Source organism: Amphiprion ocellaris, chromosome 17 (genome assembly GCF_022539595.1).
Source record: "Amphiprion ocellaris isolate individual 3 ecotype Okinawa chromosome 17, ASM2253959v1, whole genome shotgun sequence".
Classification (NCBI taxonomy): Eukaryota; Metazoa; Chordata; class Actinopteri; family Pomacentridae; genus Amphiprion; species Amphiprion ocellaris.
In genome coordinates, this window is record NC_072782.1 from 21,441,052 (window position 1) to 21,729,409 (window position 288,358).

General features: G+C 39.7%; 6 protein-coding genes across 10 annotated transcripts; 2 read left to right on the forward strand and 4 right to left on the reverse strand.

Moving 5' to 3' along the window:
• Nucleotides 1-4,252: 4,252 nt before the first annotated feature.
• On the reverse strand, nt 4,253-118,093 carry LOC111566120 (unconventional myosin-XVIIIb). Of its 3 annotated transcripts, none has more exons than XM_023266535.3 (44): nt 117,941-118,093; nt 111,420-111,536; nt 105,300-105,443; nt 102,822-103,235; nt 100,721-100,784; nt 99,258-99,370; nt 98,078-98,245; nt 97,039-97,249; nt 96,303-96,445; nt 81,165-81,265; nt 79,134-79,197; nt 75,600-75,744; nt 74,117-74,287; nt 72,978-73,068; nt 72,117-72,309; nt 66,303-66,383; nt 62,430-62,550; nt 62,150-62,297; nt 60,870-61,053; nt 60,646-60,796; nt 58,533-58,642; nt 58,384-58,449; nt 58,167-58,295; nt 56,984-57,127; nt 53,501-53,590; nt 53,311-53,430; nt 53,058-53,163; nt 49,205-49,329; nt 48,913-49,067; nt 44,879-45,002; nt 42,034-42,234; nt 40,616-40,726; nt 38,858-38,962; nt 33,135-33,296; nt 32,931-33,044; nt 31,073-31,189; nt 30,911-30,994; nt 30,539-30,676; nt 30,251-30,436; nt 18,053-18,186; nt 17,929-17,970; nt 13,633-13,797; nt 9,295-10,253; nt 4,253-4,445 (listed from the first exon to the last, which is right to left on the reverse strand). In XM_023266535.3, exons 2-43 carry the CDS (start codon nt 111,456-111,458, stop codon nt 9,305-9,307), a joined length of 6,423 nt encoding a protein of 2,140 aa, XP_023122303.2. In that variant the 5' UTR covers nt 111,459-111,536; nt 117,941-118,093; the 3' UTR covers nt 4,253-4,445; nt 9,295-9,304. The 3 variants fall into 3 exon arrangements, with proteins under 3 accessions (XP_023122303.2, XP_023122304.2, XP_054875062.1); XM_055019087.1 differs by lacking the exon at nt 4,253-4,445 and adding an exon at nt 4,457-8,444; XM_023266536.3 differs by lacking the exon at nt 17,929-17,970.
• A 2,204-nt stretch (nt 118,094-120,297) lies between these two features.
• Nucleotides 120,298-209,983, reverse strand: grk3 (G protein-coupled receptor kinase 3). Of its 2 annotated transcripts, XM_055019082.1 has the most exons (22): nt 207,924-209,983; nt 191,483-191,559; nt 161,200-161,273; nt 160,962-161,063; nt 159,151-159,225; nt 156,578-156,639; nt 156,432-156,483; nt 154,152-154,243; nt 153,965-154,064; nt 151,723-151,801; nt 151,060-151,190; nt 148,969-149,063; nt 148,361-148,468; nt 145,640-145,706; nt 139,666-139,766; nt 139,222-139,288; nt 136,780-136,875; nt 133,166-133,328; nt 132,954-133,090; nt 129,910-129,948; nt 126,692-126,805; nt 120,298-124,297 (listed from the first exon to the last, which is right to left on the reverse strand). In XM_055019082.1, the coding sequence occupies exons 1-22, from the start codon at nt 208,034-208,036 to the stop codon at nt 124,136-124,138; spliced, it is 2,106 nt and encodes a 701-aa protein (XP_054875057.1). In that variant the 5' UTR covers nt 208,037-209,983; the 3' UTR covers nt 120,298-124,135. The 2 variants fall into 2 exon arrangements, with proteins under 2 accessions (XP_054875057.1, XP_023122297.1); XM_023266529.3 differs by lacking the exon at nt 129,910-129,948 and having other exon boundaries at nt 207,924-209,982.
• Nucleotides 209,984-214,777: 4,794 nt separating this feature from the next.
• On the reverse strand, nt 214,778-217,342 carry cryba4 (crystallin, beta A4). Its single transcript, XM_023266540.3, has 6 exons — nt 217,235-217,342; nt 216,618-216,661; nt 216,167-216,285; nt 215,877-216,018; nt 215,170-215,312; nt 214,778-215,018 (listed from the first exon to the last, which is right to left on the reverse strand). Exons 2-6 carry the CDS (start codon nt 216,654-216,656, stop codon nt 214,871-214,873), a joined length of 591 nt encoding a protein of 196 aa, XP_023122308.1. The 5' UTR covers nt 216,657-216,661; nt 217,235-217,342; the 3' UTR covers nt 214,778-214,870.
• A 9,646-nt stretch (nt 217,343-226,988) lies between these two features.
• On the forward strand, nt 226,989-231,575 carry crybb1 (crystallin, beta B1). Its single transcript, XM_023266537.3, has 6 exons — nt 226,989-227,143; nt 227,421-227,564; nt 228,916-229,034; nt 229,216-229,348; nt 230,137-230,279; nt 231,180-231,575. The coding sequence occupies exons 2-6, from the start codon at nt 227,442-227,444 to the stop codon at nt 231,355-231,357; spliced, it is 696 nt and encodes a 231-aa protein (XP_023122305.1). The 5' UTR covers nt 226,989-227,143; nt 227,421-227,441; the 3' UTR covers nt 231,358-231,575.
• Nucleotides 231,576-235,748: 4,173 nt separating this feature from the next.
• acads (acyl-CoA dehydrogenase short chain) lies at nt 235,749-264,563 on the forward strand. 2 transcript variants are annotated; one of them, XM_023266539.3, is made up of 11 exons: nt 235,749-235,899; nt 238,803-238,963; nt 239,416-239,565; nt 242,172-242,283; nt 249,983-250,134; nt 250,249-250,419; nt 253,183-253,320; nt 260,906-261,001; nt 261,079-261,135; nt 261,231-261,406; nt 264,097-264,563. In XM_023266539.3, exons 1-10 carry the CDS (start codon nt 235,872-235,874, stop codon nt 261,381-261,383), a joined length of 1,218 nt encoding a protein of 405 aa, XP_023122307.2. In that variant the 5' UTR covers nt 235,749-235,871; the 3' UTR covers nt 261,384-261,406; nt 264,097-264,563. The 2 variants fall into 2 exon arrangements, with proteins under 2 accessions (XP_023122307.2, XP_054875351.1); XM_055019376.1 differs by having other exon boundaries at nt 261,231-264,563.
• An 11,665-nt stretch (nt 264,564-276,228) lies between these two features.
• cldn5b (claudin 5b) lies at nt 276,229-277,975 on the reverse strand. Its single transcript, XM_023293920.3, has one exon. It carries the CDS (start codon nt 277,958-277,960, stop codon nt 277,160-277,162), a length of 801 nt encoding a protein of 266 aa, XP_023149688.2. The 5' UTR covers nt 277,961-277,975; the 3' UTR covers nt 276,229-277,159.
• Nucleotides 277,976-288,358: the final 10,383 nt, after the last annotated feature.

A 288,358-nucleotide genomic window follows, 5' to 3' on the forward strand; every position in this document is an offset into this window, starting at 1 on the left:
ACTTCATAAGCTTCTTAACAAATAAAATTATTACGATTAGAGAAAAAATTAATCTGGCCCTTCCTGCAAATGTCACAGATGTATCATCGATTACAGATACTTTAGAATTGGCTGTAAGACCAGATGGATATTTAGAATTTTTCACCCCCATACATCTCTCTGAACTCATTTCAATAGTTTCTACATCCAAACCATCAACATGTCTTTTAGATCCTATCCCAACTAGACTGTTCAAGGAGGTTTTACCTTTAATTAATTCCTCAATGTTAGATCTGATTAATCTCTCTCTAGTAACAGGTTATGTACCACAGGCTTTTAAGGTTGCTGTAATCAAACCTTTACTTAAAAAGCCCACTCTAGATCCAGATGTTTTAGCCAACTATAGACCAATTTCTAACCTCCCATTTCTCTCTAAAATTCTGGAAAGAACAGTTGCAAATCAATTATATGAACATTTACAAAGGAATAGCCTGTTTGAAGAGTTTCAGTCAGGCTTCAGAGTGCATCATAGCACAGAAACAGCTCTGGTGAAAGTTACTAATGACCTTCTCATAGCGTCAGATAATGGACTGGTCTCTATACTTATTCTGTTGGACCTTAGTGCAGCATTCGATACAATCGACCACAAACTTTTATTACAGCGACTAGAACATTCTATTGGCATTAAAGGGACAGCACTGGACTGGTTTAAATCCTACTTATCAGACAGGTTCCAGTTTGTGCATGTCAACAATGACTCTTCTGAGCATACTAGGGTTAATCGTGGAGTTCCTCAGGGTTCTGTCTTAGGACCAATACTGTTCACATTATACATGCTTCCCTTAGGCAACATTATTAGGAAGCACTGTATTAATTTCCATTGTTATGCTGACGACACTCAATTGTATTTATCTATGAAGCCAAATGAAACTAATCAGCTAGCTAGACTGCAAGATTGTCTTAAGGACATAAAGACCTGGATGACCTATAATTTCTTACTACTAAATTCAGACAAGACTGAAGTCATTGTATTTGGCCCCAAACATCTTAGAGAATTGCTTTCAAAGCATATAGTTACTCTGGATGGCATTACATTGGCCTCCAGTACTACTGTGAGGAACCTCGGTGTTATCTTTGACCAGGACATGTCCTTTAACTCGCACATAAAACAAATCTGTAGGACTTCCTTTTTCCACCTGAGAAATATTGTGAAAATCAGGAACATCCTGTCTCAGAGTGATGCAGAAAAACTAGTCCATGCATTTGTTACTTCTAGGCTTGACTACTGTAATTCCTTATTATCAGGTTGTCCCAATAGCTCTCTGAAACATCTACAGCTGATCCAAAACGCCGCAGCCAGAGTACTGACGGGAGTTAGCAAGAGAGATCATATTTCTCCTATATTGGTTTCTCTTCATTGGCTCCCTGTTAAATCTAGAATAGAATTCAAAATCCTTCTTCTGACATATAAAGCTCTTAACAACCAATCTCCATCATATCTTAAAGACCTGATAGTACCATATTACCCTAGCAGAACTCTTCGCTCTCAGACTGCAGGCTTACTTGTTGTTCCTAGAATCTCTAAAAGTAGAATGGGAGGCAGAGCCTTCAGTTATCAGGCGCCTCTCCTGTGGAACCAGCTCCCAGTTTGGGTTCGGGAGGCGGACACCCTCTCTATTTTTAAGACCAGGCTTAAAACCTTCCTTTTCGACAAAGCTTATAGTTAGGGCTGACTGGGTGACCCTGACGGGGTGAGCTGGTGTTTTCATTTGCACAACTGACTTCCCCTCTTGACGTCCCTTTAGTTTGCCCCTAGTTATGCTGCTATAGGCCTAGGCTGCTGGGGAACCTCTCTGGATGCACTGAGCCCTTCTCTAACTACCTATGTATTTACTATATATACCATTATTGCATTACATTCACTCTGTTTCTTTCTGTGTCCTTTCTCCGAGTGTCCCTGGTCCCAGAGCTGGATGCTGGATGCTTCAGATGTGTGGCTGTGTTTTATGGTCCTTGTGTCCCACCCCCCCACCTCTCTATCTCTACCCCTCTATCTGTATCCCTCTATCTCTACCTCTACCCCTCTATCTCTACCTCTCTACTTCTTCTGTCCCTCTCAACCCGCCCGGCCAGCAGGCAGATGGGTCCCCCCACATTAGAGCCGGGTTCTGCTCGAGGTTTTTTTCCCTGTTAAAAGGGTGTTTTCCTTGCCACTGTCGCCTTTTGGCTTGCTCTGGGGGTCAGGCATATGGGTTCTGTAAAGCGTCTCGAGACAATTTGACTGTAATTGGCGCTATATAAATAAAATTGAATTGAATTGAATTGACTGCAGATGGAAATTAGCTTAAAGCCTACTCTGGTGCAACACATCAAATGGAAACATTTATGTTTAATATTGTACATAGTCCCTTTTTAAATAATCTGGTAAGAAGAAGAAGAAGAAGACGAAGAAGAAGAAGAAGAAACTGCATGTTGGACAGATTTACTCTTTACACTTTCACTCACAGGCAGATGAAAGCCTGGATGAGAACCCTAAAAGATTCCAGACATGGTCCATGTTCATCTGATCTGCTTCAGAAACACACACATTTCTTAGTGTAGTAGAGAAGATGGAGGATTGTGTGTGTGTGTGTGTGTGTGTGTGTGTGTGTGTGTGTGTGTGTGTGTGTGTGTGTGTGTTTATGTGGTAAAGACATTTCCGTCAGTGAACTTTCAGACTCTCAGAGCAGCTGGTTGCTTCTTCAGACAACCATCAACAGTCAACAAGCATCTTCAACAAACAGCCACATTCTTCTACAATCAAAACATAACAAATCCTCTCCAGAAACCACAATCTGACACAGACCAGTGCAGGAAAACACCAGACTACTGAATTTCTATAGAGTCTCACTTTGGAAGTTACCCAAAGCTCCAAGGAGGATTTGTAAGCAGCCCTCACCAGGCTGCTTCCCAGCATGCAACTGGTCACCCACCTGGACTGAGCAGGGCCTTGGGATGTGTCTCTGAAAGACAACTGTGTGAAGGAGAAAGTATGCAACATGTGCTGACACGTCCAAAAGCTCCTCACTAACAAGGAGAAGTTCCTCCATCAGGCCCAGAGCAGTAAGAACCAAATCTAGAGGAACTTCTGATGAGCAGCGAGAGCAAAGTTAAAGAGATGCAATAACTGCTGGAGGACGAGAGGCAGAAAACCACCAACCAGCAGAAGGATGAGGCCTCCACAGAGAGCACGAGTACAGCCATGACATGGTTTGATATCAAGGAGGGTATAGACGAGGTGGAACAGCTCAGTCAGAGAGATGAAGAAATCTCCAAACTCAAGATGGAGAAAGAGAGTCTCTCTGAGATGCTGTTAAAGGTCAGACACCTCCAGACAAAAGAACAGCAAGAATAGAAGGCGGCACTAGAGAATGAAAAAAAGGTGATGGAGGACGAGAACAGCAGACAGCAAGAAGAGAAGAAAAAGCTAAAGGAGAAGACTAAAGCACAGCAGGAGATGAGAAGGATGTAGCAGAACAATTCCTGAAGAAGCAAATCACCAACATGGACGCTACATTTAAAAAGATCCTGGTTCTTAGACCAGGCTCGGCGGAGCAACATCCACATTAGGAGGCTGGAGGACAAGAGGTACAAAAACTCCAGACTCAACTTCCAGAGAGATGAGAACGTTGAGTTTCTGAAGGAGCAGATTGCTGTGAGAGAGCAGGAATTCCGGAGACTCGATGGTCTGAATCAGTTTCTCTGCGACGCTCTTCAGCATCAAGGAGCAGCTGCTAGAAGAAGAAACAGAATTCCAGCAGAGAGAAAAGACCTGGAGGACTGAACACAACACTGTGGAAGAGCTCAGGAAGGATGTTGTCCTGAGATAAAGAAAAACAAGAGGAGACTCGTCAAGCAAACAAAAAAGAAAGAGACAAAACAGAAAAGTAGAAGGAGGAGAAAGAAGAGAAGGAACAATCAGTCTAAATCAATAAACCTTCCATTTATGAAAGCTGTAAAGTTCAGTTTTTGTTCAAACATCCACAACAGAAAGACGTCATAAGAAGTATGTGTGGTAAATGTTGGTGTTAAAAAAGGATATCTGTGGTCAACTTGATAGTTGAATGTTCAGAGTGTATTACACATGGGCACAAATGCAAATGCTGTCTCTTTTCACTGTCTATCTAATAAAAGAGATTTCAAAAAATGAAATGTTAGAAAACATGTAACATGAAATATTAAAACCCAGAATATGAGAAATATACCACGGGGAGAAAACTCACACAGCAGAATGTTCGTTTCATTTTTTTATTCATGTACAAACAGTGCTTATTTGAAAATACAGTCAACTGAGTGTCTGTGAATTAGACAGACGTATCTTCTGTGGCTTTAATATTGAAGCATCTGCACTGACTTCTGAAGCATTCAACTCAGTCTCTTGCAGTGTTTCTTTGAAGCTCACAGCTGGATGATGACAAATAAAAAGGCTGATGGGAGATAAAAAAAAACAAAAAAAACAAGGACAACATGGTCAGAACAGGAAGGATGGTGTGAAACAGAGAGAGTTGCTTTGTTTGTGTGCAGGTCTGGGCCTGTACTCTTAACTAAAAGCCCAACCAGGACTAAAAATATGACCACCTAAGATATTTATAAGTCCTGCTACACCTACTCTCAGCAGGGAGTCCTTGTTTGGCAGAAAATGATGCTGATGTTTTACACAACTCTAAGCCAGAAGATGAAATTAATGGTGGTGCCAGAAAGCAAAAATCAGGGCCTCATTTCTTGATAACGATCTTTTTCCTTAGAGCATCGCTATAAAAACTCATAAAATTTACATGATTCTCAAGGCAACGATTAAGAACAAAAGCCGTTAGGAGCTTCTCCATGTTGCAGAGAAGACTTTAAAATGGATTTTTTTGAAATAACCTATTATGTCACTTCAAGTTGCTATGGTGAACTTGTTAGCAAGCAGGTACTGAGTCACACATCCAGCAGCTACACAGCAGCTTTATCATTCATCTTATAGCTCTGTTTTTGGTCTCCTCCACCTCATCAGGGAAATGTTTGGCTCTGATAAACGCTCTACTTAGTTCACCAGCTTGTCTCTGATTGTGTCTGCCTGCTGTTTGCTGCTCAGCTGGTATTCAACAGTGGCGTATTAGAGTTACTTCTCAAAAAAAAGCTGCCAAAACCACTATGGGAGTGGTGACAGTAGGTTAAAATGATTTTAAAAATTAACGCTCTTTGATTTCTTTAATTTTTAAAGCACTTATTTTATTGTACAGATTTTCCCTGTTTTGTTAAAGATAACAACTAGAAAATAACACACACAAAAGTAATAATTTACATGTTAACCATAAACAAAAAAACTGTCAGTAATGTCTACATCCAATATCTGTATTTTTACACATGGTAATTAGTTGTTTTTTTTTTGTTTTTACATTTGATTGCAAAATTACACAATTTTTGCCGTATGTAGCCTGCTAAGACCTGAGCTTTAGTTGGGCTTGCATTTTAGATTTCTTAATAAGGAGTAATCAATAAATATAATGATTGGATAATATCTAATATATGACTATTATATTTCATTATATATATGTAACATTTATATTGTTATTATTGTTGTTATTATGAACAATACGCTCTTTTTAAAAGAAAGATTATGTCCACACAAGTGGACGCCAGATCTTAGGAGGTTACATCAGAAAACAAAATAACAGTGAATATCTGTAATTTTTTTAAATGAATAATTAAAATTTGATGATTAAAAATTGCAAAAAAAAAACTTCTATTTTAGAGACGTTCAACAGTTTGTTCAATTACAGATAGCATTTAGAAAAATCACTGAAAAAAGCATTAATTTATATTTTAAAACAACAACAGCAGCAAAAACAGGCTGAAATTTTATATACTGTCCACACCAAAAATCTGCATTTTTTCAAAAGGTAATTCCTTCCTTCACAAAAATGCGACTGTTTTACAAATATTTGCTTTTATTTTTTATAGGTTTTACAGTGTTTCAGTTTTGAACGTTTAAGTATGTCACCAAAAAAACCAAAAAATTTCTATATTTTTTTTAAACAATTTTTTTTTTACAGATTTCTTTTTGCAGTGTCATCAGATATCAGAATCAGATAAACAAAAAGCTGAAAGTGGCTGTAAGGCTCCATAAAGCTGAGATGAACTGCAGATTTTGCCAAAAATTCTCACTACAAGACAGCCCTTTTTACATCCAGTACACAGCCAGTATGAAAATATTAATTATAACTGCTGTCAGGCTCTACACTGATGCTAGCAGCTCTGTGATGTTGGACTAAATGCTGGCATTGGCATTGGTGTTGTTGGCGTTTACATGGTCATGGACACGGATTTTGTTTGAGTTTTGGAGGGAGGGGGAACGTTAAGCATAGGACTAGCCGTTCTGCCCCAGAAAATTTCACTTCATTTCATACTATTGTTAAAGTGGGTCACACTGTTCCTTTTCTGCATGAATTTACGGTGAAAATGTCTTTTTTGTGATGAGAAACACAAAATTCAGGCTTTTGGTGAAGTTTGTAGGACAGACTCACAGAAATTTTAGGCCTTGTAAACTATTATACCAATATTTTTCAAGACAGATATCTTCCCGAAAAAATCTGTCTATTCAAAACGCTCCAATAAGCATGCCTGGCCAGTCTAGATCAATCATCATCATTTCTGCAGCCTTTGAACTGCACACGCTATGTCATTGTTGTTGTTTCAGGCATATGCTCATTACACAAAGCAACATTGGGGCTCTGTTAAAATCTGTTGTTACTAGGGATAACCTGATCCATATATTTTTTGACTGAAGGGTATTAGCACAAACATAAGCCCAATGCATTGTTAATGTCTGCTGCCACACTGTATCATAAAGGAAGCAAACACAACAATTTGTGAACAACAATTTTGAATTATTACTCCGCCATGGAACGCAGTGGAGTTATGTGACGATCAGCGTTGGTTTGTCTATTTTTCTGTTAAGCTACGTGTCCACTGGATCCATTTCTCCCATATGTAAACACACCACATCTAAAAATGTGCTGTTGCTGAACCTGTCCTCGTTATAGTTCAATGACAGCTAGTTCAGGCGTTTGATGAAAGTTTTGCGATGCATTGGACCTCCACACAGAGGTAACCCACTGTAGGATCCAATTCCTCTGACAATTTTTTGTGAAGAGTGATTCAGCTGCCAAGCATAGACATTGGATTGATTTTATTAACTTTAGTGTACTTCAAATGAATCTGGAAAATGATATTGGATTGGGACTCGACATTGGCAGATACTAGAGAGTGGAGTACTCCGCCAGTGCTGTTCATTCCTCCATATGGTACTGTCAGAAATGCAGCATTTTTTTGGTAGAAATGCAGCATTTGTTTATTAGTTATTGATGATGAGAAATCATCATCAATAATAGATGTACCCACAAACAAAATGACCTTGCGCTGAGCACAGGCATGTGTTATGCATGTGTACGTTATGTACGGATACTGAATTGCATGACCTAAATATGTAGCGGATGGCGAGAATTGATGGTGTAACCCACCTAAAAATTACCATCTTGAAATTTATAAAAATATTTCATATGTTTTGTACATGTTTAAAAGTTAATTTGAATCAATTAGTATGATTTGTTAAGTATTAAATATGTTAAGCATTTCATGTAGATAATAGTATTTAGTAAATTCCTCTAGGTGGCAGCGGGACTGCGTCGCACTAGTTCTTTTCCATGCTTGCTGTAGAGGGAGACAGACGTAGCGTTAGCTCTCTGTGAGGCAAGGAAACTGGATCCAGACCTGAGGATTTTCCAGCGTAGTGTCTGAAACTTATATTTTGTGTAATAGGTAAGCTCATATACATCATTTTTCTGTCATTTATAATTTGTTTAAAATTTAAATGCTACTGTTTAACCACAGTGAATATTCAGGAGATGCCGCACTGTTTATCTCAGACAAGATGTGTGTGGTCATACATTAAATGTATGTGGACTGTTGTTATATATAACTCGTTTAGATGTTTTAAAAGTTATGTAGGGAGGGTTTAATGATTTAGCTGTGTGCAAGTTGAATTTTAGCGCACATGTGTATGTGTAGTACTTTTAGCCTAGCCTGTCGTAGTTAAGGTGGCAGCAGTACTGCGCTGTACACATTCTTTCTTTTCCATGCTTGCTGTAGAGGGAGACAGACGTAACGTTAGTTCTCTGTGAGGCAAGGAAACTGGATCCAGACCTGGGGATTTTCCAGCATAGTGTCTGAAACTTATATTTTGTGTAATAGCGGCCCGGACTGTGTGAGGTGTATCGGTTTTGAGGGGGGAGCTGTGTCTGCCGCTCAGCGCTGATTTCTGCCACCGGGAGTGACCGTGGCTGTGGACTATCGTCATGGATTCGCCATTCTTGTACAGGATTTGGATCGCAGACCTTACGTCAGTGGGGTCTTTCCTTCGGGTGTGACAGGGAGGACAGCTCCTATAGGTGAGATGGGAATGATCTAACGTTGTGCACAATAGAAGTAAAGGACTAAAAACTGCAGCAAATCTGTTATTCTGGCCAAATATTTTTTTTATTGAAACAACATTTTGGATGTGTCTTGGAGACATTTAAATAATAATATTGGTATCACAAAAATAAGTGATTTGAGTCTCATTTCTCTGTGTGAAATCATTCCTTTCCTACTGCCTAAGACTTAGAAGGTATTGTGTGTAAATATATTGGTCTTTACCCTCGAACCAGAACATCGCTGGTTAACTGTGGTGATCCCAGACCTTGAGATTTATTTTTGCAGTTTTGTTTAGACCTGGTTACAATGGGACTCGGGAAGACCCCCACAATTTCATCAATTGTTCCTTGAACCATTTCCGACTGATAAGCCCCGATAAATCCGCAGTGATCGATTTGTAGTAGGTTTGCAATCGTGATCGTGAGCGGGCAGCTGACGTAGTGTTCACTTGTAGTTACAGTGCCAGTGTGCCGCTATCTTGTAATGATACATAAATCTGTAACAAATCCATGGATCCGGACTATAAGTCACTGCCATAATCTAATCACTTGGTCCTTGTGTCATTTCTGACCTTCCCTGTAAATTTGATCTAAATCCATTAGTCTGTTTTTGAGTAATGTCGCTAACAGGCAAACAGACAGACAGACAGACAGAAAGACAAACCAATGCCAGTCGTCACATAACTCCACTGCGTTCCGTAGTGGAATAATAATAAATGACACAGATTGGATTCGGAGCAAAAAAATTGTTTAAAAAAAGGTCAGGACATCCCTAGTTGTACAAATACACACCTGAATATCTCCACACTGGAGAGCTTACCTCATTTCCTTCAGTCAACCTCCTTTTTTAGGTATCTCTTCATGACTGATGCCACATCTCCGCCCTCACTGCCCTCTGCCTCCAGCCTTTCTCCCTGCGGTCTCTCGAGCATGCGTCTTGGCCTGCCGCCCTGGGAGCTTCCTCCTGATCCACTTGAGCTGGAAGACTCTGTCTCAGAGCTTTTCCTGCTGCGGGTGGAAGGAGGCAGCTCTCCAAAGTGGACGCTCAGGGCCCTTCTGCCCCCTCTGATGGAGCTGGCCAGGCTGCTGGTTGACTGCGCTCTCCGGATGGCAGGGAGGATGTCAGAGGCTGCATCATCGCGTTCCCCTGCCAGACGACGATTTTGGAAGACCATTGGTTCTGATCCCAGAGAGCCCTCGCCTCCATCGTCTGTAACGAGACTCCCCAGCATGCACCGCCGTGGTGCCTGAGGGGAGCGCTGGATGGGAGTTGTCACAGAGCGCAGGGGCTCCTCTAAGTCCTCCTCTGGGATGGCGAGGGAGGGAGGACGATGGCGAGTGGCAAGGGGGGATGCCAAAGAGGAGAGTCGTGGCAATGAGGGAAGCGAAGAAAGGGAATCACTTGAGTTGAAGCGAGAGAGTTTGGCTGTAGAGGCTCCAGCAGATACATGAGAGTCGGTGATGGAGCGAGTGCTGGCAGCACGTGGCAGAAGAGGGGAGGACGGTTTGAGGATGCTGGGACCAGGGCGGGGCTCCTTAACGTCTTCTTGGCCGAGAGAGAGGGCTGAGGCTCTCCGCCTAAGAGTGGAAGCTCCAGTGGTTTGATAAATTGGCAGGGAGATGGTGCTTCCGGCTCCATCTCCTGTATCACCACCACCTCTACGTTTACGAAGTCCGTCCAAGAGTTCAGACAGGGCTGAGGAAGACGGGGCTCGACCAAGACCTCTGGTACCAACTCCTCCAGCCTCTGAGCCCTCATCATCAGGATCCACACAAGAACTTAAAAGGGATGACAGAAACTATTTAAGCTGAAGCCCATTTGACAGGCTAACATATATCTAAGGCTGTAGCTCTTTTCTTTATTAATCTATTACAGTTTTTCTCAGTCGCTTTGGTGTATTTCTCGAATCATCCTCGACATTTGCAAAACAATAAGCGCATTTCTCAAAACAATTCGTACAATTAGCAAAACACCATGGATTACCTGCAAAAGCCAGTCTCTTGTTCAAAATCTTTAGTTCATCTCTCAAAAGTAAATATCTGTGTCAATGAACATGTCAGTGCCATCAAAATGACAATTCCTTGTGTCATTGTGTGGATAAGACAGTCAAATTGCTGAGTCATGTTGTCATAACAGTGTACTCTGCAGGAGATGTTCTGATGTAAACTATGGCTAAAGTTTTGATGACAATTATTGTAAATTGTAAGTTACACCTTAACGTATGTGGGAGATTAATTGCAAGAGACTGGTCAAGATTCACATTTATGCTTTTACTGTTTGTGCTGTAATTTGTTGACAGACCACGTCATTGCGATACAGAAAGGAAAAACGCACTGCATAGCACAAGGAAAAAAAACCAAAAAAACAAAAGTAGAAATATTAACATAGGACAATCTCCTTAGTGAAAACTGTACATGCAGTGCTGTAGGAATTACAGTGCAGTCTTCCTACACCTGACGTTCTTGTCTGTTGGGTCACAAATTCTCATCCACATCTCCAGTATCTTCTCTTGTGTCTTTGAGTGATTTCAGAAAACTCTAACCCTTCACACATTTCCCTTTACAAGAGAAAGTCAAGATTTGCCTGGGAGCGATTTACCAATTCAGGACAGATTTAGAAAAAAAGTTTAATGGTAATGTATTGAAATATCCTTGACATATTATGACAACTTGTTCAACCATTTTGCATGTAAAGACTTATGCGATGAACTAATGCCTAAATGTTGAGGGGGGTGAGACTATTTAACAGAGACCCATTATAATACATTTTGATCAACATGACATAAGCAATTGATAAAATAGGAAACAGCAGAGAATTTTACATCATCGTTTCATGGATGTACCAAAGAATTTGCAACTTGTTCAAAGAAATGAGAAACTGCTTTTCTGATGTGCACAAGTGACACAATGATGTGAAGATTGACCAAGTAGTTTTCAGAATTTCAATTCTGATCTGAGAAATGTACCAAAGCGACTGAGAAAAACTAACTGTTAAGCCTGAATTTACGACTTTGCAGAGCGTACTTGATTTGCTTTTTCTGCCAAACGAACAGGCCAAAACAGGGCTGAGCATTACATAAAGTTAATTTGAATAATTTATAATTTTGTTTTAGTATTATTCAAATTTGAGATATATACTTCCCTTGCTGTTTCTTGGACAGCCTTGCAAGTGCTGATATCTTGTTGCACAGCTGCTCCTGGTATTTCTCTTCACATTGTTATGGAATAGGCATAAAAGCCTGGTGCTTTTCTGCTGTTGTATAACAACACATGTAGTTTTAACACTGAAGTTCAAGCAATTTTTTTAGCCCTGTGATGTTTTACTCACTAAGCTCATTTTTCACTGCAATATAAATGCCTGCACCTGTATGAAAACAACACAACCATGGCTAGAAGTTAAGAGCAAGAATGTCTTCTGTGTAGTTTAACAGTTATATGTCATGAATCTTAAAAACAGAAAAATAAAAGTAGAATTTCTTTATTTATTTTAGTAAATTTAAAATGTATTATTTTAACAGCGTCTGGTGGGAATGGCTTATTTTGTCAAATTCCTTTCTTCATTTTTTTTCTTTTGAATCTTCAGAGGAAAGGGAGGCTGAAAACAACACATCAAGTTTATCCATTTTTACAGTTTCTGGCTCTCGTAAATGGTCTAAATTTGCCAATTTTTCTTTTAAAGAAAGCATGCCTTTCAAACCTGACAGTGGGTTTTGAGGTTCAGAGTGTTAACACTGAACACTATTTCTGAGTTAATGAAAAATAATGTATTAATATTGTGAGTCGTCTATAAGACTGAAAACATTTTTTGTTCTGGCCATAATTCTAATATTAAATGTAATTCTCTATAAAAATGTACTTAAGAAGTGTACTTCAAGAAGTAGGAATTATAAAAAGGACAGAACAGATACAAGTTGTCATTTTTACATAAAAAATGACTGAAATAATTAGTCATCTGATAGCACAATACTTTTGACTAACTAGTGATTGTAGTTCTATATATACACTGCCCATCAAAAAAGAAAGTAGCACATTCTAATATCTCATTGGACCACCTTTAGCTCTGAGAATGACACGCATTTGCTGTGGCATCGTTTCGATAAGCTTCTGCAATGTCACAGCATTTATTTCTGTCCAGAGTTGCATTAATTTTCTACCAAGTTCTTATATTGATGATAGGAGAGTTGGACCACTGCACAAAGTCTTCTCCAGCACATCCCAAAGATTCTCAGTGGGGCTGAGGTCTGGACTCTGTGGAGGTCAATCCATGTGTGAAAATGATGCCTCTTGCTCCCTGATCCACTCATTCACAATGTGAGCCCCATGAATCCTGGCATTGTCATCTTGGAACATGCCCATGCCATCAGGGAAGAAAAACTCCACTGATGGAAAGACCTGGTCATTCAGTATATTCAGGTAGTCAGCTGACCTCATTCTTTGGGAACATAACGTTGCTGAACCTGACCAACCCCAGATTATAACCCTAACACCCACAGGCTTGTAGGCACTAGCCATGATGAGTGCATCACTTCATCCGCCTCTCTTCTTACCCTGATGCGCCCATCACTTTGGAACAGGGTAAATCTGGACTCATCAGGTCACATGACTTTCTTCCATTGCTCCAGAGTCCAATCTTTATGCTACCTAGCCAACTGAATTCTTTTTTTCTGATTAGCCTCGCTGATCAGTGGTGTTCTTAAAAGCTACACAGCAGTTTAGTCCCAGTCCCTTGAGCTTCCTTCGCATTGTGCGTGTGGAAATGCTCTTACTTTCATTATTAAGCATAGGTGTGAGTTCTACTGTTGATTGCCTACGATCATTTAAGAGTTAGTTCCGACCACATTTGTTCCTCGAAGGTGACGGTTCACCAGTATCCTTCAGGTTTTAATAATGCACTGGATGGTTCTTAACCCGATTTTAGTTGATTAACATCCTTTCCACAACCACAGAATATGTCTTCTGACACAGCTGTTTTCAAAATGAGAAACTACTCACTGCGTCAGCTAGGGTTAAATAAGTTGCTTTCTGCTGAAACATATTCATCACTACAGTAATTATCCAATGGAAGGCACTTTTCACCTATTTGTATAGTTAAATCCAAGTGGCAACTTTTTTTGGACAGGCAGTGTATCTTTGAAAAAACATATGTTAACAGACTTACCGGAAGCTGTAGGTGCTCATAGTGTCAGCTACAGAATGACGGCCACCATGGCTGCTGTAGGGCGATCCACCGCCACGAGATCCTCCTCTGGGAACTCCCAACCAGTGACGAATTCCCTCTCCAACATCCTCTGTCCCGACAGAGCCAACACTGGACACAGAGTCACTGTAGGACAAAATCACATCTCATGGAAAACATCTCCCTTCCTATTTTTTGACAGACAAATTAAACATTAGTAGCTGCAATGGGTATGTAAGCACATTACAGACTGCAATTTATGACCTGATTCCACTGCAAACTAGGGTAGGATTACAATTAGGACTGCACCCTCATTTGCAAAATTAATCTGTGAAAGAAGTTTGAATCTTGATAAAAACATCAAGCTTGTCTTTTTAATGATTTACTACAAACAAAAACCCAAAGTCATCAGAAGAACTGAAAGTTCCTGCAATAGGGGTAGCTAACCCTGAGCCATTCACCAAAGCACACAGCAAGTTGCTGGCTCAGCTGGTGCTGTTTTCTAGCTTCCAGGGGAACTGGACTTCTTCAGAGTTCTTGAGAATACTTCACCTTTATCCAAGAGGCTTCCTCCGCTTTAACTGACCGCTGTACCTGGCACATTAAGGATTCAGGACTTGCATGACTCATAGTGTGAATCGAGGTAAAACTTCTTGGGGATGGACAACTCAGTGTGTTAATGATGGTAAAACTGTCTGGGGAGGGATCTCAGTGCTGCATTACAATTACATTGTAAATGGTGACTGACTTGTGGGGAGTTCGAAGTATTTATTCTAACCCCCAACTGGACCAGGCTCATCAATGACCCCAGACTAACATGACTCAAGGTATCTCAGGACTGCGCTATTAGTTCCTGAAAAGTGGTGTTGTAGACCATTTTTTCTGTTAAGAAATGGCTGTCAATGTTGAATGTAAATGTTAAGTGGCTTAAGAGTTAATGCAAGCCATCTTTGGTGAACTGGAAGAGCCATCTCTAAACAGGGAAGGAGGTCTATGACACCACTTAGCAAGTGCTTAAAATGCAGTAGTAAGACATGTAGCCTCAGGTCTATGTCAAGCTTTGTGCCCTCTCCTCAGGTGTGTGTGGATGTGTGCGTGTGCGTGTGTGTGTGGTGATTGCAGGCAGGTGCAGCCAGTTCAATCACCAGGAGCTGGCACATGAGCAGGTGAGAGTAATCAAGCCTACTACCTCTGCTCCCAAAAAGACAGATTCTGTCCACCACTAGATGCCAGGCTGTCGAACAGTCACAATCAGTTCAGATTCTCTGTTCAGTCTAGCTCCTCTGTCTCGGTTCTGTTTAACTCCGTGTGCCTTTCCTTTCAGTCTGGACTCTTGCCTGCACATGCCACACCCGGATTCCGCCGCTTCAAGTCTCTACTGTCTGAATCTACGTCTGGGTCCCAGATCCATCGGCAACCCCCTTCCTCATCCACTGGAATCCTCCACCACACTGATTGGGCCAACATCTGCAGCACCTCCCGGCTCTGCCAAGCAACACGCCAAACTCCGCATACCACTGATCGTCTGCCACAGCGTCTCATACCCTCCTCACTGCTTTCGATGTCAGCTAAGTTCCCTATATGACCTCTGAGCCAGACTTTGTAGTGTATCCTGTTTTTGGAACATCTAGCCTTACCGATTACTTGTTTAGTCCTAACACTTTCTGATCGTGTTCATAGTAGCTCCCACTTTCTTCCCTAGGACTTGCCTATCATGGGTTAGTTTAATCCTTGTTTTTTGCATTACCCTGGTTATGGTTACTCCACCTGCCCTCTAGAGGGCTGTAGTATTGAGTGCATTTTGCCATTCTGTTTGTGACCTTCATGTCACACTGTTGTAGTCCTATGCTTCTAGTTGTAGTCGGTGTTCTGCGCTAATCTTGTTGTACAATAAATATTGTTATATCTTGCTTTACGCTTGTTTGTCATGTCTCTTACCCTGCACTTGAACCTTATCTGGATTCATAACAACATCTTAATGAACTAAAGAAGAAGTCCGTTACATTTTCCTGAAGCTGCAGAGGATTATCATGACCTGGATGACTGAGAATCTACACAGACATACTACTGTTCAGGTAGCCTCTGAATTCCATCAATTTGTGCGATTCATGCTATCGTCAAATGGACCTCAAGACCTCATTGGAAGCTGTGTAAACCAAATGGTTCGCAATAAAGGTTGTAACATTGACTGTAGGTTAAGGAATTCGCTGCTAGGCAACGACAGCACGGACATTACTGTCAGTATTGAGAAGCCATGGATTTATCTATTTAGCAAGCTACCAAGCAGGTAACAGTGTAGGAAATGCAAAGGTATACTAAATAAAGATGAGGCTGTTAAGAAGATCATTTTTCTCAGATGTTTTAAAAACTCTATACAACTAAAATTACAATATAATGACAGAAGATTCACAGCCAAACTTCAAAGCCTCTGCCATTTCAGAAAGTGTCAGCAACTTAGAGCTTTCATAAAATTTACATGCACAAAGGTATACATACTACATGTTCATGTGGACTTATCACAGATGAAGAAAAGGAACAGATGATCCCTGTTATAGGCCCAGGGTGGGCCATATAAAGGTTGATGGTTGACGCTTAAATGGGATCAAGTATAAGTGGATGAGGTGCTGAAGTTGAAAAATTTGTCCCCCAGTCCATAATTCTGAATGGCTGATTTGATTTTAAAGCACCAATATTTAATTCTGCATTAACATGTCAATATTTCTATCTGCTATCATTCCATCATAGAGGCATGTGAGGCTCATGTCTTTAAGACCAGTTATTGGTTCGATTCTTTCTGTTACAGTGCTAATGGGAAGTGGGAAGTGCTTATTATAAGCCTATGGCAAAAACATAATGTACAGCATCCAGTTATTTTAAGATGATTTGTAACTTTTATGTTTTTATGGAATAAAATGTTTGCTGAAGGGCTGCACAGTGCCATGGTGGTTAGCACTTTCGCCTTACAGCTAGAAGATCCCTGGTTCGAATCGCGGATTTCCCAGGACCTTTCTTCATGGAATTTGCATGTTCTCTCTGTGCATGTGTGGGTTTTCTCCAGGTACTCCTGCTTCCTCCCACAGTCCAAAAAATGTGCTGAGGTTAATTGATTACTCTAAAATGCCCGTAGGTATGTAGCCCTGCGACACACTGGCGACCTGTCCAGAGTGTCCCCTGTCTTAACCCCAAGTCAGCTGGGATAGACTCCAGCCCCCCCACGACCCTAATGAGGATTAAGCGGTGTATAGATAATGGATGGATGGATGCATGGATGGATGTTTGCTGAAGTTGAGCAGAGACCTATTGACTGTTAGTAGCCATGCACACAGCCTTTTTTCACTTGTGTCAAAGGATAATTCTGGTTCCCTTGGGGTTTTTTTTGTTTTGTTGTTTTTTTTTTTGTTTTTTTTAGTTGTCTTCTAGTAGACAAGAATTATCCTTTTAGGCCACACAGGTCTCTTTTATATTTGGGTCATTTTACGTCATTTCAGACAGTAGTATTACTCCACCATCACAGATTAAAATGTTGTTATTTGTTGCTCAGGACCAACAACTCCAGAAATAGAACTCCCATGTCCAATAAATTTGGTGAGAACACAGACAAAACTATTCCCAGCAGATCCAAATGATTGAGCCAAATTTGTATTCAATTGCCCTTGAAAAAAACGAGGGTTGTATTGCCCCACAAAGTTCCTGTAAGTAATATACATATTAATGTATCTATATTTTCTACTAAAATTCAGTCTTTTGGCAACATTTCACAAACTCTTGAGGCCTCTAACATCAGAGGAAATTTGATGTGTGCCAAGTTTTCTGCTTTTTGCTATTTTGACATGTCAAATTGTGATTTGGATTCATTTACAGGACCACAAAAACGGGTGTGCAGAGGAGTCTACATACTGTAATTGTATGTGCCAAGTTACAAGTTGCCACCATGTTGTCTTCATGTTGAATTTAGCAGCATAAGAGGTCTATTTTGCCTTACTGAATTTTCCCATTCATAAACTTGAAATTAACAATGAGCAGAGAAACTGATGATAATTCAACACACATCACAGTAAATCTCATGTTTTAAACGTCCTAGCAAGAGCTATAACAAGACAAGAACCTATGGGTCCCAAAAAACAAATCAGTTCACTTTTAACAAAATCTGAGATGATGCAGCAACACATTTTCTGAATTTGGAGACACTTAATGATGACAGCTCAAGGCCTGTTCAGGTCACACTTGTAAGCAGAAACACACACTACTAAGTCACACACGCAGTCATGAGTTTCTTACAGGTCTTTCTTTCGAGTCAAGGACTCCACAGCAGTTTGAACGCTGCATTGAAGGGCAGAGTGGTGACAGGTTGAGATTAAACACACAGAAATAATTATTTAGGCAAACGTCGAAGCCAAACTACCTTTCGGCATCGCTCTCATCGCTTGACTCCACCTCCTCAAGCGCGGCCTGCAGGTCAACTATGCGGCGAATGGACGTCTCCAGGTCGGCCTGCAACGCCTGTCTGACAGCAGACAGCTCCTCTACCTGCATCTCCTGCAAAAAAACCATCATGAGATTAAAGGACATTTGTGGACACAACAGTGAAAATCATGTGATTGAAGCACATCACGCAGTTCAAGGACAGCACGACAGTTGAAAATCGCATTATACTTTCTATTTTATGGTTTTAGACCAATGTATGACATAGTTTTTGGGATTTCTTAAAATTTTCCCAACTGAAAATGAGCAGCATTACCAATCAATAATAATTTAATAATATTACATACGCCACCATTCAAAAGTTTGGGGTCATTTAGAAATGTCCTTATTTTTTTCAATGGAGATATCATTAGATGAATCAGAAATACAGTGTAGACATTGTTAATGTGGTAAATGACTATTCTAGCAGGAAACAGCTGATTATTAATGGAATATCTACATATGGGTACAAAGGCCCATTTCCAGCAACCATCACTCCTGTGTTCTAATGCTACATTGTGTTAGCTAATGGTGTTGAACGGCTAATCGATGATTAGAAAACCCTTGTGCAATTATGTTAGCACATAAATGAAAGTGTGAGTTTTCATGGAAAACATGAAATTGTCTGGGTGACCCTAAACTTTTGAACGATAGTGTGTATATAATGATACAATAATTATCAATATATATTATAGCTATTTGTAACAAAGGACCATTTCATAAGTCACTCGAATGCTTTGGGTTACATGTACCATTTGACTATGGACAGACTGTCCCAAAATACACTCAGAACTGCTCATAGCCCAAGTGACACTACAGTCTTAAACAGGGTCCAGGTACTACAATTAATCTACACTACATTTTCTGATATGCAATTTCTTCATCTTCTTCCTTATCAGTACCTCTATTTGTAATTAATTAAATCATTAACGACAAGTAATCAATTAACCCTTAATCATTACTGTCCCTAATTCAGCGGGTTAAAGGAGAATTAAATTACTTGTTTGGAGCCTTAAAACGTCTTGCAATAGAAAAATGGCTTTTTAACAGACCCATTTCGTGTAAACAAACATCCTGAGATTAAAGGACATTTGTGTATACAAATATCACCTTCAACAGGCCAAGCTGGCGACCTGTACAGACCCCGGGGTCCAATCCGCCACAACAATTACCTTCATTCGAGCCCATATTACCTCATCAGTCAAACACTGAATGTCCAATGGCATCACACACGCTCCTATGACCTGAGCTCTGCCGCTGTTGCCCGAGTTATTTAGGAGAAAATTGTAACATACACACGCTGACATTGGGGGAACAGAGTGATTTATTAATTTATCTTGTCTGCTTTTGTTGTTTTTGTCGTTGTTGTTATTCTGTCTCTTTAGCATCCTGTCACACATGCCTGCACACACACACACACACACACACACACACACACACACACACACACACACACACACACACACACACACACACGCGTCTAGGCTTTCAAAGTTATTGGCTTTGTTGGCTTTGAGGAGACGGGTGTGGGTGCAGTGGTTGTCATGGAGACACGTAAGCATGTGTGTGTGTGTATGTGTGTGCACCCATAACCTTGAAGAGACAATGAGGATTAATCACAGTCAGAGAGAGAGAGCAGGATGAGGGAAAGATGATGCGAAGAAGGGTGGAGGGGAGGTGGGAGGAGGAGGAGTGTGTGTTTTCACTGTGGTGTGTATGAATTATGTCTATTCAAGTGAGCGTGTGTGTGTGTGTGTCTGCGTAGCTGGTTGGTAGGTTGTTAAAGGGCATCCTTGTGTGTGTTGCTTTGTGCCAATAACTGAATAATTATTGAAGCTTCTTCTCTTTCTCGCCTTGGCGCAGAGGTCACAAAGAAATCTGCTGTGAGCACAAACAAGAACATGATTAAGGAAGTCTCACATCTCACAGTGAGTAAAAATAGTGTTTATTACCCATCAAATGCCTATATTTAGTGTTTATTGCAAAAAAAATAACAATAGAAAAACTTTACATACATAGTCTTGGGATAATAAATCCTCTAAACACCACAAAATGTGGTTTAGTCTGAAGAGGCATGTTATGTTTTTAAAAATCATCAAAATCACACCATTTGTCAGTAAAAACAGCAACAGTCACCAGATCTTTAACTTTCTGATGATAATTGAACAAATTATGTGTGTGACATGCCATTAATTCTATTAAATGTTATCAAAAATCATTTTATTCTACATGTCTCATTTAAAAATTAGCCCAAGAACACTCAAATCTGTTCAGAAAAAGAATCCAGAGAAAGAATCCAGGGAATCTTTGGGTTTAAATGTATAGTTTTGTGGGATTATAATTTCTGTATTAGGAAGGTTAACCTCCATATTTATATATTTATCCATTTCCATAAGATCTCAACTTTAAACTAGCCAGACTGCAAGATTGTCTTAAGGACATAAAGACCTGGATGACCTGTAATTTCCTACTACTAAATTCAGACAAGACTGAAGTCATTGTATTTGGCCCCAAACATCTTAGAGAATTGCTTTCAAAGCATATAGTTACTCTGGATGGCATTACATTGGCCTCCAGTACTACTGTGAGGAACCTCGGTGTTATCTTTGACCAGGACATGTCCTTTAACTTGCACATAAAACAAATCTGTAGGACTTCCTTTTTCCACCTGAGAAATATTGTGAAAATCAGGAACATCCTGTCTCAGAGTGATGCAGAAAAACTAGTCCATGCATCTGTTACTTCCAGGCTTGACTATTGCAATTCCCTATTATCAAGTTGTCCCAATAGCTCTCTGAAACATCTACAGCTGATCCAAAACGCTGCAGCCAGAGTACTGACGGGAGTTAGCAAGAGAGATCATATTTCTCCTATATTGGTTTCTCTTCATTGGCTTCCTGTTAAATCTAGAATAGAATTCAAAATCCTTCTTCTGACATATAAAGCTCTTAACAACTGATATCCATCATATCTTAAAGACCTGATAGTACCACATTATCCTAGCAGAACTCTTCGCTCTCAGACTGCAGGCTTACTTGTTGTTCCTAGAATCTCTAAAAGTAGAATGGGAGGCAGAGCCTTCAGTTATCAGGCGCCTCTCCTGTGGAACCAGCTCCCAGTTTGGGTTCGGGAGGCGGACACCCTCTCTATTCTTAAGACCAGGCTTAAAACCTTCCTTTTTGACAAATCTTATAGTTAGGGCGGTCAGCTGGTGTCTTCATTTGCACAACTGACTTCCTCTTTCGACGTCCCTTAGTTCTGCCCCTAGTTATGCTACTATAGGCCTAGGCTGCTGGGGGACCTCTCTTGATGCACTGAGCCCTTCTCTATCTACCTTTATATTGAATATATATACTGTTATTGCATTACACTCACTTTGTTTCTCTCAGTGTCCTTTCTCCGAGTGTCCCTGGTCCCAGAGCTGGATGCTTCAGATCTGTGGTTGCTGTCCCACCAACTGGCTTAGTCTCCATCATGTCCACTGTGGGATGCTGCTGCTGACCTTCCTCTAGCCCCCTGCTTCCTACTGCTCATTTCCACCAGTCTACTCCACATTGCCCTTACTATACTTGATATGCTAATCTACATACTGTTTGAATTTTACTACCAGCTATATATGTAGTATATTTAATGCCAGAGCCGTACACCATAACAGTAAACCATCAATCAGTTTCCATGTTAGCTTGTACTTTGTATGTGTCATCTGTCTTATCATACATGTATCAAATTGTGTGTTATATGTTCCTTGTTCCCCACCCCTCTCTTCCCCCATCCCCCCCCCCCCCCCCCCCCCCCCATCCCCCCCCCCTTTCTACCCCTCTATCTCTACCTCTTCTGTCCTTCTCAACCCGTCCGGCCAGCAGGCAGATGGGTCCCCCCACATAAAGAGCCGGGTTCTGCTCAAGGTTTTTTCCCTGTTAAAAGGGTGTTTTCCTTGCCACTGTCGCCTTAGGGCTTGCTCTGGTGGTTCAGGCATATGGGTTCTGTAAAGCATCTTGAGACAATTTGACTCTAATTGGCGCTATATAAATAAAATTGAATTGAATTAAATACAATTTAAAGTTATTAGTGTGTCTATCTATCCATCATCTCCATCCATGAGCTCTTAACTTGTCGTCAATGATTATGTTTGACTACAGCTGCCTACTCCTCTGAGCCCATTTAAATAAACTGATACACTCATTAGACTCAGCCACAAACACTACAGTGGGAAAGCCTGAGAAGCTCAGCAAAGATCTGAAAAAGAAAATCATTGACTTTAACAAGTGGAGACAGCTGTGGGGATCAGCTCATCTGCTCACAATCACCTTGTTCCATAAAAGCCCGGTTCATTCCTGCAGTCTCCGCCAGACCACAGACATTGAAACACTGTTTCTCTGCTGATCCCTGACCTGTCTCCTACCTGCCTTCCCCAAGCCGCTGCTGCCTGACCACCATGCATCAGCGACACACTCGCTGTACTGATCCTGGCCACAATGTATCTACTGCTGCTGAGAGACAAGTCATCAGGGTGGTAAAGAGTCAACTCAGAATCACCAAAAAGCAGATTAGCAATGAATTAGAAGCTGCTGGAACACAGGCGTCAGTGTCCACAGTTAAGCTTACTTTACATTACCAATGACTGAGAGGTTGCTGTGAAAGAAAGAAGCCCTTCTTCCAGAAACTCAACCGTAAAGCTTGACTGAAGTTTGCTGCTGATCACATGGACAAAGACAAAGAGGAAACTTCTGCTCTCAGATGAAATGGAAACTGAACCTTTTGGCCACAAAGACCCAAAAGATGTTTGACGGAGAGAAGGTGAGGCCCGAAATCCCAAGAACACCAAACCTACTGTCAAGCATGGTGAAAGTAGTATTATGCTCCGGGGCTGTTTTGGGTGCCAGTGGAACTGGTGCTTTACACAAAGTCAATGGAATAATGCAGAATGAGGATTACCTCCACATTCTTCAGGAAAACCTAAAATTATCAGTCAGAAGGTTAGGTCTTGGATGCAGTTGGATGTTACAAGACCATGACCTCAAACACATTAAAAGTGGTGAAAAAATGAACAAATTAGGCCAGAATTAAGAGTTTAGACTGATCTCCTCTTTCTTGCAGATTCTTTAACCCCATCAAGAACCTGTAATAAAAAGCCAAGTCTATGCCAGAAAGCCAATCAAATTAGTTTAACTGCCCCAATTCTATCATGAGGACTAGTTAAAGGTACAGCCAGAAGTTTGTGGACAGACACCAAAAGACGTTTAACAAAATATTCACATTTCTGTATATACACTACCATTCGAAAGTTTGGGGTCACCCAGACAATTTCATGTGATCCATGAAAACTCACACATTCATTCATGTGCTAACATAATTGCACAAGGGTTTTCTAATCATCAATTAGCCTTTCAACACCATTAGCTAACACAAAGTAGCATTAGAACACAGGAGTGATGGTTGCTGGAAATGTTCCTCTGTATCCCTATGCAGGTATTCCATTAAAAATAAGCCGTTTCCAGCTAGAATAGTCATTTACCACATTAACAATGTCTACACTGTATTTCTGATTCATTTAATGTCATCTTCATTGAAAAAAAATGCTTTTCTTTTAAAAATAAGGACACATCTTAGTGACCCCAAACTTCTGAATGGTAGTGTATATTTTTGATCCAGCAGATTGTCATATTTCCAGAAGACCATAAATAAATCTATTTTTAAAAAAAAAAAACAAAAACAAAATGCACAATTGTTTTTGCGACAAAAATGCACGGGTTTCAGTGAATACATCATAGAAAATTCTTAGTGATAGTAGTTATTGGAAATTCAGACAGAACACAGAGCAGAGGATGCATGGAAACAAATTTAAAAGGTATGAAGTCAAATATCTATAACTGCATCTGTCTTTCTACTAAGTTGCATTTCTGAGGTTAATATTGCACTTTTGTTAACACTACAGACACCACCAGCAGATCATTGTCTGTTGACCACAGGCTGATTCATATTACTGTTGGCCATCATTATTTTTGATGACTTGTTTAAGACCAGCCTGAATGTCTGAACTCATCTAGGCTACTACCTTACTAAATACAAATCGTTTATGCTAGAAAATTAATCCCCTCAACATTAATGACATTGAAATTGTTAAAATACTCTTTGAACTTAGAGGTCAACATAAACTTATTTTAAATGTGTCACAAAGAACCAGAAATTTGGCAAAGATATCTGTCCTATTATCTCATCTGATTGAAAAAAGGGCAGTTATTTAATTAATAAGTGTATTTTGGCCTGATTTGTTTGCTGTGACCTGTTTCTTTTATTCTTTTTTTGTTGCTTAGTGATGACTTGGGTAATATATATCATATAAGAATAGAAAATGCATTCTCAAATTAGCCATACTATATGATTGTTTCTGTGTTTGCATGTTTATCCTGAGTGTACAGAAGCCCTCCCTCACGCTGTCGGTGCTGCTATGATCTCACTCTGCAGTAATGAAAGTGATGTTTTTCAAATGTTCCAGATAATAGACCAGCTGTTGTTTTTGTTAATGAGAACAGCCGTGAAGTGACTGTTCTGGAAGTGTGCTGCACTTTAAATCATAGCCTAGAGGATATGCTTCTTGCCAGGGCTTTTTAAGTCCCAGCCCCTCTCTAAAATGTTGCCGCACAGCTCAGATATGCGTAACGGCCTGTGGGGGTTTGTATTTACAGTGGCATGCAAAAGTTTGCGTTCAAATTTCTGCTACTGCAAACAGTTCAATGAGTAAATGATGACGTGATTTCCAAAAGGCACAAAGTTAAAGCTGAAACATTTCTATAATATTTTAAACAACATTACTTTTTTATTTCCATCTTTTACAGTTTCAAAATAACAAAAAAGGGAAAGGGTTTGAAGCAGAAGTTTGGGCACCCTGGCTGGTCAGTACCTAGCTGTAGCCCCCTGGGCAAATATCAAAGCTTGTAAAGGCTTTTTGTTGTAGATCAAAGTCTTTCAGTTCCTCCAGCAAAAGGCATCTAATTGTGTCAGTTTCTCGGACTGTTCTGCTGCTCTTTGAGGTCCATCAACACCTTTTCCATGATGTCCAGGTTGAAGGACTGTGAGGTTAAAACCTTCAGTTTCCTCCTCTTGGGGTCATCTAATGTGGATTTTGAGATGTCTTTGGGACAATGACATCGTTGTCAAAGCAGTGCTCTTTTTTTCTGCTGCTTACCAGGTAGACATGCTCTTTTCATGAAACTCTGCACCTTACTTCCTCCAAGTTTTGCTTGCTGCAGCCAGAAACTTCAAGTTTGATGTTGTTAGTCTTCAGCACTGTCTTTGGGTCAGATTTGTGTAGCTGCCTTGTAGAACAGAGCAGATCCACTCCACAATCTGATCAATCTTCCTGAAGTTCTTTTGCAGTCAAACAGAGATTTTGATTTGCTTTTCTAACAACCCTACAAGCTCGGAAAGTTGTCTCCCTGACCTCAGTTTGACCTCTACCATTTCCATTATGTCAGGCTGGCTGCTGCCAGGCCGAGTTAGTGCCCTCCCCTCTCCTTCCTCTTCCCTGTTAAGGCAGCCCAGCAGCACTAGGAGCAATAGGTGTTTCCCATCAGCCATAATCACCCAGCTCAGCGGGTGCAACCAATCAAGCCTCAGCCAGTCACTATAAAACCAGACACAACCCAGCTCTCATGGCCGGAGCGTAAAAAGAAAGAAAGTCAGTCATGTTCCTTCTGGACCCACCCGTTCCTGCCGCGTGTGCCGTCAGCACTGGACCCTCCAAGCAAAGGAAACACTCACCTGAGCCGACTCCCCCCTTCTGTTGCCCTTCCCCACTCACCTGTTGCTGCTCCAAACCCTGGCTGTCACCGCTGAGATCCAGTTCTGAACACTCCCAGTTTATTTCGTGAGTTTAGTGTGGTCTTAGTTATAGCTCTTGTTAAGGAAACACTGTGTTTGAGAAGACTTCAGTTGTAGTTACCTCTCGCTACCATTGTAAGGATAGCTTCATGTTTTAGTTTCAGTACTCCAGAGCATTCCTAGTATTACTCGTGTTTAGTTTGGTCTTAATTATAGCTCTTGTTAAGGAAACACCATTGTTGTGAAGACTTCTGTCATAGTCACCTTCTTTCGCTACCCTCGTAAATAAATCAGAGTTGCATTCAACCCCGTCTGTTCATTTCCTGCGCCTGAGCTCCCACTGAACCCCATGACACATTAACTGTTATTTCTTGACTGAGGAACTGAGCAAACAGCTTTCTGAAATCACTCTGCTGTCTTTTTACAGCCTCTTCTGCTTTGTGGACATCAGTCATTTTAATGTTCAGAATACTGGCAGGTGCTGATTGTTGGGATAAGCTTTGAGGAGTCGATTTTTATGAAGCTGTAAAGGTTTCTAACAATGAACAAGTCAAAGCCCTAAAATTACAACTGGCAAATGATTTTAAAATTAGTGAAGTCATTTAGTGTAGGGTTGTGCGATAAAAAAAATCTAATGAATCTGAAAAAAGTTCTCAAGTGACCCCTTTGGCGGAATTTTTATCTACAATAACTTTTGGTTATTTAATGAAGCCATGCAAAATGCTACCTTCATACTATGGATATTTTCAGAGTTACAGGCCCCTGAAGCACATTGGGGTAGGTCCAAATTCTATGCTTTCTAAATTTGCGTTACTGTTTCCCTTTTTCCCACATTTTTTAACCCTCTTAATTTCATACACTATATTGTCAAAAGTATTCGCTCTCCTGCCTTGACTCGCATATGAACGTAAGTGACATCCCATTCCTAATCCATAGGGTTCAATAGGACATCGGTCCACCCTTTGCAGCTATAACAGCTTCAACTCTTCTGGGAAGGCTGTCCACAAGGTTTAGGAGTGTGTTTATGGGAATTTTTGACCATTCTTCCAGAAGCACATTTGTGAGGTCACACACTGATGTTGGACCAGAAGGTCTGGCTCTCAGTCTCTGCTCTAATTCACTCCAAAGGTGTTCTATCGGGTTGAGGTCAGGACTCTGCAGGCCAGTCAAGTTCATCCACACCAGACTCTGTCATCCATGTCTTTATGGACCTTGCTTTGTGCACTGGTGCACAGTCATGTTGGAAGAGGAAGGGACCAGCTCCAAACTGTTCCCACAAAGTTGGGAGCATGGAATTGTCCAAAATGTCTTGGTATGCTGAAGCATTCAGAGTTCCTTTCACTGGAACTAAGGGGCCAAGCCCAGCTCCTGAAAAACAACCCCACACCATAATCCCCCCTCCACCAAACTTTACACTTGGCACAATGCAGTCCCACAAGTATGGTTCTCCCGGGAACCGCCAAACCCAGACTCGTCCATCAGATTGCCAGATGTAGAAGCATGATTGGTCACTCCAGAGAACGTGTCTCCACTGCTCTAGAGTCCAGTGGCAGTGTGCTTTACACCACTGCATCTGATGCTTTGCATTGCACTTGGTGATGTATTTCTTGGATGCAGCTGCTCGGCCATGGAAACCCATTCCATGAAGCTCTCTGCTGAAGCACTGTTCTTGAGCTAATCTGAAGGCCACATGAAGTTTGAAGGTCTGTAGTGATTGACTCTGCAGAAAGTTGGTAACCTCTTGGCACTATGCACCTCAGCATCCGCTGACCCTGCTCCATCAGTTTACGTGGCCTACCACTTGGTGGCTGAGTTGCTATCGTTCCCACACAAGTCCGCTTTCTTATAATACAGCTGACAGTTGACTGTGGAATATTTATGAGTGAGGAAATGTCACGACTGGATTTGTTGCACAGGTGGCATCCTATCACAGTTCCACGCTGGAATTCACTGAGCTCCTGAGAGTGACCCATTCTTTCACAAATGTTTGTAAAAGCAGTCTGCAGCCTAGGTGCTTGATTTTATACACCTGTGGCCATGGAAGTGATTGGAACACCTGATTCTGATTATTTGGATGGGTGAGCGAATACTTTTGGCAATATAGTGTATGTACATAGACACACAGTGTCAGTCTAAAGCTAAAATCTAATTTTTATCCAGCAGGATTGTTTCTATATCCATATAACAGTTTCAATAGCAAAACTGAACCAGTATAATGCCTATGACAGTAGTAGAATCAAGCATTGGTAAGAAGAATACTTTAAAAGTGCATTTTGGGTAAACTTTCATGGGTAACATCACCATGTAGGACAGGTGCCTGGTCAAAACAAGGAATAGTAAATGAAGGTCTCATTTTTCAGTGTGATTCCTTATGTGTGAAAATCATTTTCTAATTACAACAAGCTAATGATTTTCGATTAGGTAGGTGATTTGGTATACGGTAGTATATATTACCATAGCTTAATTAACTGTAATATTTTAACTTGTAAGGCAAATTTGTAATGTTAATCTTATTTCATATTCCTACAATCTTAGTGCTATTGTTAAAAGTGTTATTGGAAAGCAGTGACTTGCGTAACTAATCGGTACTGACACCTTGGTTAAAATCATTTGGCAGTCCAAGCTTTTGCATGGTGCTCCTTTCCTTCATTCAGTCAAAAACAAAAACAAAACATGAACCATATTTAAAATATTGAAAGGTTTCATCTTTAACTTTTTGTGTTCTGGAGATCAATCCATCATCTACTCATTCAACGATTCACACGAGCAGAAATTTGGACCAAACTATTGCATCTATTGTAGCAGCATGTGTGCTGCCCTGCTTCTGGGTTTGAAAGTCATGTTTAAAAAATCTCCACAATTGGACCATTTATGAGAGGAATAAACTGTACAACCAGAAAGACTCTGATCTGAGCTTCAACTTTCTGATGGTGCTTAAAATAATCAAGTGTGATGTGTGTTTCTGTGTGGAAAATTAACCAAATCTAAGCTTAAAATCAAGACAGTTCCTTAACTTTAATCTACTTTAAACATTTCTCCAAAAAAAAAATAAAGATTTGCCACCGATTCTGTAAAGCAATAAAAGCTCAGCAAAAAAAAACAAACCTAGAAATATTTTTAAATTTATGTTTCCATCTCTAACACAATACCTTAAAGCAGGGGTGTCAAACATGTGGCCCGCAGGCCAAAACTGGCCGGTCAGAGGGTCCAATCTGGCCAGTGGGATGACTTTGGAAAGCGTAAAAATTACAAAGCAGACACTAAATGCAAAATGTAAATTTGTAAAACTGGAAATTTTAAATAATTTCTAAACCTTGACAAGTTGTTTTGATCATCAAGTAAAATACTATATCATTCAGTTCAGGATACCTGTGACTAAATGTTTTGTGCTTTTGTAGACACACTGTGATCTGTAAGTTGTAATGCACACGTGGAAATGATAAACTGATGCATAATATTGTTGAAACTGAACTTTTTATTAAATTATTTTTCTTGGGAAATTTCTGGTTTTTCATAATGTTTTATAAAAAGATAGTTCATTAAATGTGAACATTTTCAGAATTTACTTTTTTGCACTAAAACAAAGGAAGAAATTTGGAGTCGTGGTGATTTATAGGTTATTATGTTATGATTTTACTGGTCCAGACCACTTGAGATCAAATTGGACTGCATGTGGCCCCTGAACTAAAAGTAGTTTGACACACCTGCCTTACAGTCTATTGTCACATGTGTGCTGTTGTCACTTCTAGCCAGAAGAAACCGACTGGTCAAACAAAAATTCTACACAAGTCAATATTTGGCTTGGATATGGCTTCATAGCCTATCCCCATCTTGTGTGCAGCCACAGTGCACAAGTCTCTCTCAGTCATGACAAAAATAAGAGAGACAGTTCTCCCCTTGACAGAAAGTATAGAACAAGTGTTGTATTGTAATCTTTTTTGCTGTGGCAATCTCAGATCTTTATATGCTCATAAGTCCATTTGTAATTGTGTAAGTACAACACCGGAAAGACATCTACTGAATTGTATTGTTTGTCAACAGATTTTCACTACGATGTGCATAGACAGGTTTTGGGCTTAAATGTATTGAGATAGAAACCACATCTGGTTTATACTGGTATTACACTATCGCCTCCTTGTAATTGTTTTTTGACGTGGGCTGCTGACCTCTTGGCCAGGTCACCCTTGTGAAAGACATCCTGATCTCACTGGGTTCTATCTGGTTAAATAAAGGTTAAAAAATAAATAAATAAACTGGTAACCTTATTTATGGTTGGACTACTGTGAAGCTGCATGCAGCAGTTGTTTGAATGCATTACCAGCTCCATGCGTCTGCGGCTGCTGTCCTGCTCTCTCTGGGTCAGCTCGTCCATCTCCAGCCTCATGTCCTGCAGGCGCTGCTGGTAGTAGCGGGCGTTCTCTTTTTCTCGAGCTTCAGCCTGAGCGCTCTGCTCTAGCTCCTCTCCCAGACGAACCACGCTGTCCCTTAAACGCAGCACCAGCACCTGCAAATGACACAGAAGTGGCAATGAAGCCATTAAGGGACTACAATAACACACATGTTAATAATTATGTGTTTAAATTGGATAAGAATTATCTGATCTCACCTCAAACCTCTTGACTTGCCCTCTCTGAAACTCTAATTTGTTTTCCAGGTCACATACACGGGCCTCCTGTTTACTGACAATGCTACGCCCCACAGTGGACGACTCCAGGAACTGCACCCTGGACACGCTCTGCTGGAGCTGCATAATGAGTAGGTGGAGAGAGGAGTGAGCCAAAAGCATTTGGAGGACCAAATTATGCACAGATATATCAGTGCTCCACCTGAAAGCTTGCAGTTATATTAAGATCTGTAACAAGGAGGTTAAATGATCCAAAAATCCATTACAGTCTCTTCTCAGCCAGTTCAAACAGCAAATTTGGTTTATAAACCTCTCAGTGTGACATATACTTTCTGATTGTCAAACACAGGTTACCTCTTCTTGCAGAGAGTGTCTCTGTTTCTTCACCTCCTCGAGTTCAGCCTGCAGCTCTCTGATCTGAGAGATGTCACTGGAGGACTAAGGAGGAAGAAATGATATGGGATGATTAAGTATTTAACGGGGCTTAAAGACAAGCTATGAAGTGCAAAGCAGCACCTGTGCAATGAGTGCTTTGTGTTTTTTCATAAGTTCGTTTAGGTCTTCCTGGTCCTCCTCGAGCCTCTTCAGCAGGTCAACCTTCTCGTGCTGCAACAGGGCCAACTGCTCGTCCACCTGGATTCACAAAAACAAAGAGGTAAGGATCCTTATGTGCATGTATTCTTCATTTTGACATTCTTAGTTACCTAAACAATGTTCTTGACTGCCAAAATTCTGATGAAAAATAACAATCTTTTATTAGAAAAGATTTTAATACAAATTTTATTAAAAGCAAGGTAAAGACACATAGAAAAGTGATACTGAGAGTTTCTGTGACTCAGGGTATAAGCATAACTCTTTGCACACTTTATTTCTTTTATGCTGTGGTTTGGGTTTTATTATTGTGGTTAAATGTATATAACCAAATATAATATATGTACAGTGCCTATAAAAAGTATTCAATGCCCTTTAGAAGTTTTTCAATTTTATTGCTTTACATCAGTGAATCATAGTCAATTTAATTTAGCTTTTTATCACAAGAATTTACATTTAAATTTTTTTTAAAACTCAATCAATTTAGACTAAATTATTTTAAAATATCTAATGTGAAGTAAGTGATTGCATAAGTATTGACCTCCATTTTAAGTGACTCACCTAATTTAATACAGCTGCAGGCTGTGTGACTTGTACAACAGGTGGTTCTACAAGTCACACAGTTAGTGAAATGGAGATTATATGAGTGCAATGAATGTGCCTCAAGTGACTTTAGCATAGACACACTTGTATCTGGAAGGTCCAGTTACAGGAGAATCAGTACTCCTGGCTAAAACTACACCATGAAGACAACAGAACACTCCAAATAGCTCTGTGACTAGGCTAGTGAAAAGCATAATGGGGGGATAACTCAAAACATTTTTCAAGTCACTGAATACTTCTTGAAGTACAGTTAAAAATCCATCACTAAGCCATGGAAGTAATATGGCACAAATCTCCCTAAAGCAGACTAAGCAAAAACTGAGTAACTGTGCAAGAAAGAGACTAGAAAGGAAGCCACCAAATTACCTATGACTCATCTGAAGTAGTTACAAGTTGAAGCAGCTGAGACGGGAGAGACTGTTCATACAACAACTGAGAGTGACAAAGACAAAGCTCAATAAATCTGACCTAGAGTTTGGGAGAAGGCATGTGGAAAACTATGAAGTCAACAGGAACAACGTTCTTTGGTCTCATGAGAACAAATTTGAGCTTTTTGGCCATCAAACTAGAGACTATGTTTGGTGGTCCCCAACACTGCACACAAACACACCATGTCCACCATGAAGCATGGTGGTGGCAGCATCATGATGTGGTGCTGCTCCTCTGCAGTCTGGAGGACAAATAAAGGTAATGCAGTAAAATATAGAAAAATCGTGGAGGACAACCTGATGCAGTCTGCAAAAGAACTGCATTTAAAGAGATTTATTTTCCAGCAAGACGAAGTGTAAAGCCAAAGATACACAGCAATGGTTTAAGGACTAGAAGTTGAATATTCTGAAGTGGGCTAGTCAGAGCCCAGACCTCAATTCTATTGAGAATTAGTGGCTGGAATTAAAAAGTACTGTTTGGTCGTAATCCCCATGCAACCTGACAGAGCTCGAGCAGACCCTTACAAATACTAATAACAAATAGCTTCCGTCTCAAATGTGTCATTATGTTGAAATATCAGATGCAATTTTAGGAGGGCCTTACTTCATTTGGTGTATTGAGGACAGTGGGAAATAGTCTCTCTCATCATTGTTCATCAAACCATAAATTTAGCTCTCATGCCCTGTGTTCAAGCTTCTCTTGGTATCAGTCATCTGTCTACAGATGCACCTCGAAAAAGACAAATACTCACCATGCTCTTCTGCTTGCAGATATTTTCCAGTTCAATCTGAGTGTTTTCCAGCTCCTGGGACAGAGTCGTCTGAACGCTCTCGGACTCGAGCCGCCTTGCTTCACTCTCCTCAAGCTAATTAGAGACACAGATTGTTTCTCACAGAGCAGAAGGTGACATTGCAGAGGTGTGTGGATATAAAGGTGTTTGTACAGGTGAGAGTACCTGGCAGTGCAGCCGTTCTATCTGTTCTTTGCTGCCGTTGGGCAAGTTCTGCCCTGAGCTGTCGATGGTGGCAAGTAGCAGCTGGGTGTCGGCCAGCAGGGCATGAGTCCTCTTCAGGTCTCTCCTCAGTTTCTTCTCTACATCGAAGTCTCTGTGTCCCACCTGCAAGAGCAGACACCTCAGATTCATTCTTCCCCTAAAACAGCATGTTTTTTTTGTAATAGTAGAAAACCAGGTAGATTAAAATTCCTGCTGGTTTTGACTGGTCTTTAAAAGCAGACGCAGTGGAGGAAAACAAGACTACGGAGAACAAGAAAGTAACAAAGCATTTTTGTACACACAGGTACTATAGCATAGAGTCCTGCGTAGGACTGTTTTCTTAATCATATTGCTGCTGGATTTCTCACCATTCATGCCCACACAATATCGACCTTCATTGATTTTGTGTTGTCTCTTGTCTCACAGAGAAAGCATGTTATTTTACTGTGTAGTATGAACCTAAAACCTGCAGGCAGGCTTGTCAAATCACACAGTTTATCAGTCACAAATTGTAAAAACAGGTTTAAAAAACAGATTAAAATTGGGATATTTTAGTGAAATACCTTTATTCGTCACAGATCATTTAAAAATTCTCAAAAATAAAGCCACATTCTTGCACCAGATTCTTTCAAAAAATAAAAATTCTGTGCTCCTCGGCACAACACATTGCCCATGACAGACTCAGCTTTGACCATCAGTCAAAAATTCAGTTTTTAACTGCAGGCAGTGTTTCCACAGACAAGAGAGGAGATTACAAGAGAGACTGAGAGAAAAATTAAAAATACTGCATCAATTAAATTTGTAGCATGGCTCAAAAATGGTGTACAGAAGAGCAAGATGTCGGCAAGTTGCTGGACGATACATTCAGCATTCAGTGATGTGTAGACCAGTGTGAAACAGTTTGTAGAGATTGTAAAAATGCAAGTAGTAAAATATTTATAGCATGTGGAGTCTCCATTTTTTCTAGTATTGGTAACACCACAAAAATTTTGGACAAGTTGATCTGAGGCTTTTTCAGCTTTTCAGGTAATTCACCTCTTATCTTCTTTTAAACCATTACATTCTAACTGTGTTAGACTACACAGACGAAATTTCTTCTTATTACCTCTAGCCATGGTTGTGCTGTTTTTGTTAGATGTGCAGGACTTTATACTGCAGTGAAAAACATCATTTATTATATTGTGATTTTAGCTCAATTTTCACTGTGTAATAGAATTAAAACCTGTCATGGAGCATTACCACGAAAGACACCATCAAAAGCATGACTGTAGCATAAGTAGGATGGTAGGAATTTACAAAGCAATGGTCACAATATTTAAAACTATGGGTTACACACACTGAATACCATGCATGGGTCATTCCATATAAAATCAACCAAACCTGGGGAGAGTTCCCACCTTCACAGTATAAATATTTTCAGTTACAGGCCTTTAAGTACATGAAGGTGGTTAAAATTTCACACCTTTTATTTTTGCATTATTTTTCCCAATAATTTTAAAACCTCATAACTTCATAAGTACAGGAGATAGACACATGAAATTTTCAAGGATGAAAAAACTGTCAGGCTTGGTTTGATACAAAATATTTTGTTTCATAATTTTAAGGATTCTTTTTATAGTAAAAAAAAAAAAAAAAAATCAATAACTTAACTCTTATGCATTGTAGTGTCACCAAATTTACTGCAGCCATAAACTCTCTCCTCCTCGTCATAGTACAACTCTTGGTTTGATCTAAAATATTATTATTTTTTATAATTTTAGGGAATTTTCTATTAGTAATACAATTCAATAACTTCCCTCTTATGTCTTGAAGTGTACCTTGGGGGGGGGGGGGGGGGGCTGGCGCTGGGGTGCAGCTTATAGACGGGGCTCGAAGCCAGACAGGTTGGGAACCACTTATCTAGAGAACATTATCCCACAATGATAATGATCTATGACAGTCGTCTGCAAAGAGCTGTGCCCTTCTGACAAAATGATTTGTCCTGTGTCTAAGATTTAGGGTGGATCTTTATTTTTTTAAAAAAAGGAAAGCAGCCATCTGAATTACGTTTTAATCTGTATGTAATCATCTGAAAATAAGAACTGTTGTGCTTTGTTAGAATTTTATAGCTACGGAGGGCATAGGTCATCGTCCACAGAGCCCACTGTGCTTCTACATTGGATGCTATTGTTTCTCCTTGGTAGTACAAACACCATAGATTTACACATTTGGACAAAATTGTTGGTATCCCTCGGTTAATGAAAGAAAAACCCACAATGGTCACAGAAATAATTTGAATCTGACAAGAGTAATAATAAATAAAAATTCTACAAAAATTAACAAATGAAAATCAGATATTGCTTTTGAACCGTGGTTTAACGGAATTATTTTAAAAAATAAACTCATGAAACAGGCCTGGACAAAAATGATGGTACCCTTAACGTAATATTTTGTTGCACAACCTTTTGAGGCAATCACTTCAATCAAACCATTTCTGTAACTGTCAGTGAGACTTCTGCACCTCTCAGCAGGTATTCTGGTCCACTCCTCATGAGCAGACTGCTCCAGTTGTCTCAGGTTTGAAGGGTTCCTTCTCCAGATGGCATGTTTCAGCTCCTTCCACAGATGTTCAATAGGATTTAGATCAGGGCTCATAGAAGGCCACTTCAGAAGAGTCCAATGTTTTCCTCTTAGCCATTCTTGGGTGTTTTTAGCTGTGTGTTTTGGCTCATTATCCTTTTGCAAGACCCATGACCTGCGACTGAGACCAAGCTTTCTGACACTGGGCAGCACATTTCTCTCTAGAATACCTTGATAGTCTTGAGATTTCATTGTACCTGCACAGATTCAAGACACCCTGTACCAGATGCAGCAAAGCAGCCCCAGAACATAACAGAGCCTCCTCCATGTTTCACAGTAGGGACAGTGTTCTTTTCTTGATATGCTTCATTTTTGCATCTGTGAACATAGAGCTGATATGACTTGCTAAAAAGTTCCAGTTTTGTCTCGTCTGTCCATAGGACATTCCCCCAGAAGCTTTGTGGCTTGTCAACATGCAGTTTGGCAAATTCCAGTCTGGCTTTTTTATGATTTGTTTTCAACAATGGTGTCCTCCTTGGTCGTCTCCCATGAAGTCCACTTTGGCTCAAACAACGACGGATGGTGCCATCTGACACTGATGTACCTTGACTTTGGAGTTCACCTTTAATGTCTTTAGAGGTTGTTCTGGCCTCTTTTGTTACCATTCGTATTATCCGTCTCTTCCATTTGTCATCAATTTTCCTCCTGCAGCCACATCCATGGAAGTTGGCTACAGTCCCATGGATCTTAAATTTCTGAATAATATGTGCAACTGTAGTCACAGGAACATCAAGCTGCTTGGAGATGGTCTTATAGCCTTTACCTTTAACATGCTTGTCTATAATTTTCTTTCTAATCTCCTGAGACAGCTCTCTCCTTCACTTCCTCTGGTCCATGTTTAGTGTGGTACACACCATGTCACCAAACAGCACAGTGACTACTGTAACCCTATAAATAGGACGACTGACTGATTACAAGTTTGTAGACACCTGTGATGCTAATTAGAGGACACACCTTGATTGAACATGTCCCTATGGTCACATTATTTTCAGTCTTTTCTAGAGGTACCATCATTTTTGTCCAGGCCTGCTTCATGAGTTTATTTTTTAAAATAATTCTGTTGAACCACAGTTCAAAAGCAATGTCTGATTTTCATTGGTTAATTTTCATAGAATTTTTATTTATTATTATTACTTTTGTCAGATTCAAATTATTTCTGTGACCATTGTGGGGTTTTCTTTCGTTAAGCGAGGGTTACCAACAATTTTGTCCACGTGTGTATAAACAACACATATACTGTATGACATAATGCGTGACATACAATTTACAAGAGCAGTGAGTACACACTCCTTTGGATTATTATTTAAAGGTCAATTGATTCTGAACTGCATTTCTTCTCAATAATTGGGTTATTTCTAAGTTGGCAAGTACAATATTTCCTCTTATCATTAATTAATACAGGCCCCAAGACTAGAAACTCTCATAGTTGTGATTTCTAATCAGTCAAACTGCATGAACATGATTATAAAATGAGAGGTGAACAGCAGAACTTTCTCAATTTTGGACTTATGCTATGATTATCTGCATGTCTGCATCATGGCTCTACATGGAGTATAACCAGAGAAACTGAAAGACAGATTGTGGGACTTGTGAGCCCAAGACAGACAAGGATACAGGAAGATTAGTGACCAAATAAAAACAACTATAGTACTACTAATCAGAGCCATGCTGGTCTTCCTCCTAAAACGACTACATGGACAGAGTGCTACTCTCACGATCTAGCTCTAAATACAAACAGACAAGTGCTTCAGACATATCACAGGGGTTATGAATGTAAATCAGAGTTTCTTTAACAGCTCAGTTAATATGAAGGACAGGTCAGAATATCTACTTTGCTGAACAGATTCCATGTAAAAACACCCTTGCTTGCTGTTTTATAAAAAATAGCAAGAACATTTTTTTTACTAAAGAACATTAAACGTGACTGGTAAATATTGGGAACACATTCTGTGGTCAGATGAGATCAAGCTATATTTGTTCAGCTCGGATGGGGTTCAACATGTTTGGTGTGAACCTGACCAGGACTACCACAGTAAAAGCATAGTCCTGCCAGCAAAGCACGGAGATGGACGTGCGATAATATGGGGCTGCATGAGTGTAAAAGGTGCTAGGGAGGTGAAGTTTATAGATGCACCATGAATGCCTGTGCATAAACGAAAATACAGTGACAAGATGACTTCCAGTCTGCAGAAGCTTGGCAGAAGAGAATTATTCCAGGATGATAACCATCTGAAGCACACTGCTAAAATCACACTTAACAATAAAGTGAAAATTATGCCCTGGACAAGTATGTTGCCTGACTTGCCAACACAACCAGTCCAGCAATGAGCAGCTGAAAAAACAGTCCCTGATGAACTGCACAACATCTGTCGAGAAATATGGTACCCTCCATGCTGAGAAGGATTGAGTCTGTCATCAGAAATAAGGTGAACATATGTAGTACACAAAAGTTAAAGATATGAATCTCAGTACAGACTTTTCTTGTACTGAGTTTCTATTGTGAATCCCGCATTTTAAATATAATGAATCTAAGCTTTTAATTATTTGACATCACAGCAAATACTCTAACATTCAACTTAGAAGTAATGTGATTACTGTAAGGTGATACAGTTTCAATATTGCACAGGTGTGTACTCACTACTGTTGTATACTGTATATGGAAAATGTGTCCTAACATGTGAGAAATTAGTCTTTATTTTGTATTATTACATAGGCAAACTGGAGGAGTTAATGGAAGTATGTATGCGGGACAATGATGACACCAGTGAGACATGTTAGGGGCTGACATGTTATGTGTGTATACATGTCAATCTGCATGTGTCATTAAAAGTTCTATTCAGAGCAGGACTGATGCTCCACTTTGTTCCAAAATCACTGAACTATTGACCTCTGTCAACATCGCAGCGAGCCTTATTGCTGAATGTAATTGCCAGGCTTGATGTACAATGTTCCAAAGCTGATAGTAGACACACAAGAAAAACATGAAGATGTACAGTGCAAGCCTAGCACGTATCTGTAATTAGAGGCTGACTTTATTTGAGTAGTTAAATATATATGTAATATACCTGATCGCACAGGGTTGCGATGAGTCCTTCCAAGTCGTGCTTCTCATGAATCACCATCTGTTTCTCGTCGTACTCCTGCTCCAACTGCATCTCCAACTGCCTTAGCTACACACACCGCAAACAGAGAAATGATGAACAACCAGTCTGAATGAGCTTTTATTGTCGCTGACAGGAAATCTTCCCTTGCAGCAGCATGCATAATTAAAAGCATAAAAACATCATCATGTGTGGAGAAGCATAAAAATAAATGGCAGAGGATAACTGAGGCCTTGAAACCATCTTCTGTTGAATAAATCAGTGAGTTTGGGTGGTTTAAACCTTCAGCCAGAAGGAAGATATTAAGGCTCCTCATTGAGGAGATTAAGACAACACTCCGGTATCATTCTGACCTTCTATACAACCTCCAGTTGCACCATGTCAGCTCGCTGCTTCAGTGTTCACTGTACAAATGACTACCCTGACAAACTTTTATGACCTGCAAGACCAGGGTCATGTAACATATAGGGGTAGAAGAGCTAGCAAGCTGCAACTACAGGCTAATCTGCTAGCTTACCATTTGGAAGCCAAAGCATTAAATATTTTTTAAAATTATCCTACTTCTCACTTGATCTGTTACCTCTATAAGCCTTTTCCTGATGGGTTTATGGTCTCAATTGCTAGTTTCAAATCTCCTTGAATAAAGCAGGGTATGATTTAGGATGTGCCTCCGGTTTCAAAGTGACTAATGGTGACAGCCAGATTCCAAACTCAAGGCTTCAAAACAGGTATTCACAATATCAGCTGTGTACAATTTAACAGTGTTTTACCACAGAACCTAAATCAACTAATAAGACTGTGCAGTGCTGAGTCTGTTGAAGAAATGTTGTCCTTGATGGAAGTGCAGAGCAGTGATGTAACTGCTGTCTGGCTGAACAACATGGTGAAACTGGGAAAAAAAAAAACGCTAAGTGAATCAGTAAGTGGAAAGAACTGGGTTTTATCTTTCAGCTAAAGAAGGACATTGAAAAAGAACCGTCTGTACAGAAACACAATGCTGCTGTCTTGTACAAATGAGGCTGTACAGTTCACTGTTGCTAGAGACTGGATTCTTACCATACATGATTCGCTTTGATCGCCTGAAGAAAAATAATGAGTTGTTGTATATGAAATCAAACCAATCTGAAAAAAGTTTCCACCTGACCCCTGCAGAATCAGCTAAATTATTTTATTATATAACTTTAGCATATTTAATAAAAAGGTTACATTTTACCTTAATACTGTGAATATTTCAAAGTTGTAGGCCCTTCAGTTACATGGGGGTGCATCGAAATGTTGTGCATTTAAAAATCTTGCATGGCTTTGTTGAATCCACTAAAGTTATTGTACATTTTAAAAAATAGCTGATATTGCTGAGGTCATGTGTGAGGCACTGACTGATTCTTCATAGAATGACCAGTTATATATTCATAACTAAATGCACAATGTTTGAAAAATGCATATGGCAGTAATGGATACAATTTCTAATAGGATTTCTCAGTATGCAGTGTTCCAAATTCAAGCTCATGCAGTTAATTAGATTCTACCACAGGGTCCCGGGTGATCTGAAATGCATACTGGGATAATTGTAGACTTTCTTAGTTCACACACACAAGTCAGCTCCTAAAGCATTCACAATAAGACAAGAAGAGTCAGACCACCTCGGACTAAAAACAGACTTTGGGTGGTACCTCAACATGGCCATCAGTAAAAAAAGATTTCATTTCATTGCGTTAAACCCACCCGTCTCTGAGAGGACTTGTGGACATCCTCTAATTCCTCTTCTTTGTCCTCCAACTCCTTCTGATGGATCTGCTTCATCCTCTCCATCTCCATCTCAAACCGCATGTGTATCTGTGAGAGAAACATCAACAAAGAGGTGAGGAAAGTAGCAAACAGCAACAGATTTCAGGAACAAACAGTTTTTGTTTAGAGTTTATTTATGTGTTATTTAGGACACTGAACTAAGTTCTGTAAAATGTACTGGCGGAATTGTGAGAATTTCATGTTTTTACTTATAGCCTTAAAAAAACATTTTACCTGCAAAACCATTTTGAGCGATTTAGAGAATAACTCCCACAGCCAGGAAATTTAGTGAGGAAACAACATTTTTTTCCAGCAAATGCAACAGAGGTAAAATTTTCACTTACTTGCTTTTGAAAATTTAAAAAAAGTGAAAAACTTTCAAATGCCGATGATACTTGCTCCATAGATAAATGTTGTGAATATATATATTTGGATGTTTCCATATTTCCTAATAAAAACATAGTATTTGGTTGACCTTTGAGGCCTCTTGCATCAGTGGAATTTGATATGTGTCGAGTGTTGTAAGCCAAGGGCTTTGATTTTTGCCATTTTGACATATCAAAAAAGTGACGTGGACTAATTTGTAGAACCACAAGAACTGATTTTCACAGGTGTCAATGCATTGTCATTATATGTGCAAAGTTACAAGTTGCATCCATGTTGTCTTCATGTTGCAATTTAACAACATATGAGGCTCATTTTGTCTTATTGAATGTCTACATACATTACTATCGTCCAAAAGTTTGGGGTCACCCACACAATTTCCTGTTTTCTATGAAACTCACACTTTCATTCATGTGTTAACATAATTGCACAAGGGTTTTCTAATCGTCACTTAGCATTTCAACACTATTAGCTAACACAATGTAGCATTAGAACACAGGAGTGATGGTTGCTGGAAATGTTCCTCTGTACCCCTATGTAGATATTCCATTAAAAATAAGCCGTTTCCAGCTAGAATAGTCATTTACAACATTAGCAGTGTCTACACTGTATTTCTGATTAATTCAATGCTATCTTCATTGAAAAAATGCTTTTCTTTCACAAACAATGACATTTCTAAGTGATCCCAAACATTTGAACGGTAGTGTATATATACTTGGAATGAACACTGAACAGTAAAACTGATGATTATTCAACAAGCATCATGACACACCTCATGTTCTCAGGTCTCTACAAACATATGAAATTTTCAAAATTCATCGAAGATATTTTACAGATGTTAGTTTTGGATCCTTAATATCAATAAGTAAACTCTAAACAAAATCTAAGATGTTGTAACAACACAGCTATCTGAAAGGCTACGCGCTGACCCAGTAAGTTTATTTCAATGCATCTGTGTTCACTGTGAGCACCTGTTGCTGCTGCTGTATCCTGGTGGTGAGTTTCGTGATTTCTTCCGCTCTCTCGTTGGCCTGGCTCTCCAAGAGGCGAAGCTGCTTCTTGAGGTCAGGCAGCGAATCAGTGGCAAGATGGACGGGCAGGCTGAGGTCACGGATCTGAGCGCAGAGCTCCTCCTTCTGCATTTGCAGACGGCCCACCTCTGTCTGGCTCTCCTGCACACACCCACACACAAAAACATTAAGCTTATGTTCCAACTTAGAGATTCTGTCATCTTGTTGCTGCAGCGTCTCTGGAGATAGTGCAGGTTAAACAGCCTAAGCTCACTCAAAGATACTGTGGCAGGTTTTATAACATGGGACTTGAAACCAAAACACAAAAACACAAAGGAGCACAGACACACACAAAAACTACAATTAAACAATGTTTCCTGTCTCCCATCTTATACTAAATCTCAGCTTCTGTCCAGTTATCAAATCCTTTTAATACAAAACACTGAACATTCAATGAAAAGTAATTCTAAATATAAAGATGGAACATTTAGTAAATTAATTGATTGGTTGATTGTATGCTGCAACTAACATTTGCTTTCATTTTTGAGTCATCTGTTGATTATTTGCTGGACTAATCATGAAGTAGTTTAGTCCATAAAATGACAGAAAATGGTGACAAAATTTTGATCAGTGTTTTTCAAAGCCTAAGATGACAAATATGTTGTCCTGTCCACAACCCAAAGATATTCAGTACTGTCTGAAAGGAGGAGAGAAACCAGAAAATATTCCCACTGAAGAAGCTGCAGTCAGAATTAAGCAGTATACTGAGAAAACTCTGCATGGCTTCATTAAATATACTAAAGTTATTGTGCAAGTAAAATCAGCTGATTCAGATGGGGTCAGAATGGAGCATTTCTCTGGTTTGATTCATTTTATACGGAATGACCCTTCTGGCTGTATGTTCCTTTATGTTTTACTCAAACTTGATGTTTTTCTCTTTTCGATTTTTCTGAGTATTGCTGATTGAGTCTGATATATATACATATACCGTATATATTTTGTACACTGTATGTATCTTTTGCTGCACACACCAATTAAATCCTATGACTGTGTCATCTTGCTACTCTGCCAAGGAACGTAGTAGAGTTAGCGTACTTTCTCGACTATAAGCCGCTACTTTTTTGTCACGCTTTGAACCCTGTGGCTTATACAACAATTTCAGCTAATGTATAGATTTTTATGGGCGAGCTTCATGCCGTGAATACATTTAGCCTCGTGACATCAGAATGAAATTACCTTACAGGTCACAGTGGACCAATGAAACTGTTCAAATTAAATCAAACGCATTCATACTAAATTCTTCAGATCAGTCATTTTGCGCTTCATGCACACACCCTCATCATGGAAAACACATGAAGAAATGCATATGATGCAGTTTTTAAGTTAAAGGCAATCGATCTGCCTGTCAAAGAAGGAAATAGAGCTGCTGCGTGTAAGCTTGGCATCAGTGAATCGAGATGAGATGAGATGTTGGAGTCGGCAGCATGAAGAACTGACTCAATGTGTTTTACTGCTATGCGACAGGCACTGTTCAGAAAAAAAAGCATTTATTTAATTAAAAGCTAAAAAAAAATCTGTGTAAATATCTCATGTTACAACGTGGACTCCTGCGGCTTATATATGTAAAAAACTTTTTTTCTTTTCAAATTTAGTGGGTGCAGCTTATATTCAGATGCATTCAATAGTCCAGAAATTATGGTATGTGACGATCAGCGTTGGTTTGTCTGTCTGTCTGTTAGCAACATTACTTAAAAATGGACTAACGGATTTGGATGAAATTTTCAGGGAAGGTCAGAAATGACACAAGTACCAAATGATTAGATTTTGGCAGTGATGCTGCTTATAGTCTGGATTCACAGATTTGTTAAAGATTTCTGTACCAATGCCAGATAGCAGCACGGTGTCACTGTAACTATGACTACAAGTGAACACTATGTCAGCTGCCTGCTGACAATCACATGATTGCGATCCTACTACAAAGCCACCGCTGCAGACTTTTCAGGACTTATCTGTCAGAAATGATACAAGGAACAATTGATTAAATTGTGGGGGTGTTTCCAGGTCCCATCAATTCCCGCCTCCCAATACATTTACATTTAGGTCACGTGATTCAGTATCCGTACATAACATACACATGCATAACACACGCCTGTGCTCAGCGCAAGGTCATTTCGTTTGTGAGTACATCTATATTAAATAGCCACATTCTACGGTGCCGTGATTTCTGCTACAAATTTTTTCAAGATTTCAGTCGTCAGAAATGATACGACGGCGCTGCCTTGGTACTGCACTCTCTGAGTGCTTTTCTTGTTGAAATTGTGACAAGCTGCAACAACTAGCAATAAGAAATCCCAGAGGCAAGAAAGATAACCAGAAAACAATGAATTCTGAGCTTCATATATGTCAGTTTCTTTAAATCTATATTCAGTTTGGTACCACTAACCTTTTAGTGAGCAACAAGCTGTCATAAGCACAATATTTTGGGTTGGTCATATGTCAAATATGCCTTAACAGAATGGTCTAATTCATCAATCTACAATGCAATTTGTTTTATTTTACTGGAATAAGACCGGTTCATGAATCAGATCTGACAACTGTAATTTCCACAATAAATTCTGCACTCTATTCCATTTTAAACTTGATGAATGACGGCTGTTGACATTTTACCTTAAAGTACATTACTTTATCATCAGCATCTGCTAGTCCCTAGCAGAAGTCATGTTCAGATGTGAGATTAAACATTAACATTTTTCCTGTGATTTCATTCAAAAACACACATTAGGTCCACTTATAAACAAAGTCACACCTGTAGATTGTGGCGTAGGTTGTATATTTCAGCACCCAGTACTGCATTTTCCTGAAAGGCTTTGTCTTTCTGCTCCCTCTCATTGTCTGCTTCCTCCAGAGCCTGAGTCAATTCATTATCAAACCTGTATTAACACAGACACACAGAAAGAGTAGGCAGAAACACAGGTGAAAATCCTGTGGACATTTTGCTGCTAAAATGACCAGAGCAACATTTTTGTGAACATATGTTTGATATGTAAAAACAGGTGATGCTTGCTTTAACAAAAAATGTCAAAATGACACCATTTGTCAGCCAGAGACTGTTGTAAAATGTTGGACATGTTGATTCCAGGTTTCTTTTCAATTTTTATAAAATAAAGAAAGTTTTCCTTTTTTATGATTTATGGTAATTCTAACAGTATCACACTGCACAGAAAACACTTTTTCTCCTTCAAGCCATGTTTGTGCTGGTTCCATAAAACTGTGGGGCTTAATATTTCAGTGAAAAATGAGTTCATAGTGAGGAAAGAAAAACAGCCAGAGTTTAGAGAGTCACAAGGGACAGTAAATTTAGTTCAAAGATCTTTCATACTTGAAGAAGGCTGTTTGTGCTGCTCTATGTAGGTTGTATCCTGGCTTTATTTTAACTTGTCCATGTTTCATTGTGAAATAGACACCAGAAAAAAAGCTTTTAAACTTTTTTGCCAGAAAAGTACTTAGGATCTTTTCTCGTTTTTGTACTTTCGTGTTCCCTACCAAAGAGCACCTTTCATCTGAATTTCTGAAATAACTCTCAGAACTGGGCTTATAAGCTGTTGGAAAGATCACAAATAGATCAAAGTAAAAAGACCATCATCCCTGACAGTGACGGATAGCCATGAAGATGATAGATGTTTACATTAGAAATTAGTAGGTATAAAAAGAAGTGTGCAAAAAAAGGCCCAACGCAGCAGCAGAATGGTGTTAAAAATAAAAATTTAAGACTGCTACACCATAAAATTACTGAGTGGATTCAAACCAAATTGATATAAAGATGAAGATGATGTAGCAGTAAGATGGCATTGTAATATATATAATTCCCAGCTGCGGACTTTAAAGCAGGCGTCCCGAAAGCTGGAAAGGAAGTGGTACTCCACTAATTTAGAGGAAGTTTATGTAGCTTGGAAAAAAAGTCTAGTAATTTATAAAAAAGCTCTTCGTAATGCCAGGACAACATATTATTCATCTTTAATAGAGGAAAACAAGAACAACCCCAGGTTTCTCTTCAGCACTGTAGCCAGGCTGACAAAGAGTCAGAGCTCTGTTGAAACTTGTATTCCTTTAGCTTTGAGCAGTAACAACTTCATGAGCTTCTTTACAAATAAAATTATTACGATTAGAAAAAAAATTAATCTGGCCCTTCCTGCAAATGTCACAGATGTATCATCGAGTACAGATACTTTAGAATTGGCTGTAAGACCAGATGGATATTTAGAATTTTTCACCCCCATACATCTCTCTGAACTCATTTCAATAGTTTCTACATCCAAACCATCAACATGTCTTTTAGATCCTATCCCAACTAGACTGTTCAAGGAGGCTTTACCTTTAATTAATTCCTCAATGTTAGATCTGATTAATCTCTCTCTAGTAACAGGTTATGTACCACAGGCTTTTAAGGTTGCTGTAATCAAACCTTTACTTAAAAAGCCCACTCTAGATCCAGATGTTTTAGCCAACTATAGACCAATTTCCAACCTCCCATTTCTCTCTAAAATTCTGGAAAGAACAGTTGCAAATCAATTATATGAACATTTACAAAGGAATAGCCTGTTTGAAGAGTTTCAGTCAGGCTTCAGAGTGCATCATAGCACAGAAACAGCTCTGGTGAAAGTTACTAATGACCTTCTCATAGCGTCAGATAATGGACTGGTCTCTATACTTATTTTATTGGACCTTAGTGCAGCATTCGATACAATCGACCACAAACTTTTATTACAGCGACTAGAACATTCTATTGGCATTAAAGGGACAGCACTGGACTGGTTTAAATCCTACTTATCAGACAGGTTCCAGTTTGTGCATGTCAACAATGACTCTTCTGAGCATACTAGGGTTAATCATGGAGTTCCTCAGGGTTCTGTCTTAGGACCAATACTGTTCACATTATACATGCTTCCCTTAGGCAACATTATTAGGAAGCACTGTATTAATTTCCATTGTTATGCTGACGACACTCAATTGTATTTATCTATGAAGCCAAATGAAACTAATCAGCTAGCTAGACTGCAAGATTGTCTTAAGGACATAAAGACCTGGATGACCTATAATTTCTTACTACTAAATTCAGACAAGACTGAAGTCATTGTATTTGGCCCCAAACATCTTAGAGAATTGCTTTCAAAGCATATAGTTACTCTGGATGGCATTACATTGGCCTCCAGTACTACTGTGAGGAACCTCGGTGTTATCTTTGACCAGGACATGTCCTTTAACTCGCACATAAAACAAATCTGTAGGACTTCCTTTTTCCACCTGAGAAATATTGTGAAAATCAGGAACATCCTGTCTCAGAGTGATGCAGAAAAACTAGTCCATGCATTTGTTACTTCTAGGCTTGACTACTGTAATTCCTTATTATCAGGTTGTCCCAATAGCTCTCTGAAACATCTACAGCTGATACAAAACGCTGCAGCCAGAGTACTGACGGGAGTTAGCAAGAGAGATCATATTTCTCCTATATTGGTTTCTCTTCATTGGCTCCCTGTTAAATCTAGAATAGAATTCAAAATCCTTCTTCTGACATATAAAGCTCTTAACAACTGATCTCCATCATATCTTAAAGACCTGATAGTACCATATTATCCTAGCAGAACTCTTCGCTCTCAGACTGCAGGCTTACTTGTTGTTCCTAGAATCTCTAAAAGTAGAATGGGAGGCAGAGCCTTCAGTTATCAGGCACCTCTCCTGTGGAACCAGCTCCCAGTTTGGGTTCGGGAGGCGGACACCCTCTCTATTTTTAAGACCAGGCTTAAAACCTTCCTTTTCGACAAAGCTTATAGTTAGGGCTGACTGGGTGACCCTGACGGGGTGAGCTGGTGTTTTCATTTGCACAACTGACTTCCCCTCTTGACGTCCCTTTAGTTTGCCCCTAGTTATGCTGCTATAGGCCTAGGCTGCTGGGGAACCTCTCTTGATGCACTGAGCCCTTCTCTAACTACCTATGTATTTACTATATATACCATTATTGCATTACATTCACTCTGTTTCTTTCTGTGTCCTTTCTCCGAGTGTCCCTGGTCCCAGAGCTGGATGCTGGATGCTTCAGATGTGTGGTTGTGTTTTATGGTCCTTGTGTCCCACCCCCCCACCTCCCTATCTCTACCCCTCTATCTGTATCCCTCTATCTCTACCTCTACCCCTCTATCTCTACCTCTCTACTTCTTCTGTCCCTCTCAACCCGCCCGGCCAGCAGGCAGATGGGTCCCCCCACATTAGAGCCGGGTTCTGCTCGAGGTTTTTTTCCCTGTTAAAAGGGTGTTTTCCTTGCCACTGTCGCCTTTTGGCTTGCTCTGGGGGTCAGGCATATGGGTTCTGTAAAGCGTCTCGAGACAATTTGACTGTAATTGGCGCTATATAAATAAAATTGAATTGAATTGAAATTGAATTAATCTTCTATCCATCCATGATCTAAACGCTGCTTAATTGTCATTAGGGTTGTGGGGGGCTGGAGTCTATCCCAGCTGACTTAGAGTGAAGGCAGGGGACACCCTGGACAGGTCACCAGTCTATCACAGAGCTACATACAGAGACACACAAACACACTTGCATTCACACCTATAGACAATTTAGAGTTACCAATTGGCCTCAGCATGTTTTGGAGTGTGGGAGGAAGCAGGAGTACCCAGAGAAAACCCACGCATGCACAGGGAGAACATGCAAACTACATGCAGAAAGATCCCAAGAAGGCCAGTACGCCAACTGGGGATCTTCCAGCTGCAAGGCCACTGTGCAGCCCCATTGTAATCTTGATATAATAATATTTTAAAAAAAACAGTATGAGGTGACACTGACCTTCTTTGTTTGCGGTCTACTTCATGCATGCGGCTCTGCAGACTGTCAGTGAGGACTCGGGCATCCTGGAGGTCGGAAGTCACTCGGCGACAGTGACGTTTCAGTTCAGTCACGCTCCTCCTGGACTGCTCCAGCTGGGCCTGCAGTGTCGCCACCTACACACACACACACACACACACACACACACACACACACACACACACACACACACACACACACACAGGGTGTTATTAAGCTCAGACATTTAATCTGCCATCAATGTTGCTGTGCACGCCACAGTGTCCTGCCTCACCTTGGTATCGAGCTGCTGTCGGGTCTGCCTCTCTGTCTCCAGTTTTTCCTCTGTCTGCTTCAGTCGTCTGCGGACAAATTCCACCTCCGTCTGGCAGCACTCCAGCTGCATGGCCAGCTCGCTTTCTGCGTGACATGGAGAGATGGATGTCACTTTTTCCGGGGTGATCGTCAGGGTCACTTTAAACCTGGTGACTCTCCTCTGCCTCATTTTTTAAATTTGAAACTAGGTCAGTCCTTGTCAATTCAGACATATTTCGAATTTGTTGCTGCACTGTTTCAGATTTTGTTTACGGTTCACTTATTTATATATCGAAGAGAGAGTAACAGAATTTTGATTCTTGGTATGTCATGAACATGTTGAAGAATTGACAATAAAGCTGACTTTGACTATGACTTTGACCTTATTATTTGGGACACAAAACTTATGTAAAACTATTTTGTATTCCTGAGAGTTTGTGTATTTTGACCCTAAAAAAATTTCTAACCTGGGAAGTCATTTTATGGGTTCAATGACAGCAGATATATATACCTCCCACCAGCCATGAAATTTGCAGAGGACACAGACAAGCAGATCCAAATCATTAAATAGCTCCAGGAGAAGACATATGTGCATACATATATATATATATGTGTGTGTGTGTGTGTGTGTGTGTGTGTGTGTGTGTGTGTGTGTGTGTGTGTGTGTGTGTGTGTGTGAGTTATCCATATTTCCTAATACAAATACAGTCTTTGGTCGACATTTCACCAGCCTTTGAGGCCTCTAACATCATTACAATTTAATGTATGCCAAGTGTTGTAAGCCAAGGTTCTGTTTTTTGTTGTTTTGCAAAAATGGTGATGCAAAATCATTCGTAGGACTACAAAAACTGGTGTGCAATAGGGTCTATAAATAGTCATTATATGTGACAAATTACAAGTCTCTTGCATGTTGTCTTCAATTTAATTATCTGGGGCCCCAAAACCACTCGTTTGGAAAAAAAAATGCGCTTCTTTCCATTTTGAAGGGCCAATAATTCAAATTTTGGTCTCTGATGGAGCTACTCAACACAATCTTTTAGTGGGTTTTTAGGAACAGTTTGCCTGCTGGTCTGAAAATGGCTAAAATTGTTGATATCTTTAATCACAAACCTAAAACTTACCTTTTAATTGAAATGTTCAATATTTATGCTGTTATATTTACATTTTAAAATGTTCTATTCCTTCTTGTTGATTGTACTCATCGGTCAGAGTTTCTCAGTCATCTGTAATGCATTTCGCATTGAACTAACTTGTAGAAAAGGTGCTGTACTGATAAAGTTTGACAGAATGATTGATAATTAAACGGGTTTCTACCCAAGATGCGGTTAAAGAAGTGATGCTGGCTGTTTGTTACAGAGTAGACCACTGGATCACTGTTGTCTGTTACCAAACCATTATGTCAATCCCATCATTTTATCAGTGCTTCATGTCAGTCTGTCTTCTTGGTACAGACATTTATCTGTAGCTGATCCACCACAAAATCACTGTTACATTTTTAAAGCAACTCTCTTAAAATTCACTTTTAGCTTGACCTATTGCTGCCCCATTTACCTGTCAAATACCATCAATAAATCTTACTAGGGAGCAAAACTGAGCTGATGAAATAATTATAAAAGAAGTATTTGCAGAGCTACAAAATAAATAGCAAAATTACCCTCAGTGATGAGACTGCTTGTTGTTTGTTTGTCTTTACATGAACCAATAATCTGGGGCTACCTGCTACCTAAATACCTAAGTAACTACCACCACTGACTACGGGAATTGAAACTCCACAGTGTTCATTTCTCCTTTTAATGAATGAAATGTGCACAGAAACAAAGAAGAAGAACATGGTAGACTTGTGTGGCAATGTAGGTGCCATTGATTACGCTAATGATCACATCTGACACCCATGAGCAGGTGGCATTCATCAAGATGAAATAGCAATTTACAGCTAATTTGTTTAGTTAGGAAAGTCAAACCTCTTGATAAAAAGTGAGAAAGGTTTAGAATAAATCAATAGATAGACAATAGATCAATAGGTGGCTTTGCACTGCAACTCAGGCAGTTGACTGGAATGGACCCCTAATTTGCTTTTTCAGCCTTTCTGTTTCCATCCTACAGCTCTGATTGTGACATTATCTCTGAGTGCACTAAAACAACAAAAAATAATAGGTTTGGGATGTAACTCCATTTCTATGAGCACATAAGAAATAGAACAATGGAGGTTTGCTATGTTATCCTATATATGTTGAAGAGAGAGAGTAGAAGACTGCTGGACAAAGATATTGAGAGGACAGAAAAATAATGTAACCTGTCAGCATCGTCATTTGCACTGCAGCTTTTCATGACCACTCAGAAAGACTTACACAGAGACAGTTCTCATCAAGGTACACTACCGTTCAAAAGTTTGAGGTCACCCACACAATTTCATTTTTTCCATGAAAACTCACACTTTTATTCATGTGCTAACATAATTGCACAAGGGTTTTATAATCATCAATTAACCTTTCAACACAATTAGCTAACACAATGTAGCATTAGAACACAGGAGTGATGGTTGCTGGAAATGGGCCTCTGTACCCTAGTAGATAATCCTACCCTTGTCATTTGCCACATTAACTATGTCTGCACTGTATTTTTGATGAATTTAAATTTTGTTTTAAATTTTCTTTCAAAAATTAGGACATTTGTGATGCCAAACCTTTGAATGGTAGTGTATTATTGGAGTATTTCTTATCAAGCTATAATTTAAAATGTGACATATTTGGAGAAGTATTTTAAAACTCCAGAACTTTGTCCTAGTTGGATAAGGCTATTTCCCAATATTCTTGTTGTTGCAGTACAACTTGTACTTGCTCAGTCGTTCAAAGTTTAACAAAAACAACTTTTTTTTTCATTTTTGCAACTAAATATTATATATAACAGTATTCCGAATGTTGTTTTGTATTATTGTGACATGCAATGACACGTGGTTCAGAAAATACAAGTTGACATCTGCATCATTATTACTATTATCTTTTTTTTTTCTTAATGTGTGCTCAAGTGACTTTTCATGACAGCTACATTTTTTTTTTTTTCATATTTCAGCTCATCCATAATCAGGGACTGTGTGATCTGACTGTCTACAGTATTGCAGATTCTGAGTGAATGGTATAGTTAGAAATAACAGTGAACATTTATGACTTTTATTGATAATACTTTCTAAGATATTGTCGCTTCAACGTATCCACAAATTTCAATGTGCAAAAATCGAAAGTGGGTTGCAGGGCGATTTTAAAAAATACATTTACACTACACATGTTTTCACCAGGTTCACCAGCTTCCTCCCACAGTCCAAAAACATGCTGAGGTTAACTGATAATTTTAAATTGTCCACAGGTGTGAATGTGAGTGTGATTGTTTGTCTCTGCATGTAGCCCTGTGATAGACTGGTGACCTGTCCAGGGTGTCCCCTGCCTTCACCCTAAGTCAGCTGGGAGAGACTCCAGCCCCCTCGCAACCCTAATGAGGATTAAACAGTGTATAGATAATGGATGGATGGATAACATAAATACATTTGTATACCAATCTAAAATTTCACTTAAACCTTTTTAAATATCTATAGCTTATGATTAAAAAGTTTAAAGCAAATCAAAAATGCGTAGGCAGAATGCCCCTGAAGATTTAAGATGAAATGACCCTATACATTTCTAATCAGCTGAGCCTCTTCAAAACCCTTCCATGTATCTCCAGGTAAAAGCAGCCCAGGAGACTACATTTAAACACTAACAGATACAGAAATGATGTTGACTTTTGTGTTTTCTGCACTTAATGATGAGAAAAGCACAGAAAAGCAAACTCTTGTTCTTTACCTGTCCCTGTTCCTCTCTGACTCTCAGCAACCTGCGCTTTCTGCTTCTCCTCCTCCAGCTGCTTCTCCAGGGTTTCCATGGTGACTTTACACTGGTCTAGGCGAGCCTACGGTCGAAAGAAGACAGATGTTTGACAATAAAGAGGATGAAATCATTTCAGGAACGCTAGATTAAAGTCACTGCACCCAGGAGGCAAATTACTCTCCTCAGAACTCACGTGCTGTGTAATAGATTACTTTTACAGTCGGCCTACCTGCAGGTCTTTGTTGTCTCTGCTGAGTCGAAGTCTCTCTGCCCTCTCCACATCCAAAGCCTGACCCACCGCATCGCCACGGAAACGCTCATCACTCAGCTCAGATGTCACAGCCGTAACCTGCACACATGGATCACAACATGAGCAGTGCGTCTGTGTGCATTGTGTATGTGTTGAAGGCAGCACAAACCTTGGTCTCCAGGCTGTCTGCAGTCTGCCTCAGCTCATTCCTCTCCTTCTCTGACTTCTCCAGGCGTCGTCTCAGAGCTGATATCTCATCCTGACAAAACAAGAGCATCTTAGAGCAACTGAAACATATTTTAAGTCACACCCTAAACTATTTGCTTGATGAATTGTTTATTTTTATGACGTAATCTTTTACTGAGACCAAAGTCCACCTGTTGGATGCGGAGGCAGTGGAGGCAGGCATTGATGTAGCCGACCAAACTTCTATCATTCAGACTAATCAGCTCTCTGTTTGTGTCTTTGTATGTTATGGACTATCAGCGTCTTCTTTAGTTTTCAAAAACAGTTTCATTACAAGACAGTGTGATGGTAGCTGATACTTAAGATCTTAGAACTGCTCATGAGTGGAGTATATGATTTGTTCAGAGGCAACATTTTTAATTTGCTTGAATCAATATTACATGCTGCAGAATTTATGTCAGGCTATTGTAGCAGTACAAGCTGAGGTTATTGTGAGGCTCTGGGAACTGACTGCTCCTGGCCAATAAGCAGTGCAAAACCACAACATGTCGCTTTTACAGTTTGCTTTTGTACAGACTAAACAAACAAGATATGATGAGTTAATTACTGAGCCTCAGGCAACAGGATACTACATCTTGTCATATGTTTGAACAGTTTCGGAAACTCCTTCTCTCTGCACTTTTATGGCATCAGAACTGGGAAGGGTTTCTTAAACAGACAATGTCGCATTCACACAGCGATTTGTAGGTATGTGGAGGGGAGGCAGCGGGCAGAGCTTGAACTAGTTGGTAGTGCAACACTATAAGCCTCTTCCAGGAGAGCAAGTCTGAAAACGTACAGTGGTGGAAAAAAGTTTTCTGACACCCTTAAAATTGTACACAATCTGAAATATTATAATGGAATATTTGGACAGACATAAACAAATACAAATGATATTTTTTTGTTTATTGTTTACAAGAAAAACTAACAAAATTAAATTCTTGAGTTTCACTATGTCAGCTCTCAACATTGTCTGTATCAAAGTAAAATAACAGAGAATGTGTTCAAAACTGAACAAAAAATTAATAAACCATCACATCATCAAAATAATATTTAGGCGGCTGTGGCTCAGGTGGTGGAGCGGGTCGTCCAATGATCGAAGGGTCGGCGGTTCGATTCCCGCTCTGTCCTAGTCATGTGCTGTTATGTCCTTGGGCAAGACACTTTACCCACCTGGTCTCCAGTGCTGCTACTCACACTGGTGTATGAATGCGTGTGAATGTTGGTGGTGGTCAGAGGAGCCGTGGGTGTGGATTGGCAGCCACGCTTCTGTCAATCTGCCCCAGGGCAGCTGTGGCTACAAATGTAGTTTACCACCACCAGAGTGAGAATGTGTGAGTGAATGAATAATGGATCCATTGTATGCGCTTTGAGTATGCCTTAATAGAAAAGCGCTGTATAAATCTAATCCATTATTATTAATAGTAGTAGTCCTGCCATTAGCACGCAGTAGAGCGCTAATCCTGGCTGGCATGTTCCCCATGAGCCTTTCACACTGTTGAGGGGTAATCTTGTCCCATTCTTCTTGAATTACTGCTTTTAATTCTTCTAAATATTTGTTGTTTTGTTCTTGTTCTAGCCATTTTTGTCTCTGAAGAACTTTCAAATGTGCTGGCTTTATATAGACATGAAGGATGGCAACAAAAATTGTGTCTTTTAATAAAAAAGCACGACTTTCATTAGTAGCCCTGTGATAGACTGGTGACCTGTCCAGGGTGTCCCCTGCTTTCACCATAAGTCTGCTGGGATAGACTCCAGCCCCTCATGAGGATTAAGTGGTGTATAGATAATGGATGGATGGACTTTCATTAGTGGATCACTGCTACCAAAATGACCCAATACTCAAAATGTCTTTCAAGTTTTTAATGGCTTTTTTAGGATGCGTTTAGTATTATGGCTGTGACTGTACTAAAAGAAATAGCACTTGAAGACCTAAGAGTGATTCTTAATGCAGTATTTCACAAATGCATGGTGTGGCCAAAAACTTTTTCCACTACTGTACATTATAACCCCTTTATTTTTTTAAACCTCTTTTAAAAGGATGACCAGACAGGAGCACATTGCAAAACTAATTAGCCAATATGTTCAATTAGTTCAACAGATAACACCGAAAGGAATGCTTATGCTCTTTTAATGGCATTGTCAATATATGAAATCTGGTCCTTCAGTTGGTTCCATTGCTCAGGACTCAGGAGCACAAAACCAGGTCTGTCAAGCAAATTTAGAGCAAACTTTTGAACTGGAACAAAAAGTAAAAATAAAAAATACAAAATATGAATTAGGTTTCTTTCTATTAAATGCTTTTGAGTGAATAAACTACGCTGTGTAGTATCATCAGGAGGTGGCACTACAGGCTGCATAGTTGTAATAAACACAGCAAAAGAAGATGTTTAGCAATTACAAAGGACCATGGAGATATTGTTAAAAAGAGTAGTTTTGCTATATTCCAGTTTTGATTGTTAGTGGATAAGGTGCTTTTCAGTGGCTGAGAGCACCGTGGAGGTTTAGCTAGCAATAGGCCCAAATGACAAACTTCTATAATAGCTTCTAGCCAGCATTAATGTTTAGGAAAGCCCAATTTTTCCTGAGACAGTATTTCAGTAGCTATGTCACTCATGGAGTTAACTGGTTTCACATAAGCATCCATGTACAAGAAGCTTTATCATCACATGGAAAAATAGCCACTTTGCATAATGGTTAATCAAATATTGATAGATGACATGGATGACCATCAATTAAGAAAGTTATCCCTATTGCCAACCACTAAAAAAAACTTGAGGAAGAAGAGGAAGAAACAAACAAAACTTTGTCTGTTTACAAGAGGAAAATAGAGTCTTCAGGAATTGTGTTCAATCTGTAAAGCTGGAATTATTCTTTCATGTCAGTTAGTACCAGACATGTTTTATACGGTTCAGTGACAAAGACAACAAAAAAGCAGAAACCTGCTGATCAGACACGTGAGTTAATTGTTCACTACGTCAGTGCTTATTCAGAAAAGACATTTTCATGTCTCATGAAGCTCACCAACTCTTTTTTTGACAAAGGCAAAAACACAAGTGGGGATTTTTTTTTATCTTTGTGTTGTGACGTTTCTATGAACTAATATAACACTTTCAAATGCGCATAAAAATGTGTTATGGAAACAAGGAAACACTGCAGTATGAAAGTTCAATGAAAAGTTACAGAACAACTGGAACCATTAAGAAACCTTGAATGAGCCATAAACAGAGACACAGTAAAAGAATCACTCATAATAATGTTTACAGCAGACTTGAATTCAGTCTGGGGTACTAAGTCCAAGTTGAAGCAGAAAACATGGAACACTTTTGGCTTCCAACGATCAGTCTTATCAATGAAATCTCAGTAAGAGAGTAAATAGGTGTATTTCCCCAAAAGCTTCAGCACCTGAGCATAACTGTGTGTCTACCTCTTTGGCCCTGAGCCTCTCATTGTCCATGTTGACATCGAGCAGAGGACGCACTCTGCAGAAAAGTTTCCACCAGCTCCACTTGGTCACGAATCTCAGAGCCCGCAGGTTCCTCTGCAGGCATCTGACTGCCATCTGCTGCACCTAGAGACATGAAAACAGGGTTTAAGTCAAATGTGTGTTAGATGGGCGTCCCAGTAGCTCAACTGATTGAGCGGGTGACCCATGAACAAGGGCTATAACACCCAACGCAGCAGTCATGGGTTCAAATCCAACCCATCGCCCTTCACTGCAGGTCCTTCCCCCATTCTTCTCCCCATGCTTCTTGTCTCTCTCCACTGTCCTATAAAATAAAGGCTAAAGAAAAAAAAACTTGTGTTAGAACTACCACTGATCTCTCTGTTCTCCCAAAGTGATGACTATCAAATCCCCAAAAGGCATTTTAACTGCAATACTGACAATGACTACAAATAGAAAACTTACTTTCAAATGACAGTATTTGCACACAGTGTTTACTACATTATTGAAACTATATATTACCAGTTTGGCTTGTTGTTGCTAAAGCCAAAATTTATTCTATCACAGTCATTAGGAAGATGCTCAAACACCACAGAAATTCCACATGGAGTTGCTTCAATTTCCATTATATAAACATTACTGCAAATTATAATAGTATTTTGTAGCTCATTCTGTACTAATGAACAGGCCTACAGGGCCCAAGAGTCTCTGTATGAAATGATTGTTAATGTTTCTTCTTTATCAGAGTTCAGTTAAAAGAGTACAAAGACAAGCAAATATACAAAATGACCACCAAACGAATTCACAAAGGGAGGCAAAAAGAACAAAGAAGAGACACAAAAAGGAATACAAAGAGACACACAATACACAAAATAACCACAACTAAATACATACTATTTGCAAAGAGACAAAATAATTTACTGATGTGTTTAAATCTGCAAAAATCACTAATTAAGAATCTAAAAACACAAATGTTTGCATGTAATTAGAATCACAGAATGGAAATCTGGCTCAATTCTGGTTTCATTTTCTCAGATATTCTCAGCTCTCCCTGCTTTTCTGTGTTGTATATCAAAGTAAATTGAAAGTTTTGCTTCTGTAGATGAACTAATGTGCATCTTCAACAGATAGTCAGCACTGTAGACACTCACAGTGACACACTAACCTTGAGTTTGCGGTATTTCTGCCTGGCCAGATGTCCCATGCAGGCAGCCTGTAGATGCACCAGCCAGCCGGTGACCTGCTGGTCCCTCTGCTGCTCCAGATATCGCAGCACACCTCGCTTCATAAACACCTGACAAGCAGCAGGGAGAGGATCCATGAGCCATATCGGCTTGATTCATGTTCGGCCGTTTATTACAAGAGTTCAAACATGTTCTCACTCTGCTGGCTCCTACAACGATGCTCTTTTTATCCACATCCAATTCAACCAGCAGCTCCTCCACTGCCTGAGACACAGAGGGAAAAACAGCTTATTTATTCTCAGCTGAACATCACAGAGTGTTTGTGCTGCTTCAATGTGACATCTGACCTTTCTCTCGTCATGGCTGACAAACATTGAGGCATAACGTTTCATAATTGGAGGAGACAGGGCCTGGAAATGACACCTGAAGTCACTCAGAGTCATGTGATCGGGATAACCTGCAGCCAGAGACAGAGGGAAGTTAATGACATTTTGTTTCTACCATCAAGCCTGCGTGCATAAAAGCTGGAAAACCTGAAAAAATGATTTGTAATAGAAAACGTGATAGGAGTTAGGCACAAAATGACAAAGAAACATAAAGTGTCTGTCACTGTGAGTATTTATATGTTATATCTATGCATTATTTATGCATTTAACATAACAGAATATGAATAAGCAGCTGCACAACCATAACACATGAACATCTTTTTTTTCATTCTAATGATGACAATTCAACACTGAGCAGTCTGTAATATGTCTCTGCTTCACCCAAACACAGAACTAGTTCCAGATCAGGAACACTGTAATCCAATAATCCAATAAATTCAGACTCTAGTTGATTCCAAGAACTTATGCTGAGGCTCCTGTTTCTCCTGCATCACTGTGCCAGGCCAGATAAAAAGAGGAAGATTTCTGAAAGTAAACTGGATTGTGGATCTTAATGGATAAATCTGCTCCTGTGGAAAGAAAATCTCACCCAGAGGTAAAGTGTGGGCTGCTGGTTATTCATTCTTCTTCTCAGGTAATGAGCTTTATTTTAAGTTTGGCACTTGAATAAAAAATATTTTTGTATGATTTGTATGTAAGAGGCAAAATACCGCAAGTCTTAGATTTTTCCTTGACTGTGTTCTTAACCCTCAGATACATAAGTGGGTCAAAAATGCCCCGGTGAGGTCGTTTTCTTGCAATATCTTTGTCATGAAGAGTTATTTAATTTTCCAGCTATTCCTCAAATAACAAGTTTTGATATCTTTCCATTTAATTTTTTAAGTTACCTTTTATTCTTTTAAAGAAATTGTAATATTTGTACTACTAAATCCAGCTCTTTATCACTGATAATATCATAGAAGAGGTGATGCAGTGCACAAACTTGGAGGGACGGTGAGCAGCAACAGTTGGAGGGAAAGAGTGGAAAAATGTCATCAAGGTGGTTCCTTACACTCTACTATTGCTGTTTTGTGCAATATTCTTCTTTTTCAATGATCAAAATGTTCAAATTCTGTTATAAAGTGAAATACAAACATATTTCAAACATGAAATCATCCTTGTGTGAACAAAAATATAATACAAACAAATAATACAAATGATTATTTTAAACTAAAATGACAAAAATGATATAAAAACACACTGATTCTTATACGGGTCATTTTTGACCCACTTATAGAAGAGTGTAGGGTCCAATCACTCGTGTATCTAAGGGTTAATAAATTCGACATTAACTGTCATATCATAGTCTCAATTAATAAAGTATCTCCCACTGTTAGAGTGACTTTTGTGTGTTGATTGTAAAATTATGAGTAATATGAGTTATTGCTATATTGATCTTATATTGATCAGATGATGATCAGCTGTTATAGCAGGAATAGGTAGAACAGAGTCTTGTTTTCTTGGAGCAAACATAAAGGAAAACATGCAGAATGGGGCACTGGTACAGTTTTTAACCTCATGTTAGAATTAAAAGGTGTTTTATTATTTTGCTTAAAGTGCAAATAAATCTTTAAAATTGAAGGCAGCAGTCAGCAGGTGCAGTGCTGCAATTTAGACAGTTTAAAATGTAGTCAAGCAGTGGTTCTCTGTAAAGGTAGCACAGACACAGGTAACACAGACTCCAGCACCCCCATGACCCTAATGAGGGTTAAGCAATGTTTAAAAGATGGATGGATGGATGGATATTTTATCTGGATATGTTCAAATTCAGAATTCAGTCTATTTTCACACAGGCTAGCAACACTATTATTTTCTTTGCTGGAAAACTAGTGACAACATCAAAACATCAAAGACATTAAGAAAACAGGCAAAAGATACCAGGTCCATTCTGTACATCATTATCTGCTGTATAGTGCTCAATTATTAGGTATTTAAGAGATTCATGGTACATTAACAGGTTGTTGCTGATTTGTTTCTCCGTAACTCCTCCGTTTTTGCGTAAAAAGAAAAGGTTTGTCAGTGAGAATTTGCCAACCTGTGCGGTAGAGCTGCAGGGCGGACAGGATTTGTGTGGAGTCCAGCTGCACTCTGAGAGCCGGGACGTCAAAACTTCCACCGTCAGTCTTTGCATTCACACACTGCAGGAACACTGGCCGAGCTCGACGAATCAGATTCACCAGAGCATCCTAGAGGCCAAGGGCAGAGTGGAAGTGAGAGACTGAACCTAGTGAGAGAAAGTAAAGTTACTGGTATACTTACTGCCTGTAGTTTTACTGCGATGCACTGGGAGTGTCTGCGTATGGCTGCCATCCCCCCACTGAATGTCTTCCTGATGGTGCCGTTCCTCTGCAGAGAGCGCTGGCTGCCTCCCTCCAGTCCCCCCAGACCTCGACACAGAGGGGGCAGGGTGATTCTGGGGGTGAACATGGACTTCACCTCCCCTCTGCAGAAGAAGAAGAGGAGAGAGAACCTGGCTTTGATATGGGCAGTACAGCATGTTTTCTAATTGCTATTGCACTTATTTATCATTGACAGCAAATGAGTAATCTTGGATAAGTGTTTTTTTGTCCATTTGGGACAAATGTAAAATCATTTTGATACAATTTTGAGTCATTTTGGATTATTTAAGTGTCAATTTGGACAAGCTTTTTAATTAATTTTGGACACATTTCGAGTAATTTTGGACACATTTCTAAACCACCTTGGACAAATTCGTTTTTCTCATCATTTACACTACTGTTCAAAAGTTTGGGGTCACCCACACAAATTCAAATTTTCCATGAAAACTCACACTTATTCATGGGATAACATAATTGCACAAGGGTTTTCTAATCATCAGTTAGCCTTTCAACACTGTCAGCTAACCCAATGTAGCATTAGAACACAGGAGTGATGGTTGCCGGAAATGTTCCTCTGTACACCTATGTAGATATTCCATTAAAAATCAACCGTTTCCAGCTAGATTAGTCATTTAGCACATTAACAATCTCTAGACTGTATTTCTGATTCATTTATTGTTATCTTTCTTGAAAAAAACAAATGCTTTTCTTTCAAAAATAAGGACATTTCAAAGTGACCCCAAACTTTTGAATGTTAATGTATATGATTGTGAATTTCTCTTGGAGTGTGAAGGCAGAGTGATGCTATAAGTCACAGTGTGCTCAAGCCACAACACAATTGTCAATTTCCAACAACTCTACTGGCCAGATTTGCCTTCTTGTGACTTTCTCCTCTTCCCCAAAATGAAATTCAAGTTAAAGGATGGCTGTCTAGACACAGTGGACCAGCAGGTGGTGCTTGACGTGCTTACAGAACAGGACCTTCAAAGAGCTTTTCAAACTTTGCTGGAACACCAGGAGCGCTGTATCGTTACACAAGGTGATGACTATGAAGGGAATGGCGAGCAAATTTAAATCAGGTTTTATGCTTTTTATAGGCACAGCTCTGAGCTTTTTGATCACACCAACAGAAGCCAATTGAAAGACTCACACACATGACCTCCATGTGTATCAGCCTCCTGGGTCTTTAAACAGACTCACATGGTGGAGTTTTGGAGCAGACAGATGGCGTTGAGAGCAGACGGGTTGTTCTGGATCAGACTGAACCACCCAGTCAGGTCGTAGCGGACGGGGTCACCGCCCATCAGGTGGTTCACCACACACTGCAACGGCTGCTCACACTGACGCACTGCGTAGACACAAATATTCACAACACTTACCACTGAATTAGGATACTATATGTTGTATAGAGTTCACACACTCTACACACACACTGGGAGAGGAACTCTGTGAGTTGGTGAGTGTGTCTATCTGGTGTTACCAGTGTTGCTGTAATATTGGCAGACTCTCTCCAGGGCACTGTTCTCACAGGAGGCTGGTGTCACCATCTCCTCATCCAGAACCCATAACAGACCTCTGGGGTCTCCATCTGCTGCCCGGACCTGAAACACACACATACACATGCACAGTCACAATTTAAAATTACCACAAGACTGCAAAACGAGCTCTTGCTGTTTTTCAAAGATAAATTGAGCTAAAGCTTTGAGAATCCATCCAGATGGTGGATGGACTGAAAAGAAGAGAGAAAGAAACATTTTCACCATATTCATATGCTCAGGCACAAACAGCAGGCGCAGAGTAAAGCAGCTTTAATTTAATTTAGAGAAACAGTTCCCCATAGCATTAGATAAAAGCTGCCAAATAACTGCTGTGCTTCTGGCGCCCTTGTGAGGAGAATAAACAAAACTACATATTGAATAATGAACACGCAGAACAAGTGGAAGTGCTCCAACAACCTCCACCTGTAGGTTAGGGCAGCATTTCTGTAGCATGGAAGGTAAAACCCTGGTCAGTGCTTAAATTGCTCACTGTTGCTGGTAAAGCCTTCTGCTTTCTTAATAATTAAATGTGACTCAGATGAGCATAGCAACATTTACCTCTCTTTTCTCATCTGAAATTTAAAGGTTGGGCAGTCAAAAACTATCAACCTGACACTAAACAGTCTCCACTATCTGAGATTTTCCTCAGTTTACTCGTTTATTGTTTGGGACCCAAAACTAAATTCTTGAAAAGATTTTGGTTGAATGTTTTCAGACCTCTGATTTTCTGTATTTAAACCCTCAAAAAACATCTTACCTGGACAGTCATTTTAATTGTTCAATGGCTCCAGAAATATAACTGCCACAGATGATTCCAGCAGATCCAAATGATTAAATGGGCAAATTTTAAATTACTGGAGCTTGAAATGTAAAAAAGTACAAAATGATACTTGAGTCCCATAAAGTTCCTTTAAGTGTATATCTACATTACTGTTCAAATGTTTGGGGTCACCCACACAATTTCATGTTTTCCATGAAAACTCACACTTTTATTCATGTGCTAACATAATTGCACAAGGGTTTTCTAATCATCAAGTAGTCTTTCAACACCATTAGCTAACACAAAGTAGCATTAGAACACAGGAGTGATGGTTGCTGGAAATGTTCCTCTGTACTCCTAGGTAGATATTCCATTAAAAATCATCCGTTTCCAGCTAGAATAGTCATTTACCACATTAACAATGTCTAGACTGTATTTCTGATTCATTTAATTTTATGTTCATTGAAAAAAAAAAAAACGCTTTTCCTTCAAAAATAAGGACATTTCTAAATGACTCCAAACTTTTGAATGGTAGTGTATATGGATGTATACATATTTCCTAGTAAAAGTCTTTGGCCAATATTTCACTTTTGAGGCCTCTAGCATCAGTATAATTTGATGTGTGGCAAGTATGGTAGGCTGAGAGTCCAGTTTTTTTTTCTATATGAACATGTCAAAATGGTGATGTGCACTCATTAGTAGGAGCACAAAAACTGGTGTGTAGAGGGGTATATGTATTGTATATTCATTATATGTGCAAAGCTACAAGTAGCTTCCATGTTGTCTTTGTGTTCAAATTTAACAATATGAGGCTTATGTTACCTCATCAAATGTTACCAGACTGTTCCATTTATTTGCAGAGAGGAAGTTATAACACATTTCAATGTCTCTGTTAGTCTTAATGTCAATTTTGTGTTGTCTTTCCCTAGTAACTGGAGCTGAGATGGTTGACAGAATATGCACTGTTCAATGTGGAGATACTGAACCCTAAAATGGTCTCCAAGGTAAGACATCTGATAGAGGGTGAAACAAAAATTCCTTGGTCTGAAAACGTGAAATTCTGAAAGTGTAGCAAAAAACTATTTTAAGCTTTGGGTCCTAAATAGTAACAAGATTTAAGACTGTGCATTAACATATTTTCCAAATTCTGAATGAACTGACACAGATTGACATTTTGGAGTTTGTGCAAGAGTAGGCAAACAAGTCTAACCATTTACTCATCCAACCCATCTTACTCTCTTCTTAGTTTTGACTTGACACAGTTCATCCAAAGTCACTGAGGAAAGTTGTCACAGTCCAGATGATGCTGACTTTTATGAACAGACTATATGTACTGTCTCTTTGAACATGTTAATTCAGAAATCTCACTCCTTTCTCCTCTTTCCCAGGTTTATCTGTGTTTGATATATACAGTTGTGCTCATAAGTTTACATACCCTGGCAGAATTTATGATTTCTTGGCCATTTTTCAGAGAATATGAATGATAACACAAAAACCTTTCTTTCACTCATGGTTAGTATTGTGCTATAGTTTTTTATTATCAAACAACTGTGTTTATTCTTTTTAAATTATAATGACAATAGAAAGTACCCAAACAGCCCTGATCAAAAGTTTACATACCCTGGAGGTTTGGCCTGATAACAGGCACACAAGTTGACACAAACGGGTTTGAATGGCTACTAAAGGTAACCATCCTCACCTGTGATCTATTTGCTTGTAATCAGTGTGTGTGTATAAAAAGTCAGTGAGTTTCTGGGTTCTTGACAGGCCCTTCATCTTTCATCCAGTGCTGCACTGACGTTTCTGGCTTCTAAATCATGGGGAAAGCAAAAGAATTGTCAAAGTATCCGCAGGAAAAGGTAATTGAACTGTATAAAACAGGAAAGGGATATAAAAAGATATCCAAGGATCTGAAAATGCCTATCAGCAGTGTTCAAACATTAATTAAGAAGTGGAAACTGAGGGGTTCTGTTGAAACCAAACTATTGTCAGGTAGACCAACAAAAATTTCAGCCACAGCTGCCAGAAAAATTACTCGGGATGCAAAGAACAACCCACAAATAACTTCAGCTGAAATACAGGAGTCTCTGAAAAAAACTGGTGTGGCTGTTTCAAGATGCACAATAAGGAGGCACTTGAACAAAAATGGGCTCCATGGTCGAGTCGCCAGAAGAAAGCCGTTACTACGCAAATGCCACAAAGCATCCCGCTTACAATATGCCAAACAGCACAGAGACAAGCCTCAAAACTTCTGGAACAAAGTCATTTGGAGTGATGAGACCAAAATTGAACTTTTTGGCCACAACCATAAACTCTACATTTGGAGAGGAGTAAACAAGGCCTGTAATGAGAAGTACACAATCCATACTGTGAAACACGGAGGTGGATCGCTGATGTTTTGGGGATGTGTGAGCTACAGAGGCACAGGAAACAAGATGAATGCAGCATGTTATCAGAAAATACTGGAGGAAAACTTGCACTCATCAGCCTGGAAGCTGCGCATGGGACATACTTGGACGTTCCAACATGACAATGATCCAAAACACAAGGCCAAGTCTACCTGTCAGTGGCTACAACAGAATAAAGTTAAAGGTTCTGGAGTGGCCATCTCCGTCTCCTGACCTCAATATCATTGAGCCACTCTGGGGAGATCTCAAATGTGCAGTTCATGCAAGGCAGCCCAAGAATTTACAGGCGCTGGAGGCTTTTTGCCAAGAAGAATGGGCAGCTTTACCATCTGACAAAATAAAGATCCTCATCTACAACTACCACAAAAGACTTCAAGCGGTCATTGATGTTAAAGGGGGGAATACACAGTATTAAGAACTGGGGTATGTAAACTTTTGATCAGGGTCATTTGAGTAGTTTCTGTTGTCAATATGATTTAAAAAGAGTAAATACAGTTGTTTGATAATAAATGGCTTCATCCAACCACTTACCATGCGTGAAAGAAAAGTTTTTGTGTTATCATTCATATTCTCTGAAAAATGACCAAGAAATCATAAATTCTGCCAGGGAATGTAAACTTATGAGCACAACTGTAGCTGTTGTGTACCTGTGGAGGCGGCTGGTCGATGGCAGACACAACCTCAGCCGAGCTGCTCTCTGGACACTCAAACTCTACACGGATCTTCTCCTGTAACAAAGAACACATTTCAGGGCTGGAATCAATGTACCTGGAGGGTTGTGGGAGCAGTGTTGCATTAGCAGCAGTTGTATTTCCTCCGCCAAGGAACGTGGTGGATTTATGTGACAATCGGCGTTGATTTGTCTGTTTGTCCGTCTGTTTGTCTGTTCACAACATTACTCAAAAATGGTTTGAAGGATTTGGAGGACATTTTCAGGGAAGGTCAGAAATGACACAAGGACCAAGTGATTAGATTCTGGCAGTGATGCAGTTTATAGTCTGGATCCACGGATTTGCTAAAGATATCTGTATCATTGCGAGATAGCGGCATGGCGTCACTGTAACTATGACTACAAGTAAACACAACGTCAGCTGCCTGCTGACGATCAGATTGGGATCTTACTACAAATCCACCGCTGTGGACTTATCGGGACTTATACTTCGGAAATGATACAAGGAACAATTGATTGTATTGTGGGGGTGTTTCTAAGTCCCATCGATTCCTGCCTACCGTTACATATTTAGGTCATGCAATTCGGTATCCGTACATAACGTACACATGCATAACACACACCAGTGCTCAGTGTAAGGTCATTTTGTTTGTGGGTACATCTATATTAAATGGACACATTCTATGCCGCCATGATCAATAACTAAAAAAAAAAGCTGTATTCCAGAAAAAAATGTTGCATTTCTGACAATGCCATATGGGGGAATGAACAGCCTTGACAAAGTGCTGCGCTCTCTGAGTGCTTTCCTACATTCTTTGAATATAGCTACCATATTTATGTAAGTTCATAAAACAAAAAATATTTCTGCTTGTCGTTCCAAGGGCTCATTTATTACAGTTGATTACAGTTATCAATATTCGCATAGCTTGCACTGAATCAGGTAAAAGAGCTTAGCTGTGCTGCCACTTTAATATTGTTAAACTACTGATAGCTTCAATATTAGACTCAATTGGGTTTTCTCAACATGTAAATAATCCAACTCATAGTTTTAATCATACCCTTGACCTCGTTCTGACTTATGGCATAGAAATCAAACAGTTAACAGTATTTCCCCGGAACCCTCTTCTTTCTGACCATTTTATGATAACATTTCAATTTACAACAATAGATTGTATAGGAGTTAAGAATAAATATCATTACAGTAGATGTCTGTCTCACAATTCGGTGACTAAATTTAAGGAAATAATACCCTCTCTATTTAGTCCAGCACCACTTACTGATATAATGGAAGGGAAATATTATAATTTTACCCCCACAGAAGTGGATTATATTGTTAATAATGCTGCAGCCTCACTGCGTACAACACTTGATAGTGTTGCACCTGTAAAAAAGAAAGTTCTATCTCAGAGAGGACCTGCTCCTTGGTATAATTCCCAGCTGCGGACTTTAAAGCAGGCGTCCCGAAAGCTGGAAAGGAAGTGGTATTCCACTAATTTAGAGGAAGTTTATGTAGCTTGGAAAAAAAGTCTAGTAATTTATAAAAAAGCTCTTCGTAATGCCAGGACAACATATTATTCATCTTTAATAGAGGAAAACAAGAACAACCCCAGGTTTCTCTTCAGCACTGTAGCCAGGCTGACAAAGAGTCAGAGCTCTGTTGAAACTTGTATTCCTTTAGCTTTGAGCAGTAACAACTTCATGAGCTTCTTTACAAATAAAATTATTACGATTAGAGAAAAAATTAATCTGGCCCTTCCTGCAAATGTCACAGATGTATCATCGAGTACAGATACTTTAGAATTGGCTCTAAGACCAGATGGATATTTAGAATTTTTCACCCCCATACATCTCTCTGAACTCATTTCAATAGTTTCTACATCCAAACCATCAACATGTCTTTTAGATCCTATCCCAACTAGACTGTTCAAGGAGGCTTTACCTTTAATTAATTCCTCAATGTTAGATCTGATTAATCTCTCTCTAGTAACAGGTTATGTACCACAGGCTTTTAAGGTTGCTGTAATCAAACCTTTACTTAAAAAGCCCACTCTAGATCCAGATGTTTTAGCCAACTATAGACCAATTTCCAACCTCCCATTTCTCTCTAAAATTCTGGAAAGAACAGTTGCAAATCAATTATATGAACATTTACAAAGGAATAGCCTGTTTGAAGAGTTTCAGTCAGGCTTCAGAGTGCATCATAGCACAGAAACAGCTCTGGTGAAAGTTACTAATGACCTTCTCATAGCGTCAGATAATGGACTGGTCTCTATACTTATTTTATTGGACCTTAGTGCAGCATTCGATACAATCGACCACAAACTTTTATTACAGCGACTAGAACATTCTATTGGCATTAAAGGGACAGCACTGGACTGGTTTAAATCCTACTTATCAGACAGGTTCCAGTTTGTGCATGTCAACAATGACTCTTCTGAGCATACTAGGGTTAATCATGGAGTTCCTCAGGGTTCTGTCTTAGGACCAATACTGTTCACATTATACATGCTTCCCTTAGGCAACATTATTAGGAAGCACTGTATTAATTTCCATTGTTATGCTGATGACGCTCAATTGTATTTATCTATGAAGCCAAATGAAACTAATCAGCTAGCTAGACTGCAAGATTGTCTTAAGGACATAAAGACCTGGATGACCTATAATTTCTTACTACTAAATTCAGACAAGACTGAAGTCATTGTATTTGGCCCCAAACATCTTAGAGAATTGCTTTCAAAGCATATAGTTACTCTGGATGGCATTACATTGGCCTCCAGTACTACTGTGAGGAACCTCGGTGTTATCTTTGACCAGGACATGTCCTTTAACTCGCACATAAAACAAATCTGTAGGACTTCCTTTTTCCACCTGAGAAATATTGTGAAAATCAGGAACATCCTGTCTCAGAGTGATGCAGAAAAACTAGTCCATACATTTGTTACTTCTAGGCTTGACTACTGTAATTCCTTATTATCAGGTTGTCCCAATAGCTCTCTGAAACATCTACAGCTGATACAAAACGCTGCAGCCAGAGTACTGACGGGAGTTAGCAAGAGAGATCATATTTCTCCTATATTGGTTTCTCTTCATTGGCTCCCTGTTAAATCTAGAATAGAATTCAAAATCCTTCTTCTGACATATAAAGCTCTTAACAACCAATCTCCATCATATCTTAAAGATCTGATAGTACCATATTACCCTAGCAGAACTCTTCGCTCTCAGACTGCAGGCTTACTTGTTGTTCCTAGAATCTCTAAAAGTAGAATGGGAGGCAGAGCCTTCAGTTATCAGGCACCTCTCCTGTGGAACCAGCTCCCAGTTTGGGTTCGGGAGGCGGACACCCTCTCTACTTTTAAGACCAGGCTTAAAACCTTCCTTTTCGACAAAGCTTATAGTTAGGGCTGACTGGGTGACCCTGACGGGGTGAGCTGGTGTTTTCATTTGCACAACTGACTTCCCCTCTTGACGTCCCTTTAGTTTGCCCCTAGTTATGCTGCTATAGGCCTAGGCTGCTGGGGAACCTCTCTGGATGCACTGAGCCCTTCTCTAACTACCTATGTATTTACTATATATACCATTATTGCATTACATTCACTCTGTTTCTTTCTGTGTCCTTTCTCCGAGTGTCCCTGGTCCCAGAGCTGGATGCTGGATGCTTCAGATGTGTGGCTGTGTTTTATGGTCCTTGTGTCCCACCCCCCCACCTCTCTATCTCTACCCCTCTATCTGTATCCCTCTATCTCTACCTCTACCCCTCTATCTCTACCTCTCTACTTCTTCTGTCCCTCTCAACCCGCCCGGCCAGCAGGCAGATGGGTCCCCCCACATTAGAGCCGGGTTCTGCTCGAGGTTTTTTTCCCTGTTAAAAGGGTGTTTTCCTTGCCACTGTCGCCTTTTGGCTTGCTCTGGGGGTCAGGCATATGGGTTCTGTAAAGCGTCTCGAGACAATTTGACTGTAATTGGCGCTATATAAATAAAATTGAATTGAATTGAATAGCTGTGATGCTAATTTAGCCATGTTAAATCACATTCATTTATGCTAACAACAGTGGAAATAAGAAATGCCAGTGGTCAGGGATGAATCAGCAATTTTAAAACTGAAGGTGTTCTAAGACACACAATGATATGTAAACAGTAGCCAGGACAATTCACTCTCGGGTTCATCTGGTCCCGGTCTCCCCTAGTTCCAACGTTTATAACCTCGTTTATTGAGAACCGTTGCCCATCTGATATTCTGTGTAGTGTTTGCAGACCGACATGCTGATGGTTTACTCTGTAGTAATTGGATATGTTTGCTTATTAGCGTGTGCACGCTAAATTCACGTTCCCGTGTCTGCAACTCTACCTCCTCTGCTCTACCTCCTACGCCTCCACTGAGATGTAGGAGGTGTAGTGAGCGATGTCACCATGATGTCACCATCATATGGAGGCAGACAGTCACTACAGAGACTTTATGTATCTGTGTTGTCCGGCGTCAACGAGTTAAAGTTTGATTCCAGACATGAAGGGCTCAGCTGCACCTCAACTGTTGAGGGAAGTTGTAGTTCATGCGGACGTCACCACGCACCTCTGTAGTGAGGGGGATGAAATGATGTTTAAGTAAAATGCGGGTGTCGCAACACCCACATCCCCCCGGGGTGCTACGCCCATACTAGCGGTTCAAATGAACATGTCATAGTTCCAGTCTTCTCATTGTAAGGGTGCCCCTCTTCCCTGTGGTCTCTGTTCGCATCTAACTCTGTGGACAACTACTTTTATTGGAAATTAACGAGATTAAGTCGACATGAAAAGTCGTTAATCTCTCTAATTTCTTCTCTCCATCTATCTGTGCACATAGTAATATAACAGAATAATAAAGAAGACAAATATTTTTTCAGGATAAGTTAACTGTTTCCAGGACATTTGACCTTTTTTCTCATTTTCCATGTTTTCCATGACTGGAAAATTGGTCAATCATTTTCCAGGTTTTCCAGGACGTGTGGGAACCCTGAAAATGTGAAAAAAACTGTTGCATTTTGACATTTTCAACAATCCTTGAACTACTCATCTCTGACATACAGTTTGTTCAAGTAACTTAACCAAATGCCAGCTTAAAGTCTGATTATTTTATAAAATCCATATTCTGTATGTCTTATTTGAAAATGCCACCAAAATGTACTGTTTGCTCCAACCAGAGGCTGTAAAAAATAAAAATAAATAAATTAAGAAATCAAAATTTATGCTTCTCAGCACAACTTTGCCATTAGTGGTTCAGCTGTGGCTGTAGTTTTTTGGTTGTTTCTTTGACAGAATGGTACATTTGGGGGGGATTTTTAAATGATGACATGCAGAATAAGGTGATTTTCATGAAATGTCACTAATTCCAGGTTAAATGTGGTTAGGTCTGGTTGTACAGTTTGTGGATCTGATAAATGCTTTAATTTTGGTGATTTTTGAAAATATAATATGGCCTTCAAGCATATTATACATGAAGACATTTAGAGTTTGACCTAGTGGTGGTCCTTGATGAAACATTGTTAGAGTGCATCTTTAAAGGACATGGACAAATTCACATTTTAAATTTAATGACGATCCATCCAATTTCCAGCCAAATGTTTTTCTTGAAATTCTGAACTTCATGGTATCACCAAAGTAAAAATCAGAGAAGTCATTAGGATTCACCTTCTAAGGATCATGAATTCCTTAATAAAATGTCATGAGCATTTATCGGTTAGTTTCAGTTTTGACTGAGGCGTGTCGAAGAAATTATGTGCAAATCTGACAAAACACGAATCAGCAGCCTCCATGTTACCTGAACGTATCTGTCCAGTGTGTGCCTGAAGGTGTGTGAGTGGTAATGCTCCAGCAGCCTCTCCTGCAGGTAGTTGTGGCAGAGTTCAGACCAGGTGGCTCCTCGCTCCTCTGCAAAGTGTCTGGGGTTCCTCAGGCCTGGCGTATCCAACACCATCACAGAGGCTAACGTCAGCTGCTGCCCACTCAGAGCCCTGCACACAAAATACAACCCGTTTATCATTTACTGTGTAGTCAGTGTTTCCTTTAGAGGATGACTTTACCTAAGAGTAAGCAAAAACAGCTGAGTCTCAGGAAGTCAGACAGGAACTTCTTTCAAATTTGGTTAATTTAAAATCAAATTACCCTACTGCTTACTACTAAGGGAACTATTGTGTGTTCATTATTTAAGGACTGAACGAGTTTCAGAGACGGGGGGCAGAGGCTGAAGGCTCTGGAGCCCATGGTGGTCATACGGTGCAGGAAGGATGGTGAGGTTGAGGGAGGAAGATGATGTAGATGCATAGATGATGAGAGTCTGGCTGTGTGTGTTTATGTGGAGGAGGTAAGGAGGGGAGAGGTTAACAGGGGTGATGTGGTGGAGAGAAAGTGTCCTGGTGATGATCTGGGCTTCAGCATTCTTAACTAGTTGGAGTTTATGGAGGGATTGAGGGTGAGACCAGAGAGAAGGGAATTGCAGTAATCCTATTTATAAATATAAACTATTAATGTAGGGAAATCCTGCACGATAGCTGCTGTGTTTAAAGTCTTGCTTGGGGTCCAAATGGATAGAAAAGGGTGTGCATATGGCACACATTTACCTATTGATCAGCAACAGTAAAAAGCTGTCTTAGTGTGGATGTAGTGTGAGGTTCATCCATACCTGTTGATAAGTGAGACTACAGCAGTAAAGAGCTCCTCATAGAGTCCAGCCGCCATCCCATCAACACACTGAGTAGCTGTTAACCTGGGACCTGCACACGAGAAAACAGGAGTAAAGGCAGATAAAGATTTCCCATTCTTACTTTGTTTACCTTCAATACATAAAATAAAGGCCCCGCAATCCTGTCTGATGGACTAAAGAACTCTTATCAATGCCACCCCTTATCTTCAAATGTGTTCTTAATTTACCTCATTTAAAACTTAATTACATAAATGTGGATTTGTTACATATTTGTTATGTATTGTCATATTTTTCCATCCAGTTTAACTTTTAATGTTTAAGTCCGTTTGGTTGGAGCTACTTATTAATTTCAGCTATAGTTTAATTGAGAGTGTATTTGTTATTTTCAACTTTCAACTGTTAGCCACACTTTTAGCTTACTGTTTCAACTATTAACCCTACTTTTAGCTGACAGTTTAAATTGCTTATCACATATTTGACTAACAAACTGTAGCTAATGTAGCTAATAAATGTTAGCTACATTTAGTTGCCAGTATTAAATGTAAGCTATGCACTTAGCTACCAATATTAAATGTTAGCCACATTTAGCTACCAATTTCAACTGTTAGGCATATTTTTAGCAGCTGCTATTAAGTGTGAGCCACTTTTGGCAAACAATTTTAACTGTTTATCCATAATTTTTGCTATTTCCACCATTTATTTACTTTGGCGGTATGACTTACATACTTTCCTTTTAGTCGTCTGTTTCTCCTGCTTATTAATTACCTTTACATAATCTTTAATAAATCCTAATTTCAGTTTTTGGATGAGTTGTTTTAGTCTTTCCACGTGTCCTGTTGCTACAGCAGATGTAACCCCTGGGGTATTTGTGACCCCGATTGGGAATCCCCTGGCTACAGCACCATGCTAACACATGAGCTTGTTAGCTTTCAGTTTGTTCCCCAGCCTTCACAATGTGGCTATTTTGGATTTGAATGCCTTTTTTTTTTTTTTTTGTTTTTTTTTTAGAAACAGTGTATTTCAGTTAAGCTGATTGGAAGTCAGTTAGATAAAGAGTAGAATTTAGTGTGTGAGAATTGTATTGCAGTAGCCTTTGGTGGTCTGTGCGTCTGTCCCACCCTCGTCGGCCTCAGCGGCAGGGTTTCTCTCTCTGCTGTGTCCAGTTGCTCTCTGCAGCAGCTGTCGGAGGTGATGTTTGAAGACGGCAGTGTGCAGGTCCTCTCCCTCACATCCAAGCACACTGCTGGCCACCTGAGCGCTGTCAAAATTCACAAACTGCCTCCTGCCCACTGTGCAAAGGAAGGGAGAGGACATGATTATAGCGCAGCCTGCTGAGGGAAACCATAGGTAGGTCACTTTGTGGATGTTTCCCCAAGACTGCAAACATTTGGTACCAATCATCTTATTCTGAACACTGCAGTCAATCGGTAACATTCCTAAAGTTAGAAAAGCTTTTGTTGTTTTTCGTGAACCATTTCTATATTGGTCCAAGCTTGATGTTGGAGCAGCTTATCACTGTACCTTCAATTTGTCTTCTCTTTCAACTCATTACTATCTAATGGAGCTAATAATGATAACAACAGCAGAAATATGATTGTATATTTAAACAAATAAATATGCAACATAAAATCAAATTTAAGTGAAATAATGATGATTAAATTCAGAATAAAATTAACTTGTACAAATAACAATATAAAATCTTTAAAATAAAGTTCAGAAAAAAACAGGCTGTGACAATTATTATTTGAATACTATTTATCATTACTTCTGATAATAAAATATTAGTGGAAAATATTACTTTTTCTATCAAAGCATTTATTGTATCTTAAGTCAAACGTGATAAAACAGAAACAATAATAGCAACAATGAAAATATTAAGCTAAAACCATGTCAACAAAAGTAAAAAAAAAAGATAAAAGGAAACCTAATAATTTTTAATACTCCTTGGAAAAATATTACTTTTATAAAAAAAAGAAATTTCAGAATATTATATTATCGTATTATTATAATTACTATTATTTAGTAATTAGTATTACTAATTAATATTACTGATTATTGTTATTATTATCATTATTAGGGATTTTTTTATATGTTACACATCTACAAAATAAAAATGAAATAACAATAAGAAAAGAAAAATTTCAAAAATATAATATTATTTTATTTAGAATCTTTTTACTTGTTTTTTTTATTTGTATTATTCTTGCACTTTCTTTTAGATTATTGTCAATATCTCTAATATAATTATATTCTCTTTTGCAGTCCTTCATGAAAAGACCACCTATCTAACATCTGGTGCGGCAGAAATGCAGCTGCCTTTTCTTAAAATGTAATAACACAGTATTATATCATCATTAGTTTGCCAACTGATATTTTTTTTTAAAAAACTCAATCACATTCAAACCACTGCAGTAAGGACATTTCTTTTATGAGGACACTTTGGGTGGTTTGCCACTTCAAAGGACTGTTCGAGGCTTAAGATTTAAGCTAAAGGTTAGACGCTAGAGAATTAGTTATATCATGAGAAGCCTTTTTGAGTACACTGTGAGTGCTTGTACAGAACTTAGTGTTATTATGTGACTGATGATGAATCAGTGTTACCTTTACAGGCCCCGGCAGCTCCCAGATGGTAAATACCAGCCAGAACATGCCATATCGCCTTCTGCTCGCCGGCTGAGAAGCCCAGCGTTTCCATGGCAGTCAGCAGCTTAGTGAAGGCGACGGATGCTCGCTGCTTCTCCTCGACCTAAGAGTAGAATAACAGAAAGGGAGGCGGTATGGTCTGTCTATTATGTGTCTGAAAATCAGCAAGTTAATAGGGTGGAGTAACAGCTGAGTCACATCTCATCTCCCATCACAGCCTGGGTCTCTTCAAGATGGAACTCTTCACTGCATGATTTCACCACTTCAGAACTCCTTTTCTATTTTTGTCCCCTCAGAGCTTCACCCTTTCTGTGGTCACAGGAACACATTAACATACCAGCTGAACTTCTCATTTGTTTGCTTGCAGATTGAGGTGATGTAGAAATGTTGTTTAATGTCTGAAATACAAACAACTGAGCATATTTTCTATAATTACCCAGTGTGATTAAGTAGCTCTGATCCACAGAGCTGTATTATGATATACACAGATAAGCCACAACATTACAACCAGGAGTTTTTTTATCTGCCCATTCCAAGTCCCAATCCAATACTGTGTTCCCAGACAATCCACACCTCAAGTACAGTAATGCTATTACAATCAATCCACTGTACATGCGTGACAACTGAAAAAAAAAATCGCCTTTCTACATCCAAGCTGTTTTTCAATGGTAGTAGGGAGTGATGAACCTTGTTGTAAGGCTCGGGTAGAGCACTGTCTAAAAAGTAGTATGGAGTGGGTAGGGTGTACTATGGAGACCCAAGGAGGTCCCTCAAATTACAGGCAGTTACTCTTTGTTAAGCAAGGGCATTGTTGGGCTTTAGCTGGCAATGGGCACCAAGACAAACCCTTGTGTTGGTTTTATCACCTCCAGCCAGAGATCATATTAAACTCAACTAGGACAATGTGCCTATTGGATCCTGATCAAGTTTTTATTGCCCCCAATCTAGTTCAAGTCTTTAGCCCAGCCCCCTTGCGACCCTAATGAGGATTAAGCGGTGTATATATAACGGATGGATGGATGGATGATACTGATGCCTAATCTGATACTCATCTTTTGATAATACACATTTCAAATACATTAAAGTCATTTAAATCAATCCTATGTCTAAAACTGAGTTTGCGCCACAAAAGGAGGCAAAATCTTCTCATCTCCACATCCATCAGATGTCAGAAAATCAGAAAATTTGTTGTTGATTAGGTGTGGTACCTGGCTGTTCCACCAGGTGGAGCCTCTTACTGTTTAGCACTATAGCAACCACAGGATTAGGTCACTTGGTATGGTTAGTTCCTTGTTGGTAATCAGAGAGCATTGTGGGGGTTTAGCTCACAATGGGCACCATGGAAAAGATTTGTGACCCTGGCCAGAATTAATGTGTTTAAGAGCATGTTCCTTTATTTCAAAGGTGCTTTATACCCCAATTTCTGTGTCCACTGACTGAACCAGCAACATTAACACAGGACAAGTAATGACTGTGATGACAGTATTGTCAATTAACCCTTTACTGATTGATAATGTTGCCCTTTATTTATTAAGAATGTTTTTAAAAATGCACCTATGGTGTCCTGACACAAATTGTGCTCTCTCATTATGATGTCTCTGTCACAACAGACGTAAGCTAAGAACTGAGCTTAGGTTTGTGCTGATTTCAACTTTTGAAACGAGATTGGGATATCACAAATTAAAACCACCTCATTAAACCACCTCATTAAAATTGTGCGGATCCTTTTAGTGCCATCTATTGAGCCTTGAACTCCACAAACATTTATGGGGCACATTAGCAGCAGATCCTGTAATACATCTGCAATGTTATCTGTATGTGCAGTTCGTAAACAGCTTGGCATATACACTCGCTTTTAAAAAAAAATCTGCTTCCAGCACATCAACTTCAAGAACTGACTGTTCACTTACACTCACTTTTTTTTTTAAAATCTGCTTCCAGCACATCAACTTCAAGAACTGACTGTTCACTTACACTCACTTTTTTTTAAATCTGCTTCCAGCACATCAACTGCAAGAACTGACTGTTCACTTGCTGCCTGATGTATCCCACCCACTGACAGCTGCCATTGTAACAAGATAATCAGTGTTTTTCACTTTCCCTGTCAGGGGTTTTAATGTTGTGGCTGATTGATGTAGTATTAGTAGACATGAGTGGGCGCACCAGTGGGACAACTGACAGAGCTCATTCACTCAGCTTTCTGCAAGGCTGATTTAGACAAAAGCTCTGACTGTGACTATGTTTTGGCTGTTAAAGTGACTGCTAATTTCTAAAAGGAGTAACCCTAACTACATGCAGTTTGTGTGTCTGTGCAGTTATGGTTCTAATAGTTACAGTACAGTTCAACACACAGGTATAAAACCCCAGATTCAACCACAAATGTCAGAGCATAGAGCTGCAGCAGCACAGCTCAGTGCATTTAAAGTGGCGTTACGAGTCCTCTAGGGGGCACAGAGCTACTGCAGGGTGCCATAGTGACCAGGGGAGGAACATGGAGTGAAACTAAGTTTGTCATTCATGTAGGGAAAATGAACAAATGTTTTCTGATGATATCAAGCTAACATTTATTCCACTAAAATTCAACTTTTTTTTTAATTATTTGCTTCCCCTATCATTAGTAATGATTAATAAAAAAATGTAGGGTGGTTGGCTGTGAACTTTTGTTGGTCTCTGAAGGGCAGAAAGACAACTGTATTATGTCAAGTGTCCCATAATCTCTGCTTTCTTTAGTATCTACAGAGTTTCCTTAAACAGGACAGAATCACAAAATTCAATATGATGGACACAAAAGTAGACTGATGATGAATTTATAAATTTAAAATGAAATCTATGACAAAGTAGTTGAGAAAAATGATGTGGGTTTGATAAATGTGTACCTGCAAAATATGCCAAAACAAAAAATATACATCTAAACTAGTAGTAAGCCTTTCTCTCAGGCTTGAGGATCAGTATGTTCATTATAAAATCAATATGTGCCTTCCACCTGCCCAGCTCAGTATCTGTACAGTAACTTTCATATATTTAACGAATGCAGCACTTTTTTTAACTTTCATATTATGAATATTTTCAGAGTTACAGGTCTTTGAAGTACGTAGGGGTGGATCTAAATCCTAATAACTAATTATTGTACAAAAAAAATCAGCTGATGCTAAGGGGGTCCAGTAGATTTTTTTTTTTTTTTATTTGGGTGTTTTGATATGGAATGGTACTTGATAGCATCAACAGCAAACCACCATCCATGCAACAGCACCATCTGTAGTCACACATGTGACTCGTCGCCTTGCACAGAAGCACACAGCTGCACCACTGGCATGCATGTCATTATCTGTGAGTATTAACTGTAGCTAGCTGTTAGTATACAGTCAGACTGTCACTCACTCACTCACACACACACACACACACACACACACACACACACACACACACACACACACACACACACACACACACACACACACACACGCACACACGCGCATATTGCACTTACTGTACCTTGGTGGGATGAACAATACCAAAAGAGTTGGACTCAGGGAGTTGGTGCAGCTGCAGCTCTGTCCTAATGAAGAATCATCAAAACAGAAAATTTGTTAATTTGTTAGTGTTGATTGTGATGAAATAAGAGCACTACAATGTAACAAATCTATAATATATAAACTGCTTATCAAAAAAAAAGTTGCACACTCTAATATTTCATTGGAATGCCTTTAGCTTTCAGTATGGCACTCATTCACTATGGCATCGTTTCGATAAGCTTCTACAATGTCACAGCATTTATTTCTGGCCAGAGTTGCATTAATTTTCTACCAAGATCTTATATTGATTATGGGAGAGTCGGACCTCTACGCAAAGTCTTCTCCAGCACATCCTAAAGATTCCCAATGGGAACTGAGGTCTGGACTCTTTGGAGCCAATCCATGTGTGAAAATGATGTCTCATGCTCCCTGATCCATTCATTCACAATGTGAGCCCATGAATCCTGGCATCGTCGTCTTGGAACATGCCCATGCTATCAGGGAAGAAAAACTCCGTTGATGAAAAGACCTGGTCATTCAGTATATTCAGGTAGTCAGCTGACCTCATTCTTTGGGAACATAACGTTGCTGAACCTGACCTACCCCAGATCATAATCCTAACCCTCACAGGCTTGTAGGCACTAGCCATGATGAGTGCATCACTTCATCTGCCTCTCTTACCCTGATGCATCCATCCCTTTGGAACAGGGTAAATTAAATTTTAAACATTTGTTCCTAGAAGATGATGGTTCACCAGTATCCTTCAGGTTTTAATAATGCGTTGGACAGTTCTTAACTGATTTTAGTAGTTTGCGAAATCTTCTTAGTTGTTTTCTTTGCTTGATGCAGGCCAGTAGTTTGACCTTTCCGAAACAGACTAACATCCTTTCCATGACCACGGGAAATGTTTTCCAACATGGCTGAAGCTACTCACTGCATCAGCTAGGGTTAAAGAAGTTGTTGCAGCTGAAACTTATTCATCACTGCGGTAATTATCCAATGGAAGGCCCTTACCTATATGCTTAGAAAAATCCAAGTGGTGACTTTTTTTTTTTTTACAGGCAGTGTATATTAGTGAGATTATCAGTGCTCTAACAAGTAAAGCACGCTGATCTTTACTTAAGTAAAAATACCAATATGAGAATGTAAAAATACTTCAGTATTGTATACATGGTACATGCTATTTCTTTTGCTCACTGTGGGTCATTTTTCACTGCAATATGAAGTCCTGCACCTCTGTGGAAACAGCACAACCATGGCTAGAAGTAGAGAGAACTCAGGAATGTCTTCTCTGCAGCGTGACACAGTTAAAATGCCTTGAATCATAAAAAATGAAAAGTGAAATTTCTTTCTATTATTTTTTTCAATAAGATTTTTAACACAAGTGGTGTTGCCAATAGAGGGGGGAAAAGTGGCTCTACATACCATATACATTATTCTTTACATTTTCACAGCCTCTGTAAAGTTTTTCAAATTGTTCTGCACATCAGCTCTAGAAACATGTTTCACCATGCTGAATGTATCTTCCAACAACTTCTTCCTCTGTAAACTGTTTTTGAGCCACGCTGCATTTATTTTACTGATCCAGTGTGTTTTATTTTCCCCTCAGTCGCTCTGTATAAACACTGCCTGCAGTTCATCTGAAAATGCTCAGCGGTTTTGACTGTTGGCCACAGATGAGTCAGTCACAGCTTCTGGGTTGCAGGATTTTTTGTTGTTGGTATTTTTTAATAGGATCTGCTGCAAGCGCTTTATTTTTGGCGAATGGGTCCTGTAGAATAAATTGAGTTTGATGAAATATTCTAATTCTAAGCTGAGATTTGGTTAATTTTATCTGTTGCATAATTGTATAAGCAGCATTCTAGCACTTTATATACAGTGAACCTGAGGGTTGGGCCCATACAAAACTCACCTTTACAGTTATATTATTATACCTTTAAATGCTGTACAGTAGAAGCACTGTAGTACAGTTTTTGAGTAAGTCTACATAGCTACTTTCTATGACGATTACCTCATCTCTGTGCTGATTCCTGCCAGCAGTTGAGAGAAGATGAGGAAGTTGCTCTCTCCTTGAGTTGTCTGACACACTTTCCATTTGTCCAACATCATCGTCTGATTTATGGAGTGGCAGGACAGCAGGAAGGAACAGAAGAAGACATGAGTAACTTTGCATGCAACCATTTCAGTGTGTGTGTGTGTGTGTGTGTGTGTGTGTGTGTGTGTGTGTGCACTTGCATTTATTACTTCGTGGGGCCCAATGGCAAGGAGCACACCAACAGTGAGGGGCCCAGCGACAGCGTGGGGCCCAAAATCGTGGGCCCCACACCGATTTCAATTTATTTCAGCTCAGGAGACTCCCCTGATATGCCTCCCGCTTTTTCTTCACATGGCCCACAAGGTAACAAAAACTGGGAAGTGTGTAAAAGTGTGTAACTTTTTTTGTGCTCGTGAGAGCCTCGGGTGGCACTTCGTGGTACTGCAGCAGATACACACACTTCCTGAAGTGTGTATCATCTCAGCCAATGGAACAAGATGTGGGCGGGGCCTCCCTGCAATATGACACTCACTACGTCATCTCCGTCTGTCGACTCCAGGCCTGCCATGCTGTGCAAAACAGGTAAGTTTAAGTTGAACTTTGTTCATTTTGACGATGTTTGTCCTCTGTAGCCAGTTACTTGCAAGAACAACAACGGTGATGCTAAATAAAGTACCACACAGGGGCTTTTCTAGATTAAAAGTTAGTGGTTACTGTTACCCCCTTGAACTATTAGCCTGCTAGCTGGAGCTGCTTGCCTGCTAGGTGTTAGCCGCTAGCCCGTTAGCTGTTAACCGCTAGCCCGCTAGCTGTTAGCCGCTAGCCCGTTAGCTGTTAACCGCTAGCTGTTAGCCGCTAGCTGTTAGCCGCTAGTCCACTAGCATTTAGCTCTACCATTCATGAGTTGTTAATTCAATTCAGTTCAATTTTATTTATATAGCGGCAATTAGTCAAATTGTCTCCAGATGCTTTACAGAACCCATATGTCTGAAACCTCACAGCAAGCCCTAAGGCAACAGTAGCAAGGAAAACACCCCTTTAACAGGGAAAAAAAACACAAGCAGAACCTGGCTCTTTTTGTGGGAGGACCCATCTGCCTGCTGGTCAGCAGGTTGAGAGGGACAGAAAAGGTAGATTTAAAAGTAGGAAGACACTGAAAAACATCTCTGCAGGACAGACTGATGAGAAATGAGCTAACAGCTAGTAGGCCACTGCAGACACATTGCTCCTATAATACTTTATTAATCCCCAAATGAAAATTCGAGTGTCCAGAAACTCACTGAACCAGATATATATCCAACAGATATGCATCTAAAATAGCAGATAATAGCAATAATAGATACTAGATAATAGCAGAAAATCTAAATAATGATAAATGATAATAATATTAATAACAATAATAAATTGAAAATAATAACAAATAATACATAAATAATAATTATTAAATAACAAAGTAATGATAAACTACTAAATTTATATTTAAAATGATACATCAATATATATTTAAATAAATATTGACTATTTATTTAGGATTCATTCATTAATGTTACCCATTCATTTATGCTTTATATGTAATCATAAAACTATATATTAATAAATTTTTTAAATTATTTACATTAAATTAATTATTAATAGAATATTAATTAATTAATTGCATTTAATAAATTAATTAATTGATTCATTAAATGAGTTATTAATATAATGCATTATTTAAATAATTACCTAATTAATTTGATACAATTTGTTATTAAATAATAAACTAATGATTTATTTATTTCTTTACTACTTATTATTTATATCTATTTATAAATTATTTATAAATTATTTATTAGAAAAATACTAAAGTACTGATAAACTCATACAAGAGATTACATTAATTTAATATAACAATAATAAATAATAAACTAACTAATAAATAAAAATAAACTAGCTAATAAATAATCTCAATAAATCAACAAGTCTAGCACAGGTAGGAAGGTGTGGCATTACACAGTCCATTCAAGAGCCACTGTCCTCTACTAAGGTAAGGTAAGGTTCTGTGGCCATGTGCAAATGTATGAATGTTGTTGTACTACAAAACTACCAAAATCTAGTAAAATATTATGGCAGGCTGAGTGACATGGCAGTTTTGTTTGAGTTTCACTGTGTTGCCGTGATGGGTAGTAATGCAATACATTTCTCTATTACATGTACTTGTGTATTTCTTTTATAAATTGTATTTGTAAGAGTAGTTTCATTAGAATACTTGTGATTAAATTTATGTACTTTTACTCAGGGACATTTGGGCACTTTTTCGCACTGTGAAATTTAATTAATGTTCCGTTTCTTATTACACGAGTGAAAATTAAAACTGTATTCCTTTTTTTAATGCAAATAATTAATTATTCAGTTATTAAAATAATCATTAGTTGCAGCCGTTGCACACTATTTTCAGGGGTTAAAGAAAATTCCTCATTATAGTATAATATTGTGGTATTGCATTTTTATTGGTCATACATTCATACATTCCTCCGATGTTGCTGTTTCACACATGCAACACACAACAGAAGACTTTTCTGCCAGACAGTATTTATGAGCTGTGGGTCATTTTTTTATTAGAAAAGTTGAGACAACTAAGTGTTTCTTCAATTAAATGTGTATTTAATTATGTCCTCATAGGAAGAGGAGTGTTTGTGACCCAGCCCATTGAACCAGGAGCTTTCCTCTTGGAATACAGAGGTGAACTCATATCAGTTGAAGAATGCCGGTCCAGACACTACTCGGAGAAAGAGAGTACATTTCTGTTTGAATTTGAATGGCAAAAACGTCGCTGGGGGGTAGGAAAGTTTTGCATTTTGCAGAAATTATGTTTTGATTGCAATCTCAAACAAGGTTTTGAATGGTTAATGAATGACAACAGGAACAATCTTTGTAATCACACATAGAATAGACTTAACGATTTAGTCTAATAAATTAGTTTAAGTCTGTAACATAAGTTGTCATCAAGGAGACTTGATATGTTATAGTATCTTATTCTTGTCACACTGTTAAAACGTATATTAAAAGGAATTGATAACAAAAGTGTAAATAGGTGCACACTTTAGAATTAAACATTTTTCTTTTACATTTTTAGTATTGATGCATCAAAAGAAGACGGCTCTCTTGGAAGATTAGTGAATGACAATCACAGATCTCCAAATTGCATCATGAAAAAAATCATAGTAAACCACACACCACATATGTGTCTATTTGCTGTGAAAAAAATAGAAATCGGATCTGAAATTGAGTACAACTACGGTGATTGGCGTAAAATGGTACTTTGTTTTTGCTAATTTGTGTAAAAATGTGTTGCAAAAGTAAAAATTGGTGAGCTAGTGCACGACAGCTACTGTTTTATGTCTGTCTCCATAATGCATTGTGACTTGTTGATAAGCATTCAGCTAAACTTAAAAAAAAATGGCATATTTCTGAAAAAGAGCAAATTGTGTCTGTCAGCATGTGACAGTGTTGGCCTTAAAAGAAATGTGTTCCTCTGACTGACATCTTTCTACTATTGTCCTCATGGAGCCAGTGAACATCACACACTCATACATTTCTCTACTTTCAGTACTTTTCAGTAGTTTTTTTGTTTGTATCTAAATTGCAGGTAAAAAACAAGCTGGCTTCTGCTGTGGCAGTAGAGACTGAGATGTCCCCCATACATGGTGCTTCACATGAGGATTCAGATCAAGATGATGTTCATGCACAGGTAATGTAGATACTGTTGGTCTGCACACTATGTAGTTCCATTACCAAGATAGGAGGAATTCAAACTGCTTGTCTGATGCAGCCTTTCATTCAGGGTGATGATATAGACTTCAGTTTTAAGGAAATGAGTTCCTCTGACTGACACCTTTCTAATCTTGTCCTCATGTAGCCAGTTAACATCACACACATACATTTCTCTACTCCACTTCTTGAAGCCAGTGGGCATCACACCCAAAAGTTCCCAGGACAGTTCATGTGGGGCCCAGTTCATGTCACACACTCATACTTTAATCGCCTTAACTTCTTGTGAGCCTCACACACAAATGTTCCCAGTACACACCATGTGGGGCCCAGTTCACATCACACACTCACATTGTTTCTAGTCTTGACCCTCATGGGGCCCTCCGTACGGATCACAACTTAGGTGCTTTCATATCCTTGCTGCAACATATGTCATAATTTAAACTCTGATAATTGCAGGTATATTTTTACACTACTTGAGCTGCTGCATGTTTGAAAAGGCTCATTTAAATTTGATGCATTCTAACCATCTGTAACGCACTGTGACACTTGTTGGTAACTCTGGAGAAGGTGATGCTATACATGTAGCTTTCTGTTTATGCTGTTTCAAACATGGTTTTCACATAAACTCTAGTAACGTGCATATTTCTAAATAGAGGAAATGATGTCTATCAGTGCTTAATGTTTTTTGTTTGTATCTAAATTGCAGGTAACAAACAAGATGGCTTCTGCTGTGGCAGTAGAGACTGGGATGTCCCCATACATGGTGCTTCACATGAGGATTCAGATCAAGATGATGCTTATGCACAGGTAATGTAGATACTGTTGGTCTGCACACTATGTAGTTCCATTACCAAGATAGGAGGAATTCAAACTGCTTGTCTGATGCAGCCTTTCATTCAGGGTGATGATATAGACTTCAGTTTTAAGGAAATGAGTTCCTCTGACTGACACCTTTCTAATCTTGTCCTCATGTAGCCAGTTAACATCACACACATACATTTCTCTACTCCACTTCTTGAAGCCAGTGGGCATCACACCCAAAAGTTCCCAGGACAGTTCATGTGGGGCCCAGTTCACGTCACACACTCATACTTTAATCGCCTTAACTTCTTGTGAGCCTCACACACAAATGTTCCCAGTACACACCATGTGGGGCCCAGTTCACATCACACACTCACATTGTTTCTAGTCTTGACCCTCATGGGGCCCTCCGTACGGATCACAACTTAGGTGCTTTCATATCCTTGCTGCAACATATGTCATAATTTAAACTCTGATAATTGCAGGTATATTTTTACACTACTTGAGCTGCTGCATGTTTGAAAAGGCTCATTTAAATTTGATGCATTCTAACCATCTGTAACGCACTGTGACACTTGTTGGTAACTCTGGAGAAGATGATGCTATACATGTAGCTTTCTGTTTATGCTGTTTCAAACATGGTTTTCACATAAACTCTAGTAACGTGCATATTTCTAAATAGAGGAAATGATGTCTATCAGTGCTTAATGTTTTTTGTTTGTATCTAAATTGCAGGTAACAAACAAGATGGCTTCTGCTGTGGCAGTAGAGACTGGGATGTCCCCATACATGGTGCTTCACATGAGGATTCAGATCAAGATGATGCTTATGCACAGGTAATGTAGATACTGTTGGTCTGCACACTATGTAGTTCCATTACCAAGATAGGAGGAATTCAAACTGCTTGTCTGATGCAGCCTTTCATTCAGGGTGATGATATAGACTTCAGTTTTAAGGAAATGAGTTCCTCTGACTGACACCTTTCTAATCTTGTCCACATGTAGCCAGTTAACATCACACACATACATTTCTCTACTCCACTTCTTGAAGCCAGTGGGCATCACACCCAAAAGTTCCCAGGACAGTTCATGTGGGGCCCAGTTCACGTCACACACTCATACTTTAATCGCCTTAACTTCTTGTGAGCCTCACACACAAATGTTCCCAGTACACACCATGTGGGGCCCAGTTCACATCACACACTCACATTGTTTCTAGTCTTGACCCTCATGGGGCCCTCCGTATGGATCACAACTTAGGTGCTTTCATATCCTTGCTGCAACATATGTCATAATTTAAACTCTGATAATTGCAGGTATATTTTTACACTACTTGAGCTGCTGCATGTTTGAAAAGGCTCATTTAAATTTGATGCATTCTAACCATCTGTAACGCACTGTGACACTTGTTGGTACCTCTGGAGAAGATGATGCTATACATGTAGCTTTCTGTTTATGCTGTTTCAAACATGGTTTTCACATAAACTCTAGTAACATGCATATTTCTAAATAGAGGAAATGATGTCTATCAGTGCTTAATGTTTTTTGTTTGTATCTAAATTGCAGGTAACAAACAAGATGGCTTCTGCTGTGGCAGTAGAGACTGAGATGTCCCCCATACATGGTGCTTGACATGAGGATTCAGATCAAGATGATGTTCATGCACAGGTAATGTAGATACTTTTGGTCTGCACACTATGTAGTTCCATTACCAAGATAGGAGGAATTCAAACTGCTTGTCTTATGCAGCCTTTCATTCAGGGTGATGATATAGACTTCAGTTTTTTTCAGTTTGTCTGCATTTTTTCTCATTGTTTAACACCACAAAAGGAGTGTCAACCTTTTATGAGATTGATGCATATTTTCGCCTTGCAGCCAAATATTTTAATATTTAGTGCATGTGTGTGACCATCACCAGCCCTCCCTGAAAGCTAAGCTAACATTCTTTATTAGAATTCCCTCGGAGGGCACTGCTACAGCTCAGTGATGTGCGGGGGAAACAAAGGTTGGACAGGACGAAACAGGACTAACAGGGATAGCAACTAACAGGCAGTGCTGCAGCGCGCACAGAGAGACAGAGAGAGGAGAGGACTAGCAGAAGCTAAGCCATGGAGAAATAAAAGTGTGGAAAAGTAGAGCTATACCAGCTAAATTAGCTGTCAAATTGAGTATGAAAGATGACAGAAATCTACCGGTTCGGTTTACTGTTTGACGGCGCGTTGCTCCGGTGGTAAACGAGTCGAGTGGTGTTTTCATCTATTGATGCTCTGGTGAGTTAAGTAGCTCACTAAGCTAATAGCATAGCAAACCGCTAGCTTGTGCAGCATAGCTATTTCATGTCTGTGTATATAGAGTTAAAATAAGCTAAAACCAGTTGGAGTAATTCCTGAAGTGGTGAATGTTTTGTAATATTGTGTTTAAATGTATATATATGTATATAAGGTTAATTCATGATAAGTGTATGTTAAAACAACTATTGTTGGTTTAATGTTGTTTGAATGTTAAAATCATTCAATTCATGAGAAATGGTTTATTTCATGTTAAATATTATATCTTAAGAAATCTGTGAATTTAATATTGCAGAACAATGTATTTTCTTGAGTGGAAAGCTCTTAAAAGTGCACTGAAAGGCCTTAAACACAATAGGGTTAAAAACAGTGTAAATAACAGCTAAGACCATGGATTTTGGATTTGATGAGATCTTATTCATTCATTTTGACAGAATTGAAACACTTTATGATGATTTGTACTGATTTGCTCTGTACTGTATGTGCAGACTGACTGACTAGACTGGACACTTGGATTAAGTTTCTGCTGAAAGCGATGGTGTGCCAGACCCAGCGAGAACTTCTCAAGAGGAACGTTTGAGGCAGTCTGGCCAGCTGTTTCAATCATCGTTGGAAGGATCAACTCTCTTTTCTTCAAAGGATTTCCAGATAAGGAACAATCGCATGAACACACATTTATCCTACCCGGGTAGAGAGAGAGAAAAACACTAATTAAAGAGTGACACAAGAAAAGACAAACCCAAGACGTCTCAAAGAGAGACAGTCAGGACATTTAGTATTTTATTTTGCTATTTTGTTTCTTATGCAGACTCCGTTATTTTTGGGGGTTTTCTAAACTTTTATATTGTGCTGTTTAACAGTTGTTACTAATGTGTTAAATTGCAATAAATATGCCAGCTGTTATAAAGTGCAAATATATTGCCTTCTTAACTAACTCCTCCAGAACCTAGTTACCCACCTAGCTTTGCAATTGGCCCACCTCTAAGCAAGTGCTACATATCCATTTGGTGAGATACTGTAGTTGGTTGGCTAAATAATACATGAAGTTGGGAACGTCCAGTCCCCCTTCAGGTTTATTCTTCTGGAGGGTAGTCAAACTGATTTTAGCCTTTTTGTCTTTGAGTAGAATTTAGCAATAGCAGAGTCTAACGATTGGAACCACTTTGATGCGGGTTTAAATGGAATCATGAAGAATAGATAGTTGATTTTAGGTAATATTTTCATTTGACTGTAGCTATTCATCCCAAAAGGGAGATGGGGAGGAATCAGGTTTTTGAGTCTCCAGACGTCGTCTAGTCCAAAATTTTTCAAATAATCATGTATGACTTTAACTGAATGTGATTGTTTTGCATGTATTGAAATATTGGATCGATATACTGAAGGGTTTAAAACTATGTTGAAGTCACCACCGATAATAGTTATTGAGTTAGCAGATAAGTCTGCTAAGTGAGAGAAAACAGTGTGAAAGAAGGCTGGATCGTCATTATTCGGAGCATAGAGGTTTACAATAGAATATAATTTATTAAAGATTGTTGCCTGGATAATAATATATCTGCCCTCTGAGTCCATTACTGTACTGTTTGAAGTGAATAGTGCTCTCTTATGGACTAGAATGGAGACCCCTCTTTGTCTGCTGTTATAACAAGATGAAAAGATGATGCTATAATTCGAATCTGATAGAGATTTTTCTTCCGATTGTAGTAAATGTGTTTCTTGGAGGAGCAAAATATCTGCTTTTAATTTGGAGACATAGTCCATGATTTTAACTTTTTGTTTGTGAGCGTATGCCATGAACATTCCAGGCTATGACATTAAACTTAAACATAGAGAGAGAAGATGTTCTGTCACTGAGTATGTAGCAATGTAATCTAACGTCTGTGTGCGTCCTTGTGAGCTGTCTGTTGCTGTCTGTGAGCTGTGGGTGTTGGAGAGAGATGTATACAGCAGGTCAGGATCTATATATACATTATATAATAGCACATCATTACCTGGAAAACTATCAACAAACACATTATAAAACATACAAGCACAATAAACATGGGGGGGTACATAGAGTGTGAGTGAGAGTGTGGGGGGTGAGTGTGTGAGAGGGGGAGAGGGCTAAAGGGAGACATATAGAGAGGGACAGAGAGAAATGTAGAAGGAGGAGGGGATTCTCCAGTGGGGAGTGTAGGTTAGGAGAGTGAGACATTTACACCTGTGAGATTTTTTTGATTACATTTTCTAGCATAAATTACTAAGTGATATATTAAGCCTTTTTTTAAGAAGAGCCAGGGGGTAATGGAGGATTCCCGAAATAGCTGCCCATTTATGTACAGTTTGTCCACAACCAGTACAGTCCGTTTACCTTTCTGCCTGTGTTCTTTCATGATGGGGTATAAAACTTTGCGCCTCTTGAGAACACTTACTTGGATATCCGTGATCTCCAAGTCTTGTGTGTCTGTCGAGGAGTCTGCTTTCTTCCTCTTGTTCGGGTTCTCGGTGAGCGGAGCGAAGTTGGCGTCTTCCATGGTGCACCGGACGAAGTAGTCGTCAATAAAGTTCTCAAGGTCCTCCACTGTGAGCACTACCGTGTCCGATCTTGAGCAGGCTACTTAGGTTGTTTTTTAATATAAATAAATCTAGAAAATGGCGATTTGTTTAGTTCTAGTCTAGCAGCTGGGAGCTGCCATGTTGAATTTCGTCAATCTCACGGAATCTCGCGATCTCACATCATCACTCCACGATCTCCCAAAACCTTTCTTTTTTTTCTTTTTTTTAAATTCCTGCTACTTTATTTTTGGTAAACTGTTACATAAAGTAGAACAAAATACCACATGCCAGTATACCAAACCGAGCAACCAAAGACTGTACACCACATAATTTGATCAATCTCAACAATTTGCCGTTGGCGGAATCTGTATAACATTCTCATCATCATTCATCAGTGTTTCCGAACAGTCTCTGCAGAAGGAACTTGACAAAATGAAACAAATTAAAAAGATGGAGGTGGACACTGATGAGAGGATAAAATACAAATAATGACGGAACACGATGAAGGATTAGTAAACAGAAGTGGCTACAGTTGTACAAAACAGGATTAGCAATTGACAACAAATCACATCCACTTCTCTGCTGGGGTTCCACCTGCCCGAACGTCTCAAGTCTTTTTGGATGTTTTGCGGGAGTGACCACTTTGTTTTTGCAGGGCAGTGGTCCTGCTTCTGACGTAGTCCTTTACACCTTTCCACAAATGGGTCTGCAGCGCTTTCGGCTCGGCCTCCAGACACTGGATGCAGTCGGCTTTCTGAGGCATCTTGTGTCTTCGGATGAAACTCATCAAGTGTCTTTCGACTGCTCGAACCTCCGCTTCCTCTCATTTCTGTTTGGGTTTATGGTAGGAGTCTTTATTTCCTTGTCCTGATCCGACAGATCTGGAAGGTGTGGTTGTGTTGGTGCTTGTCATTACTCCACATGCTTGTTGATGATAAAACTTGTTGCCTGAACTGGAGCTTCCACTGTGATCCCAAGACGCAGCTGATTTTGTTCTCCCACATTGTGTTCTCGCTTCGACCTACATTTCAGAATCATCCAGCATCGCGTCGCTGTTCTGTTGCAGCCCCTGGACTTGATTATTGGGGCCTAAAATTTGGTCAGCCTCGTTTTCATCCAGGTTCATTATCAGCAGCATTGTTGAGAAATGCTTCTGGATCTTTCTCCATGTCAATGCTTCTGGGTTTTTGGCTCCACATTCTTTGACAAATCACCGGATGCTGTCTGTCTCCTTGTAGGCGGTCATAGTATTTGGTCGGCCAAAGAGAAAGGGCTTCTTACTGGGGATCCCACATGCTTTGCGAACACTTCGCGAACAATTTTCCCCGGGAAATCGGTCGTTCATCCCGAACGACGTGCCTTTCAGCTCCTGTCCTTTTCTCCTTACAAGCACTTTCTGCTGGAAGTGCTCGAACTTTGCCATTATAGGACGGTGTCGGTTTCAGCACTGCCTTTCAGCACGAATGAGCAGCTCCAACGCTGAGATAAATGAGGGCTTTAGTAAAATGGGGACCTTTCTCCTGCAGTCTCCTCGTATGTCAACTCTACTGAAGAACCCACACATGGTTGTTTCCACATCTGTGACGGACACGTCCATGTCATTGGGCATGTCTGACTTCTTCTGGGACACGAAAGCTGTTACATGAACTGATGAAACCTCTCTAGGTTCCACCTGCCCGAACGTCTCAAGTCTTTTTGGATGTTTTGCGGGAGTGACCACTTTGTTTTTGCAGGGCAGTGGTCCTGCTTCTGACGTAGTCCTTTACACCTTTCCACAAACGGGTCTGCAGCGCTTTCGGCTCGGCCTCCAGACACTGGATGCAGTCGGCTTTCTGAGGCATCTTGTGTCTTCGGATGAAACTCATCAAGTGTCTTTCGACTGCTCGAACCTCTGCTTCCTCTCATTTCTGTTTGGTTTTATAGTAGGAGTCTTTATTTCCTTGTCCTGATCCGACAGATCTGGAAGGTGTGGTTGTGTTGGTGCTTGTCATTACTCCACATGCTTGTTGATGATAAAACTTGTTGCCTGAACTGGAGCTTCCACTGTGATCCCATGACGCAGCTGGTTTTGTTCTCCCACATTGTGTTCTCGCTTCGACCTACATTTCAGAATCATCCAGCATCGCGTCGCTGTTCTGTTGCAGCCCCTGGACTTGATTACTGGGGCCTAAAATTTGGTCAGCCTCATTTTCATCCAGGTTCATTATCAGCAGCATTGTTGAGAAATGCTTCTGGAGCTTTCTCCATGTCAATGCTTCTGGGTTTTTGGCTCCACATTCTTTGACAAATCACCGGATGCTGTCTGTCTCCTTGTAGGCGGTCATAGTATTTGGTCGGCCAAAGAGAAAGGGCTTCTTACTGGGGATCCCACATGCTTTGCGAACACTTTGCGAACAATTTTCCCCGGGAAATCGGTCGTTCATCCCGAATGACGTGCCTTTCAGCTCCTGTCCTTTTCTCCTTACAAGCACTTTCTGCTGGAAGTGCTCGAACTTTGCCATTATAGGACGGTGTCGGTTTCAGCACTGCCTTTGCGATTATAAGATGGTGTCAGTTTCAGCACTGCCTTTCACGGCCATACTGATCAAACATTTGCTCAGCATACTGCAAGATGATCCTGTCGTCTATGACAGCTTGTGTCACTTCATCGTTCATTTTGCCAATTATGTTCTTAAGGGTATCATTTATGCCGAGGTCTGTGCAATTGACAGTCTGAAGCATACATCGTGATGCAATGCGCTTTCTTCTGTAGTCTGTATCAGTGTTGTTTTTCCCTTTCTCCGGGCATTTCTTCATGTGTCTGAACAAAGCTTTCTTTCCAAAAAGACCTTGACAGTAAAGACAGTGGAGATAGTCTTGGGCTTGTGCAGTTCGTTTTGGCCTTTTTCGTACAACCAGGTGTCCCTTTCCAGTTTTCAAAAGTATTTTTATCCTGCTCTCCTTGTGTGTGTCTAACACAATTTAGCAGTAAGCCTAACTCCCCTTGATTGAATATGTGAGTCAGGATATAGCTTCCTTAGCTCCACTTTATTTGGATGAATCACGTAAACGTTTCAACGTGGAGTAAAACTATAAAAAAGAAATAATAGCTACTATTAGCATAGCATCACTAGCAAGGGCTAAACACAAAAAATGCACATATCACATGTCGGTATTCCAGTAAAACAACATAAACCTATTGGCATATTAAAGTAATCAAAATTCACATTATAGTAAACATTCCCCGCAAATAAGGCTTGAACAAAATTCTATTCCTAAATATTGAATCAAAAATTACAGACGGTGGTGTCGATGGCGTAAACACAAAGCAGATGGCAGTGGATGAACTTCACATGTAGCTTACAGAGAACTAACAATATGGCTGATTTTCTGTCACATGTCCAAAAACTGACCTTCAAAATAAAAGAGTCCACTGAATAGACTGAGACTACGTTTACATAAAGCACTTATATTACACAAAATTAACGGCAGAACAATTTTATGTTCAAAGTTTCCTTGATTCATTAGCTTGTTCACTATCTTTCATCTTTCTCTGGAATGTTTGGGATATTGAAATAGTGCAGCGACATCTGTCACTGTGAAGTCTCTCCGGGTGACGTGAAATTTTGAGCACTGGCTTTGTGCAAAACAAACAGTAGCTCCTCTTGTCATATACACGCTGGGTTTTTGAATTTGAACGTGGCAATATGAGAGTTTCTGAAAGCTTCTTCTGAGTAGTTTCACGTGTCTTTTTTGGAAGTGTGACTCTTTCTTCCTTAGACTCAGAAGTTTCTGATTTGCCACCCTTCTTAAAACTGAAGTCTTTTTCTTAGACTTCAGTTTTAAGGAAATGAGTTCCTCTGACTGACACCTTTCTAATCTTGTCCTCATGTAGCCAGTTAACATCACACACTCATACATTTCTTTACTCCACCAGTGGGACCCAAATGTTCCCAGGACAGATCATGTGGGGCTCAGTTACCATCACACACTCATACTTTAATCGTCTTAACTTCTTGTGAGCCTCATGCACAAATGTTCCCAGTACACACCATGTGGGGCCCAGTTCACATCACACACTAACATTGTTTCTAGTCTTGACTAGTCTTGACTTGGTACTGGTAGTACGAGGTCAGCCACAAGGGGAGATTGTGAAGTAAAATTTAGGAAGTCCGCCTTTGCACAGAATGCATTATCTGTTAAAGGTTGCGCAAACTGGAAAACTTTACCTACAGCAATCAGAGAAAGCTCCACCTTTGTTAGTTTTAAGAACCAGTGTAAGACTTGGCTGATTGATAATTATAAATGTGAACATTAAGGAATCCAGGCACTTTAAATTCAAGCACTGTAAAATCAGATATTTTTTAAAACAGATTTTTAACTATACTATACTTCATGACACGTTATGCCTTGTAAGCACTTTAGGGTAGGTTTAACCCAATCATTGTTAATCGTCGTCTTTGTTTTTTTTTTATATATTGTCTTTTACATGTAATGCTGTATTTTAATTTATCTTGTTTTTTTCTTTTATGTTTGGGACAACGGATGGAAATTAGCCTTGTGCTAAATCCGGTGTATTTACTGCAACTTTGTGGATACTATCATGAGATTGTATGTTCATTAATATCTCTATGTCTAGTTCTCTCTTTGTGTCTAATCTCTGTCTCTCGTTCTCTGCCTGTGTCTCGTTGTCTCTCTCTGTCTCATTCTCTTTCTATGTCTGGTTCTCTCTCTATGTCTCATCTCTCTGTCTCATCTCTCTCTGTCTCTCTCTCTGTCTCCTTGTCTCTCTGTCACGTCTCTCTCTGTGTTTCATTGTCTCTGTCTCTATCGCTCTGTCTCATCTCTCTGTCTCCTTGTCTCTATGTCTCATTATCTCTGTCTCTTTGTCTCTGTCTCGTTCTCTCTCTCTCATTCTCTCTCTGTCTCGTCTCTCTGTCTCCTTGTCTCTATGTCTCATTCTCTTTCTGTATCTCGTCCTCTCTCTATGTCTAGTTCTCTCTTTGTGTCTAATGTCTGTCTCTCGTGCTCTGCCTGTGTCTCATTGTCTCTCTGTGTCTCCTCACTCTCTGTCTTGTTCTCTCTCGCTCCTGTTCCAGCTTCTGATCAGTGAATTCTGGCTCGAAATATTCATCCATTTTAAGTTCCTCTGGAGTTAAACACCTGAAATTGTCTCAAGAAAGTTATATTAGATTGTAGTTGTAATTAAAATAATGCTGAATTAATCACTGCTTTTTGTGTTCATTTGTCTTTAACAACAGATCATAATAGTACTGCATTGTGAGTATTTTAGAGGGAAAGAGAGGAGATGCAGAATGTAGAGAACGTAAATTACAGTGTATATCCTGATTCAGTCCTGCAGTGTGTTTGGACAAAAATTAACACCAAGTAATGTAATTCATTGTCATAGATTGTAAATGTGTCCCCATTAAGATATAAAATGTAGAGATATACATGCGTGTGTGAAAAAAGACCTCACAAGTCCTAAATGTTAAAAACGGACCCCAGATGTGACCAAAAAACTGGTGTGGAGACAAAAGTTGTGAATTCTGTTAATTTGAAGTGATATTTATCATTTAGATTTTTTTTTTACCTTGCCTGATTTTTTACAAAGCTGTAGCACCACTGGAAAGGGTGGACCCCACAATTGGGCAAAGAGACAGCAGGCCCCTCAAGTGAGTTACGCGAGTATGTGTGTGTGTGTGTGTGTGTGTGTGTGTGTGTGTGTGTGTGTGTGTGTGTGTGTGTGTGTGTGTGGGGCATGCCTGTAGGTGTCCAGCAGCAGCCTGTCCAGCATGGTTAAAGTCCAGAGAGAAGACCATGGCAAATCGAGATGAAGCGTCACTGTGCTGGGAGCTCACGCAGCCAAAAGACCTGAGGATGGTGAACATGGCCTGTACACGCTCCACTGGTGAAAGACAACAAAGACATAAACTGTCATCATTTCAGCTGCTACACTGTCTGTACAGAAGAAAAAAAATAGAGAAAACCTTCTATTTTAAGCCAAATAATTTAAAAAATCAATTATCAGCAGCATTATCAAACATTATTCCATCCATTATCTATGCACCACTTAATCCTCATTAGGGTCACAGGGGGTTGGAGTTTATCCCAGCTGACTTACATACAGGGACATTACACCTGATACATGCTAACTATCTAAATATCAAGAACAAAGACAAATTTATGGGAAATTAAATATCAATCCAATCCACGGTGGGAAGTCTGGTATCCACAAAATAGCTGAGTATGCTTAAAATGTGTATTTAGTAAAACTTTGTGTGAGGTTTTACAGTGTAACAGATAAAGTACACACTAAGTGAACATTGATTTTGGGAGGTTTGTAAAGTTTTTTGTAGTTAATCAAAAATCATGATTCAAAGTAATCAGCAGTTATAGTCACTGAAACAACCAACAAGTGTCAGGTTTTACACATGTAAAGCTCCTACAGCTTAGCAACTTGTATTTGTGATCTGTGCCAAAGTACAGTTATGTGCTCACCGCTGATGTTCTCTCCAGTGGTACCGGCTTGTTTTAGTAGAGTGTGAGTGAAGGCTTGACATGCTGTGGTCTTTCCTGTCCCGCTGCGTCCCACCGCACACACACTGTGGTCTCTCCTGCTGCCCACCATGGACACATACACCCGTTTGACCAGAGCAGCCAGGGCAGGAGGGGCGTCCCACACTGACTCCCCTCGCCGAGACTTTGGGGTCTGGTGGCAACGAAGAAGAACACAAAAGGAATGAGTGAAAGCAGTGGGCAAACATAGCGTTAAATGTAAGTAGCTAAAATGTTATGTTTGGACACTGTGAGCAGCTAAATTAAAATATAAATGAACATAATCAACAAGAAAAGCACTCAGAGAGCGCAGTACTCTGCCAAGGCTACTCAGTTGTTGTATGATTTCCGACGGCAGAAATGTTGAAAAAAATTGTGGCAACAATCACAGCAGCATAAAATGTGGCCATTTAATATAGATGTACCCACAAACAAAATGAGCTTGTGCTGAGCACAGGCATGTGCTATGCATGTGTACATTATGTACGGAAACCCAATCGTGTGACCTAAATATGTAGCAGGCGGCAGGAATTGATGGGACTCGGAAACACTCCCACAATTTAACCAATTGTTCCTTGTATCATTTCCAATGGAAAGTCCCGATAAGTCCGCAGCGGTGGATTTGTAGTAGGATCACAATCATGTGATCATCAGCAGGCAGCTGACGTAGTGTTCACTTGTTGTCATAGTTACAGTGACGCCATGCCTATATCTCGCAATGATACAGAAATCTTTAACAAATCTGTGGATCCAGACTATAAGCTGCATTAATGTCAAAATCGAATCAATTGGTCCTTGTGTCATCTCTGACTTTCCCTGAAAAGTTCATCCAATTCCGTTTGTCCGTTTTTGCATGTTTTGAATGTTGCAAACAGACAGACAGACAGACAAACCAAAGCCGATCGTCACATAACTCCACCACGTTCCTGGTGGAGTAACTATCATTGCAGACAGTGCATCTTTCACAATGTGTTTGGTTCACCTTGCTGTGGGCCTGTAATGGAGGCCAGAAGTTCACCAGGTTGGGTCCAGCCTGTGTGAGCGGCATGTTGTTTTTAGCTCGACTGGTGAGCGTGTGCAGAACTCCACATTCATTCACGCTCTGCAGGTCACTGAGATCCTCGCATAGATCCAGCTCTGACGGGTTACACTGAGGAGGGAGAGGAGAGAGACTTTTTCAAACTGTTCAGGTGTTATTGGGACAATCCACTGTATAAATACTATGAATAATGTCCACATCAAAAATCTGTAAAGAGTAAAAACACATTTTTTTCCCATGTACACACTGACTGTAACAAAAAAAATTTCAAAAGAGGCAAAGACTGTAAATTTAGGTCTACATCAAAAATGTACATTTTTACAAATGGTGATTTGTTCTTTTACAGTGTGTGACCATAAACTTACACTAACATACTGTATTTAAATCAGCTAAAAATATAATTATTTTACAGATATTTGCCATCATTTTCACAGTTTTTAACAGTTTGAACATTACAGCATTCCATATTTTTTTTATTGAATTTGCTGCCAGATTTTCACAGGGTTTTTTTTTTTACAGCATTATTGTTTTACAGTGTGTGTCATATTGGCGAAAAGGATAGCTGCACAAATTTGAAGTCTTTGTCAACTTCTTTTTGCAGCTCCCCCAGTGTCTAAAGTGTGTTTGTCCATGAGGCAAGTTTCTGCTACATCAAAACATAAAGTCATAAAGTACTACAGCTAGAAGCTCCCCTGGTTCGCGTCCCGCAACCCTTCCTGGGATCTTTCTGCATAAAGTTTCTCCAGGTACTCCAACTTCCTCCCACAGTCCAAAAACATGTTCAGGTTAATTGGTAGCTCTAGATTGTCTGTAGGTGTGAATGTAAATGTGAATGTTTGTCTCTATATGTAGCTCTGTCATAGACTGATGACCTGTCCAGGTCAGCTGGGATAGACTCCAGCCCCCTGCAGCCCTAATGAGGATTAGGAGTGTATAGATGATGGATGGATACATGGAATGACCTTCTGTTGGTTACTACAATCCTTTGTGATGGATAGTTTCACTTTAAAGTAATATAGAGGAAGCTATCATGTCGGACACTTTAAGCAAATATAAGGAAGTATCTAATTGGTTTGTGTGCTTGAATCCTTTTTGTATCCGATCGAACAGACAGAAAAACTACCTTCTCAACTTCAAACTCCGTGACGTCATGCAGCGACCCGTCGGTCTGCAGGCGGACCCTCACTCGGCCCTCTGGGAGTTCAGGTGTTCCTTCATCCGGCTTCAGCTGAGTGGCTGAAAACAGCAGCAAACACACATCATGAGCTGAGTCGCGCAGAGCCAGTTTAGATCCTCAGCGCATGGCTGCGTGTCTCTCTAAGTGAGCTTTATTTCATAATTCTCTGATCCCTGCATATTAAAGAGCGGGGTCGGGAGTCACGGCGTGTCTGGGACTGTGAGAGTCTGATGGGATTAGTGCAGCGCAGTAAGTGGGCGGATGGATGGACGTGAGGATGCTGGCTGGATAAAATGAGCAGCTGTAAGCAATTTGTAACATGATCTGTAGGTAACAGGCTGAAAGATTACTGGAGATTGTATGTGGATTAATAAAGGACTCCACTAATCCAGACACAGACTATGGCTCCGATGAGAGAGACTGTTTCCACGTTGACAGCATGGATAGTAGAGCTGCAACAGTTGATTGAATTAACAAAAATCAGCCACTGTTCATTGCTCTAGGTAGTTTTTAGGTAAAACTTTATTGCTTGAGTTTCCCAAAAGTGTAAATGTAGTGCTTTTCCTTTTTCTTTCCATCATAGTAAATTGAATATTTTGGGGTTTCTAACAAATAGTTTTGAAATATATCTATATAAGACCACACTGTTAAAAAAAATATTTTTGGGGGGCAATTTACTATTCATTTACATGTTAAATGTAAAATAGCCCAAACTGTCAGTAATGTAAACATAAAAACAAAAAAACAAAAAAAAGTGCTAATTAATTGTTTTACATTATTTGACAGTAAAATTATACTGTTTACCTGCATTTAATTCAGCTAAAAATTCATTGTTTTACCAATATCCGTGGCTATTTTCACCATTTTTAGTTTACGTTTTGCTCAGTGTTAAATTATCAAAAACCAAAATCCTTATCTAAAAGTGAAAAGATTTTAAACTGCAGATTTTGCTTTGCTTCCAGTTTCCAGCTGACATGCAACACAATCTGAAGCTCTGTGGTTGGATGTTTTTTGCCATAATGCGTCATGGGAGATGTTGTTAGCCTTGAAGGTATTATGTCCACGGCCTCCTCAACAAAGAGACAGATTTTTCTAAAGGAGGTCCTTCGTGCTGATTATTTAACCTGGAAAGCTTCACGTTAACCTGAAGAAAAACTGTGAGCAAATAAATAGAAATTGACTTCCAGATGCCTGAAATCCGTCCTCCCACTTCACACCTGTACTGCAGTGAATATCCAGACTGTCTCAATCATGAGATGTTTGTCTGGACGTGTCTGTGTTTTATGTGTTTTTCATGGTGTAAATAAATGATGTTTATATACAGCTGAAAACACTGAAGCAACGTGTTATTGAGCTTTACAGTGTACTGTTAGTGAGCAGGTGTGTGTTGTGTTGTTTTCACTGCTCACCAAGGGTGAAACCGTCCTTGTGGATGTACCACACAGTTCCAGCTTCGTACCAAACGTCCCTCACCTGTCACAGAAACAGGAACAAACATTGTTTCTGTGAGTGTTGGCAGAAACATGATAAATACTTGTGTATGATGTTAAGATGTGTGTACAGTTCCACAATATTAAATTCAGTGTAACAGTTAATGGACCATTTGTATCGTATTTGATACATGAGTTTCTGAGACCTTTATCTCATCAACATGATTAACAGTTTCTTTAAAAACCTGTTGTATATAACCTGATACATGTATTCTGCCCCCTTGTGGATTATCATTCCACTACAGGCAGCTGAAGTCGTATTTTGCCCCTTTTCAAAATGGCTACTCTCATGAAATCATCCACACACTTTCTTTCAGGAAAGTCATTGCTAATTTTCAAGAAGTAACTGTAAAAATAACATCTAAATTTTTAAAAATTTTTTAAAATAAGTATTTTCTGCATTGAAAGAATGTTTATTTACTCAGTAATTCATTGTTTATATTTCAGTTAAATCATGTTAAAATGTTTGTATCAAATTTGATACTCCAGGTTTAAAAGGTGCTTTTTTCCTGAAATGTCATGCAACATTTTTGTAATGTAATCTACATTATACCTATGAAAATACAAACACACAGTATTTTTGATGACTTATTTAAATAATTAATTAATGAAATGCCATCTTCAAATGCATTTTGAGTATTTTCACAATAACATTTCCTATGAAATCCTAATCGCTATACTATATTGAGCAATTTTTAGATGTTTGCTTTCTACCTCAAGCAAATATGTAGCTTGAGGTGGGAATTGATGGGACTCGGAAACACCCCTACAATTTAATCAGTTGTTCATTGTACCATTTCTGATGTATAAGTCCTGATAAGTCTGCAGCAGTCGATTTGTAGTAGGATCACAATCATGTTATTGTCAGCAGGTAGCTGACGTAGTGTTCACTTGTCACAGTTACAGTGACACTGTGCTGCTATCTCGCAATGACATAGAAATCTTTAACAAATCCATGGAACCAGACTATAAGCAGCATCCCTGCCGAAATCTAATCACGTGGTCCTTGTGTCATTTCTGACCTTCCCTGAAAATGTCCTCCAAATCCTTCAAACCATTTTTGAGTAATGTTGTGAACAGACAAACGGACGGACAAATGTACGCCAATCGTCACATGACTCCGTCGCGTTCATTGGAGGAGTAATTATCTACATTTACTGCAGATTATCTTTTGTTTAACCATGCTACAAATGACCAGAAATGTGGTATAATTACAAATAATTATGTTGCCCCTATTGCTTATTATAGTTTAGACAGTTTGATGGTGAAACAGCTATTAAACTACATTCTTTGCTTCTTTTTTTGCTCTGTCTAGCTGCCGATCCTGGCTTCATATTTACTGACCAGATGAGAGAGCAGTATCTGGCTTATCGTCTTATTTAGCTCCAAGAAAATTAAAGTACTATGATAAAAACTATGGGCTGCACAGTGGCGTAGTGGTTAGCACTTTCGCCTTGCAGCAAGAAGGTCCCTGGTTCGCGTCCCGGCTTTCCCGGGATCTTTCTGCATGGAGTTTGCATGTTCTTCCTGTGCATGCGTGGGTTTTCTCCGGGTACTCCGGCTTCCTCCCACAGTCCAAAAATATGCTGAGGTTAATTGATTATTCTAAATTGCCCGTAGGTGTGAATGTGAGAGTGATTGTTTGTCTTTGTATGTGGCCCTGCGACAGACTTGCGACCTGTCTAGGGTGTCCCCTGCCTTCGCCCGAGTCAGCTGGGATAGGCTCCAGCCCCCCCGCGACCCTAGTGAGGATTAAGCGGTGTATAGATAATGGATGGATGGATGGATAAAAACTATTGAACTACAGCAAGAAAGCTCTAATTTGTGTGCAATTCCTTATTGTAGTGTGTAAAGACACTATGACAGAAAACTTGATCTCTGCAACTGAGGGACAGGAAAGGGCTGGGCAGCATATATGTTGATATCAGCAGAATAATCTGACGATGATTTCAAGTCAGTACTATTTAAATGTAACAGCAACAACACAACTCTCCTGTTATAAATGATGATGGACTCGTACCTCTCTCCTGTCCTGCTCTGTTATGGTTGTGTCTGCTTGCCTTCCCTCTGGCTCCTGCCTCTCCTCCATCCCCTTCTCCTCTTTCTTCACCGCCTCCTCTATCTTCTCCTTCTTCTGCTCGGCCTGCAGCAGCTTCCTCATCTTCTTCTCCAGCCTCTTTTCCTCCTGCTTCTGCTGCTGTTTTGGCTGTTCTGGTGTTACGTCCTGCTTGGTTTCCTGTGTGCTGCCGGGGTCAGGAGACACGATGTGGCGCTGAGACGAGGACCTGCCATCAGACAGGCCTGAGTTCCGTCCTTGCTGTTTGCTGCTGTTGAGGAGCTGTTCAGCCCGCAGGGACATCTCTGCCTCGAGGATTGGAGGAGTCTGATCCGGGATGAGGAACTGCTGCACGAGGTTGTCGCTCAGTTTGCTTGGCTGCAGTGGAACAATACAGAAATTGGTGTGGTTCTTTGGGAGACCTGCTCATTTGACTTTCTTCCTGAGAGTTAGATGAGAAAATCAATGCAACTTCTACATGCACATCAAATATAAAGCTACAGGAAACTGGTTGTCTTGTTTTATGTTGTCCCTTTCCTAAGCAGTCATTTCCAGAGAAAAAGAATCAGTCAATTTTTAGCTTTCTAACAGTGCCTAAACAAGACGTCTCTGATGCGTGGTCACTTCATTCTACATTTCTCATATAAAAATTCCCCTAAAATAAACAGATTTCACCAGATTCTGTGTGAAAAAGTAAAATTTCTAAAATCTTCAATCTTCAGAGCAACTGCTTCACCATGACTGACTCAGCTGACCAACAGTCAGAAATTCTGAGAGTTTTCAGGTGAACTGCAGGCTGTGTTTAAACAGAGCAACAAGTAGAAAACAAGAGAGACTGAGAAGAAAATAAAACATACCGAGCAATAAAATCAATGAAGCATGGCTCAGAAATAGTATACAGAGGAACAAGTTGTTGGAAGATACATTCAGCATGGTGAAACATCTAGCTGATGTGAAAAGTAGTGTGAAAAAGTTTGGAATTGTTGTGAAAACATAAACAGTTTAATATCTATTGTAGTGCTAAGAAGCAGTGGAACCTTGGATGCGTTACTTGCTTTCTGCAGGGCTGGGACTTTAACACATTCATTTCAATTAATTAACTACAGAAAAAATAACGCATTTAATCGCACCTTTCTCAGTTCCCTAATTTCTGGCACAGCGGTGCACACTCCAGCCCAGTAGGTGGCGGTAATGCACCTAAAGTCTGTTTGCCAGGCATAAAGAAGATATGTGGGATGCACTGAGTGATGTCAGCACAAGAAAGTTTGGTGAAAAATGCACAGATATAGATGAAAAATAAACATTTTTGTTGTTTAAGTTCACTTACACTACCGTTGAAAAGTTTGGGGTCACTTAGAAATGTCCTTATTTTTGAAAGAAAAGCAGTTTTTTTTTTCAAAGAAGATAACATTAAATGAATCAGAAATACAGTCTAGACATTGTTAATGTGGTAAATGACTATTCTAGTTGGAAACGGCTGATTTTTAATGGAATATCTACATAGGAGTACAGAGGAACATTTCCAGCAACCATTATTTTTTTATTTTATTATCCCTTATTAATCCCACGAGGGGAAATTCTGATTTTTGCGTCAGAGTGCAGGGTCAGCTGGGGTACAGCGCCCCTGGAGCAGGAAGGGTTAAGGGCCTCGCTCAGGGGCCCAACAGTGGCCACATTGACCTTCTGATTAGTAGTCCAGAGACTTAACCGTTGCACCGCCACTGCCCGCCACCACCATTACTCCTGTATTCTAATGCTACATTGTGTTAGCTAATGGTGCTGAAAGGCTAATTGATGATTAGAAAACCCTTGTGCAATTATGTTAGCACATGAATAAATGTGTGAGTTTTAAGGATAAGGATAAGGATAAACTTTATTGATCCCACAGTGGGGAAAGTTCACCGTTACAGCAGCTCCAAGAAAAAGTATAAAGGCAGTGCAGGAATCGATAAGAAAAAGAAACACAGTGCAAAAATTGCATAAAAAAACATTATATACAGATGAATTTTTTTATTTTTATATATATATATATATATATATACATACATACATACATACATACATACATACATACATACATACATACATACATACATATATATATATATATATATATATATATATATATATAAATATCATGTAGTAGATTATATACATGGAAAACATGAAATTGCCTGGGTCACCCCAAACTTCTGACTGGTAGTGTATGTCTATTCATCAATTCAGTCGTGCACCAAAATTGATTTGAATTGAAAAACTTTGCTTATTGTGTATTTGACAAAAATGTGATTAATGGCAATTAATTCATTAGAAAGCCTTTATTTAATTAGATTATTTTTTCTGACCACTAGTTTCCAATTAATTCACTGGAGAAAACTTGAACAGTGCATTGTGGGTAAACTTTCAAGGGTCAAATCACCAGATGTGAAGTGATTGACTCACTGCTTTCTCCTCTTTGACCTCTGGTTCTTTATGTTTGGTCTCCTTCTCGGAATCTCTGACCAGCTGTTTGAGGAAGCCGCCCGGCAGAGCTGACAGTGGCGCTGGAGGAACAGCCGTGGCCACCGGCGTCTTCTCCTCCTTTATCTGTGGTCCCATTAAACACAAACAGAAAGTCACTCTGTGGTCTGGATGCAGTACATTAGGTCTATGCTGCAGGTCTGCATACACCTAATGTACTGTATAACAGGTCTATGCTGCAGGTGTGCATTGCTGTACATGCAGATTTCTAACATCTGCACACATTCACTTCACAATAAAGACAAACATTTAAAAAAAAAAAAAAAAAAAAACATGTCCTCATTTGTAGTGCTGGTTCTGCATTGACTGGGGTCTGACCATGTGAGAAATATCCAAGAACAGAATCACCTTTTATGTACTGACCTCATCAAAATCAGCTGACTTTTTTTTTTTTTTTAAATCAATAATGACTTTAGTATATTTAAAAAAGCCATTCAGAGTTTTATCTTCACACTATTGAAATGTTCAAAGGTTACACACTGCTGTATTGATTTATAATCATCGCTATTTTCTCTTCTGGGCTGCACAGTGGCTTGGTGGTTAGCATGTCCGCCTTGTAGCTAGAAGATTCGTTCATGTTCGGTTCGTGTCCCGGCCTTCGTGGTCTTTCTGCATGGAGTTTGCTTGTTCTCCCGGCGTATGCGCAGTTTCTCTCCACAGTCCAAAAACTTGCTGAGGTTAATTGGTAACTCTAAATTGTCTGTAGGTGTGAATGTGAGTGTGACTGTTGGTCTCTATATGTGATAGACTGGTGACCTGTCCAGGGTGTCCCTTGCCTTCGCTCTAAGTCAGCTGGGATAGACTCCAGCCCCTCCACAACCCTAATGAGGACTAAGTGGTAGAGAGATAATGGATGGATGAATGGATTATTTTCTCTTCTGCCTCTTTTGTGTCATGTGGCATCTTTTTCAATTAAATCAGAATAATAAATATAAACTGCTACATTTCTCCTGCATCCTCTGGAATTGTTTGCCTATGAATAAAGCTAAAAAACACAGATTACTGGAAGTAAATCTGGTCGCCTCTGCACTGAGTTTCCAAACTCTTCATTTTCAATTGTTCAAAAGTTTCATAAGTTTTTCAGTGTGTTTCCAGCTTTACGAGGAAATGTGAGCCAGCAGCTATGACCAAGTGCCAAACAGAAAGAGGTGTCCAGAGCCCTGACATTTAGCTAATAGATATCACCTGCTGACACAATAGGGAATATCAGAAAGGTCAGTAGGACAGCTGTTTCACATTCTGTGACATGCTGCAGTGTGTAATCATGGCAAACTGTGGAGGAGTGAGCTGAGTAATGCCTAATTATAACACTGTAGGTTGTATGGGAGCCAAAGTGCTACACATTAGCAGGCAGCAGACTCAGCTCTCAATTAATGGATTTGTTTGTATGTATGCCACGTTGTTCCAGCAGTGGTCATCTGTAATTCATCACTGATATCATTCTCATCCACACACAGATCATAAAAGCTTCATCCTGATGCCAAATTTAGATCACCAGTGTGCTTGAAAGTGCTTTAATCAGGCTGGATGACTAACCAGAGGAAATGTGCCAGCTGTGGCAGGAGCTTTGTTAAAGCTGCACTAAAGAACGCCACACCGTGAACTTTTGCTGATCTGATCCAGAATTTCATTAGAAAAGTTTTCAGTAGAGGACCCCAGCAGGATTACAACACTGCTGGAAGAAGTATTCACAACCCTGAACTAAAATATCAAACATCGAATAATGAATTAGCATCAGCTTGAGCAGCTCCAACACACTGATGCATTAGTTTTAATCATCTATTAGCATCAGTCACAAAGACCATGTTACTGCAAAACAGGTCAATCAGTCGGTGTCTCCTAACTGACCTCCTCAGAATCAGATTTTTATGTGCAATCACTTCAGTATACTGAATGAAATTTTACACTTTAAAAAAAATAATTAGGGTTGCTATTGGTTTCCAGTGGTATAAAATCCCGTTGTTCGTTTAATTCTCCGTCCCCCATTGAGGCCGACATCCCCTGAGTCTTGGCTTCTCCACTAATCCACATAATTTTTGATTTTCATTATTGAGCCAACATGCACTACCGTTCAAAAGTTTGGGGTCACCCAGGCAATTTCATGTCTTCCATGAAAACTCACTCTTTTATTCATGTAACATAACTGCACAAGGGTTTTCTAATCATCAATTAGCCTTTCAACACCATTAGCTAACACAATGTAGCATTAGAACACAGGAGTGATGGTTGCTGGAAATGTTCCTCTGTACTCCTATGTAGATATTCCATTAAAAATCAGCCGTTTCCAGCTAGAATAGTCATTTACCACATTAACAATGTCTAGATTGTATTTCTGATTCATTTAATGTTATCTTCTTTTTAAAAATTTTTTTTCTTTCAAAAATAAGGACATTTCTAAGTGACCCCAAACTTTTGAACGATAGTGTAGCTTCATAAGTACAGAAGATAGACACGACATCAATCTTATATTCACCAATTTTACTTCCACTTCAGGTGTCACAATCTAAAAACAAAATCTAGTTTTTGTTCAGCACATTTTTTTTCTATAACCAACTTTGAGCATTATTATGGGATATATCAAAACTTCAACAGGCTGTTGAGTAAACTTTCAAGGGTCCTATCACCATGTAGCATCGATGGTTGGTCAAACAAGTTCTAGTAAATGAAAGGTCTCATATTTACCTACATTTTCACACCAAGCTCATCTTCTATTCATGGTACCTTCTGTGTCAAAGTAATTTTTGATATTGTCATATATTAACACTAAGGAATGTAGCTTCTTGTTGTGAAATGGAGAAACATCATTGGTGTTTGGACAAAATGCATTAATCAAACCAGTTTGCAGCATTCAGTGCTTATTTGAGATTCTTTCTGATTCTATTCTGATATTGTTCAGTTCTTGTTCTGTCAGTTTGTTCTGTTGAACTGTTTCAGCCCTCAGACTGTGAACAAATACGATGCTGTGAAATTTTGGTTTCCAACATGGTGACAGGAAAATGATGAGCAGGAATTATCATGGTTTTAATTTCCTGAGTAAACAGAATCTCAGAAAATACATATTTTGAAAATACAAATATGTATTTATTAGAAAATTGTTTGAGCACAGAATGAATCATATCTAGAAGATGACCCTGGTATCAAAATGTAGGTTAAAATGAGACCTTTCATTTGCTAGAACTGGTTCTGACCAGGCTAGCAGTTTCATCACTTTTGCAGCTAAAAGATCTCTGGTTCACGTCCCTGCATTCTTGGGATCTTTCTGCATGGAGTTTGCATGTTCTCCCTGTACATGTGTGGGTTTTCTCCGGGTTCTCCAGCTTCCTCCCACCATCTAAAAACATGCTGAGGTTAATTGATTCTAAATTGTCTGTAGGTGTGAATGTGAGTGTGATTGTTTGTCTCTGTATTATGTATCCCTGTGATAGACTGGTGACCTGTCCAGGTGTCCCCTGCCTTCACCCTAAGTCAGCTGGGACAGACTCCAGCCCCCCCATGACCCTAATGAAGATTAATTGGTGGAGAGATAATGGATGGATGGATGGTTCTGACCAATCATCTATATCACATTATGACAGTTCAACTCTTTAAAAAAACTGGTGTGGTTTTGCTGTTCAAATTGTGATAAATCCCCATTTTCCCTATAACACTGACTTATGGTCAGTATTATAGGGAAAGTGGTGCTTACCAAAAGCCTGATTTCAGCCTGTAGATGGTGACACCTGGAGTGGATGTAAAATTGATTTGGTTGTAGTTTTTAAAAGACCTCAGATGTGTTGTCAGCCCTGAAAACATAATGTATTTCTCAGCTCTACTTATCAGGTTATGAGGACTCAAAAATGCTGGAAAAATGAACATGAATTAGAAAGTGCAAAATTTCACCCCACACATACTTACTTCAATGGCCTTTAAGTCTAAAAATATTCATAGGATGAAGGTAAAACTGCATGGCTCAATTAATATTACTAGGTGTCTCAGAAATGGAAAAAGCTTGAAATTTGGACCCTTTGTACTTGTGCCTGTACTTTCAATAATATTTAAAGTGTTAAGGTAACATTTTGCACGACTACATTAAATATACTAAAGTTACTGTACATATCAACCATCTGAATCTCAAGAGGTCTGAATGGAAGGCTGTGATTGATTTTTCATGTAGTTATCCACAACTGGCCCCGTTAACAGATGATTAAAACTGATGTATCAGGATGCTGGAGCTGCCCAAGGTGACGCTAATTCATGAACTGATTTATTTGCAGCTTGGTGTTTCTTGCTTTCTGTTATGAGGTCTAAAAAACGCTGGGAAAACTATTGTGAATTAAAAAGCACAAAACATTTGACCCACCCCTATCTACTTCAAGGGCCTGCAAGTCTGAAAATATACTTAGGCACGTCACAATGATAAAGACGATGGTATAATAGTATCAGTATGTAAAATGTATATGACACTTGAAATTTTTGTGCCTTAATTTCTCTTAAATTGCTTGTTTGTACCATATAAATTAAATTAAATAAACATCTCAAAGCATGGCTATCAGAAAATCAAAACTGTGATCATAACACTGCAAATTTGTTTGTCCGTTGATGGGGCTTGTTCTTGAGGACTCTGCGTAATTTAAATGTAGATGTGGGCTTTGTGCAATACAATCATGTGTAATAGTGTTAAAAGGTCATGAGCAATAGTGATAATGGGATATGTGCAATAGTGTTATAGGGACATGTATAGTATAATTATGTGTAATGAAGACAGGGATATGTGCAATAGTGTTATAGGGACATGTATAGTATAATTATGTGTAATGAAGACAGGGATATGTGCAATAGTGTTATAGGGACATGTATAGTATAATTATGTGTAATGAAGACAGGGATATGTGCAATAGTGATTAAGAGAATTGTGCAATGTGCAATAGTGACAATGGGAAATGTGCAATACAGTTATGCGTAATAGTGACAGAGGGATATATGTAGTGGGATTTTGTGTAACTGTGACAGGGACATGTGTAATAGTGACAGAGTGGTAAGTGTAGTGTAACAATGTGCAATAGTGATAGAGGGATATGTGCAATGGCAACAAAGGGATATTTGTAATATGTGCAAATGTTAGTTAATTATTGCTTGGTAGCCTGCCTTGGTCCCCCAGCTTTTGTCTGTTTGTGTGCACTATGTGTTGTTACTTGTTTGTATGACTTAGGTTAGTTATGGTGTTATACTATTTGTAATTTTTTAAATTTTTAACCTGGAAGTGGAACTGGAGATGGAAATTAGCCGTATGACTATAACCTCTCGTATTTACATGTAAATGTTCATTAATTCGAATTGTCCCATTTTAAAAGTAAATAAATAGCAAAAAGCAATGTGTATGTATGTGCATGTAAACATTATTTACATACACTATCATTCAAAAGTTTGGGGTCACTTAGAAATGTCCTTATTGTTGAAAGAAAGGGTTTTTTTTCAATGAAGATAATGTTAAGTGAATCAGAAATACAGTCTAGACATTGTTAATGTGGTAAATGACTATTCTAGCTGGAAACGGCTGATTTTTAATGGAATATCTCCATAGGGGTACAGAGGAACATTTCCAGCAACCATCCCTCCTGTGTTCTAATGCTACATTGTGTTAGCTAATGGTGTTGAAAGGCTAATTGATGATTAGAAAACCTTTGTGCAATTATGTTAGCACATGAATAAAAGTGTGAGTTTTCATGGAAGACATGAAATTGTCTGGGTGACCCCAAACTTTGAACGGTGGTGTATAACTGGTTCTTGCATGAGGATCATTGATCATCTAAAATTACAGCTTACCAACAGAAACATCAGCTACTAACCATAAATGTTGAGTGACAGCATGAGGCTCTAAAAAGCTCCAGCACCAAACATGCAGGATGACTAATGCACCAGTCACACTAACATGCCACGATGATTCAGGCTTCCAGCAGAGGGGTCCACTTACTGTGTAATCAATGCCACGTCCTACTACACAACACACACATGCAGAGGAGATTATACATTAGAAGTTCAATTAACACAGCATGCAGCACCTCCCTTCTTCTCCCACAGTTTTAAACGTGATGACAGAGCCATGGCTGCACAGTGAGGGGGGGTGATGATGGTCGTCAGCCAGATGTGATGGTGGCAGTGTGTGCGTGTGCAGAAAAAAACCTGACAATGGAGATAAACAGCATAAAGTGACGGAGGTGACAGAAGATTCGGTGCATTTTATTTGCTCACATCAAATAATATGTGGAAGAATTCATCCAAACACACACACGAACGTCACAGTGACAGTTTTCCATCACCGAGATGTCCCACAGTCACTTTTTGTCCATTAAAAAGTTTCTTTTTTTTTTTATATGGCCCTTACTTCTTCAAAACAACCACAAAGGCATGTAAATATATCACACAAAGAAAAATGATCATAAAAGGAGTCAAAATGGCCATGAAGTTACACATAACTATCACAGAAACACATAAAACTATCACAGACACAAGCTAAATGACCACAAAGACACACAAAACAGCCACAAAGAGACACAAAATGACCACAAAGTGACATATAACTATCACAGAGACACATAAAACTATCACAGACATGAGCTAAATGACCACAAAGACACACAAAACAGCCACAAAAAGACACAAAATGACCACAAAGTTACACAGCTATCACAGAGACACATAAAAGTAAGGTAAGATGTGTTCAGCCACCATATTTTACAGAACTTTGTTTTGTGTGAAGAAAATCTGAGATGGTGCAGCAACATCGGCATCTGAAGAGACCCAGCTAGGTTTTCTCCTCTAATCTAATTTCTCTGTAGTGCTACCTGTACCAGGTGAACCTTTGATGCACAGTTAGTGTGTGGCTTGTTCCTAATGCTATGTAACCACTGTTTCTAACCGTGGAAAGTTAACACACAACTGTAACTGAGCACATGATCAAATGGCAGACAACTTCATGAAGAGTTTCAGCATCTTGCAAATCATTTATTTACAGACAGAGCAGCTGAACACTCCCATCTAAAGGACTATGTTCATATTGTCTTGGTGTCTTATGACAGCAGTTGTATTTTGTCCTTTAGTCTACTTGTTCTGTGTTCTCTCCTGGTATTTAACACTGATGTACACCAGATGGGAGCATGGTTGTGTGTGCAAACTGGAGTGCACACACACACACACACACACACATACACTACCAGTCAAAAGTTTGGACACACCTTCTCATTTAATGTTTTTTCTTTATTTTCATGACTATTTACGTTGTAGATTCTCACTGAAGGCATCAAAACTATGAATGAACACATATGGAATTATGTAGTAAACAAAAAAATATGAAATAAGTCAAAACATGTTTTACACTTTAGATTCCTCAAAGTAGTCACCTGAAATGGTTTTCACTTCACAGGTGTGCCTTGTCAAGGTTTATTTGTGGAATTTCTTTCCTTCTTAATAGTGTTGGGACCATCAGTTGTGTTGTGTAGAAGTCAGGTTGGTATACAGTTGACAGCCCTATTTGACAATTGTTACAATCCATAGTATGCCAAGAACCAATCAGCTAAGTAAAGAGAAGTGACAGTCCATCATTACTTTAAGAACTGAAGGTCAGTCTGTTCAGAAAATTGGAAAAACTCTGAATGTATCCCCAAGTGCAGTCGCAAAAAACATCAAGCACTACAACAAAACTGGCTCACATGAGGACTGTTCCAGGAAAGAGTCCCCTCTGCTGCTGAGGATGAGTTCAACTGAGTCACCAGCCTCAGAAATGGCAAGTTAACAGCAGCTCAGATTAGAGTCCAGACAAATGCCACACAGTTCTATTAGCAGACACATCTCTACATCAACTGTTCAGAGGAGACTGTGACAGTCAGGCCTTTATGGTCAAATAGTCGCTAAGAAACCACTACTAAAGAAAAGCAACAAGCAGAAGAGATTTGTTTGTGACAAGACACACAAGGAATGGACATTAGACCAGTGGAAACCTGTGCTTTGGGCAGATGAGTCCAAATTTTAGATCTTTGTTCCACCAGCTGTGTCTTTGTCCGACACAGGAAAGGTGAACAAATGGTCTCTACATGCGGGGTTCCCACCTTGAAGCATGGAGGAGGAGGTGTGATGGTGTGGGGATGCTTTGCTGGTGACACTGTTGGGGATTTATTCAAAATTGAAGGCAAACTGAACCAGCATGTTTACCAAAGCATCCTGCAGCAACATGCCATTCCATCCAGTTTGCATTTAGTTGGACCATCATTTATTTTTCAACATGTCTATGACCCCAAACACATCTAGAGGCTGTGTAAGGGCTATTTGACCAAGAAGGAGAGTGATGGAGTGCTGCGTCAGATGACCTGGCCTCCACAGACACCTGACCTAAACCCAATCCAGATGGTTTGGGATGAGATGGACCACAGAGTGAAGGCAAAAGGACCAACAAGTGCTCAGCATCTCTGGGAACTCCTTCAAGACTGTTGGAAAACCATTTCAGGTGACTACCTCATGAAGCTCCTGGAGAGAATGACAAGAGTGTGCAAAGCAGCAATCGAAGCAAAACGCGGCGATTTTGAAGAATCTAAAATATAAAACGTTTTGACTTATTTTACACTTTTTTGTTTACTACATAATTCCATGTGTGTTTATTCATAGTTTTGATGCCTTCAGTGAGAATCTACAATGTAAACAGTCATGAAAATAAAGAATAACCATTAAAGGAGAAGGTGTGTCCAAACTTTTGACTGGTAGCGTATGTTTGCCATACAGATGACTGGTAATCTTAAGTGTGTAGAGATGAGCAGCCATTTCTTTTGACCTTGTTTTCTCCTGTTCTCCTAGACACAGTGTAACAAATGGCTGTACACATTCAGTCAAACAGTTGTGTAAAGGTTTTTTTCCTTCCAAAATACAGTTAAATACTGTAAAATCACATGCCAAGAACAAGAATCCTGTTAAAAACAGCTTACTGTAAAGTTTAAAGAGGTGAAATGAACAAGTTTTTGGAAAACGGTTCACAAAATTCTGCATAGAGTAGTGACTTCATTTAAGAAGTTAAGAACATTGATGCTTACTTTACATCGGTCCCCTGATATAAGACATTTTTATTTTTGTTTTGATTTTTTAACATGAAGTATTTTTTCTTGGCTTTCTGAAAACATAATACACAGACTACAATTAACATCCACTGCTGCCTTTGAATAAATGTTTACAACTCATAAAAATCTAATATCCCTCATCATTTATCCTTTATTGGTTTAGGTGTTCTACTGTTATATGCATTTTTAAATGTTAGATAGAGTTGATGGATCTCAGTTCTGGATCAGAAATAATCATGACGTTTTATGAGAAGAAAATGTTGTAATTGACAGGCAACTACAGTGACACTTCATATTAATTCCAGTACCAACACTGTATAAATACAGTATATTATTACAAAGTCTATCACAGTATTAAACAGTAAACCTCATATTCTACTGTAGACTGCTGGAATTGCTCATACAATAATGAACAAATAATACATTTTACATGAACGCCGGTGACAGTACAGGTCTGTTTGTTTGTAATTTTGCCCTTGAAGCTAAATTTGACTCCTCAGAGCTGTAAATATAGTATAAGTAAACATGGCTGTTATCAAATCTGTTTCTGTGGCTGTGTGGGAGCTGCAGGGGAACATGGCTCACTTTCATGTTGTGTCTCAATGTCTTGAACTTGAACAATGGCAGACTGTGAAGCAACAGCCTAATGAAGACATTTCAGTAAATAAATGTGTTGCAACCTGACGTTAAATTGCAACACTGATGAACCGCATCATTGATTTAACAGGTAAAAATAAAGGCTTTAAACAAGTTATTGTATTGTATTATACTTTTCATCTTTACTATTATAGATGAGGGAAAAGATATTCTACTTCACTGTGCTTCTGAAAGGCTGAAAGGCATCTGGCAGATACTTTTCAGTTTGAACGCATTTTTTCAACAACCCTTAAATGTCACAACTCTGACCAGTTGTTTTCACGGGCTCTTGTGCTGAACACACTAAAAAGAGAGACACAATATAACCGCAAAGAGACACTAAATAAGCACAAAGAGACACAATATGGCCACAAAGAAACAGAAAATGACCTGTAAACAGACATAAAAACTACTATGAAGGGACACCAAACAACCACAGACAGAAAATGACCACAGAGGCAAAAAATGACCACAAAGAGACACATTATGAACATAAAGAATGCAGACAACCACAAAGAGACAAAAAACTATTACAAAGAAAGACAAAATGACCACAGAAACATAAAGCTATCACAGAGACAAAAAACTATTCCGAAGAAACACAAAATGACCACAAAGAGACTCAAAGTTATCACAAATAGACACAATATGGCCACAAAGATACAGATAATGACCACAAAGAGACACAAAATGACTACAAAGAGACAGAAAATGACCCAAAAACAGACACAAAACTACTATGAAGGGACACCAAATGACCACAAAGAGAGAAAATTACCACAGAGGGACAAAATGAACACAAAGAGACATGTAACTATCACAAAACTATCATATAGAGACACAATATGGCCACAAAGAGAGAAAACTACCACAAAGGCCCAAAATGACCACAAAGACACACAATATGAACACAAGAAAAGCACTCAGAGAGCGTAGTACTCCGGCAAGACTGTTCATTCCCTGACCTTACGCTGAGCACAAATGTGTGTTATGCATGTGTGTGTTATGTACAGATACCGGATCGCCTGACCTAAGCATACAGCAGGTGGCGGGAATTGATGGGACTCAGAAACAACCCCACAATTTAATCAGTCATTCCTTGTATTATTTCCGATGAATAAGTCCCAATAAATCCACAGCGGTCGATTTGTAGTAGGATCACAATCATGTGATTGTCAGCAGGCAGCTGACGTAGCGTTCACTTGTTGTCATAGTTACAGTGACGCCATGACACTATCAGACGTCGTGGCGCAATCTCAATGGAAATCTTTAACAAATCTGTGCATCCAGACTATAAGCCATATTACTGGGTGGCTGTGGCTCAGGTGGTAGAGCGGGTTGTCCAATGATCGAAGGGTCGGCGGTTCGGTTCCTAATCATGTGCTGTTGTGTCCTTGGGCAAGACACTTTACTCACGTTGCCTCCAGTGCTGCTACTCTCACTGGTGTATGAATGCGTGTGAATGTTGGTGGTGGTCGGAGGAGCCGTAGGTGTGGATTGGCAGCCACGCTTCTGTCAATCTGCCCCAGGGCAGCTGTGGCTACAAATGTAGTTTTCCACCACCAGATTGAGAATGTGTGAGTGAATGAATAATGGATCCATTGTATGCGCTTTGAGTATACCTTAATAGAAAAGCGCTGTATAAATCTAATCCATTATTATTATTATTACTGCCAAAATCTAATGATGTGGATTTACGCACGCTGGATTTACGTACGCTGGATTTACGTACGCTGATCGTCACATAACTCCTCCGCGTCCCTTCGCGGAGTAATAAAGAGAGGCAAAACAACCACAAAGAGACATGAAGCTATCACAAAGAGACACAATATGGCAACAAAGAGACAGAAAATGACCCGAAAACAGACATAAAACTACTGTGAAGAGACACCAAACGACCACAAAGAGAGAAAATTATCACAGAGGCACAAAATGACCACAAAGAGACACAATATGAACATAAAGAGATGAAAAACAACCACAAACTGACTAAAAGCTATTACAAAGAGACACAGAATGACCACAAAGAGACACAATATGAACACAATACAGTTTTAACCAGATTATGTGAACTGTGAATATTCTGTTCTATTGCTATTCTGATTCTGTAATGTTTTATTAGTGCTCAAATGATTTTTAAAGCATGTTTTCATGAATTCACACTCAATTTCTAACCAGATTATTCACACACTTTGATTCCTGTTTATTTCTCGCTATTTCATGTTTCAGTGCTGCAGTTTCAGTTTCTCCTCTAATCATGAGAAGTGAATTCAGGGGCCACACAGAAAATCACAGATGTAAAACCATTCTCTTTAGTATATCTCTCACCAAGTGGCATGTTTTCGCTCTGCTTTCAATCGGTGTCACAGAGCGTGAGATTTCAGTCTCTGCCTGGAAGCACCATGTTTAGCAACAGGATGTGTCAACAGGCAGTTTGTCAAAAGCTGGCAAACACCAAAATCTTTTCAAATGATTCATATCTTCAGGGTCTGTTAGACATTGAGTTCCAGTGGGCTTATTCTTAACTTTACCAGGTGACACTTTAAACCCTCCTTTAAACCACAGATGCCACGCTTGGCTGGACAACTTTACGACCCATGAGGAGTCAATAGCAATTTCCTCCAGATACAGACACACATTCGACAGTAAAGATTGAGTCAATCATAAAAGCGATGCTCAGGTGACTGAGCTGGTGTTATTTTCTGTCTGAGGCCAATGTCAAATCACACCACGGCTATATCGCAGCCCACAGGCCCTGTCCAGCTCCAATTGACTATAAATAAATCAAACCAGGACAATGTTACCTCTATTCGCCAGGACAGACAGCACACACAGCGTCTGAGGCCATACCTTCCAAAACAGCCAGGAAATGGCTAAAAGATCCACACAGCGAATCCTGCGAGGCCTAATGAGAGTCCTGCTGCCACACAAACACCACCACAGACACACTGGGTGAGACTGACTGAGGGGGAGTAGAGTCAGAAATAGAGCGACACATACAGATAAGCAGCACGGCCAGCCTGACAGACGATTCCTCTATAAATATCTGCAGGCAGAGGGTGGAGGACGGGGATACGACCCTGTTTGGAGAACCGGCTGATCCTGAACCAGAGTTCAGAGTCTCTGAAGAGGTGCAGAAGCTCAGTCACGGCTTCTTTTCCACTGCTGTTGTCAGACTTTTGTGAGCTTTAAATCTGTTTCTGCCACATTACATTGAAAGAAGTGCTCTGTGACCAACTCAGGGTCTGTCAAATAGTTGCAGAAATACTAAAAAACAGGAACAGCACAAAATGATGAAACAAAGCCAAAATATGAAGAAAAATTTAAATCAAAGAATTAAAATGACAACAAAAATACACTACCATTCAAAAATTTAGTCACCCAGGCAATTTCATGTTTTTCATGAAAACTCACACTTTTATTCATGTGCTAACATAATTGCACAAGGGTTTTCTAATCATCAGTTATCCTTTCAACACCATTAGCTAACACAATGTAGCATTAGAACACAGGAGTGATGGTTGCTGGAAATGTTCCTCTGTACCGCTATGTAGCACATTGAACACGTGACTACAGCTCACTTATACAAATGGATGTTTGATGTCTGACATTTGTGTTCGAGGACGAGGTTTTACTTGTTTTTGTGTAAATGCAGGAGAGGGGATAACTGACGCCGGCTGTTCCCCAAAGAGGACACAATCGCACAAGTGCAGTTCTGCATCAGCTGTCCATCTTGATTGACATCCCCAGCTGAGGGGGTGAGGGGTGAGGAGGAGGAGGAGGAGCCTCCTGGTCTCTGTGAGGAGGACGGAAAGCTGCCGCACTTCATAGAAATGTTTGTGTACAAATCACTGCAGTATTTTCAGAAACTAAACTCATATTAGTAGGTATGATCAGATATGCTGATTTGTTTGCAATCATTGTGCCCAGAGTATGAATCCTTTATTGGCCCTCTCATTTTATTTACAGATTCAAAACTTTCACTGAGAGACACAAAAGTATCACATTATATGTTCCTTGTTCCCCACCCCCCTCTTCTCCCATCCCTCTACCTCTATCCCTCTATCTCTACCTCTTCTGTCCCTCTCAACCCACCCAGCCAGCAGGCAGATGGTTCCCCACATTAGAGCCAGGTTCTGCTCAAAGTTTTTTTCCCTGTTAAAAGGGTGTTTTTCTTGCCACTGTCGCCTTAGAGCTTGCTCTGGGGGGTCAGGCATATGGGTTCTGTAAAGCGTCTTGAGACAATTTTCCCTGTAATTGGCACTATATAAAATTGAACTGACCTGAATCTAATTTCACTCCTTTCACAGCTGTCTTGTAGTGTGTACTGTAGCCTGCATGTGAGGTGTTTAGGGGACATCTGTAATTGTAGCTTCAGAAAGTAACCTAGGTGACTTTATGCATGCACATTGGTTATGTAAAGCTGTGGGTGACTATGACCCCGTTAAATTACATGCAAACTTACTGTGCAGTTTTTGTGAGAATATAAAAGGAAAGTAGATTTTAGTGACATTATAACACATCCATAAAATAAATAAAAAATATCCTCAATACTCACCATCACACTTAACAGGAAAATTTGAATCTGTCTTAATGACAGTTCAAATACAAGAAAAGCACTCAGTGAGTGCAGTACTCCTCCAAGGCTGCTCAGTCGTATGATTTCCAACGGATGAAATCTTTAAAAAATTCATGGTCCACAGCAGTCGATTTGTAGTAGGATCGCAATCATGTGATCATCAGCAGGCAGCTGATAGTGTTCACTTGTAGTCATAGTTACAGTGACGCTGTGCCGCTGTCTCGCAATGATACAGAAATATTTAACAAATCCATGGATCCGGACTATAAGCTGCATCCCTGCCAAAATCTAATCATTTGGTCCTTGTGTCATTTCTGACGTTCCCTGAAAATTTTATCCAAATCCGTTAGTCCGTTTATGAGCAATGTTACGAACAGACAAATCAACACCGTTCGTCATAATGCCGCGGCTTTCCTTGGTGGAGTAGTAAGTTGACTTTAAGTTGGAGTAGTTTTGTCAAAGTGCTATTTGTGGTTACTCAGCTGACTACTCGTATTTCATGAAACACAACAAAATAAACTCAACATAAAGCTTCAAACAAAACGTTTTACATGCTTTCAGTGCAGCATCATTTAATCTCATGTGACTGAAACATTTGTCCAAAAGCAAATGAAACATGACAGCAGGCAACACGGAAAAAGGATTTTTATTCATGAACTGTTTTTACAAGCAGTCCAACACGCAACTTCCTACCTGTCTCAAAAACAAAACAAAAAAAATCATTGAAATAAAATAAATTTTATAATAATCACTGAATAATATTATCAATTATATATCAGTATTATCATGACCTTAATTTCAATAACCCAAAGCCAGTAGTATCTGTGTTTGTCTGTGGCATATGAAAAACAAGAGAGTTTCTGATGGGTGTAAACCGGAGGATTTTCTACAGCGTGGAGGCAGCGAGGCAGCTCCCCGCTCACGCAATAAATATGAAAGAGCAAAGAGTCCGAACAAAAATAATTATCTGGAATTCGCAGGTACAATATCTCTAATAAGTCTTTATGTGCAAGATTCGAGCTGAAGTCTTCACCACAAACAATTATACTCACATCAAAACCCCCGACCTCCCCGCAACAAATTTATTTTGTTTTCTACATTAAATCTTTTAAATAAACCTAGAGCATTTTGTCATTTCATATACACATATATTTATATATACTTTAATTTTTTTTCCTATATGCCATCCTTTTTAAATTGTGTGTCTGAGCAGAGAATCTGCATGTAAAAACAAAAATGGATAGCGATAATGAGGCTCACACGCTCACGTGACATACATACAGTGTGAAAGGAAACTTTTAGTACAGAGGTGGGTGGTGTCTGTCTCTGAGCCGCGCACACACCGGCGGCAAAAAATGTTTGGTCACAGTTTTGTACCCTTCAAAACATCCACCGCCGCAAAGTTCCTGTGTGTGAACTCGAGTGTGTGTTTGAGCTGACTTTTGAGTCCGAAGGGTTGAAGGTTCAGAAAAAGGAGGCTTCCCACTGGTTCCATTCGATCAGCAACAGTTATTTGGCACATTTAACAACTATTACATCGGGCTAAAAAGGTGCAACAACATAATGAAAACAATAAAAACCATTTTGGTTTACAAAAATAAAAGACACCTTGAGAGGTGACAACATTTCTCTATAAGACGATAATATCTCCCCCTGACTGGTAAAGGCTACAAAGAAACAAAAAAACCCCTAAAAAACAATCACGATGCACCCCTATCAACCTTTTTCCTACTGAAGGTCACACATCACAGCTCTGGAAATGCATGGACATCACAGACAAGGACACTGTACTGCATGAGAAATAAAAGCCCTGAAATTTATGAACAACAAACCGTTTGCTCCTCCTCGGCTGCGTGTCCTTAAACTTTGTGCGACTTTCTGTCCTTCTGTTCAACTTCGAGCCCCGACGATAAGAACGGTACACTTTGTCTGAGCTGCGTCACATTCAGGAGAAATAAAGACGTAAAATCGTGAAAAGATTTTGAGGAAAACTCCACCCTGAAACACCGTGACGGGACGTAAATGCAGGATGCTGATTTATGCTGTCGATGTGTTTTTATGAGTGCTGCTGTAGCTGAGGAGTCCAGTCAACTCTACAAGTTAAGATCTACTCTAATGAGCCGATGCAGAGCCAAAGTCAAAGAGTGGAGGGTCTGTTCCAGAGACGTCCACATTCACAATTATTTAGAATTATCTTCAGCTAACTTCGTATTGAGCTGTTTTTCAAATAAGCTCTACCACAAAAGCGTATTGTTTGAGAGATATTTTGACACAGTAGGATGTTTTCACGTAATAAGGAGATGTTTTCATGTTATAACAAGTAGTTTGTAGCTTATACTGAGATGTTTTCACGTTATAACAAGACATTCTCATGTTGTAACATGGTACTAATTCCTTTTTTTGCTGTGGCAGCAACACACTTCTGTGCTCTCCCTATGGGCTGCAGGTACACAGCTGCAGAACGTCTTAATTTAAGCAGCAGGAATGAAATCAAATCCTTGCTGAGAGCACTGCAGTCAGCACACAACAGGCAAACTGTAAAAAGAATGTTGGCAACTTTAAAAAAAGGACAGATTTTAATTCATGGCAAAATCTGATCATATATGGAGAGGCTGCAAGTGTATGGCCACAGTCTTTTCTGATTATTTGCGAGTCAAAAACCTGCTCTGCTCACCTCTAACTCCTGATGTGGAGATGTGATTTAGACGCTGCAGCTGCTCAGGACTCTCTACAAGCCCAGAGTGCAACGAAACTGCACTACACTTGAATAATTATTAATTACCTGCTTGTCCCTGGCTGGAGCTTTTCAAAGATATGACGCCCGTTTGGCTTGTCTGATTGGAAAGTAATTATTTTGGGACATTTGGTTGAATAAAACAAGCATTTTCTCAATATTTTATACACCAAACAGTTACGAAAATAATTGGCAGATTAATCAGTGATGAGAATGGCAGTGAAAATCGCAGTTTGGGTAAGCATTTGCAACTTCCTCGTTTTTTTTTGTTTTTTTTTTTAAATGGAAACAACTGATTGCTGTCTAGAGGCTGGAATGAGTGCAAAAATTAGAAAATTTCAACCCTTCATAACAAAACAAAAAACATAGAAACACCTTTACACGCCTTTAACATGACAGGTCACATGTAAAAGAGATAGCTAGCTGTGTTTGAGGGTGGATTTTTCCTTTAATTAGCTTCAGCTCTTCATTGTCCTCCAACAACAGCTGAGTCGTCATGTAAAACTGTGGGGATGATTGTGTGCTAGCGACAGTGAATTGCGGCCGAGCGCAACGTTTGGCCCTTAAAGAGGTTCTTCAAACAGACACAGTTCCAACTGAGGTAATGCAGCGCTACGAGTGATTGAAAGCTGTCAGACTCTTGCCTGTCCACACCCCAACACCCACCCCGCCTGACGCCTCCTCTACTTCTTCTTCCCTCCCCTGAAAGCGAGGACAGAATCACGAACAGGCAGACAGAAGTCCCCGATAATGCAAACACACTGGACTAAAACACTGGAGATGCACAGAGAAAGGGTTGCTTATATACACTCAAGAGTCACTTCGCCTCTTTTTCTGCAAGTGCAGCCTTCATACACAATACCGTCGCCCGTGGTTACCGATCCCCTCGGGTACACTGGTCTTCATGGTTCCCATAGCAACCGGCTGCTGTCTGTCAGCCAATGAAATCTCAGTCTCTATGGCAACTGGCTGCACAAGAGCCAATCTGAGAGGGTCCGTCCCATACTCTGCATTGGAATGATCAACCGCCAACGCCCTCCAAGTGTCTGAGGGGTGACATCCACCACCAGAGCAGCTCCTCCCGGCCGCTCATGTGACTCAAGTAAAATACAGATGTTGGCACTTTTACGCACGTCTGGGAGGAATGGTTACGGGGAGGGATGAGGAGAACCAGTCGAGCAGCCGTTTTGTTTTAAATGTGTTTTTTTTTTTTTTTTTTTTACATTCTCCGCTAGAGCCTGGTCTCATCTGCATCACCTCACAGAGAAAGATTGGGAGGAGAGAGGGATCCCTCCTGCTCCTCGCTGGCCAACAGTAATGCTGCTTGGATCAGGCTGCTGTGCTCCACAGCGATCCGAGAGAGGACACCTCCAACCAGAGCCAAGTGGTGGTGGTGGTGGTGGTTGTAGTGGGGGGTAAAGAGAGGACCGGGCGTCACATTCACGCGGAGGTTCTTCACATGCTGAATCCTCCTGAATGTTTCTTCGTCCTCTCTGTGACTGGCAGGGTCCCACAAACAAACAAACAAACAAAAAAACCCGAAAAAATTTATTCTGATTGGTCGTGGTCAGGTGTGTGTCGTCGTCAGAGGCTGGTGGTCCGTACACACACCATGAGGCGTCATGGGCAGGTGGGAGGATGTGAACGTCTCGATGAGGAGGGTGCAGTGTGTGTGTGTCGAGGTGTGTGTGTGTGTTTGTATGCATGTGTGTGTGTGTGTGCAGATGTGTGTTCACAGGCCATTGCTGTTGCGGTGTGTGAGGGGAGGTTTGGAGAGCTCCACCACTCCGGCCCGGCCCTTCCCGATCACTTTGGGGGCGCGACGCAGCAGCTTCTGGGCTTCTGTGAACGCCTCGGTCAGCTCCTTCTTCCACTGCACGAACTCCGGATCACTCTGCAGGCAGAAGACACAGGAGAGGGGTCAGCTGTTCACATCTATCTCAACCACAGGGTTCAACAGCTAACACTTCTGAACCCCAAAACCAGTGGGGAGCTTTAGAAGACATGTTTTCTTTAAAAAAAAAAAATCTACACGCTATGATTTATCAGCCAGAAACTGTAAAAACAGAAAGAATCATCAGCTTTTATTGCTGTTCCATAGAAAAAAAATAATCACATCTTACAGAAAGTGTGTCAGATTAAAATCCATTTACCATTTAGGTTATTAAAACAAGTGAGATAACTTCTGTAACACCAGTTTTATATAACTTACTCTGCAGTGGTGTAAAACGTTTTCGGACACCCCAAGCATTTGTGAAATATCACATTAAGAATCACTCTTAGGTCTTTAAGTGTCATTTCTTTTAGTACAGTCACATCCAAAATACTAAACAAATCCTAAAAATGCATTAAAAAAACTTAAGATTCATTGGTTCCATAAAAATACACGAGACATTTTGAGTATCGGGCCATTTTGGTACCAGTGATCCACTAATGAAAGTCGTGCTTTTTTATTTAGACACAATTTTTATTGCCGTGCTTTGTGTCTATATAAAGCCAGCACATTTGAAAGTTCTTCAGACACAAAAATGGATAAAACAAGGAACCTAACGCAGGAAATACGCCTGAAGATACAGATTCTCAGCCAGGAAGGGTACAGCTTGCGCCAGGAAATGCAGATACAGTCCTTCATCAGTTGGATACACTCTGCACAAATACAGATGAACCAACAGCTTGGAAGACTAACCAAAATCTGGGTGTCCAAGGGTTTCTTCAGCAAGAAATGACCGCATCCTGATCCACATGTGCAGGAAAACCACTGAATGACATCACAGGAGCTTCAGCAGCAGTTTTCAAACCAAACTGGTGTCCAGTGTTCCACCTGCACTGTACGTGGCTGACTTTTAGATCATGGCTTAAAATCCTACAAGGCTGTCAAGAAGCCCCTGATCAATGAGAGACAGAGAATAGCCCGGCATTGTCCAGTTTCCAGCTTTATCTTCCTCCTGCTAATGTGAGGGTACCCAGAAGGCCAGGTGAAGCATTATCTCCAGCATGTACAGTACCTACTGTAAAGCATGGTGGAGGCAGTATCATGGTTTGGGGATGCATGAGTGCTGCTGGTGTTGGTCATCTCACTGTCTGTGATGACACATTGAACTCTGCCAAGTATTGTGCCATTCTCTATCCCACATGCTCCCTTCTGCACGTGCACTGTTCCAACCAGGTCAAAACTGGATGTTTCAACAAGATAATGCCCCTTGAACACATCCAGGTCCAGTAGAACTTTACTGCAGGAGCACAGTATCCAGGTCTTAGAGTGACCAGCTCAATCCCTGGACATGAGCCCCATTGAAAATCTGTGGTGGATTATTAAAAGGTTTGTTCCAAAGTGTAAATTCTTCTATTCTTCTAAAAAGAATTTAGTAGAACTAAAAGCATTAATTCAAGAAGAATGGGACAAGATTATGCCTGAACAGTGTGAAAGGCTCGTGGGGAACATGCCAGCCAGGATTAGAGCTCTACTGCATGCTAATGGCAGAACTACTAAATATGAAATTGATGATCTGATGGTTTATTTATTTTTTGTTCAGTTTTGAACACACTCTGGTATTTGTTGACTGATACTGACAATGTTGAGAACTGACATATTTAAAACTATCAAGAATTTAGCTTTGTTAGTTTTTCTTGTAAACAAACAGAAAAATATAATTTGTATTTGTTTGTGCCTGTCTAATGCAGCCGCACCTTTTGAAACACAAAAAAGATTTTCCAGATAATATTTGAGGTAGTGTCAAATTTTAAGGGTGTCTGAAAACTTTTTTCCACCACTGTATTTTTAAAAAATATTTTTATCATGTCTTGTGACAAATACAAACTCTTGAACCCTGAATCCCACATTTACTAGTCATAGTGTACAAATCTGCCCCTCAGGAATATGTGATTTTACTGTTGTTTCACTATATATTGCATTTAAAAATTGCCAAATATGCTGCACAGTTTGTTAGATTTTACACTTACACTTATGGCAAATTTATAACAACAGTTTAACTCTTTGAAGTCCAAACCTTATTGGTAGGTTTGAACAGCATGTTTAAAAAAAGAGATGCAAGCCAGAAACTGTCTTGAAAATCAGCTTAAACTTGCAATATTTGATCAAAATCCCCTTTTTCCACGTGTCTCATTTATCCTCTTTATACACGTGTCTTATCAGAGGCCATGTTTTCATATATTTGTGCTGTTTCCACAGAGGTGCAGGACTTTACGTTCAATTTGAAAAATGAGTGCAGAAAATGCCCAGGAACGGCTCAGAGTTAAGAGGTTTATTAAAAAAACATTGCGTTCGTACCTCACATTGCAGGACAAACTGTTTCCCTCCTTTGATACGCAGCAGGATGCACTTCTTGTCTTTAATCTGCGTTTCTTCCACCGTCACAATCTGCTCCATCGTCAGCAGGTTTTGCTGTGAACAGAATTGGCTGATCAAAAACGAGCAGAGGTCAAGTGCACCAGGCAGAAAACACACAATGAAGAATCAAGACTGAACTGACAGACTACTGCCACTAAATTTACTTCCAATCCAGTCACAAACATTTACTGCAGAACATCTGAAAGTACTGCACATCTACCGGAAATGTTCTAATTTACATCCTACAGTGGGTATTGATGGTGTCATTATCAGTTCTTATCGATTTTGTACAAGAGAGTTCCCTTTGGTGCTGGCTGCAACTTCTTCTGGGGGCACGGAAACCATGTCCATGCAGGCAAAACTTTGTTAATGTGCCACTATATTAAGCTTTGGGATATTTTCAGGCAAAAAGTTTCAATGCGAGGTCAATTTATCCAAATAAAGCCTATTTACAAGGAATTTGCTCCCTCATTTTTTTGGTCAATTGTCTATCACGGGGTTAGCTTCCAGAACCTCTCAGGATAACTGAAAATCCGAGAAGTAGCGACCTTATATTTATTTTATTACTTCTACATATATTTTAAGGAGTTCCACCTTTTCTGCAATGGCAAGCATCTTCCTCTGGCACTTGAGTTCGGTGCCACAAGCCTTAGGAGGCGCAGAATGTTTGATCGACATCGTAGGGCTTGAAATAAATTTAATTTTTGACAAAAATTTCACAAAAACACAACACCGCAGAGCAACACTATGCACAGAGCAACACTATGCGTATTTTATTCCAATTTAATATTCTTTTGAACAGTTTTAATTATTTTTTACATTTTTTTTACATTGTTTTCAGTTTTTTAGGCTAGAAAATGCTTATTTTACCGCAAAAATAATTAAAATAATAAATATATAAAAAAGACCTATATACTGCAAAATCCCATATCTGCTGCGTCGGGGACTATGGGGCGCCCTTACTCCCACATTTTAAACATTTTACCCACTGGTAGTCTTAGCAGCTAACATGACACAAGGAAAGCAGCCTTGACCTAAAAAGCATTCTGATAATTTATTGATGTCTCTGTGGAGTTTCAAACAAAAGGTAAACTCTGGTGTCAGAGCTGAAATATAGTACTTGTTGCTGCCTAGATGGTCTTTCTATGGACATTTGTACCTCATATGCTCAGATGGAAACAGAATAAATACAGACAGGTGACAAATTTAAGAAAAACACATCACACATTATAGTGAGGTGATGAGTCACCACACGGTGCCTTTAAAGTGAAGGTTTGTCCATCTTTATAGGTGGTCAATGACTGTCAACATGAACTGAAAATTATAGGGTGTCGGGAACAAAAATTACATTTTACAGCTCTGTACCACTACAGACAGCAAGATGATAAATCAGAGGTATAAAACTAAGCACAGAGAAAGCAAAATATATGTAAAACATTGAATGAGAACATTACTATCTATTACTGCGTGATACAGGTGAGAATAAAAACAGTTTAAAACAGCTGCTCTGTTAGCAGGCTCTGTAACGTCTACCTGAAAGTTTGTCGTCTCAAATAAAATGTGTGAGCTTCCTTCAGGATCTTGTCTGACATTAGTTTCATTGATGCTGTTGATAGACAGATGTTCTTTCCTCCCAATCACTTTCACAGCTGTTCTAACTATGCTGTTCACTTTAGGCTACACAACTGGCTCTTACAACTATAATTAAGGAGAGTCAGAGCTACATGGGATGTATCTTTGATGAATGAACATGATGACTATCCCACCCACTATACCTATTTTTGATGAGAAAACCGCAGAAAAACTGCAAAAAAATCTTTCATTTTAGCCTAAACAACTGATGCTATTATCCTGTGACACCTCATGAGGTCTCAGCTAAAAGACTAGCCAGTTAGAATATCTTTTCAACTTATCCCGTCTTCTATAGCATGTCCGCGACCATCCATCCATGATTTAAACACAGCTTAATCATCATTAGGGTCGTGGGGGGCTGGAGTCTATCCCAGCTGACTTAGAGGACACCCTGGACAGGTCACCAGTCTGTCACAGGGCTACAAATAGAGACAAACAATCACATTCACCTTCACACCTACGGACAATTTAGAATCACCAATTAACATCAGCATGTTTTTGGACTGTGGGAGGAAGCTGGAGAACCCGGAGAAAACCCACACATGCACAGGGAGAACATGCAAACTCCATGCAGAAAGATCCCCGGAAAGCCAGGACGCGAACTGGGGATCTTCTAGCTGCAAGGCCAAAGGGCTAAAGACCAAGTCACTGTGCAGCCCTTCACAACCAATATGCACAGGTGAAGTGATAGAACCAGTACTGTCCACAGTCGCTCTTCTGTCTTTCTTAAGGTTTTCTCAAATATAACTGCCTCCAACACCACAGTTTATTTGCATTCTTGTTTCTGGAAGTCCCTGGCAGCTCTTTCCAGTTGTCTGACACAATCTTATCGGATGCCATATTTCCAAATAACTGTCAAGTGAAACAAAACTAAATTTGCCGCTACACAATTTTAAGGAAAGAAAAAGCAAACAAAAATGTGTCCATCTCTCTCTCCAGGCTATTTTAAATACAATACCAGTCAAAAGTTTGGACACTCCTTCTCACTTAATGATTTTTATTTATTTGTATTATTTTCTACATTGTAGATTAATACTGAAGTTTAACATTTTTTTGTTTACAACATAATTATATATGTATTCTTTTATAGATTTGATGTTTTCCGTATTAATCTACAATGTATACAATAATTAAATAAAAACCACTGAATGAGAAGGTGTGTTCAAACTTTTTTGGGAGTCTATATTTAAAGTATTTCACATAAAAAATCTGCTAAATCTGTTGGGCGGAAACTTGTTTCAGATTTGGATGATTTCATATTCTTCTAATGCAATACTTGTCCATTAAAATATATAATAATTATGGAAAACTAGCTAGACAAAACATACAGTGTGGCCTTAAACCCAGCATGAGGCAGAGCTCCTGCAGTTGAACACCTCTTTGTGTTGTCTGTCTAACAGCAGCAGTGTGAGAAGGCTGTAAACAGAGACACACTAGTGAGTGTGAAGCAGGGAAGTAGACTACAGCGCTACACAGCAGGGACGCTGAGGACACAGCAGGGACCTGGACCTGGTGTTAACACTCACCCCGTCTCTCTGCTTTTTAAAATGTTTTAGCCACTTCTCCTTCAGTGGGAGTTAGGACAGATAGACAGACAGTTGATACAGACAGACATCAAACTGACACATGAATCTTAGGGGTGTTACGACACACGGATTGGTGCTGAAAACTTCCTGTTTGCATTGTTCAACTATGATCGGCAGCAGCAGATATAGACCCACAACACATACTAAAAGTAATACAGCTTCATCAGCAAGTTCCCTCTAATCAGCATTTAAATCTGCAAATGGTAGCAACTCTTTATGATAAACAGAAGCTGCAGTATGAATAACTGATCCAACATCTGCTGTTACTCTCTGACTGACTGATGGGTGAACATGCAGAGCTGCTGAAAGATACCTTGTAGCAACCAGTAATGTAATAAAGGCTAATAATGTAATAATTTTGGCCATTTTAAATGTAATAAACTAATAAAAACTTCCCAATAATGTAATAAAGCTTTTGAGCCAATAAAGTAACAACATTTTGCCAATAAAGTACTACTTAACTGCATTACTGGCTGGTTATTATGTTCATGGCTTAGCATTTTAAAAATCCTTTGAAAATGTAATAACTGCAGCCTATAATGTAATAATTAGTGGAGGGACATGATTAAAAATTTTTATCTAATTAATTACAGGATTTGTAATTAATCGCAATTAATTGCAGTTTTGTCAAACAGCAATATTTGACACAATAAGTGAAGTTTTTCAATTCAAATAAAATTGTGGTTGACAGTTGAATCAATGAATAGACATATACCTGTTTATAATTTATTTGAAAAAAGGAAAATGGGACATATAGAAAAAAGTGATTTTGATGACTTAAAGCCTGAATTTAGTTGTTTTTTCCACTGTATGGCACATAAAATCAGCATAAGTAGTTCAAGGAGCTTCAGAAAGTTGAAAATTCAGAGATTCATTCTGTTTTCATCTTTTCTGGGTCAGATAAATGGTGGAATTTTGATGGTTGTTTTTATAGGAATATCAATTTCTATTTATGTAATTTTTTATAAACAAAAAGTTTATAATTAAGTTATTAAAAGAGATATTTTTGTTGTTTAGGTTATTCCTCCTCCAAGGAGGCAGAGCCTCAATGGAGTAAAAACTTAAACCACAAAAATGTTTCATTTCTATTTATCTGCATTTTTCATCTGTCTGCTACATTCACAGATTACTGCAAATCTAAGTGCAATTATAGCGATTTTATTCAACATTTTAAGACCTTCTGTAAACTCAAGCACTGTCTAGAAAAGTGGTCTATTATGGGATGGCTACACCGTTAGCATGACTCGTAGCTAACGTTAGCTCTGGTGCTAGCAGCAACAGGTTTTACATTGAGGTGATACCGTCGGCTTGAAGTAACACAGTGATCAGAAAACTCTTTGTTGTACAATTTGCACACAACCAGGCTTTTATCCAAGCTGCCATCGGGAAGATTTTTAAAAGAAAACTTTCTGCCCAACAAGCTCAATCTCGTCTTCCTTCACTGTTCACCAGTGCCTGACTTCACTCGATGCTTCCTGTGCTTCTTCTTCATGGCTACAAATAGACTTTAGGTTCATTACCGCCACCTACTGGGCTGGAGTGTTCATCAGAGTTACTGGTGTGCCAGAAACGAGGGAACTGAGGAGGGTGCAATTAATTGCATTAATATTTTTAACGCATTATTTTCGCCGTAATTAATTAATCGAAATTAACACGTTAAAGTCCCAGCCCTAGTAATAATACATAAATAGGACTGCATTTCTTCACTTATATATAAGAGAAGTATTTGCAGAGAGCCTAGAATTAGATGGAAGATGACTCTTCCATTAGTATTATGAAGCTCTACAAGGCTGCTGGACCAACGGTGTCTAAGTTTACACATAAAACAGTTATTTGGCCAAGACAGTCAATGGATGAAGCCTGGATTCTTCTCAGTAATGTACAAAGTCAAGGACATTATTGGAAGTAGTAATGTTAATTTTATGTTGATGTTTTCTACTTAGTTCACTATGTACATAATACTCTTTAGTTTTTTGAAGTTAAGTGCCATTATAGTCCCAGTCCAGTTATTCAAATACAGTTGTAAGTGAGGACTGAATCATTTTTCCTTGAGAAAAAAAGTTTTGATTAAATGCTTTCTGAGGAAAAAATACGGTCAATTCTTTTCTCAAAGCAGCATCCAACAGAGACACTGGCATGGAATTATAAATTTACATATCTAAGCAAACAAAAATATTCTAAATAAAGATTTTGTACAACAAATAATTCTCAAATTGGCTCTTACGACCATAATTAAGGAGAGCGAGAGCTACATGGGACGTATGCTTGATGTTTGAATATGACGACTATGCCATCCACTATACCTATTTTTGATGAGCAAACTGCAGAAAAACATACATTATTGGCAAGTTATTATGTTATTGGCTTTATTGCATTCAAAATGGCCAAATTTATTACATTATTAGCAAGTATTACATTATTGGTCGATATGACGATACTGGTTGCTACATACCCGACAGTAACAGAGCAGTTCAAATAGCTTGTTTCCTAAAATGTTGCATTTTTATTGATATTTCTCTTTAATTTTACAGAAAATATAAACTACCATTCAGAAGTTTGGAGTCACTTAGAAATGTCCTTATTTTTGAAAGAAAAGCGTTTTTTTTTCAATGAAGACAACATTAAATGAATCAGAAATATAGTCCAGACATTGTTAATGTGGTAAATGACTATCACTACTGTGTTCTAATGCTACATTGTGTTAGCTAATGGTGTTGAAAGGCTAACTGATGATTAGAAAACCCTTGTGCAGTTATGTTAGAACATGAATAAAAGTGTGAGTTTTCATGGAAAACATGAAACTGTCTGGGTGACTCCAAACTCTTGAACAGTAGTGTACATTGCACAGTCTAAGTGTGAAGTTGAAAGCTATTGTATTTTCTATCAATTTAAATATTGGACCCGGATTTCTGTGTACCGCTCCACCCCTAATGAACATCTGGTGAAAGTGATTTTAAAGTGCATGCGCTGTGAGGCTGACTCACCCGCGACTCGCCCTCCCCCCTCCACTCCACACGGTTGGGGAACAGATAGAAGTATCGGCGCTGCCACTGAGTGAGAAACGGGTTGCCCAGCTTCAGCATGTAGCCGTGCATGATGCAGTCCTTCCCGGAAGCGTAGTCTTAAAGAGAGAGACACAGTCAGAGAACCTGCAGCTGCTAGTGTGTCTGTGTTTCAGTGTGGCTGTGGTCTTTACCCTCCTCATGGCCCAGCTGCTTGTTTTTAGCCCTCTTGCGAGCCTCGTTCTTGTCGGTGTCCGAGTTGACGGCCTCGTACACCGTCTCTGCGACCTCCTGCTGCCAGCGCTCCGATATGACCAGAGGAAAGTTCTTGTACAGCTCTTGGTCACTGTCCAGCAGCTGCAGGAAGAGAGAGCAGGATGTTTAGTAATGACACTTAGACTTTTTGGCTAATGAGCTCTGGGTTCCTCAGTGAGGGAGCATGATGGTTACAAATAGGCTGTTTCCTCTGGAGTTTGAATATCCTGCTCTAACTCGAGTGTTTACACACAGATATGAGATCAAACTCAACTGAGATTTATCAGAGCAAAGACGTGCATTTACCAAAATGTTTAACCACTTCTTTAAACAGAATCTCTGTAGGAGCATATCAGCGCTGCTAACATCTGTGGACAAGTTCCATAGAGGTGGAGGACTTTATACTGCAGTAAAAAATAAGTTCACAGGAGCAAAAACCACTGTGAAGCTGCCTGGAGTTCAGCAGGTTAAACCTTAACAGGTGATGAATCTGTCTGGATTTACATATCAACCCCTAAATCTGCCTCAATTTGACATTTTATGTAGCTTTACTAAAAAAAAAAGAGGATCTATACCTCATTTACTCTCACTTTCCAGTTTATTAGATAGCTGAACCTGTGCATTCTAATTCAGCAGCCCTGCAATAAATCTTGAAGGTTATAATATTCAGGTTTTGCTCAGAGAGAGCTTGATTCAACTTTATGGTCATTTTGGAGGCTGCAGTTTGTGTGTGATGGAGTTTGTAATGTTTCACTCCCCACCCCCCTCATTTATATGAATAAGGCTGAATATTAAAACCAGCTCTCAGTAATACAACACTGGCCACTGAGAGCAGATGCTGCAGTAATATTTACCATCTCTTTACATCTTGTGTATTTGTGTTGGCTGCATGAATGTCAGGGGAGCGCAGCTATACACTCCAACATTTACTATACAGCAGTTATTTCCATTATTACTCCTGTGTTAATGGTGAGCACCATCTGGGGAAATGTAAACTAAGGCTGGTGTCATTTATTTCTCGGCGCCGGAGCATCAGAGGACGAATAAATGTTACCTGCAGCCACATTAACGTTAATGAAGGTGAAGCTGCTGCTCTCAAGACAATCACAAGCAGAAAAAGTAAGCCGTGGAAGGAGAATTTAGATCCTTAACTGAAGGAAAACCAGCAACAACATGGTATAGAACTATTACTACTCATTATGCAGAAAGGGCCATTTCAAAATCATACAGGATTATAAATATTGATTCATTAATGTGTTCATCAGTAAAATGCTGCAGCTGGAGTTTATCTTAATGACTCCATATGTCACTGAGTAGCTTCATCTGCACCAGGGGTTGACAGATGACTGGTCTAAGCAATTACTGGATCCCATTTTACCTTTCTTCTCATTATCAGCACCACTTTTAAAGAAATTCCCTGAAATTAATTTCTTTTCCTCTTTGGCTCTGATGCAGCTGACTCTCTCTACCCACAGTACTATCTGACTGGTTACAGGTCACAGCCAATAAATACTGATGGTTAGTGTTGATAAGTTCTTTTTAATTAAACATGTCTAAAATAATCATGCTATTTAGAGTTAGAGTTTGTATTGTGTTAAATTCTGACACCATCAGTTGTCAATTTCCTTGATTATAACCTAACTAATGATCTGAGCACTGTTTTACAAAATATCTCCGTGCACTAGAGAGCATAAAAACAACTGCAAACACTAACATTCTGTCATTTCATTGTTTGTATGGCCTTGAAACTGTGGATGCTGTGGACCACCTCTTCATTTTACATGTCTACAGAAATAAACATGAACTAACATTTGAAAAATCTGCTTGAATGACCTAAGATGCCTTTTCGATGAGAAGCCCGTCGCAGAGGAAATAGTTTGTTTTGCAAAATATCCATATTAGCGTGGACAAGGTGCTGGGATGTGAGTGAGTTGTGGAAAACAGCAGCCTCCCTCTCTCTGTGCCAAAGCATATGTTGTAAACCAGCATGGTGAAAGTGGGACAGAGGACATCTGGTAAAACCAGCGTGGTTTGTCAGTGTTTTCATCTTGAAAATGGAAACAAGGTTGCATGTAGGCTGAGTCAGAATAAACTGGCAGATAACCACTGGACCAGAGAGATGAGTAACAACAGTCAGCATCCCAGACATTGTGGCTGTTCTGTTAGTGTCGTCATGTTTTGGAACATTCTTGATAGAGCTGCAACAATCAATTAGTCGTCTACTTTTACATTAATCAGCAAAAATGTTGAAAATTAAATGGATTGATTTTTGAAGAAAAAAATGATCCGATTGCTGCTTCCTTAATGTGAATATTGTTTTTTTTTCCTCCGCTATGACAGCAAAATGTCTTGAAAACAAGACATTTGTCACCTTTGTGAAACACTGATTAATATTTTTCACCCTTTTCTGACATCTAATAGGCCAAACAACTAATTGATTAATCCAGAAAATATTCAAAACACTGATAGACAAGAAAAGCACTCAGAGCTCAGTACTCCATCAGAGCTGCTCAGTTGTTATATGATTTCCTATGGATAATAAGTCCCTAATAAGTCCGCAGTGGTGGAATTGCAGTAGGATCACAATCATGTGATCGTCAGCAGGCAGCTGACAGTGTTCACTTGTTGTCATAGTTACAGTGACGCCGTGACGCTAGCTCGCGTTGATACAGAAATCTTTAGCAAGTCTGTGGATCCAGACTATAAGCTGCATCACTGCCAAAATCTAATCACTTGGTCCTTGTGTCATTTCTGACCTTCCCTGAAAATTTCATCCAAATCTGTTAGCCTGTTTTTAAGTAATGTTGCGAACAGACATACAAACAGACAAACATACGCCAATTGTCACATAACTTCACTGCGTTCCTTGGTGGAGTAACAATGAAAATAATCCTTATATTCAGATTCACATTCAATGCACAAAATGCCACATATCTCAGAGGCCTACGTGGTTACTAGAGTTTGTAAATAATGGCTTCAAAAAGCTCTCATATATTTTTTCAGTTAAGTTTAACCTTTTTGATTGACTTCTGCTCAATTTTGACAGACTTTTTAAAAAATCTGGTCAAAATCTAAATTTCCGTTTAACTGCCAAATAAGTCACTATGAACGTGACTAGTTACCAGTGACCGAGCAGAGATGAAACTGATGTCTACAGAGACTTCTGTGCTGTTTATAACATTGGAGGCTAATTTGTTTAACCTCCCCGGGCCTTTGACCCTGCTCTGGAAATATCATGATGCACTGGAGGAACTTTTACTCCTGGGAAAGTTCCTGGTCAGTTAGTCTGTGGGAATTAAAGTCTCTTGAAAAATACGAAAAAAAAAAGATTTTGAAAATGAAACTGGAGAATTTTGGATGCGACTTAAAGCATTTTCTTGTGACAGAATTCATTCACTGTTCTTAAAAAATCTGCAGATTCCAGATTCACTGATACTGAAACTCACATGTTTAGGTTATGATTGCAGAGATGGTACAGTAAACACCTGCTTAGAGTGACGGTGCTTGGACGACTCCTTTAGTTAAAGATACGATGCTGCTAAATTCGTTTTACCTTGATGCCCTTAGTGTCCTCCTCATCAAAGGAGCCGATGTCGAAAGCATCTGCGGCGTTCACCTCCCCCCTGGGAGGGATTAAAGGAGGAGAGTACTGGGGGAGGGAGAACAGAGGAGGTGTTCAGAGAGGTACAGTGATGGAAGAAATGAGGAACAAGTGGGAGAAACAGAGTGTGAGTGAAACAACAAGGTGACAGTCCCGTAGCCGTGCTTCCCTCAAGTGATGGGGTAACCATGGCAACAGTAACTGCAGTGGACTAATGACTAATGTAGCTCCATCCAGAGCAGCTTTAAACAGAGAGCCATGACTTGACCTGATCTGAGGCATAAATAAGCGTATAAAAGATATTAATGGTGCTTTTAACTGGAAACAAATTATCAAACAAAAAGCTTACAGCTCTAGCATCTCGCTAACCACATTGTCCTTTACAGGACTTGCAGGAATCTGTTAGCGTCAGTGATTGAAAGCAGTTCAATTAACGCTGCCAATATTTTTCCCTTTGACTGTGAATCCAGCATGCAGCTCATAATGTAACACTGAAGACAAGAGCAATGATTAAATGATTGATGTTCGCTGTTATGGCTTTCAGAATGATCTCAAGTTTCCAGATTATTTCACTGATCAGTGGGAGCGGCTGCCCACAGCTCGATGACACAAACATCCTGGAAGATACAGAAGGGTTTTATATGAAGAATCACGTAACCATTTGTAGTGTGGAAAAATTACAAGCCACTCTGGAGTGTGGGGCGCTTATAAAATATGCTGTCAATCTGTCAACCTGTTGCTGTCAGTGAACAGTGAAGCAGCTTGTGTGGGTGTTTGATTGCTGCCTTTTTAAGAAACAACAGCAGTTTAGATTCTGTTTTAACTCTCACTTGTTCTTCAAAGGTGAGTTATTCTCGTAAAGTGACAGCCCTAGTCCACATGATTTCTCCGTAAAGACTGTTCCTGACCCTGTAAATCTGAACACTAAGACACACATACCACACATGTTGAAATATTTATCAGACTTGATTACAATAAGCAGCAACATCGGGAAGAACAGTGGAAGTCAGAAATCAATCAAAAACATATGAAAGTCTGTAAACTTTCTTGAGATTAAACCAGTTGGTTCACTAACATTTTGCTTGTAAACTTCCAAAGAAGTAAGTGTTGGGGACCGTCTCTCATGTTTTTGATGTTTATAATTTGTTAGTACTTCCACCAGAGATGCTTCTTCTCAAAATGGATCCAACAAATTTCAAAAAATGAATACACACGCGTATATCAAAATGTATTTTGTTCTGTTTTCCTCTCCCATTAAGCATCTCATGATCCCTAATGTTTTCTTGGAGGGACCCTCAGGCTGACTGCATATAAAGTAGTAAAATGCTGTTTACACAATCATGCAACAGTATTGACAATGATATCAAACGTAATAAATATATGAGTCACAGGGAGATTTTTCTGCAGTTTGGATAATAATACTTCCAGTAATACTAAGTACTTTCAAGTACAGCACTTGTAACTTGTCAGCAATTATACTTCAGAAAATGATTTAAATTGTATATTTGTCCAACAGGTTTAGCGGGTGACCCATAAACAGGGGCTATAGTTCCTGACGCAGCGGCCATGGTTCGATTCCACCTCACGGACCCACTCTTCTCCCTACCTTCCTTACTGTCTCTCTACTAGCTTGTATAAAACAGGCCAAAAAAAAAACCTAAAAACAAATAAAATCTGTATTTGTTCAACCATTAATCATATCAGTCATAAACTAGCAGTCAAAAGTTTGGACTCTCATTCAGTGCTTTTTATTGATCTGCATTATTTTCTACATTGTAGATTAATACTGAAGATTAACACTTTTTGTTTACAACATAATTCCATATGTATTCTTTTATAGTTTTGATGTCTTCATGTCTTCAGTATTAATCTACAATGTAGAAAATAATTAAATAATATCAATAAAAAGCATTGAATGAGAGTCCATATTTTTGACTGGTCGTGTATTTCTTACAGATTTCTTCTTATCTTATTCAGCAGTTTAACATTTCCCTTAGTTCTTCTTACTTTCTGATATTTTGTAGACCAAACAACTTACAAATTTATTGTGAAAACAATCTACAATGAAAATACTTTCATGCACCCTATTTGTGTAAAAACAAATATTTTTCTTAGAAATTACATACATTTTTAGTGATAAAAGGTTAGAAACATTTCAAATAACTTGCTGCTTATGCTCAGTTAGTATCAAAGACAAAACCAATGACAATTAATAATGCACACAGTCCAAGATCAATTCTGCTGCATCATATGCATCAAATGGAATCAATCACTGGAAATTAGCGAATAATCCCAAAAAACAAACCACCCACCTGCTGACGTCAGACAACAATAACCCGCTCCAAAAAGAACAAAGAACAAAAGCGGATAGATGGAGGAATAAAGCTGGCTCACCTTCTGCAGGTACACCTGCTGCCAGTCGATGCCTTTGAAAAACTGATGCTCCTTCACCTCCGGGGCTCTGCACGTGTGACAGACACACACCATTTCTTACTAACTATACATTTGTGCACTAGGTGGCAGTGTAGGCCACAGTACTCCACACTCATCATGCTACTGTTTAGCCGGTACAGACAGTGATCCATCATTCTGCTTTAGTCATATGCTGATGCAAAATGACAGCGCTGATGAAATTAGTTATGAACTCGGCTTCTATCGGATCACTAAATGTCAGCCTCTATTCGCCTCCACTGGGCCCCAAACTACACCACCCAGCACTTCCAGCTTTAATGAGCACATCTAGCAAAGCTCATCTGACTGATGAAGTCATTTGCGTGCCTGTGGACACTGGCGGCGACATAAGATGGGGGTTAATGTGAAGTTTTGTTTGTGTCGTACCCTCGGCCCTGGCAGCCCAGTCGCTTGGAGACGTCTCTCTGCAGAAGCCCCTCCAGAAGATCTTTGAGCTCTGCAGTGAAAGAGTCTGGCAGCTCCACATTCTGCCAGGAAAAGAGGAAGAGGGGGAGTCAGAGTGAGAGCTGGGGTTTGAAAATAGATAATTCACAGCTTTTACTACAGCACAAAACTTTTCAAGTGCTGTTCCCCCTCCCTACAGACACAACTAACACCTCTTCTCTACCTCCTCACTGTTTAAACACCAGCACAGCACTAATACCTGTGGCTTTAATGGACTGCATGTCAAAGGAGCACTCTCAAACTCACTAATGCCAATAAATATTGATAATGCATCAAACAGGTTAATTTTTATAGATTTTCACTACTATTATTACTCTTCATCTTACTTACTCAGAGCTACAGTTTCAATAACTTGTTTTGGTGGATATAAACAGATGTTCCTTGAGAGGAAGCTGAAATTTAGTCACATTGTATGAAATAAGAGCCATTACAAGAACAAAAGTATGCTGAATGAGCCGTGAGCTCTTTCTGTTTGCAGTGCTACCCTGCATGCAGAGGCAGGTATCACCGGCTCAGAGACACTGAAGAAAATCTAAAAACAAGATGATTCCCAGGCAAGCTGTGCAGCCATAAGCATCTTTCTACTGGGACTTCAAAATAGACATGTGGTGGACATGAAAGATAACGATCACATTAGAAGTGAGACATTCATGGATGGAAAAAGGGTCTAACAACAAAAACATCATCTCCACCTTTTACTCTTAGTACAGAATATTTCAAACACCTCTCTACAGACACCCCATCTATCCCTTCACAGTTTAAGGAGTTGACACAGGGCTAATCCTTGTCGGTGTGAATTTAGTAGACTGCATGTCAATGGAATGTTCTGTAAACATACACTACCGTTCAAAAGCTTGGGGTCACCCAAGCAATTTCATGCTTTACATGAAAACTCACACTTTTATTCATGTGCTAACATAACTACACAAGGGTTTTCTAATCATCAATTAGCCTTTCAACACCATTAGCTAACACAATGTAGCATTAGAACACAGGAGTCATGGTTGCTGGAAATGTTCCTCTGTACCCCTATGTAGATATTCCATTAAAAATCAGCCATTTCCAGCTAGAATAGTCATTTACCACATTAACAATATCTAGACTGTATTTCTGATAGATTGTATGTTATGTTCATAGAAAAAACTTACTTCTTGGACATTTCTAAGTGACCCCAAACTTTTGAACGGTAGTGTATGTGGCAAAGCCATTATTTGTACACATTTCGATAAATTAGCACCATTAAATGATTGAAAGTCTGCCCAATTCGCTGTTCCTCATGTTGTTTTCCTACCATGCATGTACAGGCAGCTATCACTGGATCGCTGTGATATTGAAGAAAATGTAAAAACATTCTGATTTTCAGGCAAGTCCCAACATTATTTCTAGGATTTCTACAATAGTGTTAATTACTTTGTACTGGATATTAAAGACATCTTTATTGAAAGTTTGTCCCGACAAAACACAGAGATTTGGATGGGTTCCACTGTGATGGACAAACTGCTGCAGTTGGCAGACAGAGGAGGAGCAGAGCGATGCTGAAACTCATTTTACAACTGCTCAAACACAACATGTCGCCTTCACAGAACTCTGGCTGGGTCGTGACGAGGAGAAAGAGGTGGGTGGCAGCAGGTATGTCACTGGGTGGGCTCAACGGGCACCATTCATGCCAAATTCGTTGCTAGATCTGACCCATGGCATCCAAAGGCTCAGCAGCATTTTCCCCCAGCAGACACTAGCACAATAAAGATACCGCAGTCGTGTTACTGTTAGACTGTCCAGGTATCAAACCTTGTTACGGTCATTCACTGGAAAAAGTTTCTATCTGACCTTCTTAGAATTATCTTTATTGAAAGTTTTCAGTCACGCATACAACCCAACATCTGTCAGGTGCAACATTTTCATTGATCACACCGGTGCTCCTAACATTTAGCAGGCCTGTCTGTGTGTCTCTGTGTTGCCCAACAGCAAATCTGACATTAAAACATCTTAGTTCACTCTGTTAAAACAAGTTTTTGGTCTCATAGCTGTCTGAGCTGCTGGGCTGCAGTAACTGAGTGGGGACTGGAGTCTTCTCTGTGTACAGCGGATTAGCAGCATCTACTGAGGCATGTCAGGCATTGATAGTCTGCATGTGAGGCATTTCGAGAACATTTCTAAGTTGGAGCTTTAGAAAACAACCTGGGTTACACTGTCTGCTTCTAAAGTGCATGGTTCTCTGCGTGCACGTCGGTCATACTGCCACCCACCACCAAGAGTAAATTCTCAACCTGTGAGTAACACTGAGATGTGATGAAAGACAAACATGATGCATTTATTGAATAGTGCAGCCAACCATGGCTGCAACGTCTCAACAGTATGCAGTGGCAAACCTGAAGCAGAGAGGAGTCACAAATGATTGTAAAACAAAACATTGCACATAATATAGCCAGCCATCTGCTTCCAGCTACCCATTTCCACCAGTCTACTCTGCATTGCCCTTACTATACTTGATATGCTCATCTACCCACCACTTGCATCTTACTACCAGCTATATATATGTAGTATATTTCATGCCAGAGCCTTGCACCATGACAGTAAATGAATCATTTTCAGTGTTGGCTTGTTCTGTATCTCCCCAGTCACTCTGTATTCATTATGCATCACTTTGTATGTATCATCTATCCAAGCATGTATGTCAATGTGTGTTATGTGTTTCCTTGTCCCCCAGCCCGCCTCGTGTCCCATACCTCCCCTCCCCCTCTACCTCTTCTATCCCTCTCATCCTATCCGGCCAGCAGCAGATGGGTTCTGCCATAGGAGCCGGGTTCTCCTCAAGGTTTTTTTCTGTTAAAAGGGAGTTTTTTTCTTGCCACTTAGGGCTTGATCTGGGGGTTCAGGTCATATGGGTTCTGTAAAGTGTCTAGAGACAATCTGAATAGTAATTGGTGCTATATAAATAAAATTCAATTGAACTGAATAGACTGAACAGCTGCTATTTGCCAACTTCAAGTCCCAGATCATCCTTATGAAAAGGAACAACATACTTATTTTTTATGCCTGAAAAAGTTCGTCTAAGTAAAAAAGTTAAACAGCAGTGCAACTAAGGTAAAAAGTTATTTTGGAGCTCTGGGTCATGTTGATAAATGGGACACAGCAGCAGCCAAACTACTCCAACTAACTTCCAGGTGTTTTTGTCCCTTTCACTTCACACTGGATCTTTACCTCGGACCCCCCCAGGGCACAAGCCAGCCTCCGTCCTTTTCCTTTTTCGCTGACGGGCTTTGCTCAGCTGCTTCGAGGATGTTTTAGTGAGCAGAAGTGCCATCTATTGGGATCTGTTCCATCCATCTCTTGCTGCCTCTGCTGCTCAGCGCTCAGCCTTCTCTCTGCTGTCTGCTTCCATCGTGTTTATGTAATGAAACCATTCATCACCTTTAATAAACACTAAGACATATAGAGTAGTATTTTTAGCCTGTTCGGGGCTGAATCACAGCCTTTCCCCCTCTTTCTGGCTGTCCAACACACATACACACCCAGACGAGGATTAAGGGGATAAACCAGATTAAGTGGCTGGATTAAAATCCTAATCTGGATTTATTGTGATATGAAAGATCATGCTTTCTCTGTTTAGAGGTCCAGCTCGGCCAAATAGGGCCTGTGTGCGAGGGAGGGGGCAGCTAACCTTCCCAATTGACTTCATGTCCCGACAAAACACAGAGATTTGGATGGGTTCCACTGTGATGGACAAACTGCTGCAGTTGGCAGACAGAGGAGGAGCAGAGCGATGCTGAAACTCATTTTACAACTGCTCAAACACAACATGTCGCCTTCACAGAACTCTGGCTGGGTCGTGACGAGGAGAAAGAGGTGGGTGGCAGCAGGTATGTCACTGGGTGGGCTCAACGGGCACCATTCATGCCAAATTCGTTGCTAGATCTGACCCATGGCATCCAAAGGCTCAGCAGCATTTTCCCCCAGCAGACACTAGCACAATAAAGATACCGCAGTCGTGTTACTGTTAGACTGTCCAGGTATCAAACCTTGTTACGGTCATTCACTGGAAAAAGTTTCTATCTGACCTTCTTAGAATTAGCTGATTTTAGTGTATTTAATGAAGCCATGCAAGCTTTTCCCTTTAAACTATGAATATTTTCAGTTACAAACCCTTCAAGTACATATAGATGGGTCAAAATAATGTAAGTGGACAGGAGGGAGGCAGAGACAGATTTTTTTTATATGACCCATTTCTTTCTTTGTACTGACCCAAATGTGTCTGCAGAAACTGTTCAATTTAAAAGAGCAACTTTCGCGCTGAATTTTTCACATTTATAGTTTTTACTTCTCTGAAATTATTGTTGGAAAAGTTAATGCTTCGTTTTATGCTTTGGGTGAAATAACGGCAGAAACTCAGAAAAAAGGCAGCTATTTGAGCAGCATTCTTAAAATTATGAAACAGTCGGTGATAGTGAGTCTGAGCAGCAGTGATCCTGAAAACTGCTCTATTTTGCTAATTATTTGTTGAATTATTGTGTTTGTGCATGTTTGACAAACGACAGCTCGTCAGGACATCCGGTCTACGGGTGCTTCTGACAAATTTTTCACCAAATAATCTAAATGAATAATTTGACTCCGAAAGAGCAAAATGAACATTTCATTGAAGTTCATTTGATTTTGACAAAGTGTGTGTCATTGTATGATGCAGCACAGAACAAACTGGAAACGAAGGTTTGCAGAAAGTTGAAACACCCCAACAATTTAATCAATTGTTCCTTGTGTCATTTCCGACGGATAAGTCCCAATAAGTACGCAGCAGTGAATTTGTAGTAGGATCACAATCATGTGATCATCAGCAGGCAGCTGACATAGTGTTCACTTGTAGTCATAGTTACTGTGACGGCGTGCTGCAGTCTCGCAATAACATTGAAATATTTCACCAATCCGTGGATCCGGACTATAAGCCACATCACTGCCAAAATCTAATCACTTGGTCCTTGTGTCATTTCTGACCTTCCCTGAAAATTTCATCCAAATCTGTTTGTCCATTTTTGAGTAATGTTGCAAACAGACAAACAGACAGACCGACAAACAAATGGCGATCGTCACATAACTCCGTGGCTTTCATTGGCAGAGTAAAAGTCGGCTGATTCTGAGGCAGTGAGGTGGAGGCACAGACTGATTTGTTGTGTATTGACCCAGCTAGACAGCTGAAACAGACCCCAACTGTACGGACAGTTAATGCAAATCACAAACACAGACCTGCAGTTAAATGTTTAAAAACTAACCGCGCACAATCACACATTTTCCTTGAATTGATCATCTTTCTGCACCGATCTGACTTCACTGCAGTGACATCTGCAGATCTCAGCTGTTACTGTGGTGCTAGAAGAGAAAATGTAGGCCAAGACTACAAAAATAAGACACAAGAGACCTCTAAAGCTGTAAACTTGTCTCCATGTGGCTACAAATCCATTCAACCCAGGCGGCGTACTGTTAACTTTCCAGCTTAGCTGTAGTTTATTTGCACTGGGTTTCTGTCATATGCTTCATCTCTCTGTGTCTTCCCATGACACAGCAAATTAAACAGACAGCTGAGTGCTGGATGGCAGCAGGCAGAGACGCTAAAGGATGACCCAAAAACTTAAACAACAAAGACATTTATCTTTGTCGAGGATGTGCAGGGAAAACCTTACACCACACTCTGTGGTGACGTTGTTTGTTCACACATAGGACCATATGCACAGGGATGTAAATGTGTGTGTGCTTTTAGTATTACTGTACGGTAAACACAGGCCAAACCCATGTGTTGAGAGTTAAGCAAAGATTCATGCTGCCGATGTGCTTTGCAGCATGTTTGCAAAGGGATGCCTTACAATGCGTGTGTCTGCCTTCGTGTGCATGTAGTGTGAATCTGTCTTACCATGGTGAGCGTCATGCGGTCAATCTCATGTTTGTCTTTGGTCTTGTGCTGTCTGAAGGGACTGTGCCTAAGCAGGAGACAGAAACAAGAGAGACAGATACTGGAGGTTAGTAGAAAAAAGAAGGATGGTAAAGAAATGGGACACACAAGGTTGTGAGCAGGAATTCTCAGCACACACACTCTGGCGATCAGACCTTCCAAACCTCTTCATACATCCACAATCCTGCTTAAGCCAAAGCTGTGTTTCCACAGAGCAGAGAGGAGACAAAAGGTTTTTCAGTTTTTGTTAAAAGAAAATCAAAAGTTTTTTTTCCTTTTTTATGATTTATGCCATTCTAACTGTTGGAGTTCAGAGGGTTAATTTGGATTGCTTGTCATTAAATCTGACAATATTTCTGTTCGCTATCAACTGGCTCAGTGTGATGATAATATTTAGCTGCCGTACTTTATTGGCAGGTTTCTCTGCTGCAGTAAATAAAGGTTTCATCCAAATTGGAGATGAAAGAAGGGAAGGGCCAGAAATACTAAGTCATGAATGCAGGACTGTGGGATGATCAACATTTTCATTACATAATGTAATTTTATGGTTGGATCATTGTATATTATATGTTAAAATGGATGCACAGTTTAAATTACTGCAATACTAGATTCTAATTAAATTCATTTAGCCCCTGTTGCTGCTGCTACGTGTCAATTTAGGACAATAGAGAATATTTTCTAGTCTTTTACAGAGCTCCAGTGAAGTCATTTAGGACTAAATTATTCTTCCAAATGCCAAGAAGTGATCCTAGCAGCAGCTAAATTGGACGGATTTTTACAGGAGTCTGAAGAAGTTACGCTGAAAAGATTTCCACAGGCAAACTCATCTCTATCCAAAGTGATCAAACAACAGCCTTAATGGGAGAGCAGTAGCATTCCAAACCATATCTTTAATGGTCCAATTGCTCAGTCTGAGCAAAATGACATCAAAATAAACTGCTGAAGGCTGCAGGAGTGTTAATCAATAACTATGTTGAGAAAAGGTGCCGCCTGGAGTATAGTGAAGCCTGATTTTATTCTGCAGAAACTGTGGATAAAGGTTTAATTTCCAGCAGAACAACAGTGACTCTAAAGATGCACCGAAGCTCCAACACCGAGTCATTATATTGAGACGACACCCAAAAAACCTCACAACTAATAGGAATTGTGCAACTTTAGAAAACCACTTATCTGCTTCTTTTCTAGGAGTCTGTGTGTGTTAAAGCAGGAATCAATATTTTTATATTAGCAGTGAACGAATATCTATGTTAAATGTAGGAAATATCCCATCCATAGAATTATTCCAGACTCTACAGGGTCAGCTCTTCAGTGCATTTCAGGCTCTCTTAGCGCAGTGATTTCTTTTCCAGATATACTGTGTTCTGTATTTCTCTGTAATGTAGCATATCATTACTTATAGCATTTCTCTCTCAGCCTTGGAACTCAAAAAAAAAAAAAAAAATCTGTATTTAGATTATTAAATCAAAATAAAAATGTGCAATGACTAGTCAACTGGGAAAGCCTTTGGTTGGGGGCAGCCCGACTGATTAATACAATCTATCTTGTTCAGCGAACTGAAACATACACTGAAATTTCAAAATAGTTTGTGTGACATACTGGTAAATGTGTGAAGTGTAGAAACAGCCAGGAGAGCTGTTTCAACCTGCCCCTAGTCTTTATGCTAAGCTAGGCTCCAATGGTAGTATCAATATGCCTGAAACCACTTTACATACTGATGTCATTCATTATATATGCAAACTTATCTGCATCTACTTATGTCATTTGCACATCTATGCACATCCTCATTTGAACATTTCTGTATCACTCTTGTATATTTTGTCCATATTTTCTTTCTATATTATATTTTCTAGAGTTTCATCTTATCTTCGCTTTATACCCTACCCTAATATTCTGTGTTGTCTTAATGTTTACCCCTTTGTTGAATATCCATGCTGTTGTAACAACTGAATTAATAGAGTCAGTCTAAGTCAAAGTCTAATGAATTAGTTTTTGCAAAAATGATCAACTATGTCTTTACAAAGCTGAAAGCACAATTTAACGCATTAAGACCTGATGCAACATATGACTGCGTTTAAAGGACTCCTTCAATCTTAGTGGACTGAGATGAAACTCAATATTAGCAGTCACTGTGTGAGCGAAACCTTCTTCTAATCAAGGAAAAATGATCTACTACTGTATAGAATAAAATTCTTTATAACTGAAATGGCTTTTATAAAAAGGTTTCACTTACAAGACTGTGAATTTTAAATTGGAGTGTTGAAACATGCAGCCAACCTTTCACTAAAGAGCAACACACTCTTCCTCTTTAAAGTGTTCAAACATCAATGAAAGGACACGTCACACTTGCTCTTCTCTCCTTCTGTGCTCGCTCCGGCCGAGCAGCCGAGTGCTACAAACACACACACGTACACACTTCCACCTTTTACCTGATTTCTGACCTACTGGGCCCAGACCTCTGGCATTTACACACTCCAGATCAAACAAACACATGCACACACACACACTGGCCTGCACACACAAACAAGATCAAACACACACCAAACAGAAGGCGAGAAAGCAGATTCAAAGAGGTTTACTCAGTGGCAGAAGAGGTTTGAAAGCAGACGTGAAGTCAGGACACGATGGCAGCGAAGAGCGCTGGGGAGGGGAAGAAGGGAAAAGATGAGAGGCTGGAGTAGTTACCCTCGGAGAAGTTTGAAGAGCATGCAGCCTAAGGAGAACCAGTCGGCGCTGCTGTCGTACGCTGTCCCCTTCTGAAGGACCTCTGGAGCCATGTAGCCATGAGTGCCACTGCGACAAACACACCACAGCTCCATGTTAAACACACACTTGACTGCACTCCACAATTACAGCTGTTTAGAACAGCGACAGGCTGCAAGAAACCATGTGACCCTCATCACTGACAGCTTTATTATCATTCTCGAAATCAGTATATTTCTCCGTAAAGGCAATTTTAAACTCCTCAATATCGATATAAAATGTTGAAAATATTAAGAAAAAGCATAGAAAATGTCTACAAAATAATAAAACAGTAAAAGAAAACAAAGCTCTGTCTTCGGTAGACTTTAGTCAGCGGCTTTGATGAATGAATTAATCAGAAAACTGCAGTTTGATCGGAGGCAATTAATATTAATTAGCTGCAGCTGATGAGACTCAGCGAGACTAAACAAGTGTGAAAACTCTGTAAATGTATCAGTGATCAGCACAGGTAATATTTAAATCCTCCTCCTCCTGCCTCTAGAGAAATAAAGTCACCACAAATGGAGATTAGCAAAGAGAGATGCACTTACACACTGGCGTGGGGCTTCTTCTTGGAGAAATCACAGGCCAGGCCAAGGTCGGAGATACGAACATGACCGTGTTCATCCAACAGGATATTAGCTGGCTGAGGGAGAACACACACATGGACAGAGAGTGATAGAGAGTGTGATACTGATGGAGAACACAGAGGAAAAGATCACGAGCATAGGAAACAATGCTGGAGACCTCACTAATTCACGACATAAGCTACAATTTCCTCTCAGCAGAAGATCACGCAGTAAAAGAAACACTCCTGTCCTGGTTATCCTCCACTGTTTGGCAAAACCGTGACGCACTCTTCCCCTGCAACGCTCACACTCATAAGTATTATTTGCATTTTGCTGCACTGTTTATTGAAACCCTAAAACTGTTCCCTGACTTCCAGCAAAATATATCTATTATTATGGCAACCAGTCTAAACAGGGGAATTGGAGGAATAACAGAGGATGTGGCTGATATGAATCTGTAGCTTTGAAACAGCATCTGAGAATGGGTGGTGGTGGATCAGTCAGGGGGGTAGCACACACCTAAACATCACACATTCATAAAAAGACAACATGGCATGAAATAGCATCTTTATGGAGCAGAAGCACAGCTAATAATCATTTACAATACACTTGCTGATTAATTGATTGCTTAAAATGTAATAATTCTGATTTCTGAAGGTATTCTAATTTCTCTTACTGTCACCAAATCCTTCAAAGACTGAAGGCCAACCATGTGCTTCAGTACTTTTCTGTCTGTGTCTCTCAGCTCCGAGCACAATGATTCCTACTGACGAAACAATCATATGACGATGTTTTGGGGTAGAATCATGATCTGCATCACAATACGCCCCACAGATGTAGTTGAACTCATGTGATTAGTTGTGCATATGGTTGTCTGGACACAAAGCCACTGCAAGTCAAGGCTAAAGGGCCACATAACAAATCTCTGGCTAATGTTTTCGCTATTTTTTTTCTTTCTTCAAGTTTAGGCCGAGAGTGACGTAACTGTCTGCTAACCAGTTAACTTTGTCTGCTCTTGTGTATTCCAGCTGCAGCCTGCCAGGTCACTGACATTCTTCGATGTCATTCAGCTGCTACAAACTGAACCAGTTGTCCACCTGCTGCAGGTTCTGATTGGAGTGGACCTCTAGCTCAGAGGGTACAATAAGGACTACTGTCACCAACTGCAGTACAAGATAATGGAGTTGGATTCCATTGGAGGCTATAAGAACCAACAACAACAACAGCCTAACTAACCTGCAGGCAAAGAAAAGGAGATGAGACAGGACGGGGCTAGCTGGTTAGCAGCGATGAATCCTTGGTCATAATATAGATGTACCCATAAACAAAATGACCATGCGCTGAGCACAGGCGTGCGTTATACATGTGTATGTTGTGTACGGATACCGAATCGTGTGACCTAAATATGTAGCAGGCAGTGGCAATTGATGGGACTCGGAAACACCCCCACAATTTAAATAAGTTGTTTCTTGTATCATTTCCGACGGATAAGTCCCGATAAATCCGCAGTGGTGGATCTGTAGTAGGATCGCAATCATGTGATCGTCAGCAGGCAGTTGACATAATGTTCACTTGTAGTCATAGTTACAGTGGCACATTGCCACTATCTCGCTGTGATACAGAAAACTTTAACGAATACGTGGATCGAGACTATAAGCTGCATCACTGCCAAAATATAATCACTTGGTCCTTGTGTCATTTCTGACCTTCCCTGAAAATTTCATCAATATCCGTTAGTCCATTTTTGAGTAATGTTGCGAACAGACAGACAAACCAGCGCCGATCATCACATCACTCCGCCGCATTCCTTGGCGGAGTAAATATAGTAAGGTTATTGAACACATAAATCAGCTGACTCTGAGGAAGTCAGTTGGGAATTTTTTCAGATTTGAAAGAATTTATATGAAACCACCAAAGATCCAAAGGTCTGATAACTATTTCCAGAGCTGTATCTCTGCTCTGTTAGCAGGACACACTCATTAATAGTGAGTTGGTCTCTTTGTAGGATTTGTCAACAGTATGATTAATTAAATGCTGCAGGAATGTTTCTCAATCAGGAGGAGGTCGACCCACCTTGAGGTCTCTGTAGACAACGAAGCGATTGTGCATGTGCTCCAGACCCAGGATGATTTCGGCCGCGTAGAAACGCATCTCCTTCTCACTGAAGACTCCGTGCTGAGACAGGTGGTAGTGCAGGTCGCCTCCTGAACACACAGGCACATACAATGCAGAGTGCATGACCTCATTGCACCTCGGTCTTAATCAATACCCATCGATACGTTTTGGTAACATTCCCGGGGGAGAAGATGAGAATCAATGGGAGGTCTTCTATCGCTCATTCTTGCGCCCCAATTGTCTTAGAACTCACATGTATTGACCACCTGTATTTATAGCAGCGCTCAGGCCGAAGCCTGGCAATGCACACTGTATATGGTGATGACTGTGTCGAAGGTGAGTCAGGTTGTGATTGTGAAACACTGAGCGAAGCCTCTGATGAAGCTTGGGGACTAGCTGAGGAGGAAACTTCAAAGCAGGCTGATATTAGATGGTGGGAAGGCTTATACAGTCATCAGCGGGGTCAAAATCCTATCAACTCTGCGGCTCTCTGGGGGAGGAGTGACCTGAGCGTCCGGCGACATGCTGAGTAATCCAATCTTTGTGTCTCAGATGGACTGAATGAGGCTGAGGTTTAATCTAAGGCAGGTGGGGGGTGGGTGGGGGGTGGGTTTATCCTACCGTTCATGAGGTCCAGGATGAAGCACAGCTTGTCGGGAGTGTGGAAGGCGTACGTCATGCACACGATAAACGGGCAGTCCTACAGAGGCACAAAGGGTGAAGTTAGTCACAATTATTAACCCGCTTCAAACCACCGATGTACTAAGATTCAATCAGTCTTTTTTTTGTTTAAACCTGGTATGGTTTCATTTACAGCGAAATAATACAGATAATAATTCATGCTTTATTTATTTAGCACCTTGAACAAAATTAACATAGCGCTCTGACAGACAAGCCAAAAAAGAGGACACTCAGTAAGACAATATTACAATGGACAGACAGTCAGGCCAAACAGGAAGAAAAAAGATCAGAAGTAAAAAGAGAAGAAATAGAGTTAGAAACAGAAAATACACAAAATACAGAATATGAATGTAAATAGAATAAACACCAATTAATACAAATAAAATTATAAAAACACTCAGAGAGCACAGTACTCCACCAATTCTGTTCATTCCCCAATATGGCATTGTCAGAAAAGCAGCATTTGTTTATTAGTTACTGATGATCAGACATCACGTCAATACAGAATGTGGCCATTTAATATAGATGTACCCACAAACAAAATGACCTTGTGCTGAGCACAGGCGTGTGTTATGCATGTGTATGTTATGTACGGACACCAAATCGCATGACTTGTCATAGTTACAGTGACGCTAGGTCGCTATCTCGCAATGATAGAGAAATTTTTAAGAAATCCGTGGATCCAGACTATAAGATGCACCACTGCCAAAATCTAATCACTTGGTACTTGGGTTTTAATAATAAAAAGAACAGTCGGCTGCAAACTCGCTTATATGGGGTCAACATTTCTGTTACATAGCTTGGAGGGAAGACCTTGATGAGTTAGTACTAAATGAGTCACATTAATCTCCATAATTACCAGTGTTGTGAGGTCTTGGCCATAATGTTTCTATTAGATAGGTGAAGTTCTATAATTTATGATATTTTTGCCTTTTATTGAAGGGTACTTGACACAAAGACCGATGTATTGAATGTGCTTTATAAAAACATAGAAAACATGCTTATGACTTTTTTTTGTTCGTTTGAATTTGTTTTCACTATTTGCCAAACAAATCTTTTGTAAAGCACTTTGTAACCTTCTTTTCGAAAGGTGCCACACAAAAATAGTAATTATTATTATTATTATTATTCTTTCAGATCAGACTGTGAGGTAAATTATTAGAGTCTGGAGATACTTCTCATTTGAATTAAGCAGGACTGGACGTTTTGTTTGAGCTGTGCTTCAAATCTTCAATCTAAATCAAAAGTACTCCCAAATTTCTGGCAGTGGGTTTGAAGTGAGTGGACAAAGACCCAAGACTACTATCAATGGCATGGATGTTTGTGTTTGTTAGACTGATGATTTCTAATCTTTCGCCGTTAAGTTGAAGAAAATGTTGTGTCATGCAGTAGTTTATATCACTGAGACAGTTTGAAACAGCAGATCTTAGTGGAGTGTTCCAGAGTAAGAAAATAAAAGATGTAGGCAAATAAATAAGAGCCCTGGGTAACAATGGCAAACAATAAGCATGTTCTGTCCGCCTACAGTACAGGGGATGAATATGTGTTATCTCATGTGGCATTTCTAACCATTGTGTGTTTAGTAAATGAAATCCAAACTAACAGAACTGGTTAAGAAATATACTGGATTTTTTCAGTGACAGGAATTGAGAACAATATTTTTGTTTACCAAATGGTCAGAAAAAACAGGAAAATGCAGATATTTCTAACAAATAATGTGACTCGGACTCATTGCCATCACTGTGCAGGAGAAACACTCTTTGGGGCAACAAAGATTCCTCTATGTAGGAAAAAACCTAAAGTAAATAGTGACTATATACATCTGTCAAGTAAATGTCACTGGAAAGGAGTGGTAACATGTTTCTGTCATAAGTTTTAGTGATGCAGATTATATATTAAACACAATCAACTTCTTTTCAACTATTAAAGTATTTGAGTGTAAACAGTATTTATGCAGGTTAGAATTAGTGGGAATTATGTGACTACAGTGGTCCCTTGTCTATCATGGAGGTTACATTCCAGACCTTCCTGCGATATATGAAAATCCACGAAGTAGTGACCATATTTATTTTATTATTTATATATATTTCATATAAGCAAGTGTGTGTTGTGACCTCTTTTCCACTTACTAAGCAGGTAAAGTTTGAACTTATTAACAGCTTTAGTGTGATGTGTAACTCACCCCTGTGCTGACTAATGACAGCATGATTCTCTCATTGAGCGCCAGAGTCTCTCCCTGCTTCATCTTGATCCTCTTCTTGTCCAAACACTTCATAGCATACCTGACATTCAAACGCCAAACGGCACAGATTACACATAAGCAGGTGGCATTGCAACGATTGTGTCTTTTTATTTTCTGTTTTCCTTACATCTTCCCCGTGTCGGCCTTCCTGCAGCCGTACACCTCTCCGAAGCCGCCCCTGCCAATGATCCGATGCACGCTGAAATCATTCATGGTCAGCTGAGAGAGGAGAGGGGGAGAATGACGTTTGAATGCAAATAAAAACATCCTTTGGAAGTGCTTTCACCCCTGAAACAGCAAACCAACTGGATTTTCCTGCTTGTTTCAGATCATTAAAGGCTGTTTGGTAGCTTTTAATACAAGTCTGATTCATACTAAACTGATTGCAGGCTGCCTGGAGGATGATGTCCTAGCTGGAAATGGATGATTTTTAATGGAATATCTACATAGAGGTACAGAGGAACATTTCCAGCAACCATCACTCCTGTGTTCAAATGCTACATTGTGTTAGCTAATCGTGTTGAAAGGCTAATTCAGGGGTGTCAAACATATGGCCCGTGGGCCAAAACTGGCCCGCCAGAGCATCCAATCACAATTGCTTTACATTAACTGCAACTTGTACATTTGTAAAACTGGAAGTTTAAAATAATTTCTAGAACTTGACAAGTTGTTTTGATGATGAAGTGAAATACTAGATTGCTGAGTTCCAGATACCAGCGACTAACAGTTTTGTTTCTTTGTAGCTAAACTGTGATCTGTACGTTGTAATGTGTAAATGATAAACTGAGGCATAATGTTGTTGAAATTGTACTTATTTTTCTTTAGAAATTTCTGTTTTTTCATAACATTTTGTAAGAAGATAGTTCATTAAATGTGAACATTTTGAGATTGCACTTTTTTGCACTAAAAAGGAGAAAATTTGGAGTTGTGGTGATTTATAGGTTGCTATGCTCTGATTTTACTGGTCACTTGAGATCAAATTGGCCTGTATGTGGCCCCTGAACCAAAACGAGTTTGACACCAGTGGGCTAATTGATGATTAGAAAACCCTTGTGCAATTACGTTAGCACATGAATAAAAGTGTGAGTTTTAACGGAAAACTCACAGTTTAGCGTAGTTTTTTTTGTGTATGTGTGTCCTAAAATATGTCCAGAGGGAGTCTGTAAATAAATAGAAATTAAAAACACCTGTTTTTTAGTGTGTAAATAAAAAAACAAAAAAGGCATCTTTTGCACCATATTCCTATTTTTTATTATTTTATCTTGTGGTTTGGGATAATCAAGGTGTGATTCTAATATAAAGTCTCAGTCTTCAGTCCATCCTTCCATCCATGGTATTCTAGGACAAAGTGGGTCATTTCAAAAAACAAGAAGCAGTTATTAATGTACAGTACCTTTAGTATATTTAATGAAGCAATGCAGAATTTTACCTTCCTATTATGAATACTGTAAAAAAAAATGTAAAAAATTGCAGGCCCTTGAACTGCATAGGGGTGGGCTGAAACTTGGTGCTTTCAAATTTGTCTGATTTTTAAGCACAGGAGATTGACACACGAAACTTTCAGGCATGAAAAACACATTTGAGCTCTGTTAAAACTGCAATAAATCAATTTTGCATCCATTCCAGGTGTCACAATGTAAAGACAAAATCTGTTTTTGTTCACCTCCCTTTGTTCTCTAACCAACTTTGAGCATCAACACCATGGATATACCATAGTATCAACATCAAAACTGCACCAGTTTAACGTTTATGACAGAGTTATAGAAACGAGCACTGGTACCCCGGATGTGTTCTCTGATAATTTACAAGTTCAAAGTTCATTTTAGACAAGCTTTTGAGAGTCATATCACCATGTGGGACAGGGGGTTGGTCAAAACACGTTGCAGCAAATCAAAGGTCTCATCTTCTAACCAAGATTCCTTCTGTGTCAAAATCATTTTCTAATACAGGCAGACTCCGACGGAGTCAGGTGGGAGGCAGAGGCTGATTTTTCCAGGAATCACACTTATGGCACCTGACAAATAGTCCTTATAATGACATATGCGTTTGGAGCAAATGAGAAAATAAATATAGACACTGGGTGCAGTAAAATGCTGCATGACTTGTCAGACACTGGAACAAGGCTGTTTTGATCCAGTATGAGTCACCAAATCTGCCCCACTGAGTTACCTGTCAGTCCACATCAGGTGATGTTTACACCTTTCGGTTCAGTTGCAATAAGTCAATGGAGCGAAGTTAAAACGGTAATCTAAAGTAGATTACCCCTGAAACATCAACATCTATCTAGCTATATACATATATATGTTTACCATACGTTAGATATCTGTGTACAAACAGGAAGGAAGCCCACAGCGATCTGGATCAAAGCATCCAAACTGCAGGTGTGAATTGAAATGCTTTTACTCACATGGATGTTGAGTTCCACATTCTTCCACTGGCAGAAACGAGTAAATTTGTCACTGATGGGGGGAAAAAAGCACACAAAGGGTAAAATGTGAATGTACTGGATGAGACCAACAAATGCTGAAACTCCTTCAATCTTCCCCGTCTCACCTCTCGATGAACTTCTGGAAGATCTTCCCTCTCAAGCTGTCACAGATCTCCACTATGTATGGCTGCAGAGAGACACACAGAAACGGCAGCTCAGGTTTCACTGTCTGCTCGGGCGTCTTAATAACGATGTGATAAAAATTCTTTGCGAATGTCTGTGAATGTGTCTTCTGTGTATTGTTGTAATGGCACAGCTGGACTCATGTTAGTGACATGAAGGTTTTCTGGGGTTCGGCCTCGTTAAGAGTTCATGCTGCCCTTCTTTTGTCAGCCCCACAGACGCTTCTATGTTCCAGTTGAATATAAAATTCAAGGAAATATACAGGAAATACTCACAGGTTGATGTCATGTCTTTGAATATTTAGTCACTGGGGATAATTTTGTACCCAGAATAACAACCATATTGTTGTCTTAAAGAGGACATTGTTGATTAGATTTACTCAGCTCAAAGATAACTCTTGTCCATGTTGCTCTATAATTTACTGTAGTGAGTGGCCTTTGGGCACTTGATACTTTACACTAAATGTTAAATTAGCAGCTATATAATTCTGAGAAAGCAGAGTTTAAAAATAACGCTGGAAAAAATGCTACATTTAAAACGTGACTAGGTGACATGATAAAGATACAACTCCAGGAAGTGGAAACTCTACCGACCGAAAACGTCTCGAGACACTCTGACTAGTCACACGAACAAAGTCATATTCAACTAATCATATGACAGCCTTTTAGGAGTGGACAACCCGTTTCCAGGAATAGGGACAGTGGGGTTGGTGGAGCTAGCAGAACACAACACGTCTGACTTTGGGTTTGTTTTTTTTTTTTTGGTCAGAATGAAAGACAAGGTGATCAGCGCACCATCTGAGAAGTCGCCTGTTAAGCTGCTGTGGATTAACGGGGAAATACAACCAGTGTGTTTATGTAGTCATGAGTATCCATGCAGAAAAAAAAATCATTGGAGCCCCCTTCTCCTCCATCCAAGAACTGTACTCCACTAGAACCAGGAAGAGGGCAGGGAATGTCATCAGAGACCCCACTCACCCTGAATATAAGCTGTTCTCCCCCCTCCCCTCTGGCAGGCACTACAGAGCCATGTTCACTAAACCCACCAGACACAACAACAGCTTCTTCTCCACTGCCATCACCCAAATAAACAGCTGAGCCATTCCTCCACACCTGTACAATATACCAATGGATATGTACATTATTTCTGTACTAAGAACTGTATTCTCTGCTTTTTGCACTGTATTATCACTGTAGCAATTAACATTCTGCACTACTGTGTTTAAATCTCTTTTCATATGTATAAATATCTGTATATACTTTATTTTTGTAACTACTATTACGTTTTATCTTTTTATATATATATATATATATATATATATATATATATATATATATATATATATATATATATATATATATATATATATATATATATATATTCTCTTTCCTTATTCCTATTGTGACAGTAACAGTCGAAATCAAATTCCTTGAATGTTATGCACATACTTGGCCATTAAAGTCGATTCTGATTCTGATCCTGATAAGTTTGTTTTTTTTTTGTTTGAATATGTGAACATTCAAATTTCAGAAAACTCCATAAACTTCAATTGGTCCAGAATTCAGTTGCCCATATCATCACTCGAAAACACTCCATCCACCACATCCCTCCTGTCCTCCAACAGCTCCACTGAGTTCAGTTCCACGTTCAATTCAAAATCTTCCTGCTAACATTTAAGGCCATCCACAACGTCGCCCCCCTTTATGTCCGACCTCCTCCATGTTCCCACTCCCTCCCGCTCGCTCAGATCCTCCTCCTCTATACACCTGTCCGTCCCCTCCGCCCAACTCAAAATACATCTGCTCAAAACTACCTATCCCATCTGACGCCAATTGCCCTGTCTTTTGTATTGTTTCTTTTATGTGTATTTTGTGTATATGTAGACATTTGTATGGTGTCCTTGAGTACAGAGAAAGGTGCCTTCAGTTTTCACAGAGGAAAAGAAACAGTCTCCAAGACTGGTGAAGGAACACCAGGTCAGAAGCACAAGGCACAGTTTTCTTCAACATGTATGTGGTTGTGCACTGTGAATTCATTGCCCAGGGTCGGACTGTTAATGGAGAGTTTTGCTGTAACATCCTGATGTGTCTGAGCGAGAATATACAGTGCAATGACCTGAACTGTGGTGTGATGGCATGTGGGCCTGCCAATGTACCCTGTAGTGATCAGGTTTTTTGGCCACAACAACACAAACAGTACTCTCCACCTGCCTTATTGCCAGGTTTGTCTCCCTGTGATTTCTCCCTCCTCCTCAAAATAAAATTCACGTTCAATAGACACTGTTTTGACACAGTTAAGGACATTGCTCGTTCATCACAGATGGTGTTTGACATGTTTACAGAACAGGACTTACAGGGAGCGTTGCATGAGCACTGGGAGCAGAGCATCACTCAATGAGAAGACTAATGTGGCAACAGTCAAAAGACATACCTTTTTGTGACTGAATGAACTATAACTATGTTGTCTGCATTTCTTGTGCTGTTCAGACACAAACACGTGCTGGCAGTTGTTTTACCTGGAAGAGAGTCGGGGGAACCTGCTTCTTTGTCAAGTGAGTCTGCACATGGTCCACCGCTTTCTTGGAAAATGGCTGCGACACAGAGGAGGAAATAAAATGAAAGGTCATTAAAAATGCAGCCTTACCAGTAATTTCAGTTCTCTTTTCTCTAAGCGAGGATGTAACATGAGCTGCTCTGTAGCTGCTACCAAGACTAACATCTGTGTCTGTGTGTGTGTGTGTGTGTGTGTGTGTGTGTTGGGTGGGGGGTGGCATGTTTAATAACTTCCTCCCTGCAGACAGCACCGCTAACTTTGCTTTACATCCCAAATTGTCGCCTCGCAGGACAAAAGCTGTGATGTGTCTGTTTGTGTAAATGTGGATTCGGTCCAGCCGGTGGTGTTCGAGCCAGAGGGATTTACGTGAAGCCTGCAGACGTCCAAAAACACTGTCAGGATTTCCCATCACCACTCTGGGTTCCCCTCTGAGCAAAGTCTTCACAGAGTATCTAAACACTAAATCTACGTTTTTAGAGTTAGTAAATTACATGTACATCCTTCCACTCTCAGCCTTTACTGCTGTTGGTTTTATTCAGACAGAATTACATTCACTATAGCCATTCATAGAGCTATGGTTTAATGCTACTCCAGTGAAGGGGGGACTTTCAGAATTTAGGTGAAGCTGAGAATGAGTTTCATATTATGTTTTGCTGTCCTGAATATGAAGATATAAGGGAGGTACTTTTCAGTAAGATGTCCTGTTTATTTTGATTTCTTTTGGTTGGATGACCATGAAAAACTTGAGTTATGTTTCAGAATAGGAACCTTTTTCATGGCAGAATTTCTTTGCCAGGCCTGGGATAAAAGGCTACATATTTTGTTTGAGGACTGAGCAGCAGAATAATGTGTGTTTTGGATGTACAGCTGCAATGCTAGTACATTGGTGTCTTGCAAGCCCTTGTGTGCATGACATGAAAATAAAGAAATCAATCATACAGAGTTAACAATAGGAATGGTAATGATGAATTGTCAATTGATTAATAACTTAAACAATTTAATAACTAATCTTTTCAGCTTTTCAGTCCTGATCATTTCATCCAATAATCCCCCGAAGTAATAAGAGCTCAAAAATGTTGCAAAAAGTGATGCAAATTTCGAAGTGCAAAATTTCAAGCCACTAAAACTATTCACTGTGTGAATGTAACATTTTGCTTGGCTTCATTAAACCTACTACAGTTTTCATACATTAAAAAAATCAGCTGATTTGGAGGAGGTCAGTTGGAAACTTTTTCATAGATTCTTTCACTTTTTCAGAGATACTTTCACTTTTTCAGAGATACTGGTCAGAGTAAACTGAATTTAGGGGGAAAATAATGAGAGGATATCACAGTACTGTTTTAAATTAGTATTTTTCAATACAATCTGATAGCTTTAAACTTAAAAATCAATCTAAAGCTTATTAAAAGAATGGGAGAACATAACGGATCAGTTGGTCAACAGAAACATGTTTGCAACCAGCCTGAGAAAAGAATGCTGTAGAGTGGAAAAGTCAGGAAAATTCAGGATTTTTTAATATTTCTGACTATTTGATGGCATCTTTAATTGCCAACCTCAGATATATTTTATAGACCTGCAGACCCAAAATTATGCAAGATTTCACAAGAAAAATATGTTTTTCTTTTTCTGATCAGCACAATCTTCAGATTTATCTTGTAACTGATTAAGTGGGGGGATTTGAGCGACCCTGAGGCTGGGAACCACTGCAGCCTCAGGTGTGTCTGTGATCCATCTGCATGTATTTGACCCAGAGAGAATGAGTGATGCGCTCACATGTGAACAGGACAGCAGCTCCTTCATGATGTAGCCATCGTAGATCTGCCGGCTGCGGCTCAGCCTCTCCTCCTCAGAGTCCAGCTTCTCGTAGTCCTTAATCTGAAACGGACACACACGCACACAAGGTCAGCTTCCTGGGAGGCCTAAATCTGAATGAGGGGATCGGAGGTCTAATCTCTCGCACATCCCATGATGCCTTCTAATCCCGTTTACACTTGGGACACTGCAGACTTACTTCTTCGTAGAACTTGAGCTGTGGCACAGCCTCGTCGATCTCGTTCATACAGAAGTCTTTGAACAGTAGGAAGCCTGTGAGACACAAAGGGAGAAACAGTGATCAGAAGCAACCCTGATATTGATCGTTGTTTTCTGTATATTTATTGGGAAAGCCAAAGAGAGTGGCTCTGTGGTTCTAACTATCTGATGGATTGTTGGGCATGAAATTCATTAAAAGCTCCAAGAGGATGTTTTCAACCAACTGTTGTGAACGGACTGCATTCAACTATGAAAACAAACTGTTGCTGTCCTGAAACAGCGTAAAGTTCAGTTGTATAAACAAATTCCAAGCGTGCTCCTTTATTGGATCATAAACAGCCTATCATATCACGGTCACTATCACTCCTATCACCAAATAATGATTTGGTCCATAAAAAAGCTCAACATCAACAGCCTTCTAGGATGAATCCGCTATTCTTGGGGGCAGGAGGAACAGACTACCTGTTCACACCCAAGCGTCTTCACAACTTCCAACTCAAGCCAAAGAAGACTGTGAGGTCTGCTTGATGTGACATTTAGTAAATGTTTACCCACGGTCGGCTCCAAACAGCATTAAAGAAAGGGTCGGTGTGGCTGAATATATGTAGCTGGTCTCTTCCCAGTCTGTTTTTATCATTCCAGCATGAAATAACCAGGTTCAAATGATTTAATATGCTGCAAATGCTAGTTTTTTATGTTGATTTAGAATTTATTTAGGCTAATAAGGATGGCAGGTGGAGCGCACTCAGTGGAACATTTAAGTCATCTAAATCAATTGAACCAACTGACTGGTTGAAGTATAGATATGATTTCAATTGACCAAGATTTTCTCACTCAGCCTCCTGCAAAAAAAAAAAAAAAACATCCTTGTATTCTTGTCCTGAATCTTTCTTTTTCCTAAGAGGTTTACTTGTACCCTGATAAAGTGCTTATCAGCCTGGAGTAGTGCTGGGCGATATGGAAAAAAATCATATAACACGATATGGATTATTTTATATCACGATAACGATATATATCACGATATACCACAATAAAGTATGTTTTCAGCTATTCTCTGAAAAGTTTGACAAAAATGTCATTGCTTACTTTTCTCCAACTTTATTTTGAAGTGACATTACCTGAACTGTCACAAATGAGAAACATACGTTTTAGTGCAGCAATATAAATGTATCAAATGAAAACAGCTGTGGCGGAGGTACAGTAGCCATCACATTTTTTTCAAAATCATACAGTTTGCATATGGCCGTCTTCTGCTCCGTGTTGGACCTCTTGAACCCAAAATGTAACCAAATCACAGACGTACTCCCTCTTTTCGGTAAAAGTGCTTCTTCTTGGGCTGCCTGCGTAACTGTCTCTATCTGTTGTGACTCCGGGCATGAAACTTCAACCTGTTGCGCATCCATCGCTCAGCACTCATGAGTTAAGTAAAGTAAAGCATGTCGCAAACCCGCGTGAGAATCAAAGAACGTAAAGCAGCGTCATGTCGCAAAACCACAAGACGGAGTTTCTTTGCGAAGAATCTCTTTTTTATTCTTCTTTATTTTCATTTATATAAACTTAGGGTATGCATAGTGACAAGAAAACACTAATATAATCGCAGCAGGCTATTTAATGATATATTTGCTGTAATAATTGATAAAATTAGGTTAGAAACGATAGAAGAGAAATGGCACGATAGACACTTTCTATCGTTCCCACGATGTGTATCGTCATATCATCCAGCACTAGCCTGGAGGTGTGTGTTTGTCAGATTTGACCATGGATGAGTCTTCCTTTATAAACAAGGATTTGCATTCTTCAAAAACATGTCAAAAGAACAAACAAATGAAACTGCATAGTGACACTAGGGTGTCTGAAATTAGCAGAAAATATTAGCAATGCAGCTGTCAGTGACATGGCTCCATTGCAGAGATGCACATGAAAGAAAGACAAATGATTTAATATAAGATTAGAGGCTGAAAATGTCTTTTGAAAGCAAATATGAGAGGCTGTTGGGGACATGACAGTCAGAGAGTATTACAGGTGCTGTACAGGACGAAGTAAACACCATAAACATGAAAGAAGGGCAGAGCCATTTACTGTATTAGCCTTAATAATGGATTGAGGCTGTCTTGTTCGTACAGCAGCTAATTCTTCTCTCCGGTCTACAAATGTACCCACACACACAGGTCATAATTACTGAAAATGGCACCGGGCATTATTTGGCTGAACATCACACACTCTGAGCCGCTCTCAAATGCACCAACGACAGATAAAGAGCTCACGACGTGTCGCGCAAATCCATACTTAGTGCAACATCAATCTGGGGAAGAAGAGGAGAGGTGGGGGCAATAAAGACGCATCAACCCTGCTTGCAGAGATGAGATGCGTTGTTGCCATGGTAATTGCCTCCGTGGCTACCAGCTATGTGTGAACGATGCAGTGGAGACACAGAGATGAGAAGTACAGTAGACTGTGGTGCTCTCCAGGAGGCTCGACCCGATAACGACTCCTTCCCTGCCTGCTATGTAACATTAACATATCACTGCCTTCAGAGATACCTGTGGTCACAACAAAGATGCACATCAAGGGGGCAGAGACAAATAGAGACAAGAGACAGAGAGGAGTAATGAGCTAAGCAGCAGTGTACAGACAAATTAAAGGAAAAGCATCAGACACTTCATTTCCTGCCTTTACAGGATTTTTTTCTGCATCAAATTAAGCAAATGTCTATTTAAAGGAAAGCACTACGCTCAGGCACCAAGTGATAACTCACAATATTGTAGAATAAACATGGAGATATTTTCCACAATAAATTTTGTGGTTGTCATGTTTTTAAAGCAAAGAAAAGATCCAGTGATGAAGAAATGTTACAGGAGTTCAGCAGCAGTGTCAGCTGTGGCAGAATTTAGGAAATATGTTGCTCTACCATCTCAGACTTTTTTTTTTTCCCAGAGTTTTTGTTATTTGCCACCCAAGACATAAGTTCTGTATAATATTTTCTCAGAATTTTGAGAATTTTATGTTTTCAAGAGTTGGGATTTATTATATTTTCCACCCAAAAAATCCAATCTTTAAGGGTCAAATATCTTCAGAAATATAACTCCAACAAATAAAAAAATGCTTCCAACTGTATCCAAATGATAAAATGGAAACATATATAGGCAGTATTGTTCAAGTTCAACTTTTATGCTACTACGAATGAGCTCACATCATCATTTTGGCAAAATAGTGATGGTAGAGAAGTTGATGGAATGTCAACCAAAGACTGTATTTTAGTAGGAAATATATACAGTGAAGGGGCATTGTGTGTGTGTGTGTGTGTGTGTGTGTGTGTGTGTGTGTGTGTGTGTGTGTGTGTGTGTGTGTGTGTGTGTGTGTGTGTACACACACAAACAAACACTCACAGGAACTTTCTGGGGCCCCACTGCCACCCTTGTTTGTTCTCTACCACCACCATCAAAACACCAAACAGGGAAATTAGAAGAGTGTCCCACCTATCCAGTAGAGTTCAGACCTGGAGAATTAGGGCCAAGGAGCAGTGAATCTTTCCTGGCAGCACGTGGCGGCCCAACACTTTACTTTGACACCTTTTGTAATTTAATTTGTCACCTGTGTGCACATGCTGCATGCTGTCGTACCACAGCAGCAGTGTTTGCATACGTCGTCCTCTCTGTAGCTTTACCCGATTAGTGTCACGTATTAGCAGAAATAGACGGCTAACAGGATCTCGCTCTAGACACAGATCATGGTTCTGGATGGTCACTCTAACCTTCCTAAAGAGACCATGTGTGCGAGTACAGTGGGTATTCAAATAACTCAGCAGCATTACACACTGGATGCTCTGGGTCTGTGGTCTCCTCTCTGTGTTTTGCTTCAAATGGGTAAATTTGGTGCAGTCAGACATCCCAGATATTGTTTAATCCTCTGATTTAAAAAGCCAAAATGACTGAAAATGATTGATTTATCTGAGCGAGAAATTGTAAAAACAGAGACAATGCATAACTACAGCTAGAGGGACTTCCCTCTAAGTAACACCTGAACATTCTAATCTTGAAGATTTATTGCAGGGCTGGTGTAGAAGACTGCACAGTAGTTTTAGCTATGTGTATCTAATAAAGTGGAAAGAGAGAGTATATGAGATATAAATCTTGATATTTTTATAGTAAAGCTACAAGAAAATGTCAGTTCCAGGCAGATTTAGGAGTTGATATGTAAAAACAGACACATCCATCACCTGTTAGAGATTAACTCTCTGAACCCTGGGTGTGTGTGTTCCTATCTCATGTTTTCTCACTGTGGGATCATTCTTCACTGCAATATAAAGTCCTGCACCTCTATGTAAACAGAACGACCATTGCTGGGAGTAGAGAGGACGTTTGATTTCTCTCTCAGTATCTCTTGCAGCCTGTAGTTCACCTGAAACCTCTGAATTTGACTGTTGGTCACAGCTGAGTCAGTCACGGTTTCTCAGTTGTGCTGAGGAGTTCAGATTGTTTTGTATTTTACAGGATTTCAAAATTCAAGAACTTTATTGTCATACATGCAGCAAAAACACAGTGATTACCCTGAGCGATGAATTTTGAATTTCTTATTTTGTGAGTTCCCGTCACACAACTGAAATAACAAAGAAAACTAGAAAAGCACTCAGAGAGCGCAGTACTCCGCCAAGGCTGCTCAGTCATTGTATCATTTCCGACGAAATCTTTTAAAAAATTGTCGCTCCAAACTATAAGCCGCATCACTGCCACAATCGAATCGTTTGGTGCTTGTGTCATTTCTGACCTTTCCTGAAAATTTCATCCAAATCTGTTATTCAGTTTTTGAGTAATGTTTCAAACAGTCTCCACCTCCGTGGTGGAGTAATAAAATGAAATAAAACAGAATATCATAAAAATAAGACAAAATAAAACAAAAATAGTTTAAAAAACTAATTCTTTGTGCAAATGTTAGTATCTTGTGCAATACTGTTATGTAAACAGACGATGATATGTGCAAAGGCAGGAAAAATGTGCAAAATATTGCTATTTACATATATATTGTAGGAGAGTCAGTCATTTAGTAGCCTGATGGCACAAATGCTTTGTGTTTTGTGAAGACCTGCATATGTGACATGTTGAACAAAATAATTTGATTGGAATATCAGCATTTTACACCTTTTTTGATATTCTTGCTTTAACAAATAGTTTCATTTTGGCAATATTGTGAAGAAGATACGCCTGTCAAACCAGCTAGCATGTCTTGGGCTTCAGAGGGTTCGTAGGTAATGTGTCTTCATCAATGTATTATTGAAAATACTTAGCAGCTAAATTTCGACACGTAGATAAGAAAAAAGGGAGGCTTCTTTTTTTTTTAAGTCTGACATGCGCTTTGATAAAGTAAGTAAGTACAGTGAGTCTTTATTTGAAACAGGCCTTGTTCTCTTTGCAGCTGAGACAAAGAAAGGCCTTAACTGTTTAAGCCTTTAGTGTCATTTAGCTGTTGAAATCAGACACAGAACAAACACAAAATGAGCTTCTAAGCTTCTAAAAAGCGGCTTTTGTTTCAATTTAGCGCCCTCACTGATTCAGTTTGAGACCAGCTCGGAGCACAAGCCATTTGTTTTGGGCCTCACGCCTCCTATCATTCATTCTCACTGCTTCCCCTCTGCTTTATCTCTGCTCCAGACGTGATGCATCATTTCCCCTCTGCTCCAGTGCTGACACTCAGGCTCATACAAATAAACGTCCTCACATGCATCCACACATGGCGTATGTACACAGCCGAGTGCACAGGGCATCCTTGTTTGCAGAATGGGTGCTACTGACAACCCCCCCCCCCTCCTCCTCCTCCCAAACACACACAAACAGGTTTTCAGCAGTGAGGACTAAACATGCGAGCGAGGTATTAGGAGAGAGGGGAAAAACGGCAGCCCTTACATCACCAAGACTCAAGGATTAACCTTAATCGCTCAACACTTCAACACTGACCAGCTAATTCAACAAATGGCCTCTTCCAGAGAAGTCTCACACACACACACACACACACACACACACACACACACACACACACACACACACACACACAACAAGCTCAAATCAGACGCCAGTTCCTCTGAGCTTTGTCTCATTAGCGAGATCACCTGAACTGTCGAAAAATACTGAGCTGGCTTGTTCTCGCTGCTGCCTCTGTCTTCCATCAGCACAGGCAACAGCTGGCCTGGCCGTGTGGAGCAGGTAGGGCTGGTGGTGAGCTGGCTGCAACGTTTCTGACTACATCACTTCTGACACTACAGTAGGGCAGCAGCAAATAATTATTTTGACATTGATTAATGCTTTGGTTCATGAAACATCAGCGAAAATAGCTGTCGATAGTTCCTGAAAAACAAATTGATGCCATTAAACGTCTCGCCAAATAACAAAAAATATGCATTTATTATAATGTGAGACAGAGAAAAAGCAGAAAATTCTCAAATGTGACACTAAAATGATTTGATGAATTGGTTGGTTATCGTCTTTTGATCAGACCAGGGTATGCACAGATATAACCAATCATCACATGTGACTGTTGCTAATTAGGGATCAACTAATATGGTGTTTTATAGCCTTTACCACGGGCCTGACAGCAAACCTCTTAGCATTAGCCTAGCCCTGTGAGTAAAATGAGCTCCAAACAACAACAAGTGAATTATTCATTGAATTCCAGTCTAACAGGGGAAATCAAGTAAGACTACATGAGATTACTGTGTGTATTAAAACCTGATCAATATTTTCTAAGTTACCTTCAAAAACCAACTCTGCTCTGCAAATGTACGTCTGACCCTGTCAGTATTGCAGCAGCTCTCAGTGATGATTACTCATACAATACCGTTCAAAAGTTTGGGGTCACCCAGGCAATTTCATGTTTTTCATGGAAACTCGCACTTAAACTCGTGCTAACATAACTGCACAAGGGTTTTATTTCATTATCATCAATTAGCCTTTCAACACCATTAGCTAACACAATGTAGCATTAGAACACAGGAGTGATGGTTGTTGGAAATGTTCCTCTGTACCTCTATGGAGATATTCCATTAAAAATCAGCCGTTTCCAGCTAGAATAGTCATTTACCACATTAACAATGTCTAGACTGGATTTCTGATTCATTTATTGTTATCTTCATTGAAGAAAACTGCTTTTCTTTCAAAAATAAGGACTTTTTTTTTGTTTTTTAAATAATTTTTTGGGCCTTGTTTGGCGTTATTTGACAGGTTGTTGACAGGCAGACAGGAAAGTAAGGAGAAGATTGGGGGGAAGACCTGCAGCAAAGGGCCATGAGCTATATTTGAACTCTGCGTCAGGGACTGCAGTCCCAGTTTATGGGTCGCCCGCTCAAACCGTTGAGCAATCTGGGCACCCAAAATAAAGACATTTCTAAGTGACCCCACGGAACGGTAGTGTATATGTAATCAATGAGGTAGTGCTGTGGACGGAAAACTGCTTAAGACCACAGAGAAAATATGTTCATCACTATTACTTCAGTGCAAAATAAAGCCAATGAGAGCCTCGTCTGGTCCGATTAGCATTTATCTATCCATTATCTTTACACCACTTAATCCTCATTAAGGTCGTGGGGGGGCTGGAGTCTATCCCAGCTGACTTAAGGTCAAGGCAGGAGACACCCTGGACAGGTCACCAGTCTATCACAGGGCTCCATATAGAGACAAACACACTCACCATCACACCTACGGACAATTTAGAATCATCAATACACCCCAGCATGTTTTTGGACTGTGGGAGGAACCTGGTGAAAACTCACATATGCACAGAGAGAACATGCAAACTCCACACAGAAAGATCCAGGACCAGGCCAGGATGCAAACTGGGGATCATCTAGCTGGAATGCAACAGTGCAAACGACTGAGCCACTGTGCAACGCCCCTGATCAGCATTTAAAAATCCCAAAATATGAGACAAGAAAAAGTGGCACTAAAATAATTTGGTTAATTAGCTGGTGACCGTCGTTCAATCAACTTTTCCTGACAACGAAGTAAACTGGATTAAAGTTGGACAAGACACGAGTACGTTCTCTGATGTTTATGGACTCAATGATCAATTACTTGAGAATGATTGTGAAAGTAATTATATTTACAGCAATACTAACATGTCCATTGCAATTTCACAGAGCCCAAACCCTTGTTCTGTCTGGCAAACTGCACAAATGGCCAAAATAATTGAATTACACTGTTGAAGAGGATTAAAAAGGCAGCAAATCCTCTCATTTGTGAAACTACAACAAATGAATGTCATGACACTTCAGCTCTACATAAATGAGGGCACAAAATGTTTGCAATATGTGCATACGTTCAAATGTATGGTGGAATATGTGGTAGCAGGAACATGTGTCCATTGTTTACCTAGCAATCATCACAGCAAAGGATTAAAAAGATTATTGCATGATATCTTCTGGGAGTTGTAAAATCCTGCCTCATCATGTTATAAATGGCTGTGAAGTGTTTGGCATTTGAAGAACTTTCCATTTTATGGCTGTTTGACTGAAAGTAGATTTACAGATTGTATTAGTCTTTAAACCAAAAGAATGCCAAAATATGTCATCATATATGATGAATGAACACATTTACCTGGAGCTTCACTCTGCTGGACTTAGTTGGCCTGCTGGTCTACTCCTACAATACTCTCTGCTGCTAACACTCAACTGTCCATTGCTACAGCTTCAACACCAAGAAGCTCCACCTGCTGGAACAACCAGCTACTGCAGCTCATCTACAATACAGAGTTATTCAAAAAGAATGAACCGATTTCATTACGCGATATTTTAATAAGGAAAAGCAAAAGAAAACGCACAAGTATTCTACTCACAATCAACTTTTATTTGATGTTCAAGGTCATAGAATGACATCGAGCAACAACAGCGATCAACTCAGTGGCTCGTGATGTGCTGATATGCGTCTGGGAGGAATTCTCTTATCGTATTGATGTTGCCCATGCTGCAGGTGGTGGCCACATTGAACACTTGCAAGACAGGAAATAAATTTGATTGTGAGTAGAATACTTGTGACTTGGCTGGAATTTTCTATTGCTTTTCCTTATTAAAATATTGCATAATGAAATCGGTTCATTCTTTTTAAATAACCCTGTACATTTTCTGATGCAGAGAATACAGGTGTTCCCCGTCTTTTGGCGCTTGTGGAGCCATGGTACACCCCATCCTCTCCACACTACATTTCAGACAGTGTCCTACCAGAGTTGTACAACAAGTTCAATGACAACCCAAGTAACATTAAGAAACAGCTTGGATGCTGGAATTCAATTTGTTGCAAAGCTATTCAGTTGTCAAGCAGCATGGGATTGATGTTGACTGTGTATTGTCTGGGGAAATGGTGGCAAATTGGAATCCTGTATCGGGAGATACTAAATAATTAATGAATCCAACTGGATCAGGGATATCCCCAGGTGTCTTCTTTATACAACATAGCAAAGCTAAAGAGGCAAAAGGACAGAAAACCTATACCAACAGACACTGTCGGTGCAAACCACAGACAGCTCAACAGCTGTTTTTCTTTCCTTTTATATGCTTTTCTAAACATCGCAGCTGGTCCTCCTCAAGAATAGTACGCATGATTAGTTGGAAACCAATGTGTAGTCTGTCAAGTTTCTTAGCCAAGTCACAGCAAGAATGAATGACACTATGATCACCTAATCTGAAACAGTCCTCATTTTAATGGATGTCCCTAAAGTCTGGACACATATGAAATCTCATTAAAGAATTTTTTTTGCCTCCACAGATTAAATATGGCTTTGTTGAAAGAAGAAAGAGTTGAATTGGTACTTCTCAGTGGACATGAAGGATAGACATATCGAAAGATAGGACTAGGGTTAGGGAAGTGATTTTTTGGGGCTACAACGAATTACAGCCATGACCAATTCTTTAGTTTTGGCTGATACATTTGGTCATTCAGAACATGGACTGTCCATGACACTACCCGTTTCTTTAAACTTTTTAAGCACCTTTGACACGGTGGAAAAGCCAGGTGGACTCCTCCTTGGATGACATGCATTCAATTCATCTATCTTTCCATATGTCCATCCTTCACATCCACTGAGAAGTACCAGTTCAACTCTTTCTTCTTTCGACAAAGCCATATTTAATCCGTGGAGGCTAAAAAATATATACTTAATGAGATTTCCTATATGTCCAGACTTTAGGGACATCCTGTATAATCTTAAAAATATTGGAGCTGCTATTTAAAATATAACAAAGCAGCATATCAGACTTCCTTTATCTTTGCCACAATTTATCATTTTGTTTCACATTTTCTGTCTACTCTGTCAATGGTATCTTTCAGGAAGTGCACACTTAGCCACATTTTCACTCGTGATATTTTCACACTTGTCTCATGTAAGAATGCTGGGTCAACGCTCATCATAAATGCATTTCAGAAACATTTAGTACACAGCATACGCTTACAAAATAAAACCATAAACCTTCTACCTTGATGATTCTACTAGTGTGAATCTGCAACCTTTTACAGCTCTTTGAATCTTACTTTGGATTTAAGATGTAAACAGGCAGCTGTATATTCTGAGGTGAAAAATTTGCTTTATATATCATCTACTTGATTTATGGTAAAGGGAAAAACATTCTTATTGGAGGGTGATGTGAGCGAGGAGATGACTTGGCTGTGTTGCATTATACATACGCTGACCTTTACTTGTGGAATAGAGCCGGCACCGAGCACACCACACTGTGTTTGTGTCCGCTGCACAATGTGGCAGATCTTCATTCAAGTACAACTTCAGAATCAGCAAACAATGTTAAGTATTCTCCCAACCGTGCTGCTCTGTTGCTCCACGGTGTGAGCACAGATGGTGGACCCTCCCTATTAGTTCAGTCACAGAGCTCTGACGACTTCTCTTGATCTGTGACGTCATAAAATGGGTTTCAAAGACAACACTGCCACAGCCTGATAAATAAATCCACTACAAAATGGCTACAGCAGAACACATGTAGTGCTTGCTTTCCACTGCACTGTGGATTACTTCAACCCCAGGCAGCTTTTTTTTTTTTTTTTTTTTTTAATCAGTTTTATTTACAAGCTTATATGGCAATCACTGCATGCCTTAAGGATAAGTTCTCAGAAACACAGTTGTTGGGGATGTAGGCAGCAATATATGTACTGTTACCTAGTTTAGATGGTCAAGGTTTCTGTTATTGTCTACTAAGAAAGTCACTTGTCTGAAATTGAAAGGAAATTCTGCAATGAAAAAAATGGAAAAGAAACGCGTTTACAAAAGGCACGTATGCTAATAAAAAAAAAATCCAATAAATTATAAGAATGCACTTCTCCCTCACATGCCTGCAGCCGAGCAGACAAAAAGGTTTTGTGTAATATTTACCTTTTTGTCCACTAGTTTGCCTCATGGCAGATATCTGTCAGTAATAGTTGAATGTAAAAACTAGAGCTGTAACTGCTGAATTAATTTCCAGGTTTAATGACTGATTAATTTGTTTGAATAAACAGAAAAGTCTAAACTCTGTGTTTGCAGCTTCTTTAATGTGTTTCTGGTGAATTTCCTCCTTTCTGACAGTAAACTGAATATCTTTGGGTTGAGGACAAAATAAGATAAGACACAGTTAGAATGCCATAAATAAAAAAGAGCTTACGTGTAATAATAAAATATTCTACAACCAACTATTTTGCAAATGAAGTCGAGAAACAAGTTTCACCACACTGTTTTTGAGCCATGCTGCATTTATTTCATTGATCCACATCCTGCAGTTCACCTGAAAATTCTCTGAATCTTAGTCACCTGACAGTTGGTCGCAGCTGAATCAGTCATGGAGAATCAGTTGCGCTGAGGAGATTTTTGTTTATAACAAGATTCGGTTACTGCAAGGGCTGGAGGGCTGGCTTGGTAGGTAGCACTTTCGCCTTGCAACTAGAAGACCCCCGGTTCGTGTCCCGGCCTTCGCAGGATCTTTCTGCATGGAGTTTGCAAGTTCTTCCTGTGCATGTGTGGTACTCCGGCTTCCTCTGACAGTCTAAAAACATGTTGCCCTGCTTTTGTCCCAAGTTAGCTGGGATATGGGCACTCAGTGTGGCTGTAGCTGTAGTCTGAATCCGACTCATGGTCATGTACTGCATATCTTTCCCCCACTGTCTGTGTGCTATACTATATGCCAAAATAAAAACTTATAATAGGCTCCAGCCCCTCCGCGACCCTAATGAATATTAAGTGGTGTACGGATGATTGATGGTTACACAGTTTATTTCAATTTACAATATGTGGAGTTCAGATTTAGTAGTTTTCGTCGTCAAACTCAAAAGTTGAAAGACTATCGTAAAGTTGAAAATCCGGTGGTTCTTTCTGGCTTTATAGTTTCCAGTTCCTGATAAATGACAAAATTTTGGTGATAAAAATAAAATAGAATCACACAAAGCCATTTTTTTTTATTGATTAAACCTCTCATTAAAAAAAAATAACTAACTGATTCAGCTTTAAGGCGAGGGTATTTAAACATATCAGATGACTCTGGAACAAACAAATATCCTGGAACATAGTATAAACAATTTAGTGTTTCATGACTACCTTTAAAACAAAGTGTCCCCTGCTAATTTTAAAGGCACTTTTGTTATGAAAATGAGACCGTGACAACCAGTGTTTAAAAGTCATTTTTTATAGAAACAAAATGACTAACAAACAGTGCTTTCAAGACAGCTTCTGACTTCATCAGCATGGGGCTGTTTGAACAAATTAAAAAGCGGATGTCTCGTCCTGGAACAACTCTGTTTACAAAGGCTGCTGCACTCAATATGCTGAACAACACTATCTCGGCCCTCAAAATCTGAACACACTGCATTTGCCGAGTGAATTCAAGCAACTTACATTGACTTGTAAACACCCTGACACTTTAATTTAACAAAAAATAAATACATCCACAAACAGCACGCTAAGAGGGGTTAGCAAGCCCACACACGCGAAGCACAAAGGATGATTTATATATGTGGTTTACAACCTAATTGGCTAACTAGACACACAGGACACAACAATAAAGAGTGCAAGCATATGGAGAGTGTCTGCTGGCCTCCTGGCTGAGCTTTATCACATCAACCTGCACGTTCACGCTGGTTTCATTTAAAGTAATATTTGGGGCCGATAAGGAACACCACGGATTAATGTGATCACCAACAGACAGTGTAACCTTTAACATACTGACAAGTTTCATGTTTAAAACAGATGAAGACAAATAGTCCAGTTGTCACCATTATTTATAATACATATTTAAAACAAGTTATTTGAGCCAGAGTTCTCTAAAGTAAAAAAAAAATAATAATCTAACCTAACCCTAACATAAAAAGTTTAAATGTTGGGTCCAGACCCAATACTGTTACTTATAATGTAAATTTATTTACACTGCAGGGTTTAAAGCCCCCACACAAATGAAATAAAATACTTCTTTACCCTTAATGTGATGTTCGGCATTGGTTTGTCTGTCTGTCTGCTACATTACTCAAAAACGGACTAACGGATTTGGATGAAATTTTCAGTGAAGGTCAGAAATGACACAAGGACCAAGTGATTAGATTTTGGCAGTGATGCGACGTATAGTCTGGATTATCGGATTTGTTAAAGATTTCTGCATCATTGCGAGACAGCAGCACGGTGTCACTGTAACTATGAATACAAGTGAACACTACATCTGCCTGCTGACGATCCCATGATTGCAGTCTACTACAAATCCAGCGCCTCGGACGTATTGGGACTCAGTTGGAAATGATACAAGGAACGACTGATTAAATTGTGGAGGTGTTTCCGAGTCCCATCAATTCCCGCCGCCCGCTACATATTTAGGCCACGCGATTCGGTATCCGTACAGAACGTACACAAGCATAACACACGCCTGTGCTCAGCGCAAGGTCATTTTGTTTTTGGGCACATCTATATTACATGGCCACATTCTATGTTGCCATGATTTCTGATCATCAATAACTAATAAATAAATGCTGCATTAATTTAAAAATGCTGCATTTCTGACAATGCTATATGGGGGAATGAACAGCCTTGGCAGAGTATTGCACTCTAAGAGTGCTTTTCTTGTTACTTATGGAAATAAACTATTTCTGTACATATAGGGCTAAGACACTACAGTACTAATAATTGTTGAGATCATGCTGTCAAATTCAGATCTAGTGTAGGACTCCCTGGATTCTGTATGAAGATTGTTGGTTTCTGATTTTGATTTCATGTGCATTGTTTTGTGCTTTTAGTGTTTGTCATATGTAAAAGCAATGTGAAACGGCTCAAACACACAATAACACACGCATACAGACTTCCTGTCTGAGAGACACGTGGAATTCACACATTTGTGTTGCAAAAACTTGGGCAGTATGGGTCAGAGGAAAAATGGGAAGTGGGCAACAACGCGAAAAGCTGACATCTACCTCTGTACACTGTACAGAAGAGAAATCATAAGCCCAAGCAAAGAATAACCTTCAGGAAACGTTCTTTGATGGTTCCTTGAATGCTACCTGAAGGTTCAGCAAACTGTAACCTAAAGTTACTATTTGCTGCAGGCTGGTTTATATGAACTGCAGCACTAATCCCAGCAAACAGCAACCTTTAAAGAACGCTCCCTAAAGGTTTCCTGAATGTTACCTGAAGGTTCAGCAACATTAACCTTTAGAGAAAACTTGAGGGAATGTTTCCTGAGGGTTACAGATTGCTGCAGGTTGGTTAATATGGCCTGCAGTACTCACCCTAGCAAACAGTAACATTTAGGGAACGTTTCCTGAAGGTTCGGGAAGCAGCAACCATCAGGGAATTGAGATTGCTCAGCGAAAGTTCCATGAATGTTCAGAGAACATTCAATGAATGGTCCCTGAAAGTTTCCTGAAGGTTACGGTTTGCTCCAGGGGCAGCTCATTGTGGACTGCAGTACTCGCCCCAGCAAACAGTAACCTTAGCAACATTAATGTAACGTTTACATAGCGCCCCACCAAAGTTATTGTTTGCTGGGGAAAGAGCTGCAGTCCATATTAACCCACCTCAGTGATTATAAAAGAGCCAATCCCAGTACAGCATCATCAGATCTAAACCATAAGAACCACAGATGTTTCTGGACAAAAATTGGCTCCTACATTACCCAGGATGCAACCTGATCACTGGCAGATTGGTCAAATCATTCAGATGCGTCATGTCAGTAGAACTTAATGTGGCTTCAATCTCCTCACCACCTCACAACCAGCTCGACTGAGATCACAACGATATTTAATCGAGTTCACTCACTCCCTTGGCACAAACTAAAAGCAACTACTTTCCATGGCTTTAAGTCACACATGTGACAAAAGATCTGTCAAGTGCAACTGATTACCTTCATTTGCACGTGATGGACCTCAATGCGGAACATTTACCATCAAACAAAACCTTGATGCAACACCTTCCATTCTTGAGGTTGCAGGTGAGAAGGTGACAGTTTCTGTGTGTGTGAAAGATGCAGCTTTTAGAGCACAGCAGCAGAAACTCTGCTCAGCTTAGAGACTGAATCCTCCTGCTTGAGTCAGCGAAAGTGGGAAAACACAACAAGCACTTTCTCTAAAGGCAACAGCGACAGTTTGCTTTAGTACAAAATATACAAGGTTGAGAGTAACTTAAGTGAAATGATCATGTCTGGAACTATGCTTGAAAGTCCAACATACACTGCTATAGCATGTAAGCCCATTACTGTGGAGCGATTCAGAGAGTCAATAGAAATATCATGGCATCTAATTTCATATTGGATCAGTCATTTAAGTAAATTTGATTGTTGCAGATTCTAAAATGTGAGTATTAAGTAAGAGAAGAAGAAGTAAATATTTTTGGAGTTTTACACTGATCTGACTTGATATCCCCATGTGCTACAGCAAATGGTAGTGGGTGTTTTTTTAGATTTTCTGCTGGCCTATTAGCAACTTACAGATTAATCAAAGTGTTTTCTGCCTCAGTCACACTTGCCTCCACTGCAGGTTCACTGCAATATAAAGTCTTGCAAATTTGTGGAAACAGCACAACCGTGACTAGAAGGTGAGAGAACTCGGTGTCCTCTGTGCAGTGTGACAGAACAAGAAAAGCACTTAGAGAGCACAGTACTCCGTTAAGGCTGCTCAGTCGTCGCTTAATTTCCCACAGATAAGTCCTGATAAATCCGCAGTGGTCAATGACGTGATTTCCAACGGATTAAATCTTTCAAAATTTTGCGGTCCACAGTAGTTGATTTGTAGCAGGATCGCTACAAGCTGACGTAGTGTTCACTTGTACTCGTAGTTACAGTGACTCCGTGCCGCTATTTCTCAATGATAGAGAAATCTTTAACAAATCTGCGGATCCAGACTATAAGCCACATCACTGTCAAAATCTAATCACTTGGTCCTTGTGTCATTTCTGACCTTCCTTGAAAATTTCCTCCAAATCTGTTATTCTGTTTTTGACTAATGTTGCACACAGACAGACTGACAGACAAACCAACGTCGATGGTCACATAACTCCGCTGCATTCCTTGGTGGAGTAATGACATAAACTCTAAAACAGATCAATCAAAAGTTGAATTTTGTGGGTTTTGAATTTTTCATAAAAATGGAAAATGACTCACCATGTAACATTTTTGTGCACAGGTGTTAGCAACACTCTGGAAAACTCAAGACATCACCTAACCAGAAAGATGCTTCACCATGCTGAATGTATCTTCCAACAAGTTGATCCTCTGTATACTGTTTCTAAGCCATGCTGTATATATTTTACTTTTTTTGTACTGTTATGGTATGTTTTATTTTCCCCTCTTGTCATTTCCTACCTGCTTGGTGTAAAAGCAGCCTGCAGTTAATCTGGAAACTCTCTGAATTTTTGTCATCAGTTGGACGATTAGTCATGCTGAGAAGTGCAGACTGTTTAGTTTTTGGCAGAATCTGGTGTTAAGGATAGTTTTTATTTTTCTTATCTTTTGTCTTTTACTGCTGTTTTTAGCCAATCAGTTTAAATTATCCTTTAAAATATGTGTTACTCAACTTGTCAGTACTGTATTACCTTTGCCTGTAAATTACTTTGACTACCTCTGTATATGATAAGGTGCTATATAAATAAGCGTGCTTTCCTTCCCTGTACTGCTGGCTGTGCACACAGAGGTGGACAAAGGAACATGAACACGGCTACAGCAGCTGGAGCCCTGGAATTTGACCAGATGTACTTCTGAAGCTGCAGTTTGTGGTTCGGTTCAGTCGAACACATTAGGTGTTTGTTATTTTGGTCCCAGCCGACACGGATTCTTCACTCCATAGTAAATCTTACAGACTTACAGGTGTTGACCTTATTGTGTTGGGTAGGCGTTTTCACTCTGTGTTTGTACCGACTTGTTATTCAGAATGTTTTTATTTGAACTGAGCATTGAAACAAGCGAGCATGTTCTGGTGTTTTTTCTTGAATAATAAAGCTGCATTGTTTGTATAGAGGATGTTTTAAAATACAACTACATGTCTGCAGCATGTAATACAGTGTTTATTTAATATGCTGCTGTATAAAAACCGGACAGCACAATAGTGTGACTTGACATGCTTTTTGAACACAATACAGCTCTAATTCTATCAGTGGCAGCTCCTGTAATCTGTATTTGATAGCGTTCAGTAACTCCAACTGGCTGCGAATTCCTTTGATGTGAAGATAGTGTGAATCATGATGGATGAATAAAGGACAGACGTGAGAAGGACTGGAGGCGTGGACAGTCTGTTGACATACACATGCTGGCCTCTAGGAGAAACGCTGCATTCTGGGAAACTGTGATTGCGAATGGCTCTTTCTCGTTTGTTTCTCTCCCTTAACGGCGTCCTCTCCATTTGTTTCCCATCTGAACTCTCTCCAATTCTCATCACCTATTTTATTCCCCCTTTAATCAATTTCATTTCTCCCTGTTGACAAGCAAATGCAGCAGTTCTGGCGCGGTTGCTGTGGCAACCACAGTTACTAGGCAACGCACAACTCTCCATCATCCATTCCAGAAGTCTGACAGATGGAAAGGGAGAATGCCAAGAGGAGAGAGAGCGAGAGAAAGAAACGGAGAAAGGGGGAACATTAGAAAACGGATGAAGAAGACAGCAGTTCTAATCAACTTGTCAATAATCCTCTCTGCATATGGATTCCTTTCAGTCCATCAGCCTACACCGTTTTACTTTTCCTGCTACGAAGCTTAAACCTATGCATTCATAATTTTACAATGATTTAATACGCATAATATCTAGTTACTTTGATGATGTTGTAAATTATACATAAATAAAACAGCGAAAGATTTTTGACCAAATCACGATATTTCATTTAAATCTGTTTAATCTACATGTCAGTCACAAATTGGCTAAAAATAAACCATCTGCACTAGATTCTGTAAGAAAATCAAAAAAACTCTGCACTCCTCAGCAAAACTGAGAAGTCCTCAGTGACTCAGTTGTGACCAACAGTCATGTGACAAAAAATTGAGGCCCATTTGAGGTGAAGTATAAGCTGAGTTTACAAAGAGCAGAGAGGACACAAGGACGGAAATAAATTAAATAGGTAAACACCTAAAGTAAGTAGGGTCACCATTTTAGTTCCAGTATTGTTAACACCTATGGACACTTGCTGAAAAACGTTGTTCATTATAATTGCGTTTTTTGTTTTTTTTTTCATATTTTGGAAAATAAACAATTAAAGAAATTCAATGTTTTTCCTGTTTTACAATTTATGGTATTTTAACTGTGTCATACTGTGCAGAAGACATTTCTCAGTTCTCTCCACTCCTAGCCATGGTCGTGCTGTTTTCATAAAAGTGCAGGAAGCGTTCACAGGTAAAATACCCAGAAACTGCTTGGAGTTCAGAAATGAACAATGCAGTTATCAAAATATATTGTGCGACATAGAGGTTGATTACAACACTGGCCTCTGTAGGAGGTGATTTGTCAGAAGCAGTCAGTGGTTTATCAAAGCTCACAAAAAATATTTCATATTATGGCAGCAAACTTAAGTTACTGCTTTCCATGAAACTTGCTTTAGCTTGAACTTGTCCCGTTTAAAAACACATTCACACCATTATCTTTCCTCCTGACTGCCATGCTAAAGCAGAGATGTTGCATTTGGTGGCCATCCAGAATTTATACAACCATGCTTACATATATACATACAACTCACGTCTATTCATGTGCTAACATAATGACAGAAGGTTTCTAATAATCAATTAGTCTTTCAGCACAATTAGCTAACACAATGTAGCATTAGAACACAGGAGTGAGGGTTGCTGGAAATGGGCCACTGTCCCCCTATGTAGATACAGCAGGTCCTCGGTTTACAACGTCCTCGATCTATGGCATTTCATGGTTACGTCGCTATCTCCCATAAATTTATTTAGAAAGTCTTGTTACATCATTCCGACAAATGCCGTTAAAACAAATTTTGCGCAAGAACTAGTTGGCAAGCAGAGCGGACAAATACATGGTCACACCGTGCAAAACAAGGAAGACGGCTTTGTTTGCATTTACCGGTTGTTCGCCACAGTATGTGAGTTTCGACTTAGGGTGAAAATCGCGTTATGCTGCGCTGTAGAAACAGAATTCTGACATAAGGATCCCTGTACTCCATTAAAAATCATCTGTTTCCAGCTAGAATAGTCATTTAACCTATTAATGTCTAGACTGTATTTCTGATTGATTTAATGTTATCTTTATTGAAAAAAATTGCTTTTCTTTCAAAAATAAGGACATTTCAAAGTGACCCCAAACTTTTGAGCGGTAGTGTAACTCTTGTTATAAGGTCTACATCGGCCTCACATTACACGACCAGTAATTAAAAGCAATTAAACTGCCTGCCCCAATTACCCTCTAAAAGAGGTAATAGGTAAACAGGACAGAGTAATAACAAGGGATGTGAGGAGTGGCAGACAGGATTGAAACTGACAACAGTGGAAACTACTAGGTTACCGCACTAATTAATTTTTTGGGCTACTTGAGTGAATGATGGGATTTGGCGAACAAGTTATGACATTAATGAAAAGTCATGTTTGCAGTGACTTGAGGCTACCAAACCATTACAAGTACTGTCTGGAACAGACCGGAACAATACTGGATAAAACTGAAATCGTGATATGAAAAAATACAGAAATTTTCACCATGTATCTTGAATAATTCTTTTGGAAAAAAAACTAAATCTTTCTAAAATGACTAGGGGTGATTTTGTAGGGAAGCGTATCTGCAACAAATTTTAAAAAAAGATTTTAAAAATCTGAAAACATCAACTATAACATTTCTTATATGGTGTAACACTGGCAAAAGCATCCAAAATTGTGTTTTGCTTTGGACGACATTCAGATCTGACTTTACACTCGTCACACAGAGCTTTGTGGTGCTGATTTAAATAGTTAGACTAGTTAGTCGAGCACAGAAGATCAGTCAGTATCGTCTTTTCTGTAGTTGAAATAATTCAATAATGTCTCACATGCATTATGCACATGTGGAGCCTACATAAAGTTTGTATCCAAGAATCCATAAAGCAGACTAAATTATGCTGGTTTTTCTCGAAGATAAATCATAGAAAATGCAACTGTGCAAGTTTCCCTTTTGTATCAAGCAGCAAAAAGATGTGCCGTTATGTTAATTTATCTCCCGATCGCAGTGTGGATGCTGAAACGATACACTGTGCAGCCCTGGTCTGCAAATTCTACCAGAGTTTCCTCCTACAGCTCCAAATGAGACTCAAACAAAGCAAAGTAGTGGGCTGTAAAACCAAAACAAAGAGCTGAAAGCAGACTGAGTTAGGCGATAACGCTCTGTGGGTTCGTCACCAAGAAGACTCCTTTCAAATCCCACATAAAAACTAGAAGGGCACTTGGAAGATGCATCCTTCTCCATGGCCAATGGCCTGTCTTCATCAGGATCAGTCCGTCCTTTGCCTGTGCTTTAAAAAATTCAAGATGGTAGTTTAAAACTTACTGACAAACAAAGAGCACATTCACTTTGCTAAGGCAGTATTAAAATGATTACTACTTTGATTATCAAATAGGACTCACTACCCTGGGTAATAATATAATGCACATCTCCCGAGCACTGATTATTTTCACCTCTGTTTATTATTAATTAATAGAGAAATAAATGACAAATAAATAAATAATATGGGCCTCTGCTGTACCCCTATGAAGATATTCTATTAGAAATTAGCCGTTTCCAGTTAAAATAGTCACTTACCACATTAACAATTTCTAGACTATATTTCTGATTCATATAATGTTATCGTCATTAAAAAAAAACTTTTCTTTCAAAAATAAGGACATTCCTAAGTGATTCCAAATGATAATGTAAGTTAGATAAGCAGAAATGAACTGAAAAAAATGTTTATAGTATGAAATAAATTATATCTAAATAATAAATATACTACATATTTCAACAATAAATAGTATTTTTTTATAGTAAAGTTGTGACTGGCTTCTTTAAATATACTAAAGTTACTGTAAATGGAAAAAAATCAGCTGATTCTTGAGGGGTCAGTGGGACCATTTGAGATTTGGCTGATTATATCTGAAATGACCCTGCAGAAAAATTATACATGTGAATAAAAACTAGATTCAAGGTGAAGTGGTGGCCGCTATTTCCCGCTGTATTTAGAGCTCACAGAACGTCCATTACATAATGTCACCCTGCCTGACTCTGATTATGTCTCACCCGAGGACTTCACAAGGAGGAGTCCTCTCAGAACAGACTTTCACACAGGACTGACTGACCAGCTGATGCTAGGACAGGTGGATCTCCTCAACACCAGTTCCTTCAGCTCTCTCCTGGCCTCAGGACTGTGGACAGCAGAGTTCATGCACAGACAAAGACAGTAAAGGGCAATCGCCAGATGAAATTTTAAAAAACTGCGACTGGACTTTTAGATGTTTGATTCATGTAATAAACAAAGTAGGGTTTTCATACCTGCAACTTTCTGATCATTTGAAGAACAACATCCGCTATGCTTGAGTAAATGAAACCCCATTAACCGTCTGAACCCAAAAACCTATCTGCAGCTTTGGAAGGCATGTTATCTTCATTAAAAGACAGCGACAGAACACAATGAATCCATTAAAAAAATCTTTCTAATTTGTGAGAATAAAAAATATAACCTTAAAAGCGTGGGTTTTTTTTTTTTTATCACGATCGCATTATTCCACCCAGCTCCTTCACAAATTCATCAAGAATAAAAGTACCAGAACCTGTAAAAAACTAAAAATTCTGAATTCCTGAAGAGAGCCAAGAAGCCATGACTAACTAAGCCGTGACCAGCAATCAGGAAGTCAGGGAGACAAGAGAGACTGAGAGGAAAATAAAACAGACAGGATCATTTAATAAACACAAAGGAGCTAGTTGTCATCAAATTTTTGGAAGATACATTCAGCATGGTGAAATAAATTTACAGAGCTGATGCGCAGAGTAGATTTAAAAGTTTGTAGAGGATGTAAAAATGGAAGGATCTACAGCAGGGGCTACCAGTACTGCTAACAACTGTGGACACTTGAAAAAATTTACATTTTTTGAAGTGCTGCATTTTAGGATTTATGTCATTACCGCCAAGGAACATAGCGGAGTTACGTGATGATGGGTGCTGATTTGTTTGTCTGTTTGTCTGTGTGCAGTATTACTCAAAAACCGACTAAAGGATTTGGATGAAATTCTCTGGGAAGGTCAGAAATGACACAAGGACCAAGTGATTAGATTTGGGCAGTGATGCGGCTTATAGTCTGGATCAGAGAAATTGGCTGAAATCTCTTTTTGGAGCAATGGACACTCTTGTACAGGAAAACCCCTATAAAACCTGCCACCAAGATCTATTTAACAGACTTAACAGTCTCTGAGCTGAGTGTAATTTTTTTTTGCCTAAAAGAGGCAAAACACAGTAAACAAACTTAAAGATCAATTCATCTGAAAATCTCATTTTCAATAGATATCGCAGTAATATTGGTATAGTGAATTCTCTTGGCCAAACTAATTGTGTAGTAAAAATCTGATATTATGACAGCCCTACTTCTGGCAATTTATTGCTGCAAAATGGCTTTTTAACTGAAAAAAATGCACAAATCGACAGTGTGTGTCTACCCTTGAGGATAAACATTCCAGCAGCACTGCAGTGTCTTCGTTCTGACCTTGGTTGTCATGACAGTCAACAAGGCTTGTTGAGCTCAAGGACAAGGCCTGCTACGAGTGTTAAAATCAAAAGCAAACTCTCCGCCTGGCTACAACTGTTGATTTCAATTGACGTCCAATTCTGAAGTTGTGAGTTGGCTTAAAACGCTCTGATATAACATATGCAGGGCAAGACCAAGGATGAATCACAGCTTACACGGCAAACATGTAAGCTGAATCCCTGGACGCATCCAGCAACTCGGATTTCTGTGGCACAGGTCAAACAGCATCTGAATGTAATACAAACCAAACATTCGAGTGTTCTGTGCCAGAATCACTTCACAGATTTCCAAAGACTGTAAAATAATAGGTTAAAAAAAATCAATCTGAGCCGACAAAGGCAGTCGGTGTCAGTCAGACAAGGCAGGTGTGTCATAGTCTCTCAATTCTGTGTGACGGCTGAGGCATTTTAAATGAGCTGAAGGGCATTGCAGTAATAGAGGCAGACTGATTATTAAAGCATGAATGAGTCTCTCTTTGTCCTGCTGTGACAGGGGAGATCTTACTTTAAGAATGCAAACAAAGAACCAAAGTAACTGAAATGTGCTTTAAAACTAAAATAATGTCAGAGCAGATTGTGGTGATTGTCACATTCAGTATTTAGACAGCCAGCCTCTGGACTCCAAGCAGTTCCTAGGTAATTTTTTTTGCTCCGTTTATATGTTTCTTCATTTTTCTCTGCAACAAAAGTCCTGCACTTCTATGGAAACAGTGCAAACTTGGCCAGAACTGAGCAGAGCAGCGCCGCTGCTGGGAAAAAATCCTAGAGGAAACACTTAAGTCGCATCGCTGCCGAATCTTATCACTTGGTTCTTGTGTCATTTCTGACCATCCCTGAAAATTTCATCCAAATCCTTTGATCCGTTTTTGAGTAATGTTGCGAACACACAGACAAACAGACAGACAAACCAACGCCGATCGTCACATAACTCCGCTGCATTCCTTGGCTAACTATGAACATTTTTACAACAAATTTTTTCACATCAACTCTTGAAAGATATTTCACCATGCTGAATGTATCTCCCAACAACTTGTCCCTTCATGTACCAGTTTTGCACCTTTATTTTATTGATGCAGTATGTTTTATTTTTCAGTTCATCTAAAAAATCTGACGTTTTGTCCCATGACTGTTGGTCACAGCTGTGTGTGTCATGGCTTCTCAGCTATGCTCAGTGCAGATTTTTTATTTATTTTTTTTTTTTTACTTGATCTGGTCATAGTAAATGGTTTCTTTTTGGCATTTTTTTGTAAATGAGACATGTAGAATAAAGTGTTTTTGAAAAATCAAGATTTGAAGCTTAGATTTGGTTATTTTTTTTGCCCAATGGAACCACAACTCATACATGATTAATTTATGTAAAGCTGAAATTCAGGACAAAATCTTTCTATTTTAACAGCTTCTGTCCCTAATAAATTGTGTCATTTGGATGGAATTTTTTTTTTTTTAAAAGACAATACACTTTTCAATCTCATCAGCAGTTTTGGGGTTCACGAGAAGTAAACTGTTGGTTGTAAATGAGTTTGCTCAGAACTTTGCCCAGTTTTGCTGTATTGTGTGTAAAATTAAAAATTACTCTTTACATGCAATATGTGGCAGGTCAACAGTACAATCATATTTCCAAGACAGAGTTTTGCTGAGCAGTGGACAGTTTCTTTTGCAAATTTGTAAAGAGACATGCAGAATAAAATGATTTGGATTAATTAACTTTCAGCTTAGATTTAGTTGTTTGTCCGGGCAAAGTCGCACCATTATTTGTTTGCGTTACTAAAACCGCTACACAGCTGCATGGACACCTCTACGGTCACGTTGGAGCCAGTTTGGACAGCTATCTCTTGTTACTGCAACATGCAAAGCCACCCATTTGCCATTCAAACATCGGCTCTGTGTTGTGCTCTCCAGCTCACAGCAATTTCCCTAAGTTGGGCCGCCTCATGCAGCACTGTCACTTCTTTCAGATCTGCTGATGGACTGAGCGAGAAGAGTAGAAAGGAGCAGCAATGCAGGACAAAAGAACACTTTTTTGGCAGCATCTCCCTGCGCTGACGATTAAAACTCGGCTCTGTAACGTTTTCCTGTCACAAATAATGACCAAAGGCACTTAAATGTAAACTGTGAGACTTGACACACATGTCATTATAGGAATTCACATTGCAAGGGAGGGCTTTTATACCTGTTGTGTAACTGAACTTTACAAAGGAAGAGGCAGATACGCAGAGAGGTGAAGGGTAGGGCAAACAAAGGTAGCAGTTCAGAACAATTCAAACAAAAAAGGCTTTTACCGGTTGCCTGTTCATATGTGAGGATTTGCTGATAATGTTGTAATACATAAATAGGATTGCACTTCCTGGAAATGAAAGAATTTTTTTGCATTTTTTTTTGCAGTTTGCACATCAAAAACAGTTGAAGTGGACGGCATAGATGTCATATTCATCCATCACGGATATGTCCCATGCAGCTCTCTCTCCTTAATCATAGTTGTAAGAGCCAATTTCAGAATTATTTTTTGCACAAAATCTTTATTTAGAATATTGCTTATTTGTTTAGATAAGCGTCTCTGTTGGATGTTGCATTGTCAAATGAATTTACTGCAATATTTCCCCTTAAAACATTTCATTAAAACTTTTTTCAAACATTTCTCAAAGAAAAACGATTCAGTCCTCACTTAAAATTGTATTTAAATAACTAGACTGGCACTATAATGGCAGTTAACTCCAAAAAATTGAAGAGCATTATGTACATATTGAATTAAGGGGAAAACATCAACATAAAATTGACATGACTTCTTCCAGTAAATGTCCTTAACTTTGTATATTACTGAGAAGAATCCAGGCTTTCTTCATTGGCTGTCCTCGACAAATAACTGTTTTATGTGTAAACATAGATACTGCTGGTCCAGCGATTCTACTACAAATCCACCGCTGCAGACCTATTCGTCAGAAATCATACAAGGAACAATTACTTAAATTGTGGGGGTGTTTCTGAGTCCCATCAATTCCCGCCGCTCGCTACATGTTTAGGCCACATGATTTGGTATTTGTACATAACATACACACGCATAACACACGCCTGTGCTCAGCACAAGCTCGTTTTGTTTGTAAGTGCATCTATATTAAATGGTCACATTCTATGCTGCCATGATTTCTTATCATCAATAACTAATAAACAAATGCTGCATTTGTACAACAAAGTGATGCCTTCCTGACAATGCCATATGGAGGAATGAACAGCCTTGGCTCAGTACTGTGCTCTCTGAGTGCTTTTCTAGTTGATAATGCACTAGAAAATTTTGCAAAATTTACATCCCTTGTGGAATACATAGGCACTTATCTATTGCGCATGTATGGGAATGTGTCCTCACGACAGATAAGAAAGTGGTATAATAACTGCGTCCACAGCTGTTCTAAAGGGAGTATAATTGAGGCTTTATTGTCTATCATGAAGAAACAGGCCCAAATATCACCTAGAAAGCACTAAAACATTATTGGAGCATTATCACATTATTGCCAGAGTGTCAGGGGTTTCACAAAGGTGTCGACTAAGCATGTGCACACCCACGCAGACAGCAGAGGAGAAAGATGAGGTCATAAAACTGGACCGAGACATAAAGACAGCAAGAAGTCTGGCGGAGAGAGGAGAGCTGAAGACAAAGAGAAGGAGTCCGGGAGAATTAACGCAGGCTCTTCTCTCAAGGGGGCCGAGAGCACAGAACAGTAAGTAAACCTCGTAAGAAGCCTGCAGGGCGGCCGTGGTCCCCCTGGTACACCACAACTGCTGGCACACAGCCTGCCTGCTCAGAACGGGAACACTTGAAGGAGCCGGCACCGAGGCGCTGCAACCAACTGGAGGGCAGGAGGATATGGGAAACGTGACGCTCTGCGCTTGATGCCGAACACAAACCAGGCTGCCTCACCATCACAACAAATAACTCTGCATGCAGGAGTGACAGGAGGCATCTGTGCAACTTATAGAGAAAAAAAAAACTCATTTGTGTCTCACAGTGCTCTGGGCAGAAGCAAAAATGAATAAATTAAAAAGAATACTGTTAGTATGACATTTACATGGTGTAATCTTGGCAACATTGAGGTAAAATTTGGAGAGGAGTGATGAGTTTGTGAACAGTGGAGTTTGTCCAGTCAGCTTTAAGGGTATGGTGGTAGGAAACATAGCAGTAAGAGGAGAATGGCGTTAACATATAAGGCTCCTGGATGTAATATTGAGTAGATGCAGGTGTACACTGCCTGCAGTAGCACTGACTGATTCAATAGCACTCCATCACATCTAAATCCACTTTATAAAGATTTCACTATTTGTAAAAAAAAAAAAAGTTAAGAAGATTCAATGAACAGGCTGGAAATTCTATAATTTCAAGTGGAACCTGATTACAGTTAACAGCCTGCAGATGAGGTGAATAGGCCAAGATAAGAATGATCTGGACAAGTACGTTATCTTTAAAACACCAGCAAAACAAAAGAAGGACAATTAAAAACGGAAGTAGTAAAATGTCTAGTTTGTACAGTGCCCGTTTTATTCCAGCACCAGTTACACTTGTGGCCACCTGGAAAAATGGTGTAGATAATGATTCCAGGTGTTCCATGTTCAATTTTTGTCAAAAAAGAAATTCAAGATTTCTCCTTTTTTTGTAATTCTTTGGTGTCATACTGCACAGAATACATTTCTGGCTTCTCTCTACTTCCAGCCATGAAACATAGTCATGATCATACCGCTTCCATAGAGGTGCAGGAATTTATATTGCAATAAAAAATGAGCCCATGGGAGAAAAAACATATACATGCACACTACCGTTCAAAAATTTGGGGTCACTAAGAAATGTCCTTATTTTGAAAGAAAATCTTTTTTTTTTTTTTACATGAAGATAACATTAAATGACATGTTAATGTGGAAAATGACTATTCTAGCTGGAAACAGCTGATTTTTAATGGAACATCTACAATATGTGCTTAGTGCCTCATGGAAATAACTGTCATTATTCTATTGACTGAATTGTTCACATACAGTAGGCTACTTGCAGAGGAAGAAAACCAAGCAAATATTTACAAAATTCAACACACAGTGTATCTGCTCGGCTGTGAGGGTAAAACCATCAATAACAAAAGACAGTGTATGTTTGACCGACATTAATACAATGCTGGCGGCTATGTAAGGACATACTTAAAAACTGCAGTGCTTCAAGCTGCATGAATAATATTTACCATGTAAATGCAAGGTTACAGGATGAAAGGTTAGCTAATTTCTTAGAATTCACCCTAGAAGTGTTTATCGAAATTTACTTAAATATATACACTACCGTTCAAAAGTTTGGGCTCACTTAGAAATGTGCTTGTTTTTGAAAGAAAAGTATTTTTTTCAAGGAAGATAACACTCAATGAATCAGAAATACACTCTGGACATTGTTAATTTGGTAAATGATTATTCCAGCTGGAAACAGCTGATTTTTAATGGAATATCTCCATAGGGGTACAGAGGAACATTTCCAGCAACCATCACTCCTGTGTTCTAATGCTACACTGTGTTAGCTAATGGTGTTGAAAGGCTAATTGATGATTAGAAAACCCTTGTGTAATTATGTTAGCACATGGATAAAAGTGTGAGTTTTCACGGAAAACATGAAATTGTCTGGATGACTCCAAACTTTTGAATAGTAGTTTATCTATTTGAAAGAATTTTTAAAAATAATTTATTTTGGATTCATTTTTTGTCTGTTCGGTTAACCAGTGTACAATAAATTTTTTAAAAAGCTAAAAGCAACAAACAATGATTTTTATGTACTATTGCACCTTTAAAATTAGTAATAGCTTCTCGAAGACAGTAGAGGCAAAGTAAAAGATCAAAGTCAGTAGGATTCATCCTCTGAGGACCATGAAGTGGGCTTTCCATTTCAGTGATAGAGAGGCAGAGTGACCGGTGTCGGGAACAGATCGGCTCAGAGTCCAGCATTTACAGATAGATTAGCCTCTAACAACCTTTGCTATTAAGTTACTGATGGAGGTGAAGGCCATCAGAGGGCTACATATGTAGCAAGAAAAGCACTCAGAAAGCAGTAGTCCGCCAAGGCTGCTCAGTCGTTGTATGATTAGAAAATCTAATCATGTGGTCCTTGTGTCATTTCCGACCTTCCCTGAAAATTTCATTCAAATCCGTTAGTCCGTTTTTGAATAATGTTGCTAACAGACAGACAGATCGACCAATGGCGATTGTCACATAACTCCACCGCGTTCCTTGAAGGAGCAACTACCATTTAGGCTAGCCAGCTAAGCTAGCTGACATCATGCAAACATATCTCAGCTGAACTAACAGTGGTGCCCAACACGGTTTAAAGGCCAAACAATGATAGGATATTGTATGAAGACACGGTGTGAGAATTGAATGCTGCATCAGGACAGAGCCAACTCCTGATCTTCTTAAAATTGTTGGACTTTTTCCTAATAAATAATGGAGCAGCTCTTGTCCCAGACTGCAGCCGTACATTCATGACCAGCATAGAGTTAAATACAGAATTTAGCTGATATTGACTCATCTCAGACATATCTGGCTGGCAGACACACACACAAAAAAAAGGTTTAGCTCTGAACAATGTTTGTGCTCATTTAGAATTAGTCTCCAATCCCAAGTCCATCCATGTTGCTGTTCATAATTTGTCTTTTAAAAAAAACTCATTTAAGAATCCTTATCAAAGCTAATTTGTGAATATTTATGTGAAAACATTAACAAATATATCATAACTGGATTCTTTAAGCGTGAGAACAAATATCAGCGTGTAAAAGACATCATCGGTGAAGCTACAAATACAGACACATCTCACAGCCTTCGTCAGCTGATGACTTTTCCAGGCTACATCCCAGAGCAACCTCCATCAGCTGATTTCTGATAATTTTCACTTTGAGTAAAGACATTTTTCTGTGTAGATAGAGAGCACGCTCAGGGAAGTAATGCATCAGGTTGTGTATGTGATGACATTTCTACTACTGTTCTATTTAATTCTCAGAGAAGTGCTACTGAATACAGGCAATTCCATGATCATATGTGTTTCAACTGGTTCCTTTGGGTGAAATATTGTCCTTTAACAAAATAGAAACATCAAAACTTACCAATTTTCTGGTTGAAAATTTTGTCAAACGTCAGCTCGTCTCTTTCCTCCAGGTACTTCTGCATCACACTGCGAATACTGCAAACACAAGGTGGTGGTGGGGAGAGGAAGGAGACAGAGGTTAACATACAGCACCATTACCACATGCAACATTACTGCATGCCAGCAGAGTCAGTCCTCCTCCACCTCCACCTTCCACCTGAGATCCTGGCCCAGGTTTGGGACTCTCCCTGCCGCCTGTCCCCTGACAGAGTTCAATGGCGGGGGAGGAAAGAGGGACACTTGGGAGGTGGCGGCGGAACCTGGAGAGATACACGCTACCCAGGGAACGGGTGTTAATGAGAAAGAGAGCAGGGAGAATCAATCAATTAGCACCCCCTCCCATAGGCCCATTAACACTATATCAGCACTCTCCATGCACGACAGGAAAGCAGGAGGACGGCTCCACCTACAAACACTTCTGAAGACACACACTGAGCATGTGCAAAGCAAAATACTGGAGCCTTATTGCCCCTATTGCTTATTGCAGTACTCCACCAATGTTGCTCATTCCCCCATATGGCCTTGTCAGAAATGCAGTATTTTTTTTTTTTTTTTTTTTTTTAAAGAAATGCAGCATTTGTTTATTAGTTGTTGATGATCAGAAATCACGGAAACACAAAATGTGGTCATTTAATATAGATACACCCACAAACAAAATGACCTTGCGCTGAGCACAGGTGTGTATTACGCATGTGTACCTTATGTACGGATACCGAATCACGTGACTTAAATATGTAGCAGGCAGTGGGAATTGATGGGAAACAGCCCCCACAATTTAAACAATTGTTCCTTGTATAAAGTTGGAAGGATAAGTCCCAATAAGCCAGCAGCAGTGGATTTCTAGTAGGATTGCAATCATGTGATCGTCAGCAGGCAGCTGACGTAGTGTTCACTTGTAGTCATAGTTACAGTGACGCCGTGCCGCTATCTCGCAATGATACAGAAATATTTCACCAATCCGTGGATCCAGACTATAAGCAACATTACTGCCAAAATCTAATCACTTGGTCCTTCTGTCATTTCTGACCTTTCCTGAAAATGTCATCAAAACCCGTTAGTCCGTTTTTGAGTAATGCTGCTAACAGTCAGACGAACAGACAAACCAACGCCAATTGTCACATTACATTACATTACTCCCCCGCGTTCATTGGCGGAGTAATAAACCATGTACGTGTGCACAAGGTCTGAATTTGAAAAGTACTACATTGGATTAGACTTTACCTCTTATACACCACGACAGAAGCAACAATTTTCCAATTGTACATGTCGCCCATCCTAATGATCATAGGTACAATCGATCAATATCCAATACTGAGCATGTTTAGTTTGGATCAGATTGGACTACAGTTTTTCCTGCAAACAGGTGCAGTTTTATTTGTGAATCAGTTCCACAACTTGGTCATACAAACACAGAAAAGGCAGTTAATTCTGAATGTATGAATGCATGAACCACAGGGGAAACAAAAAAAGTGATACAACATGAGTGGGACTGCCGCTTCACAGAAACACCTGCTCCACCATTTGAAAGGCAATGACGTGTTGTAATTGTAGTTTATACATTTGATCCAGTGCAAACAATATCGCACTTCAACCAAGGCCAAAACTGAGGCTCCTGGGCACCTAAAACAATCACAGAGGACCCCTGCAGATGAAAGCTGTTAGTGGGCGATATGAATGTAACCTGGGTCTGCAGGGAATCAGCAGTGAACACAACACTTCTACTGCAGCTACAGGAACAAAAAGCTAGGAAGTAAACAGTTCCTCTTTTGGAGAAGGCCTGTTTGCTTCACTGAATCATTAGCAGCTGACTCTGCGCGGATTATTTGTGTGAAACCTCACTACTTCAGACCAGACACCACACAGAGACGATGGGTAAAATTTACTGCAAAAGTCATGGCTTATTAGAATATGTATGGGGGTGTTAAAGCTTCCGCTACAGTATACATGGTTTGTGAGGTTGGGTGACACAGTGTCTGCAGCACAGACAGCTGCAGGTCATGGCGCTGCTAATAAAACACAGGTGCATTAAAAAATTAAATAATGTACCAGAGTGCAGTTTCAACACCAGCCATGCAAATTATCCGCATTTTAACTGAAATGTCTTTTTTATAGAGATTTCCATCACCATCAAAGCACAAAGGAGGTAAACAGTCTGTTGTTTCATGGTAAAACAACCTCTAACAGACATTTTTCTTTCTAAAAACAATGTTCCAGATGGTCTAGATAACACGCAGAGCTTGATGTGAACAGTTTTCATTGTCTCTTACCAAAGCAAACCTCAGTAACATCCGCAGCTTTACACATCAACATTAGCTTACGGGAGCAGATGACCGGAGCAGAGCGGGAAACAAAGAGACTCCTGCTGTGACAGCGCAGTTTGAGTGACAGAATGACTGCCAGCACATAGTGATAAATAAGGCAATGTTATCTACAGGGGACGCTGAGAATTCAAGAGTGCTGGGTTGTATGAATGCAGCACCAACGCTGGTGTGCATTTCCCACATTATGAGCGGCCCTCACAGAGCTTCAAAGACAAATAACATCAAACGGTAATCAACAAACTGCAGGGAGGCTTCACCTTTCAGACATGCTCAGATGTGCCATCGTCCCAAACCTGGGCGATAAAACAACAGTGAGAAGTACCCACAAAGGATACTTCATCAACAGCAATAAGAGTATCGTTGAAAAGAAATATTTTATAGTTTTACTCAAATGCGAACAGACCCGAAAGTACATAATAAGAAATTCAGTTGCATGATCAAACTCCAAACATGTTCTCTCCATGGTTAATAAACAGCCCATCATATCCACGAGGAGGTGGTTGCCCAGACATCTGGCGTGTCCGTACTGGCAAATAGATTTCCATGGCGGTTAATTTCAGTGTGATTTGAACAAAACATTTTTAGACTAGAACAGCTTGATTTAGGCAGCTAAGAATATTATTGCTAATTTTACACACATGCTCCATAATAGGCCTTTTTTTAAACATTTATTTTTCCTTGGTTTCCAAATTACATTTAACAGACAATAATTTGCCATCCATTGATGCTGCTGAAGAAATATGAACAATCCTTAAAAACTTACCTTGCCTTATCCTTTATTGTCTTAGTGCTATATGGGTCATTCAAGAATTGGAGGACATTTTACGTCCCACCCATCAAATTTCAAATAATCCATGTACAAAATACTAGGACATGCAGTTGTCATGTAAATTTACTTGTCCTGAGACCAAATCTAAAAAAAACTAGGAGAAAAGAATGTTTGAAAATATTTTTTAAAATATTAAGTAAGTCTGGAGTTCCACCTCTAAAGCTATTTTTCTCCTGTACCACCCCTCTGCTGACCAAATTCAATCTCAAATAAAACAGTTAAAATGAAATTTAAATCTCCTTTTTTTGGTATTATTTTTTCATTGATGTCTCTTGTAATTGTGGGAAACTTTTTTTAATGAACATTTTTTTTCAGTAATAATTATCATGCATGGAACGTGTGTCCCACAACATGAACTGTTAGCATAACCTTTTTAGCTGGTAAAAGAAGAAAACAGTGAATCACATGAAACGCTGGAATTAACATTATCAAACACTTTTCCAAAAGAATATGTAGAGCAAAGCTATGTCCTCTCTTCTATTTCTCATATTTTCATAACATTGTCAGCCTTGAGTGAATGTCTCATTCTGCCTCATGCAACCCTGTTATGCATATTACAAGGAAAACACAAATTAATTTTACTTTTTTCCCATCAGTAAGTTTGTCCTCATGGTCAGCAGTAACAGCTAGCTAAATATCTAGCTTCTACTCCTGAGAAGAAGCTAACATTAGCATGGATTAGCAACCCTGTTACTGTGATTAGAGTAGGGTTAGCAGACAACAAATAAAACGGAATAAAAGTTGATGTGTCAGCTGAGCCAACCAAGCCTTTGATAGTTTATTACCTATTATTGACGTGTATATATATATATATATATATAGCAGAAAATTGTAAAAGAGAAGGTCTATTTTTCAAAAATTGTGAAGCCCAAATGTCCTCCATTTCTGGAATGACCCACATGCATTTTGAATTTTTACTGGTAACCAGAGCTGCATGTCTTTTACTGGAATTTTACAGGAAAATTTGCCACAGCGAGGACAAAGAACACAGGAAAACACAATCTAATGTAATGAAAAAGCAATGTTCAAATCTCTGCCAACGAAGCTATTCAGGGGCCCCTTTGCTAACAGCACGCTACATGCTAACCGTATGAGGCGGCTCCAAGCACAGTCAGATGAGTGTGTGCTTACTTTCCAGCAAAGGCTCCAATAATACAATAAACCTTATGCTGCCTTCTAGGTGACCTTTATTAAACCCCCAACAGCTATTTCTGTGATGACAAAGCAGCATCCTGGTAGTGGGAGACCCTTCTGATGTTAACTGACCTAATTACATGCCTCGCTACACAGCCTGAGCTGCATTTCAATGCTCGCCTAAAATTCTTATACATTTCACAGCCCACATTTGTTTTAAATTAAATGATCACTACTTGGACGGAACCAGCTAATCTGCTTTTTATACTCAACTAGCTTGATGTGACACTAGTATTGAAAATGTGTCAGTAACTCTGAGCTCTAGGTGGGTGAAATGGGTTTCAAAACCCACACACATTGTATATTGGTCTTAGTAACTCTGAGCACAGCAGTTAAAGGTCAGAGTGCATGCAGTGTAAAGCATTCTGAGTAAAGCTTTCACTCACATCTTTGTTTTTAGGTCAGTGCCACCCAACTCTCTGGAACTCCAAGCAGTTTTTTACTTGTTCCAGTCACATCTTTCTTCACTGTGGGTTCATTTTTCTCTGTCATATAAAGTCCTGCACCTTGATTGAAATGAAACAATCATGACTAGAAGTACAGAGGAAATGTCCTCTGTGCAGTATAAATGTCTTTGAATATTTATTTCACTAAAACTGAGGTGTACTAATAGTGGGGGAACATGGTGGCTCCACACACTACAGAAATGTAGTAATTTCTATTTTTGGAATCTAGGGAAAAAGACTGTTTAAACATATTTCACCATGCTAAATTTATCTTCCAACAACTTGCTCATCTGTTTACCGTTTCTGAGCCATGCTGCATTTATCTTATTGATCAAGTTTTAATTTTTCTCTCAGTCTCTCTTGTTGTTTCCTCTTTCTCAGCCTGCAGATGACCTCTAAATTTGCTCAATTTTCATCACGTGACATTTGGTCACAATTCAGTCAGTCAATGTTTTACTGTTGTCCTCGAGGAGCTCAGAATTTGTTGCTTTTCTTACACAACCTGGTTAGAGCCACCGTGTTTATTTCTGGCAAATTCTTTCAATCATAACGTGGTATAACGTGATAATGAAAAATTCGAATTTTAAGCTGTGCTTTGGTTCATGCAAAGTTGAAAAAGTTTTTACAACTTCTGACTCTGATAAATAGTGTTATTTTGATGTTTTTCTTTAAAATAGGATGCCTTTCAAACCCATCAGCAGGTTTAGGGAGAGAGGACTAAACTGTCTGTTGTATCTCCATCTGCTCTAACCTATGTGCCCTTTATTGTTTTGATCAAATTTTAACAAGCATATTATGTGTGAATGCTTGCATGTTTTTATAGGATCTGGTGCAAATGATTTATAGTGGCAAATTTTTAAATAAGACATGTCAACTAAAGTGATTTTAATCAAACTTTAAACTTAGATTTAGTTAATTTTTATTTGTTTGTATTTTAAGTTGAAAATCTGACTATTTTGGCTCTGATAAATGGTGTCATTTTGATTTTTTTTTTTTACTGATAATGTGCCTTTCGACCCATCCGGTGGGTTTCGAGGTGTAGAGGCTTATGCCACAAATGCTCAGTCTTCATTAGGTGTTGATGTACAAGCCGATAGTGCAACAGCATTGTGTTGTACTGGGGACCATTTCACACTACAGGAAGTATGCAGATGTGTAAATATTTAACATATTAACAGGTTGTCACTGGCCTTTCTGTAGCTGGCTCTGTGGACATGTAATTGAACTGTGTTGATAACACGCCACGTAGTGACAAGTGCCAAGGATGTGACCTGTCTCAAATCTATTTTAGATTCTTTACAGGTTTTCAGCCTGTGTCTGTGTATTTCTCACACAGTGGCAGCATTACAATTGTCAGTGCTGTCTGTCAGTATCTCTCAAGAATGCTGAGTCGATGTCTACCAATAAAAACATGACCTGAGCAGCAGAAAGGAACACTTATTTCAGCTTATTTAAGCCTCTAGACAGGTAATTGCTGTCTTTAACAGGAAAACTAGTTTTTCTAAAAACCTGTTTTTCTGGCTGCTGCCACTGTCTGACTGCATCAAGTGGATTCAGGGGTTGTGAACAGACATCTACAAGAAAAACTGAACAGCTTTCACATGAGCAACCTTTTCCTATTGATTCACAGTGGGACTCAAACGGTTTAGAATTAGTTTGAGTTTATCCTCACTAAAACTACACGCTCCAGTGTTTTCTCTGTAGAAAAATAGAGCTCTCTGCCTGAAAAGCAGCAGTTGTAACAATGTGACTCTCAGGATTTAGCACCTTGTGTGATTATAACACGATGGCACCATTTATTCTTCAGCTGAACTGGCAGATTATAATTACAAAAATCATCACTGGCTGTCCTGATTCACCGTCTCAATACAAACTTCAAAATGAATCGCTTATCTGCTAATACTTCCATGCGCACGGCGGCTTCCTGCGATGTCTGGCCCGCACAGGTTACCAATATTTTGACTAATCAGCTCAAACACAAGACAAGAGGTGACTATGAGGTGACAAGAAGTCATGGTAACTCAAGTGTGGCAGTAGCATGCTCCCTGACAATTGTACACATGTCTCATGTGTGGAACAATGACTCCAGTGTTTGAGGAAGAATTGACTTGGAGGTGGTCAAACAGGCCCCTTAATCCTTGACTTTATCCAAGAGGAACACACTGGGCAAACTGAACAGTAAACTAAAGATTAATGTAACAGGAGAAGCAATAGCCAAATCAGGACTATTTATACAAGACTTCTTTTGTAAATTTTTTTTTTAAGGTTAACGATACAGATTTTCCCAACCAGTTTAAATGTTAAGATTAAGAACCCTACACTATCATATCAATCACACATTTACCTGACTAATTATTACATGGAAAACCAACCGATGCAAAAATTCCCTCTGTTCCAGCTGAGCAGCTGTTTCCAGCAGCTGGACTCACGTCACTCCATCATGTAGATGAGATCTGAGGATTATTCTAATATCAAAGCACCGTGAAGAGATTTACTGTGGGAGAATACAGCTTGTTTGCTGTGTTGAAAACTGTGGCCAATTATTTAATAGCAATTTTAAATCAAGTCATTATTTTTTGCTTTTTAATGTTTAATTCAGTAACCTGGTGTTTGCTTTATTTGCTCTTAATGCAACCAAGCTGATTTTAAATCTAACGTTAAGCACCAGCGACCCATTCTGTACGTTATTCATTAAAGCAGGGGTATCAAACTCATTTTAATTCAGGGGCCACATACAGCCCAATTTGGTCTCAAGTGGGCTGGACCAGTAAAATCAGAGCATAATAACCTAAAAATAATCACAACTCCAAATGTTTTCCTTTGTCTTAGTGCAAAAAGTACATTCTGAAAATGTCTGCATTTAATGAACTATCTTTTTTTACAAAACTTTATGAACATTCTGAAATTTCTTAAGAAAAATAAGTTCACTTTCAACAATATTAAGCCTCAGTTTATCATTTCCACATGTTCATTGCAACTGATAGATCACAGTGTATCTACAAAAGGCACAAAACATTTAGTCTCAGGTATCTGAACTGAATGATACAGTATTTTACTTTATGATCAAAACGACTTGTCAAGGTCTAGAAAAAAATTTACAGTTCTACAAATGTAAAATTTGCAGTTAATGTCTTCTCTGTAATTCTTTGCTTTTGGTCAACGGGCCGTATGTTTGACACTCCTGATTAAAAGCATTACTTCACTATACATTGTTAACATGTCTGACTATCAGTTAAGGAAATGGTTTAAAATGTGTATCTCTCGCTTTGATTTGTATTTCTTATCGACTTACATTAGCTGTCGGACAATACACAAGTGGTAACTAGTTACCCTCCTGAGACCCGGCCCATTCATTTATGTCCTCTGTACTGGACATTTGTTTTTGACCTATACCTGTTGATTCATTTGAGTTACCCTACTAAAGCCTGACATGCTGGCCTTTTCAATGATATCTCAAGTGACTGGGTGGGATGAAAGGAACTTTGTTTTCATGCTGAGGCAAAACGGAGACGGCAGCAAAATGCACCTGCCCGGAAAAGTTGAGTCAAAAATTGTTAAGATATCGTTGTATTATCGATGGTAACCATATATTTTCTTGTTTATGAATACGTCGGGAATTATAAATTGGGGTCAGAGTTCAGTTAAACTTTTTGTCAGGAAAAAGAACAGCCCTTGAGAACGATTTAATGGGGTTAGCTAATAGCTAACTAGCTGGGTAGTTCTTTGTTTACATTCAAATTTCTGCCCCAAAACACATTTTTCTGTGGGGTAATAAACACTTTGAATGTAAAGTAATTAATGTATTAAATAGTTTTTATTACTATGTTTCATTCAACCCCTTAATTTTTTACACTATTGTTATTAAATTTAGTTTCTTAAAGTTTCATTAGAAAATGGATTGACAGTCTTGTTTTCTTGTTGGCCTATTTTGATTTTGAAGAATTTCTGCTTTGTTTTTTTATGGTAAAGTTGCTCTGTTATATTTTTAGAAAATTCTAAATTGGGAGTTGTTGTTTTAACTCCAAAAAGGCAGGAAATCACAAAAAAGTTAGATTGAAAATATTTTTTGCCCTCTGTCTCTTTATGGCAGGAAAAAGACAGCTAGCATTACATTGTTAGAACAACCAGAATCACCACTTGAGGGTTTTTGAAAAGAAAAATGCTCATTTTTAAATATTCAGGCAGCACAGAGCAGCCTTTCTCTGCCTTCAGTACAAGCACACCAGCTTGAAATGCATGTTTATACGATAAAAGCCAATTTTATTTCGTAGTTTAGCTAAACTCAGCTATTGAAAACAGCTGGAAAGATGCAAAAGTCTCACAGCACTGGGGTCAACACTGCAGCAACACTGACTATTAACTCATCTCTTCTACGGATTTCTCTGCAACAGCGGGGTGTCTGATCGCCCTCCCCCTCTGCCTCCAGTGTTGCCGTTAAAATCTCACCTCTCTGCCAGAGGACTTAGCCTTGGCCTGCCGAGAATGTTGCAGCACCACGCTATCTCCAAAGTGCCACATTTAACTGCCCCCCTGACATGCATGCAGCAAAAAGCTCCACACATGCACAACTGCTACTGATAAAGCCATGCATGCATGAAAGTTTGCACTAAGTCTTGTATCAAGTTCTGCTGCTTTCAGGATGGAGTTTCATAGTTACTGTCCTTCCTCCTCCTCTCTTGTGTTCATCCTTCTCTTTGCAATCCATTCCAAATTGGAGTAATTCCTCTGAAGCACAACAACATCGTGTGGGTTAAGGCTGCTAAGACAAGAAAAAAAAACATAATGCAATCGTTTCATCCAGTTCTATTGGGCACATTATTGCAATAATAATGGCCTAACTGACATGTTTTAAGTATATTTTCATATTACTACAAGTCTGATTTACTCAACAGCAGTGTAATAGTGCTTTTACAAGTCCATTAGCTGATGCTTTTATCTCTGCAGCTCCTGTATCAGAGCGTGTAATAAATAATAAAGCTCATATCTCTCGTAGAATAAAACCATTTGATAAACCACACTCACAAAAGCAGTACACTGTGAGTGTTTGTGTTCTTTCAAATAGAAACAGCTCTACCAGACTTGGGTATCAATTCCAACACCACATCCCTGCTGACCTCCACCTCTCTGGCAGATAATCAGTCAAATGACCTGCTGCAGTCTTGAAATTAGTTTACCAATCCTTGGATTAACTTCTAGCGTCAATGTTTCACAACTTGACTCTTGATTTAACATGTAATGATTGGGTAGCATGACACACAGCTTTACTGTGACACAAGCAAATCTTAACACAAAGACTAAACTTAGCACTAACAGCTTTATACTGTAAGTTAAGGAGAGTGTTCACACACAGAAGCAGCCACTCCACACACATCAATTAAGTGTCTACCCTGACCTAGGTTTTGCAATTTAATTTTCTGTTAAAAAAAAAAGAAAAACACTACCGCTGAATTTAATACAGATTTATAGATTTAATAAAAGCGGTTACTGGTAATTCAATCAATTGCAGGCCTTCAATTTGTATGTTTGGGCGCAGCACCAAGGCTCTCCAGTCATTAAAAATGACCATGTTGATTGAACTGTTAGCTCAAGTGGTTTCTAATTTAAAAGAAGGCAGGTGACCTGTAATATTTTATTTTCTTATTGCCAATACATTCCACAAAAAGGCCAAAACCAACTCTATCCAGACTCTAATATGTGTTATTCCTCTGTGCTGCGGAGCTCCACCGTTGTCCAGAAACTATTAGAAACACATCAGTGAGTCACACTCTTGAACTGGGTGACATTTTCCATCGTAATTATGAACTAGGGCTGACCGATATGCCAAAAATAAAACATTTTTGAGTATCTTTTCCACTTAAACAAATATAAAATAAATGATGTGCTTTTTGCCACAGTCTGTATCAAACAAGCATGTTCTCTTATGTTTGGAGATTATGAATATGATGATTTGTAGGTCAAAACATTTCTGTAGCACTGCAATGCTTCATTTAAAATGATAATAACAGATGAAGTGATTTTACCTTCATCAAAAACTGAAACTCCCGTAATGTGGATACTGCACTTGGCCATATTGCAGTTTTGATAATATTTGGATTTGTTCAGCACTACTCAATCTTCAGACCATACTGCTAAACAAAATCCTGACTAGAACACCAAATATGGATTAATCTATCTAATAATGTGTTGTTACTATACAGTCAGAAAGGTGTTTTTAAAGATTGCTGTCATTGGTAGGAACCATTGGACTTAGGATTGAGAATGGAGTATTGAATTCAAACTACAAATGCAATTAGTTTTTGATCAAGTAACTCTTTGAGGCCTATGAGGTATTCAGGGTAATTTCACTACCTTTACTTTATTTCACTTGTACATATACATTTACCCAAAATAAACTGAGCACCTTCACTTCGTCTTACCACTGTGAGTATATTGACTCAGCAAACCACTCACATCGGACCACATACACACATATGCACATACTGTTAAACCAATGACTATTCATATATCTCTACTTGATAAACTGAAGGCATTTGCTGGATAAAACTTGTTTATTGATGCAAGCTTTAATCATCTTGCTTTGCGTGCCTTGCAACTTTAGCAGCATTTAATACAGAAAAGACTGTCTATGCATCTAGCTGTATTGCTGTGTTAATCTTCTAGATTTTGTTTGGTGATTCGCTGAATATCGGCCAGGCAGGGAAGAGCAGGAGTGGCCACTCTGAGTGACACATGATGACATAATGATATCCATCCATCTATTTATCCATACACCGCTTAATCCTCATTAGGGTCGCGTGGGTGCTGGAGTCTATCCCAGCTGACTTAGGGTGAAGGCAGGGGACACCCTGGACAGGTCACCAGTCTATCACAGGGCTACACATAGAGACAAACAATCACACTCACATTTTTGAATCACCAATTAACCTCAGCATGGTTTTGGACTGTGGGAGGAAGCCGGAGAACCCAGAGATAACCCACGGATGCAGAGGGAGACCATGCAAACTCCATGCAGAAAGATCCCGGGAAGGCCGGGACGTGAACTGGGATCTTTTAGCTGCAAGGCGAAAGTGCTAACCACCTAGCCACTGTGCAGCCCCATTTAATGATATGTTTCAGTTAAATGATTCACCTCTGTTGCTTTGAATATCGTCTATGTCGAGTTTTTAAAGCATACATGAAGGAAAAGAGCATTTAATTTCGAAGCTATTCATTATTGATCAGTTGGAGTTCATTAACACAGCTGACAATCGATGAAGGAAACTGCTTTAGATCTGCATTCCTGCAACACAACACAGCTAGAAAACGCTACAAGCTGCTAAAAGCTTGAGGTCATGTACACTTTCAAAGAAGAGAGCTTTTAGTAGGAGTCATTTTGCTGAAAAATCTTGCCAGAGCATAGCCAGTGATTCCCCTAGCACAACCAAAAGAGCAGAAACATTCATATCAAACCGCCTTTACCTTCAGATTTCTCTACGGGGAACTACAGGTCGATGTCCACTGAAACGCCAAAGAGGTTCTGTCCTAAAGAAACTTTCTCTTGCACTTACAGAAATTATGTTTTGAATGTGTCAGATTCTGCAGACTGCCATACTTACTACATAAAGAAACAGAAAAATAGTGTATTGTTCTTTCATTAAAAAACATTTCTAAATGTGGTATCCAGAACTAAAGAATGCCATGCAGTAGTCTCCCAAGTCTGAATGAATATAGCAGTAAGAAATTCTGCCATCAAATCTTACGTACACTTACTGCAGCATAACCATTAAAACTAAAATGGTATTAGTTTCAAAGTAATGGCTGTGAGCACCTTAAAGGAATGAAACAGTTACGTTTTAATATCAAATACTGATAGCAGGTGGTAGGGCTGGACAACTAATTGAATATTAGTCACACTTTTGGTTCCCTACAATTAAACAAAAACAATAAACTCTAAAGTGCTTTGCTTGTAGAAAATATCACATAAAAATCACTTACTTTCAACTTGGGTAAATTTGACATTAAATTATTACTATTATTTCACTCTTTTCAAACTCATAATCAGTCACATAGCCATCTGAACTGCTGGAATGGAGACCAGAGGCTTCTCTGTGCACAGCTGGGTACAACTTAACTTATATTTAGCCTCAGAATTATTTTAAATCCGATTTTGATACGGACTTTGTACATTACCAGGAAAGTAGCATAACATATATTTAAAAGCTGCATTCTATTTGTTTAAATGTGAAAGTGCAGCAAAAACATCTGTTCCTTAGAATCAGTGAAAAGCTTGATCTCATTACTGATCAAAATATCAATTTTTATTTTTGGCCTTAATCATAAAGACTGGGAAAAAGACTTACAGAAATGGCAGTTACAACTCAATTCCAATTCGACACATTTTCACTGCAAAAACAAGGTCTTAAAATGTCACAGAACCTTTTTGCAGCATAATACTATACAGTTGCATAAATATACAAAAATGTTACTACATATACACTTTCACTATGCAAGTAACATATGTAAGAGCAAATGACAATTTGCATCAGCTACAGACGCACCATCAATAATAGTGAGAAAATAGTTTAATAGAAGGTTTGATAGTTTCGCTTAAATTCATCAGATGCAAACTGCCATGAAAGCTCATAACAAAAATCCTGGTTCAAGTAGTTAAACTCAGATTACGCCATTGTTATCCTGTTTTTCATTAAAAACAGATAATTAAAATGATCAGTAAGTCTCAATAGAGTGAAATTAAACATTTTATCGTGATTGACTTTTCAGCCCTTCAAAAATGCCAAAATGTTACTAAATATACATTTGTAACTGCATTTTCATGCACTGGGTGCAAGCTACAAACTTTTGAGAGCAAACTTTGAGGTCTGAAAGCAGGCCAAAGGCCCACCAGCAGCCATGCTCCTCCTCCTTTAGGGGAAATCTGTTTGAATCAGTCAACCAGCCAACAAAGTTGTGCTCTGAAACTCAAGTCTGGCTGAAAACTAGCCTATTAGAATTTGTTCAATTGATCCAGTTGGTCTCTTTAGCTACGCTGACCAAGTTCCTGTATTTGCCACGCCTCTACTCTGAAGGCAGAGTGGTGGTCATATTTACTATAGAGCCCAGGAAATGCATTAGCTGCCAGACCGCAACTGTGTTATTCTGCAACATTAACACAATTTTGTTTTGACGACCATTAAATGTGACAGCATGTTCACGGTAATGGATTTGGCGGTCTCCAACGAGCTTCAGATTTCTACAGGTTCATTTCAGTACCACACTGACGTGAAGTGAAACCAATAGCAGCCTGAAGGAAGGAAACACACATTTATCTGCCTGCAAACCCTCACTAAGGGTTTGCAGTGATGTCAAGCTAATGCGATTTCAATGAAATGGACTAAACAATGTGAAAATCCTGCTCTGGTTGTTAACTTTTGTTCTGGAAAATATGATATATACTGAGCATTTTGATGTTAACTAGTTATGTTTGACAGCTTCCAGTTAAGGAAGATAATCAGCTGCTCTCAGTCACCGTTGTCAAGCACTGCCAGAGGTGAGAATTCATTACAAACCCTGAGAGCCTTTGTCTGTGCGGTAAAGCTGTCAGTGGGCAGGGCATTTCTGCCATTTATGACAAGTATATATTCATTTCTAACATACTAATCTCTAATAAATGAATAACAGTTAATCTAGGCATACACATTTAATTAGTTATTATAGAACATCCTTTAATCACATCATTTCAGTTGAAATAATCAGCAGCTACACGTTCATTACTGTGTGTAATGAACTGTCTGGATCACTGATTTCTGCTGATCTGCCGAGACAAGTCAGTGAGTAACTAAAATAACCAGACCTCCTCCTCCAAACATCACTCCTGGTTTAAATATTATTTTAGTTTAACCCACATTGACACACTGCAGGCAACCAAGCAGAGCCGCTACACGTGCTGGTAATGGCTGTGATAAAGAAAAGGTGAAGACACAACCGGAGAGCGGTGCCAGCCACCAGCTAAGATCTCCCCTGCACACACAGTGGTTTAACATTTGACTAAACTCAAATGGCGACATCAAATTTACAAGCCCCGCGTGAACGGCAACTATCTCAATAACCAAATTTAAACCACATCCTCTTCAATCAAGTTGCACGCTACATGCCATAAACCAGGTGTGAAGAGACACTTTCAAGCCTCTGATAAGCTGCACAGCAGGGACAAAAGGATGTGCAATTATGTGTAGATGGTAAGGGTTTTTGGAAGGGGGGGGGTTATTATTCGAATCAGCTTGTGCCTGTAGTCTTGTTTGATGGCCCACTCGTGCTGGGTGCTTGCAAACAGCATGGGGGGGGGGGGGGGGGGGGAGGATACAAGAGCTGCACATACTGATAGTGTAACTGCATCAGAGGGGCTTACAGCAACACAACAACAGTCGAGCTTTGCTAAATGTCTTGCACAGGCTACATAAGACATTTATGCATGGATTGACAGTTAAGCAAGCCTGCAAGCAAATGAAAAGGTGCTTCACAATAGACATATCAAGGAAAGGACATCATCAACTAGGGCTGCGACAACAGATTATTTTCTCTTTGTTGTTTGCTCTATAAAATGTCAGAAAACAGTGAAAACTGTCACTGAATGTCCACGATGAGAATCAATCAATCAATCAATCAATCAATCAATCAATCAATCAATCAAAAATTTATTTATAGAGCACTTTTCAACAACACAGAAGAAGACCAAAGTGCTTTCCAGACAGAATGATAAAACAATACAATTTTTGATTACTGTAAAACCATAAAACCCATAAAAACACAAAACTAAGAAAACAGACATTCCGTTTACTCTCACAGAGGTGGGAAATCACCACAAAGTATTGACGTTTCATAAAGGTGCAGTCAGAAAATTTGGACTTTTTTTGTCTTAAAAATGACTCAAACCAAGTACTGGGTTATCAAAATAATTGATTAGGAATTTATTAGCTTACAACTTTTTCATTGTGGCGCTAATATTTATGAACATGTTGTCAGTCAGGTAAGCCTGTGAGCAAATTAAAAAGACTTACAGAAGGCAAATCAAGAAAAGGTAGGGCCATGTCTTACAATTATTTTCACTGTTGATGAATCTGTTGGCTATTTTCTTGATTAACCAATATTTGCTTGGTCAAATGTCAGTCAAAACCTAAGGTGACAAATGTCTTATTTCGACCACAACCAAAACATATTCAGTTTACTGTCACAGAGAAGGAAACACAGTGATCAGCAGTCAGAGGGTTTAGAGTTCTTTCCTCTGAAAGAATTACTGACTCACACTTGGTATCTTAAAAAACGGGCTACTGCATCACAACCTGCTTTGTAGTAAGATTTTGTGAAAGGCCAGCACTGGTTTAAGTTCTTGGTAAGTTACAGGTTGTGAATTCAAGTGTAAATAAAGTGGCTGCATGGTTGCTGGGTGTTGCATGTCTGCAGAAATCTCCACTGACAAAAAGCTCCACAGTCATCTACAGTAAGTCTCAGGTCTGAAAGGAAGCACGCCTCTATCTCCCTGTATGGCTGCACTAAACATCCATCCATTTGACAAGCAAACAAACACGGGCTCCGGGCCGCAGCGCTGCGTTAAAGCTCCCCTGTAAATGTGCTTACCTGGGCTCGGGAAGGATGATTTTCTTGCTCGCCCGGGCCGCTGGAGTAGACTTGCTCTTCTCCATCGCCATCAAATAGCTGACATCGGCGAGCACTGCTTCGAGGTCCGCCATCTTTCGACCCTGGCACGACCAAATCGATAGAACAACCGGGCTGGGGATGGCTTTTGTTTCAGGGAATTAGAAAACAATGTCCTCCTCCAGCAGATAGCACCAACATCAAGGGCCGGGGTGCGTTTGGCGCACGGCGGGGCTGACCATCCGCTGGAAAGAGGCGTCGTTGTCTGCGGCTTGTACAGTCTGTGCACTTCAAACCAGCAGCATTGTGACACAAAAAAGGAAATTCACGAGGGAAGACATATGGGTGACAGGTTACTCTAGAAACAGATCACTAGGCTTGTAATCCCATTTAGCTGCAAAAACGCAGGTTTTTACGCGCGTTGGTGAGCAGGAAAGGTGGCAAATAACGCAGGAAAAGAGGGCCTCGCTCTGTATTACTGTGATGTGTCTGAAGGCAGCTGTCAGATCCTACAGGTCTCCGGGGACTTCCCTGGTCCTCTTAGTGGAAATGTGTCCAAACGGCTGTTTTTTTTTTTCTCCAGAGCTGCATGTGTTTCAAGGGGTTTTCCTTTAAAATGTAAACACTGTGCAGCACGGGGGGGATTCTTCTAATTTTAGTAAAAGTCAGTGGCAGTCAGAAAAAAACAATGACTGGCTTCTTTGCAGAAAATCTGCTTTACATTACAGGAATAAAACAGAGACACGTGTAACTGCCTCTCCAACAGCGATCAGAGAATAAAGGGGAGACTGAGGAGGGAGGACGCTGGTGGGGTGGACAGGTTGAGATGTACACCATCGGGGTGCCGGGGGTCGCTGTCCTCGATGTCTCGGCTGGCTGGTGCACCAGAGAAATGCAAATCTATCCCGACAGCCGCGTTTTGGCACAAATAAAAGCACAAGACGAGCCAGGACTCCGTAAAATCCACACGCCACTGCTGTTTATGCTGCTGGCTGCCTTCCTTTCCTGTCATTAATCACACACACACGCAAGTAAAAAGCAAATACGGCCACCTTAAGAGGTTTAACACCTAATCCAGTCCAGGAGAGAGGCTGTATTTAACTAATCAGCAGCCAAATCGTCCGAGAGAGCGCTAACTAGTTTTAGCCTGCTGGCGATATCGATATTTGTCTGCTAGTTAGCCACCGCGCTAGCGAGCGAAATCCAACCTGCTAGCTAGTAGGCTAATAAGCGCCAGAGTGGGTAAACACTACAATTGTATACCCTTGACTGTTTCGAATCGGATTTTTTCATTAAAATAAGCTTGGTTGCAGCCACAAACACTAGCTGAGCACTAACACTGGCTCGAATTCAAGCTAACGGCTGCGACTCCTATTGGGGAAGTCTCGCAGCGTTTCCGAGAATCAAGTCTTCAACCGTCCGCCGGACTCAAAAAAGGAGATAAATATAATCCATGGCTGCTAGTTGTGTTATCACTCAGTGAGGGGCTGAATCCCCCTCTTCTTCCCTCTCCGCTCCTCTCCTCTCCTGGAGACCCAGCTCTCGCTACCGACTGTGGGCTGACGGTGACGCTTGATGGCGGAGGAGGGGGAGGGAGCGCTGGGATGAGGATCGCTTGGTAGTTCGCTCGTTAAACGGTAACTTTTCCTCCGTAAACTGCGGTTAACCGAGAAGGCGGCGGCGAGGTGAGAGGGGCAGTTTCAACCAGCCTGGGTAGATGCTGAACAACTGACACGACACCCTGCTGGAGGCGGAATAAAAACCAAGCAGGTCGTCGTGCTCCGCGCCAGCCCCGACCGACTCCTGCCTACCAGGCTTTCCGCGCTGGGGGAGCCCACACTCGGCTACTTTTCACCGAGTGCCCGTGCGCTGCCGCCGGGGCCGTGTGCTGCCAGTCCGCTGGTTTCAACTAAGCGTTTTCAGCTCCGATATAGCACATGTTTCGCTGGAGTCCCCCCTTCGAAGTGTTTTTCTGTGTTTTTTTGCTAGCACGGCGGCTCTGCTTGCTTTGTGGTCCGACTTCCTCCCACTGCGGCGGGGAGAGGCTCGTAAAACCTGGAGCGGCTCGGAGCTGCGGAGCCGGAGCACATTTTTAGGAACGCCGCTGGTATTATTAGCTGTATTTTTACTATTATGATACTGTTTTTTTTGGAATGGTAACCCCTTTAAGCCATCTTCATGTTCATCCAACCACATCATGATCTCTCCAGCTTTTAGATTAGTGTAATTTTGCAGATGTTGTGGGAGCAGAATCGCCCAGTGAGCCTGCAGGAGCTTTCCCAGAGGAGGACACTTGGAACAGGCACAGTTTAAGGGCTTGGATTTTAGGAAGCTGCTGCCTCATGCAGCAAATTCTGCACACAAACCCGTTCCCCTTATATCGCTCATGCTCCATCTACAAGTTGTTTTTCCACATTGTATTCGAGCAGTCACGAAGCAGCAGCTTCTCACAATTAATATTACAACACACTACATTTTCTGTTGACGTGCTCCACTGGGATGTACGGACGTGTTGTTTTGGTGGAAACGCAGTGCCGTTTCCTGGCCAGCAGTGGTAATGCTGCTGGAGGCCTACAGGCGGCAATAGGCCTTTTCACTGTCACATAACACTGACAGGCATGTTTTATAGCCGGTGACTGCTGAAAAAGCACCAGGAGGGCAAGGAGTATTTATCAAGTAATCATAAGGGTTGATCAACAGAAAAGTAACATACTTTTGTTCCTAATTTATTCATTTTAGTCATTTTCAACATTCAACATTGTCAGGGACTCCTCACTCCCTCCACACCCACACTCCTCACTTAAATTCTTTGAACTGCTGCCATCAGTTTCCGAAGCATTAAAAACAGAACCCCCAGACTGTTCAACAGCTTCATTCCACAAGCTGGCAGAATGCTGAACTGCTGATCCGGATATGCACACTTCTGCACCTTCATCTAATTTTAGTATTTTTAGTTTTAGTTTCAGTATTTAAATTATTCACCATACCACAAGTTCACTTTAACTGTTGTGCACTTTACATCACAGACTGCTGCTATGAACACTTAAGAACAATTCAACTGCCAATTTTGTCAATTTGCCAATCTTTTAAAACGACATCTTAGCCTCCAAAGAGAATTTTGGAAGCTCCAAAGGAAAATAGCCTGAGCCAAATGATAAGAACATAAAATCCATCCATCCATTATCTATACACCGCTTAATCCTCATTAGGGTTGCAGGGGGGCTGGAGTCTATCCCAGCTGACTTAGGGTGAAGGTAGGGGACACCCTGGACAGGTCACCAGTCTATCACAGGACTATACATAGAGACAAACAAACACACTCACATTCATACCTACGGACAATTTAGAGTTACCAATTAGCCTCAGCATGTTTTTGTACTGTGGGAGGAAGCCGGAGTACCTGGAGAAAACCCACACATGCCCAGGGAGAGCATGCAAACTCCGTGCAGAAAGATCCCAGGAAGGCTGGGACGCAAACCAGAGTTGAGAGGTTGAGAGGGGTCCTCTGTGATCAGGGTGGCTTTCCTGATCACAGAGCGGTTAAACAGTTCAGAGATATGAGTTTGTGGTGAACCAATGATTTTGCTGGCCTGACTGACAATACAGGAGAGTTTTGTTTTGTGTTTAATGGAGAGGGAGCTGTACCAGGATGCAATGTTGAAAGTGAGAATGAATTCAATGAGTAAGGTGTAAGACAAGACAGTGAAAGACATTTTGGTTTGTCTAATGGTCAGAAATAACTGAACCATACATAGATTTCATCATCTTTACTGTATGTAGCATTCTTACCAAGCATTCTGAAAAAAGAAAAACCCTGCAGTGAAGTACAAAAGTCTGAGACCACAAGTGAATGTTCCTCTATTTTACATTGTTTTGATGCACTGCACTGGAAAAGCCTACAGGCTGCAGTAGGCCTTCACACTGTCAGACATGAACAACAAGCATGTCTGATAGCTTGTGGTAGTGCAGAAAAAGCATGCAACGCCAGAAGTGCAAGAAGTATTCTTTTAGTAATCACCAGGATTCATGAACAAAATTATAATCTGCAAATCTTTGCTGTTTTATTCATTTTATTTATTTTTTTTCATTCTCAGATCATTTTCTTTGTCATCCTTGATAGCACACTGAATACAGTGCAGAGATTTTCTCATCCTCAAAGAGGTTTTAGTAAGCGATAAAACTATCAAAAATGATAGGAGAATGCAGAGATTTCAGTCAAATAAGGTAACACAGACTCAGTGCTTTTACTGTAGATCTGGTTGTGATCCTTCTGAGCCAGGAAAAACTCAGACTGAGTCCAAAAGTCTACATTTTTCAGCTGCTTTTTTGTGTTGTTCTGCCTTTCTCTTTAAAATACTCCAAAGCTGATCTATTGGATTCAAGTCAGGCAACATACTTGCCCAGGTCACTGTTTTCACTTTTTTCTTCTATAGAAATCCTTGTGTGAATTTGTGCTTTGGATTGTTGTCGTGCTGGAAAATTTTTCTTCTGCCAAGCTTCTGCAGACTGGAAGTCATCTTGTCAGACAGTATTTTACTATATCCACAGCCATTTATGGTGCCATCTGTTAATGAAATCTTCACAAAACCTGCTTCACTGTCAGGACTATGCATTCACTGTAGTAGTCCTGGTCAGGTTCACACCAAACATGCTGGACCCATCTGTGGCGAACATGTTTATCTTGATCTCATCTGACCAAAGAATGTGTTCCTAGCATTAATCAGGCATCTCTTCGTGGTATTTAGCAAAGTTTCATTTTGCAGTTTTGTAGCAAATAGTCAATTTTGTCCATTGAGGTTGATGTCATGAACTGTCCTTCACAGTGACCTATCACAGAAATTCTGATTTCCATTGATAACTCTTGTGGCTAAGTCTGAAGCAGCTGGTTTTTCAGCCCTAGATTGTACAAATACAGCTCTGTGTCTGGTGACATTTTAGGAAGACGACCACTGCAGCTCTGATCAGTGGTACTATGACTCATTCTATACATCATGATAACTGCTGGCACTGTGTTTCCACTGATTTTTAGTTGGTTGCTGATCTTCTTGTATCCTTTTCCATCTTTGTGACGTTTCATAGTCAGATTTTTTATCCTATCTGACTGCTCTTTTCTATTTGGAGCCATGATGTAGACATGCGGATAGACACAACCCACAGGTCCAAAACTGAGAAAGCTCTGCTGTTCACACCTCATTTTATAGCTATGTCTGTACAGTTAGACTGAAGTCTAAGATGAACTCAGTTTAGTTTCAGTGATTGTACCGTTGATCATTGTTTACATTTTAAGGACTTTAATTTCCAATAAAGAAAATCTAAACTGTTAGATTTCAATGTTGCATGTGAGCAAATTCTGTTTATTTTTATTATTGATACTGTTGGATTTAGATGTAATGCGATTAGTTTGTGGTGACACAATTGTGAATGTTTTGGCATTTAGGTGATGTTGCACAGGGGTGTATGCACTACTCAGTTCAGTGTGAGGTTTTCCCTCCATATAGAACTTTTTGGTTTTGGTTTACCCAGTACCAGAGCAAAATTACCATCACCAAAATAATGAATACTGAGAATAAAAAAGAGCAATTCATTTTTTTTAACAAGTTAACAAATCCATCTAGGAAATAGTCACAAGTGAGGTGATCTGATTATCCAAACATAATCCCTCTGATGTAATCTCAGAATTACCACTGTCACAATTAACAGCATCAAAAGTCCAACAATCAGTAGAGATCCTCATTTACAGCCACACAATAGCTGTGACACACTGATGTTTAAACTGTTTAAACTTCAAACAGTGATACTGGACACAGATTCAAAAATATCTCAACAAAATTAACATTTGGGTTCCAAAAGGGTAAAGCAGTAAATTTTCTTGTATTTGAGATGCTAAAACCTGATTTAATATTTGACATTTTTTTCTTAATAATTTACTTTTGGGATAAATGGACTATCAAAATTGTTACAGATGAGGTACAAGTCAGTCAACTCTTCGTTTAATCTGATAATTATTTGAACTCTGAGTTCGACAAATATTTGTAAATTGCAAATATTTCTTGCAATTTAATTACCATTTAATCAATCTAAAATCGAGGCTGTTATATAATGAACTATAAACTTGGTTTTCATCACAGAGATTTTTTTTTAACTCAACTTTCACTACAGGTCACCTCTAGTCAGAACACATTGTAAAAAGGAATTCAATGGACCTGATACCTAAAAGATCTAATTTTTTCACTTAGATAAAACTTCAAAGGTTTAAATATTATTTTTGATGGGCTTGGTTAACATGATAATGTAGGTATTTGGACCAATGTGTTATTGTGTGCAATTTTAAATTAAATTAGTTTTGTGTTTGTTTTCATGACATGTATGTTTATCCAAATACACAGCTTTAGTTTAACATTTCAAAAAGGATAATCAGGCAAAATTTTGTTGGTGAATGAAATGTTTCTTACAAGCTACTACATGAACAAAAACATGAAAAAGCCACAAATTGTAGAGGAAATATAACTGGAGTAACTTCATTTTTAAAAAAGTTGGAGCAACTAATTTTTTATGAATAATCAACTTTAAAACTGATGTCATTAAATAGGATATATTTTAAAATACCTTTGAGTGCAGGGGCTATAAAGATAATGCCTCTAACTCAGTATAGTTTGTTGGTTAAACTTAATTCCATTAGAGATTGGGGGGAAAAAAGATTGATGCCAACTGTTGCGCTTTTTTTAGCTTTTTTTTTTTTTTTTTAGAGTGATTGCAATTCAGAAAAAAGCAAGTGAATTATGCACCTCAGTCTATCTATCTATGTATTAGATAAATAGATACATGGTGGAAGTCAGTAAGGTTTAAGAAAAACAGTTTATTCAGCACTGGGAGGCAGCAGGGGTTGAAGGTGAAGGGTCACATGGGAGAAAGGGGCTTGGAATAGGCTGTTACTGCTGAATACGGCGGATGGACTGGATCTGAGGGGTCTGGCAGTGGGAGCCAAACTCCCTGAAGTGTTTGTACTCCCCACAGTGACGATCACACTCCATGATATACTGGTATCCACGATAACCAGGGTACTGGTAGCACACAAATCTGTTGAGAAACACCAGAGGGGAGAGAGAGAGAGAGAGAGAGAAGGAAGAACAGATGAAATGTTGCAATAGACTGCTGTTGTTTTTGAGCTGCAGACAAAAAAAAGAAGGTGAATAGGAAACAGAAAAGTGGAAGGAAAGCAGCTGCTCACGCTCCAGACTGGATCCTGAGAGAGCCGACTTCATTGTTGCACCAGCCCATGGCCTGGAGGGAGGGATAATCATCGCTAAGCTCACCCTTACGGCCCAGGAAGTTCTCACGCTCAAAGATAGTCATACGACACTCTCTGTGGTTCTGGAGGAGGGGACAAAAAATAAAAGAGCAAACAATAAGTTGCTTTTCTGGTCGGACAAGACCACACTGATTACTTGAGTTCCAAAGACAGCGCTGGAAGTTCCAGAGGCATTCTGGTGAATTTCAGCGCTCCAATTTATGGTGGAAATATCTTTATTTATGGAAAGAAAAACACAAAGCTAAGTATAAAGTACAAAGCAGTAATATTTAAATAGGTTGGCAGGTGGGTAGGTAGTATATTTATTGAGAATAGATATATAGTTTTATACTTGGGTAGGTAGGTAGCTAGCTTTATAAGAGGCTAACTAGCTACACAGCTAGCTATGTAGATATCCTTAGCTGAATATGTAGATAGCTAGCAACTAGGTAGATAACTAAGTAGCTACATAGATAGATAGATAGATAGATAGATAGATAGATAGATAGATAGATAGATAGATAGATAGATAGATAGATAGATAGATAGATAGATAGATAGATAGATAGATAGATAGATAGATAGATAGATAGGTGACACAGAAACAGTACTTCCTTTTGTGAAGCTAACTCAGGAGCTGAACTTACAGCACAAGCGATAGGTCTGAAGGAGGTCATCCTCTCAATGTGGTAGGCATTGCTACCTCCAAAAGCATCACACTGGGGATACTCCCCTCTCTCCAGGACAAACTGCTGTCCCTGGTACGAGGCATGCTCATAGCCCACCCAGCTGGGGAGAAGAAGGAGAGAAACTCCTTTGAAACCTACCCAACTTCACTGATACACAGCTCATCAACATCATGTCATGGTATATTTAGCATTGTGTCTATTTCCATTTAGAGCTTCATGGCCAAAAGCATTCTCTCTGTTTAACTCACGCTCCACTCTCCACCCTGAGGGAGCGAACGGTCTCGAAGCCGAACTCCATCACATTGCAGCACTCAGAGGTGAACTCATGGCGGCGGCCCTGGAAGCACTCCTCATCGAACACAATGATCTGATGGGGAAATGTAGACACAAACTTACTGTCTGATATCACTTCAGCAGCCCAGCTTACAGACATTGAACTGAGTTAACTCTGAGTGCTAGGTGCACTGGGGCACTTCTAACGAGGCTAAAGGCACCACCATGTGATATAAAAGCACTTATTTAGCTTTCATAGTGTCCTAATGTGGTGTACTTTTATTGGCAGCACTCCCTGCTGATTGAACTGTGTGCCTTTTCATCTTTTACAACAAGCAGCAGGTCACATCTTAGGGAACACTTGAAGGTTGAAAGGCCTGCCACCGAGGTGACGTATAAAATCTGTTCCTCTATCTGTAGACTCACCTTCCAGTGGCCGGAGAACTTGGTGCAATGGTGAGTCATCTTGTCTGGAAAGAAGAAACATTAGACAGTTGACAAGAATTGAAAGGATTGTGTTCACATGCTGTAAAACATGCATTTGATTCTGGTGCAGAAAGAAAATTTGGCTGATGATGAAATTCATAGTTAGCTAGTAAAATAAAATGTGCAGCATAGAGCCTGGAATCCAAAAATGGAGCAATTTTAGTGTTATTCTACACGTATATTGCTCCATAGCCTGTTCAATGGCCTGGCCAAGTGCAACAGTGTGTATGTTCAGATGAAAAGCCAGGATACCAGAGTCAGCCTGATGCATAACTCCTGGACTGAAAGCATTAACATCTATTTATAGTTTGTATACAAAAATGAAGAGGGTCAAAGATGCCGCAGGCTTCATCAAGGCTTCTTCCTGCCGCCCATTCTATCTCCTCATCTCATCTCCTCCCTGGTATATGTCTCCCACTGGGTGCAATGATGGCCTTTGGGCCACAGAGCCTAGGCGGCTCCTGTGTTTGGGGGGTTTCCAGAGTAGCTGTGTGCATATAGGGGGCTGCTGTACCCTGGATGTGCTGTGCTGTGTTGGGTGAGGGACAGGGACTCACCTTGCTTTGATGCCCTTGGGTTGTCCTGCCGTGAGAGTGAGAGGAGCCACGCGCCCCCACCCTTTTAAAGCCTCCCCTGGCAGGGGGCCATGCTGAAAGCCCCGGCTCAGCAGCAGGGAGGGGCTTTTCTTTGTCCCCCCCGACAAAAGCGTGGCTAATCTGTGGAGGGGCAGAAGTGCAGACACCACATTATCACCCAGGGCAGTGGACACGGAGGACACAGGAATATAAGAGACAAGATAGAGATGAGAAAATACGAGGGACAAGGATGTGAGAAGGGTTGGAGGGTGGAGAGAAAAGATGCAGCTGTTTATTTGAGTGTCGGGTTCCAAGTGTTTGTCATAAAACAGTATACAAATATTTTCCAGAGCTCAGTCTGATCACTTATTGCTTTATTCGCATCTTACTTTTCAGTGCTTTACAGAGAGAAAATGAATATGAAAAAAAATACTGCCAATTATCCAATGAACATCATGCTATAAATAAAGGATCCAATAAGAAACCAGTATGGAAACTGTCATAAATAAACACTGTCACAAACTTTTTTGGTAAAATAACAGTTAAATATCAGCAGCTGTGGCTGCAAGTATTAAACGATGAATCATTGTAAAATACACTACCGTTCAAAAGTTTGAGGTCAACCAGACAATTTCATGTTTTCCATGAAAACTCGCACATTTATTCATGTGCCAACACAATGTAGCATTAGAACACAGGAGTGATGGTTGCTGGAAATGGGCCTCTGTACCCCTATGTAGATATTCCATTAAAAATCAGCTGTTTCCAGCCAGAATAGTCATTTTCCACATTTACAATGTCTAGACTGTATTTCTGAATCATTTACTGTTATCTTCATTGAAAAAAAAAATGCATTTCTTTCAAAAATAAGGAAATTTCTAAGTGACAGCAAACTTTTGAATGGAAGTGTACATTTCTGCATTGTATTCTTGAATGTGAAATGTATTGTAAAATACTGGTACGTGAACTGTAACTGTAGCCTACAAATTACAACAATTTTGTAAATAACATTTTGTATAATTTGTCTGCTACAGTAATTTATTACAGTGAATGCAATGAGGAAACACCACAGGCATAATTAGATAAAATTTTCAGAGCAGCAAAATGAATGAATTAATAAAAGACAGATGAAAATGTGTCCAAGTGAATACACAAATTGATACAATTAATAACACATTTATTAAGGAATTAAAAATAATTCAAAAATCAAAGACTAAGAAATTAGGAAACAGTATGTTTTGTACTTTACTTGATAAATTACATTTTCAGCTCTTTTCTCTCACGTTGTAATGTCATTTCTTGTCTTTCCTGCTCTGGCACATTGTAACCAAGAATTGTAATTTTACAGAATTTTCCCTTTTTTATTTTAGAGATCTTTCCATGTTGTTGAAATACACAATAATAACTATAATAAAATTATAGCAATAGACAGCATATTTTTATGTCTAATGTAAAATAACATTAAAAACCTGTATCTGTAAATAACCATAAAATTTTGATTTTTTTAAGTAAAATGTTTTGACATAAAGTAACATAAAAAGTACATTCATACAAAAAACTAACAAAATAATAAATTAAGAATTACTTCTTATTCCGTTTTTTTTGAACAAATGTACATTTGATGTTACTTTTGTTATATCAAATAAATTAGCTTTTTGTTCATAATCAAAGTAGTTTTAATTCCCAGTCTTAACTGTGAGTATAATGAAATTGTCCAGGGATGATTAGAAGGTAGGGGAGGAGACTCAAAATTTTGAATTCAAGGTGAAGAAATTTAAAGTAGTGAACCTATTTCTTTACTCTGCCAAGGAACGGGAACGAGTTATGTGACGATCGGCATACATTTGTCTGTCTGTCTGTTTGTCTGTGAGCAACATTATTCAAAAACAGACTAATGGATTTTGCTGAAATTCTCAGGGAAGGTCAGAAATGACACAAGGACCAAGTGATTAGATTTTGGCAGTGATGCGGCTTATAGTCTGGATCAACGGATTTGTTAAAAATTTCTGTACCATTGCATGATAGCCGCACGGTGTCACTGTAACTATGACAACAAGTGAACACTACATCAGCTGCCTGCTGACAATCACGTGATTGTGATCCTACTACAAATTGACCTCAGCGGACTTATCGGGACTTATCCATTGGAAATGATACAAGGAACAACTGATTAAATTGTGGGGGTGTTTCCAAGTCCCATTAATTCCCACCGTCCACTACATATTTAGGTCATGCGATTTCGTATCCGTACATAACGTACACACGCATAACACATGCTTGTGCTTAGCGCAAGGTCATTTTGTTTGTTGGTACATCTATATTAAATGGTCACATTCTATAGTGCTGTGATTTCTGCCACAATTTTTTTCAAAAGCCGTCAGAAATGATACGACTGAGCAGCATTGGCAGAGTACTGCGCTTACTGAGTGCTTTTCTAGTTTCTACTTCATCAATTAGCTTTAAATTAACTTGCAGTTACCACAGTTATTGTATCAACCAAACCCATAGAAATGAACTTAAACTTAATATGGCAGCTTAAAATATAAAACACATTGTGCAATGTTTATTTAAGGAAAATGTCCTGTGCAGACAGTGTTTGCTTATGAAGCAGGATTGTGTGTGTGCAATTAGAAAAATGAATATCTAGGTTATTCATGAAGATGTTTTGATCTATCAGTACTTTGTCTGACACTGTATGTAAGACATTATTGTATTCCTCTGTGAAAATGCCTGCACGCCTATACTCAAATGCAGCAAAACTATCAATCCGAACAGACCGTCTGTGTCTCTGCTCTTATTAAATGCGAACTTCAGAATGTGAGAAAGTTAGTTCCAGCAACGATATCTGACAGATTACACATGATCAGCTCAGTGGTTGAAATGTTTTCCCCTAAAAATCTCAAATTTTCAAAGTACCATCCATCACATACTGAACAAAACAAAAATCTAAGTCCTCCAGGTTTGAACAAGACTGTTGTAGTGTGTTTTCCAGTGTGACCGAACAGCACTCATGGATGTGCGTGTGTCTGTGTGTGTGTGTGTGTGTGTGTGTGTGTGTGTGTGTGTGTGTGTGTGTGTGTGTGTGTGTGTGTGTGTGTGTGTGTGTGTGTGTGTGTGTGTGTGTGTCTTACATAATCAAGCACTTGTGAACAAGGGAGCAGAGGCACTCAACTGGGCAGCAGCAATTTCTAAAAAACAGCCAGTCCAAAGGAATTTCGGCCACTTCTACATATAGTTTGGTAGACTCTAAAAATTCTCACTGCTACTGGAAATTTGGAGCATCAAACAGTAAAGGAAAACACAAAATCGGGTATTAAGAGTAAAAGTTATGGTAGCTTCTCAAAACAAAATGAATTGGTGGGTAGATAGCTCGATAAATAGAGACTTTATTGTCTTCACTGTGGCTTGAGAACGCTGCCTCACACAGTACAGTGACTGCCAACAACATCTTGATGTCCATTCATGCAAATACAATGCATGTACCACAATACAACAGTTCATACACAAAAACTGGTCTAATTAAACACATATACTACCGTTCAAAAGTTTGGGGTCTCTCAGAATTGCCATTATTTTTGAAAGAAAGGCAGTTTTTTTCATTGAAGATCACATTTAATGAATCAGAAATACAGTCTAGACGTCGTTAATGTGGTAGATGACTATTCTAGCTGGAAACGGCTGATTTTTAATTGAATATCTGCATACGTGTACATAGGAACATTTCCAGCAACCATCACCCCTGTGTTCTAATGCTACATTGTATTAGCTAATGGTGTTGAAAGGCTAATAGATGATTTTAAAAAAAAAAACCCTTGTGCAATTGTATTAGCACATGAATAAAAGTGTGAGTTTTCATGGAAAACATGAAATTCACTGGCTGACCCTAAACTTTTGAACTATAGTGTATACCAGTTACAGGTACAGAAAAACAGTCATTACAAGCATAGATATTATCAAAAAGCAGCTATGGTCAAATCAGTGATTCTGAAAATAAGAGATAATATAAACAGACAAATAAGATAGGCAGACATAATAAAACCTGATAATAAATACTAGTAAATACTGAAATGACTCAAAGATTTCAAATAGTGCTGACACTTGATGGTATGTAATGTCTTGATGGTGGATGGAATGAATGAATTCTTGTTCAGTTGACATTTTGGCATCCTGAACTCTGGTAAATGAAAACCTAAAAAGTCTATTCATAGCAAATGCAAGGAAAGGTCACAGAGTCAGAAAAATCAATATCATCTTCATGTCGGCAGGATGATTTTAACACAACACAAGTCGGATTACATGATGTCTGTTCTCGTCTGACAAACATAATCAGGTAGGAGGAGACGGAGGGATTGTTAGTAATGATGAAGACCTCCTCTGAAGCAGCATCAGACAACAGACTGTGGAGAAAGGGAAAGTCACTGGGTGTCAAAAATCAATACTCTGCTTCCATTTAGGAGTTCAAACATGAGCTGGACATTTTGTTGCAGTGTAAGTAGACGAAAGGCCACAGGGATCAATGGATTTACAAATCAATAGGCGTCTTCAATGTGCACGGCAAAGATGCTGCATCATTTTAAATCTGAAAGCATCGCTACTAAACTAGAACAACACTCTGAGAAACATGATTTTGAGGAAAACCCATCTGATATTCTGATATCTATATTATTTATTAACAGGATTTTTTAAAAATCATCCACTGTCGTCCAAAAACTATCCATCCAACCATCCATTATCTACGTTGTTTAATCCTCATTAGGGTCAAGGGGGATTGGAATCTATCCCAGCTGACTTAGGATGAAGGCAGGGGACACCCTGGAAAGGTCACCAGTCTATCACAGGAGTACATATACAGACAAACAGTCATACTCACAATCACACCTACGGACAATTTAGAGTTACCAATTAACTTTGGCATGTTTTTTGGACGGTGGGGAGGAGAACCGGAGAAAACCCACGCATACACAGGGAGAACATGCAAACTCCATGTAGAAAGATCCCAGGGAGGCCAGGACACAAACTGGAGATCTTCTAGCTGCAAGACGGAAGTGCAGCCCCCTGTCCGAAAACTAGTAAAAATAAATCAGTGAGTGAACAAACGCTATGGTTAATTTAAACTCAGTCCTACATCCATGTCCTGCTGCCCCAAATGCATTATTTATTAATAATTCAGTTTTATTATTATTATCAGAGAAGAAAATATGGATCGATCCACCCATCATTGGAAATAGTCTCCAACATATGCACTATTTATTCATATCTGATGACCATTTGCTCCAAACTACAGTGAGCAGCTGTTGTGAATGAAACTCTTTGTTTTGCAGAGTTTAAAGATTTCCACCCAGACTAGGGAAGTGCCAAAGAACTGAGAAACTAATTAACACACTGTTGGCTTTCTATGTGATATATTAATAAGCCTTGGTTTTTAACAAATGAAATGCTTTTGTTGTTTTAAACCAAACTGTACAAAAATTTTGCTTTTGCTGCAATAACATCCAGTCTAAATTTGTCTGAAAATAAAGTACAAAACTATGATTATGTACATAAGATTGCAAATCTGCAAAGGCATTCAGCACCAGTTTTTTTACTGCTTGGTTGCTTGTTGAATGCTGTTTTATATTATGTAATTGTTGGCTGTTTTTGTTTATCTGCCCAGGAACAATTCTGCCCTGTCCTTGCAAAAGTAAAATTAATTTTTTTAAAAAAATGAAAAATTGCTTTAGAACATGCTGTGGACTATGGACACATTCCCACCAAAAAAACCCTGAAGTTTGAAATCCACTCCAGGTTACATCACAGAATCAAACTGGTGCCAAAGAGATTACACAGCAGGATTAGTTCACACCTAATCTGCACATATCAAATGTCAATTTAATCCTGGAAATAATCACATCTGAGGTGAGATAATCCAGAAAAAATCCATCTGATGTAATCCCAGAATTATCACCATCATCATAATCAACAACCTCCAAAATCTAATGAAGAGGATCCTCATTTAGAGCTGCGTTACAACTGTGACACAAGCATATTTATATTGCTTCAGTTACAAACACCATTTGCTCATTTAACAAGTTACCTACACTCTGTTGAGTGTGGCTGAAAGGCAGCAACTGTGATCATATATTAGGTAAACTGGAAAGTGAGGGTGGAGTGATGCTGGCAGAGGCAAGGTTTATACAATTTCATCTCTGCAAAAATGTTCATGTAACTGTTTCAAACTGTCACACACTGAGGCAGGAAGAACAGCCAGCGGTCACAGAGAGAGGTTGGATGTGTTAAATATGGGGATAGTAGCACAGACTTTCAGACATTTGTGAATGTTGGATTGACATTTTGGGATAATTACAGGAATTGTTGTATGCTGCAACTCATTAATTGGAAAGACATTAACCAGCTATAACAGAATAGTGATAAAGTCAGCAAACTCACTTAATAATGTCAGTAACCTAAACTACATTCTCGTTTATGTTTTGCTGTGACATGCACAGCAGGTCAACATCTAAGCATCTGTGCACGCAGGACTTTCCCCCCTTTTCCATGTTGGACCATTATTCAATGCAGATGTGTACACAGACAACTGTTGTTGTTGTACTGTTTTTCTTCCCTGCTCTAAGGACTCTGTTCATTATATTTACGATAGACCCAACTTATGAATGCCACACATGCGCACTGTTGACCTTATAGAATACTTGTTATGTTGGACATCAAGTTTTGGGCTCTGCGGACTTTGGGAGATTAATTCATTTAAGTCTCGTGAACTCACAAATGTGGAAAGTATCTTTGATTATACTCTCTTGTAGATGAGGGCACACATCCATAGTTATTATTATTAAACTACTTTGTAGTCTTCTTAGAGGACTGTATTCTGTAAATGCACAGTAGGTCATATCTACATATTCCATGCCAGCACACCACAACCTTTATAGGGAAGTCCATTCAAATTTTGGGCTGCACACAAACGAAAATACCACTGGCCTTAAGCCATGATTATTTTCTGGTGTGGATGAACACATGGACAGCTGCAGACACCATGACCACGTAGTTATTACTCCGCCAAGGAACGCGGAGTAATTATGCGAAGGTCGGTGTACGTTTGTCTGTTTGTCTCTGCGCAACATTACTCCAAAATGGAATAACGGATTTTGATGAAATTTTCAGGGAAGGTCAGAAGTAACACAAGGACCAAGTGATTAGATTTTGGCAGTGATGCAGCTTATAGTCTGGATCCACGGATTTGTTAAGGATTTCTGTATCATTGCGAGATAGCAGCATGATGTCACTGTAACCATGACTACAAGTGAACACTACTTCAACTGCCTGCAGATGATCACATGATTGCTATCCTACTACAAATCGACCACTGTGGACCTATCGGGACTTATCTCTCAGAAATCATACAATGACTGAGCAGCCTATACAGTGTATTGCGCTCTCTGAGTACTGTTCTTGTTTTATGTCTACATATTCCTCATTATTATGCGCAATGCTGCCGACCATATGTGCTGTCCCTGGAGTGACGTCCCTATGCAGACACAAACTTTGGCCCAGTCTTGTTTATCAGGGACACTGACGATATAACCCTGGCCATTAAAGCTTTGATAACTCGTGTACATTGTGGACGTGCACACTGACAGCTACAAACAGCCACGAACACATAGTTGTCCCTATTTTACTTTTTTCCTACTCTGTGGGAGTCTCCTTGGATAATCCACACAGACACAAAGCTACACTATCATTCAAAGGTTTGGGGTCACCGAGGCAATTCCATGTTTTCCATGAAAATTGACACTTTTATTCATGTGCTAACATAATTGCACAAAGATTTTCTAATCATCAATCAACCTTTCACCATGATTAACTAACACAATGTAGCATTAGAACACAGGAGTGATGGTTGCTGGAAATGGTCCTCTGTACCCCTATGGAGATATTCCATTAAAAATCAGCTGTTTCCAGCTAGAATAGTCATTTACCACATTAACAATGTCTAGACTGTATTTCTGATTCATTTAATGTTATCTTCATTGAAAAAAAATTTTTTCTTTCAAAAATAAAGACATTTCCAAGTGAACCCTAAACTTTTGAATGGTATAGTGTACATGTGCAAGGAGCAGAAGGCGCGCTTGCAAACTTGGAGAAGACAAAATCTATGTCATATGGACTCTCTGAGGCATGGAATGTATAATATTGTCCCCTTGCAGATGAGCACATGGACGGCTGAGGAAACCATGGATGCGTAGTTGTCATTGTTGTACTACTTTTGTTCCGCACTTTAAAAAATCCATTTCACTCATGTGCAGTACACCAGCATCCATGTCTTCTGCCCATGCACATTACTGCTGTTGTAGAGTACTGACTGTGTAGACGCAAATTTTCCGGGGAGGTTTTCATAGGGTCCACAAACTTTGCTGAGATAACGAAATTTACGTCACACAGACCATCACATACTCACAGATTCGGAAAGTATGACGCTGTGTGTCCATAGGATTTCCACACTTTAGATTCTTGTCCATGTAAGCGGCTGTACAATACATTCTGGTTGCAGCGTGTTGTGTTTGAAGAGACGGTGCTTCTCCTTGGCACCTCCTCATTTGCATAATGTTGAAGTCTACACTGTTGCTAATCAGGGGCAACCAGCACAACTCAACACCTGTGGAAAATTTAAGGTGCTGCATCATGCTGGTTTGAAATCTGGAAGCAGCCTTCAGTGAAGCATTCACATTAATTTAAACATCCACACAGTCACCCAATTACGGTTAAGTTCCATTCTCACTTGCCGTTTGGTTAGTGTTAGGAAAGTATCATGCTTTGACTTTGCTCTTCATTTAACATTTACCCCTTGTTTGTTATTGTCTTGTAAAACTTACTGTACATTTAATCTACAACTAGGGCTTTTTCGGTTATCCTTCTTTAACATGTTCCTACTTGTTAGTTACTGTTATGCACCAAAACACTACATCAAACTCCTTGTATAAAACACATTCTGATTCCTCTCTTCCATTTTCTGGGTGATGTATCCCAACACATCTAATATCATCGAACAACATCTATTGATCAGCTGAAAAGGAGTGACAGTAAAAGAATAAAATAAATGGCACTAAATTGGTTAGAAACATTTGTGATTTGTCCCAAACCAATGTAATCAGGGAGAAAATACTAATTTAAGTTGAGAATGCAGTTTAGTTGTGCAGGAACATTATTTTTGGGAGACAGGACTGGTACCATTAACCTGTAGCGAAAAAACCTTTTAGTGTTATAATTTTATGAAAGGTCCATTCTAATGTTTTTAATTGAAGCAGAGGAAAGACATAGCTATTTGAGTTTGGTTTTATTATTTTTAAGCAACTAAAATGCCTACAAATCAAAGTGCCATATTTTGTTTTCAATGTCACTCATAATGTGCTTAATTAAGACATTAATGTGGTCAACAGGTGCATTTATTACCTGTTTTCTGCTTGTTTTTTCTCAGAAATGGAGATGATTTTTAAATAGCGCAGACTTTGTTTTCAGGTCCAAAGCTAAAGAATATTGTTGTGTAGGTGATAGAGAGTGGATTACCTCTTTGTGTCCTCTGGACCTTTGCATTCCTCGCCTCTACATACAACTATAGCTTGCAGGCCCAGCAGCCCAACACATGTGGAAAAATGCCTCAGTCAGTGGTTTCCTTTGACAGTGAAATGCTTACGGGCAGGCCAGAGGGGCCGGCGGCGTTTCTAGGCGATGCGATGACCCGGTGGCTTTGGTGCAAGCCAACTGTGATGACGAGAGGCTTTCTATTGTGCTGTGAGCCTCTGCGTTTGGCCTTTGCCAGAGTATAAAAGCTTGGGTCGAGCGCTGACGGGACCAGCACGAGCCAGCCTCCCTCACACGGCACTGCAAGCTATACTAACGCAGGTAAGGACCCACAGACATACGCAGCAGAACATCCAGCACAGTGCAGAGGGACACATCCAGAGCCTGGGCTCAGTCCCTGCCAAAGCTCCCTCCTGGGGAAAGGCAGCCCAAGCAGAAGCCAATGAGCACATAAACCCCCCAAACACTCCAACCCCTCTGACAGTGTTGACACCTCGCTGCCTGGGCCACGTTAAACCTCCATTTCTCTTTCCCCCTCTGTAATCCTGTCACTTCCATTTACACCTCTATTTCTGTTCATGCCATCTCTCTCGCCCAGACTCTCCTGAAGCCCCTCACCATGTCTCAGACTGCCAAGTCCGCCTCCAGCCAGGGCACCGATGCCAAGGACAAGGGAGCCCCAGCTCCAGCTGCCTCCAGCAAGGCCACCAAGACCGGAGAGCCTGGCATGGGATCCTACAGAGTGAGTCACTGCTGCAGCGTCAGACAGCTGCTTTCTGCACTGCCTGAACATTTTATTTCATTTTATCTGAAAGGTTTGTTCACACAAATTACAAACAGCAGAATCTTTAATTTATGTGCTTAACACAGACATAGGATTTTAGATGGTGGTGAATGAAAAACAGTAAGTTTTATTTATTTATTTTTTTGTAGAAACCTGGTTTAAGTAAGAAAAACTGTGACCAGAATAATTTTATAGACACAGAGTTTTTTATAGATTCACCACAAACAATATTCACCATTATTGCACTGAGGTTGTAGGAAAATGGGAGCTTGTTGTTTTTGCTAAATAGTGCTGTGATTAATGACATGGATTTTAGAACAGCAGCAACCCCACTTGTGCAAAGAAGAATGCTCAGCTATAGGTCAAAAACAAGCACGATTATTACATAATCATTATGTCTTTATTAACTGATTATCATACAAGCTTTATTTTAATGTTGCTGCAAACTGAGGTGGAGTTCATGTTAAATAACTTCATATACTACAGTGTAGCCAGTGACAATGCCTCATATTTGTAACATAATAATGTGTTCATCAGTAAAATCTTAATTTGCAAAGCAACTGTAGCTTCAAAATAACTGTAGCAATGTAAATGTAATGTAGTACAAGCATAAACTCGCATAAATGGAAATACCAGACTACTTGAAGTGGATTTAATTATTTAATCAGTTCTCATTAAAAGACTCAAGTAAAAATCTTGCAATAAATATTCAACTTTAAGTAAAAAGGTATTATCAGCAGAATGTATTTAATCAGCAAAACTAATAACACTGCTTTAGGTGGAGCTGCTTTTAATATGTTATGCAGTTTAGTCTACTAGTTGCCGATCTGAGGGTTGGGCCCCACCAAAGCACCACATGATTAATCACAGGGGTTGTGATTAATAACACTGTTTCCGTCTTTCTTCCAACCTTTGATCTGTGATTGTTAAAATGGTTGATAAATAATGATTTATTTGAAATAGTTTAACAATGTGCAGAGTTTGTACCTGCACTGAGGGATTTTTTGTTTCCTCTAAAGCGATTTTATCCAACTCTAAGGAAAGTCACCAGCACCAGTGTGATAAATACTGACAGTTTCTAAATATACACGATTTCTAACCAGTTTTTAAATTTTTGGTTTCAGTTACTCATACATAACAGACATTTTTATTACCAAATGGTCAGAAGTAATAGAAAGATGCTGAAATTTCTTAATCTTTTTACTCTACGTGGATTTATCATGCTTTCTGTCTGAGCAAGAAAGACCATCACAGCGCTGTATTTTATGACCCTAACATGTGTTTTACCTGTGATGTTTCCTGTGTGCAGATCATGCTGTTTGACCAGGAGAACTTCCAGGGCAGGATGATCGAGGTCCAGAATGAGTGTATGAACGTGTGTGACCGTGGCATGGATAGAGTGCGTAGTATCATTGTGGAGTGCGGCCCGTAAGTGGACACGTACACAAACCTGATTTAAGCAGCTTCAGTGCAGTCAGACCAACTCTGATTTACCTCTATTCAATTATATTCCACTGTTCTTTACTGTGGTGTTTCCTCTAATTCTGCTCTCTCCCTTCTCATCCCTGCACCTCCCCCCCGTGCCCTGCATCCCCCCTCACTCCTCCAGCTTTGTTGCCTTTGAGCAGACTAACTTCCGTGGGGAGATGTTCATCCTGGAGAAGGGAGAGTATCCTCGCTGGGATACCTGGAGCAACTCCTACCGCAGCGACTGCCTCATGTCCCTTAGGCCCATCCGCATGGTACGTCCATGAGCCCAAGTGCTTTCCAGTAGAGAGATTATTTTCCCAGCAAGGAGGCTAGAACATGACAAGTTTTTTTTAATATACACTACTGTTCAACGTCTGGGTCTGGGGTTTTTTTTTTTTTCAATGAAGATAACATTACATGAATCAGAAATACAGTCTAGACATTGTTAATGTGATAAATGACTATTCTAGCTGGAAAGGGCAGATTTTTAGTGGAATATCTCCATAGGGGTACAGAGGAACATTTCCAGCAACCATCACTCCTGTGTTCTAATGCTACATTGTGTTAGCTAATGGTGTTGAAAGGCTAATTGATGATTAGAAAACCCTTGTGCAGTTATGTTAGCTCATGAATAAAAGTGTGAGATTTCATGGAAAACATGGAATTGCCAGGGTGACCCCAAACTTTTGAACAGTAGTGTACAGATTTACCTGAATAAACTAAATATTGACGGTATTATATGTTATATAAATTTACCTGACTAATTTAGATGTTAGGGCATCTACCCTACAAAATAGTTAGTTTCATATGCTAATATTATACTAGAAATTTTATATGATAACATCAGCATTTTAATTGTCACATCTCAGTACAGCAGAGGATAGCTGGAATTTATGAAGTCCAGTGTTGCAAATGTCTGCGTTGAATTTCACAGCTGGCCACACAGATCAACACTGCCACCTGCAGAGTCACAGTGTCACTACAAAAACCAATGCATAAACAGGGTCTCCATGGGGTTCATGTGATTTTCTCTCACTGACTCCTTGTTTCCACCCTGCAGGACAGCATGGAGCACAAGATCTGCCTGTATGAGCTCTCCGACTTCAAGGGCAACAAGATGGAGATCCAGGAGGATGATGTGCCCACCCTCTGGGCGCACGGCTTCTGTGACAGAGTGGGCAGCGTGAGGGTCCCTGGTGGAGCGTAAGAGCACGCATTTATTATATGTAGCTGCTGAGGTTGATAGAACCTGAGAAAACAGCCCAGAAATAAGTCCATCTGCTCACTTTCCATATATAAATAAAGTGAAGGCTCTGTGCTGTAAACATTGTTTCAGATGAAGCTTGAGAGGAACCCTCAGGCCTCTGCAGTTCCACTACAATGTAGTGGTTCATAAAAAGAAGGATGACATGTCATCACAAGGCTTCAGGCTGACTGCATGCTGTTGTGTTTACAAACATGTATTTTTAGAAAGGAAATTTTCTTCACATTATTATGTCTCCAGTGTTCATTTATCCTGTTACTGTAGCCCCAGTGTTCTTTATTAAAGGTTCTCCATGTGTGTAACCTACTGCATTCATTTAAAAAGTATTCCCATGCTTGATGTTTGGATGATGGAGGTGGTATTCAGCCACCAAGAGGATCCTCAAATCTTTGAATGGCTCAGTAGAACCCTTTAAGGGACCCCTTAAAGCTGTTTAGTGATCAGTAGAACCTTACTGATGACCAGTAGAACTTCCATAAAGGACTGCTGACACCCCTGAAGAACCTCTTAAATGACAACTAATAATGACGACTTTGGAATCTTGTCCAATCACAGTTAAATCTGCTAGAATATTTCTAGGACTGCTGAAAGAACACAGAGAGCCTCCTAAGTGATGCCTAGAACTTTCTCATTCACCAAATTAATCCTGTGACGGCAATTACATGATAATGCTTATAGAGTTACCAGTTCATACCAAAAATACCACTACAGAAACATCCTATAGGAACAGGAGCTATGTAAATACAGAACATTTAAATACAGTACAAAGTTCTGCTATTGCAAACTATGATATGTGCCTGTGCAGAATATGAATGTGTCCCTCTCCATGTCTCCCTCAGCTGGGTGGGTTACCAGTACCCTGGATACAGAGGCTACCAGTACCTGTTTGAGTGTGGTGACTACAGACACTACAACGACTTCTGCGCCTTCCAGCCCCAGATCCAGTCCATGCGCCGTATCAGGGACATGCAGTTCCACCAGAGAGGATGCTTCACCTTCACCTCCGCCAGCAAGTGAATGACGTCTGCTGGTCGCCAGGTGCTGTCATAGCCGCCATGCAGCTCCTCTCAGCTTTTTATCTCTCCAAACAAGCCCTTTCTCCAATCTCCAGTCCTTTCCTGAATCTCCACCATCATCGCTCCATCCCACAGGAAAGACAGAATGAGAGCAAATACACTGGACAACCTTAAGTGACTTTTTATGGTGCTAAAAATAAACATGTGAAAAACCTGAAACCTCCCTGGCTGGATTAACTTTATTCATACTGAGAAATTTATGAAGTGTTTTTACTGAAATTAAGGGGCCGGTTCATACTATTTTAAGATTTTCTTTGATCTGACAATATTCTATTTTGGGGTGATTTTTCAAGCAATTTTTTCAATAATTGCACAGCATAGTTGCATATTTTTTTCAGTTAATTGGTGTATCTTGTTTTCCCAAATCTCAAATAGCAAATATGTATGGGAACTGATTAACACTGTGTATTGGGATAATACAAAGGGCTCTTTACATAAAAGACTAACAAGATAAAATCACAGAAATTTCCTAAGCTTGTAAAATTTATGGAATTTAGGTGGTTTGCTATCACCTTTATTGAGATTAAAGGACCTGTTCAGGATATTTTTCAAATTTCTGACAAAATTCATTTTTGGGTCCTTTTTTAAAGCAATTTACGAAATAATTGCACTGTGTAGGTAAAGGGTGTATTTAGTTTCTCAAATCTCAAAATATCACAACATGTATACATCCATCCATTCGTCCGTTATCTAAACACCGCTTAATCCTCATTAGGGTCGCAGGGGGCTAGAGTCTATCCCAGATGACTTTGGGTGAAAGCAGTGGATACCTTGGACAGATCACCAGTCTATCACAGGGCTACATATAGAGACAAACAATGACACTTGCATTCACACCTATGGACAATTTAGAATTACCAGTAAACCTCAGCATGTTTTTGGACTGTGGGAGGAAGCCGGAGTACCTGGAGAAAACCCACACATGCACAGGGAGAACATGCAAACTCCATGCAGAAAGATCCCAGGAAGGCCAGAATGCGAACCGGGGATCTTCTAGCTGAAGGCAAAAATGCTAACCACCGAACCACTGTGCAGTCACAACATGTATACAGCACATATTAATGACAGAAAGAGGAAATGAGGCAATCAAATACAAAATTGACTTGATCTAACACATATGCGCTGACCGAATGTCATGAAGCATTCAGAAGTCTTTGCCCATTGTTACCTAAACTCCCACAATGCTCTCTGCTTACCTGACCTTGTTCTAACCAACCATCTATCCCACATGGTGATGTGACCCTTGAAATTTTACCCAGTATAGACTTTTTGAAGTTTTCTCTCATGGATTGTCAGTAATCAAATAACACATCCAGGGTGCCAATGCTTAGTACTACACACGTGGACAAAATTTTTGGTACCCCTCGGTTAATGAAAGAAAAACCCACAATGGTCACAGAAATAATTTGAATCTGACAAAATTAATAATAAATAAAAATTCTATTAAAATTAACCAAGCAATATCAGACAATGCATTTGAAGCATGGTTCAACAGAATTATTTTAAAAAATAAACTTATGAAACAGGCCTGGACAAAAATGATGGTAACCCTAGAAAAGATTGAAAATAATGTGACCATAGGGACATGTTCAATCAAGGTGTGTCCTCTAATTAGCATCACAGGTCTCTACAAACTTGTAATCAGTCAGTCGGCCTATTTATAGGGTTACAGTAGTCACTGTGCTGTTTGGTGACATGGTGTGTACCACACTAAACATGGACCAGAGGAAGCCAAGGAGAGAGTTGTCTCAGGAGATTAGAAAGAAAATTATAGACAAGCATGTTAAAGGTAAAGACTATAAGACCATCTCCAAGCAGCTTGATGTTCCTGTGACTACAGTTGCACATATTATTCAGAAATTTAAGATCCATGGGACTGTAGCCAACCTCCCTGGATGTGGCCACAGGAGGGAAGTTGATGACAAATGGAAGAGACGGATAATACGAATGGTAACAAAAGAGGCCAGAACAACCTCTAAAGACATTGAAGGTAAACTCCAAGGTCAAGGTACATCAGTGTCAGATGGCACCATCCGTCATTGTTTGAGCCAATGTGGACTTGATGGGAGATGACCAAGGAGGACACCATTGTTGAAAACAAATCATAAAAAGCCAGACTAGAATTTTCCAAACTGCATGTTGAGAAGCCACAAAGCTTCTGGGGGAATGTCCTATGGACAGACAAGACAAAACTGGAACTTTTTAGCAAGGCACATCAGCTCTATGTTCACAGACACAAAAATGAAGCATATCAAGAAAAGAACACTGTCCCTACTGTGAAACATGGAGGAGGCTCTGTTATGTTCTGGGGCTGCTTTGCTGCATCTGGCACAGGGTGTCTTGAATCTGTGCAGGGTACAATGAAATCTCATGACTATTAAGGTATTCTAGAGAGAAATGTGCTGCCCAGTGTCAGAAAGCTTGGTCTCAGTCGCAGGTCATGGATCTTGCAACAGGATAATGAGCCAAAACACACAGCTAAAAACAGCCAAGAATGGCTAAGAGGAAAACATTGGACTATTCTGAAGTGGCCTTCTATGAGCCCTGATCTAAATCCTATTGAACATCTGTGGAAGGAGCTGAAACATGGCATCTGGAGAAGGAACCTTCAAACCTGAGACAACTGGAGCAGTTTGCTCATGAGGAGTGGACCAGAATACCTGCTGAGAGGTGCAGAAGTCTCATTGACAGTTACAGAAATGGTTTGATTGCAGTGATTGCCTCAAAAGGTTGTGCAACAAAATATTAAGGGTACCATCATTTTTGTCCAGGCCTGTTTCATGAGTTTATTTTAAAAAATAATTCCATTAAACCACGGTTCAAAAGCAATGTCTGGTTTTCATTGGTTCATTGCTTAATTTTCATAGAATTTTTATTTATTATTACCTTTGTCAGATTCAAATAATTTCTGTGACCATCATGGGTTTTTCTTTCATTAACCGAAGGGTACCAACAATTCTGTCTGTGTGTTTTACTCTGTATCATAAACCTTTAACAAGTGGAGCTAGTTCAGATTTGTAGTACTGTTAATGGTCCTCATCATCATTCTGCTCCAGGGAGAAAAGCACTCTGGCTTGTTTGTATTTCATCAAACCAATTATACCAACACATCTTGCATGAAGCTAAGCAAAAGATGCAGTTTCAATGTTCCCTCATAGTAACGAGGGAATTATTTAACAAGAACAGAAATTGTATTTGTTATTTAAAAATAATTTATGATTGCTATGAAACATGTTGAAAAATACTTCTTGAAAGAGATTTTTGAAATCTCTTCCAGTCTCTTGGCTAAAATGAGAGCTGGAGACTCTGGAATACCAATAAATCCAGCGGGCAGAGTTTAAACCTAGGTTTGAAACTTTTTATAGCACCGTCTTCAGTGATTGTTTTTTACTTTGATCTGAGAAAATCTGGTTTATTGGTTTTGGCATTTATAATTTGAAAGTGGTCTGTTTAGTACTTTTATTCTCTTTTACTGTGTTTTTAGGCTTTATATAATATTTGGCTGCTCTTTCAAACATTTTACAACCTTGTTTATTTATTTTTGAAGGCTACACTAGTAAATATATTAACATCATTAAAGAATAAAGAAAGTCATTGTCAATGTTAGACTAAAAAAGTGTTATATCAGACCCAGTTTTAGTTATGTTCACTCTAAAAAGCCATTCAGGGCACCCTTTCCCACCACTTACATACATGCATGGTGTCAAGATATAACATCAAAATGACTGATTGAGTGAAAAAAATTTTACGTATGAAACATTATTTTGATGATTTGGGTTGACATAATAAAGTTGGTAATTGCATCAGCTTAATATTGCGAGTGATTTTTAAGACTTAAATATTTTGTACTCAAATACACAACTGCAATTCAAAAAGACAAAATTTTGTTGTGGAAGGAGCTCATACCTTAAACGTCGCTACATGCCTTGCATGGCAGCTCAGCTGTCATTGTTACTGTGTGTACATGGGTTAATGGCAAACTCATTGGAAAGCACTTTGGAACCTGAGTTGTTTTTTTTTTTTTTAAAGAAAAAAAAAACGCGTTAAGCATGGACCATTTATCATTTACATAAACAAAAACATGCAGAAGCCAAAAACTGTTGAAGAAAATGTGACTCTTGCTCCACTTGTGACGTCTTTACATCACATCATGTCAATTTGGGCCACGTGCTGCCTTCATGGACCTTGAAAGTACTTTTATCTGTGGTCGGACGTTGTAATACCGTTTGTGTAGTTTGATAGCGCACAGCAAAACTGACTCTGTAACAACATAACGTGATGAAAAACACTTAAATTAATCTTGTTTTAATATTTCCAGCGTATTAATGGCTACATACCGTGCGCTCACGTCAGACATATACAAAAATTCCGATAGGCCTTAAATGCAGCAGTTTGCTTCATAACAGCCCTGCTAAACTGTCGGAGGTTTGTGCATGAAGCAGAAAGGAAGGCGTCATGGCTGCACTGTTTAAAGCTAGAAAAGGTAAGTACATTAACAGAGGAACGACAGAACAATGCATAATGATGATAAGGAACTTTATTTATCACCCGAAGCCAATGTGAGCTTCATACTAGCTGGATGGACATGTCTTATTAGCTAGCTTAGCTTCCTACATAACCGGCAGTTACATGACCTGCTTAAACTAACGTGTCTAGTTGTCTCATTCAACGCTACAGCTGTTAACCAGGCTGTAAGAAAAATTAATGTTTGTATCTTTTGGTCATTTTGTTGGTGAGTTAAATGGTACTTGTGTGTCTGACTGTTAGCTCTTTGGCTAAATAAAGTGACAGGTTAGCTCACTGCTAACAAAAATATCAATACCAGTTGACATTGAGAGAAAACATCACGTGAATGTGTTGGGAAACAGTCTAAGATCTGTGTTTGTCTCTGAGGGGTTTTTAATATGTCACTCCGATGTGAAGGTGACAGATGATGAAGTTGACCTCTCACCTGAATAACATGAAGCTAACTGGTGAGCTGTGCTGCGTTCAAAGACACTAAAGCTTCACAACAGTGCTGCAGAATAAAGAGAACATGGCTATCTGGAAAGTAATGCAAGTAAATATGCCATATAATAGTTATTCTGCTACTGTTAATAATAACAAAAATGAAAATACTCTTAATTTATGGATCCCTTTTTTAAATTAGGGTACACAATTATTCACACAGTAAATTATAAAATCCTCATCTCCTGTAATCAAACTGATTCAACCAGTTTTATTCAGGCTTTCAAGTTTAATCTGCGGATTACTTTATTGATTAGACATCAGAAAATGGCCCGCAGAGTACAAGGTGAAGACATTTATGTCTGCTTTTGTCTTAAAAGCACCATAGTCTTTGATTTACTTTAATATAAGGTAAGGAAAAGTCGCAAATTTTTCAAATTTGTGATAGTAAAATCTCCAAATTTTCATGTTTTTTTTTTCTTGAAAAAGGACATAATCCATTACAATTGGTTTGAAACTAAAACTAATTGCTGCAGAAAGATTTTTTTTTTAAAAGTTTAACCATTTACAGGCATTTTAGAGACTAAAGAGTAATAATAAGAAATATTTATGTCAAATTTATGTATTTCTGTAGGAATGATCCAACCCTATACATCTAGATAACTATTAATCACACTGTTGAGCTCAGCTGAATTTTTAAAATCAATTTATAGTCCAAACAAATAATGAATTAATCAAAAAAGTAGTAAATGGATTAGTTCATAATGAAAATAACTATTTTCTAAGCCTTTGTGTCTTACAGTTATATGTTAGTATGTCACATCACTGACTTCCTTTTCCATTATTCCACTTCTGAAAGGCACTCATGTATTACAGAAACTAATGAAGTGCCCCTCTTTAACACTACATGACCATCATTTCTAATGTGGTTCTCATGGCTTCATCTAGAATGATCAAAGTTCCCATTCTTCAGGTGTAACTCAGTACTATATTATAATACTACACTATTCGAAAAACAAATCTAAGTGACCATGTGTTGCACTGCTGCAGTAACAAACACAAATAATCTATAAACTCCCATTGTGTGAGATATCAGTGTAGTTGCTCAGTTTCAGCACTTTACGTTTTTGTTCTAACAGCACATTACATCTGACCACATCACAACAAATCACATCTAACTCTGAATTTTGTGAGTCATTACAGCCGTAGTAACATCTTGTTTTGCCTCTGGCTGACTGGACTGACAACTCATCATCAGACCAGTTAATCAAAGGATCACATGACTTGCAGTATATTAAGGAATAGACAAATGACTGTGTAGATTTCTATCTGTGTACAGCAAAAATGTTTCTACAAATAGTATGCAGTGAAAAGAAAGTCATGGATTAATGCTGTTGTGAAACATGCACAGAGAAGAAATACCGTATTGTAGAATTTTTGTATGTCTTCTCCAAAATTTCAATGGGAAATTTAAAAATTTAAGTGTCTGATATTATAAACCTCATAACTTGTCATAGCTTGAGAAAAAAATGTTAAATCAAACAATCAAGCTGTTCAAATAGGAGTTGTAAAAAAGTCATAAAACTTCAAGGTGAACCAAAGATTAATTTGCTGTCTGTCCCATCAGATTACTGCTGGAATCAAACCAAAGTGTTGAAGGTCAAAAATATATTAATTGTTGTTGATAATGTGGGCAATTGATAAGAAACTCATGCATACACAGGCTTTCAAAATACAGATATCCTGCTTTCAGCCTCTCAGATGTGATAATTTACTTTTTTCTATGTCTAGTGAAAGTAAATTCAACATTTTGGGGTTTTGTCTTGGACAAGAGAATTTTTTTTCCTCTCAGTTGTAATCTCACACAGAGTTATTATCCTGAATGGAACGCAAATATCTCAGTGAAGTTTCATGACAGTCCATCCAATAGTTGTGGACATCTTTGAATCCAAACTAAACAACAAAAGCACTCAGCATAGTACTCCGCCAAGATTGCTCAGTCGTTGTATGATGTCTGACGGATGAAATCTTTAAAAAATTTGATGTCCACAGCGATTGATTTGTAGTAGGATCACAATCTTGTGATCATCAGCAGGCAGCTGATATAGTGTTCACTTGTAGTCATAGATCCGTTAGTCCGTTTTTGAGTAATGTTGTGAACAGCCTGATAGACAGACAGACAAACCAACATCGATCGTCACATAACTCCACCACATTCCTTGGTGGAGTAAATATCAAGGCAGTGGCATCAAATAGAGAGGAAAAGTCACCAAAGGCAGTTGTTGTTATCCTCTGGGGACCATAAATGTTTCTATGCAATAAATAACCCAATTGTTTTTGAGATATTTTAGCCTGGCCCTAAGTGTCGGATCCACAGAGCCACATCTCAAAAGATGGATGGAAGTTAAGCACTGAAACCTGTTTACTTTTCTCCCACAGCTCTTGGCTTGTGTCTCAGTGGCTGTCGAAGTCTGACTCAGCTCGCAGAGTTACCAGAGACTCATCAGCTACTAAGACAGACCTGCAGAGACTACGCTGACAGAGAACTGATGCCCATCGCTGCCAAACTAGACAAAGAGCATGTCTTCCCTGCCAAACAGGTACCCACACACAGCTGCGCAGTGTGATGCTTTGATGAACATTCTTGAGTCGGGCATAAATTGGAACCTGCTGCTATTTGCACACCAGTTTTTTAGCGGGTCAAAATAACAACCATGGAGATGGTTTATGAACCTAGAGAGCAAGTCTACTGTGCAGGAACTATTATTGGCATTTTCAGGATAAAACTGTAAGAAATTATAATAATGTGACTTATAATAAATTATCAGATGAATCTGCAGCTAAAAGAGCCAGATATTTAGCTGAGGAAGTGGTAGAGCATAAAAACGGTCAAAAAAAAGTTGAATGTTGGACCGAGATTAACTATGTTAGCAGGCCAAAGCCTGATATTTCTCTTTATTTTTAAGGTAAGAAAACTTTAATTTAGCGTTCAAAACAATTGTTTAATGCAGATTTAAAAATTGAGATTCTAAATATTCCTCTGCCTGTCCAGATTCATGAGTTGGGGGCGATGGGCGTAATGGCGATGGAGGTACCGGAGGAGCTGGGCGGAGCTGGGATGGACTACCTTGCTTACAGTCTGGCTATGGAGGAGATCAGCAGAGGCTGCGCCAGCACAGGAGTTGTGGTCTCTGTTAACAATGTGAGTACAGTGTGTCAGCGCTAAGGATCTACCGATATGCTTTTGTTTGTTTTTGTTTTTTCATTGCTGATGTCGGTACCGATTATTGGTAGTCAGGGAGGCTGATAACCAATAGTTGGAACTGGTATACACCTGCAGCAAACTTTTTAATCTTGGTATCTTTGTTGAAACACTTTTGTGTATTTATGTTCTACATACACTACAAGTCAAAAGTTTGGACACACCATCTCATTTAATGGTTTTTCTTTATTTTCATGACTATTTACATTGTAGATTCTCACTGAAGGCATCAAAACTATGAATGAACACATATGGAATTATGTAGTAAACAAAAAATGTCAAAACATGTTTTATATTTTAGATTCTTCAAAATAGCCACACTTTGCTTTAGTTGCTGCTTTGCACACTCTTGTCATTCTCTCCAGGAGCTTCATGAGGTAGTCACCTGAAATGGTTTTCCAACAGTCTTGACGGAGTTCCCAGAGATGCTGAGCACTTGTTGGACCTTTTTCCTTCACTCTGTGGTCCATCTCATCCCAAACCATCTGGACTGGGTTTAGGTCAGGTGACTGTGGAGGCCAGGTCATCTGACGCAGCACTCCATCACTCTCCTTCTTGGTCAAATAGCCCTTACACAGCCTCTAGATGTGTTTGGGGACATTGTCCTGTTGAAAAATAAATGATGGTCCAACTAAATGCAAACCGGATGGGATGGCATGTCACTGTAGGATGCTGTGGTAGCCATGCTGGTTCAATTTGCCTTCAATTTTGAATAAATACCCAACAGTGTCACCAGCAAAGCACCCCCAACACCATCACACCTCCTCCTCCATGCTTCATGGTGAGAACCACGCATTGTAGAGACCATTTGTTCACCTTTTCTGCGTCACATAAAGATACAGCTGGTGGAAACAAAGATCTGAAATTTGGGCTTATCAGATCAAAGCACAGATTTCCACTGGTCTAATGTCCATTCCTTGTGTTTCTTGTCTCAAACAAATCTCTTCTGCTTGTTGCTTTCCTTAGTAGTGGTTTCTTAGCAGGTATTTGACCATAAAAGCCTGATTGGTACAGTCTCCTCTGAACAGTTGATGTAGAGATGTGTCTGCTACTAGAACTCTGAGTGGCATTTATCTGGGCTCTAATCTGAGGTGCTGTTAACTTGCCATTTCTGAAGCTCAGCAGCAGAGGTGACTCTTGGTCTTCCTTTCGTGTGAGCCAGTTTTGTTGCTTGATGGTTTTTGCGACTGCACTTCAGGATACATTCAAAATTTTTGCAATTTTCCGGACTGACTGACCTTCAGTTCTTAAAGTAATGTTGGACTGTCATTTCTCTTTACTTAGCTGATTGGTTCTTGGCAAAATATGGACAAATGAACCTTGACAAGACACACCTGTGAAATGAAAACTATTTCAGGTGACTACCTCATGAAGCTCATCCAGAGAATGCCAAGGGTTTGCAAAGCAGTAATTAATGCAAAGGGTAACTATTTTGAGGAATCTAAAATATAAAACATATATAGAGTTATTTCACAATTGCTTGTTTCAACTTCAACTTCAGCTTTTATTGTCATTCAGCAATGTACGTAGTACACAGTTAAACGAAATGACGTTTCTCACATCCATTTCACAGTGCAGAAATGAGGGTAATACTATTAAAAGTTAAGAATAAATATAAGGTAAAAATGAATGTAAGATAATTTAAAAAGACTAAACTAGATAAAAAAACAAAACAAAAACAAAACAAAAGCACAAGCATACATCAGACACAATCATACTCACTACTGGGGTGATAATGAGTGAGATTAATGTGACTGCAGTTTTGGGTATGGGGGTGATTGGTGCAGGTCTACATGTGTTGTAGCCGCAGGATGTTCAACAGTCTGACAGCCTGTGGGAAGAAGCTACTGCAGAACCTTGATGTGTGGGTTCTGATGCTACACAGTCTCTTTCCTGAATGAAGGGCAACAAACAGTCCATGTGAGGGGTGGGAGGGGTCCTTCATGATGGAGGTGGCCCTGCATATGCAGTGTTCTTGGTAGATGTCCTGGAGACCCGGGAGGGAGGCACCGATGATCTGCTACATAATTCCATATATCTTGCTTCACAGTTTTGATGTCTTCAGTATGTATCTACAATATAGAAAGTAGTGAAAATAAAGAAAAAACTTTGAATTTGTGTGTCCAAACTTTTGATTGGTAGTATATTTGTAAATACAAGATACCCTTTCGACATTTATCTTAAAGCAAAAAGTGCAGGGATATGCCAGTGGCATTTCTTGTAAAGCTGCTATTTTAAATAAATAATGTTTAAAAAAAAAAAAAAAAAAAAAAAAAAAAAAAGGGGCTTGTGACATTACTTGAGACCACAGAGTGCAGTGAGAGAAAGCCGGCTACATCAGCGCTAAAGGAGCACATTTAATGTAAATGTTTCGGTAATAGGTCAATGAAAACAATAATATCAGTAATCGAAAAAGTGACAAATATCGGCCTCAATAATTGGTAATGCCGATATTCAGTTGATCCCTAGTCGGCACAGATCATGAATAGAACTGGGTCCCACAGCTCAGGTGATTGTGTGTTAATGGCCTGTGGTTCTGTTCTCAGTCTCTGTATATCGGACCGATACTGAAGTTTGGTACAGTGGAACAGAAAAAACAATGGATCGCTCCGTTCACCACTGGAGAGAAGGTGGGCTGTTTCGCCCTCAGTGAGCCAGGTAAATATAACTCCTCACTGTGTGTTCAGCTACAGCAACTAAAGGGTACTGATGTTCATTTTGAACTTTACATTTTTTGATTTTTATAATTGTATTTTGTTTATGTACTAGAAAACAAACAACTTCTTCATGACAATATAACAGTGTAAAAAAAGAAGTAATATTTCATCACTCAGAAGACTTTATTTTAGAAAATGATTATTAAAATACCCATTTAAATATCAACTGTGAGGTAGTAGCTCTAGTTTTATCATATTTTACATACAAAGCACAGTAACCCATATAATGTTTTATTCAAGCCATCAAATGACTGTCCGATCAATGTCCATTGGCAAAAGCTGATATGTACACTACCGTTCAAAAGTTTGGGGTCACCCAATTTCATGTTTTCCATGAAAACTCACACTTTTATTCACGGCTAACATAATATTGCTCAAGGGTTTTCTAATCATCAATTATCCTTTCAACATGATTAACTAACACAATGTAACATTAGAACACAGGAGTGATGTTTGCTGTAAATGTTCCTCTGTACCTCTATGTAGATATTCCATTAAAAATCAGCCGTTTCCAGCTAGAATAGTCATTTACCACATGAACAATGTCTAGACTGTATTTCTTTTTTTTTTTGAACACTTTATTTGTAGTTTTTTTTGTTTCTTTACCTTACATTGACATTTACAGTGAACAAAGAACAAATTCCCTTCGCCCACCCACCCCTAGTTTACAGAAAAGAAAAAAAAAGCGCAAACAAAAAAAAGGAGAAAAAAAAAAGCAAAAAACAAGGATACAATAATGATTACCGTGACCATGAATTTAAAATGAATGGGTCTATAAGAGTAACTAAATGCATCAGGTCAACATGGAAATAATTAAACAAATAAAGCAAACAGGTTCTCCTTCACTTAATTGTATAGCATTGTAGATTGCACTGACACAAAGTTATATGAATGTTTTAAGATGGACACAGATTTTGCACATATTCAAAGAAAAGAGACCAGGTCACTCTAAAGTTTTCCAGGCAGTTGGCTCGACTGTATCTCAGTTTTTCTAGCTGCAACACAGAAAGCATTTCTCTAATCCAGCTATCAAAAGAGGGAGGTTTATCTGATTTCCACTGGAGAAGGATAAGTCTACGGGCCTTTAATGAGGCAAATGCTATTGCCTTTGCCTGTGATGCAGGGACAGTGATTTCTGGAGGAGGAACCCCAAAGATTGAAATGAATGGAGAAGCTGTTATTAATTTCCTACACATGTATGAGAGCACCTCAGAGATATTCTTCAAGAAACTATTCAAGGACTGGCAATTCCAAAACATGTGACCTGTAGTAGCTCGACTCTGATGACATCTTATGCAGGTTGGACTGACATTAGGATATATTTTTGCAAGCTTGTCATTTGAGTAATGTAGACGATGCAATACCTTAAATTGAATCAGGCGTTGTCTAATACAAATGGATGAAGTGTGGATATTTTGTAGACAAAGTTGCCAGGACTCCTCAGAGAGTTCCATATTTAGGTCCTGCTCCCATGCTGATTTCGTTTTCCTCCATGAAAATGGGCTGATGTTTTGTATTATGGTGTATGTCTTAGAGATGGTACCTTTTTTATAAGGGTTTAAGTCCAGGATTTCATCAGTATTTTTACTTGAAGCCATTTGAGGTTTACAGTACTTACTAGCAAAACTTCTAATTTGTAGGAACCGAAAAAAATGAGTTTTAGGGATATTATAGTTTTTTTGTAGTGTTTCAAATGGAATGAATGTACCTTTTACAAAAAGGTCTTTAAAAAATACCAATCCCTTTTTATGCCACATTTTGAAGGTTGAATCAATCTGAGATGGTGGAAAGAGATGATTATTCACCAAGGGAGAAAACAAGCTCAACTGATTAATCCGAAAGTGTTTCCTAAACTGGAACCAAATCTTTAAAGAGTGCTTTACTACTGGGTTGGGGATTTGAGGATGCGTCCCTACAGGAATTGTAGAGCTCAATAGTGAAATAGGAAAAGCTGCTGGGTTATTATACAGTTCCATGTTTGCCCAGACCGGGCCCTGGCTATTTTTCCATGTGGAAATCCAGTATGTTAACTTACTTATATTTGCAGCCCAGTAGTAGTAAATAAAACTGGGTAGACCCAGGCCTCCTGCTGACCTGGGCACCTCCAGGAAGCATTTCCACATCCGTGGCACAGATTTGTTCCAAATAAAAGCAGAAATCAAGTTATCTATTTCTTTGAACACAGATTTAGGCAAAAAATAAGGAATCATTTGAAAGAAATACAGGAAGCGTGGTAAAATTGTCATTTTAACTGTATTCACTCTTCCAGCCAACCAGATTGGTAGTAAGCACCATCGAGACAGATCTTGTTTTGTATGTTCTAGTAAAGTTTTAAAATTAAGGCTATAAAGGTCTTTGTAATGACGAGTGATGTTTACTCCGAGGTAAGTGAATTCCTTAGCTTGGCTAAATGGGAAAGAACCAAAATCTGTTCTTGTTGCCAGGTGATTAACAGGAAAAAGAGCACTCTTGGAAAAGTTTACTTTGTAGCCGGATATTTTGCCATATACATTGAGTATATCAGTGAGCACTGGTAGGGATTGCACAGGGTTTGATAAATATATTAGAAGGTCATCCGCATAGAGCGACACTTTGTGTGTTGTGTCCTGTCTAGTCACTCCACTGATCCTGTTATCCGTTCGTAAGGCAATCGCTAAGGGTTCTATGGCCAGATCAAAAAGAAATGGTGACAGGCAGCAACCCTGTCTCGTGCCGCGATGCAGTGGAAAGTAGTTAGATCTCATAGAGTTGGTTTGCACTGAGGCCACTGGTGTCAAGTAAATTGTTTTGATCCAAGAAATGAAAGTAGAGCCAAATCCAAACTTCTCCAGTGTAGTAAATAGGTATTCCCACTCCACCCGGTCAAATGCTTTTTCAGCATCTAAGGAAATTACAACCTCTGGCTGTTGGGTGGAATGGGAAGAATACAGTACATTGAGTAAACGGCGTATATTGTAAAAGGACTGCCTACCTGGTATAAAACCTGTTTGGTCTGGATTTATTATTTTGGGTAATATTGTTTCGAGGCGTTTTGACAGAACTTTCGTGAGGATTTTATAGTCGCAGCAGAGTAGACTTATTGGTCGGTAGGAGCCACAATCACGGGGGTCTTTACCTTTTTTGGGCAGAACAATTATGGTTGCTTGAGTCATAGTTTGGGGTAATTTTTGTACAGTGAGAATTTCCACAAAAAGTTTACTAAGAATAGGGGACAATTTGGCTGAGAAGGTCTTGTAGAATTCTGTTGGTAATCCATCTGGACCAGGCGTTTTACCATTTTGCATAGAGCTTATAGCTTTTGCTATTTCTTCACTTGATATATCTGAGTTCATGATGGTCCGGTCTTCCAAACTGATCTTTGGAATTTCGAGCCGTTCAAAGAAGGTCTGAATCTCTGAGGGATTGGGAGAGGCCTGTGAAGTGTAAAGATTGGTGTAAAACTGTTTGAATTGTTCATTTATAATTGTGGGATGGGTGGAGATTAGCCCTCCAGATGTGCGGATTTCGGTTATCATACGATTAGCAGAAGCTTGTCTGAGTTGGTGGGATAACAGTCTACCAGCCTTATCACCGTGTTCATAGTAAGTCTGCTTTGTTTTCAGTAGTAGTCGTTCTGTATGTTTAGTGGAAAGGTCGTCTAATTCGGCTTGTAGTAACAGTCTCTCTTTATACAGACTTGGGTTGGGAGAAATAGCATAATCATTGTCCAGCGATTGTATTTTCTGTGATAGTTCAGTCATACGGCGGCCATGTTCTTTTTTTTTTCTGAGATGCATATGAGATTATTTGTCCCCTAAGGAAGGCTTTAAGGGTTTCCCAGATGGTGGTATTTGACATGCCTGGCGTACTGTTGGTATCAAGAAAAAAGTCAATCTGATCTGAAATGAATTTTTGAAATGGTTTATAAGATAGTAATAGTGGATCTAGGCGCCAAGTACGTTGAGATACTATGTTATCTGGGAAACTGATATCCAGTTGAACAGAAGAATGGTCAGAAATCATAATACTGTGATATTCACATTTTGTAACAAAAGGGAGGAATCTGTTATCTGTTAAAAAGAAATCTATCCTCGAGTACGAGTGGTGGACAGATGAAAAAAAAGAGTATTGTCTGGAAGTAGGATTAGCAATTCTCCAGGGATCTGATAATTTATAAGCTTCCATTAATGACAGAACTGTGGTTGTAGATTTGAATATCTTGCTAGGGGTCTTAGGATTGGATCTGTCCATATTAGGTTCTAACACCAAGTTAAAATCGCCTCCTATAATCAAGTGATAGATATTGGGATCGGGAAGATTTGAAAGAATGTTAGAGAAGTACTGTGAGTCGTCCCAGTTTGGGCCATAGACATTAACTAGAGCTACATCAAATCCAAATAATTTCCCCATAACCATAACATATCTGCCTTTGGTATCAGAAATTGTCTTCACTGATACAAATGGAACCCCTTTTCTTATTAGGATGGCTGTGCCTCTAGATCTATCCCCATAATTGGAGTGGTGTATTTGGTCAATCCAGCCTTTCTTTAATTTTGAGTGCTCGTTAGTTCGGAGATGGGTCTCCTGTAAAAATATTTTATCAGGCCCCAAAGTTTTTAAATGCGTAAAAACTCTACTGCGCTTAATTGGATTATGTACGCCTCTGACATTCCAGCTAACAAAACGTGTTTGGCCAGAAGATAGTGCATTGGTCCTGTTCATTTAGTAAGTAACCTGAGTACAGATTGTGTCCTTGATGATAAAAAGGAGAGAGAAAAAGAAAGAGAGGAAGGAGAAGAAAGAAAAAAAAAATTAAATAAGTAAGGATATCCCTCCCACCTGTGCATGACCCCCACACCAGTGGAAGGCCGCACCCCCACCTCTACCATAAAATGAAAAAGCACTAAAGTGCACGGCGATAACTGCTAAACTGCTGCTTTCCCTGTTAAACACAACAGAGCAACTCAACAATGAGAGAGAAAATAAAGGCATGTCTGAATTGGCATTAGGAGCTAACAAGATGAACTACCTGCATTCACTTTGCCCCACTCAACACAAAAATAACACAAAATGATCGATTGGAGTTAGAGCAACCGGATTAAGAACATATGTCATTCAGACTTATTCTACTATATGCGCGAGAAAAGTTAGCAAAGGGTAAATAGGATGGCAATGTAATATTTTTTTAAGACAGAAATAAAACGTACATACTCTGACGATTCACAAAATATTAATTGTAATTATAAAGTTTTACTCTTATTTGCATGTTTGTTACCTGGTCAGTGAACCAGTTACCATCTGTTTAACGTCCTGTAATGTTCTGCGTTATATACGTTTGGGCCTCCTCCGGAGTGGAGAAGGTTTTTTCCACGTTTTGGTAGGTGATCCTGAGCCGGGCCGGATAGAGGATGCCGAACTTCATCCCCTCTATCTCCCGGAGCTGTCGTCTGATGTCATTGAACGCAGCACGGGCTTTGGCTGTTTTTGCGGTGTAGTCCGGGAAAACTGAGATGTTCATGCCGCTCATCTTGATCCGTTGTTTCTCTCGGGCGAGGCGGAGGATGTTTGTGCAGTCTTGGTAGTAGTGGAGATGGGCCACGATAACGCGTGGGGGACTCCCCCGTCCCGGCACCGGCAGCAATGATCGGTGCGCCCTGTCCAGCAGCGGCGCTTCTTTCAAATCAAACGCTTGTTTTAGCAGTGCCGATACAGAGGCCGGAGAGCAGCCCTGTGACTCTGGAACTCCAACTATTCTGACGTTGTTTCTCCGTGACCTCGCCTCTAAGTCATCACATTTCTTTTGCAACGCGTCTGCCACTGCAGTGAGCCGATGTACTTCTTTCTGCAGACATGAAACATCGTCCGTACAAGCAGACAGACTTTCTTCCATACCTTTCACCGTGCCACACAGCGCCGACAGTTCGGTAGTGATGGATTCTCTGTATTCTTTCAGTTCGGTTCGGACTGTAGCAATGTCGGTTCTGATAGCCGCCATTTCCCCCTCAAACGCGGCCCGGATCTCGGTTTTTAAAATGTCTGTTAAGTCTTTACGCAGGGAGAACAGAAGCTCTTTTCTGAAACCCTCGGTGTCCATCTGTGTGGCCGCACCTTGGTCCGTCTCACCTGTGTCGGCTCTCCCAGTGGAGGCCGCGGATGGAGCAGGAGTTGCAGGTCTCGTGGTTAAAAGGGTTGTTTGTTTTCCTTTGGACGATTTGCCTGTCATTTTCAGTTTACCTCAGTACAAGGCAACTTGAGATTAAATCGCCCCCGAGTTTCCTTACTGATTTGTGCCAAAAATAATACTTTTTATAAAGTTGCTCTGCAACCCGCGTCCTACTCCATTGCTTGTTCAGCAGCGCCCCCGTCTAGACTGTATTTCTGATTCATTTAATGTTGTCTTCTTTAAAAAAAAAAAAAAAAAAGCTTCTTTTCTTTCAAAAATAAGAACAATTCTAAATAGGGCTGAAACGTTTCCTCGAGTTATCCGAGTAATTCGATTACTAAAATTCCTCGAAGCAAAATTCTCTGAATCGAGGCTTCGTTTTATCAACTACATGCTAGACCCCAGGTCACGAAATGCCGGACCAAGGCCGGACCCAGACTTCATTCGATACAAACCGGGTCCTTAAACTTGAAGGAACGCTTCTATTTTAACCAGGGCAGCTTTTCTATTGTTTATGGCAGGAGTGCCCAACCAGTCCATGGTCTAAACGGTCGTCTAAACTAGCCGTCGGTGAACTAAAACAAGGACAGATTCAGCTGCAGCGCAGCTCATTTCTCGCCTCAGATGCTTTCACAAATACTTTTCCCTGAGTGTTTCTGAAATAAAAGAGAAAGTTTGCGGTCGAGCCACTGTGTTTATCCGACGCATCTGCCGAACTGTTAAGCTGACAGCTCGGTCACGTGACCACATAGTGGCCCGCTGAAGCTCAAGCGCTGTCACGTGACAGTGTTGTGGTCCGCTAGTGACCGCCCACCATGCGTGCGATTTTCAGATGCGGTGCATTGACATACTGGAAAAATGCACTTAGTGGATACCTACCTTTTCTGTATGTTTTCTTTAAGTATACAGGCACCGTGCCAGAGCGCCGTTGTGCGGCGCCGGCGTTTGGCTCCGAAAAAAAAAAAAAAAAGATGGCACTACATTGCCAATCTACCAATGGAATGAAGGGAACGCAGCTTTTGCTCTCAACCAAACTAATATCACTAGCCAATGGAAAGTAGAGTGGGTGCAGGTCTTAGAAAGACGTTGAGATCCAGCTGCATTTGAATCCATACTGGCACGTAGAGAGCGCAGTATTCCCCCAAGGCTTCTCAGTGGTTGTATAATTGACTGCGCTCAGTTTTGCTTTTGATGCTGTAGCGCATGCCTAGTCCGATTACTCAATTAATCGCCAGAATAATCGATAGAATAATCGATTACTAAAATAATAGCTGCAGCCCTATTTCTAAGTGACCCCAAGCTTTTGAACGTGTGCGTGTGTGCGTGCGTGCGTTTATATATGTATATATGTGTATATATATATATATATATATATATATATATATATATATATATATATATATATATATATACACATAATGTGTATATATGTGTGTGTGTGTGTGTGTGTGTGTGTGTGTATATATATATATAAAAAGTGGCTTAACTAAAATTCCAGGTAATGGCAGTGATGCGGGTGCAGCCTCCACGTTAGCTCGCCAGGAAGGAGACCAGTGGGTGCTGAACGGAACCAAAGCCTGGATCACCAACTCCTGGGACGCCTCTGCCACCGTCGTGTTCGCCACCACGGACAAGAAGCTCAAACACAAGGCATGACTGAGCACGCTTTAATCCTCTTGGATTAAAGCCTGGAGTGGATCATAACTGCACAATAGTGAAAGCTTTTTAATTCCTAGAGCTGCTGTTTGTGTTCCGTCTGTGCAGGGTATCAGTGCCTTTCTGGTCCCCATGCCACACCCAGGACTTTCTCTGGGGAAGAAGGAGGACAAGCTGGGCATCAGGGCCTCGTCCACCGCCAACATCATCCTGGAGGACTGCAGGATACCTCTGGAAAACATGCTGGGCCCACGCGGTGCAGGATTCAGAATTGCCATGGTATTTGAATGCATTTTGTTCCTTCAAATCTGTTTAAAAGAATTAAATTAATAGAAGAGCCAAATCAAGCTGTGAATGTCTCATAATAAAGTTGCTCCGTATTTTTTAGAAATTGGTCGATTAAACCTTTAAATAATTACAATTTTCTGAATATCTACTATTCAGGTTATATCATGAAACAATCAGTTCCTCCCACCCGACCGCCTCACAATCAGCAGATTTTTTTAGGTACAATAACTTTAATATACTTAATGAAGCAATGCAAAGGTATACCTTTATACTATGAATATTTCCTCTAAAGCCTTATTCTTGTTTTTGTTCAGAATGTTTAAAAAAAGCATCTTTGAGCATCGGTATCATGGGATATATCATAGTTTCAATATTAAAACTGCACCAGTTAATCATCTATGATATAGAATCATAGAAACAAGCACTGTTTTCCTGGACGTTATCAGTTTTTTGATAATTAAACCCTTTAAAAAGGGCTTTAAACTTTAAAGGGCCATATCATCATGTGGGATAAGTGGTTGGTCAAAACAAGTTCTACCAAAAGAAAGGTTTCTTTTTTACCCCTATTTTAATACCAGACTCATCTTCTAGTCATGATTCCTTAAACTAGAATAAAATAACCTTCTATTATAGACACCTGCAGAATGTGATATTTATATTCTTTTTAGGCAAGGAAAGTAAAGTCATTATATTGTGGTCTGGGAATGGAATTTAAAGAGTCAACAACCAAAAAACATCGTGACAAAACATCATAGTTGTTCACAGTGTGACTATGGAAACAGTACAGACTGACAGAACAAGGACTTATCACTATCACAGGACAATCTGAAAGACACTCAAACAAGCACTTCATGCTGAAAACTGGTTTGATCAATGTGATTTACCCAAACTATTATTTAAAACATGTCAACACCAATGCTGTTTCTCCATCTCACAGCAGAAAGTTACATTCATTGTGTTAAGATGTGGGTATATTAGTCATATATAACAGAGAAACACTGAAAATCTGTTCATTGGAGGAGTTGGCATTTTTTTAACCCCTATAATTTTAGGATTGCGTTAATGTCTTATTACTCCACCAAGAAACGCAGTGAAGTTATGGGTTGATCGCTGTTGGTTTGTCTGTTGTCTGTCTGTTAGCAACATTACTCAAAAACAGACTAAGGGATTTAAATGAAATTTTCAAGGAAGGTCAGAAATGACATAAGGACCAAGAGATTAGATTTTGGCAGTGATGCAGTTTATAGTCTGCATCCATGGATTTGTTAAAGATTTCTGTATCATTGCAAAATAGCGTCAAGGTGTTACTGTAACTATGACTGCAAGTGAATACTAAGTCAGCAGCCTGCGGACGATCACATGATTGCGATCCTACAACAAACCCATAGCTGTGGACTTATCAGAACTTATCCGTCAGACATGATGGGATAATGAAGGAACAATTGATAAAATTGTGGGGGTGTTGCCAAGTGCCATCAATTCCCGCCGCCCGCTACATATTTAGGTCTCGTGATTCGGTATCCCTACATAACATACACTTGCATAACACATGCCTGTGCCCAGCACAAGGTCATTTATTTTGTGGGTACATCTATATTGAATGGCCACATTCTATAGTGTCGGGATTGCTGATCATCACTGACTAATAAACAAATGCTGCGTTTCTGACTATTTCTGTGTCAATTGCGAGATTAGCAGCACGGCGTCAATGTGACTACAAGTGAACATTACGTCAGCTGTCTGCTGCCAATCACGTGATTGTGATCCTATTGCAGATCGACCGCTGCAGACCACACATTTTTAAAAGATTTCATTGGTCGGGAATCATACGACTGAGCAGCCTTGGTGGAGTACTGCGTTTTCTGAGTGCTTTTCATGTTGGTTATTAAAATAGTTGTCTAATTGACCTTCATCAATTCAGCTCTTGTTCAGTTCACCTCCAGGGCAGCTGGCTAACGCTAAACTCTTACAATAGCCAAAACAAATCTCATATTTTTTCAGTGAAACTTGTATTTTCTTGTCATCTTACATTAGTGCTTTAACTCCTCCTACTTAGCATTTATAAGCAGCACATGAACACTGCAAGAATGAGTCATTACACACTGAAGCCATACCAGGAAATAAGGAATGTTTTACAGTCTGTAAAAACTGTAAAAATGTACACTACCATTGAAAAAATTGAGATCACCCAGACAATTTCATGTTTTCCATGAAAACTCACACTTTTATTCATGTGCTAACATAATTGCACAAGGGTTTTCAAATCATCAATTACCACATCCTCCAATTGTGAGTTTCCACATGAGAAATGTTGATCTGCTTAATACTGCATTAGAATGTTATACACCATTTATTATATACATACTTTGTATAAATGCTAAATAAGCGAACTTGTTAAGTTCAAATCTGTCACATTTCTGACTTTTGAATAAATTGTATATTGATTGAATTGAATTTGAAGCAAACATTTGTATACTGGGAAAGCAAAAGTCTTTTCCTATGACTTTTCCACACAGCCAGAGAGATCAAAGGAATGAATCTGCACTTCCTGAAAATATTTCCTGAAAAATGAAATGAATGAGACTTGACTCGTAAGTTGATGATACATCGATGATGTAGTTCATCTTTGTTCAGAGGGCAACACTCCAAAAAGCTTTCTCAGCTTCTTGTCTGGTAATCTCACAAACAGTCATGTCACATATCATTGAGCTTTGTATTAAACAGTAACCTAACATCTTTGTCTCTCTCCCACAGCAAACCCTGGACAGTGGACGGATCGGCATTGCGGCTCAGGCTCTCGGCATCGCCCAGGCTGCTCTGGACTGTGCTGCCGACTACGCACACAAACGAACTGCATTTGGAGCCCCAATCGGCAAACTACAGGCTATACAGGTAACACAACCCCAACTTTGAAACTGTAAGATAACATGTTAAACATTACAATGCTGCCTGAACTCTGAACCACAGGTGTGAAAGGCACTGGTCCTTGATAGTATCATTTGTGGTAGATGTGTTCATCAGGAAACATGATCAAATCTCAGCTGAAAACCATAGTATTTGGAGGCAACAAAAGAGACTGAGAGGAAATAAAACCTATTGGACCAGTAAAATAAAGACAGTACAGCTCAAACAGTACACAGAAGAGCACGTTGTTAGGAGATACATTCTGCATAGTGAAACATCTTCCTAGAGTTGATGAGCAGAGTAGTGTGAAAATGTATATAGTTAAATATCTATTCCATGTGGAGCTATACATTTTTTCCCACTACTGGTAACGTCTGCATCTTTCTTTTTTTTTATGATTCCTGGCATTATAACCGTGTCATACTGCACAGAAGACAGTTCTCTCTAATCCCAGCAATGGTTCTTTTATTTCCACAGAGGTGTAGGATTTTATATTAAATTGAAAAAGAGCCAATAGTAAGTAAAAAAAAAAAATGGTCTCAGCAGCAAAAAAAAAAAAGACCTAGAACGGCTTGGTATTTAGAGCGTTAATAACTCCAAGGAACGGTGGAGTTATGTGACAATCAGCGTATGTTTGTCCGTCTGTCTGTCTGACTTTTAGCAACATTACTCAAAAACAGACTAACGGAGGGACTTCCGGGGTTAGATGGAGTAGAAGGACGTGTGCTGAGAGGCTCCCCAGCGCAGATTCAATAACTTTAATTAAAGACTCGTTATTCTAGCAGAAAGTGAAAATCTAGATAGACAAAAAGAAGCCGAAACAAAAAGACTCAACGGACAAAAGCTACAATGCCGAAAACCCAAGACAAAAACAGCTCCGCTACCAAAGATAGCAAAGTAGCACCGCAAGCTAGCGGCAACTCATGTGGAGCTACAGGACACCCCGGAACGAGCATAACGCCAGGAGACCTACTTGAAGCGATAAAAGATTTAAAATCCGAGATGAAGGGGGACAACGACAACTTGAGAAAGGACATTAACTCGTTTCACACAGAAGTGAGCAGTAAACTCGATGGTTTGGCCGAAGAGATGCAAGGGCTGAAGGAGCGAATCGGTGAGACGGAGACACGAGTGGGGCAAGTGGAGGACTTGGCCGTGGAAATGACCGAAGCGCTCACAGCAGCTATAAAACGCCAGAAAATTCTGCAACAAAAACTCACAGATCTAGAGTCCAGGTCAAGAAGAAACAACATCCGCATCTTTGGAGTTGCAGAGGGTGAAGAGGGAAGCTCCGTGATGCGCTTCGTCTCAGACCTTCTCAAACGTGAGCTGCCACTACCCACAGACATGGACCTAAAGATACAGCGGGCTCACCGCTCCCTCGCCCCGAAACCAAGACCAGAGGCCCCCCCAAGACCCCTCATCATTAACTTCCAGGAATTCACAACTAAAGAAACCGTGTTGAGAGAAGCCTGGAAAAGGGGTAAGATTCAGCTCGGTAACCGTCCGCTATTCTTCGATCATGACTACGCTGCAGAGATCGTGCAGAAGCGTAGGGAATACCACGAGATTAAGAAATGCCTGAAGGCGAAGGGTATACGTTTCCAGACCCCCTACACCAATATGAGAATCCACTGGGACAGCGGAGTCCGGACCTACACCAGCGCGCACGACGCGGGACGGGAGCTGCAGAGACGGGGCTACAGTGTGGAGGTGCCCGCCGCGAAGGACGAGGAGGACCCCGGTGTGACCCGGCTGAAAGAGCTGCTGGGCTGGCAGCGACAAGGCAAGAATCCGCAGGGAGGGACACCTACCGCGGCCGATAGAGCTAAGGAGAGACTCCGGGGGTTCCAGAGGGGCTCCACAGAGTGACAGGGAAATCGGCTCTGAGAGCAGTAATATGTTGGACACGTAATTCACTTTCTGAATTAACACTTTTGAGCTGGGAGTGGCTCTAGGGACAGGATTGAGACCGTTGGACACATAGGATGGTAGTAGGGTCACTACTGAACCGCCTCATAGGGCCCTTTCCTTACGACAGGTTTTACCCTAGACCCACCAACGGGGTCATGGAGGAGGAGAGAAATCTGCTCCTCCTTTGGAGTTCCAGGTATTTATGTTATGTTAGAGTCAGTTGTTCTACTGATGCTGTAACTGTTTTTTTCTATGTTTACGGGGCGACTGATTTTTTCTTACTTTAAATGAGTGTGGCACATAAAATAATATCTTTAAACGTGAATGGCCTTGGTAACCCCATAAAGCGAAGTAAGGTTATAGCAAAACTGAGAAAGGCTAAACCAAGTGTAGTGTTTCTGCAAGAAACACATTTATCAAAAAAAGAACATGAAAAGTTTAAAAAGCTGGGTTATGTGAACTCCTTTTACAGCTCATGTAAGAATAGCAGAAGAAGAGGGGTAATAACATTGCTACCTAACTCTGTTAATTTTGAATTAATCAAAGAAGAAACCGATAGAGAGGGCAGATATGTGATTGTCAAAGGCAGGATAGACAGCGTTTTAGTCTCTCTAATTAATGTATATGCTCCACCGGAGAGTGACAGAACATTTCTAAAATCTGTGTTTGATAAAATTGAATCAGTGAGTGAGGGAATTGTAGTCTGTGCAGGAGACCTGGAACATTATTTTGAACTATAATACGGATACAACAAGTATTAGAAGACACAAACACAGCCTGTCCAAAAGCTTGAATATGTTAATTAAGGAATCCAGCCTGTTTGATGTGTGGAGGGATCTGCATCCACTAGAGAGGGACTTTACACACTACTCAGCAACTCATAAAGTACACTCCAGAATAGATTATTTTTTGATGAATATCACAGACAGACACAGGGTTAAAGAATGTACCATAGGGACCGCAGACCTGTCAGACCACAACGCAGTTTACTTAACCATAAATCTGGACAATATAAATTAAAAAAATCTATGGAGATTGAATTTAGGAATTCTAAACAATACGACAAATGTGGAAGATATAAAGAGAGAAATAAAACGATGTATTAACATAAATAGAGATAATGAGGTTGCCCCAACAATAGTCTGGGACACTGTCAAAGCAGGAATAAGAGGTCGTCTGATCTCAAGGACATCTTATATAAACAAAATGAAAAGGCTTAAATATGACAAATTACAACAACAGTTGAGGAGACTAGAAAAACAACAACAAACTGACCACAGTGACGAACTGGGAGAACAAATAAAAATAGTTAAAAAAGACATAAACAATATAACATCTGAAGAAATGGAGAAGAAATTACGATTTACCAAACAAATATTCTACGAATCCGGACCCAAAGCCACAAAGATTCTGGCAAAGCGCCTCAGAACACAAAAAATTAAACACTCAATACACAAAATCAGGGAACCAACCAGCAATGAAATAATATATGAACCAGACATAATTCAAAAAACCTTCAAAGATTACTATAAAATGCTGTACTCGCCACCTGAGAATACAAACGAGATGGAGATTAAAAACTATTTGTTAAAACTGGATCTTCCCTCCATAGGTACTAATCAAAACAAAGCTCTAACCTCTCCAATAACAAAAGAAGAGCTAGACAAAGCCATCAGTAGACTGAAGACTAATAAAAGCCCTGGGAGTGATGGATACCCAAATGAGTGGTATAAAATCTTCAAGCAGGAGGTCTCCTCTCTATTGTTAGAGTCTTTTAACTGGACACTCAAACGCGCTGAAATCCCCCCTTCCTGGAATGAAGCAGTCATATCTGTAATCCCCAAGGAAGGTAGAAATAAAGAGAACTGTGAGTCGTACCGACCGATCTCTGTCCTTAATGTCGATTACAAATTATTTACTTCGATAATTTCTAGAAGGTTGGAACATTTACTGCCAGAGCTAATAGATGAAGACCAGACAGGTTTCATAAAAGGCCGACAAACCCAAGATAATATTAGAAGGACAATACAACTAATAGATACAATCAATAAACAAAAAACAAGTGCAGTCTTAATCAGCCTTGACGCAGAGAAGGCCTTTGATCGTGTCAGCTGGCCCTTTCTTTTCTCTGTGTTGGAGAGGATGGGCTTCAGCAGTCAATTCATCAAATGTATCCAAACCCTCTATAATGAGCCAACTGCCAGAATTAAGATCAACGGCACCTTAACAGATAATTTCACACTTTATAGAGGCACCCGGCAGGGATGTTGTCTGAGCCCCACCCTATTTTCTCTTTTCATAGAGCCACTGGCCCAGGAAATTAGACAGAATGATGAACTCAAAGGAATTACAATAGCACAAGAAGAACATAAAATAGGATTATTTGCTGACGATATTGTCACATACTTAAAGAACCCAGACTCAACATTTCCCAAACTTCTGTCAGTCCTAGATAATTTTGGCCAGAAATCTGGGTACAAACTTAATATAAATAAAACACAGGTCCTGTGTGTGAACTACACACCGAGCAGCTCCATCAGACAGAAATATAAATTAAAATGGGATTTGGGAAATATAAAATATCTTGGAGTCTTTATTACACAAGACCTGAATAAGCTCTATGAGATAAATTACCATAAAATCAACAACATACAGAAAGACCTGTCAAAGTGGTTATCAATAACTTCAGATTTCAGCTCAAGAATTGAGGCAATAAAACTGAATATACTGCCTAGACTGTTGTACCTATTCCTCTCTCTACCAGTTCGGATCCCAGACTCTCAATTTACATCATGGGATAAGCAGATATCACGATTCATTTGGGAAGGCAAAAGACCCAGAGTCAAATTCAAAACACTCCAACTGGAGAAACTAAACGGAGGCCTTGCGCTACCCAACTTAAGAGAATACTTTCACGCTGCTCAGTTGAAATACATAGCATGTTGGTGTTCTCCAGAATATTATGCTAAATGGAAGAATATAGAGCTCACCCAGAGCAAAAGTCTACCTCAGACCAGGTTAGGAGAAAAACGCTACAGACACCAGGAAGACGACAACTTCACTGTTTCTGAAACACTAAAAACATGGACGGATATAGTTAGAAAATATAAACTTGAAGGAGACTGTAGGTTATTGCTATGGCCTTCGCAGACAACTCTTTTCAGACCAGGACAAATTGACAAAACCTTTACAACATGGACAGATAGAGGTATTACAGCCATATGCACACTGACAGAAGGTAACATTTTTAAATGATTTGAAAGGGTTAAAAACGAATTTGAACTAGAAAACAAAGACTTGTTTCGTTTCTTACAACTAAGACACTTCTTTAATACACAGGTAAAAACTGTTTTATCACCAGAGAGCAATGTGCTGGTTAAAATGATGATGGATGCTTATAAGGAAATGCCCTCCAAAGCTGTCTCTAAACTATACACATGTCTACAGAAATGTAACGGTAACACTTCACTGTATATAAAATCTAAATGGGAAAGTGAATTACAGACCAAAATTTCAGAGTGTGATTGGAGTCTAATTTGTAAAACACAACACAGCTCTACGAGCTCCAAACGCTGGAGAGAGTTTGGCTGGAAAAATCTGACACGTTTCTTTGTCACGCCTCAAATTAAAAGCAAACAGACTGGATTACAACAAAAATGTTGGAGACAATGTGGAAGCTATAACGCCAATCACAGTCATATTTTCTGGTCATGTGCCAAATTGCAATCCTTCTGGGATGACAGTATTGGACTTTTGGAGGACATTCTAAATTATAAGGTTCCCAGGGACCCACGAGTTCTGTATCTGGGATTGCTCCCAGAAGGAGTTGTTATGAAAGAAGATAGGTACCTCCTCAAAATAATGATTGTTGCCTATAAGAAGGCCATTACAAGAAACTGGTTGAAAAGTGATGCTCCACAAACAGGACACTGGATGGACATTATGGAGGAGATCTATGCAATGGAGAAAATGACCTTTCACCTGCGAATCAAAGCAGGTGACTTTACACAAAACTGGAGAAAATGGACATTATTCAAAGACAAAGACAATGCTCACTCAACTAAATGAGAATTTGTATGCCCCCTCCTGTACTATTTTATTTTATTTTATTTTATGTACGGTCTTTGTCCCCGTTGTTTATATATATGAAAAATAACAAAATAAAGAGTTTTAAAAAAAAAAAAAAAAAAAAAAAACTAACGGATTTGGATGAAATTTTCAGGAAAGGTCAGAAATGACACAAAGACCAAGATTAGATTTTGGCAGTGATACGGCTTATAGTCTGGATCCATGGATTTGTTAAAGATTTCTGTATCATTGCGAGATAGAGGCATGGCATCAGTGTAGCTATGACAACAAGTGAACACTACGTCAGCAGCCTGTTGATGATCACATGATTGCGATGCTACTACAAATAAACCGCTGCAGACTTGTCGGGACTTATCCATCAGAAATGATACAGGGAAAAATTGATAAAATTGTGGAGGTGTTTCCAAGTCCCATCAATTCCCGCTACATATTCACGTCCCGCTATTTGGTATCTGTATATAACGTACACATGCATAACACATGCCTGTGCTTGGTGCACGATCATTTTGTTTGTCGGTACATCTACATTAAATGACCACATTCTATGTTGCCGTGATTTCCGCCACAAATTTTTTTCAAGATTTCATACAACGGTTGAGCAGCCTTGGTTGAGTACTGCGCTCTCTGAGTGCTTTTCTTGTTGATGAAGCATTAGTTGTTGAAGGTGAAAAGGTCATGAGTTTCCCAGACTTGGTGTTGGTTTGTCAAAAGACAGATGACAATCAGATGACAGTGACATTTAGACAGAAAACAGTGAACCATTACACTTAAAGGGCTGAAGCTTTAGAATTAATGACATAATTGTGACATGGAAACTAAGTCCCAAATCATAGATCAGAGTGTTAAGACTTGACTGTGTTCACATATCTAAAAAGCTTCTTTAAAGATCTTCAAAAAAATCACCAGAAAAAGTCAGCATTTGAGGGTAGCAGGATTTATTGTCGACAGAAAGTCTAGGAGTAGCAATGATAAGACCACAAGAAGAAAATACTGAAGATACTGAGCTGTGCATCGTCTTTCATGCTGTGAGAGCTGGTCATTTTTTCCACGTCTATAGGGCATATTATGGAAGAGACAGTTTTCATTCAATATTAGGCATTAGGTTACCATTAGGTCATGTTTTACAGAGAACATGCCCAGACATATTCAGGCTCTGCCTTAGCCCCCCTGCACATTTGTGACAGATTTCATGCATATTATACCATTATGTATTGTTAAGTTTCTTATACATTTTTAACAGTTATGTTGCCTTAAGTATACACCATTATGTTTTGAGTACTCAATATTTCATTATTCTACAAAGCATGTGATTTGTCTTCACACCAAAAATGCGTTTTACTTTATGATCTTCCAGCTGTGTGTGTCCTCCATAGACTCACTCCATACCATCAAAACATCAGTCATTACTAGAATATTCATCATTATGTATTTCACACACGTCTTAACTCTATTCTTTAGTTTAATAGCGTTGCCATAATTATATCATCTTTTTTACTTTTAGTATTTCGTACCCAAAAATATTACACTACAATTGTTTCAGCAGTAACTGTATTTTTCTCTTCTTGTCTAGTTCAAACTGGCTGACATGGCTGTGGCGGTGGAGAGTGCTCGTCTGCTCACCTGGAAGGCTGCGATTCTTAAAGATTCAAACAAACCCTTCATTAAGGTACACAGTCAACTCAGATTTATATTTGACATTTCTTGCAGAATTATACATTCAACTCAGCTCTTGTTTTCCTGCAGGAGGCAGCCATGGCCAAACTGGCAGCATCTGAAGCCGCCACGTTCTGCTCACATCAGGTAACAAACCTAAAACAACAAAAAGAAAAGACATAAGTTGCACCGAACTTTCTGGGTAACTTTTCAACTTTTCTTTCATTTGCCCTTCAAATCAGGCAATCCAGGTTCTAGGTGGGATGGGTTACGTGACAGACATGCCCGCTGAGAGGCACTACCGAGATGCTCGCATTACAGAGATCTATGAGGGCACCAGCGAGATCCAGAGACTGGTTATCGCCGGCCAGCTTCTGAAGGAGTATCAGTCATAAAGGCGCTTCTGTTGGTGACTTTGGTACAAAATGGACACACAATCCCAGATCTGTCGGAGACCTCACCTCATCCATAAACATAAGGAAGCCAGTGCGATCGAGGTGCAGCTTTTACACATTTAGGTGACCAGCCATTGTATCAGGGTTAGATCGAAAATAACGCTGCAAAGATTCAGAGGAAATTCACTAGATTTTACGTCTCCATCGTCTCGCTTCCCAAGAAAATCCAGGATTTAAAGCGACATAATTTACCTTCACTGCCTTAAAATGATATCAGTGCTTTGCCAGTTTAAAGGGTCAGTTCACTTACTTTTAAAACAAGGGTATCTTTTCTCCTTGGGGCATTTAGCTGTGCGGGTAGTTTTAGTTTTATATGTTTATACAGTGATTTAAAAAACAGAATTTTATAAATGTGTATTTAATTCACAAGTGAGACGTAAACAAAACATTTTTTACACATACAGGCATGTGCAGCTTACACACTTAATTACGCCTGCATTATCTGGCATTAGATAACATATCCAGGCATATATTACATATCAGTGCCAGGGCAAGTGGGGTAATAGATCTGAGACTTATGGTAATAAATTGTGAAACTGCAGCTGTTTTAAACAAAGACAGTTCAAAGTTCTTTACATAAGCACAAGCATTCAAAAATAAGAATTCAAGACAGTACAAACAATTAGAATAGCATGCAAATATAATCTAAGTGTAATTTGTTGCCTACTAAAGCTCAGGTCCAGGTTCGCATCTCTGCTCCTTAGTGGACCTGCAATGACCTCCACTGGCCAGAACTGAGTCTGCACATGAAGTCATAGTTTCATTTTGGTTAAAGAGTCCATATTCTGCTTTTATGTTCTTCCCTTCCTTCAGTCTTACATAGCTGCTTTTTCTGCGTATACAAGGTCTGTAAACTTAGAAAGCCCAGAGTTCATGTCAAAGGGAATTACTCACTCTCACAGAAAACTGTATGAAACACCTTGTTTGAAGTCCAGGCTTTTCTTCCATTGATTGACATCACCATGTGACACATAGTGAGCTACTGCCATGTAATCTCGCATTATTTCCTTACTGGTAAGCATCACTATATTTTGAGATCTGAGATTACCAACCAATGTTACCTTTTTGTTTTTCGGGCAAACTGGAAAATCAGAAGAGACTGAGCATTTCAGGAATGGAAGGCTTAAAAAGACAGGCACTAAAACAGGGCATTTCAGACAAAATAAATGCTAACAATGTACAACACAAAAAAAAATGTGCTTTTAAACATTGAAACCTGTAAATATGTTCTAGGAGACCCCAAAATATAATGATAAACCTGTAATTGTGTAGCATCCGGACTCTTAAAGCCAACCCGTTTTCTAAGCCGCTGGCATCACAGAAATACGCACAAAGCGCTGTTTGGCATTAGTGCCACCCACTTTGAAACTCGTATGTGTATATATACACTACCGTTTAAAAATTTGGGGTCACTTAGAAGTGTGCTTATTTTTGAAAGAAAAGCAAAAAGAAAAGGTTTTTTTCAATGAAAATAACATTAAATGAATCCGTAATACAGTCTAGACATTGTTAATGTGGTAAATGACTATTCTAGCTGGAAACAGCTGATTGTGTTAGCTAATGGTGTTGAAAGGCTAATTAGTGATTAGAAAACCCTTGAGCAATTATGTTAACACATGAATAAAAGTGTGCGTTTTCATGGAAAACATGAAATTGTCTGGGTGACAACAAACTTCAATATATATATAAATATATATGCACATATGGCACAGTGGTGACATAATTCTCTGAACTTTCACCAAGAACACTGAGGTTTGCATTCTTATTTTATCACTTAGCTTCATTATATTTTGTGACTTAAGCTTGGTTTTCACTTGCTATTAGGTTAAGTTTAAGCACCTAAGTGTAAAAAAGTCCTGGTTTTGATTCAAACATACCTTTTCACAGTGTTGACGACATGTTACAAGGCACACTTCTAGTTACTTGAAAAGAAGCCACAGTAATTGCCTTTATATTACATATTTTTTATGTGCGTTTTGAAATATAGCATTAGAAAAAGTAAATGAAATGGCAAATTTAAAAAAAAAAAAAAACCTAATTTACACTCGCTTGAGATGGTTTTAGCTTTCTCTTAAGACTTAATGAGCTTCGTGGGAGGTTGAGACACCTTTTCTGAACAAGTTATGATGTCGTGAACATTGAACTCACATGACTAATCAGCTCTTTCTGCTTTTGTTGTCTTTGCAAGACAACAAAAGCAGAACCTGCATAAACCTGGCCCATACCAGCTGACATGGAAGAATAATTCCCACTTTTTAACAATTGAGAACAAATACCGAAGGCTTCTTTTCATTTTTCTCTCTTATATGGACATCGTGTTGTTTCGTCTTCAAAATTTTTTAGCAGATGAAACAACTGGATTTGTTTCCAGTTCCAGTTCACTTCTACTGTTAATTACAATCGTATCGCCTACAGCGCCACCTTCTGACAACACTACGCAGCCTAGTTAATTCACTCCAAAGCAGTTAATGGAAATTAACCTAATTTGCTTCAGATGAGGTCAGGCTCATAAACTAATGCAGACTTTAAAAAAAAAAAAATACTCTTTAACAACAGAATAACAAACTCAGCAACAAGTGTTTAATAGTTTTGAATCACAGTTAGATAAATAGAATGAATTCCCTTCTTGAAGTACTCTGTGTTTTTTTTTTAGTGTGAACTGACCCTTTAAGATGATGAACAGTACAGATGGTCCTGACACTGACTTCCATCTACATTTTCCAGTCCCATTCTGTGCTCTCTACGAGGAGCTTCCACCACCAGAGGGCGACTCAGTGCCTTCATGTTTCTGTCTCATCACCTGCAATCTGATTCATCAAACACTCATCATCAGAATGTACGCTCTTGTTGCTGACTGCAGTTTACCTCATTTGGAGATGGTAGTTAATTGGAGGAAATTCTTGATCAGTGCAGTTTCCGGTTAATTGTGTGAATTTGTCAAATGCTGTGCGAGGCTGTGTAATGAAATGCAGCACGTCGGTGCCTCAATATCTTGTACATATTTTAATGTTATTGATTGTGTGCAGATGATGATACTAACACAATAACAGTGCTTTGGAGATGCTACACATAAATTATGGATTTTTGACATTAAAAATGAAACATGAGAATCTTTAACAATGAATTCATCTATTTATTTTGTCCCTAATTATTATATTTGTGTGTGTAACAGACCGCAGAAATGCCACAGATAGGATTTAATAGCCTCTACAGCACAGCATCAGACTAGAATGAACATTTTTCACTGCACATAATTTGAGTCATCAAAGTAGAAAAAGCACTGACAACAATAATGACTGCAGTCTATTTATTTGAACTAGTTCCATGGCTCACTGTCATGTCTTAGTGGGAGACTTAAAAGAACTCCAGGCATTTTTTGGATGTGTTTTTTATTTTTTTTGTCCATCACTGTGAGCACATACAACAAAAGTCCTGCACCTCTATGGAAACTGAACAATCATGGAGGGGAACTAAAAATATGTTCTGTGCAGTATGACAATGTCAAATCATGAAAAAGACAAAAGACACATTTCTTTGATTATTATTTAGCAAAAATCTGAAAAACTTAGAATCAACATGTCCCACAGTTTTCCAGTTGTCCACAGGTGACACCAACACTGCAATGAAATGATTTTCTATAGCTATTTAACTATGTGGATTTTTCATTGTACCGACACTCTACTGCTCTGCTCTGTGTAAACACTCATAACTCAGGCTTTTGACTGTTGGTCAAAGTTTAGTCAACCATGGCCTCAAAGTTGAACTGAGAAGATCAGAATTTGTTAAAAAATTTTTTCAAAGAATTTAGTTTGTGGAAATGGATTTTTTTGGGCAGATTACACTGGTATACAATTTTTTGGAAATTGTCTGCTTCCAAGATCAAATTGGTAACTCTTACATACTTTCATAAGATGAATTGGAAAACAAATGACAAAAGTGATGGCTGGCTAATGTTTCCAAGATATTTTATGACAAAATTTATATACAAGTACATTAATCTTGCATTTGAAAGTTTTTTTTTTCTTATTCTTTATTTTACCAGATAAGATCAGTTGAGAACAATTTCTCATTTACAATGATGACCTGGCAAGAGGCCCCAGCAGGAATATATCTGAATTATATCTGAAGTGTCCAAATGCTACCCTGGCAAGGATTAAACAAAAGAAGTCTCATGACTTATTGTAACTAAATGTATTGAAAAATACAAACTGAAACATTACCTAAAACATCACTTAAAACAACAGTTATTCAGTATGTACATGGCACTTTTTGGCTTGTCTCTTGTACATGGCATCAGGATCATCCTAAACCTATTCTCGGGCAGTTCCAAATCCCTGAGTAGATCATTTAGTTCACCCTGTGATATGAGATGTGGTTCAATAGAGGGGTATGGTGGCCTAAAGTCTGGGTCAGCTGATGTTGATGCCACATGAGCTGTATCCTCATGTTCATCATCTGAGTCTAGCGAGAAGGATTCTGGAGGATCAGGAACTGGTAGTACTTATCCATGAGATACATTGTGCAAAGCAGATAGAATATTTGGATACTGCACAGTCCATTTTTTCTTTCTTGATATTCCTTTTGCGACTGGGGGACCATACAAGAATAGCAACCACTACTGAGGTCTGTTGGTTCTCACCAAATCATTGGAACTGCAAAAGCAGGCATAGATTTTCCTTTTTTGTGGAGCCACTGACAAAGATTAGTTGCAAATGTGTTACATCAATAATGTTGGGCTCAGCTCTTGACCTGATCCCCTATTTTGCATAAAAAATAAATATGATGGGCCTTTTCCCACAAATATGACAGAAGTTATCTGCATTGTTTACACAATTTCGAGGCATCTCTGGTTCCTCAGATTAAAAAAAAAAGTGAGACAATTTGATAAAAGTATTACACACTGACAAAAGCTGCTACATATGACTTAGATCAAAGCTCGTTGTGGCTCATGAAATGTAACAAAGTGCATAATATGTCAAAGAGGTGTAGATGAATATGTTCTACATTGCAGAAATGTTTTGAGTCAGAACTTGTAGCTCAGACACATACATAGCCTTTCAATTAATAATCACTCTCTCTTTATTTTGTATAGAATTTCAATATTTGACTTTTTACTGTATCTTGAGAACTTGAGCTAACCATCACTTTTGACTTGTTTTTTCTTTATTATTATAATTTTTTTTGTTTGTTTTATTCAGGAAGCATTTTCCTGGTAGACCAGTGTTATTAAATCTAATGTGTAGATTAAAATGATTTTGATGAAATGTCATGATTTTAAACTATAATTTGGTTAATTTTTCAGAGGAAACTATACATCACACACGATACGTTATCTGATGATTTTTTCAGTTTTCACTGCTTCTGGCTGATAAAGGGTGCCATTTTGGTGATTTTTAAAAAAAAAAAAACATACCAGTCCTTTCAAAACTGTCGGCAGGTTTTTGGATTCAGAGGGTGAAAGCAGGAAGGGATGTTCATTTTTACAAACTTCAAACAGTCCGCAGTCTTATTCGTTTGTGTAATCTTTAACTAAACTCAAACCCAGGAAAACATCAGCCTCTTTGAAAAGACCAGGCAGTTGTTCCATTCACTGCACATCTCCCTGTTTGTGTGCAAGGCGCCACCTACTTTGCTGTGTGTTGTTGTTGCTGATTGTGTTTGTGTGCGCCCGTGCACGCTCTTCTTCTTTGTTTATCCACGTGAGGGCACTGATTGCTCCACTGGTCCAGATCTAGGCCAAGCTTCCTGAGGCTGGAGGTGCACCCTGCTGATTGTGCTGATCCTGGTGATAGTCTGTTGGCTGCATTGTTCCACCCAGCCTCGCATGCTCCCATGCAGGGCCACACCGGTCGTTTAGCGCCCCGTTGGGGTGTGTGAACCAGGGACCTGATTATGTTGACGTCATTTTCTGCCTCTTAATTGTTTCCTCTTTCTCACATACAAACAAGTGTATGTGCACAAGTGCATGATATTATGTACCCTACTTTTAGGAAACTTGTCACGTGAACTTTGCCCTCATTATAAAAGTGAGGCAGCATTAGATTTGGGTCACTATTATGTTTATGCTGTGGCATGGCAGCAAAAAATCTGTGCCTTCCAACTGCAACGTCTGCATTTAATTAATCCTATGAGCTGTTTCTAGAGGATTTTTCCCCTTATATCATTTTCCCCACTGTAGGCTAATTTTTCACTCTAATATAAAGCATGCACGAGCATTTGCCCAAGCTTCTACATACTATAGATAATTTATATTTTTTGCATTTTTAATTTCTTTTCATACTTATTTACTCTCCACTCGACATAAACACTGCCTGCAGTTCACCTCAAAACTCTCAAAATCTTTGTCCTATGACTGTTGGTCACAGCTAATTCGGTCATTGGCTTCTTGGTTGTGTAGATGAGCACAGAATATTTTATTTTTAGTTAGGGCAAATGATTTATTTTTGTTGAGTTTTTAAATAAAGTACACAAAATAAAGATATTTTGATGAAGTGTGATTTTTCCAGTGTGACAGCACGTCACAGATGAGTCTGTATTGATAAGTTGAAAATCAGTTGATTCTTTCTGTTTTTCAGGTCTTTGGCTGAGAAATGTATCTTTATCTGCAGGTTTGTGGATATAGAGTTTAAGCCTTAAACTGTCACCAGCCCAATTACATGCTGAGGTAAAATTTTGCTGTTGTTGTTTTGTATGGCGTCACTCCACTCTGGACCACAGGGACTAATGAAGATCTGTCATGTTACAATTACACACATGGACAAAATTGTTGGTACCCCTCGGTTAATGAAAGAAAAACCCACAATGGTCACAGAAATAATTTGAATCTGACAAAAGTAATAATAAATAAAAATTTTATGAAAATTAAGCAATGAAAATCAGACATTGCTTTTGAAGCATGGTTCAACAGAATTATTTTTAAAAATAAACTCATGAAACAGGCCTGGACAAAAATGATGGTACCCCTAGAAAAGAGTGAAAATAATGTGACCATAGGGACATGTTCAATCAAGGTGTGTCCTCTAATTAGCATCACAGGTGTCTACAAACTTGTAATCAGTCAGTCGGCCTATTTACAGGGTTACAGTAGTCACTGTGCTGTTTGGTGACGTGGTGTGTATCACACTAAACATGGACCAGAGGAAGCCAAGGAGAGAGTTGTCTCAGGAGATTAGAAAGAAAATTATAGACAAGCATGTTAAAGGTAAAGGCTATAAGACCATCTCCAAGCAGCTTGATGTTCCTGTGACTAAAGAAATTTAAGATCCATGGGACTGTAGCCAACCTCCCTGGACGTGGCCACAGGAGAAAAATTGATGACAAATGGAAGAGATGGATAATACGAATGGTAACTAAAGAGCCCAGAACAACCTCTAAAGACATTAAAAACGTGAACTCCAAGGTCAAGGTACATCAGTGTCAGATCGCGCCATCTGTCGTTGTTTGAGCCAAAGTGGACTTCATGGGAGACGACCAAGGAGGAGACCATTGGTGAAAACAAATCATAAAAAGCCAGCGTGGCTCGGGCCCCTCTCCCTGTGGGTGGGTGTCTCCGGTGTCTCTCACTTTGAGCCCTGGGTCTGCTGGGTCTGTGCACTCTCCCGGGGCCTTGGGGGTGGCGGCGGCTGGTCTCTTCTGGGACGCCCTGGCTGGCCCTGGGGATTGGGGTGGGTCGACCCTTCCGTCGCTCCCCTGTCCCTTCCCGCTCCGCTTCCCTCCTCCTCCCTCCTCTTCTGCCTGTCTGCTCCTCCTCGCCCCTCTCCCTCCCCTGGGGGGATCTGGGGGTCTGGCATGGGGGCCGGATGGCCTCTCTGGGGTCCTTGCCTGTGTGCCGCCACTGGAATTCAGTTTCTGCTGGCTGGGGGCCTCTGTCTGGGCCTGGTGCTGTCCTGGGGTGTGGTGGGGTGGGTGGGGTCTCGGTGACGCTGCGGGGTGGGCGCCCTGCATCCTGGACGTGCCGGCTCCGGGGTGGGCATGGGGGCTCGTGGCCCTTGCTTCCTTGTGGTGCGGCCTGGTCCCCCGTCCGGGGCAGGGTGCTGCATGTGGCTGGCCCGTGGTGGGGCTGTGGTGTCTGCCGGGGCGCTGCTCTGGCGCTGCAGCTTCTGGGGGTTGTGGTGCGGGCTGGTGGCATGTGGTGGCTCTGTCCTGGTGGGTTGTCGGGGCGCATTGCAGGGTGTGGGGAACTTGGGTGTGCTGTTCTTGCCTGCGGCCTGGTGCGGATGGGTATGCGGGGTGCCTCCCCGTCGGCGGCGCCGAGCCCCACCACGCTGTCCATTTTTGCCCTTCGGACTCGCATCGGGGCCCGGCTCCGATTTCCTCTGGCTGGTTCCCGGTGGCAACATGCGTAGTGCTGGGCTGGTTGCCATCCCTTCTGTGGGCCACTCGGCCCCTGTGTCTGGCCTCCTGACTGCATGGGGCCATCGGCCCCCTCGGGGGTGGGCAAGGTGGTGGGGTGGGGGGTTCTGGTGGGGGCTGGGGCGGGCGGGGTTGGGGCTTGGATGGCGGGCGGGTCCTCGTGCCCCGGGCCGCCTGGGTCGGTTGTGGCATGCCGGGGTTGTCGGTAGCTGCTCCCTCTTTTTCTCTGGGTTCGCGTCATTCACGGTGGCCCCGGTGGCTCTCTGGGGGTGCTGCCCTGTGGCTCCTACGGCACGGGGGGAGGGGTGCCCTGTTGGCTTGGCCCTGCCTTGCTGTGATTGCTGTTCTGGGCTTCGGGGTTCTTCACACTTGCATGTTTGATCAGGTCTCGCCAGCTACTGCCGAGTCCCATTTCAGCGAATGATGGGACCCACCAGAATGTGCTGAGAATCTCTCCAGAGTCTCTACCCTAAACTCATTCTCTTTTTCATTAGTATCCTCTTCTGGCCTGTTCTATTCTATTCTATACTGTCAAGACATCCACAATTATGGTGTTCAATACCGTTTGTTTATTTATTTATTTATTGAATCTCTTTTTTGTTGTTGTTGTTGTTGTTTTGGTTTGTTTTATTGATGGGCAGTTAGTAGTCGGGAATAACACAGCACCTGACAATCTTTAATTGCAATAGCACCGCCTGTTAATTTCTATCCCTGTTCGTCCTGTTCGTCCTGTCCAGTCTTTGTTTCCCCCACACATCACTGAGGTGTAGCACTGCCCTCCCTGGCTTATAATAGGGAATTCTAATAAAGAATGTCTACTTAGCTTTCAGGGAGGGCTGGTGATGGTCACACACATGCACTAAATATTAAAATATTTGGCTGCAAGACTAAAATATGCATCAATCTCATATAATGTTGACACCTCTTTTGTGGAGTTAAACAATGAGAATAAATGCAGACAAAAAAACAAAAAAAAAAAGCCAGACTGGAATTTGCCAAACTGCATGTTGACAAGCCACAAAGCTTCTGGGAGAATGTCCTATGGACAGATGAGACAAAACTGGAACTTTTTGGCAAGGCACATCAGCTCTATGTTCACAGATGCAAAAATGAAGCATATCAAGAAGAGAACATGAAACATGGAGGAGGCTCTGTTATGTTCTGGGGCTGCTTTGCTGCATCTGGTACAGGGTGTCTTGAATCTGTGCAGGGTACAATGAAATCTCATGACTATCAAGGTATTCTAGAGAGAAATGTGCTGCCCAGTGTCAGAAAGCTTGGTCTCAGTCGCAGGTCATGGGTCTTGCAACAGGATAATGAGCCAAAACACACAGATAAAAACAGCCAAGAATGGCTAAGAGGAAAACATTGGACTATTCTGAAGTGGCCTTCTATGAGCCCTGATCTAAATCCTATTGAACATCTGTGGAAGGAGCTGAAACATGCCGTCTGGAGAAGGAATCCTTCAAACCTGAGACAACTGGAGCAGTCTGCTGATGAGGAGTGGACCAGAATACCTGCTGAGAGGTGCAGAAGTCTCATTGACAGTTACAGAAATGGTTTGATTGCAGTGATTGCCTCAAAAAGTTGTGCAACAAAATATTAAGTTGAGGGTACCATCATTTTTGTCCAGGCCTGTTTCATGAGTTTATTTTTAAAAATAATTCCATTAAACCACGGTTCAAAAGCATTGTCTGATTTTCATTGGTTAATTTTCATAGAATATTTATTTATTATTACCTTTGTCAGATTCAGATTATTTCTGTGACCATTGTGGGTTTTTCTTTCATTAACCGAGGGGTACCAACAATTTTGTCCGTGTGTAGCTACTTTTTCTTTAATGTGGGCTGCACAGTAGCTTGGTGGTTAGCACTTCTGCCTTGCAGCTAGAAGATAATTGGTTCATGTCCCGGCCTTTCTGGGATCTTTCTGCATAGAGTTTGCATGTTCTCCCTGTGCATGATGGGTTTTCTCCGGGTTCTCCGGCTTCCTCCCACAGTCCAAAAACATGCTGAGGTTAACTGGTGATTCTAAATTGTAAGTAGGTGTGAATGTGAGTGTAATTGTTTGTCTATGTAGCCCTGTGATAGACTGGTGACCTGTCCAGGGTGTCCCCTGCCTTCACCCTAAGTCATCTGGGATAGACTCCAGCCTCCCCATGACCCTAATGAGGAATAAGTGGTGTATAGATGATGGATGGATGGATTTTCTTTAATGTTTCTTAGAGCAGCCAAGCAGCTAATGTGACGGTGGGTTACATTCTCTCACAAAGTTTAACCCAAAGAACAGAGCAGTTATCTCCTCTCCTCATTGGCTGTTTGAACATAGTGTGAGAGTCTTAAGTTGAATCTTTTTTTCTTCCACTGACTGGCTGCACCTAACCTCAGGTGGCAGCAGCTGCACTATCTTGAAAACAGCCAGGTCCCCTCCTCTTCTTTATAAAGATATCACCATGCAAAAGCAAAACAAACATCTCACTCACTGTGTCTGCAGCGTTTTATAGATGGATTTAAGGTCTTAATACTCATTTTTAAGGTCAAGCCTGTAGTTTGTATAAATGACTACATGGAGAAAGTCCTATAATGTTACTGTGTGTTTACTGAGAGGCATCTGAATGTGTAGATACATACAAATGATGTACTTGGCATTGTGTGAAGCAATTAAAGAAGAATTTTACCACATTTCAGTGTCAATATAATGTTGTAGGAGTTTTTCCTCCTAGTGTATTAAATACCTGCAGCTTTATAAAGCAGCAGGATACACATGTCATGAACCTCTTTAAAGAGACAGAGCTTTGCATATTTAAGCACAACTTAATCAGTTACCTACAGCATGATTCTAAATGATCTCTGACATGCAGACTGAATGTGGGGTCAGGATCTAACAGCAGGTCACACTGTTGGCTCTTCTTCAGAAGTCTGGGGTTACTAACGGCTTGGCTTTTCAAAAGGAAGGCCATAAAAAGATATGAGGTAAAATGAAGCATTTCAGACAGAAGATGAGCTGCTGTGTACAACATGAGAAAAACTGTGTTTTGTAACATTAACATATATTCTAGTCAGTCCCAAAATTAGTATTACAGACTTGTAAATGTGCAGAATACGGGCTCTTTATCCTGCTTTAAATAACTAGCTGTTTATTCCACATCCAACAACAGAGCTGAGACTCCCATTTGTGTTCACCTGATAAAACAGTCACTCTGTTTTACCTCCATTTTTGATCTCCATTAACGCCAGAGAAAAACAAGGAAAGTACTGATTTGTAGTAGAATCTCAATCATGTGATCGTCAGCAGGCAGCTGATGTGTTGTTCACTTGTTGTCATAGTTACAGTGACACCGTGCCGCCATCTCACAATGATACAGAAATCTGTAACAAATTTGTGAATCCAGACTATAAGCCGCATCACTGCCAAAATCTAATCACTTGGTCCTTGTGCTATTTCTGACCTTACCTGAAAATTTCATCCAAATCCGTTTGTCCGTATTTGAGTAATGTTGTGCTGTTAAATCTAGAAAAGAATTCAAAATCCTTCTTCTGACATATAAAGCTCTTAACAACCAATCTCCATCATATCTTAAAGACCTGATAGTACCATATTATCCTAGCAGAACTCTTCGCTCTCAGACTGCAGGCTTACTTGTTGTTCCTAGAATCTCTAAAAGTAGAATGGGAGGCAGAGCCTTCAGTTATCAGGCACCTCTCCTGTGGAACCAGCTCCCAGTTTGGGTTCTGGAGGCGGACACCCTCTCTATTTTTAAGACCAGGCTTAAAACCTTCCTTTTTGACAAATCTTATAGTTAGGACTGACTGGGTGACCCTGAGGGGGTCAGCTGGAGTCTTCCTCTTGGACGTCCCTCAGTTCTGCCCCTAGTTATGCTGCTATAGGCCTAGGCTGCTGGGGAACCTCTCTTGATGCACTGAGCCCTTCTCTAACTACCTATGTATTTACTATATATACCATTATTGCATTACATTCACTCTGTTTCTTTCTGTGTCCTTTCTCCGAGTGTCCCTGGTCCCAGAGCTGGATGCTTCAGATGTATGGTTGTTCTCCCACCAACTGGCCTAATCTCCACCTGTGAGATGCTGCTGCTGACCTTCCTCCAGCCCACTGCTTCCAGCTGCCCATTTACACCAATCTACTCTGCATTGCCCTTACTATACTTGATGTGCTCATCTACATATTTTTGAATTTACCACCAGCCATATATGTAGTATATTTAATGCCAGAGCTGTACACCATAGTAGTAAACTATAATCAGTTTCCATGTTAGTTGTACTTTGCATGTATCATCTGTCTTATCATGCATGCATCAAACTGTGTGTTTTATGGTCCTTGATCCCCCCCCCCCCCCCCCACCTCTCTATCTCTACCCCTCTATCTGTATCCCTCTATCTCTACCTCTACCCCTCTATCTCTACCTCTCTACTTCTTCTGTCCCTCTCAACCCGCCCGGCCAGCAGGCAGATGGGTCCCCCCACATTAGAGCCGGGTTCTGCTCGAGGTTTTTTTCCCTGTTAAAAGGGTGTTTTCCTTGCCACTGTCACCTTTTGGCTTGCTCTGGGGGTCAGGCATATGGGTTCTGTAAAGCGTCTCGAGACAATTTGACTGTAATTGGTGCTAAATAAATAAAATTGAAGTGATTTGAATTGAACAGACAAACAGACAGACAAACCAGCGCTGATCGTCACGACTTTGCTGAGATTTCACTTCCTTGGCGGAGTAATAAAACAGCAAATGTGGATCCATGCAGCCAAATATGGACTCAATCAGCTTCAATATCTGGAGCAAGTATAGCTGGTTAAAAGTTAGTGTCTGAATGCCCAGGGTCATTGGGTTCATTTTCTTTGTTTTTTAAGCACAAACTCAATAAGCAAGTCTGGCTTGTCATTTTGTCAAAGTATAAAGCTGCCAAAAAATTAAGAAAATGGAAAAATGGAAAGGGCAACTCAGGTAAACACTCAAAAGATTGTCATTTCTGAGTTCAAAATTGTAAAATAAATCTTGTGACTGAAAAAGCTATATACACTACCAGTCAAAGGTTTGGACACACCTTCTCATTAAATGTTTTTTCTTTATTTTTACTACTTTCTACATAGTTGATATATACTGAAGACATCAAAACTATGACGCAAGATATATGTTATTATGTAGCAAACAAACAATTGTGAAAGAACTCTAAATATGTTTTATATTTTAGATTCTTCAAAATAGCCACCCTTTTGCAAACTCTTGGCATTTTCTCCATGAGCTTCATGAGGTAGTCACCGGAAATGGTTTTCACTTCACAGGTGTGCCTTGTCAAGGTTCATTAGTGGAATTTCTTGCCTTCTTAATGAGGTTTGGACCATCAGGTGTGTTGTGCAGAAGTCAGGTTGGTACACAGTTTACAGCCCTATTTGACAATTGTTAGAATCCATATTATGGCAAGAATCAATCAGCGAAATAAAGAGAATTGACAGTCCATCATTACTTGAAAAACTGACGGTCAGTCAAAATTGCAGAAATTTTGAATGTATCCCCAAGTACAGTCGCAGAAACCATTAAACGCTACGATGAAACTGGCTCACATGAGGACTGCTCCAGGAAAGAGTCACTTCTGCTGCTGAGAATAAGTTCATCCAAATCACGGCCCTAAGAAATGGCAAATTAACAGCAGCTCAGATTAGAGCCCAGATAAATGCCACACAGAGTTCTAGTAGCAGACACATCTCTACATCAACTGTTCAGAGGAGACTGTACCAATCAGGCCTTTATGGTCAAACAGCTGCTAAGAAACTAGTAAGGAAAAGCTACAAGCAGAAGAGATTTGTTTGAGCCAAGAAACACAAGGAATGGACATTAGACCAGTGGAAATCTGTACTTTGATCTGATGAGTCCAAATTTAAGATGTTTGTTTCCATCCACCGTGTCTTTGTGAGACACAGAAAAGGTGAACAGATGGTCTCTATATGCCAAGAGTGTGCAAAGCAATAATCAAAGGAAAGGGTGACTATATTGAAGAATCTAAAATATAAAACATGTTTTGACTTATTTCACACTTTTTTGTTTACTACATAATTGCATGTGTTCATTCATAGTTTTGATGCCTTCAGTGAGAATCTACAATGTAAGTTCATGCAAATAAAGAAAAAACATTAAATGAAAAGTTGTGTCCAAACTTTTGACTGGTAGTACATACATGTAAAGTGGTTTCATTTAGTTATGTATGAATGCAGATACCTGAAAACATGGCTGACAGACATCAGCACTTTTTCTGTTCACCTCTGCATAATGAATAAATAAAGCTTTTGGACTGTACTCTCTAGCTGACTCTGATAGCAGGGAAATTATTAGTGTTTAACTGCATGTCAAACCAGCACACACCTGTTTGATTCTGTTTTACATATAACCAGTCAGGACACAAATAATGAGGGCAGACAGTTAAACGCTTGTTTCTTCCTTCTTTATTAGAAAAAGTATTAAAAGAGTAGAAAAACATGACAGAAAGTACAAAACACTGTACATGTATTCAAATGCAAATTCCCTTCTTTGATCACAACATGAGTGCACATCAGTGTGAAAAGGCTTCACTGCCTGCTGCATGTTCACTGTGGGAAACAATCAAACAAGCTTCACAATGAGTCCGCTGGGAGAGAGAGGGGAAAAAACTATTTACAAAGAAGCTACGCAGCTCTCAGAGCCTCAACCTGCACAATAACACCAGTACAACCTCCTGATAAAATCCTGCTGGCAACAAACTGCAGCTTCTGTCCAATTTCTACACTGTTTTGACTCAACAACAAAAAAAAATTCTGTAAAAAAAATGAAAATCTGGCAGAAAAATATGCCATTACATACTGTAACATTCAGAAACTAACACAAGAAAAATATCAAATATTTTTGAAACAATGATATTTTGAGCTGCTTTAAATAGAGTAAAATCATTTTTTTCAGTCACCTTTTTTAAAACAACAAATTACTTTTTGTAAAAATACAGATTTTTGGTGTGGACAGCTGTTACATGAATCATTTTGTGTTATTTTACTAAAAACAATTTGTATTTTCACATAACAATGGAAAATCTTTGAAATGACAGTAAATAGTTTCTTTTAAAAATGCATTTAAAATGTTTTTTAAAGTTCATTTTGACAGTGTAAGTGGCCCCTGTGATGCGTAAAAGCCGGTTAGGAGCATAAATAAACTCCTGCTGCCTGACAAATATGAACATACATTCAGTTGAGAAGCACATATTTGACAGGTGCATCCACAGAGAGTTTCATGTCATCTGAGCTCCACCTCACAGCTCCACTCCACTCGGCACAGCGTCCATCCACATATGTCCTCAAACTAACGTCCCCGGAACAAAGTGGACCTCCACATTATACATAATGCTTCTTGTCGAAGTCCCCGTTGGCTGTGATCGTCTTGGTGGGGACGTATTTGATGGGGTAGGACCCCCGGACCCCCTGGGAGAAGGAGCAGCACAGCAGCGTCCCGCCCAGCAGCAGCAGCGCGGTGGCCGCCCAGCCGATGTAGATGGAGGCTCCGATCTCTCTCTTCTTGGACGGAGGAATCTGCGGGTTGTGGAAGTCCACGATGATGTTGTTGGCCATCCAACAGAGAGGCACCAGCACGAAGAGCCCGCTGATGATGTAGATGACCCCTCCGGCGTGCACCACCCGCGCCTTCACCGTCTCGTCCTTGATGCAGTTGGTGCACTGCGCCCCGGCCACCGTCACCGTCAGCGCCACGACGCCCAGCACGGCGGAGATGACCGTGAGGGCTCGGGCCGTCTGTAGGTCCTGAGAGAGGGCGAGAATCGAGTCGTGGACTTTGCACTGCATCTGTCCGGTGCTCTGCACCACGCAGGACATCCACAGACCGTCCCAGATGGTCTGAGCCACCACGATGTTGGTGTCGATGAAGGCGGTCACCTTCCACATGGGCATCCCGCAGGCCACCATCACCAGCAGGGAGCCGGTGACGCACAGCGCCAGACCGAGGAACTCCAGACAGGCAGCGAGCATGGCTCCGGTTCTACAGCTCTGAGGGTCCGGACGGACAGCTGAGGTCTTCTGAAGTGGGTTTGACGGCGCTGCGTTCCGAGGCTCCTCATTTATCACACTGACGCCGCTGCTGCGCCTCCAGACAAACTTTAGACCAATCAGAGGTGAGCGCATCTTTGTATCAGCCAATGAGGAGCGTGCAGGAGCAGCCGCATCTCAGCCGCGCACGTGAAGGAGCGCTTGCATGTGTGCGCACCAGTAAAAGCAGTTGGAGCAGGAGCGCGCATTGAGCGGTGCCTTCCTGTGATTGAGGAAGAGGATGAGGACAGTCTTCGGCTGCAAGAGGAAAGAGAAACTTGGTGTTTTCAACTAATTGGACCCATTTTAATGTAGAATATGCAAATATCTCAATTTCTACTCTTTTCTACTTTTGTGGCTCCTTACAAACAAAATAAAACATCCACAACAAGACATGAAATGGCAACAAAGACAGAAAATGGCCAAGAGACACAAAATATGGCCAAATGTGATGAAAATGACCACATAATGAGACACAAAACCACCACAAAGAAACAGAAAATCATCACAAAGAGACAAGTAATGACTACAAAGAGACACAAAACAACTACAAAGAGCCATACAACTACAAAGAAGCACAGAAAAGCTATAAAGAGACATAAACCATCACAAAGAGACAAATAACAACTACAAAGAGACACCAAACAACCACAGAGACACGAAATGATCCAAAAGAGACACAAAACCACCTCAAAGAGACAGAACAATTACAAAGAAACACAAAGTCACCAAAAAGAGACACAAAATTACCAAAAAAAGGGTCACAAAATCACCACAGACACAAAACAACCACGAAGAGACAGATAATAACTACAAAGAAACAACAAATGACCATGAGACAGAACATGACCAAAATGAGACACAAAACCACTGAAAAGAACAATACAATGACAACTTAAATAGACAAAATGACCCAAAAGACACAAAATTACCAAAAAGAGACACAAAAATCACAGCGTGACAACAAAAGGAATACACATCTTGATTTTTTGACACATTTTGTGAACAGAACTTTCTTTCTCATGAATCCAACAACTTCCAATTGTTATTAATGCCAAACATTAGAATAGGTCTTTACAGGAGAACAGATCCATTTAGTCCAAATATTCATTCATTCATATGTTGGTTGTTCTTGAGTTGCTACATTGAGAGTGCATCTAAAACTGTGATAATGATTTTGCCAAAGTTTACGTTTTCTGATATTTTAACCCATTTTGTTCTGCTTAAAAAACACTCAGAGGAATGCAGGATGCAGTCAGAGCTGAGGACAAGGCGACCGTGTTGACTGGCTCTATTGTGCTCTGACTGCTTTGCTGAAAAGTCCAATCTCCTTTTTTTTTTGTGCTTTAAGTGGAGTCAGCCGGCAAGAGGTGAAGCCTGAGTCGAGTGAAGGAACACATCCTCAATGTGCTGCACAGTCAGCAGACTGATGGCTGCTGACTGATGGCTACTGGTACAAAAATGCACCCAGCTACGCCCTGTTCAAAGTGGAACACATGCCAATATATTTCTTTTAAACAGGTCATTGAACTTTTTTATTTTTTTAGGAAGAGAGATCATATTTCTCCTATACTGGTTTCTCTTCATTGGCTTCCTGCGAAATCTAGAATATAATTTAAAATCCTTCGCCTGACATACAAAGCTCTTAACAACCAATCTCCATCGTGTTTTAAAGACCTTACAGTACCAAATCATCCTAGCAGAACTCTCTCTCAGACTGCAGGCTTACTTGTTGTTCCTAGAATCTCTAAAAGTAGAATGGGAGGCAGAGCCTTCAGTTATCAGGTGCCTCTCCTGTGGAACCAGCTCCCAGTTTGGGTTCAGGAGGTGGACACCCTCTCTATTTTTAAGACCAGGCTTAAAACCTTCCTTTTTGACAAAGCTTATAGTTAGGGCTGACTCGGGTGATCCTGAGGGGATTATTGGAGTCCACATGTACGGGGCTCAACTGACTCCTTCTTCGACGTCCTTTAGTTTTGCCCCTAGTTATGCTGCTATAGGCCTAGGCTGCTGGGGAACCTCTCTTGATGCACTGAGCCCTTCTCTAATTACCTTTGTATTTACTATATACCGTTATTGAATTGCATTCACTCTGTTTCTCCCTGTGTCCTTTCTCTGAGTGTCCCTGGTCCCAGAGCTGGATGCTTCAGATCTGTGGTTGCTGTCCCACCAACTGGCTTAGTTTCCATCATGTCCACTGTGGGATGCTGCCGCTGTCTTTCCTCCAGCCCACTGCTTCCAGTTGCCCATTTTCACCAATCCATTTTCACTCCAAATTGTCCTTACTATACATGATATGCTCATCTACATGCTGTTTGGCTCTTACTACTAGCCATATATGTAGTATATTTAATGCCAGCACCTTACACCATGAAAGTAAATGTATTAATCAGTTTCAATGATGGCTTGTACTTTGTATGTATTATCTATGTCACTCTTATCATGCATGTATCCCAATGTGTGTTATATGTTTCCTTGTCTCCCACCCCCACTTCCTCTTCTGTCCCCCTCAACCCGCCGGCCAGCGGCAGATGGGTCCCCCCATATGAGCCGAGTTCTGTTCAAGGTTTCTTCCCATTAAAAGGGAGTTTTTTTCTTGCCACTGTCGCCATATAGGGGCTTTCGACCAAAGAGCACCAGGTGCTAGGTTGGTTCAAAGTTGAGAGCCAGTGCTTTTTTGGTTCAAATCTCGTGCCACCCCAGAACAGGTTTGTGTTTCCATTCAGAAGGAGCAAAGTTGGAGCTGCGTCATTGCCCCACCACAAAACGTGTGTACGTACTGCGTACGTAGCCGTTCAACAGCGTTCACGCCGTACGGAAACCCACACAACAACAATGGAGGACTTCATTGGAGTGGTGTACATGGCTTTGCTAGTGTGTCTCGCCATCGCTGAACAGCAAAACCTTCTGTTAGGGGTTACTCATCGGCGTCGCCATTCCAATGCCCGGCGATCACGTTTGAGAAGAAAGGTAATTATCAAAGACGTTTGGATACTTAACAGTAAACGTGCTAGCGTTAGCTTAGCTACTTAGCTTCGACTACGCTTGAATTGATTACTTAGTGGTTAAACACGCGCAATAAGTTGATGACCATATCTATGTTTATCTTTTTAGATGTTTTTAGATGTAACCCCGCCCTCTGCCCGTGACGTGCTCGGCTCTCAACTCTGGCCACCTCTGGCCCAGCAACGAGTTGGTGCCCGAAACGGCCCCAGTTTTTGGAGCCCGGAGCCGCAGCTCCGGTGGTCGAAACACAAAAAACCGGCGCCAAGTCGGGCGCCGGCTCCAACTCCGAACGGGCTCCACCCCGGTCGAAAAGAGGGTTTAGAGCTTCCTCTGGGGGTTCAGGCATATGGGTTCTGTAAAGCGTCTTGAGACAATCTGAATTGTAATTGGCGTTATATAAGTAAAATTGAACTGAATCGAACCTAATAGACACATTTAACATGTACAGTCATATGAGCAGCTACATTTACTCATATTCAAAATTCACATATATGTACTTGTACTCAAGTGTTTCCATTTTACATTTCAAAGCATTGCTGTATTGCACTTTTGCTGACAACTTCAAAATATTCTCTGTGGCGGCTATTTTAGTCGATTGAGTATTATATAAAAATGCCAACCTGAACAATTTTGATTCTCAAATGCAGGGCAGATGTTTAACTATGGAGATGTGTTGTATATGAAGGCTTCTGCTCATTGTCTTAGCATGCTGGATGGATTGTACCATAGGGCACTGAGATTCATCGCTCTGCCAAGAAATGCGGCAGAGTTATGTGACAATCGGTGTACGTTTGTCTGTCTGTTTGTCTGTCTGTCTCTCTGTCTGTTAGCAACATTACTCAAAAACGGACAAACAGATTTGGATGAAATTTTCAGGGAAGGTCAGAAATGACACAAGGACTAAGTGATTAGATTTTGGCAGTGATGTGGCTTACAGCAACTGAGCAGCCTTGGCATCATGTGTGGAGGTCAGCCCTCGAGAGAGAGAGAGAGAGAGTGTGTGGGTGTGTGTGTGTATGTGTGTGTGTGTGTCCGCTCTTAGTGTTTACTGCAGAGAAAGCGATGCATGCTGATAGAAGCCGACCACACCTTCTATAATTTGCTAATGAGGAGGACCCACAATCTCAGTGCTTTAGTCACAAAGCTGCTCCATTTCCCTCCTAGACAGAGAACTGAATGAGAGTGCTGCTATCAGAGGGCGGCCTGTTGACTCACCTATTTACAGTCCACAGCAGATAAATACAAAGAGGCAGAGTTTTGGTGCCAAGATAAAGTCCTTCTTTTTTCTTCTAAGTTCTTCAAATGGATAAATAAAAGACTGCTGAGCATCGATGTGCTTTACTTCTGCTCCATCAAACTGAAGTGTCCAGCAGGTTTATTAAGACCAGACACTCATTCTTTGATCAAAACCTCGAGGTGAAATTTTTGATGTGGCAGATTAGCATCTTTTTCTGCGGTTTTGCCTGTGGTCAGTTTGGACCAGTCAGATTAGCAGCTGCAGATTTCTCAAACATCTTTATGACACATCTTAATTACACCGTCAAGGAACGATGGTCAGCGTTGGTTTGTCTGTCTGTCTGTCAGTCTGTCTGTTCACAACATTACTCAAAAACGGATGAACGGATTTGAACGAAATTTTCAGGGAAGGTCAGAAATGACACAAGAACCAAGTTATTCGATTTTGGCAGTGATGTGGCTTATAGTCTGGAGATTTCAGCCGTTGGAAATGATACAACAACTGAGCAGCCTTGGCGGAGTACTGCACTCTCTGAGTGCTTTTCTTGTTGATAATGTGCAGCCAAATCTATGTTTTCACATTTAGGACAGAGGTGGCAGGTGTTGGTCCTGCATGGACGTCAACACGCCTACAAACAACATTCCTTCAGATAAACACAATTAGCTCACTGCCTGGAAAGATCATTAGTTCATGAGTACACACATACACACACACACACACACACATACACACACACAGATGCGCATGCATGTGCAGGAGCATAAGTCGTGATGTCACGTAGTGGTGAGTAGGTCATGACAACAATGTTCCTGTCGGCCCAATAACACGAGAGCTGTTAATCACAGCTGACGCTGCAGCAGAACCAAGACGCTGATTGAAACAACATGGTGTGTGCACATGCTTTATGTGTGTGTCTTTGTGCATTTTTGTGTACATGCTGTGTATGTGTGCACAACTCCCCAGAAAGCCAGATGCTTCCTCTGTTCTTTCTATGGCTGAGTGTTTATAGCTACACAAAAACACTTCCAGCTCCTCCTTACCGCTGAGACTCTGACCATCAATTCTGATCCAACAAACTCTGATTTACTTTCTGCAGAGTAAAAGTGCATTCTCTGAACATGAGCAAAACATAAGAGAGAAAAAACAGAAAAACACCAAAGTTTCAGTTCCATTTGGAGACAAACAACAACATGTCTGCTGGAGTTTCGTGTCTCTTTGTGGTCATTTTGTGTGTCTTTGTGTTCATCTTGTATGACTTTGTGATCTTTATATCATGACTTTGCATCACTTTGTGTGTTTTTGTGTCATAAACATGCCTTTTTGCATGTTTATGTGGTCATTTTGCGTCTTTTCGTTGTCATTTGCATCATTTTGTGGACTGTTTGGGCCTTTTTCTTGCCATTTTGCATCTCTGTGGTCATATTATTTCTTTTTGTGTTCATTTGGTGTCTTTTTGTGGCCATCTTACATCAATTTGTGGTCTTTTTGTATCTTTTTCTCGTCATTTTACATCTCTTTATAGTCATTTTGTGCCTTGTTATTGTCATTTTACATCTCACGGTCATTTTTTTTTAGTTTCCATTTAGTGTTTCTTTGTTGTCATCATCTTGCATCACTTTGTGGTCTTTTTACTGTCATTTTGCATCTCTTTGTAGTCATTTTGCATCTCCCTTTAGTCTTTCAGTGTATTTTTATGGTCATTTTATGTATTTTTGTGTGTATTATGCTTGTAGAAGTCTGGTTGCCATGTACAGTCTAAATGGAGGCAACAGCAAAACTGGATTTTATTCTGTTTGTAAAGTTTAGGATGATATTTATCATGCATTTAATGATGAACCATCATTAGGTGTTTACTGCCACTTCCTGCTCTTGTGTGCTGCTTCTGTTTGGTCGTGTTTTGCTGGTTGTTTTTATGAAGCTGACTGACAGCTGCTGTGCTGCCAGCTGACGTGTTCTGCCAAGATGCAGCAGCGTTAGGATGTCCTGTCTCTTATCACTTCCCTATGACTCCATTGTTCTCCGAGCTGCTGGGAATACTCTCCTCCTCCTTTTCCACATCAGCTTGTTTTATTGTCCACTGTGAAGAATCACCTGCCGGCCGTTTGGCACTGGAAGAGGCATGAGGCCTTGGCATGTTGTTGTGCGTTTGTCCAGTACCAATATCTGACACGTGGGTTGGTAGTTTGAACGTGAGGCGTCTTTAATGTTTGCTGATTGTCCAGTGTGTGTGTGACTACCAAAACTCCCCTACCAACTGGGAACACACAAAATGTTCTGTTAACGAAATTTCTACAGTGAAATAAATAAAACAAGCAAAAACTACTTGTTGTTTCTTGATTTCCTTGGATTTTATTGAAATGACATAAATTCAACTAAAAACCACTTGAAACCATATTATTTTGTATTATTTTGCCTTTTGCCATTTTGTCTTTCCAGTCACCTTATGCCTCTTTGTGGTTGTTTTGTGTCTCTTTGTGATTATTTTTAATCTCTTTGTGATCTCTTTGCATTTATTTGCTGTCATTTTATGTCTTTTTCTGGACATTTTGTATCTCTTTGGGGTTATTTGGTGCCTCTTTGTTGTCATTCTGCATCATTTGACTACCATGAAATCTTGAAGTGACATGGTAGTTGCATTATTTGCAAGCTACTTCATTTGAAAATAAGGAGAAATACGCTATATTCATCTTTTAATTCAACTCAAGTAGCAAATCCTGAGGCATGAAAAACAGAAAACTTTAAAATAATGCATGAAGTCTTCAAACATTCAGTTTTATACGTGCTTCACACAACAGACACAGTGTTCTTCAAAGACAGGTCTTTACACTGCAAAAAGGAGATTTGTCTTATTTCAGGATGATTAAATCCTGTGTTTATCGATCATGGACAAAGAGTTTTGTCTAGCACCAGCACTTTGTGATCATTTTGTCTGTTTTTGTTTATTGGTTTTACAGTCGACCACATATCAACACACACCTAACGGGTTTCCACCAGTATGAATGTATTTTCTGTGTTGAGGTCGTTGACAATAGATAACCAGTGAAACTTCCCCAGTAATGTCAGGGGGCCAAATATTTCGCTGCAGGACCAGTTTTGACCCATGGGCCACTGTTTACCTACTGCTGTCATAAAGGAAATTGTCTTATTGGTGTCACTTTCTTTTTTACCATTGCCAAAACAAAGCACAATGGTTTGTGAGTCTCTGTTCATCACAGTGCTTCAGTGACTCACTCCGTCTGTATATCTTTTACCACAGATGTGTCACAGATGGTGATTGTACTACTGCAGTATGTCTTGTGTGCTGTTATTTTGCTGCAGTTATCCTTGAATTGAGGTAGAATTGGTGCACTGAATGTGCGAAAATAGATCAAAACTTTGCTTCGTGGATCTTTTTTATTGACTGCGGTGGACAAATGTTTTCAAAAATCAAAACTCCATCTGAAAACTTTTGTGAGACTTAATCATCTGTAATTACACTGGTGTACAAATGTTTGGAAATTGTCTGCTTCTGAGAAAATATTGGTAAATCTTACATATTGTGATAAGAAGAACTAGAAAACAAATGATAAAACTGATGATTGGCTAATGTTTCCAAGATATTTAAAGTTTTATTTTGTGTATATATATGTATTTGGAAGAATACTTATATCAGAAGTGTCCAAGTGCTGCCCTGGCAAGGATTAAACAAAAGGACTCTCATGACTTATTATAACTAAATGTATTAGGAAAATACAAACTGAAACATCACTTAAAACAACAGTTATTCAGTATGTACATGGTGCTTTTTGGCTTGTCTCTTGAACATGGTATCAGGATCATCCCTTGACATATTCCAACAGCAGTCAGCCAGCATAAATGGATTCCATTTTCCCTGATATTTTTCTCCATGGCTGCAATGTCCTGGTGAAATTGCTCCCCATGCTCATCACTTACAGCTTGACAGCTCAGTGGGTGAAAAAAATCCAGATGGGAGTGCAAAAAGTGTATTTTCAGTGACATGTTGCAGCAAGCACATTGTAGGACTTCAGGAGGTTTGCCACCAGCTTATAATCTGTATCGTTGACTCACAAAAACCCTGTTGTCCTGGTCCCCTATTTTGCATCCAAAATAGCACAGTATAACTGCTTTTTCACAACAGCAGTTATACTGCACTTTTGTGATGCAAAGGTTATGTCAGTATCACACACTGACAAAAGCTGCTACATATGACTTAGATTAATGCTCTCCCTGGCTCATGAAATGTAACAAAGTGTATAATATGTCAAAGAGGCATAGATGAATAGGTTCTAAATTGCAGAAATGTTTTGAGCCAGAACTTGTAGCTCAGACACATACATCTCCTTTCAGTTAATAATTGCTCTCTCATTACTTCGTATAGAATTTCAATATTTGACTTTTTACTGTATCTTGATAACTTGAGCCAACCATCGCCTTTGATTTAGTTTTTCTTTTTTAGTAACTGAAGGTAGGTAAAATTTAACTGCTTTTATTCTGGAAGCATTTTACTTGTAGACCAGCATTATCTGTACTGGTTTTTGTGAAGTTATTAAAGTAATTGAATGCACTGAATTCTGATCAAATAAAGTATCGGTAAAAACGATACTTCATGTCTAATGTTTTCATCTTTCTACCCCGACCAGACTACTACATCTACCAGTGGGTGCATCACCTAAATGGTTTTTGTGCTTTTTTTCATTTCTGTGTATTTGAGAGATGTTCATTTAATTTCTTCATTTTCGTGTCTTGTTATACTCGTTTGGTGATTCATCCTGGTCATTTTGCATCATTTAGTAGCTGACCGTTGTCCTTATATTAATTTAGTGTTGTACTGCATCGCTCTGTGGTAACTTTTGTTTCTTTTTGTTGTCTTTTAGAATCTCTTTTGGTCATTTTACCCCTCTTTGTAGTATTGCACGTCTTTGTGTTTATTTTGTGTCTTTATTTGGTCTTTTTGCATGCTTTTGTGGTCATTATGAATCTACAGTATGTGGTCACATCTTTTTCTGATCATTTTGCATCTTATGGCTGCATATAGCATCTCTTTGCCATGGTTTTGTGTCTGCTGGCATTTTGTTCTTTTTGTGGTCGTTTTGTGTCTCTTTGGGTTAGTTTTGTGCATCTTTGTGGTTATGTGTCTCTTTTGTGTCTCTGTGGTTATTTTGCATATCTTTGAATTAGTTTTTTGTCTCTGTGGTTGTTTTGTTTCTCTTTGGCTTGGATTTGTGTAGCTTTGTGGTTGTTTTGTCACTTTGCAGCTATTTTGTGTCTCTTTGGTTGTGCTTTATGTGTTTCTGAGGGAAGCTGAAGTGTTCAGTAATCTGTTCAGGCTTAAATGTGAACATGTTGTTGTAATGACCTCCTACACAAAGAGACACTTTTTTTTTTAATGAGAGGACAGTCTCTATCATACAGCACATTCATTATACTGTAATTAGCTGCAGTCACACAAAATTACTGCTGGTGACTCAGACTGAAGGAAATCCCAACACTAGAAAGTCATCATTCTGCCTGATAGCAGAGCTCTCCTGTGCTTCTCGGTTTGTTGTGTCCACTGTGCCTTCTCTTCCGTTGGTGACTAATTGCACCTGTTATAACAAAAGACGGATGTGACACATTCGTGCAGCTCACAGTCATCCTGTGTGAATTCAGCTCCTCACATCTTTACTTTCAGTATGACGCCACCACACTTAACATTACTGCAATCAGGCTGCAACTACATTCTTGCAGTTATCTTATGATATTTTTCAGCTTAATTTGGTACATTGAGAAAAAATCCTTCACACTTTATAAATATTCAGATGCCTTTTTCTTTGGATCAATGCAAAAAACAGGCATATAAAATCTGGGACCAGACAATTAATGACATTTTGATTGATCAGGAAAGTAATCTGCTGATTATTCCATGATGATAATAGTCAATAAGAGGAAGAGACACAGAAGACACACAAAAATGAAAAAAAGTGAGACTAAAATACCACAAAGAGATGCTAAACAACAACAAATGATGCAAAATGACTATAAGATGATGCAGACAGCTTTTGAGACACAAAATGAATACAGAACAAAATACTGCGAGGACATAAAATATCCTCAAAAAGACACAAGACAGCCATAGTGAGACAAGAAAACCACAGAGACACAAGACAACCACAGAGAGACACAAATGAGTAGAAATACCGTGATAGACTGGTGACCTGTCCAGGGTGTCCCCTGCGTTCACCCTAAGTCAGCTGGGATAGACTCCAGCCCCC

Excerpts from the sequence above, each read along its gene's own strand:
- LOC111566120 (XM_023266535.3), bottom strand. The coding sequence starts at position 111,458 with ATGGCTCTGTCATCACGTTTAAAACTGTGGGAGAAGAAG. Across the intron at positions 62,298-62,429 it reads CCAATATTACAGCAACACTG|TGCGTCAGTGTGAGCAGCCG; the intron begins GTAACACCAGAT and ends GTGTCTACGCAG. Across the intron at positions 30,677-30,910 it reads GACACTCTCTGCAAGAAGAG|CTCCAGCAGAGCGTGTCCAG; the intron begins GTAACCTGTGTT and ends CTCATTATGCAG.
- grk3 (XM_055019082.1), bottom strand. The coding sequence starts at position 208,036 with ATGGCGGACCTCGAAGCAGTGCTCGCCGATGTCAGCTATTTGATGGCG. Across the intron at positions 151,802-153,964 it reads TGTCATTAGTCAGCACAGGG|GACTGCCCGTTTATCGTGTG; the intron begins GTGAGTTACACA and ends GTGCCTCTGTAG. Across the intron at positions 133,091-133,165 it reads GCAGCTGGGCCATGAGGAGG|ACTACGCTTCCGGGAAGGAC; the intron begins GTAAAGACCACA and ends TCTCTCTTTAAG.
- cryba4 (XM_023266540.3), bottom strand. The coding sequence starts at position 216,656 with ATGACTCACCATTGCACCAAGTTCTCCGGCCACTGGAAG. Across the intron at positions 216,286-216,617 it reads AGTTCTCCGGCCACTGGAAG|ATCATTGTGTTCGATGAGGA; the intron begins GTGAGTCTACAG and ends TTTCCCCATCAG. Across the intron at positions 215,019-215,169 it reads CTCAGGATCCAGTCTGGAGC|ATTTGTGTGCTACCAGTACC; the intron begins GTGAGCAGCTGC and ends GTTTCTCAACAG.
- crybb1 (XM_023266537.3), top strand. The coding sequence starts at position 227,442 with ATGTCTCAGACTGCCAAGTCCGCCTCCAGCCAGGGCACCGATGCCAAG. Across the intron at positions 229,035-229,215 it reads ATCATTGTGGAGTGCGGCCC|CTTTGTTGCCTTTGAGCAGA; the intron begins GTAAGTGGACAC and ends TCACTCCTCCAG. Across the intron at positions 230,280-231,179 it reads GTGAGGGTCCCTGGTGGAGC|CTGGGTGGGTTACCAGTACC; the intron begins GTAAGAGCACGC and ends TGTCTCCCTCAG.
- acads (XM_055019376.1), top strand. The coding sequence starts at position 235,872 with ATGGCTGCACTGTTTAAAGCTAGAAAAG. Across the intron at positions 250,135-250,248 it reads ACAAGAAGCTCAAACACAAG|GGTATCAGTGCCTTTCTGGT; the intron begins GCATGACTGAGC and ends CCGTCTGTGCAG. Across the intron at positions 261,002-261,078 it reads CAAACAAACCCTTCATTAAG|GAGGCAGCCATGGCCAAACT; the intron begins GTACACAGTCAA and ends GTTTTCCTGCAG.
- cldn5b (XM_023293920.3), bottom strand. The coding sequence starts at position 277,960 with ATGCGCTCACCTCTGATTGGTCTAAAGTTTGTCTGGAGGCGCAGCAGC.